Source organism: Thermobia domestica, chromosome 1 (assembly GCF_964235325.1).
Source record: "Thermobia domestica chromosome 1, izTheDome1.hap1.1, whole genome shotgun sequence".
Taxonomy (NCBI): Eukaryota; Metazoa; Arthropoda; class Insecta; order Zygentoma; family Lepismatidae; genus Thermobia; species Thermobia domestica.
The window spans coordinates 139,042,109-139,260,462 of record NC_137454.1 but is presented as its reverse complement, the minus strand read 5'-3'; the positions used below and the strand labels follow the sequence as shown (position 1 = coordinate 139,260,462).

General features: G+C 35.2%; 1 protein-coding gene and 1 long non-coding RNA gene across 6 annotated transcripts; both read right to left on the bottom strand.

Annotated features, from left to right (window-relative positions):
• Positions 1 to 20,333: 20,333 nt before the first annotated feature.
• Positions 20,334 to 162,723, bottom strand: Chi (LIM domain-binding protein 2 Chi). 5 transcript variants are annotated; one of them, XR_014132105.1, is made up of 10 exons: positions 162,236 to 162,723; positions 157,796 to 158,513; positions 64,414 to 64,507; positions 63,038 to 63,140; positions 60,478 to 60,650; positions 56,524 to 56,733; positions 48,099 to 48,222; positions 34,385 to 34,506; positions 27,043 to 27,146; positions 20,559 to 20,694 (listed from the first exon to the last, which is right to left on the bottom strand). XR_014132105.1 is itself a non-coding variant. In XM_081763752.1 (9 exons), the coding sequence occupies exons 1-9, from the start codon at positions 162,309 to 162,311 to the stop codon at positions 20,440 to 20,442; spliced, it is 1,875 nt and encodes a 624-aa protein (XP_081619878.1). In that variant the 5' UTR covers positions 162,312 to 162,718; the 3' UTR covers positions 20,334 to 20,439. The 5 variants fall into 5 exon arrangements, 3 of the variants coding, with proteins under 3 accessions (XP_081619878.1, XP_081619884.1, XP_081619875.1); XR_014132104.1 differs by having other exon boundaries at positions 48,090 to 48,222; positions 162,236 to 162,722; XM_081763752.1 differs by lacking the exon at positions 27,043 to 27,146 and having other exon boundaries at positions 20,334 to 20,694; positions 162,236 to 162,718.
• A 7,564-nt stretch (positions 162,724 to 170,287) lies between these two features.
• LOC145689580 (uncharacterized) lies at positions 170,288 to 211,821 on the bottom strand. Its single transcript, XR_014132106.1, has 4 exons — positions 211,258 to 211,821; positions 197,050 to 197,155; positions 194,426 to 194,507; positions 170,288 to 170,604 (listed from the first exon to the last, which is right to left on the bottom strand). It is a non-coding gene; the product is annotated as an uncharacterized LOC145689580 (long non-coding RNA).
• Between the last annotated feature and the right edge of the window lie 6,533 nt (positions 211,822 to 218,354).

The following is a 218,354-nucleotide window of genomic DNA, read 5'->3' as shown; positions in this document are numbered from 1 at the left end:
GTGTTGTGCTGCAGTTATTAATGAAACATTTTCTTGTAGGATAGGCATAAAATTATAAGGCGTTTTCGGAAATATTCGCCCAAATAAAATTAACCTCCCAAAGTAAACTATCTATTGTAAATTTTTCGATAAGAAAATGTCTTTTGCCATGTTGGAGTATTAACGAAATATTTGTATATAAAACAACAAAATCTCAGAAATCGTAAATCACAAAACTGTCAAAAATCTCACTTCAACAGTAACTATCTCTTGTAGTTCAGTATAGCTGGCACAATTTTAGGCCAAACTGGGACATAATTATTGAATTTTTGAAACTTTGCATACGAAATCTTTAAGGTAAGCGCAACAACATATTAAAAGTCCCTGCCTCTCCCACGCTTGCTTCATCCAATATGGCGGACAATCAAACATGGCTGTCAGCATACTGATGGGACAGCATATTTTTTTTTTCTAGCTTCTTGTTGCATTTACAGCAAAGTTGGCTTTAATTTCATCTCAGTTACACGGAACTGTTTGTATACTGTAATTTGTTAGTGCATGATAGTGACGAATTTATGCTCATTTCTTCTTTTTCAATGTTACAAAACATTATGTAATCCTAGATAATTACCTTCACCATCCTTTCGAGTATCAACTGAGTCCTTGCAAAACATTGAAAGACCAGTAATATCGGTAAAGCAAGTGATTTCGAGAAACTGTGTTAGTTCATGGAAAATGAGGATGAGTGTCAATATTCTATGGATGAGTTAATGTAGAAGATGGTTGAATTTGGAGGTGATGATTTGACGTACAATGAGAACAGCTGAAAATGAAACTTTTGAACTACTTTGGAAATCGCGTGATCATTACAGATATTCCAAGGAGAAGAAGCATAGTGATTCTGAAGAATACAGTACCTAATATTCTGAACGATGTTTGATATTATGAACGTGAAGCAGACACGACGAAAGAAAAAAAAAAAAGAGCGCATTATACTTACTGCGGCACAATTTATTAGACAAGATATACATGGTTATACAGATTCAGTGGATAAGTACCCAACAGTGACGATATGGAGAAAGGAGGAGCCTCATCCATCCCAGCCTCTTTTCACATATTTCTTCAAGAAGTTATAATGAAGACGAAGGACAAGGCATCATGGGAAAGAAAATGCACGTCAATAGGCAATTGTATAATAAAAGCAACCAGACCTCGTTCATTCAGATCCCCGCTGCTTCTTGCTACAGGAGTTCACGTTTATCGTCGATAGGCATCTCGCCAACTGGTAGAATTTCTTCCCAGAATCTATTTCAGTGAAGAATATAATGAAGTTATGTGGTATGAGAGACCTGCTCTATCAGTCGTGCAGAAGTTTCTGTAAGGTGGAAAAGGAACATTTCAAGCCTACAAAATAAACACCAACTACAGCAATTATTGGAAATTCGGCGCTATTCCGATTCTGCCATACAAAGTCCAAAGTGTTTTGTAACATTTGACCAACGCCTATATTTCAAAGCTCACGAGATTCTTGAAGTTCCTAAGCAAAATGGTGAGCTCTTGAATCTAGTAAATTAGGCTAGGAGGGTTTCACCTCCTAATGTCCTACCTGGAAACCGTAGGTTAGGCCCTATATAATGTCTGGCAGTGGTGGTGTGGAATTGTGGAAGGTAATACAGAAGGCTGTTTCAGCCTTATGGTAGTGAAGTACAGACCCGTGCCCTAGGGCGTAAAACCCAGTTTCCACTAGCGATCATGTTCGATGTGAGAGCCCCGTTGGTGAACGATTGCACGACATCGTAGTTTCCACTGAAGGAGACCTCTATTGAGCACTGCCTGATCCAATTTCGCCCACTCCTCCTTGCACACTTTCCAAAGGCCATCAAGTGTGATCGGACGACGCTTATTGATGTTCCGTTTGAGGAGGCCGAAAGCACAGAAGTTCATAGGGGATGCATCTGGTCACTTGACGGGGATGTCTCGAAATAGGATAGCCTTTACACCTGTCTCCTGGTTCATACGTGTCATGTAGGCCACCGTTCGTTTGGCAGTATGGCTGCTGGCCTTGTCCTGGTGGATGAACACACTGTCAATGTCATTGCTGTACAAAGCCGGGGCATGTTGACGATAGATGGGTTCCAGTACATGCTCGATATAATACGCTGCATTCACCTTGTCATTTGATGACACTCGGTGTATCGGAAGCTTTCCTTTTGCACAGAAACCCGTCTCTACCATAAATCCCTTTGGAAAACTCTCCTTGCAGGAGTGAACCCACTTTGCCTGATCGGTTCCATCACTGCGGCGGTAGTGAATTGCACGCCTCTGCTGGGATCCTGTCAAATAGACCCATGCTTCATCTAAGGTGATCACATGACGCCATTTGTCACCTGCCAGGTAACCTTCATACAGTCTTTTGCATGCCACCCGCCGTTCTGCGATGTGGGTTGGCTTCAGAACATGGACCCGCCGCTTGTGTGCAGTTCTGAGTCCCAAATTGTCGCGTATGATTCGGTGTTCAGTTGCAGTTGACCGTCCAACACGCCTCGCTATGTCACCTTGGGTGGATGGATTCTCCTGGGTCACAAACCGGCGGACCTTGGCAATGACTTCTTGACTGCGTTGTGGAGCCGGTTGCTTCTTTTGCCCCTTTTTGACGACGCATGGCAATGGTTTGCTCTGAGTTTGCATTGCGATGGATGACTGCATTAATTCCCTTATCAGACACTGTGAAACCTTTCTTCTTGCACTGTGTTCTTATTCGGCTATAGCTGTAGGCTATATCAGAAAGTGCTACGATGTAGCCCTCTCAAAAAAGGGTCGATTTTCAGCGGCATTCTGCTCACACACGTCTCTCCTCTGCACGGCTTGTACACAAGTGTCTGGTTACTCCGTACTGCGTGCGTCACGTTGCTGACGCGAAACTAGCGCCTCTGGTGGCGACTGCAAATTTCTACCCTAAGGATGAAACAGCCTTTACAAAATGATCTATTTCCAAACTGTGATCAGGCCATTCATATTTTTGAGAGCTCTCCGTGTATATATGTTTAGAGCATTCTTGAAAGTAGCAGCTTATCATATCCCCATAGATGGAATCCTGTCATCATCGCTCCAAGACCTTGGAATGGAAGTATTTAAACTAAATCATTTACTTTCTTCTGACGCGTTGAAACATGTAATATCGCGCGGTGTCAGAAGCTGAACTCTTTGGAAGCCGAAGTCGCCCTAGTAAGCTTTGGCTTCAGTATCTTCGTTAGATTGATGTAATGCGTCTGTATGTGAGAGCAGAGCGTACCAGTGACTGGAACTTGCATTTATATTGTGTACATCAAATGTTACCTCATTTCCATGCTGCAGGTCACACACTTTATGCCAAATGTGTCCATGCTTCAACTGAAAGAAAGTTTATCTTCTGAAGAATATTCATCCTTTTCTAGTGGCGATTTTACAGCTCCTCGATCAAAAAGACAGTGATCAGGTATGTGGACTGACATGATCATCGAGGATACAAAAGTCCATGTCAGAAGAGAGAAATTTCTACTGCAGCTGTACGGTGCTACAGTGCTCGCGCTGATGATATGTTGGAAACTTGTCGTTATTTCATGTATAAGAAATATGTAACAAGCTAACGCTTGTCTTCAAACTTCAACCATGCCACGCTTCCACCGACCATAGATACAAGTAAACTCCATTTCTTGGGCGTCTATCATCAAGGACAGGTCGTGACGGGGACATATCGCCTCGATGCTGACGTCCCCATTCATTTATTCATCAAGAGCAGGTATGGTTAGGGAACAGTTTAAATCTAAATGAATGGGGATGGAAGACTGTGGATGGACAACGTCTTCCAGTTCCGTGCCTTGTGCACGCAAAACCGCGCGTTGTTTATGTCGATGTGCAGGTCTTTTATGTACAAGTTTATGTACTTACTGTCGTGGTATTACCTGTGGAAATTCTCATACCTACAATGACTGAGACGGAAAATTCAGATAAACTGTGATGAAACAAATGTGTGTTCAGAGAACAAGCCCGACGTCAAATGATTCAAGTTAGCTGCTTAATAAGTGGAACATTTTCAATAACTCCATTTGTTTAATTGCTTTTAAATACAGTTTTGTGAGATACCTTTTTAAAAAGATAATATTCCAAAATAATCCAAGTGTCTGAGTGGTCTAGGTGGCCAGACTATTATTGATGACATCCACAGTTCGAGTCCTGGCGGGGGCATAGTGTTTGTGAACTTTAAATAAATATGTAAAAAGGCAAAGGAGCCAATAAGCTACATAATGAATTTCTAGTAACTAGAATGACCCATAAATATCACAGTTAATAGTCCAATCTAATCTATGTATACATTTACATGAGAGTAAATATGTTACCTTACTTCGATTTTTTTTTTTTTTTTTTCATTTCATTATTTTGAGACAATTTCTGACGAAGGCGTACTTCAATAATACATTTCACCTCAGGATAATCCTTGATGTATCTGCTGAGAGACAGTCCCTCTATAAATGCAACAAGTAGCCAGAAAAAAAAAAGTTTTGTGTCCCGTAAATGTGGTTGGCAGCCATATTGGATGAAGCAAGCGTCGGAGAGGTGGGGACTTTTAGTATGTTGTTATACATCCCTTAGGGACTCTGTGTGCAAAGTTTCAGAAATTCAACAATTATGTCCAGGTTCACCTCCTAGCTATACTGGGCTATTGTGGATATTCTCATGGAAGTTAATTTATGCAACATTATAAGAATGTTAATGAAATGTTTGTTTATGAATATCAACAAAATTGCCTGAGTCATTTCTGAGAAAGTAATGTGAAAAAAACACCTCATCAATAAACTCTCTCTTGTAAATTTATTCGTAAGGAGTAATTTACGTAACATTATAGAGTTATTAATGAAATATGAACAATATCACCTGAGTCGTTTTTTGAAGAAAGCACTCGGAAAAAAAAAACTCATCCCCAAGAATAAAGTACCCCTGATATATTTTTTTAGGAGGAATGAATTATGTCATATTATCAGGTTATTAATGAAATATTTAATTATGAAATATGAACCAACTCGCGAGAGTCCTTTTTGAGAAAATCGAAAGAAAAATCACTCCAGGAGTAAACTACTACTTGCATATTTTTTCAGGACAAATTAGGTGTATCATATTGGCAAGTTACTAATGAAATAGGGATAAAATCACCTGAGTCGTTTTCGAGAAAATTGTTCTAAAAACAAGAACTTCTCTCCACGAATAAACTACCTCTCGTGTATTGTTTCAGGAATAATGAGTTATTTCTTTAATATCTTGACAATATGGCATATTTACTTATGCAATATGAACAATATCGCCTGAGTCGTTTTTGAGAAAATCGTTTAAAAAAAAAACTCCAAGAATAAACTACCCCTTCTCGACTTTTTTCAGGGAAATGATTTATACTACAGTATGGGATTGTTATTGAAAAACTGATCTATGAAAAATAAAATCGTTAGAGCCGTTTTTGAGAAAATTGCAAATTTTGATTTTTATCTTCCAGTGAACTACTCATTTTTAAGGGTAGGAAGAAAATTCGACCTCCGCCCTGAAGAATCACATAAAAAACTTGTTCAAAATTTTTTCTCAATACGTTCAACGGTATGGCTTCTAAGCGAATGTACACTTCTCCAAAATGTAATTACGCACCTGAATTTTCCTAAGTCTCTTAAAATTATCAGTTTGGCAACAACGTATTCGAAGTAATAGGAGGGAAAGTCATAAGAAAAAAAATAACGAGACTTCCGAACATAGCCCATAGTAAGCTGTTTGAAATTCTTAGCTTCTTTTCTTACTTAATGTAATGATACTTTTAGAACAAAATAGTACCTTGACAAATGCAGAAAACTTGGTTGTAGGTAAAAATACACACACTTTTCGACCATAAAAATTGTTAAAATATTCCTTATCTATCCATACAACTGGAGGAAAGCTTTGTAGTTGTTTCGATAGCCATGCTTGTTTCTTTTTGTGGAATTCAATACTTTTGAATCTGATTCGAATCCCACTAGTTTTATAGTATATGTTTTATACGGAGGTGACTGACAACTTTCTAACCTATCCAAACACAGGGCTCATAGTGGTCTGGTCTCTTGTAAATAGTTGAAAAGTGACCAAAAGCACACGAAAAAGTGACCAAAATCTCATCATGCCACTTTTTTCCTTTGTCAATTTCTCCATCACCTCTCTTTTTGTTTGTTTTTTGTTTCTTCTTTACTTCTTTTTTTAGCTTCCTCCTTTCTTAGGTTTTCTAAGTATGCTTTGTAGTTACGGTAAGCAGACTTAGCAGATATAAGAAGCTTCTGAGTAAATGGAATCAGTTCTGGCCTATTTCCGAATTCCTTAATCCCAGACATTATATTCAACTTAGTATTATTGAGAGTTCTCAAAGGCATGAAATATTCAAATTCATCACCTACTCTTAAGAACATACAAGAAGCATAACACAAGACGAACATGATGAATCACACACACAACGTTGAGCGAAGCGTTAACTATTACGAGAGAAAACTAAAAGACTATTATGATATAGAAGAAAGAATAAACACAGAAGGGTTCTCAACTCCACCTTGAGAGCTTAAGCATCCCCCAACCATCCACTGTGCTTTAGAAAGAATAAAAGCTGAAGTGAGAATAAAACTGACTGTTTCACATGTGGCAGCAAGTACTGAAGCTTTCAGAAGAGTAATGAGTAACAAGTTTCTGTCTTTTTCCATTTATATATATATATATATATTGTGGAAAACTGCCAATGCAAAACATAAATCCCACGAAAAAGTCACTTTACCTCCCAAAAAAGTAACTTAGTGATCAACTTGAAAAAAATAACTTTTAGTTAAAAAAAAGTGACTCGCTATGAACCCTGCAAACATAAGAAATCACATAGGCGTAAAACCTTTCTATATATCCCAATGTGATTCCTTATTATTATTTTCAGCTTTATGAAAATCTTATGGATCGATGTAAGTAATCTGCACTGAGAAGAAATCACAAAATTCACAATGTATATTTGTTATTGAACTAGTTGCCTTGAAACTTGAGATAATCGATTACTTCTTTCAAGAATACCCACATGCCAAATGTATTACATAAGCATTGGTGTCACTTAAAATGATACACGTAATGGTAACATTCTTGACCTGTGCCACACTTGTGAAATAATTATTTGTTCACAGTTCTAGGAACTTTGTATTTATAGGAACCTAGGAACTCAGTATATATCAGAGTGTTCTTAAATTAACAGTACTTTTCCTGAGCCAGCTTCATAAACAGTGTGTCTTGAATGTCGCAACTTAGTGTGTAACTCTGCTGACTCTTCGGACCCGGTTCCAGGCGACTATCTGTTGTGTTTCCATTACTTTTTTTTTTTTTTTTTTTCAATTCATATACAGATCTTTCCACTTAGTGAATCAACCTTTGAACAACTGGACTGCAACAAAAGAACAAAATTAGTGGGAATAACAAAGACATTATATGGCATAAGTGATTATGGCAATAATATTTTGGACATTGCCAAACTTATTCAGTTTTACCTTGCCTTGTGAAGTTTCAAAGATGATATAAACAATGAGACAATGATAAACATGTGCATTAATTTGCCTAGTACAATGAGTTGTGGTAATAGGATTTAGCTTAAGGTGGATCACTAGGTGTTCTCGCTACTATGCTAAACGCTGCTTGATTAGTGCGGCGTTGCCAGGTACTGTCGAGTGTTTACTGGTGCCAGACAATTAAGGAAGTAATCATGGAATTCTGCTTGGATAATTACTGGAGAAATTAGTTTTCGACCCATACCGCAATTCACAGCTAAGTTCCGCTTCTCGAACTGCAACGCTAGAATCCAGGAATTAAACATACAAATTTGGCAACAACGCATTATGGCGTTCTGCGCAAGTGTCTTCTCAAAATCTATTTCCATAAATGTAAATTAATATTTAAATAAAATGTGCAACGTAACATGAAAAACGGTCAAACAATATATATATTATGTAATAAGATCGTTACTTTAAAGTACTTTGCACATTCAAATTAAACATTTCATAAAATTGAGCACTTCAAATAAGATGTAAAAGCAAATGCCATTGTTACAAGTGTCTTGTGTGCTCATTGTAAAACGAATCAAATATTTTCCTTTATTTGTTATCTTTTTCGATATCAGAAAACACAACCAGATGAATCAGTGTCTTGTGTTGTCGCTGAAACACAACTTTATCTTATAGTACAATATTTAAAATATCTAACGTTTCATTGTGCAATAGCTAAGGGAATGAGCTAAAATATGTACTGACTTCCGGGTGGTGATCCACCTTAAAGCGAACAAGAAATAAGACAATTCCACTGTCAACATGAATGCAGAACAGAGAAGTGGGGGATGTTATTACCTAACCAGCGAACGAGTGCGGGCGCCCGGTTTTGGAACTAAAATACAAACAACAGTGTTTCTAACCAGATTACTTCTAATTAAGCTATCACAGTTATTTTTGTCCTGTTCGTTATAACACTTCAAGCATAAGTTCAAGTTAAGACAAGCACAGTTTCAAAAGTTGTAGAAATTATTTACAAAACACTTTAAGGGTCTTAAAAAAACACTCCATATTACTTTGGCAATAACTTCCGAATAAACTAACCTAAGTGTTGTACAAAGAAACACTAAGATCTTCGTAGCATTCGAGTGAAGGGAATTCCTACTTCTCCTATTAACAAAACCTCGAAGTCATCTTGTGAATCAAAGTTATGCTTTGGAAACTGCGCTTTCATTGTTTAAAGCAAGTTCTATTGTGTAGTTTTGAGATAAGACGTCTTCGAAATTACGACCAAGTTGGACCATGTGATCTCCGATCGATTGTCTTGAGTAACAAAATTCATTGAGATCATTTTCGGATGTGTTGCAAAAGTCGTCAGAGAGAAACTGATAATTTTTCACCGCCACGCTCCTAACCGCCTCCGAAGACGACTTGGATCCGCCCCTGATTGAGATGTAGATAAAGAACTCTCTCTGATGTCTAATCTGTCATTATTTAGCATGATTTGGTAATTTAAAAAATCCAGTATTTCTGCCATATTTTGAAAACTTCATTTAAAAGAAATATACCCTATGTTACATTGGAGGCGATAGGGGAGTAAGTAAAGTTTAACGTGGGGTGCCTGACAATTGAAGGTTCCTTGTCTTTCCAAGAAATTGAACTCCAGTGAAATTCAGAAAAAAAAAATGAATTACGTATTAAAAAAAGAAATACATTCAGGATAACTATTACAGGCATTATGTTGTTATAAAATTAATGCTACTTTTGAATAGTGAATAGATATGTATTTGAATAAGAAAACCACTTGCATAAGTTTTTCTTCCACTGTTATCTCATTGCTCAAAGACACCGGTGATGAACCAATTGGCCGGAAATCACGTGGCCGCTTCTTACATTTTAATACTTAAGACTTGAAATAAAAATACAGATGTTTAAAGATGATTATTGCCTTTGAATTTCATGTGTGGACAACAATATAGGACTTTTCAGATGGTGGAGGGGGAGGGACAGGTTTTGTTAAACAAGACCGTACATCTGATATGTTTGAACTATAGGCAACTTGTGCTTACGGGCTAAACCCAGTCCTCTGAAGTCAATCGACAAATGATTATGTATTACAGACATAAAGATAAAACTAGGCTCCCAAGTTTTAAAATCATATTGTGTATAAAAACAGATAGTAGAATTAATTCTTTGTCACTTGAGACTTAGAATCCGAAAGAAATTCAGAGGGAGTTCAAGGGGAGTTTTTCCACTCATACATAAAAGTCGTGAGTTTATTACATGTTGAAGCAATGATACTTACGCTTACATTACCCCCCATACGCTGATGTTTTATGAAATGAAATTTCTTTAGTTTAACGCCCTATGATTATGCTCTTTATGCTAGAGGAGACAGATGATTAATGAAAGTGAAAGACGGTAAAATTAATTTTTGAGCTCTCACTGGGATTTCAACCCAGAACCAGGTACAACAAAGACACATGCGCTAACCAATAGACCAACGGAGAGGACTTCAGAGTTCTCGAGTAGAAATGTATCGGAATTCTTCCTTGGCTAAAACTCGAGAAAATAATTTATTTGTCAACCGATAAACATACATTAAAACAGACACAAGCATCGCGAGCCTTTACTTGATTTAAACTTACAGTTACAAGGTATTGCGCAAGTCTCTGAGCCATCAACCCTTAATTAATCTTGTAGTCATTGGCATCGTTATTCCTGCGTTTTACAGGTTGCTTCTGTCTTATAACGAAATCAATTTTTATACAATCTGCTTAATACATGGTAGAAACTCACTTGGTGCTATGTTGTTCTTAAAATTGTTAATTTCCATGCATATGTCATTATCCACAATACATCTGCATTACTGCAGGAATAACCATTCCGGATTCAATAACAACTATATAATTTATGGTATTCTTTATTAAGCGAAATAGATCAGGCTACTTTTTAGAAATCGTTGGATACACTGCAATGACGCTCTCCGCTCCCCTGTCCCATCGCGCTTACCTAGAAACTGATATAAACAGAACAGCAGTGCCCTCCGCGCTAATATCCTGGTCAGGTAATAAAAATTAACAAGGAGACCTGACAGACATGTTCTTCGGCTGCTACTTCTTGAAATATAGCTTTGACAATTAGATGTACCCGGCATGCTACATCTGAGTTTTCTCTACTGGTGGCTGACTTGTCCATCAAGAATGGTTCTATTGAGACGGTCAGTCTCTGGATGGTCCAAAATGCTGTCAGTACCCCTCAACTTCAGTGTTGGCCCTTAGATGCCTCAAAACTTCGTGAAAGAAAGGGCAAATGACCAAATTAGCTGTGGTCGATATCAGATTTAGGATTTTTAGATTTCTGGGCTCTTGCATCTATGGCTATTTAGCCCGTTACGTTTTGAGGGATGACCGTCTCTCGGCGAGCACACTATCCGGGGAAGGGGGACAGAGAAAGGAATCGGCCTGGGACCTATAAGTTTGGTACCAACCTGGCATTTTCCTGGTGCGAATGAGGAAAACCTCATTCAGGGTGGCTGGCCTGAAAAAGCGTTTACAGTTTTTCGACCGTGTCCTCACCGGGAATCGAACCCGGGACCTATGGTCGATATCGGATGAAGGCACATTGTGATAATTTTTAATTTTCTTGTGTAGAATCGATTATGACCTAACTTTCTAGTGAAGTCAATGTTCTCTGGCTTCCTGAGTTAACACTTATGGCACTATGCCCGTACGCCGTACGTTGTTCGTATTTTATCCCGCAGGACGGGCCTTTAATGTTATGTTATGGCTATGGGGAGGACAAGGGTTTTTTGGTGTTTTAACCCCATATGTTCTCTTAGTTCTTTCAACCCATGAAATAGTTTGTAGTAGTCTTCGAAAAGATGTACCTTCTCGAAACCATAAATAGTTTTACAAAAATGTTTATTTATTTTTACTAGCCAAAACATACAAGCATAATCTTAATACAAAAAAAATCCCAGATGTGCTGAAATGTATTGTTAGTAATAATATAATAATATTTCCTGTTTTCTACATTGCCTATGGATCCAGCGTAAACCTCACAGTTGAGAACATATCCGGTACCAGCATTACATAAAATGTACAACTTTATACCATATTTATTCGGTTTGTTTTTCATGTACACTCGAAACTGAATATGTCTGCGAAAAGGGAAAACACCCTCATCAATAGTAATATTTCGTCCTGAGTTGAAACTGCTCCTACATTTAAAAAAAATAATAATCTAGGTTTGTCCTTACTTTGAGAGGGGGTCATGGTTAGGTTTATCTGCAAATACAAACTTTGAATTGTCATTCAGATGAAGCATGAAGAATATTGACAAACCTGTCGCGTGTCAAGCTTCTTCCAAAAGTCGTAAGAAAAATGGCTTTATCGACCAATAATCCTCTAATTTCGATAGCTGAACAACACACATATGAAAAATAATTGCAAAGAAGTAACACAGTTCATAAAATATTACTGTAATCCACTTCTGCCACATATAACTTGGGTTCAACTTTCTTTGACGACGCAGCATCTCAGTTTTATCCCGATTTCACATGTTTGGACACATCTGCTCCAAAGAAAAGAAAAAAAACAATCTAACGGAGTGCATGAAGGATAAAGAGCAACGTTAAAACCCTACAGTTTCTTCGAAAACAGGCAAACACGGTTGGTCATCACGAGAAGACCACCTCCTGTCACTTCCTTGTACATTATTATGTAATGAAATTTTTCCATGGATCATTCTGCAATACGGAATTATCATCATTCCACACAGAACTACTGTCGCTTTCTCCGTCACTCCATCCCAGCTGGAAGTCTGGATCTTCATCTCCTTCTACATCAATGTCACTTATGTCAGATCCTGACAATTCACCAGTACATCTATAATATCGTCAGCATCCACATGCTCACGGCTGTGTGTAGAAGGCATTTTATCAGTGCTGATGTCGAGCTCAACTAGGAAGAAGGGAACACTGAATAGTACTAGTGCTGATATATGTTGGCTGTATGGCCAATGATGCACTTCTTTTCAATGCAATAGGGACGAATGCCATGTCGGGTACGTGTACGACCGTTATATTGCATTTAAAATGCCAAATAACAATCTGTCCATCATAAGGAAGTTTTGATATAGTGTCGTAATAGGTAATTTTTCATTCCAATTTTTCTACATTTTCGTCGTTTGTTGTAATGCAATAACATTACCATTATCTTTATTATTATCTTACAAGTAATGAACAATTATTGTCTATTACTACTAATTATTTGATTATATCTATAAACCTTACAGATACAGATAAATAAGCAACGTAATACTATATTACGACGGAGTGTGCCGTAAGTGAATGGAACTGTTGAATGATGATAATATAATCACGAATACAAAACATTGAACAGGAAGAAACATTTCGTGCGTTGAAGAATGAATAGTGGCAAATCAAAATAAGTGAACTCGAAGCGTTTAGTGTAATAGTGTATGCACATAATGTGTATCAATGTAATAATTTTGTCTGAAATTTGGCGCATACAATTTTCTAAGAAACAATAGTCTGCAGTTGTTTTATTGAAATAATATTTATCGTAATTGGTATGCCAACGGCAAATAACTAGCATTTAGAGAATGACAGGTTTGCATTATTTACTGAGATCTAGCGTAAATTCATTGAAAACTCGAGCATTTTTCATACCAGAACTACACATAACCATCGACAAATGGCTCCTTCCGACTAAGACTCTCTCTCCATTTACCTCGTTCGTTGCCTCGAAACCAGACAATAATTGAAGGTAGGTATTCACCCAATTTCTGCACATCTATAACAGGGCTGAACATATGAAGGAAAAAGGTTTTATTCAGAAATTGGTAGAAGGCTTCGTATTGATTACATGAAGAAAAACAAGAATACACCCCACACATCATCATAGGATTAGGCTGCATCAAAGCACAAACTGGATTGGAAAACGATATAAAAAGAACAAAATAATAAATAAAGAAACAAAAGAATTTTAACGCGTGTAGAAAGTTAGTCTTCAATCTTGGGATAAAAGAAAAAACTTATATAACATTTACCGAAAAAAAAAGTACGAACTTTGCAAAATTATATCTAACACTGAAGTCCCTTTATTCTTCTGGTTATGGCGCTGCTTTTCCGATATCATGAGAGGGGGGCAATAGGCATCACGGAAACAAAGCCTATTCTCTATGTTTACATAAAGATAAAAATATAAAAAGTTAGAGAAGACAAATCGTCAACCCGTGGGCGTTAAAGGGTAAGAAACTTCTTGGGCATTAGAGTGTTAATTTATTTGAAAAATCTCAGACAACTTCACTAAAACTATTCAATTTTGATGCAATGTTAGAATATTTTCTTGCTTAGTAATCGTCCTTATTTAATCAAGAATAAGAAGTGAATTAACGCCCAACATACACATCCCATGGCAAATTTCGTGAGAACTTTTCGAACGTGAGTTTCTACTATTTGACTCATCTATTTGTGTGCTTGTGTTGTTTCTCGAAAATTTTCCTAAAATACATGACATTAATGAAACTTACGTGCGTAGTTTTTGTTTAAGCTTCGGAAATAAGCCTATTCTTTGCGGTTAAAAAATAAAATAAAATAAAATAAAATAAAATCAAGTCCCAAGTTAGAAATTTACAAACTAATTTGATTATTTTACGAATTGATGGAAGTAACTTATAAAGTGAAGTTACAAAATAAGGATAAAAATCCTTGGATTTTTATAAAGTATAGCATGTTTTGTCGTCGTCTTGGGTTTAAATTAGTTAAAGTAAAAGCAACGGGGTAAATTCATCCTAACTTGACGAAAATAAAAAGAAGTTAAGCAGAAGTTAAGTTATTAGTTTTCCTATAAAATTGTTACTTTTCAAGAATTGTCCTTAAAAATTATTCGACTTTGATGATGCAATATGGTGTATATTTCCTTTAGTGTCTCCGATCACCTTCATTGCTTGAGGTTAAAACCAGTCAAGTATACAGGATAAACTCAGCTCTAACTTGGTAGTTTTATAATATAAACAATATTTAAAAATATATTTACGCTATTTTAGGTACCTATCCGTTTCTGAGGTTTGTATTCATAGGTATTTTTGATCGAGATCTCAGTTGTTTTCTGCTAATAACACTTTTTCCTTAACACGGGATTTCTTTTATACAGTAGAGCGTCGATTATCCGAAGTAATTGGGGGACATGGGTGTTCGGAAAACTGGTTTGTTCGGATAATCGAACTGTACATGTTTATTTGCCAAAAAGAAGTACTGTACAGTAAATTTATTCATAAAAACAGGCATCTCTTTAAGTATTACAAAGTAACGTACAAAGGCAACTTTAGTAGGAATATATAGTATGTGGTACAGTTTATTAAACAAAAATATGTACATATTACATACGCATTTTGCATGAACAATACACACAGTACACAAAATTAACGTTTAAAAAAAATCCTTTATTTTGGTCTGTCTAAGCAAGCCTACACGCTTACGAGCAGCTAAGTCACGTACTTTTTTCATTACAGATATCTGAAAGTGGTCACTTTCATCTTGGGCTTCAAACCATCGCAAGGCAGTATCTAAACAAGTGAACGCCTCAGAAGCTGTTGGTATACTTTCATCTTCATTTGCGAGGTGCGAGCGAGACACGGTTCGGTTAAGCGGTCTTTCGGTTGACCGACGTTCGGATAATCGACGCTCTACTGTACTTCGAATCACTTTATAAAAGTAAACTTTCTACATTTCCTTATAAAGTTTTTTTCATTCTCTGTATTTTCCCACTTAAAACGAAAAAATGAAGCAGGCAGTTGCAATACTTTATCAGTAGAAACAAATAACGAACACTTGAACGTATTTTTTTTAAATGAAGTCATTCGTTACGTTCTGTTGTATAAGCTGAACATTTTGATAAATCATCTTCATATGATCCGATTACGTAATACCTTCAGATTTTTTTTTTAAATATAAGTACATTTACTCCCACCAGTTAGGGCATTAATACTCTTACGAAATACTGATTTGCAGAAATAATAATAATATAAATACGTCAGTAACTACCCATGTAATTTAAAATTTTTCTTTAGTTAATAACTGGAAAACCTTAAATAAATTGACAATTAAGAGTTGTCAAAAGTAAGAGTAAATCGCATACAGAAACGCCACTGATGTTTTTTCTCATTTCAGCATTTTCAAATACCTGAATTCTCTACGATTAAAAGACGCTTTTGGTGTTACATTTCAATATTTCACTTTTACTACTTTACACATTACAATAATTGTATATTTGAAAAAAATAATAAATAGTTAAAAAAAAAAAAAAAGAAAGAAAGAAAAGAAAAGGCAGGCAGGTAATGAGCACCTGCAATTTTAAGCTGGAAACCCGGGTTCACTCCCTAGCCCAACTGCAATTTTACACACTTTTAATTTCAGTGAATCTACACCTACCGAGATTTTGTATTAAAATTATCGGTTGTTTCTTCTGTTCCTTATTAGAAGTAATTTTCAGAGTATAATACCCCATTCTTTTATGATCAAACATATCATTTGAGTTGGAGAACATGAATATCAGTCATCTCTGAAAAATTGAATGTATCTTTTTCACAAGACCTCGTTATATCGGAACAAAGCCCATAATTTTAGAAAGGATACTATTTTTCACGTCTAGCTGAAAATGATCAAACTAGAACCATTCCACTTCTTCAATTTGGGCCACTTTTTTAGCGTATATAATCGTTTAAAAATATTTTTTTAAAAATTGCATGATAATTTTGTGGATCTGAATGTAAATCTTTATAATACGAGTATACATAACTTCAGGAACTAAAATGACGCATGGTTACAAATATTCACTTGGACTAATCTTGGTATACATCTGTTGTTTAGTAATTCCCGACACCTACACCACACTTATCACATCATATGGCATAGACGTATCAAAATAAAAACGCTTCTTTCGAAATAAAAATACCTCGATAATATCAGTAACAAAAATTGCCCCTTAAAAATTTGAATTTTCACAAAACCATTCTAAAACTTTTCTTTATGTAACTCAAACTGCAAACCTACAGTAAAGGATACTTATGACAAGCTAAAGCAGTACAAAATGTATGGAATGCAACACGTTATTCACACGTAAATGATTACGCGTAGATCAAGGTGAAACGGTATCTGCACAATTCAGGATCGTTTTCAGTAGTACCAAGAAAAGTTTTACAGTTGTTCTGCGAAATGTTTATGTTACTATAACCAGAAGAAATGTTTTTCTTTTGGAAAGACTATACCATAACGATGGATGTTTTGTGATGTGATGATTTTGTGTAGATGTTTAAGAAAACGACGCTGAAGAAAATGGGGTTCCTACTGAATATTTCAGCAGTTACTAAATAACCCAAACAACATTAGATCAAATAAATATTCATAACATATAATTACGCTCTACAACAGGATTAAGTCTCTTAATTAATTTCAATACAACCTGCTAGAACATTATTTTCTCCTTTGTATCAAACAATACACAACAGAAAATAATAATTTCATTTATTTCAAATTTTTATTACTGCATGTTTCTTGCGCTTCAAATGTTTTTGTTCTCGCCTAGAGGCTTGATTGTCGATGTCTATAATATGAGTAAAATAAATGAAAATATTGAAGAGAAAAAATGGGCTCACTGGGAAGAACAGTGCAAAGACGCATTTTCTTGTATGTTGACGCAATTCTCTCATCGTGATGATGTAGCTCGCTGTAAAATGGCGAGGTCAGACTAGTGAAGGTTGACAACTTTTGTTTCGCAAGTGAAGGTTGCCAACTCATATTGGTGTTTACCCTATGCCTTTTAAAAAAAAAAAAAAAAAAAAAAAAAAAAAAAAAAAAAAAAAAAAAAAAAAACTGTGCCATTTATTTATTCAACAAGAAGAGATCACTCTTAACGAATCCAGTAAAGGACTAAGGAAGAATTTGGTCAAGTCCTATATATGGAGTATTGGACTGCATGATTCAGACTTGGACATTACGGAAGTTAGGGAAGAAATATTTAGTGAGCTTCGAAATGTGCTGTTGGAGGAAGATGGTGAAGATAAAATGGACAGAGAATCATATGAAGATGTTTTAAAACAGGTAGGAAAAAAGAGGGCGCTTTTAGCCAGCACCCTTCGTAGGAAGGCCAATTGGATTGGGCACATCTTGCGGAGAAATTATCTTCTTCATACCGCCACAGAAGTAAAGATGGAAGGAAAGTGTGGGGTAGGAAGAACAACACAACTGATCCATGGATTTGAAAAATAGAAGAAAATACTGTGAGTTAAAAAAAGAAAGCTAAAGATCGATAAATGTGGAAGAAACATTTCCAGGTCCAAACCTTAAAACATCATTAGTCCCAGAACCTGCCAAAATGGAGAATACTTAATAATAATTTATTTAACCAACCCTTCTCTATATGAAGTCTTTGATTATTTAAAAGAATAAACTGATTTAAAAAATAATAATCCAAATAAAATTCTTTAGTCTAAATGCGGTTTCTTCTAAATGCTTCGAAAAACCTGAAAGGGTGTTCGGTTTTCGCATCCCTAACGGTATTCTTTGACATATATTTTTAATTTTGTTTTAGTCTACCTATATAACATTCTAGCAATTGCATTTGATGTTCTAGACCTCTGGTTTTTCATTCGGACTCTGTAACAATTCTGAATTGGATAATAGCTTTGCCCATTTTAAATAAACACGCTACCTTACTTTGAAAACGTACATTCTTTTTGACTCCATTATAGGGTTTAGGCAGCAACTTGATATCTTTTGCGTTGAGTTGAGTTGATTTTGAGTTTAACGTCCCGTTCAGCAGCGAGGCTATATGAGACGTGGACCTACTGATTAACGTGGAATCCGAACCACATGAGCTCCCGCCGGGAATCGAACCCGGGTCTCCCACGCCAAAGGCGCGTACGCTAACCGCTTAGCCACGGAGGAGCTCTTGATATCTTTTGCGTATCTAGGAAAAGCGTTATAGAATTCTGTTTGGGAAATTTAATTCCATTTTTTTTTACAGGCTCTTCCGTGCTAAAACATGTTTTTTTTTTTAGTATTTCAGTATTTATGCGAACATAAAAATGAGGACAGCCAGTTCAACTACTTACCGAAGGTTAATAAATTACTAAAATAATCCAGTAGATGAACTAAGCTTCGACTGAAGTAATATCATTTAGATTTTAACATTTGTATTGTTTATTCAGAATACTATATTTTTTCTTATATATATCTAGAAAGCTGTCTGTGAAAATGTATGGAGAAATCTTTAAATAAGACATCTTTGTATAAATGACCATCCCAGAAAATTCATAATGTACAAGAACTTACCTTTTCATATTATCAGGCGATTAGGTTAGTTAGTTAACACATATATATCAGCTGAAAAACAAAAACTCATATCCTGTAACCATCTTGAATTCTTTAATCTGCTTTTAATCGAATTCTGAAGAAACTTTGAGACAGGTCACCTTTGTACAAATGGCCAATAATAATTATAATAATAATAATATAAAAGAATTTCTTCAGTCTAAATTCTACAGTAGTTTGCACCAAATTTAGATACGTTGAAAGTACCTACTATAATGTTTTTTTTTTCTCGTTCCTTTGTTTTAACTGGTTCCTGGAATGGTTGCATATTACAATGCACAAATCCACCAAGATACGAATGCTTTTACAGTGATGAATATAAGAAGAAAAAAATAATAATAAATACTGTCACACATTATTTTCTTTGCTTCCTTTCGTTCTTGTATTGTCACGCCTGTAGTGGGAGAGCAAACACGAAAAAAAAAAGCGTTTTTAATATTTTTGTTTGTTTATCAGATCCAGCATCTCCTGTCACTTGGAAACAACACAAGAGAGAAATAGATTGCACTTATAGAGCACAAGTTCACAGTTAAAAACAGAAAAAAATATGGACAAACACACACATCTACAGACAGAGAGTTGTAAAAATACAGTTAGAAATGAGACCTCGTGAAAAATACTGAAGTCTTGATGTATCAATCGTCAAAACCACAACACCACCGTTTCTTTTAATTGGTGGAAACTTGTCGAAAAAATAATAGTAATAAGAATTCAACAGAGATTCAGTCGCCCATCTTTTTCTCACATTTCCCCAGTTTTTATTTTTTTACTTTTTAACTGGTTTCTCTTAAATACAGGATCATCCTGATAATCTAAAAACTGCACTATACAAAATTTATCTTTTATTTTTAGGGAGGGGGTGTTTTTAATCCTTCTTTTGTCATTTGGAATAATTACAAACTGGAAATGAGTGCTATTTTGGTTTGTTTTTGTTTTTGTTTACGGAAGAAAAAACTTGTACCTCCAACAGACATGAATTATATAACATTTGCATTTTTATAAATGTACTTTGATATTTTTTGTATTTTTCATTTTTTTACTGGGAAACAGACAGTGTAATCTACAGAAATGTCTAATAGAAACATTTCCCGGGGATAAAACACTCACTAACACAACAGATACAGCATTTCTCAATATGACCCTACCCTATTCCCTCGCACTGCCGAATATACGAATTATTTTTCATAGGTGTCCAGGCTCACTTGTTTTCTTTAATACCATGTAGAAATACTTATCGTTTTTTTGTCTTTTTGTTTTGTAAGCAGATGTAATAACATCACTCTTAGCTTATTTCTTCGTTACTTTTTCTTTCTATTAAGTACATAATACAGAATTTGTGTGCTTTTTTTAACGCCGTACTTTAAACACGTCCCGCACAACACATCCATTGCAATTTCACAGTCAATCTGTGTAAAATTATTATTTTTTTGTTTTCCACAACAGCGGGCACAATACTGTAGTTAAGTCTACTCAAGGGCAGAGACACAAAATGCACAACCTTGAGGGCTAGGAATGTTCCGACTACTGGCTCACTGCCGGCGACTTCTTTTCAGAGTCCTGGCTGGAAGGGGTATTACCTTGCGTAGTGGCAACAGGGCGTTCCCCACTACCTGTCCATGAATTGGCACCACTAGTCATGGGTGAGTCAGAAAAACTGTTCTCTTCCATGCTATTTTGTGCATCATATTGTGTGTTTTCCAGCCTCGTGATAAGACGCTCATCTTCATCTCCGAATTCTCCTCCCATCAGCGAGGGCTCACCAACTACCATCACATCCTGCCAGAAAAGAAACAAACGAAATTTCAAAGGTTTCCTAAGTCCTTTTTTCCTACAGTAAATAACAATGCATTAGAAATCTCAAACAGTAAAGTTACAAAGTGTAATTCAATTATGATACTTTCAAAATTGCCGTTTTTCCTTATACTTCTCTTATAATTATTGAAAAACTCTAGTTTCTACAACAGATGAAACTTCGATTGTTAATCGTTCCAAAACATTTGATATATTTTTTCAGTTGAACCTACAAAAACAACGGAGTAAATCTATGTTAAAGGTTTCCATCAGCATGATCATTTTCAACTGAAAGAAAAATTAATTGTATATCCAACTGTTATTTGCTATTGCTCGTGATTATGCATGACATGAAGTTCCTCGCACTTTTATTTTATCCCTCGCTCAACGTTTTAAGTTTTCAGAGAGGAGCGTTTTAAAAATAAGAATAAGTGTTCTGAACATTACTGTACACTTTGTATTGAAATTCGTTGACACATATATAAAATTCAATGGATATTTGATCTTTCAGATGAGATTCAAAGCGCTTGTCAATGTTTATGTAACTTTATATACATAAACACATATTTCTGAAATCATCTAAAATATTTTCTTTTTCACTTAAAAAAATCGACAAAATAAGAAACATCTGAAGTTATTGAAACTTTATACAACTGAAGTAAATCGGAAGCATGAAAGTCAAAACAGTGTGAAATAGGTAATATTGATATATGTGGAATTTTACTGTACTGGGATGAATATTAATGTACTTCTACTAAAATGAAACTAGTCTACGGAGGGAGAATTTTGCAAATTATTAGGTTTGGCATGCTTTGAAACTGCAAATAGAAATGTTTTGGTTATATGATGGGTGGTATGTTTTGATGGTTATAGGATGGATAGAAACGAATAGTTCATGTTAGGATTCGAAGTAGTATTTTAAAAAAATGCATGACTCCCTTCACGTTAGGGTTTATTCAGGAAGGTTGAATAGCATATATATAGACATATATATCAGAATTACTTTTAGATATATGAGATAGATGATTGGAGAATATATTGAAATGCGAGATACTTTGCAAATCTCACAACAGATTTGTCTTTTGTTTTTTGTACACTATAAATTTTATATTATGATTAAAACTTTAAAGATAAGAAAAATAAATCTATGTTGATGAGATTTACCTTTTTATATTCAATTTTTCACTAAATTTTCGTACACATTATTCTAGAGGCTTATTTTTATTATAATACTGATTATTTAAAAAAATGACTGGATTACACTTTCCAGTCCTGATGGTTCTTCATCAAAATGTGTACGTTGCGCTTTGTCCTTTCCATGTATTTTTCATCACTACACTTCACACACGCCTGAATGAACAGCCAGGTCTGTGAAATAGCTCTTACACTAGGTTAATTCTCTCTACATTTTTTGGAAAGATGATGTAAAAATATAGAATAAAGGAAAAAAACAAGCCAAGGTAAAAAATGACGGACACCTATTTCCAAAAAACAAACAAAAAAATCATCTACCACTCTTTCATAATGGTGCATTTCTATTCATTATTCTTCCCTATTGTGAATATATACAGGGTGTTGTAAAATACATGTTACAACGCTTAAGAGGTGATTCCTTAAATCAAATGAAAGAAAAAATATTTTAATAAGCATGAGTCGAAAAATGCCTCTTTTCAGTTATAAGCTGCCAAAAATGAGAAAAATCAGGTTTTAAAAGAACCTAGCTTGAAAATTGTGGCACCATCGCAAAACTGCCCAGAAACTAATATGCGCTCTTAATATATATCTATGTTTCAAAATCCTCCGATATTCGCGCAACGAATTGTATAGATAAAGTTGGGATACGAGGTTACTCTTTTAAGTACTAATTAAGCTTTAATAATATTCAGGTAGATATTTAAAAATTATCCATTTCTCTATAATGTCACAGCTATGCCTAGATCGAACACAAGGCTCTACATATTAGAGGTGAGAGCTTTTTTACTAGACCACTCATTGCAGTCCTTCAGTCAAGTGCTAAGCTAAAGGATATTGCTAATGGATGATGTACACTATTTTCAGTAAATCAATCACTCAATAAACAACGATTTAGTCAGTTCCCTGTATGTTATTTCTTAAGCGTCCAATAAGGAGGAAGCCTTTAGTAGCCATTTATTCTACAAGCATTTCAAAAGAACTTGCTTTGTTTTCAACGCGCTCTGTAAATACATTTTAAATGTTCATATTTACCACTACTGTTTTGTATTTCATGAAACAGTAATGGAACAACAGTATGTTGTTGTTACTCAGTAGAAGCAACTACTGTCAAGCTGAAGACTTGCGTTCAATTCCCTGACAGTTCATCCGTGCGACTTCTGTCTTTTCCTTTATGTATCCATTAGATTATATCCATTCGCGTTTATTAACATAATCAGTGAGTTTGAACAGAGCTTACTTATTAAACTCCATGATATCACGTATTTTTGTACTTTTAATTTTTAAAGAGGAGAAAGATAGTAAATACGCCCTTAAAAACGTTACTAAATGATATGTTAATATTGAAATTTCATCCTACTTTATCATCAACAGCTTTTCATTGAAGACAAAATATGTTGCCTGTAGTTGCATAACGTCAGAAAATAATACTGGTTGATACATGAAAGGGAAAGGTGATATAGTAATTTCAATTAGTAACAGAGAAATGGAATGATTTTTAAATACCATCTACTTCAATATTGTCAATAAAGCTTAATTAGTACTTAAAAAAAAGTATCCTCGTACTCCAATTTCCTCTATACAATTCATTGCGCCGATACCGGATGATTATGAAACATGAATATTTAGTAAGAGCGCATATTAGTTTCTGTGCAGTACCTTGAACCCCTGGCAATACGTGGCACAGTTTTCAAGTTTCAAGCTAGGATGCTTTAAAAGCTGATTTTTCGCATTTTCGGCGGCTTATAAATCTGAAAGGAGGTAAGCCATGCTTATTCGAACCTTTTTTTCACTTGACATAAGGAATTACCTCCTAAACGTTCGAACATGTATTTTGCAACTCTATTATATATTATATTATATATATATATATAGACCAATTTTTAAAAAATCACCAAAAATTTACACCGACTATAAATTCTACCTGAGAGATATTAGACACGACTCCCTATCTCTAAATTTTATTTGTATTTTTACAATAATATATATACATATAAGCTGTTTCACAATTCCTGTTATAACGAAAGCCATATGAACTAACTAGTGAGGTACCTGAAAAAAACTACTATATCCTACTAACTAGAATCTTGGATATATTGCTTTTTTTTGGGGGGGGGGGGGGTGGACTGAAGAAGCTTCAATAATTTCCCGAGCAAAGATATACTAATATGTGAAACTCTTTAAGGTTTTGAATTTGACACTATTGACTAGTTCAAATATGATATCCTCTCTGTTTCCTATAAAAATTGTAGTTTTAGTACTATGTGGTGTTAAAAATTTATATTCCGAGAAACTGCGAACCCCTCAACAGAGACCTTCCTTTATACAGAAGTTCTGGTTTGTTTTTGTGAGTCACCTCTCAAATATTGAACAGGAATTGTGAAACACTATGTAGATATACGAGAGATGGCTCCCCCTCCTCAATGGAACATCAAATCCAAAGGCACACTCTGGAAAGAAAAAAAAATCACTACTATTGTGGACATTTGCTACAGTTATTTGTTAACTAAAGCACTGATATATTCTCTATCTCATATGTAGCATTTCTCCACACCCTCTCAATCATGATTTGTTTTACCATTTTTTGCATAAAGGATTTCTTTACCTTTATAATTACTCATAAAGCGTATGGAACACAACGTTTTTTTATTTGTACTACAGGAGTAAGATCTACGAGATAGATCGAAAATTGGTCATATATGGAAGGCAAATTTGTTATAACTTACTCCTGAAATTTTCTGGACATTAACCATAGTAATATTGATCTCATTTTCAAATACAAAGGACAAAAATGATAGTCAAAAGGATAAAATCTCTACAGGACACTACAACTTATCTTGTACTTTGTTGCGAAAAACTCATATTTACAAAATCACAGTCCAGGGATAGTGGTATTAAAAAGAAATAATTATCAATATGATTGTATCGAATAATCTTAAGGCACAGACTCAGGAATACGTTACTTAATAAGGGAAGTTTTAGATTTTTAAAGACAAGTTTACGAATCAGCGATGAAATTTCAGTTGGATTGGAATACTGAAGAAAACGTATGTAGTTTCGATGACATATGTGAATCTGATTTCAAATGTCTACAACTTCCTCTATCAAGAGTTGGTTCATCTCAACGTAAACTAACCATATTCTTCTGATCACTGCAACGCTCGTGACTACATCGAGGAACACTCTACATATACTTAGCGCTGCCTGAAAGAATAGGCGCAAACAATACAATTACTTTCAAATGTGATGCAAGAGACTAGTTTCTTCCTTTTGATTTTATATAGCTTATTTGTGGTAAATATCAATATTCAAAACGAAAGAAGTAAATTTTTACTTGTCCATCTACATATCTACGAAGTACAACTTATATCGAAAACCATATGAACACCAAGTTACTTACTGTAGACTAGCGTATGTATAGAAATTTTGAAAGCAGATTCATACACAAAGAAAAACAATAAATCTTTCTTTAAAATCTATGAAAACCTAAGGCTGAACTTTTAAATTTCTTCCTTTTCAACCAAGCTACTCTAGGCAGGATATAGGTATTCGTATCTAGAACGGAAATATCATTTTAATTTTTAAGATTAAAAGAGATATACAGATTAAGCAAATAAATCTTACCAAGCTTCTTATACCACACGAAAGGAAAGAAAGTTTTCTCCACGTTTTAAAAGCTACAACTTCAAAAAGATGAAGGTGCTAACTAGAAGCTTGATGGTCCTGTCACCGTTTCTCGCATCTCTTACAAAGCGTCAAATCATCGAATATTTTACCATGAATTGATTGTATATATATATGACCTCTTGACGTTTAATCTACGTCAGTACATCTATTCGCTAAAATTGTTTTAATCTCTCGGAAATGTGCCTACAACACTTTGGTAAGTGGAAAATTTATGATCATTCATTTCGTACAAGGATTTTATCAGCAGACTGTATATAATATATCTCCACCAACAATCCACGAAGTGAACAATTTGTCAATATACAAGTAGTGAAATATATTTTAATGTCTTTTCTTCGTACCTTGACTCTCACTGCTGTCCTTAATATGCGCACAAATATACATTGCTGGAAGTACGTTCTCTCTTGGACATATCAATTTAAGTCAAGTCTACATATAGTCTATTTGCACTTGTTTTCTAGTTGTATAATGTAAATCGGAAAAGACCTGCGTACTTAATCGTTTTCTAGAAGCCCTTTATTACAACTTCAATGCTTTCCTGATTCGTATTAAAAAAAAAAAAAAAAAAAAAAAAAAAGTAACCACACAGAACGTCCTTTACGCCCGTATTCACACTACACTACTATGTTACGTTTCTTTTTCTTTCTTCTTTTTTTTTTTTTCGCTTGAAAATATAAGTTTTATATATTCTATCTTAGATTTTCCTACTGCAACAAGTTTATGGTTTTCCTCAGTCAATAATCTTCCCCAATTACTTTTAATTTGAAAACGTATACATAATTCCATCTGAAGTAATTGCTTGACATTTTTGCTACTGAAAAAGCAGTAGTATATCAACTATTCTCCATAACGTAACCGTTATCTTTTAAAATACATAGATCACTTTAGTATGAATGTCACACAGCAACTGCACACAAACGAACATTTCGACATATTAGTACATGAGTTTTATTTTCTTTAAAAAAGTATAACCACAAAAGGAAATATGATAATGAAAGCCAATCGAAGAATATAAATATATACACAATCTACTACTTCTACATCACAACACAAGAAATTATTCTGAGTGTGTTTGCCAATGCGTTTCTCTAAGGGAAATATTTCATACGAAGAAATGCACCACAAATTAAAAACAAAATTGAAGAATAAGACTTCAAACACTAGCTAAATGCTGTATTAACGTCTTTCCCTCGAGAGATATGCAAAACATGCATTAAGTCGTCTTAGTTATCTGTCCTCCTACGGAAAACCAACAGATTACTTGCACTGCGTTTCAATCTCAAAGGGCAAGCATATGAAAATGTTAATTTAGTACCAAAAATTCACAAGCATGAATGCAATGCATTGCCATGCAGGAAAAATAATAATAATAAATCTGTCATCACACAACATAACGATGTTAATTGGATTTACAATGGCTGGCAAAAAAGCTTTAGACAAAACATGAAGACACACCTAAAAAAAGGAGAGCAACCAACAGCTTCCTAAACAGACCACAAATGCCTCTCCAGAGCGAGATCCCGACAGCATTACAAGCAAACCTTCAGGCGCACAGGTTCCTGGTCAATGAGAACACACACACTCAATAAGGAGCCAAATAGAAAAGAAGGTGGACTAAGCACATTCTCTTTATCCTCAACACAGATGATTTTTTCCTCACAATGCAGCTGGAAACATCTGATTTCCTACTTTATTTAAGAGATCCTTCATGCAATTTCGTTTTGCTCTTTGCGGCTAATAAGAATTCTCCTCACAGAAAGAACACAAACAATTCATAAAAATTTACATCGTACCATCAAAGAAAATGATAAGTTCATTTTAATGCTTTTTTGTTTCAATTACAAGCTAGATAATGTTCTATGTTTCTACAGTAAGTATGTTCAAATATTGTCAATCAACGGTATGTGTTTTGTTTCCCCTGTATCGTCAAATAGTGTACAACTCTAAACGCTTCTTTTTTTTTAAGAGCTACAAAAGCTATAACGTTATCAAATGTTCTTATTACTAATAGTTACTGTGATAAATTAAGGATAAATTCTTATCTTCTAAACCACATGCTCCCAGATAGTTCGGAAGAACTTAATTTTTATTTATTAGCGCTAGAATAAGCTTTCTTCGGAATTTAAATGAATTCTTATCTGTTATAAAATATATAGAAATCATCAATCTACCTCTGAAATCCGTTCTTATTAACAAAAGAAGACAACTCAAATACTTTACATATAATATTTCACATTGTGTCGAGTAACCAATTGGTCATAGGATGCGAAAATTTGTATCCAAAACATAGTATGCCCGTACTTATTTGAAGAAAGAAAAAAAAAGGAAAGAAAAGAAACTTTTATCTTTATTTCACTCACTGAATTTACCAATTTCTAAGGTGTTTCGTATATACAATTATTAAGAATTCATATATATCATTAGGTATAATACTCATTCTTGAATTTTGACTCACGTTCCTACTTTCACTAGTGGAAACGCATTTACGAATACGCAGTAGGAATTAATGGATCCAGACTACAGATGGTAAATAGATAGCAGAGTGTAGTGATCCTAATATGGACATCCCATATAAGTTATACAGTATGTTTAGCACGTGTAATCATTTCAGGCGGGCAGTCAGCCAGTCGTATAGACGCTGAATGTATATCTGGGGAATGATATTCCAGCCTTGTTGTAAATCTTGACGTAGTCCTATCAGACCACACATGCTCGTTAAGGCTTAAGTCAGCAAACCTAGTAGGGCACGGTAGAAAACGTATACCGAATAGAACACACTAAAGTATGGGGACGCGCTTTATCCCACCACATGATGAAGCTCCGACGCACTTATCATATTCCCCTGAATGAAGACCAGAGGTGTAGCTTATTGCTCTCGAATCAGAATACAAGGTATGGGTTCTATGGAGAGTGTCTAAAAAGAAAAAATACAACCGCTGAATACAACCACTTATTATTCGCTTCTGCATCTCTCTTGAATCTCACTAAATATGTTCTGGGCTATGAGCAGGCGTCGGAGATAATCGTACGAGAGAACTAGAAGAACACAAACTTTCTTCCAACAATCAACTGTTTAGTCTTCGTGTGCCCATGGGGCCATAGCAGTTCCAATTATGCTGGCGATCGCTGCCCTACCAGTATCGAGGGTATATGAGACAAGATGTACTTTCTAAAATGGGATACGAACCTGTGCTCGAGTTTGTACGAGGCAAGGACTTTCAACGGAATCGAATTATGGGCATGCGCGTTAGCAATTCCGCCATGAAGAGACACATGAGTCACACGAAAGGTAATTCTGCAGAATGACCCATCGACCTTTAGCAGTCCCACTATATATGGCTACACTTGGGGTCCCTTACACAACAGGCGTTCGCCGGCCTTGTGGCATTATAGACACTGAACAATCCACATACAACTATACTCGCGTTTGTCAAACGACTTTCAAACTACTACCAGCATGCTCTCTACACACATATTCTATGGTGCGAATTTCGTATACGAGGCTTGGCTTTCTTAAATGCGTTTCTACCGGTGTCTGTTTGTTATATGATATGTTACTTATATTCATAGTTTTTTTTAGTTTGCATCTCTGTTCTGTTCATAAGTTCACTAATATAACAGCAGTATTCCTGTAGGTAGTAACGGATAAATAATTCTTTATTATCAGCCGTTCCGTACACCACTAGTACATTTTTACTCTCTCTAAAAGTGCTATATTGTGTTTTAACATGTCTGGCTTTCAGTGAGGATTTTCTAAATAGACTTATATAAAATAAACCGAGTTTCATTAACTATCAACTGTCTCAAAAAATCAGTGCCGCATAATGACATTAAATGTTTCGCTTTCCAATTACAATTTTTAAAGTACTTCAAAGCTATTAACGAAACCATACCAGACGAATAAACATACAAGGATTTTTAGAATGCGCTACAGAATATCAGCCTAAGAAAGTGTTTTAGAAAACTGTACTTTGTAAAAACAGACTATCATTACTGTTAGAGATTAATGCTGAATGTGTGCAGTTGCTTAAAACTAATAATAATAACAATTCCTAAATACAGCAATATATGTAACAACGGAAGAAACAGTCTTTTAACACAGAATAACTTCTGCTGAACTTAATACTTATAGGACTGTCAAACAACCGAATAGTTACTGTTTTTACTTCTTGTGCACCTACTATGGAGTTTAATTTTCTGCGTATCAAGTTTTCATTAGCTTACCGGAAAGATAAAACTAAACAAACCACATTAATATCTGCAATCAAAATATGTCTAAAAATGACTGTAAAATGAGAAAAGATTTTAATTTCTCATTTTCATTATTCTACTAGTATGGTCTAGTGCAGTGGTTCCCAACATGGCGGACGTGAAGAGTGAGCAAGGAAGGTGCAAGCTACTGACAGAAATAAACTATGAATAAAGCATCAATTGTAACAACTATTTATAATTTAGCTTTAGCAAACTTCATAGACGTGTTTGACATTTTGTATTTCCTACTCCTATTCAAGATTTTTAAGTAGTTAAAATCTTAATAAATAAAAACTGCTTAATAAATTGTTGTTATTATTGAAGAGTTGAGAATTCAATGGTGTGTCTGAAACCACAGATGGGGTCAGACCAATGAGCGGGAGGAAAGGGGAAGGGGATATGAAGTATGCAGGATGTACGAGAGCGGGCGCCAGATAAAAACAGTTGGGAACTACTGATCTAGGGTATACTTAAATAACAAATATTACTTTCGTTACTACTATGATTAGGGTTTTAATGATTTTGCATATATATTTATTACTTTCGTTTTCAATTTCCAATTACACTTTTAGCGTTTTTCAACGGTGTATAACATTTTCTCACATTCTAAGTATAAAATCTTTAAGCAATTTACAACATACTGTGTCGAAAGGAAACACTCTCTTGTGAGCTTTAAGTAAATCTGCTCGAGCTCCAGGTGTTTCCCTCAGCCCCATAATTCTAGGTTAGTATCTTCAAACATAGAATCTTACTGCGACTTTAAGTTAGTCTCCAATGTAAAATAGCCTCATGGCTTATCTGGAACTGGCTTTAAAAATACATTAATATTCTTTTTTTAATTATTATTTCTACTTCTACATAATTTGAGTCAATGTTATCACTACTCGTAGGTTCTATACCACAAATAGTAACGTTTTCAGACTATCTAGTTAAATAGAATAAACTGAATGACATTCAAAAATATACTACTTTAAAATATCAACATTCATTCAAATCAACTGCGCTAAATGTTTGTTCGAAGATTTACATTGAACATGGAATAATACAAGCTTTCTGTCTCGCTTAACTCATTAACATTAAATAATTGAGAAGCTGGATTCAGGAAACGTAAGCTTCAAAAACCGTTAATACTAATGTGTTTCCATAATAAATTAATTTTCAAGAGTAAAGCAAATACAGTGCAAGTAGCATACTAGGATTCAATGGGTTTTAAGAAAGTCACTTAGTATGTCCCTATTTCAAACTGGATTTCTATTCACTACCAAATAATAATTAACCTTGAAACGTATTCTACTATATTTACTACAACTGCATGTTCAAAAAACATAGTTACTTGTCTTAATACTACGTGTAAGTCCTCATGACCATACAAGTAAGTGTTCGGGCGGTGTCTAGGATATGATAGATCTTGTTTTAGATCTTGGCGTGGCTGGGGTATGGTCTTTACCTGAGCCTACATCCGTTACTTGGTGGTCAAGCGTCGTCGCATTATGTATGACATGCTCGATAGGACAGATTCGGAGACCTAGAAGGCCAGAATAGAAAATATATATCGAGTACAGTACATGTTTTTTCCCTGGCTGTATGGGGACGCATATTTTCATGCTGGAAAATAGGGTGTCAGAATGTGTTCAGGTGAGGTCAAAGGACAAGACTGACGACGTCACGAATGGGAAACCCTCCTGAATGAAGATCCACGTGAGGAGTTGTGTAATTTTATTTCCCCCATACCAGAATGACATATGAGTGCTGTATGATTAATGTTAACATCCATATGTTGAACTTTCTGTTCATTTGTGCGTCCATGGACTTGCACATTACTGTTACTGTATCCGAAATAAAAAAAAGCACTCGCCCCGATTCTGCCGTCTCTCCTGACACCACTGAACACGTTCTTAGCGATAAGCAGGCGTCAGGAGTAATGTTGAAAAGCAACACGAGAACGCTAACTTGTCTCTAACAATCAACTGTTTGGTATTCGTGCACACATGGGGAGCCACAGTGGCTGTGATTGCACTGGCAGTCGCTATCGTGTCAGTTAGGGCGGCACGAATGAGCCTTCTGTCTGAGAACTCCCGATGTGCTGAACCTTCTTGCCTCCCATTATCCTACATACCATCCATAGACCACTAACATTCTATGGAAGTATCAATTCTGTAGAACGATCACCCGGCCAAGCTCAGTCATTTGTCACATGAATAAAAAGCGTTCTCTGGCGTTGCCCTGTCATCGCAGATGCAGCTGTGATCTATAAATATAACTACATTCGTCTGACATACTTTCGTCTACATCCAAACTATTAACAGCATGTCCTCTGAAAACACTAGGATCAGCCTGCCTTTTACATTCACACCACATTGTGTAGTGTGAAGTACATTCGAATCGGAAGATGTACACGAGGTGTTTTTAAATGAGTTTCGACAAATGTATGTCTTAATATACTGAAATCTGTATATGAACGAAAGTGTTATTAAATAATTTTGTAACTGGTACATTTTTAATGTTAACTAAAAGCTCGAAGTACTTAGGTTTTCAAGTTTACTTTATTTATTTTTTAAATATTAAATGACTCCTGCAACAGAGCAAGTTCGAAATTATAAGCTGTAATTATAGGATTTTTAACACAACACAATGTTAGTTGACTTTCATAATGTTTAACCAACTTTATTGTATACGGAAACAGTAAATCATAACGAAGTTACAGATCATCAGGTTATTATATTCAGAACTTGCTAAATAAAAATATACTTATGTACAGTACACTAAGAGTTCCTTCTAGGAGAAATACTAATTAACATGTGCAAGTTAATACCTGTGCAATAAAGCCATAAATACTCAGCTCTTGTACGTGTGATATTCTTAATTCTCAATCTCTCTCCGTTCAAGCTATTTAACTTCCAGTTTTCCACTGGTCTTTCTGAACCACAGTGGAAGAAACTAGTTATTGTACCCACGCTCTACTGGATTCGTGGTTCCACTATATACGTTTATGAATGGGTTCGAACCTATCTTCGGATACAACATTCAGACAGCTAAAAATTTATCTGTGCAGTGGACTTTTTCTAAAAGTTGATTTCCATTAGTAAAAAAACCTTAAACATCGTCATACGAATTCATAAGTCGTTTTCATTATGTTACAGAAGTAATTAAGAATATTTTGATTATTTGCCGAACATGGATACTATTAAAACACGTATTTCGTTAATGGTATTGAATACATGCGCCTTTTTTTTTTTCAGTCCATTGATTTAAATCTTTTTTTCAGTCCATTGATTTAAATGGGGAATTACTTTTTTGTTTTCTTTTAAATGACGTGAAAACTTTAACGCTTTGATTTTACTGGCTTCTTCAAATCTATTTAAATGCTCCTTTATTCGTTAAAAATTAAAATTTATGATTTATAGTTTTAATATTTAATAATCAAATTTAATGTAAGTAATTTTAAGTATATATACACAATGCGAACTAATTTTGGAAAAGCAAGGGACATATAATAAGACTTGACATCAGTAAAATCACATCATTAAAATAGCAATTTACTTCTTAGAAAATAGATTACATAATTCCACATATAAATCAGTGGACTGAAAAACAAAGATGGTGCGTAGACACTTAACACAGTTAAGAGAGTTAAATCTTAGAACTGACCATGTTAGCAAAAATGAGTCTTAGTTTTTTCTCTCTCTTTCGTTCCCTCATTACCATATTCTTATTATTGTACTTAACGAACAGCTTTGAAACGGACCACAAAAACCGAGAAAACGACGCCAAATAATCTGTAATTTAAAGGCACCATACTTGATACCTTCAGGAGAAATGCCGATAAATTTAGCAGGATACAGGATTAGAATTTGAATTTTATTTTTCAATTATCAGATTGACGCACGACCACAAACAACAAAGAACATAGGAACGAAAATGGAATACACACACAATGACCTTTAAAAATAAATAAAATAAAAAAAGAAAACAAAAGAAAAGAAGAAAACATTTAAAACATGTTAAGACATTATATATAATTCTTGTCTCATGAAAACTGAAATCTTATCTTACAAGAAAATTACAATCTCATCCAGTGATGCTAAAACAGAAAGTATCTGGGCATTACTTACGTAATAGCTACAGATCAACAGAATTATATCCAATTAGAACACTGTGAATAGAATACCAAAATATAATTTCACTTAATATGAAAGACCTATATCTATCTCGAGATAAAGGATACCTTACGAACGATTTGGTCAATTAATAACCAAAATATTAGTATATTTTAACCAGAACTGAACCCGACATGATTTTCCGACCACCACTATATGAGTTAAAGATAATGTTATACATTGTGTCAAGGAAGTTTTGCAACAAAATCTTGTTTCGCATTTTTATTTTTATATAAACATCAAAGTTTCTGAAGCTGGGTACACTACCGTGTTTAAGATTTAAAACCTCGTAATTAATTTGCAGATTTTTGAAACTTTCTTGACACAATGACCAACGTGTGTGCTACACTAAATACTAGAGTAATAGTTATTTTGGGAATAATACTTACTTGGGATGCTAGCGAGAAGTTTGGTCCAGGAGATCGCTTCTTATTTGGGGCAGGAGGTGTACTATTTGCACCTGATTGTGAACCTTTTCGTTTCCGTCGCTTGTTCTGGGGCCGGTTTGTCTCTGGACAACAAGAAAGGTATGACAATTACACAATAAAGATTTGCTTCTTAAAACTAAGAACTTTATTTTCCAAATGATTCAATCGTCAGCTTAACAGTTTCCAAGTCTAATATCTAACAGAACTTGAAAAAGAACTAACAAATCGCTATTACCGAACTAAACATTTTTTCAGTCGTAAAAGATTGATGTAAATCTTCGAATGATAAACAGACCTAAGTTTGCTCGAATCACAGAAACTAAAAGGATCGAGTGTCTGAAATATCTAACCAATACCTAAGAATATATACTTAGGCAAAATATATTCAATTTACAAGAATAGATAAGAGCGTACTTCTCGCATTTTAAAGATTTCAACTGCATGTTAGTGCTTGTATTTTCTGCCAGGATATCTAGCTGGTGATAGATATACAACAAATAATTAGTTTAATTTCACGGTAATAGCTACAAAGGCAAACCGACAATACATTCGGCTGAAGGAAAATATAACAATCAACTCGATCTATTATCAGTTAAATGTCCTACGAACGATTTCGAAACGGAAATTCCAGCTCTCTCTTGGTATTCCAGCAAATCATATCTGGATGCATCAAGGTAACAGGGTTCCCACTCATTTTCCAAGATCAAATTCCCTGACTTTTCCAGTTTTTCCAGGTCACTTCTCAGAAATTTCCATGTACACCATTTTGTAGCACATATTTGTACCAGTGCATAATACAAAGTCCAAATCTAAAAGATACGGTAAGTGGATTTCAATCACCATGAAATGGATTATCCACATACATAGATTACTATCGTTATGGAAACAACAAAAACATTTCATAATTCCATGAGAAAATAAAGATCATAGTTGCATGAAAATAAAGATTAATTAAAAAATGTCAATGTATTCTTTCCTTAAACTGCTTTGAACATAGTTAGCACATTAGCTTCCAAGTAATTTCAAAAACGATCTAACATTATTTTTCCATCCCAGGAATTTGAATCGTCTCATCTTTAGATACTAACAACAAGAAAAGCAAGAAAATTCACATAGTAACACGGCACACACGATTATCTATTTTCATGGATCACTATAAAAGTATTAGAGATTTTTTTCACTTTTGTAACAAGAAAAAAGTTCAAAACTTTTTTTTTTTTTTAATACATGTAAAAGTACAAAAGACACTTTGACTTTCAACATTAGAAATGCAGAAGTCAAACACATTCATGCACTAACCCAGGAAATGCCCTCTTATATTTTTTTAAAAGTGGAAATATTAAACCACTGGCTCTAGTTGCAAGAGTTGCCACCTCTTTCAAGCATTTATCATTACATAAGAAATACCTGCTGTAGCTAAATGAAATTTAAACAATAAGTTATGAAATTCCCTGACTTTCCCAGGTTTTCAGACATTTTAGTGAAATTCTCTGACTTTTCCAAGACTTTTTAGTGCTAAGCTTGATTCCCTGACTATTCCAGGTTTTCCAGGTGAGTGGGAACCCTGGGTAAGGCTTCCAGACCTCACATCAGCTTTAACAATCAATTTTTGGTAAAGATGGAGAAAGAAATGGGAATACTTGCTATAATATAAAGTGACATTCTCGTAAAATCATATGATGCATGACCAATGGTAATATGCATTTGAGCTTCTAAAAAGGATCCTTGGAAGCAGACGACCAACGAAAGGTTTCTAAAAAGCCGGCCAGCAAAGGTGGGATACAATCATTACTATACTTCGCTCAAGCCTACTACAATGGAAGCTAAGGACAAGCACTGCAGTTTAACAATTATCTTTGGTGGTGTCGTGGGTTTTCATAAAGTGCTTATGGTTTGAACTTGTTTCCATAAATCAAGAACATCATCCGTAATATGAATAGCAGCAGATATATGAGAATTTGATAAGGCAAAGAGTTTTTTGGATTATGCAGTTACTTTCTACGCTTTCTTTCTTTCCTTTTAGGAACTGTTTTGGTGTAGTTTCTAGTACTGAGTATTATAGTATTTTTTATATGTAGCATTTTAGCTGTTTCTTTGTTTGCTTTTGTCTGGTTCTTTCCTTGTTTTCTCATCTTCAATGTTCTGCCCTACACACTCCGAAATGTTAAATCTCAAAGCTTCACGGACCGCAAGTTGGACATCCTACCTTAAGTTGTATGTTATTCTTTTTTCTCCTAATCTCACCACTATCCCCTTTCGTTTTTCCTATACAGTTGTATCTCATGAGTATATTTGCAAAGTAGGTCTTTAAAAGTATTTATTGTACCTGATAACTGTAGAATTTAATTTATGATCAAGGCACTTTTAGTAATGATGAAGTAGAAGCACAAGAACAAAATTCTAATATGATTATAACTGATACACGAATACTATTCAACTTTCTGCTTTTAATCTGTTTATTTAACGTAACGTTGTACTAAATAAATTTCATTTTAATTATTGATTTGTATGTAAGTATAAACATTTTTATGAAAACTATAATTAATAACTAGTGACTCTTATTTGTTTCTTTCTTTATTTCTTATAACTAAATATTTTCGCTTACCACAATAAATTTAGTTGATAATAATAGTGATAATAAAATACGAATGCAAAGTTAGAATCTTGAATTACTAAGAACTAAAATACATCGCTCCCTAATTTAAAACTTGTCCACTTTGAGTAAGATGGAGGACAATGCATATTAAATAATTTCCTACCAATAAATTTCATATATTTGACCATCTGAATCGAAAATACATATCAGCAACTGCTAAAAATGCAATAAAAAAATAGTGAATTTTTAAAGCCATAAATTTAAAATATTTATTTCATTTACTTAGTTTCAAATCATAATATTTTAAATTGAATTCTTCATTATTAAAATTAACAAATTATTTTTTAAGAGATTCTACAATTGTGGTAACCGAAATTAGACTAAACTACAACTTTACTACACACTATAGTACTTCAATCCTGGATATATATCATCACCGCATTCAATAACAAAAACAAAATAACGTAGAAATGTATAATATACAATTCTCGATTAAAAGCATTCGAAGTAACATAGCAATATAATTCTTTATCTTAGTTTTTGCACTTTGTAATGCAAATTCTGCTTAAACTGTACATCAACATACTGACTTAGCATGTTACAGGCAAATTTTAACTATTGGAACAGGATTTCAGTTAATCTGAATATATTGTTACAAAGTATGAATCAGTATGAAGTGCAAAATTTTCAATATTAAAGGAGCAGTTCGACTTAGAAATGGATTTTTTACAAATTATTTCCATTTGTAGAGTTGAAAATTCTAAAAGGAATGGTGTTTGTTTGATCGTGATACGTTCAGTCGTTAGCGAGTAACAGAGAAAAAAAGATTTTGTGATGATGTCATACGTGGTCAAGCAGCGAGAGCAGGCTTCCATACACAGTGCCAAGCATTTCGTTTGTGAGATGAGGTGGCACGTTCTAAAGTGCAATTTCCTTTCCGATAACTCATCGCAAAGACTTAGAAATGTCATCTGCATGTAGAAAATGATAATATGTGATGTTGGGCTGCACAAACGTTTTTATAATACAGTGAAACCTCTCAATAACGGACACCAACGGGACATGAATTTTTGTCCGTTACTGAGAGGTGTCCGTTACAGAGAGGTTAGAGTAATTTAATTTCTCGTAACGGTAACTGTATGCAGTAATATACAGTAAATACATTATGTATGAGCATAACTACGTAAAATTCAATATGAAAATACTCTATTTAGTATGTATTTGAATTACTGGGAGGGATGGAGAAGAAACTGGTTTCTGTTAAATAGTATTATTGCTGGGGATGTATTAATATATTCGTATATTGCAAAAGATAATGTGTGGTAATAATTTTATTCCTACATGGGAGGGGAAAGTGGGAGGGAAAGCGTTTTTAATTTCTTTCAAATTCTCAGGACCTTCTCAAAAGATGCGTTAGGAATCAACTAACCGGTTAAACTCATTAGCAAGTGTCCTCTGAAAATCCTCAGTACAGTTTGGGAAAATACTTTTCTGTCTACTATAATATATCGTAGAACCGAGAATAATTCCTGTCCGTTATGAAGAGGTTATTGAAACGTTTGGGGGAAAAAGGACTGTCCGCGTCCGTATCTGAGAGTGTCCGCAAAAGGGAAGGTTTTGTTCCGTAAGAGAACATATATTTTTGCCGGGACAAAAAAAATCTGTCCGTATTATAGAGGTGTCCATTATTGAGAGGTGTCCGTTAAGGGAGGTTTCACTGTATTATAAAACGTAATTTTTCCTACAAAGCATAAGTTCAGTGTTTCACAAAAGGAACTAAAATTTCGAAACCAATACCATGTAAATAGATGGCGGACGAGATTGCAACAACATTTAAGTACTTTTTCTTTTTAATCATTCTTCCGATTCCCAAACATAAATATGTTCATTTTCACGTTTTGTTGCAATTTTTAACGCTGACTCTATAATTTTGTGCTTCAAGATATGTACAGGAGCGCGACATATCAGGCAGAAATGAAATAACATCTGTAAAGTCTGCCAAAATACGAAAAACATTTTATCGGTTAAATTTATTTTATTCGCATCGCTCTCCGAGGAACAACTCTCATCACCCGTTTCATCGTCATTGTCACTTGATACAGAAAAATTAAACGATGAATCAATGTCCTGAGGAACACTGCAATTGTCACTGATTCCTTCTACAAGCCGGTATATTTCATTCCCTAATTCACACTGTATAGCTTATTTCTAAAGCAGTATCTTCAGAATCGTAAGTGACATCGTCTCTATTACCCTCTAATGCCTCGTCTTGACTACAACCGTCAATTGCGTCTTGTACGATATTTTTACGTTAGTCACTGGACATAAATTGGCGCTTGTTCAATGGCTCGGATTCTAAACCTTTCAATAATATACTTGGAAGAGCATTCTTTCTCAGTTTGCGTGTAAATAATTCTCCTGGCATTAGCCAGAGGCGGATCTAGACGGTAAAAACTTGAGAGCGGGGGGGGGGGAAGAAGTCAGAACCCATACTATGATAGGTATATGATGTTTACTATAAACTTTCAAAAATATCTAAATAATAGCTTAAATTATATCTGTTACTCAAAAAACTGGGGGTGCCTAGGGCCCCCCGGCCCCAGCTAGATCCGCCACTGGCATTAGCTTTTCTTTCAGTAAACCTGACTGCTCGAAGTCGGACTCTTCAAGATGTTTGGAACACGAGTGTTTTTATTTGGCACATTTTTTTTCCTATTGATTTTCTTGAGCCGTAATTTATATCGATCTGGTGATTTCTCACGACCTGGAAACGTAAAAAAGATACTTTGGGCCTTATGCAGAGTCGTTCTGACGCGTAATTAGCGCCATACTAAGGAGTTAGACTAACATATCTTTCCTGCAGTAGTCAGGCCTTTAGTATGACGCTAGTCATACGTCTAAAGGACTCTGCATAAGGCCCTTTATGTCCTCAGCTTTAATCGCACGAGAATTACAACCGAAAACACAACAGGTGCTAGGCATTTCTACTTCACTTCGCAGACACAGCACGCACAGAATTAACACGGTTTCTACTTCACACCAGTGTTTCTTTCAGAAAAAATGTTCCGGGGGGAAGGGACACTTAGTATTCGGAGAGGCACATTATTTTCACACAGTACTATTATATTTATTATATTATAGACTTATTATTTAGGTCTCCTCCGAGGGGCACTCTCAGAGCTCCGAGAGACAATGCTCCCCTAAAAACATGTCTGGAAGAAACACTGCTTCGCGTAACACTACGTAATTACTGCTCTCTCTCTACTCTTTTTTTATACTAATGCTGTAAGAAAAATAACTAACAAAAATGTCTCTCAAGAATTCAACACAAAGCAAGACTGCTAACAAACCCAAAACCCAATCTATTAAATCCACTGCACTATTAAAGGTTTATCAGCTACGTACAAGGGAGTGGTTGCTGACTCACATTTGAGTTCCTCGCGTAGCCCACCGCGACGTCAGCATTTACGATTCATCAAAAACAAATGTCTATAGAAGCTGAACCAGACGGCCTATAAAGGTATAAAAAAAAACGGTCTCTTATTTTTGTTACTCTTTCCATTGCACCAAACTCGTTTTTAACTCGAACTGATCCTTTAAGTTGAGTTCTTCTGCCAATTTATGCTTTATCTATGGTTCATCTTGTTTTTACTATACAAGGTGCAGGGAGATCTTTGGTTTTGCTCCCCTTACGTCCACACAAAACCTTGAGTGTAAGTTTATGTGAAAGCTTAGAGCGTAATAGTGCATTTTTTTAATATATAAAAGAAAGCAATGGTCGTGCAGGCACAAGCAAGTTTCACAGCTTTAGAGTGTTGGACCATTATGAAGTTTTAGTTTCTCCAGGGAAGTCTATGATGCTGCCTATGAACTGATCCTTGCGAAGAGGAAAATATCAGGCAAATAAAGAACCCAGATACTGAAATTGGGCAAGTTCTCAGTAAAGTGGAGGCAGATATGTCTGAACAGTGATCAGAAGAAGGAACACGCTATAAAGCATCCCAGGAAATTTGAGGGCAGTGGTCAGAATTGTCTGGTTCGAGTAAGTAACTGTGGATGAAACCTGATTCCATATCTATAATCCTGAGATCAAGGGGCGCCACTCCAGGTCTCCATGGACAAAGAGGTTCCGCACCCAGAAATCAGCAAAGAAAGTCAGGACATCGATTTTCTGAGAGAAAGACTGTAGTTTGTTTATGGACTACCAAATTTGGAACTTGTTTTATATCACTGGTGAGTATTACGCTAACCTATTTAACTAGCTGCACACGGAAATTAAGTGAAACGCTGCAAAAGGCTACCAAATTAACCATCCTGGGATTCCAACTAGTCCTCCACCTCCATATTCACCTATCCTGATTCCCTCTTGATTATCATTTGTTTCCAAGCTTGACGATTCAGCTTAAGGAACATTATTTTAAAGACATTCGTGACGTCCATAAGACCTGGTTTCAGGCCCAACCAAAGGAATTTTATTTGCCCGGGGAAGAGATGAAATACCTCTGTACAAGGTGAGGGATATATGTTGAAGAATTGAGTACTTCATCCACTTAGCTCTACTTCACTGTCTTTCGTGAACCTGTATTTTATAGGCTTCATAAAAGATTAAAAAAATGAACTCCTTCGTGGCTAGGTTGTTAGCATATGCGTCCTTGGTGTGGGGGACCCGGATTCAATTCCAGACGATTGACCTCTCCACTAGTTTAGTAGCTGGCATGCAAATTTTCTACACAGATCTCGGTTTCGATTTCCAGTAGGAGAGCACTGAAATTTGAGCGCACTACGGTGGTCTGGATTCTACCTTAAAGTGTACATTTACGTTTCAATATAGCCTCGATGCTGGAAAAGGAGGCTAAACTTAAATAACAATCGATTACCGATAGGGGCTGGTTCGGATTCCATGCTAAACTGTAGTTGACAAGGTCCTACGTCTCATATTTTGTAGTTTAGGTGCTAAATTCATTCACTTACAGTCCCAGTGTAAAGAAATTTTACTGATTGAAAAATAATTAGTCACTTTTTTAGGCTTATTATAAACTACTACAAACGAATTTTTGAATGATACGCATAAGATCAATACAATATACTACAATGAAATAATCCATGATCCTAAATGGGTAAACATTTCATTAAATGTCCATAACTTCTGATCTGTTGAGCTCCAGCAGTCTTTAGTGGCGTATTATGAACGAATAATTTGATTAAATCAAATAATATTTTAAGAATTCAACTAAACGCTAATAAAAGTAAAAATAATTTTAGAAACTACTAAGTAACCAACAACATAAAATTTCTTATTATAAACCATTCCGAATAGACTTCATTCTTTCTACAAGACGGTTGGAGTTTCTATTTATTATGTTCTCATTTTAGGGCATGAAACAAATTCATTTATTAAATTAAACTGCTCTTACGTTAAAGTGGTGGTTTTCATATTGATTTTACGCAGTCGTATATAAGTATACAATAAATATAAATGTTTATTTAACTCATGTGCATTTTTATTTTACCATAAACTGTAACTTCGATTTCGAATGAACTGAAGTATTTGTCAGAGTTAAAAATATATTGATTACTAACTGGATTACATATCTTAGTGATCTTCTAAGACTACAGTTTATCTAACTCTAGAGTTGAGTTGATTTTGAGTTTAACGTCCCTTTCAGCAGCGAGGCTATATGAGACGTGGACCTACTAATTAACATGGATTCCGAACTACATGAGCTCCCGCCGGCAATCGAACCCGGGTCTCCCACGCCAAAGGCGCGTATGCTAACCACTTAGCCACGGAGGAGCTCTTATTTAACTCTAGAATCTAAGAATTAAAATGAAGAAATGTGCGTTTCTTTGCGTCTATACGGTTTACTTGATATATAATTTATAAAAGTATGCCAAAGTCAAAAAGTGCTTAGTAAATTTATTATATATACAGGGTATCTCAAAAGTCCCCTGACATAGGGTAGCACTGTTATTATAAGAGTTACTATAAAGTGTAAGAGGGGGAAACCGTCTCCAAATATAATATTTTCAATCTTAAGTGAAGGATTTTTTTTAATCGGACGAGCCGTTTGGGCTGTACAATCTTTATGCGCCCAATCTTAAATGAAAATGCAATGTTGCCATTTACCTGGGCTGAGGGAGGAAAGGACGGGACGAGGGGTGGACAAATATTGTAAGAGTATAGTGAATGGGAGCATTTTTGAAATGGGGCTCGCCATCAACACGTTAGTATAACAGACAGTAACTTCATTCACTTATGTTGTGGATCCAGGTAAATTGCAACGATTCATTTTCATTTAACATTGGGAGCATAAAGAGTGTACAGCCCAAACGGCTCGTCCGATTTAAAAAATTACTTCACTTTAGATTGAAAACGTCATATTTGAAAACGGTTCCCCCCATTACATTTTGTTATAGCGCTGATAATAACAAGAGTTACCCTATATCAGGGGACTTTTGAAACACCCTATATATATAACTCTTCCAACGGCAGCAGTGAGCTCATTACTACATAAAGCCACTACTTCATTAATATTGCTCTAGCCTAAATTATCGAACAGACTACGGAAGGAGGTACAAAAGTACGGTTTCATAGTAGCCTTATGATCAACTATGAACTTAGAAAAACAATTAATCGAACATTATATATATTAGTTATTACATTGACGAAAAAGTCCATTCAAGAAAGTTGCCAATGCAAACTCACATACACTATGACAAAAAGAAATATCGGACCTAGATTGGACAAAACATAACAAATCATTTTTTTAAGTATTTCAAACTATCAAAATTCAACGCAAGTTTCAATATAGGGAATTCTCCATATATCTGTATGTACACTCATGTCCAAAATTATTGTCGCATGTCTATAAATATGTAGTTGTAGGAATATATTTTTATAACGAATTCGCCCGGTATTTCTTATAATGTTAGTATGTGTATAATCGGCTAAGACATGTATGTGGCAAATTTCATGTCAGAAGAGCAATAAATAAGAACAATAAAACGAAAATAAAACTTTTTTGTCCATTTAGCAACATTTTGTTTTACTCATTTTAATATCCGTATTTATAATTCTTTTCCTGTGAAATTCACCACAAATATACATTTCACGATTATACACATAATATCAGTATTAAAAGTACCCTGCAAAATCATTATCAAATTATATTCTTACAAGAAGGCAATTATAGATATGCGACAATCATTTTGGACATGAGTGTACCTAGCTAGACTTGGGAACTGGCAACATTGATATTTGGGTGGCCTAAAGTAAGATGGGAGTAATGTTTACAAATTCAAATATTTATATTTTTTTCTCATTAAATTGCTTCTTAAACTCTACTAATACAGGGTGACAATTAATAAACTATATGAAATCAAACGGAAATTAGTGACAAACTACGTCGTACACAAACTGTATTGCACATGTAACCGACACTACAGACATTCGGATTTACGTTATGACATGTTCGATATGTTTGCCATCTCTGGCGATGATGTGGCGCAGACGAACAGCAAAATTCTGCATGGTCCGCAGTTAAGTGTCGGAACTAGTATTGTAAAGGCCTGAAAAAAAAAAAAAAAAAAAAAAAAACAGGAAATTTTGGGTAAAACAAAAAAATTTTTTTTACCGTTTTTTACCGAGCTTGGAAAAAACGGAAAATTTGGGAAAAATTGAAATTTTCGAATATTTTACTACATTATGTTTTTAAAATGAAAAATATTTTATATTTACCAGTTTACAGTTAAGATCATTGAGTGCTTATATTTCCTTATTAGGATAGGGAAAATTTGTGTCAAGGAATATATATATATATATATATATATATATATATATATATATATATATATATATATATATATATATATATATATACACCACTCCTTTAATGTTACCACCGTGATAGAATGGAATTATGGCTACAAAAGATATTAAAATAAAATTAATTAAGATAGATGCATTTAAATTATCTTAAGAAATCTTATGAAGTTCCTGCTTTATGGCAGGGAAGTGTTAAAATAACGAGGCCAGAATTATTTTAGTTAATACCGTTATGTTAAAATCAATGATACATTTTATGGAGATACGTATCTTACTTGTGCTGTGTAAAATTTCCGGAAATTTTCAACCCATTAAAAAAAAACTCTTTCGGAAATATCGGCAAAAACCGGAAAATATAATTTAAAAACTATTTCTTCGCCTGAAGTTAATCTTATTTGCTGTAACATGTCTGCAGCGTATATACAATGTATTTCGCTAGTAGGAAAAGTACTTAAAGCAACAGGTTTTAATTTTAGTTTTTAGTTTTCTGACTTCTGGTAAAAATCCCTCTTTATTATTTGTATATTTTTCGAGCAACTCAGAAAGAGAGATGATCTTATTTACACATACATGGATTCGACACTAATATGGCCAGAATCTACAATTACAAAACTATGGATTCGACACTAATATTGGTCATTTTTGATCATTTTTTTATATATCAATCCTTCCCCCTCAATGAAATTACAGCACTGAATTTGGATTTAAAAGGCATCGGAAGTGTCAATGGTCACCTCAGAGACCCCAAAAACTATGGATTCGATTAAAGTCGGTCATTTTCGATCATATATATCCCTCTCACTCGCCCCCAATTTACGGGGATGAATTTGGATTTAAATGGCATTGGAAGAGTGTCATTGTTCATCTCAGCGACTCCGAAAAACTATGGATTCAACACTAATATAGGTCATTATATATATATATCCTCTCCCTTTCCCTAAGTTATAGTGCTAAATTTGGATTTAAGCGGCATCGGAAGTGTCACTGTTCATCTCAGCGACCTCGAAAACTATGGATTCGATACTAATATCGGTCATTTTCAATACATATCCCACCTTCCTTCCTCCAAGTTGCACCTTCAAAATGAAATAAAAGCCATCCTGGGCCCGAACCCCATCTATGCTAAAATTTGATCGAAATCGGTCTGGTGGTTCAAAAGTTGTTAAGTTACAAATATAGGCATTTTCATTTTTACATAATTTGTCACACTAGAAAACAGGTATTTGTTTACATACAAAATTTTGTGCATAAAGTTTATATAAAAGTCTATATTAGAATATTAAATAATAGTAATTATATGTTTTAGTGCATGAGTATTAGTGAAATTTGTCTACTGCTGTCTCTTTTAAGAAGTAATTTGTTTAAAATTAACAAAATTTCATCAGATCAAAGAGCACATTAAGAACTCAGTTTCATTCAAGAGCTCTATTTGTTGCAAAAGAAACGCTTCATGATGGTAGATGGTGTATGCAGCTGCTAAAGTCCTGTAATTAATGCAAAACCACGAATAAACGACTAAAAAGCATATAAAGGAAATGAGTGAAGACTATTAATTTTCAAGAATAATTACAAGTTTTAGTTTCGATTGCTTTTTTTTTTTTTTTTTTTTTTTTTTTTTTTTTTTTTTAAATATGCGCAATATTGAAGTTTCTCAACTTACACTTTCGCGCATTTGAGAAAAGAAAACGGTTCCATTACTAGTAAAATTAACCTAATACAAATATATTTGTTATTTTCCCAATTTTTCCGGAAAGAAACCGAAAAAAAAACGGTGTTTTACTAACGGGTTCAAAATTTCCGGAAATTTTACCATATAGTCGGAACATTGATGCTAGCTCCTGAATGGCTGTTTGCAGCTCGGCAATGATTTTGGGGTTATTGCTGTACATCTTGTCCTTACCACAGCCCCACAAAAATGAGTCACATGGGTTCAGATCCCGAGAATATGGCGGCCAAGAGTCTCCTTCCAGTGGCCTTTGAATATCCCAGAGCCAGAATGCGGTCCTCAAAATACTCCTCCAGGACGTCAAACACTCATGGTCCGATGGGGTCGAGCTCCGTCGTGCATGAACCATGTTGTCGAAATCAGGGTCACTTTGGATAATGGGTATGAAATCATTTCCCAAAATCGTCACGTGTCGTGCAGTAGTCACCGTGCCGTCAAGGAATATCGCACCGATTATTCCATGGCTGGACACTGCACACCACACCGTCACCCGTTCAGTGTGGCAGGGTGGAGAGACTTCACTGCGAAATGCGGATTCTCAGTCCCCCAAATGCGCCAATTTTGCTTACTGACGAACCCATCCAAATGAAAGTGGGCTTCGTCGCTAAATCAAACCATATTCGCATCAAATTCCTGGTCGTCAATTCTCTTGACAATAGTGTTGGCGAAAAACAACCGTTGTTCCATGGCCAAGGAGCTTGATGGCTGATGGGTTTAAATTTTGTATGGGAAGATATGCAGGTCTTCAACAATTTGTAGCAGGGTCTCCCGTTTGATTCCCACCTGTTGTGCAGCTCATCTGATCGATGTCCGTGGGCTGGTTTGAAACACAGCGCGTGTCTTTGCGATGTTTTCAGGCGTTTTCACACTTGTTTCCACAAGTGCTATACGCTCCCCCATGCTGTACCGTGACATTTTCACTTGCAAATGGCCGACATCAACACGTTGCGTGCGCATGCGCATACAAATCCCCATCATGCCCTATGGTCAGCCACGCAGTTTGCACGTCGTCATGCGAACCGTTCAGAAATTATGACGGTTTTATTTCATATAGTTCATTAATTGTCACATGTCTTACAAGAAAACGTACGTCTTTTTATTCTAATTATTATATTTTGCAAAGTTAGATAAATTGTAGTCTAACAACATTAAGGTATGTGATCCAATTAGCAAATCTAGAGATTCTTGTAATTAATTGACTGACGAAGATTTCAGTATCGTTAATTGAAATCAAATTATTAGTTAAGGAAAAATATAAACGCAATCACAACGTTATATATATATATATGATTTTCTGTTAAAACCAGGATTGAAGTAGAACTGCAACTATGGGTGACTACTGTGCAAGAGAAATTTGAAATGTGTGAACGTGATGCTACGTAAGATATATATAAATCTGACGAATAACGTTTTTAGGCAAAGTAGCCACTAATAGCACAGTACAGTATAGCTAAACATCCCAACATGCGATCTAATATATAAATCCCATGCCCAAAAGAAACCAGCCAAGAAAATCTACCTCTCTTACCCGGTGGGGCAACCATCCGCTGCCACTTCTGGAACAAGGTGGTCTTCAGGCAGTCCCTAGGGCTAAGAGCATATGCCTTGTGCCGAGACATTAGCTCTTGCATTGGTTCTAATATTACACACAGCTGCAAAGACAAACAGAAAAATTTCATTACGAAATTACATACTTGTTGGTGTCCTGGATTTTTCCTTATCTCTACCAATTCTAATAGCAAAACGGTAGGTCATAAGTCTTGCAATATTTCCACAACTCAAACAGCAGGCGCATGTATATTCCGTGATAGACCGTACGTACAAGGTCAAAGATAGTGTGGCAAGCGGACTATTTAACATGGGGACCATTACTCCATTAGTGTCTTTGATCAGTTTTTCTGCCAGGGCGATGAATACTCAACAGCGTTCGATACGTAACTGTTACTGTATTTTATTTGCACTTGAGCAAAACTCAACCCAAAACATCTGTTACGTAAAAAGGGGAAGGTGCAATGAAACACAACACAACAACAACTAGTTGGTTCTAGAAATTTCGTGCAAAATATCGAAGATTAGTCAAGGTTCGGCAGCCCCAGGGTAACAGATTCTGAAGTAATATGACACGCCACTAAATCCACTAGCATACGACGATTGTTAACCAGCTTGGCATGTTCCGTCCACTGTAGAACGTCACCTTCACGAACTGAGAAAACCATCAGGATTGCTGTATTCACAGTTCCCACTTTTTTGGAAAGCACGAATTCCATGACTTTTCCAAGTTTTCCAGTATACGTTTTACAAATTCTAAGGTCTGCATATAATGAATGAAAAAAAAAAAAGTGCCCGACCAGGGATCCCTGATCTGCTAGGCATGTTTATGGGTATATTAGTGTGTATGTGCGTAGAGATTTTGCAAAACAAACTATTTTATAAAATTTCCCTTGCAAACAGCCGGGTAAGGAAAAAAAAAAAAAAGAAAAAAGAAATGGGTTATGAGAAGTAACAATCCGAACTTAAAATTCGGTGACTTTTCCAGATTTTACAGGTCGGTGGAAACCCTGTGTATTGTGCTATATGTATGTCACGCACAGAGGAGTGTGAATGTGTGCCGACAACTGCTACAACATCCGCATGAGGTGCATTTCCTGAAATGGATTTTCACATGTGACATTTTTTTTTATTATTATTTTATTTATTTATTTATTTTAAATCCGAATGTGCAAGAGCAGTGGTTGAGTAAGGGCTAACTTCCAGAATGGGTCGTTAAACAGTGTCGTCTCAAGCCAAGTCCAGCTCTGTGTGTAATGGAACTACGAAGGGTAATTCTCTTTGACTTCTTGACTAGTAGTCGTACTATCAATGCTGACTTTTATTCCGAATAGTTGAATCGGATGTATGCTGCACTACGCCAAAAATGTCCTGCATTGTTAAACCAAAAGTGCGTCCTGCTGCAACACGTTAACGCAAAACAACACTCGAATCGAAAACGGAACAAAAAATTCAGGAGCATCAAACTGATGCCACACCCAGCATATAATCCTGTCCCTTCGGATTAATACCTGTTTTAGTTCATGGTGCACTTCCTGAAATCACAATACTTCACTAATCATTAGGAGGTAGAAACAACACTGACTGACTTCTCTGTCTCTAAAGACAAAACGTATTATCGACGTGGAATCAAGATAGTGGCAGGCAGATGGCTAGAGACAGTCCAACACGAGGGGCTATACTTTGAATATCTACCTGCTTTCATTATACTAATATAGGTATGATGTGTACCAGAATACTGCAAGACGTATGATTGACCCTTGCAAGGATTTATAAGCAAATACAGTAAGAAATAAAAATTCTGTACAATGTGAATTTCACTAAAATTAACTGATTTACGAGACGCATGTCAACCTAGAAGCGATATTTAAAAAAAAAAAAAATTGTGATTGATATACAAGTGCATACCTAGGCTATTTTTTTGACTTAGTCACTATGAACCTCCAGACATTTCTACACCCTCTGTGTAAAAATGTGCCGTCTGAGAGTGAAGCCAGTCCAGGACTGATGTCTTGAGATCTTCACTGTCATTGAAAAGCTTCGATGCAAGCCACTTTTTCACGTGGAGAAAAGAAATCGCTGCGGGCGAAGTCGCGGCTGTAAGGAAGATGACTGAATAGTACCCTTCGAGTCTTTTGAATTGTCTCAATAGTACGAGCATTGTATGTGGGCGGGATTTGTCATGGATTATTCAGTGTTTAGGAATATACACATCTGTTATAACTGTTCGTCTTGGTTCCAAGAATTTTACAAGAATCATACTTTTTTGGTCCCAAAAGACGACTGCCATGATTTTGTAAACTGGTGGTGTCTGAATTTCTTCACTGTAGAACCAGAGTGCCGCCATTACATTGACTGCTGCTTCGACTCACAATGGCGTACGATATCCAGGTTTCATCCCACGTCATTATGTGAAAAAAGAGGTCATTTTCACCCAGCGCCCAACGGGCCAAAAAAAAAAAATCACGTACAGCACTCAGTCTGGTCTCTGTGAGCTCCTATACTCACCTCGTATACAATTGGTGATAACCCAGCTTGTCAAGTCACAATTCGATGTTTTCGCAGATACTTCTGGAAACTCTGGCGAGTTCAGTTATTGTGAAGTAGCTACTGGATCGCACTTTCTCATTAACGTGTTCCACAAGATCGTCCGTCTGAACGCTAGACCTTCCGCTACGCTTTAGTCGTGAACATTCATACGCCCTTCCCGAAATTCTCTGCACCATTGACGACTTTCCCTTCACTCACTCATTACTCTCACACAACTCCTGATGGATGTAACCTGAATTCTGTCCTTTGGCATTCAGAAATCGTACGACAAATCTTCCTTCACATTTGACGGGATTTTGTATTACAACAGTCATTTCACATTACTGCTACTTGCATGTACCAACTCCACTCGGACGATTCTATCTGTGTTGCACGCACAGAATACTAGGGCATGCTCAACTTCAGTGTTGCTAATCCCGGATGAAAATTATAAACCCTTTTTGAGACATGCGCCTCGTACATCATAACTTAAATCGGACATTTTTTCCTTCTTTAAAACGATTATTTAAAATTATAATCAATTTTATTTTAAACACAAATACAATACAATACTTTCCAGCATTCTGTGAAATGAATTGCGCCGTATGCAAGTTCGAAACTAATCTTTCAGACTAAAAGCATACAGAGTAGTATAAGTCAGGTTGATGTCCGACCCCGCATATTAACCAATCCTTTACAATGGGACATCCCACACTACGACCAGCAACTGGACAAGCACTCCATATTTGATATGTGAATAGTTTTCATTTTATATTTGACACTGAGTGAACCCTTTATTTCACACTCCAGAGATATATACCTAATTCCCACGTAAAAGACTTTGCTCAAACTTCGAACTAATTGCTAAGGACCAAGCTACAAATACAGATAAAACTAAATTGAAAATACATATATAATTAATTTTAATTTTAGTTACATTTCATTCAAAAGTATACGCTAAAAAAAATCATCGCATTTCGCCTCAATATGAATGCATTCAATTACATTAAATCTATTCTTTCGTAGGCGCCTAGCGATAATTCGAAACAAGAGACGTAAGATTTTCTTCTAACTTGTTGGTGTATTATTGGAATAAAAATAGTGTATTTTTAATTTAGTTTATTGCAGTCATTTCCAACTCGGCGATGTATCACGGTAGGAACGCGGTTTTCTAATCAGGGAAAGGCAAAAAGAAAGAAAAAAAAATGAGAAAAGGAAGGGAACGAATGGTGTAGGAGGAGGAGGAGTTAGCAGTGTACGCGCAGTCATGACCTGCAAAAATATACTATACTATTGAAAATGAAATGAAATTTTTAAGTTTTACGTCCCACGGTTATGCCGGTTAGGCTAAAGGAGACGGTGATGATGAGTAATGACTGAAAATGGTGGAATGAAGAAAGTGGGAGTAAACGGGAGAACCCAGAGAAAACCCACACACACGGTGTTTGACCACCACAAAGTTTACTTGGCGGGGACTGGGATCGAACCCGGGACCCCAATTCTATACTATTTATGTTCTTGTTTACCTGTGATCACTGTCTTTTATCAACGTCAGGTTATCTGCCAGTCCCTTCCTCTTAAACTGAGAGGGCAAAAAGAAACTGGAACGTCACAGAACATTCAGCTGGAAATGATTGTCTTATTCTATAGATTTTATAGGTTTATAACTGCCAAGATTTTTGTTTGTTTATATTCTTACGTAACAGTGTTCACGTTGGACGTGATCTACTATTAATGTGGCATAACGTCAACCTATTCGAGAGTTGAACTTTCTACTACTTACTCGACTAAGAAATTAATCTTTCACATTTTACAGAATACTGACAAAGATTGTTTCTAAAACGATAGTAGAGGTTCTTATGCAGAAAACAATATGACTACACAAAACTAAAAATATCACAGCTAATTCACATAAAACTACCTTGTTTAGCAACTACAGTTAGAGAAAAAATATATAAATACTATTATTATACATTTGTAATTAAGGCAGACACAAATCCAGGTTAGGACACGAGTTAACAGCTATTTTTTTTCACTTACTCCGTTACAGATGTTACCGTTCCAATTTCTAATTGACTATTTTGTAGTAATTCTGGTTTCCTTTTTATTCAAAGATATCATATGAATGTACTCAAGGAAACGGAAAAATCTCCGAAAATAAAAAAATCGTAAGATTTTCAAGCCTTCTATAAATAATAAATCTGTTTAACTATTCATTTATTGTCTGATTTAAATCGCTTACTCAGCCTTCTTCCGCTCCAGCATCTTGCCGGGTCTGGATATTCACGAGGTTTCTCCATCTTCTGTCGTTCCATCACCTCTCATTCTCTACTTGTTGCAACTTCATACCTCTTGTTTGTATATCTTTTACAACAGGTCCTTCTGCCTTTTCCTTGGTCTACCTCTTGGTCGTCTGTCTGTCATTTCTAATTCTTTTGTGATTCTTGGTATCTTATTAGTTGTTATTCTTCTGAGGAGTCCAAACCATTGTAGTTTGGATGTCCCTATTCTATCTTTTAAGCTTTCTTTCCTACGTTCTTGACATATTATGTCATTTCTTACCCTATTTTTTCTTGTCTTTCCCAAAATTGTTATTAGAACTACTTTAATCTCCGACGCCTGAAGCCTGGTTCAGTCTTTTTCATGTCTCCGCTCCATACGTTTCTATTGGTACAAAGTACGTCTTGTACAGCAACAACTTTATCTTTCTTGGCATATTTTCGTCCCATATAATAGTCCTATCACCTTTGGCAAAATATTCTTCCTTTTTCCAACCTGATCATAATTTCCTACTCTGATTTCCGTTGTTGCTTATTTTTGTTCCCAACTGAACAAAACTGTTTACTTCTTTTAGTTTTTCTTTCTAGCTTTATTTGTCCTCCTCTTTCTTCCTTGACACCCGTAACATCTCGCTTTTTTTTATTATTATTATTATTTATCTTTAGTTCAAATTCATATATACTTTCCTTCCATGCATCTAACTGTTCTTATATTTCTGTTTCTGTCTACCCCTAAGACATCACATCATCGGCATAAACATATTGGCGTCTTTTGCTTTTTCTTTGACTCTCCTTTTCATGAATTCGATTACTACATTGAACACTACTGATGACAATATGCTACCTTGTTGAGACCTTTCTGTATGTTAAACCATTCTCTCATCCCTGCTTTTGTTCTCACTATACATCTATGTCTTCTATACCGTTATTTTAGTCACTCTATGTATTCATTCTATTTGTTCTAATTCTTGCCACATTTTTCCCCCCTTGAAATTGTATCGTACACTTTTTCGATATTCCGATATACATTGTTAGTATATCTCTTCTCTGTTCCAAATGTTTATTAACTGTCGTGCGCTGAATGTAAGATCTACTGTTGAACTGCCTGTTATGAAACCATATTGTTGTTCTTCTAACGCGTTTTCCATTTTTTTTTTCAAACTGTTCAGGATTTTTTTTTTTTCAGACTGATTTCAATAATAAACTAATATACAGTACACGTCAAAATGTACAGTATTGAAACTCACGTATGTGCGTTTGTCGACGAGTCAGAAGTCCAGCGCATGCTCTCAGTAATAAATAAAAAGTTGTGTAGTTGTAGTTGGAAATGAGTTTTTCGATTAAGGAAATATTATCAATAGTTGAGTACTATTATGTAGTCTAAAAAAGTATTGAGACTTTGCGCACGAGATGGCGTTAGTGTCCCAAATCCCAGAGAATATGGGCTGCAGAGGTTAGGTCTATCATCATTTAAAAGTTGATAGTTCAAGCTAGATGTGTTGGAATTCTTATAATGAAACGTAAGGTATTGCGCCGTAATCATGAGTGTACTTTCCGCAAACCTGCGCTACATTTTACAATGTCATTGCGATGAAGGCACAAATGCTGCGCAGGCCCGTGAAGAAATTTGTGCTATTTATAGGCAATATACATTATCAAAAGAAAGAGCCAAAAGATAGTCCAGTCACTTTCATTCTGGAAATTTCGATGTTCAAGATGCTCCTCGCAGTGGATGACCAATCAAAATAAAAAGAAGACAATATTCTAGCAAAATTCGAGGAAGACCGGCATGTGAACAATCATGACATCACTAATGACCTAAACGTTCATCACTGAAAAATGTTAAGACCATTTGGAGAAAGTGGCTACAAAGAGCTCGATGTTTGGGTGATCTGATTCAAAAATATTTCGTACAATGAAATTTTACTGAAATGCTATGAACTCAAACCATTTTCTAAGAAGTTGATAACGAGTGACGAACATTGCATAATCTACAACAACAATGCTAAAACAAAGAAAGAAAGAAAAAAGCAGAAGCTAAGAGAAGTTCCACAGTCTGCGGCAAAGCTCACACTGATGCCCAAAAAGGTTCTGCTGTGCGTTTGGTGGGACTGGAAAGGCAGTCATCAGACTATCATTTGTTTCCGTCTCTGCAGAACTCTCTGAATGGTGTTAAGTTAGTTTTAAAGGTCTATGGAAACCATGTGTCACACTGGTTTCTGATTTATAAAAAAACACTAAGAAGTTCTATAGCGAAGGAATTATGGTATTGCCAGAAAAATGGACAAGGGTCATCGAACTAGACGGTGCATATGCGGTTTCACAATGTTCTTTTTCATCATAATAAATGCAGTCTGAATTTTTATCTTCAAAGGCTCAATACGTTTTAGACAACCTGATATTTCCGCTCATACGAAGTGATAGAGTTTTAAAAAAGTGGCAGAACAATTCTAAAAGAGACCTAATAAGACAGCACCAAATAACAGTTATACTGCCTACTGTTACGAAATTTCGCCGTTCTATTGTATCAACGAAAAGGAAAGTCCGATCGACCAGTAACTGTTTCGAATAAGGATGGCAAATTCCGGCATTTTTACTTTTGCGGTATCCAGGAAGTAAAATCGGAAAAATTCCGGAATTTTTCCGAAATCCGGAAAGTGAAATTTTTGATTCCGGAAAATAAATTTTCCGGAATCCTGATAATTTTGGCCATCTCTAGTTTCGACAAGTGAGAATCACATCAGCAGACTGTGGTATCAACAGAACGGAGTGACAAACCAGATCGCTCTATACCCCAGCAAGAACGTCTTCTTTTACAGAATTTCGCGGCAATCATTATTCCAGGATATGTATGAGAATATTCAAGAATGACGTGAATGTCTACAACGAGGTGGTACACATTTTGAACACTTACGTTATACATACCGTAGTAAATCAATATGCTAATAATGTGTATGTTAGACTCTTTCAGAAGAAATAAATTCACAGATAATAAGATGATATTGTTCATATTTACATTTCTTTAGTGTGTATTTTGGTGAATACTGTATATGACTAATGAAAATTATGGAGGTGCAGCAGATTCAGGATCGATTGTTCGTGGGTGTGTATTAGTTTGGTGCCACACAAAATACTAGATTAACGCATTCCATAATCGTGAATTTCAAAAGTAACGCCTTCACAGAAAAGAAAGCAACGAATTCATTTTCTTTTTCTTAACACGACGCACGATTTTCTGCTGCAAGCGATATTAGATTCCTGTAGTCCTAATATCTTTTTGGTTTGGATTTCTTAGCCAATTGATTCTTCAAAAATTCTCTTGACCACTTTACCGTCTCGTGTACTTTATTTCACAGTTTTCTCTCATAGTTTTAATAAACTCAATAGAAATATTGTCTATCTAAGTTGCTTTTACATTCCTTATCTCGTACACTATACTGGCTTAAGTACTATGTAAATAAGATACCCACAGAGCAACACGATTTCGTAAAAACACCGAACTGGGTTTGTTTACGTGCTCTTTTTCTCAATGAATTTGCATTTCCAAATATTAGCCCTATCTAGAACTAGCTTCCAATAAAATGTCAAATACATTACCCTGAGGTAGTTGAGGGTGGAATTTGTGATGCCCTGACGAGTGATATTCTTCGACAGCTGTTCCAACACTGTTGGATCCTGTTGTGAATGCATGGCAACAACCGAACGTGGAATAAGCTCTCGATGCGTCCGTACGGCAAAGTGCCATGATTTTATTCTCATCAAGTCATCAAACGTGAATTCTAAAATTAGACGACCCTCCGTACAAACCTGTAGAAAAAAATGTCATCAAAAGATTAATCGAAATATACAAAATTAATTATTCTAAACCTTAAATAAAGTTTACACAAGTAACAATCTCACGTAACTAAAGATCTTAATCTCAATACATAAATTAACGTAGGTCTTTTTCAAAAGCAGTTATTGAAAATAAATTTATGAACTAAAAAAAAAAAAAAAAACATTAAGTAATATACCATAAATAACAAACATTTATAATAAGTCACAATAACTCATTCTTGGGTACATACCAAAATCAATCGTTTTTAAGAAGCATTAAATTACAGATTTATGAAGTAGTCTTATTTTTATTGTGAACATGCCTTCCTTTTATTGTAAATGAGATGGGAGCATGTTCAACGGTCACTGAAATCTTGAAGTGTCAATAAGCAAGGTCCAGTATCAGAAAAGATTAAAACCAGAATTGTTTGGACAGAATGAACAATAATGTGCTGTTTTGAAAAGTATATATCGAAATTAAAGCAACTTAATTCATAAACTTTCTTCAGATGTTAACAAAACATGGCAAGATAGGCATTTTAATCCTTTTTCGTTCAAAACAAAAGCCTATGTGAATTGAGATTCAGGAACTGTGGATAAAAGATGGTTTCAGATCTACATCTAGCTACATTGTTTTAGCATCGAAGAACAGTGATTGAGGGAGCCACTTCGTCCACTTCGAAGACATTTATGAACTTCTTTTTCCGTCAATTCTGTTTGGTAATGTATCCCGTATGATTACCTTTTAAAGTGAGTTGCTATATTTTTCAACTAAAAAATAGTACATTCAATGATAATACTTCCATGTTCATTGCTAATAAACCACCTTAAATATGAAATTGTCAAATTTCCTGTCACACAAAAACATGCACACATTATATATCAGAACTTTTTTTTCTTTTTATGTAGCAATTTGCGACACTAATTCAAACCCAGCAGAAAGGGCGCAACCCTTTAAACGGGTAGACGACAAACAAACAAACAAAAAATTCAAATTTGCATTCCAATTTATAAATTCTGTATCGCATTCTCGACAAAATGGAAGCGGAAATCGTTTATTTTACTGTTTTACGTGAACATGAAATAATAAAAATAAACATTTTTTGCATTACGAACACGTATGATGTGAAAGCAAAATAGAGGAAAAGTAATGAATACAGATATTAAAATGCTACCTTTGTCATTTTACAGATTACATTGGTATCTGATTTTCAATGTGTCCAGTTGGAGCTTATTAAGTGCTGAATCCGTTATGACGTCAAGAAACGCGGAATTGGCACTGCGCAGCCTATGAAGTGAACCTACATTTTTATGAAAGAATCACAATAAATTGAAATTACTAACCTTGAATCTGTGAAAAGAAAAGAAAAAAAAAATAGATGATTTCAGTAATCTTTGATACTAATTTTGAACTGATACGCTGGACTCATTATGTAGCTTCTCACCTAGTGACTGTTCCGGAAGAGGATGACGACACCGGAAGAGAAAGAATGACGACACCGGAAGAGAATGACGATTACTAAAATCATAATTTTTTTTTCTTTTTAATGGATACGAAGCTAGTAATTTCAATTTATAAATGTGTATTCCATAGCGTCTATTAGTAAAAAACACAACATAATTTCATCAGTGTGAATTTCCTAACTTATATTGTTGTCAAATGACGCCAAGATCAAGTTTGTTTTTCCATTTCTCATGTTTACGATCTCATGTTTAGTAAACCATTCTCGCACAATCGGGCTCGGTGAACGGTGCAGTTTTCGTTTTGATACTGGGACTCTGGGATGTGACTATCTAGCAAAAACTGCGTAATTGCATCATTTCATTATCCAGAATGTACATGTAATCCACAGCTTTCATGCTATTGAACACCTCTATAGAAGGACACATATCAGTACTCGAAATATATCCCCACAACATGACACTACCACTGCCTTCTGTACAACCTTTTTCACACACTCAACTTTGTAGGCTTCTCTGGCCCACCTCATCACCCTGGACCGGCAGTCATTGGAATTAGAAGCACAGCCGGAATCGTCTGTCCAGAGGATGCGTCGCTACTAGTCTCTAGTCCAGTGGCTGTTCCCTCGCCCACGACAGGCGATTTTTCTTCTGTATGGCAGTCACTTGGGGTGTACCCTGGCAACGCGACTCAATATGCCTACACCATGTAGTTCTCGTCCCAGAGCTCGCTCACAGACTTGACCGACTGGGTCTTGCATTGTATTTCTTCAGCAGTTCCTGCTGGTTTTGAACTGTTTAGAGGTCGCTAACCTTCCCAGATGTCTGCAGTCGCGCTTGGACTTCATGGATTTCCTGCTATTGTTACTTCGAGAGGATTGGTCTCTGCCAGACTTACATGTACAGTACTGACCGTAGATTCAGACACGCCAACGAACTGCGCCATCCCCTCAGGATATGCCTAATGTTCACACCCGAAGACAATGGGTCCCTGCCACTCGGTTACATCCCATCTTTGGCCCATTGTTTAACTTGTAATGAAATGATACCACTTCAGCATGCATGTCTTATCGGCCACAAACTGTCAGAAATAACATACAATACTCACATTCACGGTATCTACAAACACACTGCTATGACAGGCCACTTTCCACAAGGGCCCTAGAATACCCATAATATTTTGTTCGGGGTGCTTATATATAAAATCATTTAGGTAATAAATTAATGATCATAGATGCAATACAATTATACGATTTTGTGTACCAAACTCTCATGCATACCGCTTAAAACAATCTCTGAAATTATATAACTTTGAAAGATATAAATTATCTCAAAATATATTATCTCAAAATTGCTAGAATTAGTGTTCAATGATGATATTTTTGAACTCCTTGTTGTTTATAATTTTATCCGGAGGAGGTGAATCTTGTGCGCTGAATAAGTAATTTAAAGTATATTATTAAGGGCAGTAAATTTCAAGATGTAGTTTGGTTTTATTTATTGATATTCGGGTGTTTAAAGTTATTGAATAATGGCTAGTTGTACTGAGAAAATAGTCCACTATTTTAATCTTGTAAGAGGTGTATTTTTCTCTGATTGAGTAAAGAATTAATACGAAATGCAGAATATGTTATTCTGAAGTGAGTTATGGTGAAATAAGTTACAAGTGGAATTACTGCTATTAATATTAATAATCCTAGAAAGAATAAGGAAGAATCATATGTTAAGCGTATTAGTTTTAATGTTGTGTTATTATTACTTTCCCATAATTTTGTCTCCTGTGTTTCTTATTCCTTTTTGGATTTATGAGATTCTACTGTCAAAAGTACACCTCCAATTTCAATAAATAACAAATTTCGCGAATAAAAAAACACTATAAATTTTCATCACACAACAATTCTGTAGAAAGTTTGATAAATTCAGACAATGAAAACTCCAGGTATTCATGCTAAATAAGTGTATTTTGAGTTTCCTCTCTGGTTTTCATTAGCTATTATGGTTTCTTTTTTTTATTATTATTATTATTATTATTATTATTATTATTATTATTATTATTATTATTATTATTATTATTATTATTGCGGCTATTCCCGATGGGATTAAAGTAGTTGGAATTCCACGTTAAGTAGTCTCGGAATACAATTAAAAAAAAAAAACGTTAAATTTCCATCAATCAACCATAGTTTTTAAGACGTTACACATTGAAACACAGAGACAACAACTGACACTAATCCATAATAAATAATAAAATTTTTATACTTTTTAAATTCTAACCTTCGTAAACATGGGTTTCCCATGATGCGTTACCATAATACACTGATCACAGTCTAATGTTATACTTGTGTTATGGAAGGATTCTTTGGGATGTTTCAAATTGTAGTAAAGCTCTGCCACTCCACCCTCAAATATACTTCGAAAATAGCGAGGAATAAGCGTTCTTCCTATTGCTGTAAATAAAATAACATGCAATAAGTAACATAATAATGACATACACAAGAGTATTCCAAAAAAAAAATATGTTCCTATATATTATATTTTCCAACTCAATTCTAACTCTTTTACGAAAGAAAGAAAAAGAACATATTTTTACATGACAGCAGTTTTGAGCTTCAATCATCATTAGATATATTTTGTTATTGCACACTTATAGATTTACATATATAATTCCAAATTCAATAAATAGCTTGCTGGCTTTCCCATAATTCCCCTTCTAGTCTGTCTCTAATTCTCAAATTCTGATGGTCACCTAAATGACTTGAATTACATACATACAACATTCCTAAAACTGAACGGAGCAGGGCTTTGTTTCAATGAAATGATTATGTAGTTAATGTTTGTCTTTTGAGCAGGAAACCTTTGTTTGATTCCATATGATCTCATTTGGTGAAGATTTTATGTTAATCAGTAGATTTTGTTCTCATCTATTGCCTTGGCGCTGAAAAAGAGGAATAAACTCGGAACAAACTAAAAGTATAATAAGGGAAATGAATACCCCGAAAAAGTTTTTTAAGGTTCATTCACTAGAAACCAGGGTTGCTGATAACTGAACCGAAAATGTTTTGAATTCCGGTCCCGGAACATTAATACACATTTTAATTCGGTGTGCTGCGGAAAGAGAACTGAAGTTCATTTCGACATATCGGTTCTGTATACAAACTAGAAAACCACAATTCGACGTGTTTCGAGAAGAGAGCCGAAATATTAATATCACTTACAAACAATGCTGAGAAACTCTGAAATAATAACTCAAGAGTACTAACTACAGCGGGTTTGTTACAACTTCACTTCCACTTCGATGTCGATTTCGGTCTGAACCAGAACCAGTTTTCTCAGATCTATTTCGATTCTCGGAAAACAGTACCGAATTCGAAACTTCTTTCTTTTTAAAAATATGTTTCAGTTCCGAAACTCAGAAGAACTAATTTACGCTAATCGATTCCTTGTCTTTAGTAACCGTGCTAGAAATTCCAAATGGTGCGGAAAAGTCCGAACTCTCAAATCATGCTCAGCGATGGAGGCTCTGAAATTAAGCCATTCTCTCCAACTGATTATCTTCGAACATAAAGTTAATTACATCAGAAATTGTGTTTTTTTGAATATTAGAAAGGAGATATTTAATATCCTAGTACAAAGACGAAACAAAGTATTCCGTGTACTTCTATTTATAGGACAAGAATACATTATTAATACTTCTGCTCCGAGAATTTTAGGAGAACCCTTCAATGTTTGAAAAGACTGGCTTCTTAAATCAATAAAATGGGTGACCAATGGATCTTGCATTGTGCATTGAACCTCACAAAGTACCTCCTTACGTCGTTGTACAACCAGTGATATATGTGTCAAGGTCTCTTACATATCAATGTCAATAGTATACAAAGTTACAAATCACGGGGATGTGAGTGATGTTGATTATGCACTACCCCAATTAAATGTTGCTCAGCCAACTTATATAGTTCTTTATATTTGCGTATGCTTTCAAACAGCAGTATTTGTCATATAATAATTCAAATATTTAATAGTAAGAAAAACATCTGAAAAAAAAAATCGAAAATGGTATAATTTTATGAAGTTCTAAAAGACTTCACAATGTTACGTGTATCTTAGTTAAATAAATAGAGCTTACCTTGTGTCGGGAAAAACAAAGACTTTTCCAGACACTTTCACTGCTCTCTGACAACTTTCTTGATAGTTATACTGTGCCGTTAAATTGGTTGCAAGTCAAAGCAACTTTGCCAAACTTCAAAACATTATCTTGCAATCTGGATTCCGTCACTGCTGACACAGAATTTTTAAAAATTTGCAAACGTCAACGTACTTTTCTTACCCTAAATTTATGAAAACGTTTCTTCAAGATGCCGCGCTTAATACAATTTTTTGATTCAAAGATTAAACCAACTTACTTACTTTTCTTACAAGAACTCCACAGAAAGAACTATTCTACTTAAATATAAATAAAATATGATCAAAGCAAACTATTATTTTATTAGTAATCTGTATTACAATGAGCAGTATTCAGAACCCTTCTAATATTAGCAATTTAATAACTCAGTATAGCTAACGAGAAAGCTGATAGAAAGCAGCGTAACTGCCTGGAAAAGTTTTTGTTTACCTGGGTACAAGGTTAAGGTCTTCAATACGTATCCTATAACTTCTATTAGCAGTGCTGTAGTAATGGTTCCAAAAATACATACTTTGAAGTACAGAAGAAAATGTTGAAATCCACCGAAATTAGTAACGAATTTCCAATCTCTACTTCCACCCCTCATTTCTCGATAATACAATCTTACATTTGTGTATTTAGAAAAGGGAATTAATTAAGTTTACATTAACTTACTATATCTCTTTGGACCATCTTCGAGGCAGAAAGTTAAAGTCAGTGTTGCGTCATCTTCGAAAAACTCCGTAGCAAACGCATCCCACCAAAGATTATCACTTTCCTTGAAAAGAAAATAACAAAATAAATTAAGAACTACAGTCATAGTTCAGTGCCGATTTGTCCACATACGTCATAAATATTTTTTTTTAACTTCATTTTTATTTCTTTGTTTTAAAATCTGCCTATTTCGAATATTGTTCACCTCAAATGTATCATCAGCCACATAAAAACTGCTCTTAAGAAACTGATTTAAATAATATTTATTTCAGAAAGAATTTACATATTTCTTATACACCTGATCTAAACATTTATGTGATATAAATCGTAAAATAACAGTAAAATAACTGTTGGAATTCAATTCTTCTACTTAAGTTGCACATTAGTATATAACCTAATCAAGATAATCCGAGAAATGAAGTTCTTAATAATGTGGAAAACTGTCATTATAATATGGCCACTAGGAAATTTTACACGCATCTTAACTTCGATAAGTAAACAGACTGTTTGTTGCTAAATCTTTATTTGCGATATTGTTTTGTTTAACACAATTAGATATTTTGAAATAACCTGAACGAATTTTTATAGTGAAAATCCCATATATATAAATTAAGATAAATTAATTCAGCTTTAAAAAGTATCTAATTGTATTTCTCTGGATCTGGAGTACTCTGGATCGAACTCGGGTAGGAATATAGTGTTCGGGATCCATATTAAGTTGTAGTCTACGTCTTATTTAACCCATACTGAAACAAGCTTATACTCTACGCAAACAAACAAAACTCTAATCTGTTTTATGCATTTTTTTTTATCCTATTTGCAATAAATAAATGTGCCAATTTATGCGAAAAAGTAAATTGATTATTGTAACTTCTAAGTTAAGACTACGAAAATAAATGTTAAAATTTCGATGAGAAATTCACTAGAAAACAGTCATAATTTCCAGTTGTATCAAGGTTTTCTGTACTCCCATTAGCAGCCATGGTTAGTGCCAACGATCCCGGATTCGATTTCCGGAAGAAACATATCGATTTCGAGGTAGGATCAACATGAAGAGACAACTGGAGAGCTACTTAAATTAGGAGAAAACACTCAGGTCTACAAACTTTGATATAACACTGACTGATGCTGATGTGCTTAGTATATCAGCCAACTACAAATCGTCTGGCGATCATAGCCATTTGTGGGTTATCAGAAAGCTTGTTTCCCTTCATAATTTTACAATTTGCAATATTAAATTTCATACTGTATGATGAACGATGAAAAGCACGAAAGATACGAAATTAACTAGACGCAATTGGCTGATAAAGTAACCAACGTAATGACAGTTAACTTACCTCTGTTCTTTGTTGCAGTCGCTTGTTAAGCTCATAAATGCGATAATCCGGCTGTCCAAAGTACGGAGTATGGCGCCTGGGAACAGGAAGAGATCTACCAAATAAATATGGAAATCACATACACATATATCTGTTACTCTAACATTCGAAAAATATCAACAATTAGATATATAAATTAGATATCAACTAAGTAAAGACAATGAAAAAAATTAAAATTTGTCTTATTTCTATGAAGAATTTGCAAAGTTGTCTGCAACGTATACATGTCCAAAACATTTTTATTCGACTTGGCTTTATAAAGTATGTATTACATTTATATACACATTATTCTGTATACCTTAATGTGCTTTTACATAATATTAAGGGTAACATTTGAATTAATTATCACGTCTTAGGCGATGATAAAATAAACTTAGGAAGTATAGTATTAGATCATTTTGTTAAGAAGCATTTATATATGTGATAAAATTTGCATAAAACATATTCAAAATTCACTTTCAAAAAGTTATCCCTAATTTTTAATATAGCTCGACTTAATATTGTTTGACCATTTAGTCCCTATTTTCTCCTCTCATTAGTAGAGACACATACTACTATTTTCGGAGGTGGTAATTAGTTTTTAAAAGTGCTTTTCTCTTTTGCAGAACTACTTGCTAATATTTCCGTTATGAATGGATTGATTTGGTTAGAAACTCATGCAACTTAACAAATATATGATTTTAAGAAAATGTCTTCTGCGGATTCGCATTTATTCAAAATATTTCTTCTAAAACAACGAAGATCAGTATTACAATTTTGGCTTCGTTATGGTTGCACATATTTATAAACGAGAATAATTGGCAAGAAAACAATTACTCTGTGATACTCAATAACATATTAATAACTTTATTTCATATTCTATGTACTAGATCGCTTATAACACAAATTTGAAATTAATAGGATGTTAACCTGTTCTTTTAAAAATTTTAAGAAAAAGAATAAAGAAACATGAGAATCCGCAGGGGTTCTCACTGTTATTTATCTCCAATTAATCAATGCATTCCGAAGTCATTAACAAGAAAAACTGTTAAAGTGAAATCTCTTTCGTATTATGACTTTACAAAAGTTAGCACACTGGGGGAGGGGAGGGGATCCACTTGCCAAAACATTCCATTCAAGCTTTCATTCACAGGTAAAAACCGTTCAATGCAGGTACTTCTTTTGTGAAGAGATTTACCTGCCCTTCTGCTTGTGCCTCACAACAAGAATTCTACGAGAATGGGAGGAGGGAGAGAAAAGAACGAGTAAGAAACCTTATACAAATAAACCACGATGAAAATACTATAAATACAACATTTTTAATTTCTTTTTTAATTTCAATAAAATCAAATATATTATATATATCGGAAACATTTCTACTTATATATACAAAATGCAAATACATTATTTACCAAACTGTTTTTATAATAGTGATAACAGTGTTAAAATATTAATACTCTACAAAAATAAAGATCAAATGAAAGAAGTCATTGCAACTCAACACGGATCAAAGAAATACGCGCGAATTTATAAACAACTAGAACTGATCGGAACAGTTGAAGAACCTAAAACATGCATCATTTGGATTTTTTTTTATTTATTTTTATTTAATTATATCCTATTCTCAATTTTATGCACAACTTTCTCTGCTTTGAGGAAATTTATCATTTTTTTCTCTCTTTCGCCCGTTTCTCAAGTCGCGCAAAACCTTTTTGAATTTTAAAAAATATTAGAATTCTCAACGTTGTTTATTCCTTCATCTATAAAAATATGCCAAGCAAATAAGTTAGCTATATTTTAACTCGTGTAATAGGAACACAAATGCACATACAGACATGCATATTCGTGCATCGAAAAGGATGGAACTCATTTTGATTACATAAACTGTGCTTTTAAAAACAAATATTTAGGGACAATTAAATATATATCTAGATATATACACAATCTGTGTAACAAATACATAATATTTATTTCTTGATACCAAATGAGATAAAGGTATTTCTTCAGAGAACTAATATTATGACATAATAATATTTGTTGACGTATATTTAAATATATACTTAAGCCACTAATTTTAATTTTTACTAATACGTATCACATGCATCAATTTCTAACACATGCTTCAGGAGATAAACTACAAATAGACACACACTGAATCTTCTGTCACTGATGACAGTAGCCGTGATGTGTCAGAAAAACAAAAAGCCGGCTTGACAAGACTTCATAAACAATGAAATAACTTTGATAAATCTGTTCACCTGTAATAAGGGGTCCCGAACGGTGAGCAGTAGAAAGGGTCATTGTGCACGTGGGTCATCATGGGACACATGGCTGGGCCAGGCGGCCCAGGGGGCGGTGGGTCGGCTCCCAGGCTGCGGCTTCGTACTGGCATAGATGCGGCGGCCTTCCAAGTTCCTACGCCACCGAGGAACGGTACGGGCTCCAGGGCACACGCCACACAGCAAACCCTTGTACGCACACACACGGATTGACAGGCAGGCAGAGATCACTCGGCCTGCCTCATGTGAAATCTGTCACAGAAAGTTTATCTCTATGTTACTACCGGAATACTGCCTCGACCACCAACACCATTCACACGTGAACCGTCCACACGCTCGCCTGTCACGGCCTACCTCGATGGCTCGGGGAAGCGAGCGAACACATCTCGGCCACTAGCCTCTTTCCGGGGCCCAAGGTCACGGAATAAACTTCTCATTCTTTTTGTACACGGAACGCTGACACCTTACTAATTCATTGAAAAGTGACTCGTGTTCGGGTGATCACGAATAACAAAAGCAATTTTACGATACAGCCTCACTTACAATAAAAAGAGACACATCTATCTTTTCACACTGTGCTGAATACAACTTGTCAGATATTGATCAGTGATCTATTCAGCGCACCCGGGGCGAGGCTAAGCACGGTCTTGTTGAGGGACGAAGCGGAGAGCGGGGAAGATCTCCAGTACGGTGAGTTGGATCCAACTAGTGCATTGCATCGAACCAACCCACTCATAAACACTGCAGCCACAATATAAAAATGTATTCAAACAAAACTTTACATAAAATGTATGAAACATATATTACTTTATTTACTTTTGACCAAATTAATCCAATCTATATATAGATAAAAACTTTTCAAACTACGTTAAGTTTGGCTAACACGAAATGACGGAAAAACGAAAAGGTACGATTAAGAAAAAAAAAAAAGAAAAAGAAAGAAAGAAAAACAAAACTTGCAGTGGAATTTTTAAATTTTTTGCCAAAGAGTACAGTCGTCATCAAATGCATGATATGCCAACGTATTGATATGTGGGTTAATAAATACACAAACACACCCCGCTCTCGCTCCCTCTGCGGCCAGTTTGTTCGTTCCGTGTTCCTAAATTAGTACGCAGCATTGTAATTCAAATCGATTTTGAACCGAAGGATAGCTACCAACCATCCGCACGTAGACCGACCGACGAACATTTTGACACGAAGAAACAAGAAAAAAATCACCCAATAAAAAAAAAAAAACACCCACATACATATAAAGACACACACACACACACAATACGATGATAATATTAGGGAAAAGTATAGGAAAGTTGACTGAAACATTACGTGATTGTCGTAAAACATGAAAACATTTTTCTAACCTTGTTCAACATTCAATCGAACTCGCTGTAACTACAAAATATAGCACTAACGTATTGTCAGTCCCTCTTTTAGTAAAACACAATGTTTAAATAAAATCAAAATTACTTTAAAAATGTCTCCTAGTTGAGTCACCAACTTGAGAATTTTATTTTTTATTTATTAATGAAGTATCCAGACGCATAAAACTATTTTACGGTGGAAATTCTGAAAATGGTTCATGAGCGGATTCTTTGAAATTTAAGTATCCTAGCGCAGAATTCCCTCTCAAATTTCTTGACTATGCTGGAAGAACGTAAATTGTTCCCCTTGGAATATTTTGTGTACTTCATACATTCTTGATCCCTTTAGAACAATTTCTAGTTTTACCTCTCTCTTCCCATTGCCTTGACGCACATATTTCGCTAGTTTTAAATTATTGGGGGTTACACAAATTCAGTTTTATTCATTTCCAATAAACATTAAAAACAAAAAGAAAAAATTGGTAAAGCATTAATGGGACTCAGAGAACCCTGGATCAACTCTGAAGTTTTTCGTATATCTCACTAAATAAATTCCGTGTTGCATTTTGGATTAGGGCCATTTCGATTTTACATATCAAATCTTAGTTATTTTTCTTTGCTCTTTAGAGGTAACATCAAATCCGTAGTTAACTAGAACGCTACCGGAAGACTAGAGAATAGCATTTTTTAAATTTTTTTTTAAAGCATATAGTTTTAGAAATCAGGTTGGAAAAAAACAAGTGTGGGGCTAATCTCCTTTGCTCTTGACGTATAAGTAAACCTAAACAACTTACTTTTTTTCTTTTAAAGAAAGTCCGCTACCTAATGTGCTTGCTATAGTTTCATCATTTTCCAACAAAATTATTGTGGGGGCGCTGCCCGACTATAATGCTTGTACAGTCCGCAGCAAAAAAACTGCAGCATGAGCATGTAAATTTATCGTGAAACTACCCCTAACAGCGCAAGGAATCAACATAACGTCTACGTGGCACGAATCACGCCAGGAGAAACCTCGGCGTCCTCCACTGAACATTTATTTTGGATCAAAAGATTTTTTTTTTTTCTGCGGACTGCACAAGACATATTCATTTTGAAAGATGAACACCTAGCGATAGTCTGAGATCGACAATAGAGTCTGGATTGCGCGGCTAGTACTACGGCATGTTCGTGCAAGGACAAAACTATTATTATTATTATTATTATTATTATTATTATTATTATTATTATTATTATTATTATTATTATTAAGGATTTCAAAACCATTCTCTTCTCAATTATACTAATCAATATTCCGAGTTTAGTTTCCGGTGGTAAAGCATTAAATTTTAACGCATTATGGTGGTTCTGATTTCGTCTTAAAATTGAGGTTCGTCTTTCATATGCGTATCTCGGTGCTGAAAAAGAGACGCTAAACTTAAACACACAAAAGTACTGCTTTTTATTTAGGATTGCCTACAAAACAAGTGTTAATGCTGTCTCGTCTCGTAAAGACGTCGTGAAAGTGATGGCTCGTCTCGTGGACAGTTCTACTGCCCATATATAAACTGAAAATGTTTGAATGTAACACAATTTATTCATATTTATGTAAACAACTTAGAACATCTTAGCTAAAATTACTGGAATATAAACCATATTATTCAACTTAAAGGTACTTTTCTTTCCTTTGACGCAAACTATGCCTAATTTTAATTAGTCAATGCATTTAGAGCAAGTCTCTACTAAAGAGACAGAAAGAGAAATTCAGAAGGAAAAATTCTGACTTTTCTTCCCATTTTCCTCATTGATATGGTCTTGATTCAATGGATAAACAAAGAATTACTATCAGAATCAAATTATTTTTAGACTGATTGACGCTCTGCTCAGATTTTATAGATAGATTGATTAGAGAACCAAAATTATATGAGACGGGACCTATTGCTTATAGGGATGCGCACGAGACAAGATTTGTGTCTGTCTCGTCTCGAAAATGTGCTGTAAAAGTGATATCTCGACTCGAAAAATGTATATTTCTCTATTGGAAGAGCCGTGTCTCGACTCGAATTTTATCAGGAAAATCCTGTCTCGACTCGTCTCGTGTGCATATCTAATTGCTTAAAGTAGGGCCCGAACCACTACTCAGATATATGCATTCAAGGGAAGCTTCCCCATCGGGAATTATACACGGGAGTATGCGCACAGAAAGCACTCGAATTAGCTACTTGGCCACAAGGGGCATTGCTTAAATTTCAGTTTCCCTTAAGTTGTGATCGAAACAGTACGCTTACCAAAACTCATTTATATATTTATTCTGTCCGTCCGAGGGATAGACAATCTCATGAACTATTTGATGGACCACAATCAGTTTTCGGCAGGATATACAGGATCAAAAGATTGGAATCGAGTTCGTTGGTGGCGGCTGATATTGTAGCCGAAATCGGTAAAGATCAATCACTCACGATTTTAATATTGATCACCGTTACTATTATTATTAAGTACTTTGTCTTTTGGCAGGTCCTGGCATTAATGAGGGTTTTGTTCCCCCTGGAAATGGTTCTTCCGTGTTTCTCGATCTTCAGCTTGTTCTTTTAACACCCAATATTTCATTCTGTTTTCCAAATCATCGATCAGTTGTGTTCTTCTTCCTGTTCCTCGCTTTCCTTCCATATTTCCTTCTATGGCGGTATGAAGAAGACAATTTCTTCGCAAGGTGTGTTCAATCCAATTGGCCTTTCTACGAAGGATGCGTCCTGTTCTCTCCTATCCGTTTTAAAATATCTTCGTTATTTACTCTCTCTATCCATTTTATTTTCTCCATCTTCCTCTAACACCACATTTCGAAGTCTCTAAATGTTTCTTCTGTAACTTCCGTTATGTCGAAGTTTCCGAATTATACACTCCACACTCCATTACTCCATATATAGAACTTGACCAACTTCTTCTTAAGTCCAATATTAAGCCTGCTAGTTAAGAGTAATCTTTTCTTGTTGAATGCTTCTTTGGCTGTGGTTATTCTTGACATGATTTCTTTGATGCAGTAGACCTAAGCGTCTCTCGTCGAAATACGTCCCAGATACTTGAATTATCGACTTCTTTAGGTTCTCTTTGTTCTACTTTGACCTGTATGGACGCGTTTCCAGGAGATATTTTCACGACTTTAGACTTTTCGATGTTGATTTCCATTTCATATAGTTCCCAGTGTCAACTACAGGGGCGTCATTTAGGGGGGGCAGGGAGGGGCATTTGCCCCCTTCCTGAGTTTCAGATGTATATAGATTTTATCAATAGAATAGTAGTAAATCAGTGAAAAACGCGAAATTTTACTTATATCAAGGGGTCTTTCCCCCCCCCCCCCCAAGCAAAGTCTGAAATGACGCTCCTGGTCAACTATTCTGTCAATTATCTCCTGTAGTCGTTCTTCGGTTCTAGCTATTATAACCGTATCATGTGCATACCTGATATTGTTAATGATCTGCCCTCCAATCTTGAAATCTCCAATTCCCAGTAATGCTTCCTTCATTAAACATTCATTATAAATGCTGAATAATTGGGATGACATACTACATCCTTGTCTCACTCGTCTTCCAATCTCCACATTATTGATTTCTCCTTCATTCAAGTGCAACTTAACTCGTTTTCCTGAGAAGCTGTTTTTTTAATCGGTTTAGAATATGTAGTATATTCTCTCTTACACAGTAAAAACGCTAGTAGATAGCGAGAATAGGTTTTTCTGTAATCAGCTAAGCGTCCCAAGAATATATCACATCTCCACTCTAATCTCTCCACTAAATACGGAAGTTGTAGAAATCTACTACTACTTCCAATTTCAATATTAATTCAGATAATGTTAAGCCATACAAATCAAACTCCTTTACGTGATGTACACGTGACACTGCTACTTCATATACTTATTAGATGAAAATATTCTTCCTCAGGTAGTAAGTAGTTCTATAGTATGAACAACGGTTATCAAATGTGAAAATTCTCCCTTCTCTCACTCAGATCAATTCCCATATTAAGTCAATTGTAACAAATGGACAGATTTGGAGTTGGTTTGCTGTAATTTACAAAAACGTTCAAGAGCGACCATAGGTCCGTACTCGTTTTGAATCAAATCGAAAGATCCCTTGCTGTTGGTAATTTGACGAAGAGAGGAGGTCCTTTAAACCACTGGACAAATCCAAAGAAGACAAACAGCCTATTTGATCATTTAATCTTAATTTATACATTGATATGAAAACTACTGCCTTGTCTGAAGTTCTACTGTCCAAGTAGTACATTCTCGTGGACGCTGGGTCAAATCTAACGGTTTGATTGGAATATACAAAGTTTAAAAACAAAAGTAATAAATGTCACATCTATTTTTTATTGACTTATATATTTATTTTTGGCTATTTTAGTAAACGGTGAACTAATAGTTTCATATTTCTAAGATGGCGTCTGAGTAGCTTTTGTCCACATATAGAGTATGTCTTGGAAACAATAAACGCCTTGGAATAAATAATTATTTCAGAAAATGGAAATTTTATGTTCTTTTACCATGATAAAAATTATAATTTAATTTAAAAAGATGTACCATCTACTTTTATTATTCATTTATTTATTTATTTCACAAAAATTCAGATATAGCTTGTCATTTTAGAATGGAAATAAGAAACGTAAAATAACAAGGAAGGTGACGATTAATTAATTAAAAGAAATAAACTTCGTAGTAGCACAAGGTTGACCAAATAATACTATTTCTTCATTAAAAATAACCTCAATATAATTTGTCACAACTTCGACACAAACATCAATGGTCTTATTAATTAAAAAAAAAAAAATACTAAACATTACAATTAAGGGTATACTATAAAGAAAATGGTAATTTCGATCCGATTTCACGAAAATTTATTTGGATAGTAGATCACATTTTTCATATCAAAACATCAAGTCTACTGTAGATGCTTATTAAATTTTATTTTAATCTTTTCACTTTTAAAAGATGTATTCAGTGACCCTGGTCAATTATTATCTTTCTAAAAATTCGCTCACATCTTTTGTTGTTAATGTTTACAGAATAAAATGGTATGGAAATAGCTGTAGTTACAACGCTGTTAACAAATAAAAAATAAAAAATATGCTGTGGCCGATCAGCCTGCAACCTAAAGTTCAAGTGAGTTATATGTGGTTACCGCAACACCGTTATGTCTCGCTTTATATAGGTTGAAGTTCGTTGTTCCTCATTTCAATAGTTCTTTATTTGTCACATGATAATGGATCAACCGAAAATTATATACCCTCACTGAGAATCGAATACAATTTCCGTGGTCTTTCTTGGACATGTGACTAAAGCGTGAGCTTTTTGTGCAGGTAATGGGTTTCATCTCCGGTAGAGATGCTTCCTAGATTGAAAGAAATCATCAGTAGTTCGGTTCTGTCCTATATTGCCTTGATTGTTGAAAGCTGATCTTAAATTCAATCAATCAACCAATCAAACCAGAGGCCACAGGCACCAAAGACACAAGAGCTAACTATTCGGCTACACAGAACATTAATCAACAAATAACATTTATCTATCAGTTATAAAATTATTAATCTACTTTGATGATTTCATCGGAAGAAATTTTATTCTAGGTTATTCATTATTCTATTGGAAGAGTGAGTGAATTTCACTGAGTCATGACTAAAGTTATTCGGAAGCAAAGCGCAACAAGGATTTTGTTCCAAGGAAGAGATGAATCAAATTCTATTCCAAGTGACGAATCAAGCTCTATTCTACAATTATGAATGCTATTTATAAGGAATTGGGTAAGTCCACTTTATAGGTGAACTGTTTATAACAATTGTAATGGTTTAAGTAGCTCTGTCGCTTGGACATGGATTTTTATTTGATTAGGTAGAGGAAGTACCACACTCTACAAAGAAAGGTAAAACTGAAATGCAACTTATAGTTTAACATCTTGTTTTTATTTTCAACTTCGCTCAATGGGTTTGAGACAGTGAACCTAGTGTCTGTAATTCTCCTTCGGTTCCCGTTTTCTCTTCAATATTTCCATTTCACCATCTACTTAGTCGCCATCTATTTGTTCGTCTGTGTATCCATCTACTATGTATCTTCTTTACCTCACACAACAGTAGGAAGTTAAATGGGTTCAAGCCTCTTTTACATGAATACCACTCATTCTAGCTTTGGAACTTCTTGTATAAATTAAAAGACAAATTCTGACCAAAACATATATTAACTAATAAATAATAGCGTTACAGTTTCGGCACATTAACTCTGCCTTCATCAGACACATTACCATATAATTTGTCTGATGAAGGCAGAGTTAATTTGCCGAAACTGTAACGCTATTATTTATTAGTTAATATATGCTTTGATCAGAATTTGTCCCTTTTACATATATCATAACCAAGAAATCTACACATGACTGACTATTATTATTCAAGTGAATCCGACCTGAAATCTCCAGACTCGGAGAAAATCACATCATCTTGTAAATCATCCAATATGGTAGATGAAAAAAGCATATCCAGAGTCGCTATAAATTTTCACAAGATATATTATTATTTCCAGATCTGATCCCCGTAACTGCAATTCAATAATGGTAATCTTAATTTAGCAAACCTGAGTTCAAGATTGTCCATACTATTAGGGGTAAGTATTAAACTACGTGAATGGAAGTGAATTTCATACACAGATTCAATAGCAAGTAAGGTACTATTTCTCTATTGTGTTAATACCAGAACACCCGATAAAATGATGTTATGTTTTATGAGTCTACGAATGTTTTCGAGGTAAGGAAAATGAATAAAATATATAGTAGTACATATGTCCGCAATAAAACAAGAGATAACCGAAAAAAAAAACTGTTAGTTCCGATACAACCAACAATATTAGTCCACTACCAAGTTCACAAGACGTAACCCAACATTGGAGTCCCGTCCCAGAACTCCAGCCGTGGCTGTTCTACCATTTGATTTCCGCGACAAGCATAAAAAAAGATAAAAGCCTTACACATACTTTCGAAAAAGAAAAAGAACCAACAGGCTGAATTTCAATACATTTATACATAATCAAATGAGAAATCCTCGTATGAGGTAAATTAATTAATTATGTGTTTTTCGCAAACGATAATTGATACACAAGAACTGTACTGAATATTGACTCAAGAAAGTATACAGCTTAATCTGTTGTTTTAACAATTTTAGTTGCATCAAAGAACACGTACAAAGCCTACCTGTACGTAAAATATGTTCCAGATGTTAATGAATTTATTGTTGATGAGTTGCGTCCTTGAAGGTCAGTAAGATAAGGTATCTTGCGAATTGTAGTGTATGTGACGAAATAGATCTTTTTTCATTACACAATAAGAAACATTTGCATATCTTGAAAAAGAGTTTTTCTTACCTTCTTACTTGACGGTAAATTCTAAAGCAGTTACTGTATTATTTAATAAGTTAAATTCTTGTTTTCTTCTTTCTTTCTTTCTTTTTGATGTGTATGTGTACGGTATGAATTCTCAGCCACTAGTGGCTGGCTACATTTTATCATGAAATGTTCAGAGTAAACTAGTGTACTGTATGGTGCAAAAATACGAGCAGTACGAAAAAAGATATACGATAAGGTTTCAGCATGCGAGTAAGGAGAAGAATGGAGAAAATACGCTATGTGGAAAACAACTGTAAGAGAAAATGCATGAAAAACAGGGGAACAAAATATTATACATAATTAAGGGGACACACTTTAATAGTATTCAAAATAATGGACAAACTAATTACTTTTTAAAAATTAAGAACGTTGCGGTCAATCCTCCGAATGTCATTTTAGATAATCTATTTCGGTTTTCTTTTTTAATGTGCAATCATAAAGAAGCCTATCAGAACTCAAAAAGTACATTAATACGAATAATAACCATTAAGAAATCTCCTAGAAAAACATTGCTATTATAAAATGCACTAAAAAGGAGAAAATGCGTCTTTCATGGGATAAAATGAAGAAATGGGACTAATACTAAAAGAATTGGGCGCTATTCCTAAGGTTCTCAAGTTTTTCGCGTATATTAGGGAAGAGGTTCAGTCGCGTCTAATATTTTTAGTTCCATTTCTTTATTTTATTCCTCCAAATATATACATATTCTCTTTACTACTTTTTTTTCTAAAATTTTGTTAATAAGGCAGTAACTCTGAATTATTCCCCCACTTGTCCAACATATCTTTCCCTTTTTACAGCTTTCACAAAAAGGGGAAAAATTTTTTTGAAAGCTTTTTACTTTTTTCCCATTATTGAATACTTTAAACCGTTTGTGGAAAACAATAGTATCTTTCCTTTTATTACGAAAAATGTTCAAATTTGTTGCTCTCAAGTCGAATGAACGCCTACCTGTTTGCAACCAGCCACACTTCCGTGACGATTTAGATTGTATAAGCAGCAGGCGCTCGATATTTAACAATAAAAGAATGTGTGTTTATCTGCCAGCTTTTCAGCAGAAAGAAGTAACCTAGAATCACCAAATTTTGTACACGGATAAAACTTCACCAGATCTAATAGCCTAGGAAACGCTTTTTTCGAATTTCGGTACGGGGGGCAAGGATTTGGGGGAGTCCAAATGTGTGCTTAAAGGAAGAAGGGAGATGAGATTCCCAGAACGCTGAGTCAAATTCATAGTTTTCGTGGTTGCTAAGATAAATAGTAACACTCCCAACGCTGTTCAAGCCAAACCTTAATTTCTATCGTCATAGAATATTGGGGTGGGTGGGTATACGAAATAACATATCCAAGATGACCGATATTAGCGCCAAATTCATACTTTTTGAGTCGCTGAGAGGAACAGGAATACTACCGTCGCTGTTCAAGTCAGCTTTACCCCCATAGTCATAGGAATTTGGGGGAGTGAAAATAACATGTTCAAAATGACCGATATTATTAGTACGAAATTCATGTTCTTCAGAGTTGTTGGGATACATAGGAACAACTCCCGACGCCCTTCAAGTCCAACTTAAGGTCCCACCGTCATGGGGGTGGGGAAGGACATGAAAAATAACATGTTCCAAATGGCCGATATTAGTGACGAATTCATAATTTTCAGGATCGCTAAGCTGATTGGTGATAATCCCGCTGACATTTGAACCCGAGTTTAGGCAAGAAGGGACATGATAACTGGTCTGGGAATTGACGGACGCCGACGGCGTTGCTCTGCGTTATTTCCGCATTTTACTCACATTCACAGGAGCAATGCCGAATGACTTATTCTTTATTTAATTATTTCACTTACACTGAGAGGGACAATGCAGAAGGCGTTGCTTTTCGTAATTTATTATTTTTATTTCACTCATACTGATAAGGGTTACCTTGCTCTTCCATATTTATTTCTTTACTTTTAAAATATATTTCATAAACCTTATTCTCCCCATGTGAAGAACACGCAATTCAGTTAGTTTCTAAATAATTAATTTCACAGTAAAACTATTAACTAGAGAAGAAACTGTGTGAAACACTGCAATGTCCTTATATTTACGTATCTGTACGAAATATTAAGAGTTCTAGTCACTGTGCAAGGGTGTGAAATTTAAGTTGCAAAAAGCATTGTAAAAGCAGTCAGTGCTTTTTGAAATAAATGTTCGAGTTGCAGTTTTTGACTGTTATATTACGTTTAAATTCACTGACGCTCAAATTATATAATGGCAAACTTAATCCCAAAGACAATGAGGACTTGTTTCATTATACCTTTTAACGATATGAGTTTTAAATGTTAATAAAATACTAGGGACTATATTTTCTTTTTTGTAATTTAAAAACTTTAAAAAAACGACAATATTGTTTATGATAGAAGGTAATAAAATGGAGAAAGTTGGCTAGAACAGTTTGAGGAGAAATTGCACTCTGAGATTGTTATGGATAGCAAAATCTTTTAACACCCTCAGCATATGCCCTACAGGCTAAAGGAGACTGATAATTAGTGAAAGTGAATAGTTTGGAAATAATTGGTGAAATGAGAATGTGGGAAAAACTGGAGAACTCTGAGAATAAAACAAGAACAAAATGCTGTCCACCACAACTCGCGTGGCTGGGGATGCAACCAGGGAGCCCTTGCAAAAGAAGTAAGCGCTCTATCACTGAGCCACCGTGTTCTTATTTGCTATTGCTGTTACTAGTTATGTAATTGTGACGAAAGAAATAATAAAAAATGTACATAAAAGTATGACTGTCAGAAAACGAAAAAATGGGAAAACCAGAAGACAGGATGAAAAGCACTGGATCGAACCAGGAATTACAGATTGATTAACTAATCATTACATCTCAAAAGGCATGTAAACTCTTAAACCCTGAAGCATCAGTAAAATAATGGTTTCGATATTATTAAAAATTCATTTAAGATACATCTATGTACTGAAGACAATACCTTTATCAAGCGAACAAGCACATTGCATTTTAACGTGTTTCCAAAGTGTAGTACACGACATATACCGAATCTAATAATCCGTTAATTAGATAAATTACTTTTCATAAACTTATTTTTTAATTAATACGCAACAGAATTTACAAGATCTAGAGATCAGGTCAAGAATTGCCATAGCTAAAGAAACATTCAACAAGAAAAGTTCACTCTTAACTCGCAGGCTCAATATTGGACTTACGAAGAAGTTGGTCAAGTGCTATAATGGAACATTGGATTGCATGGACTTGGACATTACGGAAGTTACAGGAGAAATATTTAGAGAGCTTTGAAATGCGGTTAGAGGAAGAAGGAGAAGATAAAATGGACAGAGAGAGAGCAACAAACGAAGATGTTTTAAAACGGATAGGAGAGAAGAGGACACTTCTAGCCACCATCCTTCGTAGAAAGGCCAATTGAAATGGACACATCTTGCGAAGTAATTGTCTTCTTCACACCGCCATAAAAGGAAGGGAAGCGAGGAATAGGAAGAAGAAGAACACAACTGATCGATAATTTGAAAAATAGGAGAAAAATATTGGGAGTTAAAAGAGGAAGCTGAAGATCGACAAAATTGGAAGAAACATTTCCAGGCCCAAATCTAAAACTGAAAAAAATCCTCATTAGTCCCAGGACTTGCCGAAAGGCAGAATACTTAATAATAATAATAATAATAATAATAATAATAATAATAATAATAATAATAATAATAATAATAATAATAATAATAATAATAATAATAATAATACACAGTGTTGCAAACAAGATCGAGTCGAGATGAGAAGTGTCTTAAATTTGAGACAGGAGAAGAAATATGACAATTTTCGTGTCGTTTTCGAGGCGAGAAAAGAGGTTTTGCGAGTCTCATGCGCATTATTAGTTCACCCAAAGTCTTAGATCTATAACCTCTTTTTGTGTTACATGGTTCACGGTATAAGAACCATGAATTGATAAAGTGACTCTACGAACACAATGATGAGGATTTATCAACGTTTTAAGATACGCAAGTCATTACATAATATACTCCAGTAATAAATATGGTTTAAATGTTATATCACACCCTTGATGGTCCTTTATCGTCTCGTCCAGTCTCATAAGCAACAGTACTAACACATGTGATTTAAGAACTGAGATCCAAATTTCAACATTTGGAAAAGACAATGCAAATGAATTGCACAGTACGATTTGAATTCATCTAAATATGATCACAGGGAACCCATCTTCCCATTGACCTCTAAAACAAATAAACAACGGAAATCAAAGTAGACCGTTATTTCAAGAAAAGTTTGTGAGATAGTCTTCATTTTTGTTTAGTTCGTTGTGTAAGCTTATAATGTTATTCTTTAACTATTTCATACTAAATAGCGTGATTCGTCCATGTCACATAAATTGTCCAACCATTCTATCCTCTTTTTGTTTCATACAATCTTCAGTATTATCTCTATTCAAATATATGCCCTACCATTTCTAACATTTTTTCGGTTGATACCAATCTAATTTTCACCAATTTATTTACATGCATATGATGGCCATTATTATTATGTAAAACTGAGCAACAGTAAGCACAGTTGTCCTTAAGTTATACCAAACAAAGTGAATGTATAAGGCCTTCACTCGCTCAGCTAAATTAAGATGAGCTTATATATTATTACATTATATCATATAATGTAATTATCTTCCATAACACAATTTTATCTCTATGTATTGCAATACTTCAACACTGTATTGAAATTCCTATTGGTAGCTGGTTAGTTGATATGAGTTCAGATAAAGACAATATTTAAAATGGGATTCGAACCAAAAACGACGCGCATTAGCTATTTGGCTTTTGGATATAGAAGCAACAACTACGGGTTAAGGCAATATTAAAACGACATTGAATTCAAACCTAAATCTAACACACTTAATTCATGAAGAAATTTGTATTGAAACTAGGTCCAACGACACAAGAATGCTTCTCTCCTCAAATGTTATTCTTTTACACTGTTCTCGACTCAAGGAAAGGTGAGAGATGGATCTTAATTCAACATACAAACCCGATATTTGCATACTAACATCTGGCGTAGTCATGATCAAAATCGATTTTCTAATTATTGCATCAATAACTTCGTAAAAACCGTCTCAATTTGAGTGAACTTTTCAACAATTAGCTCGGTATTTTGTCCTCTCTATATGAAATGAAAAAAAAAAAAAGTGTACAATTGGTGAATTCATTCCGAAGTTCGCCTTTGGTACACAAGGTCTCAGGTTCGATTCTACGTAGAAGTGTATTGAACGCATTACATTGATTTGGATTACCTTTAACTGTAGGCCCACGTCTCGTAGATGAATAGGCGCTAAATTTCAAAAAACAAATAAACATCATTTCGAAGTTACTGAGAGAACAATATATTGGGAAAGATACTCAAATCTGATGCGAAATGGGTTATTAAAAGACATTATGCGTTAAATGTACTATCAATTATATGTCAAAATTATCTGTAGCTAAATAATTTGTTTACTCATCTTTAATGTGGGAATGCAACTAGTTCGGATGCTGTTTATTACTCTCAGAATTAAAATGGAACATTACAAAAATTCCCCTCCTTAAAATATATTCTATAATTTATATTATTATATTTGGGAACACGATAGCTAAGTGTTAAAGTACTCACCTTTAATATAAACGAGTCCTTAATTCTATTCTAGACTATGTAAGTTTATTACGAAAGACCACGTCTGTGAGTTTTCTAGGTGTTCTTCCGCTTCCTCACACATTCTCATCCCACTATTCTTTTTATATTCATTTTCATTAATCGTCCGTTCTCTTTAGCCTATAGGACATAACTGTGGGAGGTAAAACTACAGATTTCATTTTATTTTTCATTATTTTGTTTCGCTTTCTTATATTGTTTTAGTATTATATATTAGCATCCACTTACTCCAGAAACAGAGCAAAATGGAGCAGTAAAATATTCAAAAATAAATAACTACATACACTGCATATTCAATACCGGAAAAATCAATTTTAATTTTAAATTTAACGTGTAATATATAGAAATATTATTTGGTTTGTGAAGAATGAAAAATAAGGTAACGGCAATCCCTATATAATCAAAGTCCCCTGTGTTAAAACAATGGAATACTTTTCAACATTTTCAATTCAACGCCACAAGCCAAAAGTACAAGGATGAAGCTCAACAATATTGAAAAACATGGGAAGTTGCGGAGGCGCAGGCGAACTAGACCTCCCTCCACAGACGAAGTGATCTCCACTGCACAAATGTTTCCAACTCCCTACAAACAACATTTTCCAAAAGAGAGAATGCCTTTTTTCCCAGCAACCGGCGTCCTTTAGTGAAGCACATATCAACTTACATTAATTCATTTTATTAGATAAAACTACAATCGTCATCAAATTAAAGTGTAAAATAATCTAGTTCCTTATACGTCATTCATTATTCCAAATTTTCTGCAATACTTTAGATCCTATAGAGATATATTTACTCGGACCTTTTCAGCTAATGATCACAGATGTTCAGATATTAAAAATACACGCTACCAACTAGCCAGTCTTCAATGCCCCACTTATTGCTAATATTTTTTGCTCAACCGATTAACGCCATGAACGACGTTTGTGTAAACTCTGGAACAGAAAAATCTGTTTCGTCGCTTGTCAATCCATATTCCCATATGATTACGTTAATCATTACAAGGTGGTTAACAAAAAACAACTACGAATAAAATATTCTTAACAATAATCTGTAGTAATGCAAAAGATAAACAAACATACCAACTAAAATTTCAGGATTCTTAAACAAACTTTTTATATAACAATTATTGATAAATGACTGATGACTCTGCAAGAAAAAAATATATTTGTGAAATATAAACTTCCTTGATTCCACATTCAAGTTAGTGTAAAGAAAGAAAGAAAGAAACAAAGGGTTACCGGTATCTTTTAAAATTTTGTCCAGCATATATATATATAATCAATACGTATTACTTGATACACTTCGCTACATAACTCCGTATAGGTTTACTCTTTCGATCCCAACAGCACAGTTGAATTAGACGAAAACAATGATCAGCTGAAAATATTTTGCTTCTAAAATGCATTTCCATGTAACTTTATGGAACGTTTTCCGTTCACAATTTCTGCACATTAATGTGTAACTGAGATACCCCCCCCCCAAAAAAAAACAATTAAATGCATGGACTGTTCCGCAAAATACTAACAAATAAAAGTATTACAAATTACGTTATAGTAATTAACAATAATAATATATTATCTATTTTTCTGTAAAAAATACAATTATTGCACTAAACGTAACTACAGAGGGCTACGAAATCAATAACACGAAATGAAGTTTGCCTGTCCGTTCTCTTCTCTCTCTAGTACAATATATATATATATATATATATATATATATATATATATATATATATATATATATATATATATGGTTCTATGTATGTGTATGTGTGACTTCCAGATGACGGCTCATATGCCCTCTATTTGCGAACGGACCGATCGATCGTTGGGTAATCCGATGCACATACTCAGGAGACAACGAATATGTCAACCCGACAGGAGACTTGCAAAAGGTACAGAATACTGGACTACTCCAGAAGCCAAGAACTGAATACAATAATTAGGAAAAGAAAGTAAATCCTTCATATACATGTAGTTTCACTCTCAAAAAATCCTAAATAGAAGGTAAGATATATATTTTTTTAAAGTATTTTGTCCCCTTTGATTTTTAATACACGAAGATTTAGAAATAACTTTTAGAAAATGCAAACAAATAACAGCTTAGTCAAGAGCAGTAATCAAAACATTATATTTCAAATGTTAAACATTCTGATGGATACCCAAAAAAAAAAAAAAAAAAAAAAAAAAAAAAGTGGTACTGACATCTACGATGCTAAAATGTTTTCTCCATCCATATATACATTATAGTAATAATATTAATAACAAAACATGGAAAATTCAGTATTGCTGGAAATTCTGATACACGGTTTGATTCAAAAATCTATAATTAACGTACGTTTCCCAAACAGACATTTAGATAAAACTTGTATTAATTTATCCATAATTTCTACAACCGCTTTAGTTAGGTCCAGTCATTTTCAAACTAGTACACTTCAAAACTTAATTTAAGTTCTGGGCAGTTTTGACCCTTATTTATTAGAAGCTTTTTTTTTAAGCTGATATAAGAAATCATTTCCTGAAGTTAGTTGTAGTGTGTGTGTGTGTTTTTGTCTTTCGCAATCATCATTGTGAATCTACTGCTGGATGAAGGTTTCTCAGTTATTACTTACTTTTTTTAAAAAAAAAAATGTTACATCATCTTCTATGTGAACGTTTCTTTGGTCGCTTCTTAGTACCCAATGAAGAAGTCCTATCCATTGCTCACCATTTCTTGCAATATATTCGATCCAGTACCACTTCAGGGACATTCCTAGCATAAATCTCAACATGCGGTAACGAATTCTGATTTTGTTAGTGTCCACAACTTCCATCCATACATCACAAAAAATTCATCTGGTCACACCGGCACTTCTTAATATGCTGCTGCTCTTTCCGAATGCAGCATTCCTAGCATGTCTTCATTTCTTCTATAATGCATCCGTGAAATATTCGGATAGGAACATGTAGATATTTACATATAATTGAGTACTTTCCTAGGATTGAGTTTCGTCTTTTTTATTTTCACTTTTAATCCGACTCCCTTTATCTTCAAACTAAGCTCTTCTATTTATTTATTATCTTCAAACTAAGCTTTACAATCCTTTGATGCTGTGTTGTAAACAAGAAGACTTACAGGTATTTAATTGCGTAGTTATTTGGAATCTCATAGCACTTACCCGAACTTTCTACAGACATTTAATATAACGTGGTATTGACACTTTTTACATTTCTTCAGCTATTTTTTTACTTCGTCTTCTGGTGCTTTCCTTGCAGGGGCGTCGTTTGGGAGAGAGTCAGGAGCATTTTTTTTAACGTAAAATGTGAAACTCGACTTGTATTTTTCGAAAACCTGCCCCTTCACTCCTACCCCACCCACAGCAAAACCTTAAATGATGCTGCTGTTTACTTTTTTCCTGATCTTAGCAGAGCACCATGTGTGTAATTTTCTCCATCAGCTTCACTTTCTTTCACTTCCAGTTTATCACACATGAACAAAAGATAATAATTTGTTTGGAATAAACTTCCGTAAAAGCACACATCAAACGGAAAAAAAAAAAAAAAACTATGACCACGCGTTTGGAATTTTCGAGCTTCGAAAATATCAAGATAAGGATTTACTGTATGTTCATAAAAGTTGGGTAATATCTTTCTTTTTTGTCATATATTATCACCATTATTATATAACTATAAACAGTATTATTAAGTAAATTCACACTTTCTATGTTTCTTTTAAATATACGTTAGGCTTCTAAAAAAGAATACAGCTCAAGCCATGATAGAGAACAGTGGCGTAAGCAAGGGTGGATGCCGCGGATGAAGTTTCCCTCTTAGTACAGTGATATCGAAAATGGATTCTGCTTGCTGGCTAAGTTACAGATAGTAGAGGATGAAGGACTTATAAAATATTCAATGTAAAAATTTTGAGTAAATTACAATCCAGTGTAACACGAAAAATATGACTGATTTTTAGCAAGTAATTGTTGCTTTAAATCAGTGCTATTCAACCGGGGGTACGCGAAGATGTTTCTAGGGGTATGTAATTCTAAAATAAACATATTTCCAATATTTATTGTATGATTATAGTTGGAGAAAATTTCTTCTTTCCAATGGACGATTTTCGAGATGACGTCAAGCGCGTCCAATATTTTTAAGTAATCAGTTAACATTTATTGCATGCAGTCTCAGACACCCCCCCCCCCACACACACACACACGCATGAATCCATTTTTTACACCTCTATAAATCATCCCACAGTTTTGGAAACCATCATCCCACCAAGTTCAATTCGATTTAATTTCTTTTAAACAGCTTCAGGAGTACACAATTGGATGGCGAACTGTGTCTAGGTGTACGCGAGAAAAAAAGGGTTGAATAGCACTGCTTTAGGTCATCAACAGTGATATGCTACAATGTTATTTAACCATGTCATATTTGCCAGTAATTCACCGTAATTTTAATTAAAACTTATAATGGAAGTTACTTTTTGTTATTACTTTGACGGCTGAATCTTTTCACCTATATCCACTGATATATTTGAACATCTGTGTGGCGTGTATTACATATATGAAGGATCATTGTTGTTACAACCACTACATTAGTGATTTACCAACTTATTAGTCTCGTTGGCAAGTGTGGTTATGCTGTCTGTGATTTTGGAATACAACAGTGTGAATGTTTAATGTTGAATGCCAGCCACATGTTTGTCACATTATTTACCTCAACTACTGTAAAAACGACTCCGTAGTTACATATTGTGTCTTCATTTAGACACTCATGATTTCATTCTCGTATGTCCTCCTACAGCCCAGAGATGGCCAATGCACGACACACAACCATTTCTAAGTGACATGCGGAAAATTGTTAAATATACACTTGACTGTTTTTGAAAAATAGGAACATTACTGCTAAACAGAATTATCCAACAGTAAGTAACAAATACATTCAGAGAAGCATTATGTCTGTATCATCAAGCTGCAGAATTAGTGCTGAGATGGAATGGGCACTCAACACAGCATATAATAAGTGGCATGGGATTAGTCACTCCTGCGCTAAACTCGGGTGACATCTTCGAAATTACCTCTTTGCGTTTTAGAAACATCTTTGCACTATCATCGAGAAGAGTTGACATTAATCCTCTAACATCAATCGCAATTAACTGCTGGCTAACTTAATTGTAATTAACGTTAATTAACAATCACAATTAGCTACTGGCTAACTTAATTGTAATTAACGTTAATTAAAAGTCATTGCTCAAATGTTTTTTTCATAATGGAAAATTATGTGTTAGTTATTAATTATTGTTTTTATTAATTAACACACCTCAACTGAAGTCTTCAATGGTCATATCAGTTTCCAGTAACATTAACCGGCATTCTCTTCCTCCTCCGGAAGTATGCCTAGAAGAAATACTGCTGTTGAAATTTCTTTACATTGTTTCTAGCTGCGTTGATAGTGATTGAAATCTTTCTGGAACTTAGCCTTCCATACCATTATACATTAATGGAGACTCTTCTCTCGTCCTGAATCGCACTTGAATCACTTGTACCAAAGGTGAATTGCTAACCACTCAGATACAAAATCCTTGTGTCCATAAATGATATAGTTAGAAAGAAGCGAAGGCTATCTATGAATTCTAAAATTAACAGAATGACGGAGCATTACACATTAACTGAATTATCGACGAACTATTCCAGACAAAACAAAATTTGGTAAAATATCGATTTCGCTGAGTAAAGCAACGAAAGCTCCCCGCTAGCTACGTTCCCACAGAATGATGATATACTTTATATAAAGAAATTCAAAATCTGATCAGAACAAAATAATTCTTATATTAGTAACTTGTGTTAAAAGTTTCGGCAAGATATCACTGCCTTCATCAGACATCAGATTTTGAATTTTTACTTAAAGGTTATACATTAGATCCAAATCTTTCTATAGTAGACCGTTTTGAGAAGCTAACGAAGTAGTTAATTGGTTAGTTGTTTTGCAATTTAAAGTAGTTTTCAAACACCAAGCTACATGAAATGTGGATCTAATCTGAACCTTACCTACGGCTACCGAGAAGTGAACCTGGATCATCGTCATCAAAGGAAAAAACAAGCCTTTAAAATGTTTATTGCTGGATAATTTTACCGCTTGTTGTATGGCTATTCATGCCAAATTTACACTATGATAAGCAAAATTTTGAGGATACTACTTCTTAAATATAACATACCTAAACAATTCAAATTTTGATATTATTATTATTATTACTCTAAAAAATATAAAACAATACACAATACCTTCATAATTTGAAAACCTACTAATCTCATTTTACATTTTTTTAAATACTTTATACGTCACTTTAAAATACAATTTCATGAAAATATTTGGTCATCACTGTTATTAAAATAATATAAAATGATTCTGCGTACATAAAAATATAAAGCAGAAACCAGTACATTTCGGATAGTTATTCTAAGAGCTTATATTGAGTACGAGACGACTTGCTTTTCTTCTCAATCATCCAAACACTGTCATTAATCAACTTTCAACCTTATCTCCAACTAACACCATTCTCTCACCCACTACACACTAACAACCTCCACCTTCTTCTGTAATATAATGGTTAGTATCACTGCCTGTCATTTGAGAGACTGGGGTTCAATTCCCGGCCGGAAAACTTATTTCGATTATACTGTATATGTACTCATTTAAAAAAAAAAACTTCTAGATATCAAGTGATATAATGAAAGAATCACTTGTTTGCCTAATGGTACTTCAAGTTTTATTGTCTGAAATTATTGTTACTTTTGAACGACGCACTCGTTTTTTCACAGCAGGGGCGGATCCAGGACCGACTTCTGGGGGGGGGGCGGTGGGTTGTCATACTGCTACTATTAAGGGCTCCAAACTTTGGGATGAGTTTTATTTATATATATAAAATAAGAAAGTTTCCTCTTCTGGGGGGGGGGCGATTGCCCCGATCGCCCCCCCTGGATCCGCCCCTGTTTCACAGGCAAAAGCGAAATTTTCTTTACAATTCATTTATTATGTACTTCTCTCTTTGTTTGTTAAAAGTAAAAATCTTACAACTTTTTACGTAGTCTCATATTAACCTACCTAGAGCTCTAAAACGCTGCAGATAGAAAGCCGATAACAATACAATATTTTCACCTTATTCTCACTGTAGCGTATCACTTTATTGTAAAATTAAATATTTAGAATTATTGAGCACCTGTTGATTATACAACTCAAACCCTCACAGATATGTGGTTGGTTGCAGACTAGGCGTTCTGGAAGACTACATAAGTTAAATCTTCACTACAGCGAAATTAAACTACCGCTAATTTTAGTTTTTCTGTAATATCTTCATAACAAATAAAAAATATCCGAAAAGCAGAAACGTAGCGAACTAGACAATACGATTTTGCATGTGATACCTTTACCACAATTCACCTATCTGCTTTTGGTATGCTGCTATTTACAGAACCCGCAAACAATGCTAAATCTATCTACAGTTGCAAATTGAAAGCAGATAGATGAGTTGTGATGACGGTATCACATGCAAAATCGTATTGCCTAGTTCACTATAGTTCTCTTATTCGAATATTTCTGTTCTGAAGATATTACAGAAAAACTAAAATGTGCGTAATATAATTTCGCTGTAGTGAAAGCCCTTCTGCATTTACATTTTTCATATCCTGGCTAAGTGGTTCGTGTACGCGCCTTTGGTGTGGGAGACCCGAATTCGATTTCTAGTGAGAGCTCATGTAGTTCGGATCCCACGTTAAGTTGTACTTCCACATAACCTTGCTGTTCAAAGGTAAGCTAAACTCAAAATCAAACAAAATTGTTATATCCTCTTTAAAAATCTGGAATGAACTATTTTAAATTTTGTAAAATGTCCTTAGAAGATAAAATAGGTATGCTCATACATCGTAATCATGTAATATAGTAAAGCTTATGAAGTTAGGAGTTAAGAATTAATTGCAAGATATTGAACAAAGATTAAAACCAAAAAATAACACAAAAATTTACAATGCTTTTATGAAGTACACTAAAAAGGAGTGTTTTGTGGTAGCGGGGTTGAAAGGGTGAGTAAATGAAAAACTAACACCAAAAGCTTCAATCTTAATAAAAGCGCCCATGGTTTTAGTTTCATTAGTTTCTTCATTTTATCCCAACACATCAGATATGTTTATACGTATGTATTTTTTAAAATCAGTATAATTTTGTATAATGCGGGAAACTTGTCAATTTGGAAAAATAGTTCGATTCCCTTGCGATTCCGCTCTGAACTAGTTTTATATATATATACAGGCCCTCCCATCTCCTCCGTTAACCCTATATTATCACCATAAAATAAGAATGGTAACAGATAGCCAGCATTTTTTCCCCAAACGATTCAGCGTCTAAAGACAGCATAACATGACTATGCACAACACTTTACCGAAACAGAACTGATTCAAATTTACTATTATTTCCGGTTTCAACACTGATTTCCGTAGAGCAAAAACGGTCAAAGATATCAAGAAGTGGCTTTTTGCAATCGATTCAGCGTCCCATTAATGGTTTAGATCTTCGTTAACCCTCCATTCAAACAAGGAGTGATTCAAATTTGCCATTTCCGGTTTCAATGTTTATCACCACAGAACGAAAACAATAACAGATAGCCAGAAGAGTCTTTATTTTTATTTATTTTGCAAACGATTCAATGTCTCAAGATAACATAATATGACTATACATCATACTTTTCTAAAACCGTGAATAGTTCAAATTTACTATTACTTCCGGTTTCAATACTGATTTCCACAGAGCAAAACCGAACAAAAATATCGAGAGGTTTCACATTCTCCATTATCCTTCTATTCAAATCAGAAGTGATTCAAATTAACAATTTCCGGTTTCAACATTTATCGCCTTACAACAAAATTGGTAATAGACAGAGACTTTTTTTTTCAACCAATGCAGGGTCTCAGGAGAACATACCATTACAACCCGCAACACACTATCAAAACCAGAAGTGGCTAAAATTTACTACTACGTCCGGTTTCAATGCTGACTTGCGTAGAGCAGAAACGGTAAAAAGATCGAGATGCAGTTTTATGCAATCGAGTCAGTTTGCCCAAGAGTATGTTCCGTCTTTTTTCGTTAACCCTCTTTTCAAACTGGAAGTCGTTCAAATTAAGCATTTGCGGTTTTATCATGTATCACCATACAACAAAAATGGTAACAAACAGCGACAAATTTTCTGCAACCAATTCAGGGTCTCACGAGAATATATCATCACACCACGCAACACCCTACCAATACCGGAAGTGGATGAAATATACTACTACATCCGGTTTCAATACTGGTTTCCGTAGAGAAAAAATATATGAAATATCGAGATGTGATTTTTTGAAATCGATTCAACTTGGAAAGAATAGGTTCCATATTTTTCGTTAACCCTCTATTCAAACCGGAAGCGATTAAAATTAACAATTTCCAATTTTAACATTTATCTATATAGAACAGAGACAGTAATAGACAGCGAGACAAACGATTATTTGCAATCGATCCAGCGTCTCTATATAATCTCAACCGGGACACTATATTGAAACTAGAAGTGGTTAAATTTACGGTGTCCCGACAAAACGTACCAGCGACAAAACGTACCACTTGAATTTTCGCGACAAAACGTACCACTTTTGACGACCTGTCACAAATGACAACCTGTCATGGATTAATTAAAGCATTTCTGATATTTATTCCACGACAAAACGTACCACTTACATAAATTACAACCTGTCTTGGACTAATTAAAACATTTCGGATATTTAATCCGCGACAAAACGTACCACTTCAAGCATTTTTTTTTCAGTGTGTTCACAGATTATTCTCCAGATCGAACAAACTTCTCTTAAACGTAACATTATACACGTTTATCATCGAGTAAGAGAACACGGGTCTTCCAAAATACATTAGATTAATGTGGGTGCTTACATATCTAACAAAAGAGAACATAATGTTCAGAAACTACTTCCTCATGAACAAGTAAAACAACGGCAGTATAAGGTTGACAAGAACAGACAGGTAATGTATCGAGTTGTCAAAGTGCAGAAACTCATTGGTAAAAGAGGGCTCATTTACAGAGGAAATGTAACCGCCTATAAACTGAAAGACACAGCTATAGATCTTGGAAACTTTTTGGATATTATTCCTTTCTTAAGCAAATTTGATCTTCCGCTTAAAAGTAATTTAGATGAGATCACCGAGAAGAGTCATATACGAGGAAGTAAGCAGGATAGTGGTCGCATAACTTTTACTAAACACGGTGAATTATGTTTTGAATGCTATCAACACACTTATCAGAGAAGATATTTCGAAAGAAGTCTCTCAAGCTTCAATATTTTCTGTTCTATTAGACACTGCTCAAGATATAGTAGTTTCAGGCCAGTGCTCTGTTGTTTTACGGTATGTTGTTAAAATGGTTGTTAAAGTATTGTTGTCATTGTAAAATGCATATCTACCACAGGCCAGTGTCCTTGCGGTTTACTGCTGGAAATTCTGCAGAAGTTGAACCTTGATATTAAGAAGTGTATTGGAAATTCAACCGATGGCTCAAGTAACATGCAAGGACAATATTCGGATTTTTTCAATTCACCTCTGATCAGTTACACGTGTGATTTAGTTGATTTTGAGTTTAACGGCCCTTTTAGCAGCCTGGCTATATGAGACGGGACATACTGATTTACGGGAAATCCGAAGCACATGAGCTCCCGCCAGGAATCGTACCCAGGTCTCCCACGACAAAGGCGCATACGCTAACCGCTTAACCACTAAGAAACTCAGTTACACGTGTGGTGTTACGCTCATATACTCAATCATGTCATATGTGATCTGACAAAAAAAAAAAAAAAAAAAAATGCATTGATTCTGTGTCATTGTTCTGCTGAATGACTGTGCGATCTTTATGCGTGAGTCTTATCAGCGAATGGACATTTCGAAGATTAAATGTTAACAAAGGCGTCTTACAGTTATTGCGGAAACAAGATGGTAGAAAACACACTGTTTATCAGAAAAAGTTTGGTCATTTTTCGAACCCAGAAAGTGCTTTATATATAGAGTTGACCATAATAATTAAGAAAATTGCTTCTACAGAAAATATCAAACCTAAAGCTAGGTGTAAAACGAAAGGATATATAAAAGATCTTCTCAAGTTCAAAACAATTCGGACAGCACAAATGTTCCTTAAGATATTTCAAGTGACGACCTCTCTGTCAAATTATCTCCAAATAGAGGGTGCTGCTAGTGTAGTCCTATCGGATGGTGCAGACTACTCTGTTCCAAGTGAAAGAGTAGAGAGATGATTTTGAATCCGTTAAGAACGCATTAAGCTTTGCAGAATGGGCCAATAACAAATTTGAAGACTTAGAACGTGACTTTTTTTTTCTATTGACCTGTCGACAATTCGCCTTCAGAGATGGACAAAGATTTTCCTGTGAATATGAAGATGAAGCTGCTTCTATCCAATGACCAGGTACTGCATCGACGCATTCAACACAATATTGGACATGGTTTTTTCGAGTATTTCTTCAAGATTCAAGAAGCAATGTACTTTATGGATTATTTGGACCCTAGACACTTCAACCAAATAACAGAACTTCCAGACGTGCCTTTCGATAAACTTACATATTTTCTGAAAAACTTCAGTAAAGAAGTTTCCAAGGATACTATAAATGTATTCTCTTGGACTTTTGAAGGACGTGGATATTCTTGAAAGTCAGTCTTGATGACGAGCACAACCGAGAAAAAATGACTGTGCTGATGGTGCAAGTGATTCAGAATTAGGAGAAAATACATTTCTTTACAAGGAAAGCGAATGCAAAACGTGTTGCAAAATTGACCAATGTGCTGTTTTTTAATTTTGCAGAATTGTAAATTTTCCAGTAATATTTATCCAGGTTTCCAGCATACAATTTTTTATTGACTTTGCCCGTAACTCAGGTAACATGTGAAAGAAATTTTTCAAAACTGAAATAAACTGAAATACATTAAAAATAGGCTAATAACGAGTACCATGTCTCAGAAACATTTGAAAACATTTATGTTGATGTCTATTGAAAAAGATTTATTAAAAAATATTTCGAATGCAAAAGTGATAGATACAGTAGCATCAAAAACTAATACACTAAAACATCTGCTAATTTTGTAATATAGTATACGTTCTCCTTGAACTTCATATAATATTTTGAACAATTCAGAGTAATATACTGATGAAAGAATATCAGGTTTTAATTGTCAATTGTTAATACTATTGACTTACTGTAGAAAGAAAACTGTGCAACTTGATTTGTGACATTGAGATGCTGGTGGCCCTTGTGGGAGAAGGCGCCCGCGCCCCTCTAATAATACCTATCCGTCCCTGGTCCAAAGCCTGGATAAAGTGTGACGGAAATCAGCAAATATTCAAATATTGCATATGCAAGATTCTTGCTGGTCTTGGTCTGGCGAGAATCTTGCAGGTATGGTCTTAGTCTTAGCCTTAGTCGTAGTCTTGGTCTTGCATCGGTACTTTTCTCACCACCAATCTGTTCAACTTTTAACCTTATTTTGGCCAATATATATATACTTATATGCTGTCCTATCAAGTGGTACGTTTTGTCGCCTGTCATTATTTGATGGCTGATTGGAAGACTCTTCGCAAGTAGCCCTCCAGGCAAGTGGTACGTTTTGTCGCTTGTCATTATTTAAAGTGTTTTTAGAAAACCCTTCCCAAGCATCCCTCAGGGTAAGTGGTACGTTTTGTCGGTGGTACGTTTTGTCGCTAGTACGTTTTGTCGCGTATTCAAATTTACTGGTACTTCTAGTTGTTTCAATAGTGATTTTCACAGAGGACACCGAGAAGCGATTTTTTTTGCAATCGATTCAGCGCCCCATAATACGGTCTATCTCCTTCCTTAACCCTATATTCAAACCGGAAGTGGCTGAAATTAACGATCTTTTGTTTCAACCTTCATCGCCATAGAACAAAAACAGTAAGGGATAGTGAGTAATGGAATTTTGATATGAATTCAGCGTCCGAGGAACAGGTTCTATATTTAATCTTATTTCTCTATTGTAACCAGTATTATATTTCAATAGTTTGGAAGCCTACCGCAGTTTCACACTGTGAAATGAAACTCGTTTGTTATTATTATTATTATTATTATTATTATTATTATTCTTTTAGTTTAATTGTAGCCTACTGTAGAGTAACCATTACTAGTCTGTCTTTAATCTTTACTAAATATTTGAGAGTAGAAAACAAGTAACGTATTGTCGATTTAAGTAAGTTTTTGCACTTCTCTTTAGGTTTTTAGCCTTCTTTAGATTACAAAAATTATCATATCATCAATCATAGTTTATTTACTTTCTCAGCAGCCACTAAAACAATTTAATTGGATGTGCCTATCTAAATCTTTCTATTCACGCCATCAGTCAAGCTATTTTTCACATCTCTAGAGATCATTGATGTTATCCAAATTATATATATATATATATATATATATATATATATATATATATATATATATATATATATATTTGTCTTTATTTATGCAGGTGATTAGGTTGTATATCATCTTTTAACTATTTATTACATTACTATCCACTACAATTTGAATTCTAATTAGTTTTCTACATTTACAAACACACTTCTTTTGATATCTTCCATTTTTCCTACTCCAGGAAAGAATTATGGCAGTTCGACGATACGGACCCAAATAAATAACTCACTCGCTCCCTCGTGGCTCAAAGGTTAGTGATACCGCTTCGACGCGAGAGACTCGAGTTCAATTCCTGATTGGACTTACGTGCTTCGGACCCCATGTTGAACTGAAGTTCATGTTTCATATAGCTCAGTGTCGAGAACCTAATGTCGAGAAACAACTAACCAGTATAATAGGACATCTTATATATAGTCGAAACCAAAAGTTAACATCTTCCCCTAGAGGTTCCTTTGACAATAATTTCGGAATAAATAAATGAATCTGAATACAATTTTCTTCGACAAGCAGAAAAAAAGTATAAGTAACTCGCCAAAAACCGTATTCAAAATGGTTAATTTCGAATTTAGAAGCATTTGACATTAAAACTATGCGGGAAGGAACTGTGAACTTTTGCTGATGATTATACAGAATAAGTAATAATAGGGACACATAATGATTAAATAGGAAGAAACCACATGAAATAATAAAGTGACAAGATAATAATTCCACTTGTTTAATTATGGCAGAGCTCCTTCGTGGCTAAGCGCTTAGCGTACGCGCCTTTGGCGCGGAAGACCCGGGTTCGATTTCCGGCGGGAGCTTATGTGGTTCGGATCCCAAGTTGAGCTGTAGGTCCACATCTCATATAGTCTCGTTGCTGAAAGGGGCGGTAAGCTAAAAATCTAATCAAATTAATACTTTCTACAAAGTGGATACTTTCAAATATCTAGGATCAATAATAACAGACCAAAACCATATTCACGAACAAATTCAATATCGACTAAAAGTAAGGAATTCGTCCTATTATTCAGTTCATAATCTTTTGTTATCACGAATTCTGTTGAGGAATTTGGAGCTTAAAAATCATGCGTCTTGTTCTGTAAGGTTGCGAAACATAGTCGCTTACCAGTGTTGCCAAAAAGTTGGCACAAAAAGTAGCTAAATGAGAGGTGAAATGACTCAAATTTTGGGTGAAAAGTCCCTAAAAAGTTATTCGTGAAACCGTTGTTTATAAGATTTTTTTTTAAAAAAAGTTGCAGACGCAAAATAAACCATATGTTTTACTCACGTCTTTGTCAATAGGACGCAACCAATCTTTGAATTCAGGGATTATTTTCACACTGTTTCCGGTACTTTTGTTCATATTTCGGAGGCATAATAGTTCCGAAATAATTAACAGTACAGTATTTACGTTATAAATTTTTCTAGAAAAATTGCCGAGTAATTATCCCAAGGGACAAATATAACAAACACCCACTTCGCTTTTACTCATCTATAGCTAATCTTGTTGTTATCGGTAATGCTGTGTAACTTGTGACTCTCAACGGAAACTCTGCAAGCTAAAGGACAGGAAGACTTCAGGATTGGAATTGTTCTCCGTTAGAAGGTAAAGATAACATCCGGCTTTCCAATGCTAATGGAAAAAGATATAGAAAATCACGACGAAAAAATATAGGAGGTTTCGTCAAGCTGTGAAAAAGGAACATTTCAATTATACAATAGGTAGAAAATATGAACATACATTCAACTCTAAATATAAATGAGTAATTATCTCGTTGCAAAATTTTATACAAGTGTCTTAGTGTTTTTGTACGTAGCTCACCAGTACTAAACAACGACCATAAGAAAGGTATAAAAAAGATCTGCATCAGAAAATCAGTGTTTATAAGTATACGTCTCTCAGAACCCCTGAAGCCTATTCTTTGGTCAATGTTCAGAAATTTGTGGAGCAAATCACAGCTTTATACCAATTGTTGTTGAAGCCTGCCCTCATTGTTTAATCCTTCTGCAACGATTATTTTCATGATATGCTTTATCTTGTGCTGGCAGATTCTCCAGAAAGTACTCACGTACCCCTGGAAATTCTTCCGCGATGCGTTTGCACACAGGAGACAAAGTTAACCATCGGCTCGGAACATGACACAGAAAGAAATGGCTTTCTAAATCCAATACTGTCTGGACAAGAGAATAGTCCTCTCATCGAGCCGCAGACCTTCTGAACCACTGAAATACATCCACACAAGAGTCTTCAATATCCCATGACAATGATTTTACTTCATCATGAAAAGCATTAGAAACTGTGTACAAAGTACAAGAACGAACATCCAAAAGTTTTTGTAACCCTTCACTTGGCACCAATCATTTAACATTCGCCGAAGAGACACGTTCACATTAGGTCCATCACTTTCCAGCATGACGAACTTATCATGAGGCAGTTTAGATATGTTATTACTTTTTGTATTAGTTTTTGCAATAGCTTGAAAAAGATCTGAAGATGTAGCGTGCTCCAAAAATACACTGTTCAGGTAATGAGTAACAACACAATTGATTGAAGAAGAAAAATATCGAATGTGAATATCAAACAGTTTATCAGTTGCTGCGTTTGTTGTTTCATCTACGTACAGCAATACTGGAGAAGTTGCCAGAAGTTTTAACATCGTACAAAATTTTTTCATGTAAATAGGGGCCAAGTCCATGCGATATTGAGTATAACAACTTAGTCTTATAAAGCTGAAAATCCTTATTTTCACAAGTCGAAGTAGCAATGCCACAGAAATATAGGAGGTTTCGTTAAAATGTAGGAAATATAGGAGTTTATAGGAAGAGACGCAAATATATAGGAAAAATAGGAAATATAGGAGCATTGGAAAGACTGTAACATATAACAATGCACGTTGTGGAGGTATGGAGAATTGGGAGGTTACGCTATACTCCCAAACTCCTCATTGCTTGTGTTGATTAAAACAAACAAACAAACAAAAAAACTGCTTTGAACTAAAAATGCTTCTCTATATATAGACTTGTTTGCATCAAAAAGTCGCTAGATTTGTAAGTAAATTGCTAAACGAACATTCAAAAATCACCAAAAAAAAGTCGCCAATCGGAAAAATTACTTTCTGTCGCTATCTTGGAAGTCGAATCCCCTAAATTTAGCGACTTTTCCTCCAAATTGGCAACACTATCGCTTACCCTCAGGGAAAAATGTAGACTGAAAGTATTTAAGAACAAGATCCTGAGACGAATATTCTGACCCAAGAGGAACGGGACTGGGGAGGGCGGAAGCTTCATAACGAGGAACTGCATAATTTATACCATTTACCAAACACTGTGAGGGTTATCAAATCTAGGAGGCTCAGGTGGGCATATCATCTAACCTGAATGGAAGAAAGTAGAAACGCTTTCAAAGTTTTAACTGGAAAGCCAATCGGAACACGACCATTAGCAAGACCTAGGCGCAGATGGGAGGATAATATTAAGATGGACCTCGCAGAAATAAGAATATAAAGTAGAAACTGGATCCAGTTGGCTACGGACAGAAGTCAATGGAGAGCTTTTGTGAACGCGGCATTGAACCTCCGGGATTCGTAGACCATAGAGTTAGTTAATTAATTTAGTTAGTTATTCTTTCAGTTTCAAATTTGCTAATGTAAAATAATTAATTTATTATTTTAGTACATCATAACTGAAAATGTTAAGTGAAAGTAATCTGCGATGAAACTGCTGACTTTTTTTTTTTATTGTAAATCTCGCATTCCAACATTCTTAAATATTTCACGATCATTTTCTAAGCTATTCTGAATGTAAAAGAATACCTTCTAAACCTCGAGTAGGCTGCAATATAACAATATTTAGAATATCATAATTTTTAAACTGAATACATGAAATGAACTTAAAATGTCTGGTTTTACGTCCCACTGATACGCTTCTTGCTAAACGAGACAGATGACTAATTTAAGAGCCTGCCTTATAAAAAATAATACAAAATTTACAATATTTCTTTTGGTTCTTTATTCATCAATGAATGGAGATAATGAAATGCAAGTCACCACAATCATAGAAAATGCTATTCTACAACAGAAAATATGAACCTGAATAATGTTCAGTGTTGCCATCCATAGAAATTAGTGTTGCCAGAATAACATTTTCCCTAAAATCTAAGTTAATGCAGCGAGTAGAGGAACAAACTCAACTGCACTTGGTTATGTATAATATTGTTTTGGTTTCATGTGAACTACTTTTTAAATAATAGTTGTATTTAGTTTGTAATAAATAAAATAGTTTTAACATACAGTTATTAAAACTAAATAATAATGCTAATTAAAAAGTAGTTAACAAGAAACCAAAACAACATGATACGTAATCTAATGCAGTTTTCATTCCTCTACCCGCTGTCTTAACTTAGAATTTAGGGAAACTGTTTTTCTGTCAACACTGTAATTTCTATGGATTGCAACACTGACCATTCTTCAGTTTCATATTTTCTGTTATAGAATAGCATTACCTATGATTGTGCTAACTTGCATTTCATTATCTCCTTTCACTGATGAATAATCAAGCAAAAGAAAATGGTAAATTTCGTATTACTTTTAGTACGGCAGGCTCTTATGTGAATGACTGTGGAAAACTGTGGAATGATAATGCTGGAGGAAATAGGAAACAAACGTACACGGCGATGTTTTTCACCACAAACTCGCATGGCCTAGAATCAAATCAGGGACCTTAACACCAGACGTGAAGAATCTAGCACTGATCCACCGTGTCACTCTATCAACATACCAATATGATGTAGCACGGGAAATTTCGGTCTGTATAGATAGAATAAGATACAATTAACCATAATGAATGAGTTTAGAGTAACTAACAGAAAAAAAAAAACAACACATTTTCTGTTACATAAAGAGACATACTGTAACGTCGAAGAATAAATAACGTAATTTTAATAAAACCTAATGTTGATAGTGAAGAAAACTGATATATTGTAGAAGAGAAAAAGAAACCAGAGTACCGCAAAAGAAAACCAATGATCCGTTGAAGAACAATATACCATGCATGATTATTACAGATTGATGTTAGGTTGGGTGGTGCTTAAACATTAGGCCTACGTATTTTTCATTTTCCTACATCCCCATCAACCTCAAGTAATATAGTTTTTTTTTTTTTTTCTATTGTTATCTGTACCATATCGCTACCATTGCAACACTGTAGCAGATAACGCTTCTTATCACAGATTCCGAAGCAAACTCTAGTTCTTGAATGTTTCACTCTTACACAGTCATTTGCAACCTTCACGATACGTAAATGTGTGTGTGTGTGTTGTTCTGTTTTCAGTTAAAAACAACTCTTCAGACACTACTTTCTTGTTTCTTCAGTTATACTTTTGAAGATGTTGATATGAACAGAATTATTAGCATTTTATGAAGATTACTGAGACATTCTAAGTTTCTACTCTGTGGTAACCAATTATATCACGGTCAATACGTAACGCGGAATCTTCACTTTAACGTCCAACAATCGATTATGCTTAGTAGGCTAGAGAAGACGTATGATAAACAAAAGTGAATGAATGATTATGAAAGAAATAGAAGGGAGAAAACGAGAGAACTCCAGAGTAAATACACATGTACGCTGTTTATTCATTTATTTATTTATGTTTAATGTTTCTACCTTTCACACTAAAAGAGACATTGAGAATGATGATAACGAAATGAATGGTGAAGGCGTAATTATGTAATACACCTATACCCTGAGCAAGATTTGAACCCGGACTGGTCTTGTGATCGCCAGTCAAATATGCCTTACATCAGTGAAATTCAACCTGGGGTACACGATGACTTCTTAAGAGTACATACATTTTAAAATAACACACTTCTATTATGTAGCTTAGTTCGATTAAATTTATAGTATGATTCTCCTCTTTACAGTAAGTGTGAGTTATTTAATTCATAAGTAATAAATTCTATAATTTATTTTTGATATATTGTAGTTATCTATGATTTGAGTTGAGTTAAGAACACCTTGTATCTGAAAGGTACACACTTTAATGGTAAGTTATCGGTACGGGTAAGCGAAAAAGACAAAAACTGAATACCACTCAATGTCTTAGACAATAACAGCTGGTACAGACGTGTTATTGTCTACAACAGACTCAACTGGTCTGTGGTCGAACCAAGACTCCCTCGTACTCTTCGAACATGACATCAATTGTATTCGAAGTCAAGTCGTGAAAAAAATATTAGCAAATGCCCCTCCATATTATCGCGGACACAACATTTGTATTCCCTCCTCCCCTGCGCTCTTCACATTGAATCATGCAAAAGAATGACTCGTATTTTCTGAAGCCTGAGGCCTTCACACTACTAATTTAATTATTTATATTTTTTTTATTGCTGTCTTCATTTAAAAAAAAAAATCCTCACGAATTTCGTTTGGTCTGACTTCATTGATTGAAGCTTGTTCCTCTTCAGTATGTGACGGGATCTACTGCTTCAAGTGAAACCTATAACCGTAATTCACGTTTATATTGGAGATAAACACCAACGGGGAACCCGTGACCACGTGCGTTAGTCACTTGACCACGAAAGACTGTGTAACGGAATTTCGTGTCTATTTCCAAGAATTAACAAGAAACGTAATAATAGTAAAATTTTCTCCTTTCCTGTTTCGTGTTGGGATTTCTAACTTGTGCAAGTGAATTACGCTCATGATCCCTGAAGCAAAAGAATACCTTACATACCAAATGTAGAAGCTCTGGACAACAATTCAAAAATAAACATCTAAATTAATAGAGTCCTCCCTTCCTCCATCCCTACGAATGAATATACTTCGCATTTAGTGCATCACGAAGTCTGCATATATCAAGTTACATGCATTTATGTTCAACAGCTGAAAAGAAACATGTAATAGACTAATAATACGATCTCCTTTTCCCCGTCGTTACGGAATGCAACTTCGGAAATTCGTGCAAGGAGTGATACATACGTGTTAAGTATCAGAAACGAAGTACGAAATTTCGTGCCTGTACAGATATGAGATCCTTTCTCTATGCGTACGACACTAAATTCGCGCACGTGAATATGTTCGCATTCTATATATCAAAAGTCTCCACATACCAAAGTACTGCCTTAAAACGCTTTAAAAGAAGCGTGAATTCCCCTTCAGAATTCGAGCAATGTGAATGAGATGTTTATATTATGTGTATCGAAAAGCCTCCATATACCAAGTTTCGTACATATACATCCGTGGTTGAAAAAATAATCCTGCCGCCATATCAAATTAGTCCCAACTCTCCGAACTTTGGATTGTAATTTCCAAAATTGGGGCATATAAATGAGACGTCCTGCGTATAATCCGTCCCAATATCAAGTGTCGTGGCTAAACATATGGTAAGATTTAACAAAGTCCCTTCCAGATACGTCTGTCATATTGAATTTTTGCAAGTGAAGGATAGATATTATGCATAAGTCACGTAAATTTAAGTATGATATACGGGCCCTATAACTATTAGGAAGAAATGTATTTCCCAATGAAATTGGTAGTCATTTCAGACATTATTTTGAACAAACATACACATTCACAGATTTATTTTATTATATACTATCAAACAGCCCCGCGCGGCCAATATTTAGCTTGTGTCCCGTCCTCCTGTATTTTGCTTCGATTTAATTAATCTAATTTGTCATTTCTGATCATAACCTTGGATATAGAAGAAGGTGCTTGCTGCTTATAGTAGAATCCGAACCACCACTCGGGTTTGTATCCGAACAGAAAAAGCAAAGAAAAACTTACGATGTAATCCCACTCATTATTTTCAGTTACGTAATCCGGAATTACAAGAATTATAGCCCTAAGTTATGAAGATCACTTAGTATTCTCATGATACAATATTCAATAAAGTTCATCACATAATAAAATTATGAAAGACCATTTCTTATTTTTTTATTATTTGTTATAAATAAGTGTTCTATATGTTTAACTTACCTGCCTATTACTTGATAAAAGTATGCAAAAAATTTTGATCCCAATATTAGTCACTCTATCAGAGCAATTTGTTTTCAATATGTACGATGAAGCTGCCTTTACAGGTAGGTCGATAAATATTCAAAGATATGTTTATTTATTTAAGAATGATAGGTTTAATCTTTTTTTTTTTTTTTTTTTTTACATAAACAGTAAATCTGTAATACTATTTTACTTATTATTATTATTTATCTTAAATTAACCCAACCGCACTGACTGTACTGTTCAGTAGGCTTCAGTTCTGACTTCGAGTACCGAAGGAAACCTTTACTTCACTGTAAGAGCGCCGTGCTATTAATCTTGATAAGGAAACCGTGAATTGAAAATTTCTGCGGAATACTACGAGTACATTAAGCGTTACATTTTCCATTCCAAACTTAGACAAAACTTAGGTATGTTCTTTTTCCATGTAACCTTTAATAAAAAGTGATTAAATTATTTCAATTTTCCTATTGTTCTCGAACATCATCGGTTGGAATTTCGAGATTATTCAATTCATTAGAAGTTCTCAAACAGCTTGCGTTTCCTCTAAGAGGGAGTGAGAAGCCAGCATGGAGGGAGAATACTACTGACAGACTGTACCATGAAAAGCAAAGGTACGAAATAACTACAGTATATACTGTATAATGCACCGCCGTCTAAAAATGGAAACCGTGATCACACGCATCAGAGATACGTATAGTATAGACCAACAAGGAACAATTTTCCCGTTTACGAAGAGGGCAATAGCAATTTAAGAGCACTACTCCAACTTTTTTCAAGTGAGAAATAATTTATTAGTCACAATGTTTTCCCCTCTAACGCCCCTCGTGCCTATAAGGTTAACGTATGTGTCTTTGGCGTAGCAAACCCGCTTTGATTCTTAGTGGGAGTTCATGTGGTTCGAATTCCATGTTAAGCGGTAGCAGATCCACGTCTCATATAGCTTTGCTGAAGAAAAGGACGCTAAACTAAAACTCAACCAATCTTCTTCTGTCTGAAAGCAAATGTATCATGTTAACAATTTTTTTCGAGCATATGCTGCGGTAATATCAGTATACTTATATTTTTATAAAGTATTACTAGCTGAACCTGTGCTCTCTACACAACGCATCATTCATACATGAGCATGGATCTCCTTGTCATTCTTCACAATATTTGTAGATGTCCCTTTACATACACAAGTGAAAGACGTCTTGATAAAAATCAGCAAGAGGTACCATAAAGGGAGACTTTTTTGATTATTCTTTTAATATCTCGCACTGTTTGCAACATTTGAGCCTACTTCCGGTTGGAGTTTCTAATTCACGTATGATCAGTGTTTTCTTTCTTCTTGCATGTAGTATGTAATAAGCAAATACATTACATACACAATTAATTATAATGTCCGGGATATTTGGTGTTGATTGGGCAAAACATTCCAAACAATGAAGATTCATCTTAGACTGGAGAAATGGTTACCTTGAGTTTTTCATTAGAAGTTGGCCATGAAACAAACACCTAAGAGATGTGCAACACCTCTATACAACTATGTTGTGTTGGAATGTATAACTCATAGGATATGATTTTTTTTTTAATTTCAGCACTTCCAATGTACCCTTAAAAATGTGGATAAAAAATAATGGTCACGTTTTTTAAAATATTCAATTAGAATGGACAATCTACACAGAATCTGGAATCGACGAGCGAAAACGGTACGTTTCTAGCACTTGTGGTTTCCGAGATCTCATTGTCGAAAAGATTGGAGACAAACATATAAACCTACTATTTTAATATATAAACTAGCTGAACCTGCGCTCTCTACACAGCGCATCATTCGCATATGAGCATAAATCTCCTTCTCATTACTCACAACATATGTACATGTCCCTTTACAGACACAAGTGAAAGAGTCTTGATTTTTAAAAACATCGGCAAGGGGTAACATAAAGGGGGGATTTTTTCGATTATTTTTTCTCAATATCTCGCACCGTTTGCAAGATTTGAGCCTACTTCCGGTTGGAGTTTCTAATTCATGTATGACCAGTGTTTTCTTTCTTCTTGCATGCAGTATGTAATAAGCAAATACATTATATATACAATTAATTATAATGTCAGTTATATATGGTGTTCATTGGGCAAAACACTCAAAAAATAAAGATTTATCTTAGACTCGAGAAATGGTTATTCTTCCTATTTCATTATTATTTGGCCATGAAGCAAACGCCTGAGACATATACAACCCCAATATACAACAATGTGGTGTTGGAATGTATAACGCATAGGATATGATGCTTTAGTTTTTTTTTAATTTCAACGCTTCCAGTGTACCCTAAAAAAATGTAATAAAGCAATAATGGCCATGTTTTTTTTTTTTTTTTTTTTTTTTGAATATTCAATTAGAACTGGACAATCTACACAAAATTTCCAATCGATCACTGAAAACGTCATCTTTTTAGAGCCTGTAGTTTCCGAGATCTCATTGTCGAAAGGATTGACCATAAACATATAAACGTCCTCAACATATAGTTTAAAAAGAACTCGGAAGATGGAAACACAATTCACATGCATTGGTTTTAAAGAATGCTTATTAAAATACAAAGGCTTTGAACAATAATTTTATATCGTAAACTTTATGAAAAAGATATAGTTAACTAAATTAGACTATTTAAAGTACAAATACTTAAAATATTTGTCTCTGTTAAACGTGAAATCACACATAACCGTAAATGAAAGATTTGAAAGCTAAAGTTATAGGTTGGAGCTCAGGCGCTTTTAATTGCTGTTGTAGCATTTTAATAGATAGATGAATTAAATTTCCCTTTATTTCATTATGGTATTATAATAGCATAATAAAATACGAAATTCGTTTATTTAAAAAATGAATTCTCTCACTTTTACGTCCCATGATTATGACAACTACGCTAAATGAGACGATGATGATGAGAAATGGTGGAATGAGAAAGTGGGAGGAAATGGGAGAATCCCGAGAAAACCCACGCACACGGTGTATGTTCACCACAAAGTTCACTCAGCTTGTGCAGGGATCGAACCAGGGACCCCACACACCAAAGGTGAACGCTCTACCACTGAGCCACAACGGCTCTCATTCATTTTAATAACTGAAGGGTATGAAGAATATTTTATAACATATATAGCGTTCACTGTAATAGCGTAGCGTAGCGTAATAACTCTCATAAAATGTCAATTTGCTTATGAAAATTTCAAAATCTATTTCAGATTCTCAACCATACCCTGTGACACTAGATTCAGTTACATTTTTTTTTCTGCATGTTTCAGATTAATGTTCAATCAAACAGGACCACAGGGCAGATTTCGAGGACTGGTTTCAGTAACACTAATAGGGGCTATATTTAATGTACGAATATCTGTAAAGTAATCTCAATATGTAAGCTCCGTATCTGTTTCACCAGAGAGCAAGTAATACGATTATTCTCATTTTAAATACCCTGCTAAAGATGGGAATAAAGATCTCACAAGTACAATTCCTAATTCCGCGATCGCCTTTAAAACTCACACCGTATTAAATATAAAAATATTAAAAGTTACAAATGTTGGGTAATAAATGCGCTAATCTAAGCTACGAATAAAATGTCACATAAATGTCAAGTAATCATGATTCTCCTGTCTGCTCAGAACGGTATCCTAATAAATACCTAGTAAATAATAGTTTGTTAAATTTATTATATGAACAGTTGGGTATCATACATTTCAGCCGTGGTTAACTGGTTTCCGCTCTCTTTCTCGGTGTGGAAAGCTTGGTTCGATTCTTGGTGGAAGCTTATTTGGTTCGGATATCAGTAAGCTATAGGTCTATGTTTCATTCCGCCTCAATACTTAAAAAAAGAAAAGAAAAGAAAAGAAAGAAAGAAACCCAACAAAGCTTCAGTATTATATGCTATTATTACAAGCAAATCGAAAATTACTTCCGACGTACCGGTACAGTAAAATGTAAATTTAAAGCGGAAAAACTATCTAGTTCTTCATTCCACGAGAAGCTTCACTTACGCTGTTCGATAGCAGTTACATGTAAGTTTTACCCAGCGATTATGTAAAGACTATGATTTTTTAATCATGTAAATTTCGGGCAATATGCAAAGATTATTTGGCTAGTTCTACAACACTTTGAACCTAAGTAACAAAAAGAAAATTAGCAAAATACCCTATTTATCTGTTTGCGCAAGGATTCAGAAAGGAAGACAGATAGATATAACTATATATTGGTTTGAAATTCAACAAAAACGTTAGTTAATGAGGGAAATTCGTATAAATATTTGGCTTGTTCAAAGAAAAATGAAATCTTTAAGTTTTACGTCCCACGATTATGCCGGTTAGGCTAAAGGAGACGGTGATGATGAGAAATGAATGAAATGGTGGAATGAAGAAAGTGGGAGGAAACGGGAAAACCCACGAGCACGGTGTTTGTCCATCACAAAGTCCACACGGCGCGAGCTGGGATCGAACCCCGGACCCCAAGCACCGGAGATGAACGCTCTACCACTGAGCCACCGCGCCCCCGGCTTGTTCAAAGGAAATTACGTATATGGTGTAGATTCATATTGCATCCAATGGAGCAACCTGAATCGAACTTATGACTGCACTCTAAAACGTGAAACGAACTAAGCCTCCGAAGCCGCATGAACAGTTAATGGTAGTTGTTTGTTTTAAGAACTTTACGTCCTTCTCAGGAGCAAGACAGAATAAAACGTGGGATTACATGCGAACTACAAGTGCTCCTACCGAGAATCGAATGTGAACCTCTTTCGCAAGAGACGGACATTATTCATTTACAACAGCATAATGAAGGAAAAGAAAGAAAAATGTTTTCTTTATAAACATATACTTCTCAAAAAAAAAAAAAAAACTAAACGAAGAGAGTTAAAGAGAACGCATGCCCTTCATCCAGTTTTGAACCCAATGTCCTCTCTCCCAACGCGGCAGCGCAACCTATAAACCAAACGTAAGAAGCTGAACTACGAATGAAACAGCGTGAAGTTTTGATTCATTCAATCACAGCGTGCGGAGGCAAGCAGCGCTAGCAGCAGAAGTAAAGATTTCACCTGTTCTCTTGTGCAAGCTGAACGCTGAGCGCGATGCCTTTCCCCGCCTGCAATTTACCCTTCTAGTTAGCAGCACTGCAGCTAGGGACAAAGCGACGTTGCCACCGCACATGGACAACAACAGGGTTTGCATCAGAGACCGGCAACATCGCATGTTCCGAGATCGTAGAACTACGTTTGACTTCGACAGATAGGGGAATGCTAAAATAATGCACCTGTAAAGGTGAAATTCTGGTTTAGCTATATACTATTTCAACAGACAGAATGATTACGACCTAAGTAACACGATCGCCAACACTGACAAACATAATTTATTATTCCAGTTTTCCTCTTTCTTTTCTTCTCCAAATAATAATAATAATAATAATAATAATAATAAACGAGATCGACCTGAGATTTTAAAGATTTTTCTTCTTTTTACAAATGTTAGGGTGACATATGTAATAAGAATACGTACATCGTAATAAAAGCTAATGAAATTTGCCTATTTTTGCAATAATTCATTCTCCATTTTAATTTTTAATGAATTTATCTCAATACTAAAGGTGATAGATCATTCTGAAAGTACACACCAGAAGGTACTATTTCTCTCTACACTTTATTATTGAGTTAAACTACATTATAATCGAAGTTTTCTGTTTTAAAAAAAAATACAGAAAACTATACATAAATATTACAGGACCTTCAGATACTATTGGCCCAATAAAATGCAATAGGTGATGTAACTTTTTCGTTATTTTATTAACTTATGAGTTTTTATGAAAACAAACACAAAGAATGATTATTGATAGAAGTTTAAGAACAAAGAAAGAAGTAATGAATGAAAAGAAAACTCACTTTGTTAGCTCATTTATTTTGCTTAAGCATAAACAACTTAGGTCTAATTGTTATTATTATTATTTCGCACATAAAGCAAAGAAATCGTAGAAGAAATTGTTCATTTTAAAGCTACTATTCGGATATTCATGTGATGCAATGAGGTAAAACTTGTCAAGCTGGCTGACTCTACTCGGGAATCGAACACAGAAAATCTTTACGCAACTACCAGACTAATGCAATTCACTTCATGAGATTGATAATATTCCTGTTCTATTTATTAGTAGTATATGAACCATTCGTTTTTTAAAAGGAAGTTAAGAAAGACCCATAATAATGATAATGAATAAAATGGTGGAATACAGCAAGTGTGAGGAAACTAGAGAACCACGAGAAAACCCACTTGCCACGAATAGGATCGATCAGGAACCCCACCACCAATGGTGAGAAATTACCACTGAGTACCGCTGCTCAACTGATATATGAAATTAAATTTTGACATAAACCACGTAAATTTGTCATTTACACTATATATTAATGCCTCCTAGTCCCGGGTTCAATTTCCTCTGGAAGAGTATTAAAATTTGAACGTATTAGGTGGTACGGATTCCACTTGAAACTGTAAACACACATTTCGTATAGCCTGTGATGAAAAGGGACGCTAAATTTCAAGAAACAAACTAGAGCTTCCTATTAAAAGATTAATACGCAGACACGCTTCGCTTTCCTATCCCTATTAACAACGACGATGCAGACGAATAATAAAATAATTGTAAACTTATATGAATGAAAGGAAACGGATGTACTTCCCCAAAATTCATCGGAGTCTATACAACACGACCAGGGTTCGAATTCGTTACTGTATGTTCCACAAGTAAATGGTAAGTCCAGTTTCCACAACGGATGTTTGGCAGTTAATTACTTTGCTTGGATTTTAACATCCCTTAAGATCAAAGCTATAGAAGGCATGATGAATCCCTCAATACTTGAGCTCCGATCGGGAACTGAATCTTACTCTCTTGCATCAATGGCAGGAATGCTGACCTTTTAGCCACGAGAAAATCAATACAATAGTGGCGGTTCTTGAGCAAAGTTATACTGGTAAAATTTAAATTCCACCGTTTCGGACCCGAATTTCAGTTTGATGAGACTATAAGCTATTGAACCTGAAGGTATCTGAACTCTTTACGTGTCCAGTTGTCCTTTGTCAATGACAATTTCTCTTCATTGCAAGCTGCACGTTGTCATGCTATCAAATCGTGCAGAACGTAGCCACCCTTTATACAGAAATGAGGAAATTACTGATACTTTAGGAAAAAGGAGGTACCTCATTATTTACATCATAGGAGTCTACAGAACACAAAATACTGTTACCTGTTTGCTCAGTAGGTTTTATTTTGTTTTATATCACACTTTAGAAATGCACATTTTCCCATTTAATTAGTGGGACCCTACGCTATGGTTTGTTTAGCTTAAATGTAAATCCTGAGCTGAAATTAGGTTCCTTAGCTTGTACTGATAAGATTTAAATTTCTACCGATGTGACTTCCCTCAGAAGCCATCACTGCAACTCAAGAAACTAGTAAATCATTACCTTAAACATCGTGAAATTCTTTTAAAAATCATGAAAATTTAGAAAGTCAATTTCAGCATTCGATATGCTGAAAAATAAGTGTATCCAGTTTGAAGCCAACGTTTGGAGGATGACACCACTCTCGTGATTTTGCAGAAGTTATAATGTTAAAAAAAAAAAAAAAAAAAAAAATCAGAACATTTCTAGCAGTCTGCAGTATCTTAAGTTTACATTTATATATCAGGGTTGACAATAATCGATCGCTGCTGAGTATGGGTAGATCGCAAGACATTTTAGAAAAAAAGCATATTATTTGGAAAGAAATCCTATACAACAATATTTTTCTAAAGTAGGTTTCAATTGTAAAGTAAAATGATTTCGAATAAAAGACCGAAAACATGCCATCTCCATGAAGAATGGAAACTCTATTTCTTCTTTATGCCAACCTGGTCTACTGGCTAGCGTGTGAGCACATTTGGTGCAGGGGTCCCGGATTCGATTTCCGATGAGACAATATTGATAATCTGAATGCATTACGTTGGTTCGGATTAAACCTTAAACTGTAGCTCCACGTCTCATGTAGCCTCGATCTTGACAAGGGACTCTATTAACACACATTATTTCTTCTTTGTTGTGTCAAAGGATAAATACGTCTTTCTCTTATGCAACGCTGTATTATTTGTGACAAGGAAAGTATCTCTCTACTTTGTATAACTTCGTTTTTCTTAAAAATAAATTAAGGAAAATGGAAGTCCATTGCCGGTGCTAATTGCACATAAGTAGATATCGTTAAAGATTTTCACAGTTTGGGGTAGACCACTGAATCAAAAAGTTTGACCACCACTGCTTTATAAGAAACATAATTTGAAGACACTGCAGAGACGATACATTTATATTGAGCCGACTTTGAACGTGTCACTTATCTACGAAATCTCGTATTTCCAACGCGGTTGTGTTCGATTTGCAGAACGCTTCTACTGACTATTGCCCAGCATCGGTGCATTGCAGCTGCATCATTAGTATTGCATTCCACTCCTTTTTACATGCATTCCAAGGCCGGAGACGATGAGACAGGCGCCGCTTGAGGAGTCCGAAAGCACAATAGTCCATTGGACTGATATCTGGACTCTTGACATGGATGTCAGAGAAAAGAATTGCCGAATTTCCAGTTTCCTGCTCCACATGGCGACAGAATTAAAACGATGTTTTCGCCGAGTCACTGGATGTCTTGTCTTGGTGCACTTCAACCTGGTTCACGTCTTGTCCGAACAATGCTAAGATTTCATGCTAGTACATTTCAGTCAGAACATCAGTCGGATAATATGCAACAATGATTTTGACATTACGCTTCACCTTTTGGAAATGCAGTCTGTCCTTGTACGACAAACCGGGCACAACCATGAATCCTTTTGGGAAACTGCGCACTAGCAGACGAACGTGCTTCGGCCCTTGACGTCAACAGATCTGAATGTAATGGCAAGAACCTTACCATAGTCTGTGAGGTAAATCCACGCCTCATCAAGGGTAACAACAAATTGTCACTGATCAACTGCGAGATGACGTTCATTCAGCCACCTGCAGTTTCTTTTTTGCTCAGCCACATTACACGGTTCAGGGAGTGTGCACTGCTCTTGTGAACTACCGTGAGGCGTGAACTTCTGTCAATGGCGCAGCTGATTGTCGTCTGCGATGTGCGACACTTGTTGGCTATCGCACGATGTATGTGGGGATTTTCGGAGGTCGCCATACGCCAAATCACACTCAATAGCGGCGGAGTTTTTAGCTAGTTGCGTTGGTGTGGTGGGCGTATTTCCGTATAATATGATTTACAGTGGCACAACTTATACGACAATTACGCACTTGACACGATGCACGACGCAGTGAACTTAGAGTCGGAAAGAGCCACAATGAATTCATCCCAGATTTTGTTCAGTTTCGGGAACATCAGAAAAAAGAAAACGAAAAGCCAGTCGCAGGACCTTCAAACAGGCAGAATCTTATAATATAAATAAAATAGTGTTTGTGTGTCTGTCTGTGTGTACGTGTGCGGCCTGGGAATCAGACGAGTGGATCGAGAATTACCAAATTTTGGTCACGGGTAGCTTGGTTCAGGCCCCAGACCAAGACGCTTTAAAAAAAAAATCGAACCAGAGGGGTGTCAGGGAGGGGAGCGTTTATCGGGACATGTAAAAGTAGTACAAAATGATCGATATTGGTGTCAAATTCATAGATTTCGCGGTCGCTGAGATCAATGGTGAAACTCTGATCGCATTAACTTTCAAATTCACCCCATTCGGCTCCGGGCTGGTGTTCACCGGGCGGTGGGGATACTGAGACGTAAAAATAATCCAAAATGACCAATATTAGTGTCAAACCCATATAGTTTTCGCGGTCGCTGAAATCAATGGTGGCATTTCCATTAGCGATGACTTTCAAATTCAGCTACCACTGTATGCGGGCCAGGGGTGACCTGCGGGGGGGGGGGGTACTGAGACGTAAAAATATTCCAAAATAACCGATATTAGTGTCAAATCCATAGTTTTCGCGGTCGCTGAAATGAATGGTGATTTTCCCACAGGCGTTGAATTCCAAATACAGACCCTATCGGCTGGGAGCTAAAGGAGTTTTTTTTTTCAAAATTCGAATTAAAGGAGTTCTCAGGGGACGTTTAATGGGATATGTAAAAGTAGCAGAAAACGACCAATATTTTTTTCCTTTCGTTGTTTAGTTTATTTGCATAGATATTTTATCTGACCCATGCGAAGAATGGGTATTTCAGCTAGTACTTAATAATGTGTCAAAGCGTTTCCGGAAATTCCGCTTTAAACAAGAGGAGGAGGATATTGTTTTCTTAATATGTATAAAAATGATTTCAAGGTTATCAATCTCATCATCACTGGAAAATTAGTGAACTATTTGAAATTAATTTTTGAACACAGCAAGTGGACCGATAAGTTTTTTTCTTGTGTTTTTCACTTTGATCGAAATGTTAATCTAAGGCATAAAGGGATTTAAATTTTTCGCAAAAACCTGATATATGAAATGTGAGGCTATAGGCCAAGCAAACGTGGACTTTAGGGGCAAAGTCCGCAGGTAGCCGCAGACTAGTTTATATATAATATAAAATCCCACTTTTGTCTCCCCCTGGGATACGTATCCGTTTACTTTTAACGAGGAGTGCATATACCGAGTTTCATGTTCCTAGCTCGAGACATTCATGAGATACTCAATTTTTCGTATAAATGATGACTCTCTCGCTTCTCCTTAGGATATCCAAAATAACATGAAAAATCAAAATCTTAAACAAAATAACATGACAGAAACCCAGTTCGAGGTAGGTGATATTTATATTCAAAATATTACTTCAATCATTTCTAAGGGGGGCGCGGTGGCTCAGTGGTAGAGCGTTCACCTCTGGTGCTTGGGGTCCCGGGTTCGATCCCAGCCCCCGCCACGTGAACTTTGTGGTAGACAAACACCGTGCTCGTGGGTTTTCTCGGGGTTCTCCCGTTTCCTCCCACTTTCTTCATTCCACCATTTCACTCATCTCTCTCATCATCACCGTCTCCTTTAGCCTAACCGGCATAACCGTGGGACGTAAAACTTAAAGATTTCATTTTTTTTTCAATCATTTCTGTCGTTTTTTCGTGATTCGATTATGAACAATATCAATTTCATTTTTATATAATAAATAAAGAAATTAATTGATAATCTCGTACTACAAATCATACACGTACTTACTTAATATACGTGACGTATCATTACTTAATCTTATCAGACATTCTCTTAATAAAAGTATTTAACAAAGTAGTATAAAAAGTGCAATTATAAATATATCCAAGCCTGGGCACTTGTACTATTGGCAAAAGCGGTATTGCAAAGACCCCGACTTTGAGATCATTTTTCTCGTGATGTCATGGTCGGATAAGTTTAAAACCAGTTTCTTTGGATTCAGCGTCCTAAATTAGTATAAAAAGTGCAATTAGAAATATATCAAGCGTGGACACTTTTACTATTGATATACGTGGTACTTCAGACTTCAATTTTGAGGTCATTTTTCTCATGACCTCATGGACGGATATGTTTAAAAATAGTTTTTTTTTTTTTTTAATTCTGCGCCCTCAAATTAGTATAAAAAAAGCAATTAGAAATTATCTGAGCGTGCAGATCTTTTACTAGTGCCACGATCGAATGTTTTTCATGAACAAGAACAAAAGAATTGCAAATTGTGAAAGAAAAAATCCTATTTATTTAGTTTGTCAATAGTCCAATTATAAATGTATTGTTTCAGGATCATCGGTGTTATTTAATTTTAGTTTCCGTATTTAATTCTAGAAGCGACGATCTACATGAAAAGTGTATATTGGAAGAGTTGAAAACGAGTCGAGAACTACCTTATCATTCTGTCCTTTCCATTACACAAACTGAAGAATTGCGACAATTTTTCTGCAATATTAAAAATTTCTCTCTCTCTCTCTCTTTCTCTTCAAATGCAAATCAATAATACTTATCTCACATCAGTTTCCCCAGAATTTGAAATCATGTATATGTTAAATAGAGAATCCTGAGAAAATACATAAGCTCACTTGTGCCGTATGAATTTAATCTCTCGACGAAACGCTTTTATTATTATTATTGACAGGTGTTGTGACAGTCTGAAAACAGAAAACCTGAATCTGAATTTAACTTCTTTTTATGTATCTACGAGAAATACCCGTCGCACCTAGACAGTATGGTAGAAACCAACAAACCAACCGCTGCAACAATGCAGGACAAGCGTGATTGGCTCTACTTCTCCCATCTAGCGGATAACTACTGAATCAGATACTCACAACCATTGAACGCTATACGTATTCGAGTTTCCAACTTTTACTCTCGCTTTGATTAGCAAAATCAATTTTGTTCATTTTCACAATGATAACTCAAATATACTAGTGGTAAATCAATAATGTACATTAGGGAATTACAAATTAAAAGTATGAATATTACCATCTCCTTGGCGCTATTCTGCAACAGTAAAATGAACTACCGAACACTAAATGCAGTATGATAGGGTTTGAATACAATTTCAGGAAGAATACTTAGTTTCTCTCAACTTGTTCATTTACGATTTCTTAACGCTTAACCATATGACTTGAGAAAGAAAAAGAAGAGTACAAGCAATATATTTTCTTGGGTTGAATCCGATCCGGATCATACTAGTTGAAGATTAAATCACAATTAAGGAATCATTATTCTAAGGCAATCCACGAAATCATTCTGCTAGTTAAAGTGGTCTTGGTTGCCTCGGATTTGATTTCCAGTACGTACTCTACAAAGAGGAGGAGGTCCCTTGTGGTTTATATGGTTAGCATACGCGAATTCGGCGCAGAAGATCCAAGTTCGGTTCCCGGTGAAAGCGCTCATGTTTCACTTGCTTAAGCTGTAGCTTCACATCTTATATAGCATCAGTGCTGAAAGAACATTAAGCAACAAGCTGAAAGAACATTAAGCTGGAGTGTTTCCGCACCCTACAGAAGAGCGGAATTATTCGTGTTTACTTCGATACTGGTATCTTTCGATGTTCGGAAACACCCCAGCATTTCTGCCTATTTCAATTCAAATATTTCTTCATCTCTTCCAAATTAATTTATACATATACATTTTAAAAGACAGTTTTGTTCTGAAACCTTCCGTTCATCTAGTTATTATTTAATGTACTTTCCAAAATTGAAAAATCTGACACTATTGACGCATACTACATAAAAATGAGCTTACGAACTAAGAGGCACATGCGAAAACAGTCGATTAGTGTGTTCAAAAAATGCACAAGTGTTACTATGTCTAAGAAATTATTTTCCGGCAAGAATTCATGATTCTACTGTGATAATCAACTGGAAAAAATTAAGCATGACGATCATACTATCCTAATCCCAATAAAGACATCACACAGTAACAAAAGGAAATAAAAAATAAAATCACAATTTTATAATATCAGTATATCACTAATATCATCTACGCATTCGGCATTTTATGCACATTGAGAAAATTAAAACGTGGTAACCTATCTATACGTGTTTTTATCTTCAAATTTCAACATAGAAAATTACCCGTGTTGATAATTGAGAAGAAAAAACTCATGTAACAAAACAAAAAAAAATATCGATCTTTCACAAATAAACAGAAGTATTATCATTAACATTTTATGAAACAAAACTTAAAAGAAATATTACATTATGCACTGACGGTATTTGCAAATAAAGGTCAAGAATCAACAAAATAAAATAATCAGAGGAAGTTCGAAGTTCGCCTTCATTATGTTCAAAGATCGATTCCAAGCTCTGTCATTTCGAAAGTCTTGTTCCATTTTTTTTTTTTTTTTTTTTCTGCTGCTAGATTAGCTACCGCAGAAATCGAACTCTGTAATATTATGTTGCTACCACATACCGAATGAAGGAAAGACAACAAACATACGCAACTATAGATATCCAACTGACATTTAAAAGCTGGTTGAAAGTTTAAAGTCTAAGATATGGACCAATTTAAAAGGCAAGAACCGAACCACCTGTAATATTGTGTACTCGACTACCAGGGAGTTCATGTGGACTATTCGAAATGAAGTCTTTAATTTGACGTCCTATGTTTATGCCCTGTAGGATAAACAGTGCTGCATTTAGTAGCTCGGCGCCCCCAATAATTACGTTTCTCCACCCTTTCATCCCTAACTTAAAAATAAAACAACTAAATTATGCTTAATTAGTGAATTAACAATTTATTACAGTTAAATACCACTCACTAGATGCTACAGTTACAGCTACGTAGCAAAAAGCAATACGAAAAATATTTTTAAATATTATTTAATTTTAAGATCTAGGTACGGGCCTAGTTGGCCTAATGGGAAATGCGGATCTGAGGATAAATGATGTGGATAATGATTTAAAGCGAATCATTGTAAAAGAATTGGTGGAATGAGAATATAGAACGAAACGGAAGTACTCCGAAAAACCTACAGTTACGATCTTATCTACCACAAATTAACATAGCCTGTGATCGAACAAGAACCCCTCACATCATACTTAAGAACTTTACCACTGAGAAACCGTGTCCCTCAGCATGTGGGCATTTAAATATAATCAGCTATACTATCGTTCATTCCACAGTTGTTCCAACCCTTCCCTAAATAACAGAAAACGCGAAGTTTAGCTGGTAGATTCTTCTCGTGAGGCCAAGGACCTTCAGATGAAGGTATTCTTGCAATGAATTTTACCACAAAGCCACATAGTATTTACGGATTTGTAGTTTGAAATAGGTCAAATCAAAGCATGAATGAGAAAAACAGAAACGTCGATGGTTCAGTTTAGAGTTCGCTTCTAGAATTTAGGCTTGTGAATTAAGGTCATCCTACTCCGTTTTGAAGTGGATAACCACTATAAATATAGTTTTTTCATTACGAAATAATTTCACTAATTTCACTATATTTTTGTAACTGTCTGTATTTGTTTCCATAATAAACATTAGACGATAGGCACCACCTTTACATAGTACATCTATTGTGTCGAATGGGGAAAATTTCATACTACAATGAAAATTCGAGTTACGTTGGTAGTGTAGTGATACCCAGCTGGTCTAATGAAACCGAAAGATGAAAAGTATCTTGTAAGAAGTCAGCAGGTTTTTTTTTTTTTTTTCCTAGTTACGTTGATGAAAATCATACCGACAATTATGACAAATTCATGCCAAGTACAGGTGCGGCCAGAGTGACTTGGACGGCAGGAACACAAAGAATAGAATGGCTCTTCTTTCAGATTGGGGTTTGGGCACAGAACTGACAATTTCATCTCGTAACAATTTTTGCTAACAAACAAGACACAAAATTCTTATTTGGATTCTCCTGTAATGAAACAGTAACTCCCCTCCCCTTCCGATCGGCTCTACTGGTGGAACTACTATAGAGCATAAGTAGAAGTCTGTGCGGACCAAAGGTGTCCAAACACATGAGGTCGGCGCTCATGAGTTCGGAACTCACGCTCACTCGACCTCAACCTCACGAAGTGAGCGTGAGGTCAGACTGGTTATGTGAGCGTGAGGTCAGGCTGGTGATATGAGCGTGAGGTTGAGTGAGTTAGATGTCAGGCTGGTGATGTGAGCATGAGGTCGAGTAAGTGTGAGGTCGAAATGAGTTTGTGAGCGTGAGGTTGAATCAAAGTAGATACCTGGTTCATAATTCGAAAAGACTGTAGATTTTTTGTTCTCTACACAAGAGCTTTTTTTTAAATCTGAAAACACCTGCTGTGAAACGACCATAGGTAAGCAGGCGGTATCTTTGGTCCGCTACCTTTTTTTTTTTTTTTTATTGGCAAACTTGGGATAGAAGTTTTAGTTTCTTTGTCATTAGGCATTTCTTAGAAGCAAGTAGAAAATAATCATGGAATGTCTTGATGTTTTGTCAGGCACACTGCTGCCGCACAGTGGAGTATTTGGCCTCGAAATCCGGTCAAGAATATTCATAACTTAGTATCATAAAATAACCGATTACATTAAATTGTTTTGTACTTACCTACGTTTTTAAAGATACATTACCGCCAAAACTGGTTTGAATATTTTCCTTTGACCTTTAACTATAGTTTTCCCTAGTGATTTCACCTGCCATTGTTTAATAGGGATTTTGTAGGCTAAGTCAGTGTTTTATTTACGAATTTTCTACAGGGGAGAGGAATCTTGAATCTTGGGCAGTTAACCATAGTGCTAGCAGTTAATCATATAAGAATTAAAGCCCTCCCCCGCCCTTGGCCGAGGAGAGCCCATCTCACCAACTACTTGGGCGCAATTTCCCCCCGAATATACTATTCGCCCCCACCCCCTCCCCAATGAATTTCCACACTGGTTTGCATGTCGAATACATTGCAGGCTACATCACTTAGTAGCCCTTGTCCATTCATTCTAAACAGGATCAGTCTATACAGTATTTTCTTCCACCTTCCGTCACAATTTTATCCTTTCAAGCCACAGAGAATACAATACATTCATTCGCCTTCACAGTTGCCGTTCTTAAAAGGAAAATTATAGTAAAATTAAAAGTGCGATTCTGTCATTTTGAAAGAAAATATGCCCTCCCTCCCCCCCCCAAAAAAAGTATAACGGGTGCAACCAACGCCCTAAAACCAGCCTGTGGGCACCCCTGCCTGCTCCAAATAGAAAATAAAATTTACATATACGTATTCTGGGCAAGTTTAAGAAACATCATTGCATCTTGATAAGTATATAGAATTTCATATACACCGACTATTTACTTGGAAATAAAATTCATATAGTTAGCAAGTAATTGTTTTGGTATAAATATGTAGAACAGCCATAAAGAAATGTTTTGTATTATAGAGTAAATGTGCCAGTCCTCGACCACTTAACTCATTTTCGTATAATCCTTAATCGTTGTTCAGAGAGCGGAACAACTTACGAGGATGCAACTAGCTCACATGTGTTCCTAAAGCTATATTTCATCTATATTTTATGCAAAACGGAGATAATTTATACCATTTATGTAATATTAGTCGGACAAACACCGATGATTTATTTATTTTCTGTGTTCGACCCAGGGCCGGATTTAATGTTTTGCCGCCCCTAGGCCCAAAAGCCTTTGGCGTCCCCCCCCCCCCCGTCGATGTAAAAAAATATAACAATACAAAATAATTATATAGAAAAAAATGTATAAATATCTTTGTTTTTGTACAAATTTTAATGCATTTTCACTTTGTATCCTGTAGGCCTACAGAAAGATTTGCATTGTTACAAATTCATGTTTTTAAGTAAATTTACAGAGAATGATTAGAGTTTTACAATACGAGCTAGTTCAATAATACAAGAAATTCGTTTCGAGTTTTCGACTGTACGTAATAGTTTTAATATTGAAACTACTGAAAGTGTCTCTAAAATGTCCAGAATAATTTTTTGGACTGTTGAAATTTATTTAGATAGAGATTGGTAAGGTGGCAGATGTCGAGGGTCACATGCGAAAGAGAACTTAGGGAAGGGGGCGAAGCGCATCATACGGACCGGCCTCTATGCAAATGTCTACTGCAAGTATAAGGTTAAAATTTCACTTAAGGTTAAAATTTCAAGCCACAGATTTGCAAAATCAGTTATTTCTCGGAGAGCATCATTTTTACTTTATTATTATTATTATTATTATTATTATTATTATTATTATTATTATTATTATTATTATTATTATTATTATTATTATTATTATTATTATTATTGAACTTTGACTTTTTTGGGGGGCGCGGTGGCTCAGTGGTAGAGCGTTCACCTCTGGTGCGTAGGGACCCGGGTTCGATCCCAGCCCACGCCAAGTGGACTTTATGTTGGACAAACACCGTGTGCGTGGGTTTTCTCGAGGTTCTCCCGTTTCCTCCCACTTTCTTCATTCCGCTATTTCATCATCATCGTCTCCTTTAGCCTAACCGGCGTAATCGTGGGACACCAATCTTTTTGTAAGACTGCAGCAAAGTATGATATGAAAATGAATTCAATGGAAAGATAGGGAAAAAATATATGTCTTCCTCGCAACGATCGCTGGAAAAAAACTATTAAGTACTGACAATGAAGTAAGATACTAAGTTATGCAACATTAAAGAATCTAACAGGTTACATTACTAATGTAACCATTATCAATAAATTTATATGTAGACATCTCCCGACGCGAATGGTTGCACAAGAAGCCAAATTGATCATATTTTGACAGACCTCCAGAGGTATGACAGACTGTCAACATCTTACTAATGTAAACATTATCCATAAATTTATATGTAGACATCTCCCGACGCGAATGGTTGCACAAGAAGCCAAATTGATCATATTTTGACAGACCTCCAGAGGTATGACAGACTGTCAACATCTTAGATATCTGATCAGTGGTTGGTTGACTAGATCAACATTCCTTTTCAGCACTTAAGACTGTGCCAGATCCTATAGCTTAACGTGGAATCCGAACCACATGAACAAGTGGGAATCGAAGCCGTGTTTACTGCGCCGAAAGAACGTATGCTAACAATATAGGCACGAGGAAACTCTTATGTCCAGTCGTACAGAGCAGTGATGGAACGGGCCACGGGTCATCTGGTTTTGGGTCACGCTTCTAGGACCCGGTCTAACTCGGAGACCCAAACAGACCCGAGGCCTAGGCCCCCAGTTTTTTCAGTAACAAAATAATTTAAGCTATCATCTATATATTTTTGAAAGTGTATATATACCTATCATAGTCTGGGTACTGGCTGCCCCCAGTTTTTACCACTGCCTAACGGTTTAACATGTTTAATACTGGAAGTTTACATCACTGGCAATTTCATGACTACTTACATGCCGGTCTTGCTTCATTTTTGCAAGATTATTATTCATTTTTCCTGTGATTGATGGCCCACTGGAAAGAGCATCTTGGCAAGAGCGCCGATCCCGGGGGGCCGAGGGGGCCCGGGCCCCACAAAAGCTCATGTGGGCCCTCTTACTGTATTTGTAAATTTACAATATTTGGCATAATTTGAATGCAATTTGTTTTAAAATCCTCATATATGCTTTCTGCATCTGAATGCCCCCCCCCCCAGAAAAAAAAATTCTAGAGAAATTTGCGCCCTTGCATCTTGGTCATTGAATTTTCCAGAACGAAAGCGATTGAACCATCTCTCAGCTACTGCTGTTGATAACGTATCTTGCCTATAAAGAGCACAAATTACTTATGGTCCCGTGGAGCATTTGCGCCTTTATCGAAATAGAAATATAAATCGTAGCGTAGTTTTCTGGAAAGTTCATTAATCTTTATGGTGCAGTACTTTACGTCTGAATATAATAATTTGAACACGTACACATTTATCAACCTACTAGCTTCAACTGTCAGCTGTCAAATGACGTTATACCTGACCTGCTGCAACTCATAGGAAGATTTGGGACACTAACACCACCTCGTGCGCAAAAGACTAAAGTTTTAGACTACCTAACGACATAATTCTGCTACTTCCAGTTACAATAGAGATATTACAGCCGTCAGCCGAGATACTGTTGGGATATTGAATTCATATCAGAAATCCGTTTCTCGTACAGTACTACAGGAAATCCGTTCCTACAGTATTAATTATTGTTCTATGGGGACCAATATTGAAACCACAAGTTACTATGGACTAAGGACTCCAGGTTTCAGTAGTAATAAGAATAATGATCAAATTTGTTCGTGAGACGTTGAGCGACCTGTTTCTCGCTATTTTTTCACCGTTTTTGCTTTCTAGAAATCAACAATGAAGTCGGAAATGAAAGGTTGCTACCAGTTCTGGTTGGAATGGAAGGATAACGACTGAAATGTAACCTATTCCTGGAACGCTGAATCCACAGCAGAACACCGCTTCTGACAATCCCTTACCATTTTCTGCTTTGAATCTATCGACAGATAAAACGGACGGACGAACTTAGCCGTACGGTAGGGTTTCTGATACTTAAGCATATATTCTGATACTTAAACTTCATTTGAAAGAGTAGCTGACTATTCCAGCCAAAGGGCCGCGGTGGCTCAGTGGTAGAGCGTTCACCTCTGGTGCTTGAGGTCCCGGGTTCGATCCCAGCCCCCGCCAAGTGGACTTTGTGGTGAACAAACACCGCGTGCGTGGGTTTCCTCGGGGTTCTCCCGTTTCCTCCCACTTTCTTCATTCCACCATTTCATTCATTACTCATCATCACCGTCTCCTTTAGCCTAGCCGGCATAAGCGTGGGACGTAAAACTCAAAGATTTCATTTCATTTCTATTCCAGCCGAACTATCAAAAGATGTGGGTCCACTGACTAATCTCTTTAAAGTGGCAGAAAGAGGAAATTACTAAAGAATAGAATGAGTAGTAAAAGTGACTAAATTTATGAAAAGCGACAAAATGAACTGCAATAATGATCGAGGAATATCGCTGGCTTTATAAACCTGTTACATGACCTTGTTCAAAGTTCTTGTACTGCAATTAACTTCTATGTAGATGACGTAATAGGAGATCATCATTATAGCTTCAGACGTAATAAGTTAACACTGGACCAAATATTCAACAACCGATTGATAGTACAGCAAAAATAAAGAAAAAAATGTACAATTCAGCAACTACAAAACCTTTCATTCGGTTAACACAGTTAAGCTATATGTTTTGGAAGAGTTGAGTTGATTTCAGTTTAGTATTCCTTTCAGCAGCGATTTTGAGACGTGGACCTACAGCTTAACGTGGAATCCGAACATGAGCTCCTGACGGGAACCGAACCCGGGTCTCCTCCCACGCCAAAGGCGCATGTGCTAACCACTTAACCGTGAGGGAGCTCTATATATATTGGAAGAAATGATATCCTCAAGAAGACTGTAAGGTTGACGAAGATGTATCTTAGTGTAAAAAAATTTAAAAAAAAGGGGGGGATAAGAATCAGGAAGCTGTTGATTTGTTTCGGGATGTGCAGGATTTGAAGCAAGGGAATTTCTGGACCTCGTTTCATTTCAACTTCGCATTAGAGTACATGATTAGGAAATCATACTAGCAACAGAGGTCTACTGCTGAAGACTAAACTAGTGTCTTGTATTTGTAGATGATGCAAACTCAGAAAAATGATCTAGAACCATCACACGAAAAAGCAAGTAGAAATATTTTCCCGTCAGTCTGTAAAGAAATCAACCTCGAGTTAAGGTAGATGCGACAAAGCACATAAGAAGCCAAGACAGAATTCACGGAAATATTATTGATTATAATATAAATAACGTAATAAATGCTTAGGCGCAGTGCTAACAAAAAAGTGTCACCGTAAAAATAATAAAAGATACGGGCCACCGCACTAAACTTTTTCGCTGCACTTTCTTAAACTAAATCATGTTATGCTGCAGTTGTTTTTGAAATATTTATTTGTAAAAAAAAGAAAAAGAAAGAAAGAAAAGAACAAAATCATAATGCGTTTTCGGAAGACCTCGTTCCAAGACAAGTCACCTCCTGTTGTGGATATTTCAGAGAAGTTATTATGAAATATTATAATGTTATTAATGAAACATTTATTTATGAAATATGAATAAAATTGCCTGAGTCATTTTTGATAAAATCATCCGAAAAGAACTCACCCCAAGAGTAAGCAACCTGTTCTGGAGTCTTCCCAGAGAAATGACTTATACTACAGTACAGAGCTGTTAATGAAATATTGACAAGATTATATGAAATAAAAACAAAATCGGAGTACTTTTCGAAAAAATCGCGTTTTTATTTATTTATTGTTTTATTTTCAGCCTTCAGTAAACTATCCTTATTTTCGGGAGTAGCACAAGAAAATTCGATGCCCGCAGTCTCACCCTGGTTTCGAAGGGGCACGAGAAAGAAAAAGAACTGAGGTGGATGAACTTTTTAATTACTTAGGATGTTATTATACAATTCAAAAAGTTATACAAAATAAATGGCGTCTCAGTAATCTTGAAATGTTACTTGAAAAGATAGGAAGGTTAGAACATTAGTATCGTCATTACATGATGCACGAACATACAGTCAACGTGGGATCTGAACATAAGTTTTCATCGCGAAGCTAACCTGGCTTACCTGCGCCAAAGGTGCATGTACTAACCACATAGCCACAAGGGAGAAACTAGTCCATTTCGACGCATAATCCTGATCTTATATGTTCTTTCTACAAAGCGAGTTTATTCCGAATTGTTGGTATCTCAATCGAATAAATATAAACCAAGCCCATGAACGCATTGTCCAAAAGCAATTAATTAAAATAAAAGCGAGTATCGTTTCACAGTATAAAACTACGCCGAACTATACGAATTCAGTACTCAAATTTGAAGTTAGCGTAGTACATCTATAACTACTGGTTGCAATAGAATAATAAGGTTAATTACAGATAGAACCTGTTCCTCGTATGCTAAATCCATACCAAAAAGCCATTAGGCCTCACTTTCTTAAAGACTGGAGAACCCTGAAAGTCGTTATAACTTACTATATTCGTCCTATGGCGAAAAATGTTGAAACCGGAAATCGTTAATTTGAACTACTTCTGGTTTGAATTGCTGGTTAATAGAGAAGACAGAACCCATTCTTGGAATGTTAAATCGATTGCAAAAAACAGCTAATCCATACCTCTTACAGTTTTTATTCTATGAAAACCAGCATTGAAACCGGAAATACTAGTAAATTTCCACCACTTCTTGTTTCGATAGAGTGCTACGGGTTGTGATCATATAGTCTCTTGAGACGCTGAATCAACTGCAGAAAACAATTTGTCCTTACTTATTACAGCTTTATTATTATTATTATTATTATTATTATTATTATTATTATTATTATTAGGATAATGGTAAAACCGGAAATGGTTAATTCGAACTACATCCGATTTTCATAGAGGATTAACGGAGAGAATACAACCTATTCTTGGGATGCTAAATCGATTGCTAAAAACCTCATCTCCATATCTTTTACCAGTGTTGTTGTTATCTGTTGACAGGCGGGCGGACATAGCTGTTTTATAAGACTTCCGACGACACTTATACAGCATAGTCTGAAAGTCTAAATTTCAAAACTCGGGATAAAAGTATGTTAACTGAATAGAATGTTGAAATATTGGAATCAATAAAATATTGATTCTAATCCTGGTTTCATTTGGAAGTATTCAAATGGTGCGGTGCTGAAAAGAATATAAATTGAGCAGTTCAAGGTCGAACTTACCGGTTTAATTCAAGGCTGAAGAAGGTATTGGATAAGATAAACAGAATTTTGTTAAAGCTAAACGGGAAAGTAATCATACTGCTCTACGAACTTCCTCTAAACAATCATGCTCACTATATTTAATGGAAAGAACAAGCTTCTATGAAGTCTCTGCAGCTCGACGGGTCTCAATGGACTTTGATATCCTTGATCAATCACCCCTGTTCCTTCCTATCCTTAAGACTTTCATTCTACTTGGGAAAACTTACTGTATGGAGATCTCTCCTCAACATCTATGAGAACAATCTTCTGTACGAAAGCTGTGCTTTAACTATCTTTCAATATTATTTTAGGTAATAGTTTGCTTTATTGTGTTGACACATTTAACCATTAATACATCAATTTCTTGTATTGTCTGGTCTCTGGCCGAAGAATTTCTAGCCCTTATCCAGCATAGCCAAGCAAAGCTACGAAGTTAGTAAACCAAGAGTAAAATCACCAGCTCTTTTCCCCTGTGGTTCAAAAGAATGTACAGAAAACTGGGTATTTAGGTAGCTGGAGTGATGAGACGAGAGTTAGGGATTACTATATAAGAATTAAGCGTCACTCGTTGTTGTATGATTAGCACCGATTGCAAGAGCTCTCTCGAGTAAATGTGGGTTCGATTCTCGGTGGGGAAGTCATTTCGAATCCACGTTAGGTAAACAACTAATCAAAATCTGAGTAAGCACAGGCTCAATACATAGATATCCATTCGCACACAATTAATATCCCGGGGGACCGCGGTGGCTCAATGGTAGAGCCTTACCTGTGATACGCAGGGTCTCTGGCTCGATCCCAGCTCGCGTCAAATGGTTTTGTGTGGTCAAACATCGTTATGAGTTTTCATTCCACTATTTTGTTTATCATTATCATCACCGTTTTCCTTAGCCTCGGAAAATAACCATGAGATGTTAACCTTTAAAAAAAAAAAAAAAAAAAAAAAAGTGGTCTGATATTTTAAAATATTGTACCAATTTTAATATAAACGATAAATAATACAATGTTAATAAATTTATTATAGGACCCTATTTGCTTCGTGAATTGGAGGAGGAAATTGAAAGGTAACCGATTTGCCCTCAATATTTTTAATGCAAATTGTGTACGTTATCCCAAAAATACAACAAATCCAGATATGTTATTTCAAGTACGAATACCTTGCAACTGAATAAATTTATCTACAAGAGGGACAAAAATATTTTTTTTAACAAAGCTGCAATTGTAACCTCCGCAAAATATGTCAAAGTACAAAACGGAGGCGATTTTTTTCTGCGTCATTTCAGGAAAAACTGTTGCTTTATGTATTCACATATTACTGTTAACTGTTTTTCTCTTACACGAACTAACATCACGCAAAGCACGATTCTTGACAAACAAATCGATTCAATGAGAATTGAGTGGCTTGTAGAGAGTAGTTGGGGGAAAAGGGGTACAATCGATTTAGGGATCAAAATCATATGTGAGATGGGCATGGCACAACTAGTCAAGATTTCTACACTTATATCGTCAATACAAATCTACATCACGGCAACTTCAGATCCCATAGGTTTATTGCTGATTCAAATATTTTCACTTGATTACAAATTCTGAGCACACGCATATAAGAGAGTACTTAAAATTTTAGAATCTTTAACCAGTGAAAATATTTGATTGATTGATTGATTGATTTTGAGTTTAACGTCCCGTTCAGCAGCAAGGCTATATGAGACGTGGACCTACTGATTAACGTGGAATCCGAACCACATGAGTGAAAATATTTGAATCAGCAGATTTATCGTATTATTAAACACAATTCAGGTAACAGATTTCAAAGCAAATGCGTGAGCATCTTTCAAAGAGGATCATATACGAGTACAATGTATATAGCATACTTTCGCTGCCTACTTATTTTTACAATTTTAATGTTAATTCTGCTCCTATTATTAATGGGTCACTAAGTTTGCTCCCCAGGGCATGTTCATAATGTCATAGTTATTGTATTCATAAAACAGAAACCGCTTGGGTTCTGTGACATTGCCTTTGCTTATTTATCGTGGCAGTAAACATGTTCAAGATGAAATTGTATTCAAGAATTTTCTTTAAAATAAATAAATAAAATTAAAATAAATCGAATATCTGTATTTAAATTTTCTCTAATAGTTAATAAGCAAGCATCATTATTCCTGGTATCCGAACTCTTGGTACCTAAGAATATCTGGGAACTACAATTTACAGCAGCGGGTACCTACAAAATACTCAAAAATTCGTTAATTTTATGTTCATGAGTATTTGACGGAGTTTTCAGTCTACACAATATCTATAAATTTTACAATTTTCATTTTTAGACTTACAAACTATGCTATATGTGTCAAAGTCTTATACAAGGGCTTCGTCCGTCCGTTCATCTGTCGACCGGAATCAGAGCAACAAAGGTAAGATATATCTAGATGCGGTTTTCTACAATCGCTTTAGCGTCACAAAAATAGGTTCTATTTCCTTCCTTAACCCTCTATTCAAACCGGAAGTGGTTCAAATTAACGATTTCCGGTTTCAACATTTATCGCCACAGAGCAAAAACAGTATGAGATAGCGAGTGGGTCTAGTGACTTTTTGACAGGGTTTGCCCAAGTGGGCCCAGCCCGAAAAAACCACCGGACTTTTTCGGGTTGGACCCACCTGAAAAAAACCCACTTTGATACCCACCTGGGTTTTTGAGCTTTTTGTTAGTATATTGTTGGTACAATCAGCGGCAAAAAACCTGCAACATAATCATGTAAGTTTATTGTGAAATGACGAAGTCTTTTGCTCCAAAATAAGTGTTCACGGGAGGATGTCGAGGTTTATCCTGGCGTGATTCATGCCACTTAGACGTTATGTTGATTCCCTGTGCTGTTAGGCGTAGTATCACAATAAACTTACATTCTCATGTTGCAGGTTTTTTGCCGCGGATTGTACAACTACGTTGATCACATTGAAAGTGATTTTTGTCAGATTTTGGTCTTTTCTTGGGCGAATTAGATGCTTTCGCTTTAGGTATACATCTTTCAACATAAGACTTTTATAAAATTCTGAATGAATAAGAAACCTTACCTTAGCTTGAAATAATTATAAACCAAATTAATGTATGGATTATGCTTATAGCCTGTTTGAAGTAAAATTTGCAACTTGATATTTTAGAAAATACTTCCGTGAATAGTGTGCTCGCCGTCTTGGCGACGCCGAGGGAAGTTATCCCTCATATATTTGACAGGTTTCAGGCCATAGGTGCCGATACTGTCAATAAATATGTAGTGCATTAGTAAAACTATTAGTATTATTTTTATTACCTTTGATGGAAACACAAATATTCTTCAGTAAAATTTGGTTTTCCAACAACAACAGTTTAGTTCAGTTATTTGTTGCTACTCTTCAAATAAGCATTCTGTAGAATCAACACCAGCAAGAGCGTAAAAATTCTAATTTGAAAGCTTAATGTTCGGAGTTCCGAAGACTACGTAGCGCTTACTATTTCAAGTGCTCAATTCAAAATTCCGTACTAGTTTAAGTTTCGATGTACAGGGTGGTCCGAAAGTGGGCGTACCCCCTTTTAGTTTCAACAGTATAGTGTTAGTTATATTCTGTACACAATTACCTTGAAGTCTTAAGAGTCATAAACATCGGTATGATCACCACCCATGTCGTAACACAGCTGAATTCTGAGCCAAGTTCTCGCAGATGTTTTCAGAAATACTCCGGAGTCACGAGGGCAGTGGTCGAAGTGAGACGGTATGCGGTAATATGCCATAGCGCCTCTGGTTTTTTAGTGACAAAGGCATACCGCCTCTGGTTTTTCAGTGATTAAGACTGGAGAGTAGAAGCTAAATACCTTTAGTACATCCATTTTAAAACATTAATTGTCGAAAAGCTGTGCACGTAAAACGATTTGATTTTTTATATAGAAATAATTTCTAAGTTGACATCCCAGACACTTTTGTTATTATTTTCCTACCTTTGTTTTAAAATGAGGTGTCTTCAAAGAAATTCATTTAGTTTATATTTTGATGTGCCATATTTAATTTTCTTTATGTATGTCTGTCGTCTTGACATAATGCATATAAATATCGTTTTGAACATGGGTGGATTTAGGGGTGGTCTGCTGTGAGGGTCGTGTTTCCGGGAATTTGATTACCCTTCAGTCAAGTGAGAGGTCCGGAAGTTTTCCCACAGGAAATTGTTAATATAAAACTCGGGTTTTGGGCATTTTCATGTATAATTCTATATAGTATACCATAAGGGCGTATTTTAAAATTTTTTTCAAAAAATTGTTTGTGGGAAATTGTTTGTTTGTTTGTTTGTCGTAGCTACAGAGAAGCTCTCCTATGGTTTTCAGTCATGTAAATAGAAATGTAATATTTCAGGCAACATACCCTCACTGTAGTTCGACATTTAGATAGCCAGTGTGTCGAGTCAAATCATAATAAAACATACCGCCTCTGCTTTTCTCAACTTCGAACACTGCATGAGAGTAAAGGCGTGTTCCACAGCTGCTCGTAATTCCTGCGTTGTATGATATCGAGTGTTTCTTGCTGCTTTATGAAACCCTAGAGAGCATTGTCTGGTGCCGTCAAATCGGAACTTCTTAGAGGCCAGGCAAAGGGAGCTGGTGAAGATGCATAACCTCTTCCAATCCAGCGGCCAGGAAATGTCTGATTCAGGTAATTGAGCATGTGAATCGCGAAGTGCGCTGGTGCTCCATTCTGCTGTATCACAACAGTGTCTTTGATATCATTTTCTTCCAGTTGAGGCACCAACCACTCATTAAGCATCTCCAGGTAAGAATGTCCATTAACGTCCTAAAACCGTCAGAAAACACCAATTAGTGGTGCGCTCACTTCCGGACCACGCTGTACAGTAAAGAAAACTGCACTTTCGAGGAAAAAAAACTGTCGTGAAAGAAGTACTCGGGAAATTCCCGCAATTGAACGCACAAGGCATCGGAAGTGAATACTTCAACAATAAAACCATTTATTTTAAGCTGGAAAATATTTAATTTTATTTAAGACATTTTGAAACACTAACTTCGTAAAATATGAATTATATCTTTAATTGTTTTAATTAATTTTCTGGCAAGAACTGTCTTGCAACAAGTGCTCGGGAAGTTCCCGTAATTGAACGTACAAAGTATGGGAAGTGAACTTCTACAAAACATTTGGTGAATGTCACTGAAGCCTCTGGGATGATTCGATCTACATTTGTTCATTCGTCCTTTAGATCATTAGACGAATATTTCACCTCCATCAGCTCCGACTCCCCCCCTTCCCTGGAATCTATCCGCCCCTGGTGTACAACACAAACTACAGGATGCCACTTTCAGTCTTTTAATTTAAATTTTCAGGGTACAAGCATGAGCCACTCTAAATATCCTGTATAGATTTTGGCGGCATACCAACGTAAAATTTCAAAATGGCGACCTTTTTTTCAAAATAGCTGTTATCCACGCTACAAAGCGCAATTTTCGGTCTTTCAAGTTGAAATTTTGAGAGTAGAGGCACAAGATACTCTAAATTACCTGTACACATTTTGGCAAAGATCCAACGTAAAATTCAAAATGGCGGCCATTTCTTTCAAAACAGCAGTGAATAGAAAATTGTTGCAAGTTGTGACAATGATATGTTTGAAATATAAATCATATTTTAACACTTTTACCCCAAAGACATTGAAATATTTCGAAAAAAAACAATTAAACCCGAAAATACCCGAAAAAACCCTATGGGCCCAGGTGGGTTGGATTTTTTTACTAAACCCGGGTTTTTTCAAACCCTGCTTTTTGACATGGCTTCAGTGTTCGAGGAACGGTTTATATCTTTGACCTTATTACTCTTTGCAATTACTAATTATAAATCCTATTTCAAGTTTGAGTATTGAATTCGTATAGTTTGGAAATATACTGTAGTTTTACATGGTGAAACGAAACTCACTTCAAAAAAAAAAAAAATAAATAAATAAATAAATAAATAAATAAAAGTCACGGTTTGCTGTAATACAATACTCAAAATAATTGGAAACAAAATCTCAAAACTGAACTCTATCCTGTGCAAGGCTCTTGTTACCCGCCTTATGAAAGGCTCTCTCAGGGCTAAGAGGTTAATGTTACTGTCTTCCATGCGAGATCCGTGTTTGATTCCCAGTGGGAGCTCATATTCGAATTTGAAGTTAAATTGTTTGAAGTTAACTATCATATATGTTTTAAAAAGAAAAAAGGACGTTAGTTATCCTCCCAATTTCTTAGTGTGCCGAGAGGTCTCTCTTAGAAAGATTTGTTAGGCACAAATGGCCTTATGCAGAGTCGTTTTGACGTATGATTAGCGTCATACTAAAGGCTTGACTACTGCAGGAAATATACGCTAGTCGAACTCTTAGTATGGCACTAATCACGAGTCAGAACGATTCTGCATAAGGCCCAAAAATTCTATGCATCCCGAGTTTACTTCCCATGGGAGCGACATATAGCCTATTAGATGGTTTGACATTATCCGTGTTGTTTTCAGTGACCTCTAGCTATTGTAAAGTGCTCCATTAATTGAATCAGTCATTGCGAAAAGGCCATATGTTCATCCTCACCACATTTTCATTTTAGTGCAAAGTCGAGACGTACACGAAGAAACGCGAATCCCCTGTGAAACGACGAATTGTATTGTCACATTATGTTACATATCCTACATTAATGCCTCAATAATCATTGATGCCATTGTACACGTCGAGTTTGCAATCCAAAGTTTTTTCTTTCTCCTCAACAGTTACTTTGGTGGATATATGGCCTTTTCGAAATGACTAATTCAATTCGTTTCCCGCCTCCTCTATTTAAATTTTTCCCTGAAAATAACATACGTATGCACAAAAAAGTAAAAAAAAAAAAAAAAAAAAAAAACTGACATATGACATGAAGAATAAGTTTTGTAAAAACATTTCTTATCCAACATACGATGTGGATATCCGATTGTTGTCTACGCAAGGTACTATCCTGCGTAATGCACTTCTAATGTACAGAAAAGTCCATGGATGAACAGAACTAAACAAACTGCGCTTCATATTTTGAAATTCCATTTTGGAGTGTTTAGTACATTATACACTGACATCTTAGATATTTCATGCACGTAACATAAAATGTCAAAACGTCCAGTATACGGATGCTTAAGTTGATTTTAACGATCACCATATTCGTTCCTCTCCTTTTGTCGCTCGCACTCCAAACTAATATGAAATGCAATGTTTTTGTGTAACGTCCGATGATTATACTTTTTAGGCTGAGGGTGACGGATGATTAAGGCAAGTGAATGATGATGGAAGAACTAGTGGAATGAGAATACGGGAGGAAACGGGGTACTCGAGAAAATTAACAGATACGATATTGTCCACCACAAACTTACTTGGCCGGAGATCGAACAAAAAACCTCACGCACCAGAGGTAAGCGCTGTACCCCTTCCCATCCAGGAAAGAAACTGACCACTCTACTCACGTTCTGTGCTTATATAGGTATCCTAGTTAAATTGTCTAGCACTTGCTTTCAGGTGTTGGATTCAAATAAAACGAAACTGATTTCTATAGTGAAATACGGCGGAAGCTCAGTAGGTCCCGCCTTATATAGCCTCGCTGCTGAAAGGGATGTTAAACTCAAAATCAATTCAACTCTATAGTGATTTTTTCAATATACACTGTGTGAATAGTATTCAATAGTTATTAGTAAGTACGGTTTAAGCTGCGTTAGTATTCCAGCAAAATGAGAAAAAAAAAATTCTCCCATAGTGGTAGTAGTCCTCTGATTCGATCCCAGGCCAAGTTTGTGATGGACAACATCGTGTCCATGAGTTCTCATGGAAATATCTCGTTTCCTCTCACGTTCTCACTTCCATTTTTCATCCGTCTCCTTTAGCCTAAAGGACATAATTGTAAAACGTAAAACTAGAAATTCCATATCATGAGGAAAGATTTCCTCTTTAGTTTTCAACATAATAATAATAATAACAACAATAAGTCAAACTACATTTACTGAACATAATTACTCTATTAAACCAGACTGAAATAACGCTTAATTTCACTTTTAAATTCTTTATCTGAATCCAGTGCATGAGTTCCTTACTATATGTATGGCCATAACAAGGACGTAAATTATCTCGCTCTCAGAAACATTCCCACGGCATTGGAATATTGTAATATTGACGAAATAGAATAACAACAATAATAATTCTCAAGGGCAAGATGCGAATTATATATCCTCAGAAAAGCGCACTGCATAAACGAAACCTCCCTTATAATACATACGTTATGTTGACACAATAACAAGCAAACACACGTTTACTTCAAGAGGAATCGATAGATCGAGAAAGAAAAAGAAAAAAAAAACAAATGAACAAAAAAGGCTCCATATTTAACTCTTGACTATTTGCAACCGATGTCAGCTGAAAAAAAAAAGTCCCATTCTTCACAGGGATTTTCTCCTACTGTTTCTCAATATTTGTGTGTAATGATTGACTTCTAGTGTCAGTCTTTGTTGAATTTAACTCATAACTAATGCTAATTGATAAGTGACCTAATTTTCATAAAGCATATAAGTATCAAACGACAGCATGTACTTTTTCATGACATCACTTTTTTCTTTTCTTTTGAAATTACATCTTTAACAAGATAACCTAGTCAATTAAATGAATCCTCTTAGCCACACTTTTGTGTCTCCACTAATTTTCTAGATCACGTTCATTCATCTTTCTAACAATATAGCCAAGATCTTGAGTAATATAGCCACGATTCTCTTCAGAAAAGAGTGAATCAAATTCTACCATCATGCATTGATTTCTATCATCATTGATGTAGAATTTAAACTGATTCATTTCTATACATTTGTTACTTCTGTTCTAACATCATATTATTAAGGTGAACTTAAAAGTAACAGTATTAATGCATACAGCTCGAACATATACCAAGTGGTTATGCAAATATATAGAATGAATTTACTTTTCAAGGTGAATATCTCATTAGCCCATACATAGTTGCGTAATTATACACTTCATAATAGATACTAGTTATGTAAAACACCAATGCCTACTCTTCCTCACTTTAATACCGAGAAATACTAAAATATTTAACTTATTTCCTATAGTTCTGCAACCACAACCACCTAAAAGTTAATTTGGTTGCATATCATTTCAGGTGTCAAACGAAGCTGAACATGAAAGCCAAAAAAAACTAATTTCTATTACCAGTCGAAACGTTGTTTTCTACTTTGTTGATGATTTTTAGGGAGCAACAGAAGTGAGAGAATGAAGTGAGAAAATGTATACTTGAAAATATTTAGAGGCTTTGATACAAACTTTGTGTGTATATTCCGAAACTGATTAATCTCGGAATGTCTAAAATTAATTCATTGGCACATAAGATTCGTGGAAATTGAAATGCGTAAACTTTTTTAAAAAAGAAAATCTAATACACTGTATATTGTGTTTTATAATTATTTACAAACGTTAAGAACGTTCCTATATCCTGTAATGTTTGCATGAACTAAATGACAAAGTATGTACCTGTACAGGGCCAGCTCTACCGCATTGCAACACACGCATTTGCACGGGGCGGCAAAATCTGTCATAACTATATTATTTAAAATAAATATTTCTAGTTGGAAACATATTTCATGATGATGGTAGTTAAATTTACTAAGCTGACCTTCTATTTGACGCCTTAGTTTAAGGTCACATGGACAGTGCTAAAGCAAATGGTCAATCAAATCCCAGGCATGAATTACTTGATTGTTGCCCAAATACAAGAACATTAATTCTCGAATAGTAGCGGACATCTGTTTCATTTAGTTAGTTATCACAGTTTTGATATGAAAACTAGTCTTGTCTTTGTAACAAACAAGTTCATTATCAATGAAGGTAAAAACACTTTGTTTTAAATTTTTTTTAACAGTTATAGAAGTAAAATCAAGAAATAAAAATAAAAGAGCTAGTTGTACTGGAATTGCAAACTGATATATTGAGATTGAAGCTCGATATTGAATTCTATAAAAAGTATTATCATCTTTCCTCTGCAGGTATGTTTGCTTTATCTTTCACTAATATAACAGATTATCATTTAAAGAAGAAAGACACAACGAGATTGTATTTGTAGTGTTTAAGCCTTTCAGAGTGCAAGTGCTCCCCCCCCCCCCTTCGTTGTTTATGATGGAATAGCATACTTAAAATCATGGTTTTTAAGATTACTTCTATCTGAGGAAAGAAGATGGCAAATAATGCCATACGGGGCGGAAAATTGGCCTGTTCCTGATGAATTAGTAGGAAAGAAAGAGAACGGTGGGAGGTCAAACGTAAAATTTTCGTAAATCTGCAATTTGTTTAACAAACATACGGACATTTCTGTTAAGACAGCGACAATGGGTTAACACAGGTAGTAAGTTACATGTTAATAGATAAATAACAAAACCATCAAAAAGTATTTTTAAAAAAAATTAGTTTCCTCTGAAACAACTGCTTGTTTTTATCATTTCACTGAAAGTTAGTGTTTCACTGATAACATATGGCTTAAATATCCTAATTAGCATATTACAAGTGTAGTTCACCGTGCAGTAAGTGTTCTTGTCAGTTGTATGGAAATAATTCGTTAAGATAGGTCAAACAAAAAATGAAAAAAAGGTGAAAGATGTCATTTTGTCTGATCGTGTCCTGGGGAAACTGTAAATTAAGTTTCCTGTTCATGGGTTCACCAACGATAAGTCCAACATGCCTACAAAAAATAAACAGGCGTGTGAATGCAAAATTGTGTCAGACCTGTCGTCGTATAAAGATCCTAACCCAAACAGCTGATGAATTTCAAGTTTGGTCAGGAAAATCATTTTCCAACCAGACAGGAGTTGCCGCAGCCCGTGAATCAAGGTCCATCTCACCTATAAGTTTCCGTTTTCCAGTTTTCTTTTTTTTTTTTTTTTTCTATGCTTGTTATTAGCGCAATTACTTTCGTCTAACGCTATTTATTTATTAATGACTACGCCAAACTATGAATCTGCATTTCTGCGTGGTTAACTAACTGCAATTTCCAGAGGAGTTTGCCTCTTCACATTGCGCCAAAGCAGATGTCTACTAAATGTTTTAATGCAAGTTCCCAAATTTTCCAAGCCCATTTGACGTTATTTCCAGACCTAATCAGTCTAGTGAGAACATTCAGCACGTATCACTAGCCTTCTATTTTCATTCAAAGTAACAAAAAATTTGCATTACAAAGCTACATAAAAGCAATACGTATATAGAAAATTCCAAACCAAGACTCTCTCTTTAAATCACTGAAGGAAACATAGTGTCACAAGATTACATACACGGAAATAATATATAGAATTTCACTCACCAATTCAGGAAACATTACAATGATAACCAATAAAAACAGCGAAAGTCTTATTAAATTTCTACATAAATACCAGATAATCTAAAAAAAATATTGAGCTTTCTACGCAGAGTTGGCGTTAATATCCCAAATCTCGAGTATGCGTCGCAGCAGGTCAGGTCTAATGTTATTTGACAGTTGACAATTGAAGCTAGTAGGTATTCAAAGACCGTTGAAATTCTTATAATCAGATGTAAGGTATTGCACTGTGAAGATGACTGAACTTTCTGCAACTGCATTACATTTTACAATTTATTTCAATAAAGGCGTAAATCCTGCACAAGCCAGAGAAGAAATTTGTGCTGTTTATGGGCATAATACAGTATTAAAAGCAAGTCATAAAATGGTTCAGTTGCTTTCGTTTAGGAAATTTTGATGTTCAAGTTGCTCCTTGCAGTGGGCAACCAATCACAGCAAAAGGGGAAGAAAAGTCGAGCAAGACCGACATGTAAGCAGTTATCACACCCATCATCAAAGAGTATGAAGCCATTTGGACAAAGCTGGCTACAAAAAGAATCTCTATGTCTAGGTGCTACATTGTCTAACTGCAACACATTTACTCGATCGAATTTCAATCTATGAATCTCTACTGAAACGTAACGAACGAGATGTTTCTCAAGCACTTGATTACGAGTGGTGAAAAGTGGAAATGGATACGCTAGAACGCATACATTTTTAACTTAAGGCTTCCCAGCAGGACACTGAAAAAATATAGGACAGTTTGGTTTATAAAGTAGGACAGTTTGGTTTTTACAATAAAATATTACGCTCTGAAGCACAGAAAAAAATATAAATGCATCGTAAGAAAAGGTCACCCTTCCAAAAGTTTTCCAGTATTCATTGCAGATTTTCCGGGGTACCAACAATTTTGACTATAATGCACAAACGCAAATTAGTAATGCAACTGGAATTATTATTTCTTTAAGGATATCACCTCTTCATACATTCTAAATTACACTTTTCACGATATTTTTTGTTTTGTTTTTATGATTTTTGTGCAAACAATAGAATTTGAACAAGGCATTGAAAATAGTAAAAACGCTAAAAAAAATGCAGCTTCAATATTCTTTGAATGTAGAACATATTCGCACTACCTCAGAAGAAAAAGAAACAGTTAACTCTTATTTATACGATTATCATGGCATTTAACACTTTTTACATATCGTTATTCATACATAATTTTGAATACACGTAAAAATATTAACTATTTCTCTACCTTTCTACTATCCTTCTAGTTCTTTTATTTACAGATGAACTTTATTTTGACATTATTTTCCATTACTTCGTATCTTTCTAATAAAAAAAGAAGACTGATAACTTATTTCTCTGTAATAAAATATTTGAATCTAATTAAACATTGAATTATTTCATCAACGTATTTCCTTCTGAAATAAATAATGTAACAGCATTTCATTCATCATAGCTCTGCAAATTACATATACACTTCTAACAACTGTTATCAACATAAATTTCAGGACATTTCCAGTTCATAAATAATTTCCAGGATTTTCACCATTTTTCTGCTTTCCATAACATTTCAAGGGCGTTTCCATGAACACACCCAGGTTTTCCCGGACGCGTGTGGGAACCCTGCATATTATGTAACAGCAATATTGGAAGGCGTTGGGATATGCTGATGAATACTAACATACCTCAATGCCCAGCCAATACTGCTACACACACTGCTGAAAGAAAATGCTAACACAGCTTTCGTTATAAGAAACTGGAGCATGGCAAAGTTTCTCAGCTAAGCTTCATTGGGGAAGACTAAGCACATAGGAAACAAAGAAAAAAAATGAACATGGAAAGATAGGTAAAAACAAATTTTAAAAAAATAATAGTGAGGATTAGTGACTAGTCCCTCAGCAAAGAAAATGCTAAGATACATTTAGAATATTGCTAATATGTAGCAATTTAGCCCTTGGCCTGTATTGTTAATAATTCAATCACTGAAAAATATAGGAAATAAAGGACAAGATTAAAATATAGGACATATATAGGACAAGTATACACAAATTTCCAAAATATAGGAAAAAATAGGAAAATAAGACAGTTGGAAGCCCTCCGACTTGTTAGAAATTGAGAGAGCCTGGCTGGGAGACTTTGGTGCATTCACCGTATAACCTGGACCTGGGATCGTCAGACTATTTTATTTCGGTCTCTGCAGAACTCCCTAAATGGCGCAAAGCTACTTTCAAAAGAGGACTGTGATACATGTATTTTTTTAAACCAGAAATCACGTAAGTACTACAGCGACAGGATTATGGTGTTGCCGAAATATGACGAAAGGCCACCGAACAAAACCATGCATATATGGTTTCATAATGTTATTTTCAAATTACATTAAATGTATTCTCAATTTTGTCCTCCAAAGGCTCAATACTTTTAGACAACCTGATATCAGCTTCTGCTACTATTGACATGTAGTATCATTTTCAAGTCTCCTAAACAGAAATTAAACTCAAAAATAATGATATGTTTTCACATATAAAATTAATGGTGACGTGGGGAGTTGGTCTATATTAGTAAAAAACATGCTATTAATTTTAGCACAAAATTAATTACTTTATGTCTCATTCTGTGTCCTTAAATTTACTAGTTCAATACATATCCTTCTCTTCTCAAACATTCTTCCTCTTTAGCTTTTGCATGGTCAAGCTCATTACTGTAAGTAAACGTTAGGAGTACGGATTTTACTTTATTCTTAGTCGTCATGTTTCTTTTATATGAAATCACATAGATATTGACCTTAGATGTTAAGCCAGAACTTTTATATTAGATCTATAATCAGGGAATCGTAACATATGAACTGATAGCCATTTGCCCGGGGGACCCATGAGTAGAGGAACCTCATGCTAATCTGCGTATGTCAAGTGACTTTCCACAACTACGAGTACACAGTAGTCTACACTACACTAACCTATAAAACATATCTGCTACAATGTGCTTGTGTTACAAATGAATATTATGATTAATCTGTGATATAGTACACACATCTAAAATAGTGCTACCTTACATGCAAGTATAATCATTTATATTTTATTCCTGTGACTGGTTTTTGTAGGGGGCCCAAGAACACTGGTTTGCCCAGGAGCACATGGCAGTCTTTAATTTTTTATGAGACACTACATTCTCAATGTTGTTACGTAAATGTTAAATTAAGTTGCCCTAGTAATTATATTCTGACTTACTATTAAAGCTCGCAATACACAAAACAAAGTCCTAAACAATTTAGTTATCTACAGTATTATAAAACGGTCTCAGAAACTACTTAATGAAACAACATTCAGGGGAATTAAAGTATCACACATTATTTAAAACGAAATCGTATTTTTGGAATGAGTGAACGATGAGTGAGTACAAGTTCAGATATCCCATTACCTATAGGCAACAAACAAAGATTTTAATAACGAGTAACTTATCATGAAAATGTTAATATCAGCATATCAAGAAAGATTTTATAGGTAAATACGTATAACATTACCATAAAAATTACACCTGGGGCAACCCAAATATTCTACTTGACTGCGTGAGATAATGTTCTCACAAGGGACATTTAAAAACGTTAAAAAATGTACTCTGATTTTTAAGTGCCATGATTTCTAATGGCACTTAAATTTCAAGATTTGTCCAGGCTCAAGTTCAAACTTGAGACAATTTTAGGTTTTCCACGTTGTCCAAATAATCAGACATCCTAAAGAAAGCAGTCTAAGGTTAAAACTGTTTTCCATAGGTCCCCAATTGTGGATGAAAAGATTAATTCTCGACTGTTCAATCAAATATGAACCTTTAAATATGTTTGTGATCGGTGTAATGCCATTCATGTCAACCACGAACCATTTAATACAATATACAAAATTAAACAGATGCTCTCCAAAACAAATAATCTATTTTCTAGACAAAATGTTCTGCTAAATTCAAGTTCCAGCCTATTTATCTCCGCCAGTAATTACAGCAGTAGAGCAGAGGAAAGATGATCAATTTTACTTCTCTGGTTCTAAATTGCACATCAAAAACTAGAAATTGGTGAACTGCAGTGAAGTCTCGAGTTACATAAAAGAAACTAAAATCATGTTGGCAATTAAAAATGGAGTTTCACTAGTTCTCACAAATATTTCGTACTAAAGAAAAAAATATCTTCCAAGATAAAACAGTTAAATTGTCACCTGTCACGATATATTGGATATATGGATATTTATATCAACTTGATTCACAATTATATGTTTATTTTCTTTCTTCTATCGACTGAATTTTATACGTTACAATTGTCACTCACTTTGTCAAAGAAATTATACATATATTTCTACCAATGGATATAACAAATCCGTTTTATGAGGGAAGACCTCCGTAAATATCCGATATGTTCACACAAAATATATGCATTCCTTCCGTACTACAGTCCATATTTCGAAAAATTATATTTTTCAAGTCATTTTTGAAAAGGGTCTCCAATCGGAAGGTGACTTCTTTTCTCATTGAAACATGATCTTATAAAAGTGGCTTTCAGAAACCGTGAAATCATTCAACAAGTCCATGCAGAACTATGTCCTATGAAAATAATAACAGTCAATGCAATGAATATCTATGGCACAGAATTTCTCAAAATATACTGGACACACAAAACGTAAACAAAACTGAAATCACAGATTATATTTGTAACCAGATTTTTTAAAAAAAATGCGCTCTGTTTCAGACCCTCAATGACTTAATTGGTAATTTTATTTAAATAATTCAACAAATACTTAAGAGCACTCACTAGTACTCACATCCCCTTTTTCACATGCTTCAAATATTGCAAACAAAATAAATAAATAAATGAAACATAAGATAATAAGATTTCACTGTATAATTATTTAGTATTTAGAAAGTACTAGCTAGTAAGATAGCTTGTATTGTTGATAGGTCCATCCTTGTGACATGGTACGTCTCCAAATTAATTGTGACGTCACAAGCTTAGATAATGAATCAGGTAAGTATGAAAACCATCTCAAAAACATTGGTTATTTACTAAGCAGCATTCTGTGCTATCTTCAAAATTACTCAGAGAAATGGTTATCATTTAATCTCTGCAATATTCTGAAAGAAATGGAAAAAATGTGGACATGGCCGATGAGCACCCATAAGAATAACGATCTGGAAATTTAAGATGCTACACAATCTGTCAACACTCATTTCCTATTGCCTGATAATAAATTGAAATAGTTCTTTCAAATAACATCTTCTCACCAATTCCACCTAAATTACAATCCTTATCCAATAAAATGGCTCATAGGAGCAAGTCAATAAAAATTATAAAAATGAAGATGGAGCTGCGAAGTATTGCCAGGTTCCTAAGCTCAAGTGCCTAGCTGTCATTACTTATGCTACATCTTCTTCTTACATTATTAATTAAATAATTCCCATTTTTCTATTTATACAACCCTACTTTGTATGCGCTCACTGACTTCGTGCGTTTTGATAACCTAGAAGCGACTGTATATTTACTTAAAGACAGAAATTGACTCATTTTTAATTAAATTATAAAAAAGATAAATGAAAACACAACTCCGTTGATTGCGTCACTAACAGTTTTCTTGAACACTTTCAGCCACTTACGGATTGGCCTAATTCACTAGGTTGTCACTCATTTGAAGACTCGTTTTATAAACACATCTTACATCTTTAGTGCAAGGGTTCTAAAATTGAAACAAGATCTCCTAATGAACTGGTTGTTTATGTAGAAAAAAATTACAGTGATTTTTTTTTTAAAATGAAAGAATTGACAATTTAACAATTCTTTGGTAAATACTAACAATGTGTGCGTCCTACAGACATTAACAATATATTTGGTTCTGCTTCTCTTTTCTTCATGAAACTTTTATTTTAATCACTTCAATTTACTTCACATTTTAAAAAGAAGTTTAAAGTGAAGTGTATAAGTTTCGCGAAGGAAAGAAAAAGCAGAGCATAAGAGAGAGAACTATATTGTTAGTATATACAGAAGAATTGTTAAATCATCAGTTCTTTCATAAGGAGGGTGCTTTCGCCGTAAAATCTTTTTCTACATAACAACCAGTTTAACGCAATTCCAATTTCGAACCCCTGCAGCAAAAGTGCAAAATGTGTTTATTTCATCTTCATATAAGTAGTTTAACCTGTGAACAAGGCCACACCACAAGTAGCCGAAAGTGTTCAGGAAAACTCTTACTGACGCAATCAACGAAGTTAATGTTTTCACTTATCTTCTTACTAATTAAAAGGGGACGAATTGCTTTCAGTTTCCCTTATATTTTTAATACCAGTTTTAATATTTCTTTTCGTCATTCATTTGTGTTTCTAGTGCCATTCTTTGCCCAGCATGACGAAAAGAAGTATTAAAACTAAAGTTTACATAAATAAATAAATAAATAAAAGAATGCATCGAAGATGCTAAAAACAGGACACGTATTTTCAATTCACAAAAATCCTTAACGGAGATTACCGTACTTCACAAGTCAAAAAGTAATACACGAAGTCCGTACCTAACTTACGTGCCGTATCTCCTACATTTTATTTTCGAGTGATGTCTCCCTGTTATTTCTACATTTACTCCTCGTATTGGACAGCCGTTTGAGGCACTGGAAAATAGAACTCTGAAAGAAAGTGCAAAATATTTGCCACTTCAGTTTTGTAAATGGCCAAAAGACACACTGCACAAGGTGCTCAGTTGAGCTACATGGATGAGGAAAATATTTTAATTTTCATATCCTGTAAAAAGGGTATCACAACACCGAATCGGTTAGGTGGTGCATTGTCACAGTGAAGGACAAAAATGGCTGTGAAAGGTTGGCAAATGTTGCTACACTGCAGGAATCAATATTCTATTCACAAGTTGAGCAATGCACTGCCCAAAGTATGTTTGTCTCTTTGGTACAGTATCACCCAGAATTCCTCTCCTTTTGCCTCAGAGAATGTTAAAAAAAAAAAAAAAAAAAAATCACGACGACCTGATAGAACTTTTTAAGTAGAGACCATAGCAGAGTTTTTTCACTTGTTTGAACTACTATTTTGTTTGTAAAGGAAAGTTACGATAAACGTTTCATCCACTGTGCTAATAACAGATAAAAATGCCCATTGGCTGCATAGAAATTTGTCAGATCCCTGCACTTCATGTCCGAGAGGCTTTTTTCTGTGTATCTAGCTGTCAAGGGACCCAACATGATCTAACCTCGGATAACCGCAAATGGTCTGTCATTAGTTAGAGAATGTCATGAGATATCCTACAAGGTTGCTGATATCCTAAACAATTCCCTTCTTCTATCAATAACCAGGATCTAACACAGTGATGTTTTCTGAGGTGGTAGCACAGTTTTGAGATCCAGATCTTGCCAAATCTTCAATTAATTCCCATCTGCCAGTAAATTCACGAACTCATTTTCGAACAGTATTTGCAACAAGGGCGGTGCCTTCACAAACACCCCTCGATTGACGATGAATAATGACCGTTTTTTCCTCACGTGCATACGAAATTTTATCACGGCATATTGCTTCTCTACAGTTAAATACATCATTTCATAGTAGCGTCAAATCCAGCATTCCTCCACAAACAAACCTACAAAAAATTAACAGTTAATTCACATGTAGATTTATTTATTTAGTTTCCTTTCTGAGCTATAGCAAAAGGGACATAATTATGTTATTTTGCGCACCTTATAAAGAAATTCAATAGAAAGCAAAAAATAACGCTTCATAGTCACCGCTATAGATTACAAAACAGTAGCACTTACGAAGGACGCGGCCTCCATCTTCAGCTGACTTAAGTCTGAAACAAGTTAAAAAAGGTAAAAACATGAAGAACGTGAAAGGATAGAAATGGTTATTCGAAATAAACAAACCACTTTACGTCCAGAAACACTAGGCTACGTGATCGTGGACGTAAAGTGGTTTGTTTATTTCGAATAACCAATTCTATCCTTTCAACTTTCCCCGTATTTTTACCCATTTTGTACCCTTTTCACACTTAAGTCAGCCGAACATAAGGGCGTTGTACCTTGAAAGTGCTACTATTTTGTGATTTATAGGTAAGTATGAAGCGTTAATCTTTGACTTGCTATTGTGACTATTATCATTGGTCGTAATCTATACTACTATAGATTCAACAGTATTAAAATTCATAAACTTCGGCGGTTAAATAGCAACCAGGGATTTTAAAAATTAAGATTCTTTACTTAATAATTTATTGTAGCAAAAAAAAAAAAAAAAAAAAAAAACCCACTGACTAAACACCTTGAGCCAAAGAATCTGGCAGTACTTCATTGCTCTGATTGTCAGCCATTCTTATGTTCCACACGCAATTCAGTTACTTCACACTTAAGAAAGAACCGAAAATAAATATTTAAAAAAAGAGCCAGCTATCCGTTACATCCCACATCATTATGTCTAGAGGCACTAAATTAAATATAAAACTTTTCCTATTGTACTTTTCGATATGGGAACCTTGCAAACGCAGTCATCAATATTTACTGTGGAGAAATTTTGTTAATCTATATATCGCAAGCGAGAAGTTATTTTTGCTTCTATATCCTCTATTGCAAATAAGATATATACTGTCCTGAAAACTGTTCTTTTAATGAATTACAGTAAATTCACAAAAGAAAAGAGAAAGAAAGTTGTGTCGTAATGATGAATACGGCGTTTTAACATAGAACTTTCTTATTTTTACGTCGTGGGTACTGAATTAACAGAAATGTAAGTATTTGCACTTTTGTTACAGATAAACTGCTCAAGACTGATATGTGAGCGCAATAAGAGTACTCTGTTCCGTGAAAGCAACAGTGCAGAGTAATATAAATATGGTAAAAAGTTAAACTCGACTCCATTTACAACATTCGTTAAATCGACAACCATGTTCACAAAGAATCTGAATATCAAAGTGGCAAAAAAAAAGTTTGTGAAATAATTAACTGAATATAACATTCATTTAAATCTGGTTTCTCAGGCTGTCACTGTTAAAAGATTAAAAAATTCCCTGACTTTTTATATCCTTTATTTATTTATTTATTTATTTATTTATTTATTTATTTAGTTAGTTAGTTAGTTAGTTATTCGAGGATCAATCAAGTCTATGCTTTACACAGACAATGGAAAATTTTTAAACGTACTTCAATCTTCAACGTAAACCAGTAACTTTTAAAATTAAAAGAACCAACACTGAAAACAGGTAAATCACTGGAATATTCGTTTAATATAGGTTTCTGAACCTCTACTAATTAACCATCACCAATTCGGTACTACTGCATGGTATGAACTACTTCCTTCAATTCTAATTGATATAATAATAAATACTTTTTAGAACATCACAATGTATGGAACATAAATAGTATTATTAAAAATAAAATTGAAAAATAAAACACTTCTTTTATAAGATGAATTCACTCCTTGGTAAATATCATTTCTATTGTCAGCAACATTTGCGGGTACTGCACGAAGACCTTGGTGCATGGAAATTACATTCTCTTCTTTACGTTTTTAATTATACATATTGCATTGATTGAAGATCCTTTCTCTTCAATGTCTATTTCTACAGTTCCTAATGCAAAGAAATTTAGCAAAGATAAAGCAACTACAGTTGAAGACAACCAATCGAAGTATCTTAAAGAATACAATAATCATTTTTGACTACAGAAGTTAATAAAAAAAATCAGCTATCCACAGAAAGGCAAATGTTGAAAGGTTTTGTATGCGTACTACGCGCTGACATATCACATTTAGACTTGAAAATCAATTATAAAGACTATCTTCATGCTTGTGACCATTTAAGTCCATAAAGCACACTATATTTAAATTCTGTTCGAGGCTTTTTATCAAGCATGTGAAGAAACTGAAAGAAGGAAGACAAACTACGGAAAACCATAGCTGATCAGTCCCAAGAGCAAGTAATTTTAAAACCGTGTTCCTTCCGAAACACTGTCAAAATGAACTTCTATTATTTCAGTACAGCTATGTTATACGGTATCAGAGTTACATATTCCGAACCAAAAGCATGCCTACGGAACCAGAAAAATGCAATTCAGTTTTCCTGCCTTATTGATCCCTGTCTAAATTTAAGTCCAGATTGTTAGTATTAATAAAAACCAATAACTCCTCTATATTATTATTGTTTTGAATAAAATTCAATTTTACTATTGTCATAAATATTGGAACACTCCAAAGGTAAGATATCCACTTTTTATTCTTTCATTCTAACTGATATATACACTTCTTAATTACTTGCCCGGTCCATTTAACAAGAATTGTAAGAATTTACTAAAGTAAACAAGAATCACGACAACTGAATTATTTGGAATTCTTGAATCCTTATAGTTGATGTAGGTACAAAGTGATCGAGGATATTCACTTTATTAGAAATCTTCAAACGATATATGGAGAAATCTTTACTCAACGCGCATAGGATAGTGGTTAGCGTTCTTACTGCGCAATCGTGAGGTTGGATGAATCCTAACAAAGTATTTTCTTTGATTGTTGCAGGCGAATGCTGTGATCAGGGCCACCTTCAGGCTCCATAGGCCATAAGAAATGTGCGCACCAGACCGCACCGAGGTGAAAGAAATGAAACAGCATCGACGAGGCATGACCCGCATACTGCGTAAGAATTTCGGGGTTCCATCCTACAAAGGCTTCATAGGACACTTCTGAACTCTGCAGCTATGGCAGAACAAGGTCAAAGAGCACTGTAGCTTCTTCAGCGGTTCACGGATGATTCACACTATAACATCTTATTTATGGGCGAAAATATCTTCACCATGAGTCCATAATGACTAAGTGTATGCAACATCGTCCAAGGAATAAGTCACTGCCATCTCTTTCAGAGTGCAACAAGCGCAACATTCCAACACAGTGCTAATGTAGTCAGGATCTCGTATCACTGAAGCACAAAGCTCCACTTCTACTAAACTGAAGTAAAAACGCGTGCTATGAACTACTACTCTAATGTTCTGACACCTGTAGTCGAATCCGTTTTTTAAGGACTTTTGCGGTAATTCTAGTATATCTAAATGAGTTCTGATTTGTTTTTGTGTGCCAAACGAATGGTTCCACTCTCTACAACCTTCACCCGCGCAAATGGGTTAGAATACATGCTACCATGTCTGTATATAAATATAGTCGCCAATAAAATAGAGATGGTGTTAGATTATTTCTGATGGAAACACTACATTATTATAGCCATCATCTTAAACTGATTTAAAACCTTTTATTGATGTATAGTGAAGCCAGTGTTGTTATTTTTATTGTCAACAACGTTGTACTAAAATTTATTTAAATTACCTTGATTTGTGTCTGCAATTCAAAGTTCTAATGTAAGAAGTTTCTTACGTGTCTCTTTCTATTTTCAATTTGGATTTATCCATAATTCTCATTTCTTTAATACTAGCCATCGACTTAAATTAGCTTAGTTATTATTTGAATTTACTTATAGCTAACAAATAATAATTTTAGGATTTGGAAATATACGAAATCAAGATAATATAGAAAGTCTGTTTCGTTACCATTTAATCGTACATTCGACGATAAAATGTTCCAGCAAGACGATGGACTGGCAATGAGTAAGCTGTTATCTCCACATTTGGCCAGTTTACTCACTAATCATTTTGAGACCACTTAAAGATACGGACCTGAACTTTTCGTTTTAACGGTAAGAACGAAAAGTTTGGGAAAGCAAAATAAAATCTTACAAATATAGGGGTAGTATTTTACTTTATTTGAATTTGGGCAGTTTGTCAAAATAACACTGAATTTTAACTAATACACGAATAAAATTGAAAATATTACTATTATGTTAAAAATTAGTGTCCCAAGGACTGGACACCTACGTCGTTACTGCAGACACTGGATATTCTAATAAAAACAAACCCTTGTTGCATGATATATATGTTTAATGTCCACTTCATTCTGCAAAACAAATAGACTGAATAATGTAAGGAGAATTCTACCTCAAGAACTAATGAAGGCCAATGTTTCTTTTAAAACATTGTGAAGGGATCGCCTGGGAACAAAATAATGTGAACTTTGTGGAAAATCTGTGTACTTGAAATTGTACACAAAGACTTTTAAATCTTTGGCGCGGGAGAATCGGGATTCGACTTTCGGTAGAAACTAATGTAGTTCGGATCCCACATTAAAGTGCAGGTCCACGTCTCATATAACCTCGCTGCTGAACGGGACACTGAACTAATTACCTAACCTACAGAGTCTGCTGCTTACGCTACTGAAGTAACATTATTATCTCCCTTGAACGTAGATTCTGAGATTTTTTTTTAAGTACAATAATATGGTAGCAGTAAGAAGACAAAAACCTCTCAAACAAAATATGGAAGCACTAACAATTTTGCCCTTCGAGAAGTGAGGACTGGAAAGAAACAGCAAATTCAGTACGAAGTGAAACAAATAAACATATGTTCATCTGACGCAAATCACTTAACCTTTTTTTTTGTTTGTTTGTTTGTTTTTTTTTTTTTCAAGTGCAAGTGTGTTTTTTGTAAGAGTGCAATTTGTACTGTGATTTGTTTGTAATGTTGTGCATTGAGAAAAAATATATATATTTCATTTATAAATGGACTCTACAAAATATTAAATTATATTCTGTGTAAAGGCAAAGTTTAAAGTGCTTTCGTACAGAGCATTATCCACATCTTCCCCAGAATTACTGTAAGGATCGGATGAAGTCCCTTTAGTTGGATATTTGTGTTGAGGCTTGATTAAGGGAAGTCTAAAAGTATTTCAGAAGAGCCACGGAAAATAAAACAAAAGATGACACCGAAATTGGGCAAAAAATAAAACCGAATTTAAGGGGAAAATAAAACGAAAATTTCAGGTCACTATTGAAAAGATAATCAGTTAAATTTGCAAGACAGATACTATACTAATATGAATAACAGCAAGATCTTTTAGAATATCTTATGCTATTGATAACGAAATAATGCAATGTTGAAAAAAAATATATATTGAATTCCTTACTTCTAATAATTTTGTCACGAAAAAAAAAAAGCTACAAAAGTACACAAAGACGCCACGGCTAGTAATACCTGTAACGCTTCAGCACTTCTTGCTTTCTCTATGCCATACATGCTAACAACTTTTCACCGAAACTTCAATAAAAAAAAATAATAATAATTTATTACTACACACAACGGAAGGACACCTAGATACGAAGACTTCATGTTTTAATATATATTAAATATTCCAATATATATGTAAAAAATCTACAAATGAAAACAATCCAAGTTCGAAAATCACATTCAATACACGTATAAAAGAAAGGAAAAAAAAAGAATACTTGGTGTTACTGAAATCATCATATGTGGTTTAAAACTCTCGCCCATGCTCAGTGGGGGATGATGCTACGTATGAAAAGAAGATGAAGTCATGATATGATCTTTGATTATGAAAACTTATTTCAGTAGTATGGCCCAGTTAAGATATGACAATGTGGTAACACCGCAAAACACTCTACACGATAAGAGTTTAATATAGAGAAAAGTTACTATTGTTTGGCGTGGAATAGGGATAACACGTGTGACTCGAAGCCAGGCGATCCGTGTTGTCAGATTCCACCGAGAGTTCTACTATTTTTAAAATTATTATTTTTTTAAAGGTGGAAAATATTATTGCAAGTTAAGTGTGAACAGAAACAATGAAAAAAATGGGAACAGTGTGAAGAAATAGAAATAAGCACACTGTGCATGTGCAGGAGACTCTAAACAAACTTTTTAAAATCTTAAGTTAATAATTTACAGAAAACACATCTTACTGTTTTATATATTGTTGGACACACCAATATTTTTTCTATCAGGAAGGAGAACCAAACTAGTTATATCATAGGTATAAAAATATAACAAACAAAAACTTTAACCACTTTTTTATATTTAAAAAAAATAATAAAAACACTAGTCCAAACTTTCACGTCTACGATTTGACTTGCACTTTTATTCTCTTATACCCTTGTTTGCATAGGTTATGTTTCTGGTATTGCAAAAATATTAAATTCCAATTGACTCTGATTAACTTGATTATTAAAAAAATATTAAAAAAAAAACAGAGTATCAGGTTCTACAAAACTCGAGCTTTATTTGAACGCTAGTTTCAATGTACTTTTGTTTCCTCTTTTGACCTTAAGACGTTTTACGAGGTACTTATACTTGTCTCTTATTGTTGCAGGTATACACTAGTTTGCTTTTTATTTGGCAGTGGTGTGCTGTAGAAAGTGACCGTAGTGTGCCATGGTAACTGACTGCAGTGTGCTTAAACTATACCTACAGTAATATGAATAGATTTCCTTTTGGTAGTATTTTACATTTAAATAAAAGCGCAAGATAGGGCCTAAAACATTTACTATAGGGTTTGTTTACATTAAAATAGAAAATATAAGAGAAGAGTAGAGGGTAAGTCCCATCGGAACTACTTGACTGAAAGAAGTGCATGTTTTCACAATTTTTTCTTTCAATTTAAGTTCTTTAAATACAAATCTACAATTTCCATTTTTCTAGGTCTTCGTTTTCCACTGAACTGTCAATTATATATATATATATCTATTTAAAAAAAAAAAAAAAAACTCCATAGCAAGATGAAGATAGAATATATGCACATCAAAATGTCGTAAAAAAAAGATGATATCTCGTAGTCCTCATGAGAAACGTATCTATCACCACGAGATAACACCAGCCCATATCTGGTCGCCTGCAAGAGATCTTGCAAAGTATGAGATAATGCGCCTGAGTCTTCTGTATCAGAATTCAAGTGCATCGGAACAGAAGCCCCCACCACGAACCAGATGAAACTATATAACCAATTGAGGGGTTTGATGCAGTAAGGGCGTAAGTCTGAAACATGCAGTTGGAGAAAAACGATGTTGAAAATTTAAGTAGTATTTTTTTCTTACATACAACAATGTAATATGCAGCATTTTATTCCGATATTGAATTGAAATGTTACCATGAGGCTAAACAAGCATAGCAAAAGCCACAAATGCGTTTGATGCAAAAAGGCGGTAAATTCGCCTATGCCCTTATTACATCAAACTCCTCAATTAACAACAAGAATAACAAAGAATGTTAAATTTCTACAGGTTCACATATTGTATAGAACTACGTATCCCTGTTTCCAATACACAGCTGAGAAAACAATCGTCACTGACAGATAAATATATGTGTACATTAGTTTAGCTTACAATGAATGCTCTACTAATTTATCTCTTCTTTTTTATTTACAGTTTCCTTTTCTTCCTGAACGAGGTACTCATTAACAGCAGATAGTTGTCATCTCTACAATATCCCTAGACAAGTGTTTTAATTTCTTCTGTGCTTTAGGTTAAGTTGATGGGTTAGAATTTCCAGGTAAGTATACTAGTTAGCTAGGTAGCTTAGGTTAAATACCGTTATGAGGTAGCTTGCTTCTATGAATGACGACCCACAATCCATTCTCTTTCGAATACTATAATTATACATATTATTGAGATTATCAACACGTTTCTTTCATACATATTCACATAACTGATATATATCCTCATTTGTTACTTATAAGTAGTCGTAAATGCAGTTACTCAAAATATTGAAAATGAAACCCAGAAAACAATACATGATATATTCCTTCATGGAATTATCAAACTTCATGGAATCAACTAAAATTTTGACAGTATGTATAAATATGAAGCTATACAATGGATAATCAGGAAAACCGGGGACGAAAAAGAATTACGAGGACCCTATGGGTCCAAGAACTTTTAGAACTACATTCGAATTAATTTGATAGCTATAGTTTGAATTTCAAAATTTGTAAACAAGATAACATTTAAATTAAATGTAGATTACTTCTATATACAAGGTGTTCATTTATTATGTAGCCAAAATTCACTGGTGAAATCCTCACACCTAAACAATAAAAAAAAAAAAAAAAGTCCATATGAACATAGGGCGTTTCAAAGTTACGAGATGACAAAATCGAGAAATTGTAACTTTGAGGATGCCTAGTTCGAAAACTATAAGACATATTAAAGGCGGTTAAAGAAATGTTAGAGGAACTAGTACACTCTCTATCTAAATACCTATGTTTGAGAGTTGAGTTGTACCGGCTCACATGATTTTAGAGAGAGCGGTGGGAGAAAGGAACCTATACCGCAGCTCCTTCTATAAAATCCGTTGCGCCGATACGTCCCAGCTCTGAAACATGGTTATTCGTAATTATTGATCCCTGTTATTTCTTGTCTTCATGTATAGTATAATTTTTGTGTTCTTCTTTTTCTTTTACATAAAAAGGATAGATACATCGAACAGACTGAAAATCCAAGTGGTCTTCTGCTTGCATAAATATTTTAAGATACGTACGTATCTTATAACAATACAAAATAAGAGTATAAATACAATTTCCTAATTGACAACGAAGTGGACCATTACTGGAAGTTCACAAATTCAGATGCATGGTTCTATAAAAATGTACACAATTTCCACAAATGCTAAGCTACAGCAATAAAAAATGTACCAAACTATTCGTTGCAATCTCAGCTTTTAAATCATGCACTAAAGTAGCCCCTGCACACTGTGGTTACGGTCGGTAGAGGTTTAAAACGAGGTTTCAAAGCAGCTCCGACCTGGGATTACTTTGAACATTACACGTATAAATATATATATTTAGTCACATACTGTACGTATTTTTAATGGCACTGTCAAATAGAACTAATTAGACTACATAATCAATTTTTATTCATTACTGTAAGGCTATGTTATTTAGGCTGATAAATAGGTAAAAAACAAGAAGTCAAAATTTGTTACAAATTAGTCCAGGATGACGGTACGGTGCATCGGTTGTCCAACAGATGAAAAATGCAGTAGTTATGGACATAATTACACAATTATGTGCAAAAGGTGATTTCCACATACCCAATGTATTTTATATGAATTTTATTATTCGATTTTCAAAAAAAAAAAAAAAAAGAAAAAGAAAAAAGAGAAGAAAAAGAAAAAAGAAAGATAGAAAGAAAGAAAGAAAAAGAAAAAAGCAAGAAAGAAAAGAAATAGCAAATATGTATTTAAAAAAAAAAGGGAAATGAATATACATTATATGAAGGGAGGGTAAGAGACATCAAAAGTAAAGAAATTAATTAGGCAAGGATCGATGACTCCCACCTTCCAGTGGGTTCGACACCTGTCTAGATAGATCATTTTGACAAAATTAAAGCTGCTCTCTGTCTAATAAGGCAAATACCGAAAAGGTACCTTACATATACGAAAAAGATGTCTTTATATAAAGCAATTTCCTCCCCAGCAATTAATCGAAATGAGCTCCAAGAAAAAATAACTTCCCAAACTTGAGACAAATTAAGACTTCGGTGTAAACTACAAATACAAACTTAACACGCCTTATAGAAAATAACATGATTCCTTGTACTTAAGAAATAGAAATTCATGTACAAATGAAATAATAGTACCAAAATTCAGGTCAACTGTAAACATTTTCATTGGATTAAATAACGACATGAAATATTAATTCATAGAATGAGGCTAAGATTGAGAAAAGATGTGGAAAGAAACATAATATAAAATGGCATACATCAAGACACAAACGCTTGCAATTATTGATTAGACTTACTCTACTTTTCGACTAACAGAACGAAAGTTCTATGTCATCATAATACTTCACAAGGATCAACAGAAGTATCTACGTACTTGAAAGGTTACCAGTAATTATTCAATTAAAGATCATAATCATACAAGAGTAGAACTATGATACTAGGAATTTTATATAATAATGAAGCATTGGAGCAATTGTGGAGATACAAGAAATTTTAGACAAAATATGAAAAGGTGGGAGAAATGTATTACGTGGGAACTTGATTTTGTAAGTGAGAATGGCTGTTACTATTGGAATTTTGAGATCAATATGCAACCAAATAAATGCTTTTGAATACATTTACATAAGATGTTTGATATATCTGTTTAATTTTAGAACAGCTATATAATACAAAAGTGTATACAAAGTGTTAGGTCCAAACTAAGAAAGATATTTCCGAAGTTTGTGAGACTGCTCATAAACGATTTAGCATGCATATACCTATAATTTAATTTTTAATAAAGCAATGTTTCAAGTAACCACTTAATTTTATCTTATTTCTTCAATAGTATTCAAAATCCTAGATCCATAAAGTCTAATAAAAATTTTGTAACACCGTTCCCCACCAAACAGTTAGGCGTATCTTTCTGAACTCTGAAAACTGAGTAACTTTTACTTAATTTTATTCTTTCGTTCGTTCAATAGTATCCGAAAACCTAGATCCATAAAGTCGGATAAAAATTCTAAAGTCAGGCAAAGTGTTCCGCGGATTTTTTCTAAACTCTGAAAACTGAGTCACTTCTATTCATCTCTCTACTGAAATAAAAATCTCATTTTACAACCTCAGGCTGACAACAAAGAGATGAGTAAACTCACATACTTTCATAACATTCTCTGTAAGTCAAATTCCTTATGAACTCTGAACACTGCTCTAAGACAGCGAATGCTTCACTAATTAAATCTCACAAGTAGACTGACGAATTTCAAGCTCTAAAAGCTAAGACGAAGAGCTCTAGCATCACTTTATTCTTAGATATCTGTAATAGGCAAGTTAAGTACTACTTAGCCTTGAGCCCCTACATGAGAACTCTCGTTTTACACATTTTCAACCTTTCAGTTTTCGTCACAGCTTACAGAGCTTCGAGTATGCCTTTATCAGCTTACAGGATACTGTTTTAACTAATATTGCTCCTTGGTAACAATAATATTTAAGTTACTAATGGCCTAGAGAGAGAGAATAATTCACTTTTCTTCCATTCTTAAAATGTAATACAAGTGCCACACCTTCTACAAGTGGCTGCACCTTCTACTAAATAAGTTAGGAGGTTAGCACGGTCTTTTTTGGTCGCAACAAACTAGTGGTATGAATTTACTAAAGTACTAATAAAATAATATCCTAATTTGCATTTACAAACACCTTTTTCTCTTTCGGATATGTGAAATGGATAACAACATGGAATAGTCGTTTAAGTACTAAAAATGGGTATTTTAAATATAATTATAAAAGAAAAGAAATAGGCTTTAACTCAAGATTTCGCGCTCTATTATGACTAAATATTTTACGGTCAAAAATGATGAGGTTCACCGGAAACCGTCCACCATGAGAACTTTTTAATTTGTGAAGTACGTAAGTTACCAGTAATGGCAAAATACAAGAGCATACCAATTTCGATTTTTATCAATTTCCTACAATAAGAAATACATTCTAGCATTTTTTTTTCGTTCTTTGAATACACGTAATCATCTCCAAAAATGAGATATGCTTACAGTAATATATCAATAATTTCTTATCAACACTACTTACCTCAATAATTTGAAAGTATCGAAAATCCCCCTCCCCCAATTTGATGACAATTTTCCTATAATTTAAAAACTCCTGGTGTTGAAGAAATTACGAAATGTCGTTGAAACAACCCTGAATTTAATATTAGAATTGGATAATCGGTAATCGTTAGTTGGTTGCTTGGTGTTTAGTGATCCTTTTCAGCACGTACCTACCAACCGGGAATTACACTCGTATCTTTACACCAAGATGAAAAGGAACAAGAGAGATAAAATGCAATAATATTCACTGTTAAGGGTCTCTCAATGCTCCTCGCCACTTCTCTTGAATTTTGGTGAATAATTTATAGACAATAAAGAACATACAAATATTCAGAAAGTGACCAGATAGTATTAAATGAACTAACAACAGCTTCAAAATCTTGCAGACCAAAAAAATTAGGTACGCAGTTTAATGACGTTATAAGTGTCAGGCACTCAAATTAATTCAATTAATTTATACACTAAGAAAGATCTTGAAGGCAAAAATTTGTCCACTTAAATTCATTTCCTAAGTACTACATGGTCCATTTTCCAAAATTATTACAATGTTGATTGTTACCGAATTACTTTTAAAAAAAGTTAACAGAAGCGGAAGGGTTTGAGACCCTTAAGGAATCACACAAACTTCACTTAAGTTATTTTGTGCTTAGTTAAGTTCAATATTTAAAAAAATGATATGGCCTCTTCGTAACTAGAAAACTCCATAAGTACTTTTCAAGAAGTTCCACTACTAACTAAAATCACTACTACAAAACTTTCTTTCATTGAATCTTATTTTCCATGTATAACTGAACTATAGATTATAAAAAATGACTTTTATAATTTTACATTTACCTAAAGATAAGTGTGTCTGTCTTTCTCTACCTATCTACTTCTATCAACTCTCCCTCTTTCACTTTCAATTTTCTTTTACAACTGGTAGAATATATACAATAAATAATATTAAAAATTGCAATGACTTCTATCATCTTGTTTTGTTTTAAATGTATTTAATGATTTTTTTTCAACATTTCGATTTTATTGTAACAAAAAATAAACAAACAAATAAGATTGATTATCATTAATTTTTATGTGAATGCACAATTTTTAATGTACCGACCGATTTTGACATGCTGTCGTTATTTAATTAAACCCTTCGGAAAACTCAGTGGAAGAATCTATAACGTATCAGTAAATCTAAAGATATATTCTAGACATCGATTCTACTAAATAATCGAAGAAAATAGAAAACTGAAGAAGCTGGTTTAAATACTTACCCCTGATCAAGTCTATCCACAGGATGCCCAGGTATCTGACCTGGCATGATCGCATGAACCGCTCCAGGCATTGGGCCTGGTATGTGTGGTCCTGGCGGTCCACCTCCCGGATGACCAAAAGGTGAGCTGCCTGGAATACCAAATGATGGACCAGAGAAGGGTTGCCCCGATGATGTGAAGTGTGGTGGATGTCCCCCGCCTCCAGGGGGAAAGGAAGGTCCTGTTGTGGGTGTGCTTCCAGCGAAGAGAGGCCCTGAGGAACCAGGTCGATTGAACTGAGGCCCACTAACAGACGGAGAACTGTACGGAACAGAAGTAGGGCCGTTATACAAAGGACCTGAGGAAGGAGGAATAAAACCTGAGGAACTTACAACAGGAGGGCCACTAAAAGAGTTAGGTCCAGAACCTGGCCCAGGAGTGGAAGAACCAGAGGGAGCTGGGGAAGGTGTATATTGTGGGGGACAAGTAGGAGTACCAGCACCTGTAGGAGGCCCTGAATACTGTTGGCTAGAAGGAGAATTGCCTGCAGGTCCCTGGAAGGGAGATGGACCAGAAAAAGAAGGAGCCCCTGAAAAGTTTTGAGGTCCCTGGCTAGATGGTGATGAAAAATTGCTGGATCCTGGGGGTTCCGAGCCCGACGGGGGTCCCTTCCAGGTGCCGGCGGGGTCCTCCAGGGTGGTAGGCAGCGTGGGTCCCGGGACTACACGACGATTACAGCCTGAAAGAAATCGTAATGTAAAAATTATACTTTCCAAATACTATCACACTATACGCACATACTATTAGACACCTATGGCATCAGTTTACAATATGCATTACATTAGTATCAAAATTAAATTCAACTTCTAATTAGATAGGCGTATACCCCGTTTCCCATTTCAACAATTAATAGTTGCGTAATTTTCCCTACCTTACGAGGGAAGATAACGTTTAACACACGATCACAATCTTAATACATTATACATTCATACGCACAACTGTTACAAGACAAACTACGTCTAAGAATATGTATTTCTTGGTTCATGTATGTAGGTAATATGTCAGACTGTGGTAATTTTACAGAAAGTAAACACATACTAGAGTCAGAGCACATAATAGTACTTGTACGTAAAGTTTAAAGCCTACAAATATTCTACAATAAAATAAAATAAATTATGAACTCCTTATTTTCAGCTCAATGTGTGCAGAAACTTTATTTTAATTATTTTATTTTTTTTAAAATCATAAACAAAAATAACAAGTAGTATTTTTTCAATGAGTAAGTTTTCTTTACAAACTCACAGACTAACACCAGTGCGAAGCACGGAGAACTGGATGCTTTAGACGAAAGGAAGGTAGAGTTTATATATAAGCTCCTTTGAATTCAATTGTTTATTTGCTGATAGTAAAAATAATTTAAGGCTATCTGGAAAGAAAATCCAAAATAATAGACAAATTGATAATGAAGAATTATTTGAAATGAGAATGTTGCTTTTATTTTCTACATTCAGGAATTCTGAACATACTAAATACGAAAAAATAGTTTATATTTTTGCATTGTTAAATATCTATTTTCCTTTGAGACCGTCTGGTCTCAAAGAGTGTATATGCTTCTTTAGGGAGAGCTCCGAGAGAAAACACCATAGACTGTTCAAACCAAATAGCCTTTTATTTGATATTCGACATTATACAATACCAGGATCCTAGTAATTCTACATACGTTCCATCTGTAGAAGTTTAGAAATTTGATCATAACTAATTGGTCATAGAAAAGAAGGCCAAAGCAGTGTTTACACAAGACCTTTAGCTTTTTCAATAGCTGAAGAAGTCTTCTCCACAGTTGTAAACAAAACAATGCATTAGGGAAAATATTCTTTGTGAAAGATATGAATATACATAATACAAATAAGGTTCTACCATATAGCTAGTACATAGACGTACATTCCCGTGAAAAATGATAAACAACTGTCCAATCTCCCTTTGTACGATATTTCAAAATTAAACCGCCATTAGCAAGCATACAGGGACAAGTCATTCGCAGCTGTAACAAAATTCTTCCATTCACTGTATTTTATTTTTATTCACATTAATATATTATGTTAATATTTATACAATATAAAATTCCACTAGTGATCAAAATAAAAAAATAAAAAAAAATCTTTGCTTCTTGATAATAATAATAATAATAATAATAATAACTTATTTGTCTCTCTTTAATTAGCTGATTTGACTTATTTAACAATTAAAATGCAGTCTAGATAGAGGGAAAGGAGTTGAAATACAAACTGACTGATACTTCTTTTTAGAATTTACCACTATTTCTCTCAAAAAAACTGATACTATTCTATTGTAATACTCATTTCTGGATCAATAACAACGAATCAAACAGTGACCATAAGGTTTATATTTTGCACAGAACTTCGCAGCACTCAGCCTATGATTACCAGTTTCTCTTTTAGCAGCACTGTATTAACGAACACGCTGAATTCTGATAAACAATGGAAGTTTCAAGAGAATCGGGTTATTTGAGATCTACTTTATACAGGTACATATAAAAATTATGTTGAAATAAGAAGTGAACAGGTGAAGTTCTGCAAAATATATAGTTACAAAGAAAACAGAACTATAAAAGTACGACAGCCCTACGAGTACACTACCTTCCTGATCTCGATTTATATATAGACTTCATAGTGATTCACTAATTAAACATTCCGTTTTTGCATTTGATTCTCAAATATTTTTTTTCGTGATTCCAATTCTTTAAAAAAAACATTATTTACAATCTCAACATATCTTCTGTAAGATTTTATCTTAAAGAGGTTAAAAGCACTGCCATATTGATGAAATAAATATTTAATTGGTTAGTCAGTTGGAGTTTAGGTCCCTTTCAGCACTAAGAGATGTGGACCTATAGCTAAATGCAGAATCCGATCGACATGAGCTCTGACTGGCAACTGAACCTGAGTGTCCCATCCTCAGGGCGCGTACGCTAATTACATAAGTACGAGCAGGCTCAATTTGTTCACATCAAATGTCATAGTTATGTATATAAATAACTGAAGCTCCTCCTACTAATACAAATAAACCATACTGTGTGAGATATGTCAGTATGCGCTTTACTTTTAAGTAGTTCTTTCCCAACTAATTATACCACTAAAATTTGGAACGTACTAAAAGAAACTTTTTTTTCTATCGCAGCATATAATACATTTCAAGCAATATAACCGTTCAGACCACAAATTTGGTCTTACAAACACCACAATAATCTCGCAGAGAGAACATTTTCATCACTCTCGCGAAGTTGTAAATGATGCCGGCTATAAGGATTTTTAAACTAGACCGCCACCATTCTCCCACAGACACGTCACTTTCTGCTCTGACCGTGTCTCTGTATAAAAACAACTGAAATCCTCTACTATAAAACAAACTCGCATTAAAATAGGAAATTTCGAAATATATTAAAACTGTTATGAATGAACACATACCTTGAAAAATATTGAAAATTCCGTTTTACATATTTTTCTCTTTCTAATATACACTAGGTAAATTTTTATGGCAGCGACTCTTCAACCCATCTTACACTGTAACATGTCCTCATCGAAACTCTTTCCACTAAGTCACGCTTCAGAGTTTTTCTTTTCTCTCTCTCTCTTTTTTACTTTCTTTTTCTCTTTTCTACCTCTGTCTCACGAACTGTTTTGTAAAAAAAAAAAAAAAAAAAAAAAAAAAAAAAAAAAAAAACACTAGAATTTATCGTACACAAGTTAGAAAGAAATAATTTCTCAATGTCTACATTTAACAAATAAATAACAGTAAAGAAGGAAAATGTAATATTCTTGGCAAAGATATTTTAGTAAATTACACGGTGTCCTTGAAAAGTTAGAAGTTACATTTCTCATAATAAAAATACATATCAAAACAGTCACTAGGAAAGAAGCTTATTTTTATTGATTTTTGCAATGTGCTTCCATTTTAGAAGCTAACACAGAACTGGCAAATTCTGACTTTTGTGTCTATTTTATAAATTATTTATGTTACATTTTCATTTATCGTTGGCCGTCAAAACATTAAACGCTTCAACTAGACATCCAAGAAACGCTGTGGGTCTTTCACCTGAATCCGTTCTCATGACGTCATAACCAGTTCAGCGTACTCTGAACTATACGTCACGGTTGTAGCTCGCTTCACAAACTTTCATCTCGTCCGAGAGTAAACACTGTATGCTCTTTGTCAAGTGAGCGCTCGGCAAGTTAAAATGAATTATTCGATCACACGAATAATCTACGTGATTTTTGGCTTACATTATCAAATAAACATTAGATAACAATTCTGAATTGTACACTACGAACATAGAGTTTCTGTTGATACGCGCAATGAACACATGGTCTATAAATGCCGGGTGTTTTACACACAAACACTAGGGGGGGAATTTAACACATAAGTTTCGAGTCAAATACTTACTTGCAGCTGATTTCTGCTGTTCTTCGCCTAGTCGTTGTGAACGCACGGGCTCTGCCGCTGAACCGTACTCTACCATAAGGAAGAAAAAATGGTGCTTACTGCAAATCCACTGGAATAGGCCTACTTAAGCCTTTTAACTTTGGGGAAAAGTTAGTTTTCCTGTGTTTTCGTGTTTTAAAAGGGGGAAAATGTCTTCACATGGTTGCACCACAATTCACGGCCACCTTTCCCCCGAGGTGTCGACTGGGTCAACCGATTTTTTTCTTGGGATTCTTGCGAAAGTTCTCCCGTACTCCGCTTGCTGCCATTTTTCCGTCGGAAGCACTGAGGCCATTGTCTCACGGAGTGATTTTTTCCCGGACGAGCTGCTCCATCGTGGAGAGAAGAGTGTCACCCTAAAAATCAATAAAGTCGTCCCGCAACACTACACGGTTATCATTACTCGCCGGCACAATGTAATTGAACGAGGACGCTTCCCTAAATCTCGGCGGGGGCCACTCAGAGAGCATCTGCTACTTTTCTTCCTTCCAGCACTTTGATCCCTCGAGCAATCCTCCTCACTGCCGGCATAACAATCCGCTTTTTCTTTCTTTCTTTTTTATTCTTTTTCCTACGTAAGTACTGCAAAACGATCTCTCGTTTTCTCTAGTAGCTACAGAAAAGCGAGAAGTTCTCGCATCAGGCAGATTCTCAACTACATTAACAATGAGTTTTTCTTTTATAGTGAAAACTGTCGAAGAGAAAAAAAAAGCTTCGTTTTGATGGCTTGAATACCTGTAAAGTTTCCTCACTATTGAGAGACCAGCAATTTAACAGGCGAGAAGTATGTGCGATGTTTACTGTCTGATAACACAATAATATCGCTAAGAAGGCACAGTTAACTAACTGTAACTAGTTACAAATACATGACTTCATCTTGTTCACTGCTTACGTACATCAGTGTATAAGGTGCCCTGCCAACTTCTGCCGACAGAAGATGCGAAGTAAAAGAACGTGTGATATTTTGAAAACAGTTCAGTATTCCTTCAGCTGTTTGAAACGAGTACTTATGCATTATTAATTCACTCGACATATATATTCTCCATTACTTATTGACCACTTACTACTTTTCATTCATTTTCTAAACGCGCGACAATTATATGTACAGTCATGTTCAAAAAAAGTTTATTGTTCACTCTTGTTTTGAAGGATCTGTTTTCGTACCATTACAACAATCATGAATGTTTTTTTAATATTTCCTTCAACCCTTCAATAAGAATAAGTACTTGTTTTCAATTCTTTTGAATATGTTTATAATAAATATTTATTTATTTACAAAATTCCAGATACGGTCAAATCAATTTTACACTGGCAACATGTACAATATTAACAATAAAAGGAAGGAAATTTTTGTAAGTCAGCAAGAGCCTTCTTATTAATAGTAAAGGCTCCCTCTCAACATCCGCCTCGTAATATTGAGGTCAGGAAGACAGGATATTCGAATTCCATGTCTTGTGGTTATAAAAAGAGAACATTATCCACTTTCTACGCATTTGAAAAAGTTTAAATGAAATTTCATTCCTTTCTTTTCTGAACCAATGTTTTTGATTTGGTTTTAGCATCCTTTTCTGCAGTGAGTCTATATGAGACGTGGACCTACAGCTTTAACGTGGAATCTGAACCACATGAGCTCCTGCTGCGAATCGAACCCGCATATGCTAACGCTTAGCCACGAGAGAATTCACATCATCAATGAAAGCAAACTGTAACACACAACTTTCTTTATCCTTTTTTCTTCAAATGTTCCTTACTCCTGTTACGATGAAATGCAATAAATAGATGGTTGATCAAAAATGTTTCATAAGTAAAGGTATTGTCTATGCTGGTGAAGATTAGAAGAAATAAAAACAACACGCTATGGTTATATCTGGGGCTACAATGAGCAATCTTATTTGTAAAGTAAATGTCATAATTTATACGTATTAGTTTATATTTCTATATGGTTTTTACTTTAAAAAACAATGATTATAATGTAACAAGAATACGTAAGGTTATATATATATATTACGTTTCGACTCTACATTATATTTGAGATAAATATACAGGGTGTTTCAAAACAACGCCGACAACGTTTGGCAGCTGATTCCTGGCACCAAGATAAGACAGAAAGTATAGACCAACCAGGATGCACAAATGCTTCCTTTCGGAGTTATAAGATGCCGAAAACGTGAAAAAATGAAATTTAAAGGTCCATAGCTCCAATACCATGGGATCTACAGTAGTCGGGTTAAGACTTCACATAGGAACTAGTATGTGCCCTATCCAAATATCCATATTTCAGAATCCTGCGGTACTTTCGCAACAATTTTTATAGAAGTAGTTGATGAGTACTTCATATTATATGCACGTGTCCAAACCCCTTCTATAAAAATTGTTGCGTGAGTATCTTAAGATTCTAAAAGAATTTTTGGATAGGGCACGTCATATTTCCTAAGTGAAGTCTTGATCTGACTACGATAGGTCCCACAGTTTTGGAGCCACGGAACTTTAAAGTTCATTTTTTCATGTTTTTGGCAGCCTATAACTCCGAAAGGGAGCACTTGTGCACCCAGGTTGGTCTATACTTTTTGTCTTATCTTGGTCTCAGGAATCACCTCCCAAACGTTGTCGGTGTTGTTTTGAAACACCCTGTATATAATTAATCAAGTAATGGTTGTTATGCCTAATACTTCATAAATGGATCAAATCTTCATAGGCACAGTTCAAATTCAAATAAACCTAACAACTCCAAGGATAGTTGTACTATACAACACGACAGTTCCACGTACAATGTATGACACACAAAACCGAAAAACAAAGCAAGACCGGTAAAGTCAGAGAAGTAATACTCTGGTTGTAAGCAATGATAAGCAACAAGAATTCAACCTTACCAATTGATTCATGCAAATATTGATGCGTACTTTTCAAAAAATCAAAAAGACGTCTCCTTCCCATTCCTTGCCACGAGTATCTCCTTCCCACGAGTATCATTCTAGTTTACTCGTGCTGTAAACTGATAAAAATCCGCAGCATTATCTTGTAGTGGCACTTTAAGGTAATGGTATCCAACCGACGTGTCGCGCAATTTTAAAGAGTGTGTCACGAAATTTCAGAATTTAAAAATCATGAAGCATTTAAAAAGAAGTTAAAATCACTTTTGAGACAAATTGCATCAATCAACGCCTCCAACGGCAGCAACAATACTTAGTAATACATAGAGTCATTAATTTACAGAAACTTTCACTACAATTATTTATATTGACATAGTTTTATTAATTGAAAATAAAAAAAGTGTGTTACTATGTCGTGGACATTCAGATAAGTGTCATCAGTCAAAGAAGGTTGGAAACCACTGCTCTACGGAAATATAACCCGATAGCACACAAACCTAACGCAAACTTTAACTCTTTACTTGCCAATTGAGCTGGGAAAAAAGAAAGAAAGAACATATTTACGATAATTGTTTCAATTCTATGGATTTCAACAACAAAATAAAGTATAATTTCATGAATCCTCCTTCCGTCTTCTTACGCTACATCAAGACTATGAAACCGGATTCGAACCACTATGCAGGTTCGTATCTGAGCAGTGACGGTCCTAGCTTTAATTTCTTAGGAGAGTAAACAGAGGAGCAGATATTTGGGAGGAGGGGCTATTTTTTAAGTATCCCGAAAAGGATTGTCTTGTATTACTTGATTACAGATCATATCTAGAGAAGTAGAGATTGCCACTGAGGGCGCTCGCTTCTCTTTGCCCTTCTGGCGTTGTCACTGCGTCTGACAAGTAAACCTTACGTTTGGGTGAATCGAGTTGCTGACTGAGACACATATGAGAAAGTAGTACTAAATTTGGTAAGTATTTCAGTGAAGTTGTAGGTGCGAAGCTCCAGGGGATTAGAAGATACAGCTACCAGAACATCACATGGAAGTACAGAATAGTCTTCATACAGTTCGAGGCAAAAGCTCTGTAAGACCTCTTGTAACGACAAAAGGTGAATAACAAATATATGGGTACATATTAGGACTAGGGGGAAGTCATATAGTGAGGATATACCTGACGGCGGTCATCTTGAAATCCGCCATTTTGAATTAAGGTTAAGTTTTTAAAATAGGAATAGGGTCATGTGACACATGATTTAAGGCACAAATTTAATCAGAAGAACAATGGTGACGTTAATTTTGATTTACGCGCAATTGGTAAAAAGTTACAGGGAAATTAAATATTGTTGCAGCATATGTATTAGTCCTTTACCCCACCTTGTAAATTTGGTGTTAATGATAATAAATAAAAAGCAGGTGGATAAATACTAGGTCTATGGTAAGAGTTGCCTTGATGGCGGCCATGTTCAAATCCGCCATTTTGAATCAGACAAAGGTTTTAAACAAAACGCAGAACTGTGACACCTTATTAATAGCAAATTTTACCATAACTCCAAAGGTATAACCATTTTTGCTTTATCATTAACCAGCACAAAATTAAATGGATCGCTCCTTACGACTACTGCTTTGACGGAATTGTTAACGAGAAATGTTTGAAGTCTAACTCGATTGCTTCTGTCTTAAAGCAGAAATCTAAAAAAAAAAAAAAAAAAAAAAAAAAAAAAAAAAAAAAAAAGTTAAATAATACTCGGTGGACTGAATGTTTGTGCACAATTTCAATCTTCTAGGTGCAAAATTAAGCTCGCCAAAAAAAAAAAAAAAAAAAAGTCTCATATTCCCCTATACAGAAGTATATTTTGATAAAAATTCCCTGACACATCCCTAATTACCCTAGGGTCATGTTTCGCTCATCATTCTCTTCAGAATAGAACTGCCTTTCAAACGGCATGACTCACGTGTCTCCATCATGTATCTAAGGCGGGAAAATCCCAAAATAGGGATTTTTTGGTCTAAATATCCCTTTTTTCAACTTTTAGCCCCTCTGGACCCCCCCCTTGTTTTAACCCAGAGATCTGAAAAAATCTGATAAATACTACTAGGTGGGCTGAATGTTTATGCACAATTTCAATCTTCTAGGTGCAAAAGTAAGCCCACCAAAATATATATATATATATACTGACAATGTACCATATTCCCGTATACAGAAGGATATTTTGTAAAAATTCCCTAAGACATCCCTAATTACCCTAGGATCATGGTTTGCACATCATTTTCTTCAGAATAGAACTGCCTTTCAGGCGGTACCATTCACATGTCTCCATCATGTATCTAAGGCGGGAAAACCCCGAAGAAAGGGATTTTTTGGTAAAAATATTCCTTTTTTCCAACTGTTTCGTGTGCTAGTAATGTCGATAGTTTAAACACGAGAAGGGCCTAGTTTTTAGGTGGTACGAGCTTTCCTTTATCTGAAACGTTTTTAGTAATACTTAACTCTTTTCATTCTTTTCATAGGGATAACAATTAGTGTTTTGTACTAAGTGTATGCCTATACTTTAAAGAGAAACACGCGGTTCATCTTTTTTTTACCCAACAGATAATTAATAAATTGAAATTTAATAAATTTAGGTGTGTTAGAGACTTGCACGGGCCGAATTTTTCGGCCCGAGCCCAATCCAGCCCGAATGTACCTAGGCCCGGCCCAGTCCGGGCCCGAAAAGTTTTGGAGATTTTCGGCCCAAGCCCGGCCCGCCCCGATAAGTTTTTAAAATTCTTGGCCCAAGCCTGGGCCCGATAATTTTTTTTAAAAAATTTAGCTCGAGCCCCAATCTTTCTCAAAATTTAGTATTAAACTTAATCTAACCCTCAGAAACATTTTCTAAACTCTGGTTCACAACCTGACGCTTGCCTCCCGAATGGTATCATTGCCTCCTAGAACTTTGCCTGTCATCGAGAGAACAAAAACTCCATTTCCTGTAACAAAAATCTAACTTAATTGATTTTTGGCATAAAGTGAAGATGGCAATGTTGTTTAGCGACAAGCAAAACTTTCCCACCCGTTCTTGTCATATTTTGGGTTCAGTGAAGGTCAAAGTCAGAGCTCAATTTACCGTACAATGCCTGCAATCCTCTATAGTGAAAGTGGAACCGCTAAGCAACACAAACTGTAAATAGCTATTGCATTCTTTGTAACATTTTTCACGGGCACACTTCTTCAACGGTTGGCTTTATTCCAATTATCGTTTAACGAAAGTCAATAATATTAAAGAATTGCAATTAATCGGCCCCAGACCGGCCCAACCTGAAGAGAAATCAGTGTCGGCCAGCCCAAGCTCGGCCCGGCCCAAAGAAATAACAGAGTCGGCCCGCGGGCTGGGTCGGTCTGTGTGCTTCCCAGTCGCAACGTGCCGTTTTATTCTAACGTCCATATCTATTATCATTTCAGGAAAGTATCTGCAGCGTCAGAGACCTACATCCTACGTCTCTAAGCAAGCAAGTTTTGTTTACTAGGTGACAGCAGCTGAGCCACAGTGTCTGAACGTGTTTCTGATACTGCCCGGGGACATAATATTTTCAGTTTAAGAGAAAGTGTAATTGTAAAATTCCTCCCGCAGCTGCACGTTGTACCACTCTGTTCCGAAAAGTCATACAATTACACGCGAGCATTTTCGTATACTTCTGGATACAGAATTTTTGCCAAAATTGACTGAGAAACGACAACAAATGGCAAATGGCAATTTTATCCTCAGCATGGACAATGTACCGCCACATCGTGCTTAATGTTGTGACCTCATTCTTGGCTGACCACGGTAGAGACCTGCACGGGCCGAATTTTTCGGCCCGAGCCCAATCCAGCCCGAACGTACCTAGGCCCGGCCCAGCCCGGGCCCGAAAAGTTTTGGAGATTTTCGGCCCGAGCCCGGCCCGGCCCGATAAGTTTTTCAAAATTCTTCGCCCAAGCCCGGCCCGGGCCCGATAAATTTTAAAAGTTTTTGGCCCGACCCCGGCCCGATAAATTTTTTTAAAAATTAGCTCGAGCCCCAATCTTTCTCAAAATTTAGTACTAAATTTGACCGAACCCTCAGAAACATTTTCTAAACTTTGGTTCACAACCTGACGCTTGCCTTCCGAATGGTACCATTGCCTCCTAGAACTTTGCCTGTCATCGAGAGAACAAAAACTCCATACCCTGTAACAAAAATCTAACCTTATTGATTTTTAGCATAGAGTGAAGATGGCAATATTGTTTAGCGACAGGCAAAACATTCCCACCCCTTCTTTTTATATTTTGAGTTCAGTAAAGGTCAAGGTCAGAGCTCAATTTACCGCATGATGCCTGCAATCCTCTATAGTGGAAGTGGAGCCGCTAAGCAACATAAAATGTAAATAGCTATTGCATTCCTTGTAACATTTTTCACGGACACACTTCTTTAACGTTTGGCTTTATTTCAATTATCGTTTAACGAAAGTCAATAATTATTAAAAAATTGCAATTGATCGGCCCCAGCCCGGCCCGACCTGAAGAGAAATCAGTGTCGGCCAGCCCAAGCCCGGCCCGGCCCAAAGAAATAACAGTGTCGGCCCGCCCAAGCCCGGCCCGGCCCAAAGAAATAGCAGAGTCGGCCCGCCCAAGCCCGGCCCGCGGGCCGGGCCGGGCTTCGGGCCTCGGGCTAGGCCCGGCCCGTGCAGGTCTCTAGACCACGGTACTGAACTTCTGCCACACCCACCCTACCGATCAAATTTAACCCCGAGTGACTTCTAGTTGTTTCCAAACCTCACGGATTCTCTTCGTACACGACATTTTGCCACTAGATCATCCTTGGGAAGTGCTATTTTCCAGTATCTGAAACATAGGGCCTATTCCCAAAGATAACTATGGCAATGCTACACAAAACGATGGCAACGTGTGTCAATAATCTCTCAAAAGTTTGTTGAGAAATAGGTAGATTAATTCTCTATATTTCCTTGTTCTTGGAAATTAGAACGAAACGCATTACTTTTGATATGTACCTCGTATAATGGAAACTCCTGAAGCAGAAACCTCGAAAGATTTTATATAATTCTATTTATTTATTTATTTATTTTAATTATGTACCTTTTATTACATATTGTTGATAAAATAATTATAGATTTATTTATTTATTTATTCTACTTTTGACCATTGTTTGATTGGAAACACTACAATATTTCGCACAATATAAGTAATTTTACTGAATATATTTTACAAGTTTTATTAGAAAATACCCTACTCCGTAACAAAAGTTCTCAAACAAGCATTCACAATGGTATTTAATTGCTATTCGTAAGTATTATTCAAGTAATTCTAAAAGTTTTGAGCCCGCCATGAGTCCCTGAAATACTTCTCCAAAAGGAAATAAACGTCTGCATCCATCCAAGCTGCTTGCTACCGGAGCTGTCTTGTACATCCCTGGTTTCCAGCAATGTAAACTTTTAACTGGTGGGTGGGTTGGTTGCCTGGGAAATACATACAGTATATACTGATCATGTTAAGATGTTAATTACTTCAGTATTTCGCTATTAACTTTTTGTATCAATTAGCTGCATTATTTGACGAGTTTCAGTATTTGCCTTACTTAGTCGATTATTACCAGTTAATAAGTCGTATTCCTTCAAAATGCTCTCCACGTATTGGGGAAAAAATAGCTAACCGAAATTAAAAGCACAGCAAAAGGGCGAAAAAATTGATTACCAATTTTGTCCTCACTGCGGGGCCGAAGTCTTTTGCATACGTATTTCTGCCTTCACGGAGCCGATCCGAACCTTCCTACTAAAATCACCGCGCAATGTTGTCGCGTTTCTTTTTCAGCTACCTGAACGGTTTCGCTTCCGAAGAAATACACACACACGGGAGAAATACGGCAACCACGCTGCAAGAGAGCGACCAGTGACACACAGTGACGAACATTGGTGTCAACTCATGTAAAAAATCTCTACTTGCCTTTTATTTTACTTCTTTATTCACATTTTAGGTCTAAAAGAACTTCGATCATTCATGTGGTGGGGGAGAGGAAAAACACGATATAAGTTGACTGCAAATTGGTTTGTGTAAGTATTCTCTTGAATAGTGTCCGGCTTTATACACGTGGTGGGTCAAATGTTAGCACAATACGCATATAAATACACACACCACCACGTGACTGCTTCGCTCTTCTTCGTCAATGTCACGTAGCACAAAGGCCGTGTGTTTGCCCTTGACCACACGACCTTCGACAAGTGCGGTCTGTCGGTATAGTTTATAGTCAAGAGAAGTAGGTTTCAAGACCCAAAAGTAGTTCTTTGTCAGTCTTGTTGAAAAACAAGTTCATAAACAGAAAAAGACACCGGGTACGTTACTTAATATACATTTTTTTTCTGTCAGATTTGATGGTAGGAAAAATAATTTCTCTTTTGACTTAATATGAAGCTAAAAATTTGTAAATGAACTGTTAAAATAATAATTAATATATATGAGAGAAATTACAATTCTAAATACCATATTAATATGCACAATACATCAAGAAGAAAGTTCTTTGCGCCTTTTACTGTAATGAATTTGTCATTTTTATATAGGGCCTACGTCATCCTACCATGCAGAATGGCATGTTCCAGCACTTTGGACGTTTACAAGTAGTAACTGCCGAAAGCAATTATCGAAAAATTGAAAGTTTTTGTTCGTAAAATATTAATGTTACTATTTTACTTTCATTCATTTATAAACGTAACAAACTCACTTTATTTTTCCTCACTTATCTCCTAGTTTCAACATCAAACCTAACTTCCTTTGTCAGATGATAACGTCCAACACACACACACACACATATATATATATATATATATATATATATATATATATATATATATATATGTGTGTGTGTGTGTGTGTGTGTGTGTGTGTGTGTGCATATGCGTGTCCTGCTCATACCAAAGCAACACACACAAGGTCAAGTCTTGCGTTGTTGGACTGTGGTACCGGTCCACTACTTGTTCAATACTTGTTAGGATCATTCTTTTCCGCTCTTCCCCGCCTTCCATGTAACGCTTGCAAACAACGCGTCTAAAATAAAACATTAAAAAAGCGAAAAGTTCCTTTTTTCTGACTCCTCTTGGACAACAACGGTTGGCAGCACTGGCGACGAGCTGCTAAAGCAAGTGAGAGAAAAATCCTGGCGGCTCCAACGGCATCGGATCGGCACACGCGCGCACAAACAGCGAAACTGGTGATCACCAGGGGGCAAGCGGTAATGGGACTCCGTTCGCTATCGATCGGCTCTCATTCCATGGTCAATTACATCATCGAGGTGATTAGGTGACCATCCCCACCCACCCGCCTAGGAAAAAAGTAATAAAAAGTGACCATACTTGCGTTCTACTAAAACAAAGTCATCCCGTCAACTATTACCCACCTTCTCTGAAAGACAAAATATCAAGGTCACTTGGCCGTAACTCTACCACCACCTTGCTATGGTAACACCAATTAACCTACGGCCTCACGAAACTCACTCACAAAACCGCACGCGAAGTCCCTAATGGGCGCTGTCTGTCCGCAAAATTACCATCCACTTACTGTGTTGAAATGCATATATCCTCTCTGCCACTCACTAATGCTTTAGACAAATTGATTTTTTAAATAAATATATTCAGTGTCTTATGGAAAAAACTTTCAGCGTTCCTTTTTTTTTTTTCATTATTGTTATTACTATTGAATATGTCACATATAAGTACGACTGCAAAAACAGATCAGCTGATATAGACATGAAATTGAGAAATAATGCATTTTCTCCTCACAATTATTTAATTTTTTATTTACTTATTTAATGTATACTCGCATAAATTACACCTAGTTGCAAGATGAGGCCTCAAATAAGTAATTAGCATGTACCTGTATTTATCTCATATTCACAAAACACGATGAACGAACTATGACAATTATTTATTTTCATAGTGATCTACGGCTTTAAAATTATCCACTACGAAATAATATGCGTTTAGTGGACAGGAATGGTCTCCTATAATCTCTCCTGGAAGGGGCTGGAGGGGGGAGAGAAAGAGAGAGATTACCATCATTTTAATTATTCTACAGTACTTTACACTTAGCCTTCTATAAAGACAAAATTTAAGCAATATTAAAAAAAACTGCACTAGGAGATTTGTTCATCAAGTATGTGAACGTAAATTAATTAATCATTTAGGTATAAAATCGTCACAAGCTATAATGTCCTGTAGGTTGACATATTGTTCATTTGGAGTTCACTGTCCGGTTCAGCAGCGAGACTGTGGGACGTGGACCAACAGCTTAACACGGGATTCGAACTACAAATGCAGACGGTAAGTTCGGATCAAGAGGCAGGATTCTTTGGGGAAGGCAGGGGAGCTAAATGCCCCGTGAGTTTGAGAAACATGCTTTTCAGTAAGTTGTACGGGGAGGGACCCAAAAGAAATCTGATAAAGCGTGCGGCAGTTTCTATTCATAGGTTAACGTTTGATTGTAATATTGTTTTTCTCAACTGTTCTCCTTTGCCGCCTACGAAACCGTTATTGCAGATTTAAAGGAACAAAGAGTGTGTTTGAAATTTTGCTTCCGGCTTGAAAAATCGGCAACAGAAGCTTACTACATGGTTCAACAGGCTTTCATGAAGGATGTTATAAGCCGTACACAACTTTTCGAATGATTTCGGTTCTTTAAATGCGGTTAGATGAGTGTTGAAGATCATACTCGTTCTGGACGCCCTTCATCATCTCGAAACGACGAACTTTCAGAAGAGACAGGAGTAAGTTGGAACGTGCGCCAGCGGATTATTACTAAGAATTTAAAAATGAGACGTGTTGGTGTTCCCACTAACAAGGAGAAAGGAGACGTTGGTAAATGAATTTCGGGGCCATTTTTTTGCAAGGTAATAGTACATTTAAAGTGTTCATATTTCAAACTGGGAGAGCGCAATGGCCTAATTTAGCAGAGAAAAAGCGTCTTAAAGTTTTCGACTCGCCGCATATGTCGTACGTTGCGCAAATTTATCAAGTGACGGCATGGCAGAATCAGTAGCATCTGTAACTCACGTGCGAAGGGTCCCGGGCTTGTTCCCGCTGGAGCCACCTTTTTTGTTTTTTGCTTGTTTTTTGCTTCAACCAATAAAGTAGCCACTTTTAGCTACAAGTAAAACATTCATTCACCATATGTTTATAATGAATTAAAACAATAGAAATATTCAAATCAGTTGTAAAATCTTTCAATGTTCCATGTTAACTAGCAACGAAATGTAATCTATTTCGTAAATATATTGATATCACGAGTTATATTATCGTTACCACAGTCGTTGTGTAAAAAATGTTCTTGACGCTTCGTGTCTACATCTGTTGACAGTGTGTGTATTACAAGCACTAGCACAAATAGCACGGAGATGAGGGGGACATGTCCCCTCCAATCTTGGAACTGAGGGACTGTCTCCCCAATAATCCTATTTGAAATGTGTTTTGTGTTTTTTGGGGAGAAATGTGATGATTTGTGTCCGATTGCCACAAATGAAAATGAGATGAAATTGATATTCCCCCAGAATAAGCCCCAAATCTGCCCGCCTCTCGATGTTGAAGACAACTCAGCTCCCCTGATCCTTCACAGTATTGTTTTTCAACTTAATAAATATTTTGAACATCGCTTTAAAAAATATGGGAACGGACATACCCGTCCTTTCCCCCAATGTTGGAGACAGATTTTTGCCGTTTATTACGAGGGGAATAAGGGGAAATCTCCTTTGGTTATAGTAACATCCAGTATTACCAAAGGGGATTTCCTGCTCATCCCCCTTGTAATTCTCACACTCAACAGATGTAGACACGAGGCGTCAAGAACATTTTTTACACAACGATTGTGGTAACCATAATATAACTCGTGATATTAATATATTTACGAAATAATTACATTTCGTTGCTAGTTAACATGGAACATTGAAAGGTTTTACAACTGATTTGAATATTTCTGAAAGTTTTAAGACGTTTGCTGCGGGATGCTCGGAGCAAACGCCCGGAACTCTTGGTGAACATGTGACTGGCTCCTTCACCTTGACACCGCCCCCGTACACACAGCCTTGTCTGAACCGCTATTTGGAATCTCAGGGTTGAACTATCGTTCCCCAACCTCTGTATTCGCCAGACTTAGCCCCGTGCGACTTTTTCTGTTCCCGAGAATTAAAAAACAAACTTAGAATGGAAGTATTTTGATGATGTCAAAACTATCAAAAGACCAGTTTATTTTGGGTCCCCATCGTATATTAAAATATTAAGAAAAAAGCGTGAAACTTACCATGGGCGCCCGAAGGGTGGGCAAGGTGTGTCCCGGGCCCCCTGGCTCACGAAAATGTATACGTAAGACAGCAACCATGGAGATAGCTCCATAGAAACTTTTCTTCATGTTCCTCTGTCTGTTACTGGAAAGTTTGGAGGAATGAGAAAGTGGGAGGAAAACTGAGCAAACATAAGAACATGTTCTCCACAAACTCACATGGAATGGAATTAAACAAGGGATTCTATGCCACAAAATTAAGCGATCTATCACTGAGTCACCGTACCCTATTTCCACTATTAAAATCTTACCGTTTGATACAATAGTTTGGCCATGGAGAGAATCCAAACTTAACTGATCGTTTGGGTTCGGCCACACTACATGCAGTTCCCCAGATATATGGCCTACAAGAAAATTTTTAATTAAAATATATTGGATATTTTGATCCAAAAATGTTAACTTATTATTCAGTATTGCAAGCTAAGGGCGCTACAGTATCACAAACAACCGAATTTTGGTGATTATACAATAACGCACGTGAGACAGATAGAACAATGTATATACAAAGTACTCCTAGTGTCTGATACTATGAAACTTGATATATCGGATTTCGAATTAATACGAACAATATTACAAGGAACTGAAAATATGACTTGAATATGACAAAATATTTCAAAAGCCTTTATTTGGAAAAGCTGCTTAGATAAATCTACAAATCTACTCTTCAACTGCATAATGGTTTTCAATAAATATCAAGATCATAATACCGTTTACGGCAATTTGATATCTCAAACCGTTCTGAAGATATAGTAAAAACTGTTAAAGATTGCAAGACGGCTTAAAATTAGTAATTCCACGAACTTGTTGGACTTATACCCACTAAAAAGTATTATTGTAATGTTATAGAAGCTACGTATATTTAAAAGTTGTTTTAAAAAGCTCCTACAAATACAGCTATTTCAAGCAATTAAAATTTACCATTTTTTCCTATCTCCTGAATGGTTTGAAATAACGAATTGCTATAAACAACATTATGATATTTATGTGTATTGAAAACCATCTACGCAATTAGAAGTATTATTTAATATTTTTTCGAAATTATTAACATTTTTTTCGTCGGTGTTTGGGATGCTGTAACGTCTTTAGTTTGCAACAATGTATGGCAAGTGTGCTGACGTAAGGTTTCGTTTTATATTTGGATTGGAAATGTATAACCTGACGCAGTGTCATTTGAGAAAACAACTTCATGTTGAGTTGGTAACACCGTTAATTCGTGGTATCACAGTTAATTCGTGCCACAAAGTTAATATCTGCCTGCCTATATTTGCATTGTACAATTTTTTTTTTTTTTTTAACTTCAGACGACAAAATATCTGGAGAAACAAGTATCGACGGGGGAAAAAAGTTCATTTTGGAGGGGTAAATTCACCTGTGATAAAATTAGACCCCGTGGGGATGGGGCAACTTAAAAAATTTACATAAGCCTTCACTTTTTATTGCAGGTTAGGATTCTACAGGAAAAGTACGTAAATTTTGTTCGGAACATTTTTCTCGATTCGTGATAGATGGCACTGTAATCAGTGAAAAGTAGTTTCACTAAGGTTTCTTCAATTGCGAGCCACCACGTTTAAATGCAGAATAAATCTGCGATAACAATATACATATTATGTACTAGAGGTCTTCTCGACTCCTGATAGGTAGCATGAAAGATTGCTCTGCATTCGACGTGAATTCAGATAAGTTCAAATGTGGCAGTGCAATTAGGCAATATATGTAACAATAAATTGTCACGTGTTCGAAAAATTAGCTTCTAAAGGGAGACATTTTCTACAATATTTTTATTTTCCATTTTGTATTTATAAAATGCCAAAAATGCGGGCACAGTTGTACAGTTTACAATAAATTTTTAAACCTTGGGTTCAGCTAGGTTATCATTTTATTTCGATTCAAATACACGTTTAAAGGGAGAAGGGGAGGGAAATTCAAATATTTTACATTAACATTCTTCCCATGAGAAAAACAGGCATTTCAGCTACATACAACGAGAGAGGAAAGTAGATGGACATTAAAATGAAAACATTTATTTTGAGATTACATTTACAATTATATTTACTAATACAATTCAATTTTGATAAACGATTATTACAAATTAAATTTTACTATATACTAGCCGAAGTGCCAACTTCGCGTGGTTTATAATAAATCTTTGAAAGTAAAGAAATGCGTGACATACAACGACGAGCAATACCTTCGGGATTGCCCCTATCAATTCTCGGATTAGCTTATATGTCCGTTCTTAGCACGGGAAGAATAAGATCAGTGCAAAAGAATACAAAGATTTGAGAGTATGCAACTTGGTACACACGGTTTGGCTGCGTACTTCATATGCACTATGGTTCACTGTACATATGCGTACGTTACTTTTTCAGACGGTCAATTTCACATGTCGAAAATTTAAAAAAAAACAAACGTCGTACGCCATCAGATTTGGTGAATATACATCTGTGTACAAAATTTGGTCTTTTTTATGCGAAAATGTGATGATAGACAGACACACATACAAATTCAGATAATGAAAGTACTTCTGCCGTTTAGAGTCCCTGGTTCGATCTCAGCTCTTGCTAAGTCGGTTTGCAATGGAACACCGTGTGTGGGGGTTCTCTCGGGATTCTCCGGTTTCTTCCAACTTTCGTTATTTCACCATTAAAGTATCTCATCATCACTGCCTAACTTAGCTTTGGTGCACTGTCGCGGGACGTTAAACTAAAAACAGAAACACTGAAAATTGTATTAACGCATATGATCAAACTACTGTCCATCACAATTTACACAGCTTTGAAGTCTACCTTTCACACTTCGACAAACATTTTTCCAGAAGTGTATGTGTTAATTTCTTGAAATGCATCTCTGATATAATTTTTCAATTCCCCAACGCTTCGTAGTTTCCGACTATAAACTTTGTCCTTGAGTATTTCCCAAAGAAAAAGATCAATTAGATGGAGTTACGTGAACGTGCTGGCAAGTCAATTTTGTTAGAAATTACAGTCTCGTAATTACGCTGATGTAACTATGAAACAATTTGATTCACAGGAATTTCAAGATATATATATATATATCGTCTGTTGCATTAAAAAATGTCCTAAATCACCAGAACTTGAAATATCACCACAAACAGTGACATCAGGCTGATTTAGTTGATGCTTTAATGTCAAATACATGTACTCACTATACCAATAAACACAATTACATCTGTTAATATGACTGGATAAATCTAAAGAAGCTTCATCACCCTACACAATGTGACCTAAATTACTGGATTTTGAATTCATATTGGATATGAATTCATTTTTATTGCTGCTAATTTGACAATTGCATAATACTGTACCGGTACTGATGAAGTGCTGAATTCATACACCTACATTAGTACAAGGGTAGGTTGTTAAGGTGAAATTATTTTATACAAAAGTAACTCTTGATTTTTTAGAATTTACCCTCTCAACACATGATGTAATTATGAATTTTGTGGCTTCTGCTTCACTCGTATGTGCTAATGAATAAAATTAAATTTTTAGAAAACAATCACAATAATATCACTAAGTATATTTGTCATGAATGTGAACCTAAGGCACTTTTCATTTAATGTCGCACACTTATGCTCTCTATGCTAAAGGAGACTGGTGATTAATAAAAATGAATAACTGTAAAAGAATTGATGTATAAGAATATGGGAGAAGCCCAAAAAATTAATGTACACAATGTTGTCCACTACAAACTTATATAGCCTGGGATCGAATTAAGGAGCCTTTGCGCCAAAGTTGAACGTTCTACCATTGATCCTCCGTGTCCCCGCACTACTCAATATACACTTTTCTAACTAATTAATTATTTTATAAATTGGAGACTTTGAGCATGGAGGAGAAACTTGCTCATAGCTAACGAAGTCTGAAGAATTGCTTGTGAAACCAATTTTACATTTAGACAGAGTATTCAAGTTTGTGAATTCCTTTAAAATGGCGGCCTGTTCTCTAGGCCAGTAGCTTGTGCACGCGCCTTTGGTGCACGATTTCGATTCCCGGTGGGAAAGTGTTGAAATCTGAACTCATTACGGTGGTCTGCATTCCATATTAAACTGTTGATCTACGTCTCATATAGCCTTGGTGCTTAAAGTGTCGATAAGCTCTAAATCAATCAAATCATCTTTAGAATCAAACTAAAATGTTTCACTTCAACAGAAGAAGATTTTTTGCCTACGTTTACAGCCGTTTCTTAATTAAAAAAAAAAAAATCAATCACTACTAATGTTATTTCCTCAACTGACAACTATTAGTTGTTTTTCCCTTATATGTCACTAATAACCAATTAAGATTACAACAAAATTTAAAAGAAGCTTTTCAAACATATATGGACTAGTGCTCATCAGTGATGTCAAATTTCCTAACTATCTGTACTCTCCCTAAGCTATTGGCTAGAACGTATGACTTTAGTGCATCACGACCCGGGTTTGTCTCTGATGTGTGGGTATCAAACGTACTATAGTGGTTCAGGTCTCACTTTAAATTCTAGATCTTGCATTATATAGAATTGGTGCTGACAAAATGCATTTATACGATTCCCATTAAACAATTTTGATATTTTCGTTTAGGAAATAATTCTTTAATACAAATTCAAGTAGGGATATTAATTTAATAATAAAGACAGTAATGTGGATTATGTGATCAATGTAGGGCTTTTTACAGTAACAAAAGCTACGTATCCTTTTATTATAGGCAACCAACATGTCTTTGCTACTGTGCTGGTTGCATAGAAGCAAGGGAAAGTTAGAGATATTACGAAAAGATGTAAACAGCTCGTCTCCATTAACGAACTCGGCTGAGATAATCGTTCTAGCTGCAAAATGCAAAACCACAAATTAAAAAATTAGCCTTCATTCATGAGTCATCATGTGGAGTAACGGACGGATGGACGTACTAACATTACAATCTTATAAGGCTCACTAGCCTAATTGTAATAAGTAGCAGTGGCTCTTGTAACGAAAATGAACTTGTTTAGATGGGAACTTGTATCCCTGTCCTAATTTTTCTTCAGACCAGAGTCGCAACACCAAAGCACCCCAAACACATAATTAAATATGTCCACCAGATTTGGATTAGGGTTGCCAACTCTGGAAAATAAAAAAAAAACGGCACCTCTTCAAAATTCCCTATGATATAGGTCCAAGTGAGAAGTATTTCTGTTCGGACTCATCCATGGGAAGGAAATGTACTATCGTGAACAAAAGTGCATTATCACCTGTATTCTGCATATCCTTAGTACATTCACTAATAAGCTTAATCGATACATTGTGCTATAAATGAGAACTGAAACTGGCATTGATCATTTTATTACATTTACCAGTAACTGTTACTTCTTTACAATTGTCGAAACAGATGAAGAAAAGTATATTAATATTTACGTGACAATTTTGGATTTAGAAAATGAAATTTATTCTTTAAATTTATACAACTACAGGAAATTGCTTCAAGAAGTCCTTTTTCATTCTCAATAAATGTATAAAATTCCTTACAAGTACATTTTAAATTTTTCCTGATATAGTCCCTGTCATCTCTTTAAAATTATCTAAACAGATGAACAACATATCTTAATCGTTGATAGGTGGTGAAAGGTGACAGTTTTGGATTTACAGAATGAAAGCTACTTTTTAAATCTATACTTCGAACTAGATACAAATTTGAAAAAAAAAAAAACTGTCATAAAGGGGCTGGTAAGAAGTTTGTACCGGTCACCGTCCTTAATCAAAATAACAGCAATATTTCCGACCAGGCCGGTGAAAAACCGGCCAGTTGGCAACCCTAATTTGGACTGGAATTCAAAAGCAAGAACTAGCTCTTCTCTCTAAATCAGGACATACAACAGTCTTAACAATCTACGGTTCTTGAGGATATAGTGGAGTTCCATTTTATTGTGCGTTTCGAAGCCGATAATTTGAAGCCTAAGAATCGCTAAATAGTATGGCAGCTTAGTTGCCGGCTCAGTTTGGGTCCTTCCTCTTTGGAATGCAATTGCAATGTGCGTATAACAAATGTAAGTTTAGTGTAGTCATTGTATGGACAATGTATGGATTAACTGCCAATAAAATGGAAAGTATAAAAGAATGTAAATTTTTATTAATTCTTTAATTTTAATTTTAGTTAAGAAAGAATACTGGTATGTATTTCAGTTCAAATGTTATGTTTTGTCGACCCTAACCAGGTTGTTCCTTCAGCCAAGTCCTGTAGCACTTGCCGCTGTTACCCCGTGCTCTCAGCCTCAAGTGGGGGAAGAAAAACGCATAATATATGAGGGAGGATCAGAAACTAAGATTACACGATCGATATTTCTGGAGTTCCGTCTGTTACAGAGGAATGAGGGATGTGCGGTCAATTTTAATACATGGAGTTTATAACTGTGCAGTTTCAGCCATTCGCCACCTATGGTGGTGCTAGATGTAGATGAACACAAATGGCGACTCGTCTGGAAAATTGGTCTCGCGAAGAAGTCTGCCCAGTTATTCGATTTCTGTGGTCGAAGCCTGTAACCGCAGCTGAAATTCACCAGCAGCATATAACGGTTTACGGAGCGATTGTAATGTCTCGTCAGCATGTCACTGAATGGTGTCGAAAGTTTGTGGCTGGTAGAGAAAACGTTACCGACGAGGAGCTCAGTTGCCGATCCAGCACGGCATCAACAGAGTTGAACACAGCTCACGCGGAGGAGCTGATTCAGGACAACAGAATAATCACGCTACGGTATATAATGCCAGAATTGGGAATGTCGTTCGGAACGTTTGTCACATTGTGCACAATATTCTGCAGTACCGGAAAGTTTGTTTCCGATGGGTTCCACGCGTTCTGTTCAAACAACACAAGGAGAAGCGCATGGGTACAAGCCTTAAACTTTTGGAACGGTTCTTCACGAAATGGAATTATTTCCTTTACTGCATTGTCACGGGTGAGGAAACATGGATCCACCATTATACCCCCAGCAGTAAGCGATCATCAAAAAAGTGGAAACATCCCTCTTCTCCAAAGACAAAGAAGATTAAGGCGACGTCATATGCCGGGAAAAAGATGGCCACAGTGATCTGTTACAGCGCCGTTATCATACTCGTGGGGTTTTTGGAGAGGGCGGACAGTGACCGCTGACCTATACTTGATCTTGTTATGATTGTGCGAAGCAATCAGAAGGAAGCGGCCAGGACTTCTCATCGAGGACGTTATCTTTCTTCACGGCAACGTGCGCCCTCATACCAGCCCAGAAGACCACCACGCTGTTGAAGTAGTTTCTCTGGGACACCATCCAACACCCTCCATACAGCCCAGATCTCACTCCAATCTACTTTCAGGCCGTCGCTTCGATTCAGACGAGGTGGTGAAACACTTCATGACAACGTGGCTGAACACGCAAGGACGAGATTTTTACCAGGAGGGAATCTTCCAACTCATTCCACGATGCAAGTGCCTCAACCGATACGGAGACTAGGTCGAAAAATAACCTAATGTATGTATCTGTTGGCTGTATTGGTTATATGAAATAATATATACACATTTCATTGCACTTTGTAACCTTACCTTCTGATCATTCCTCGTAACAATAGCCATAAAGTAGCTATCATCCAGAGTATACTACTCCGCAAACACGATTGTATGGAAGATGGGAATACATCTACTTCCTTTGATGTAATATATATAAAAGTGAGATCTTCAAAATTTAAGATAAAAATGTACCAATCTCTCGGTTTCAGAGCGATGAATCTCAGGATGCGGCGTGAGTCTTTTCCGGATCACTCCCTGCACTCATCGCTGTTGCAATGTATTGTAGGAATGCAATACTTAATCATATTCATAATCAATACGACTTGTATACACATTTTAAGTTTCAGCGTTTTTCATTGTTTTTTAATCAAAACTCAAGTAATACACAAATGATACAATCACAACACACTTAAACTAGATTACTTCTTTCTTAAAAATCAACTTGCTTCCACTTTATAAAGGTTTCAGCTTATAGCGTTCATTCTCAGACTTACTTTCTGTTGTTATAATATTCCTCCTTAACAACGGTTACTTCATAAGATACCCTCACCCTCTCTATCTTGGGCAGTTCTTTTTTTACTTTAATTCGCACTGCTTCTTAATCTTCTATGAAGACAATCCCTACAAATCTTCTTATCTCTTGATATGTAGTCAAATATCGCTTTGGTCCACCGATCATCATTACTTCTTGTAATAAGTCCGCACCACTGCAACTTTGATCTCTTTATTAGGATCTCGCAAGTGAGCTTTATAAAATTTTAATATTAGTACGTACACGCCCGTTACTCCACACGATAACTCTTGAACAAAAGCTATTTTTTGCAATAGATAGCTAAAGCGATTATCTCGACAAGTTCGTTAATGGAGTCATAGTCAATCAGTTAATATAATAACCAGTAACGGGGACTTCGTCCGTTACTCCACACGATAACTCTTGTACGAAAGCGAATTTTGTATTCTTTATGCAATAGATAGGTAATTATCTTGGCGAATTCGTTAGTGGAATCAATCAGTTAACATCTTAACAGGTAACGGTTACTTCGTCCGTTACTCCACACGGTAACTCTTGAAAAAAGTGGTGGACAACATTGTGTCCATCAGTTTTTTCGGGGTACCACATATTTCCATTCTCCCAATTCTTCAGTCATCATTCACTTGCCGCCATGCTTAGCGTGCAGCGACGCAATGTTACCAGTTCGTAGATAAAGATTACGTCTTTTGTTAGCAGACAGTCATCTCTTTCTACTATTTTTCTTTTCTCCACTATAAAATCAGTCTCATTATATAATTGTCGGACTGTGTATATTACTATACGTTGGGAGCAACTTGTAGTACTTGTATTTGAAATATATAAGAGCATATATTACAGCGAAACTCAACCTATAAGTCGCGATCCATTGTTGAGTCGTGAAGGAACTTTTAGTGGATCACGAAATATTTTATCAGACTAAACTGTTAAATTATGGTTAACAATTTCTGCTATGTAAAGAATGAATTGTTCGAGATATTTCGGATGAAACTCTGAGTAATTCACGTCATTCTTCACTGTATGCCTGGGTGAAGCAAGAAGTTCCTTAATTCAATTAAAAGTGAAATTTGACTCATTTTTTGCATTAAGTTCATATATATATATATAAAGCCAGTACGTCACTTATTTTTTAAGTAGGAAAATATTTGATTGTTTTGTATCTATATTCTAAAGAGTATTTTCTTTATACTTCTGATTCCGTGAAGTTCGAGGTGGGTCCTTCGAGATTGAGAAATCATTACAGATATTGCGTTATTGTGAATTTTAATGCAGGATTTTGATATAATCACAAGCTGAAACTGCCATAACATGACTGAAGGTGAATGGAATCAATCAAAATAAAAGTATCTATTATCAACACATTTCAATCTACGAGAATTTCAGCCACTTAAAAGTTAGCTATCCAGGAGCGAATAAATTCTACGAAAGCATTCTGGACACTCTCTTGCTTATTGAAGACATGTACGTCCAAGAATATGTCCAGACGCTGGAAAAGGTGGAAGTCACTGGGTGAGCAAGATGGATTTATTCACATTGTTGACGTGTAGCATGATTAGACCATCTCTGTTGACTAATGGCCGTAATAGACATTTCAGTTTTTGGTGCATTTTGTCAATATTCTAAATACTCGAACTGAAGGGTAAGTTAGAATTAATGAAATGAAATCTTTGAGTTTTACGTCCCACGTTATACCGGCTAGGCAAAGGAGACGGTGATGATGAGAAATGAATGAAATGAAATGAAGAAAGTGGGGAAAACGGGAGAACCCCGAGAAAACCAACGCACACGGTGTTTGCCCACCACAAAGCTCACTTGGTGTGAGCTGGGATAGAAGCAAGAACTCCATGTACCAGAGCTGAACGCTCTACCACTGAACCACCGCGGCCCTTTGTTAGGATTAAGTAAGATCCAGTGGATTAGTGCAGTTATCAAGCATCTCACAGTCACCACAAACTTATCTTAGTGCAACGTCCGCTATCGATTTAACCATTGGTAGAACGTATTGGTTGCCATCCACACAAGACTTTTAAAAAAAATTGTGAATGGTCAAGAAATGAATAATTTTCGTAGCGCAAAAACAGCAACAGTGTAAAGCAGAATTTAAAACATATTTCTGATTCTCGGTCAATTGCGTGGTACACTTTTTTTTTTTTTTTTTTTTTTCAAATGCATGCTACGATTGAATAAACGACACTGAGTTCCTCTGCAACTTCTCGTATCGTTTCTTCGGATTTGTTTCGGTGATCACCTACCTTCAATTCACCATTACACCTTCTTATCTTACAAACATACTCACCACAACCGAATTTTCGAAGCGAACTTTGCATTGTATATTCGCTCACACTGTTTACAGTTTATGAAGGTTTCGAGCTGTTAAGGTGTTCCTTTTGCGAAAATCGTGTATTTGCATCCTATTCTTTCAGCCTGAAAATAGCCGAAAGTATAGAGCAGCGTTTCCCAACCGGTGTGCCGCGAGGAAATCGAAACAAAATTATTATTTCTATAGCAACCAAATTGCAAGACATAGGAAAAAATGTATATTTTGTACTTCACATTTCTATAAATTTCTACCATGGAAAAAATTACTCTAATTGTAATATATTATTCTACATCTATTACTGTGTAGCAGACAGTATTTCAGCTCGTACACATTTCCACGGTTGAGATCATACTAACGCCGAGAAATGGAAGCACTTTTACGGTACGCGTCAAGTGAACGTTCGTATAACACTCATTCGCACATGAATGACAGAACAACACTTTGTTCAACAGGTGTGTTTTGACTTCGAAGCATCGCAAGCTGTGATTGCAATAATACAACAAAGTTAAAAGTACAAGAGTACAAAAGTACAAACATTGCCTTCATTTGTTTAACAGCTTTTTTCTGTGAATGAGCAACAGTGAAGGGATTAAGAAACGTCAGTACTTTTGTAAGGGAATACTTTAGCGGAGACCTCCGCTGTAGCTTGGAAACAAAATGCTAATAACATTCACGAACTTGTTTACGAAAATACAGCATTTCCTTTTCACCAATCTCTGTAATTTCCTTAATGCTGATCTAGATGCATATCCAAGGTCAATTTCCTAAATTAACGCACTAAATTAACATAGATATTTTCATTTTTCTCCATAACATCAATCTCATTGATACTCTTCCTGTCCATCGCTTCCTTTTTAACGGAGCGTGACAAATATTTTTAATAACTGCGTGAGGCTGCTACGTAAAAATGGAGTCATAGGGGTGTCTGACTGATATTCGGTCAGGAAAGGCTCACATTCCTCAGCAAGGGATTGAAAAAACGCTAATTTTGGAAGGAACAATTTGTCGTTCAAACTTCCAGCTACTATTCTGAAACTGTTACAGTTGGCTTCTTTGTCTGTTCCCTTAACAGTCTCAACACACTTTCTCATATCCGGTAATATTTCTTGGCTTCGCTTTGATATTTTAGCATTTTTTATCCACCGAATGTGGCCAAATGAAAGAGGAAATAATGACGAACCTGTTATTTTAGAATACTGAGCACTCCTTGTTGGTACCATTTCGAACAAGTTATACAAGGCTCTAACAAAATAAATCAAATCCAACCCAGTTTTTAGAATGCCAGTCTTAAAACCATCGTGAACAATGTGAAGACCACACGAACCAAGTTCGAGAAGCCGTGGAGCATCTGTACCAAGGGTCCACAACGTTCCTCTTTAATTAGCCTTAAAAGTGCCAAGTTTATGTTTGGCCCATTCATTGAAATTTGCAGAAGCTTACATGGCTCAAGCGACTGTAATATATTCTGCAAACCATGTAGTAGGTCTGTAGCTGCACTATGATCCACAGAAACTGAATTCAAATACCATGTTCTGACTGTTGTTCCTGTCGTCCCGAAGCGTACACTCACATCCATTTGAGACCTTTGCGCAATAGGATTTAAGTTCATGTTGAAAATATGGACACAGTCCATACAAGATGCTATATGACACTTTGTTCTTGTGTAATTTCATCTCGTTAGCAATTGCACTGTCTGGAAACATAGTGAAAAGAACAACACTATTTTCAGCACTGCGTAAAGAGCTGTGATTCGTTACCGTTTTCATACACCACAAAATCTCTGCCTGTGTAACGCTATTCTTCAGTTTATATTTTTCTAGGGTCGAAGTACTAGTGGGCAATCGTGTTTCGCTTTGTAAGCATGAAAGAGGATCAGTGCTGGTGTCAACTACGTTTACATGTGATGCTGACGCAGAAACAACTGAACTTTCTTTAGGTTTTGTTGCGAAATGATACGTCATTCCGAAAGTCTTCTATCAAGTTGCTGCAAGGTTTTGATGCTTCTTGTTCTTTGAATGACTAGTAAGAACAGTACGTCCCATGGTGCCAAACGAAAATGAAGTATTATAACATACATATTCTGCATCTTTCCATTTTTCTTGAAAATTAGTTGACGGCATGATGTATGTTAGAATCTTAAAACAAATTTCTAGATTTACCTTAACATATTGATGCAGAAAACGTCAATTCCTCCAATACATATCCGACGTCTTCAATTTCACTTTCAGTTATGACTGTTTCCACTAGTTTTGACGCAGTACACAAAATGTTTCTAAGATTCTAAAATATTCTTCCTCAATTTTCATAAATTCTTATTCGCTCCCTCTCGCACAGGAGCTGTTTCCTCGCGATTTCATTTGCTACTGTTTGGAAATTTTCCAACTGACAGTGAGCCGCCCGATTTTCTACATTGTATTTTTATTCTTCCTTTTCTTCTAAAAAACTCGAATCCTAAGATTATTATAGGCAGATGTTTTATTTTACGAATGGAAATTATGTTTAATAAAACAAACTTACCACCCTTCTATATAATCCTTTTTTAATCAAACGTGTATTACAAACAAATGGCTGACGAGTTGCGTTGTACACAAAATGGCGAAATGCGATTTTGTAGATGATCATATTAGAATTTTTAAATCTAAATGCGGTGACACAAAGTGTTCACTTCAAGCAAATAAACACAATAATTGACAAAAACATAAATTCAAATTTCCCGACATTTTCGCAAATTCCCGACAAATCCCCGATTTCCCGACCAATTTTTTAATTTAAGACAAATTCCTGATTTTCCCAACTGCTAGACACCCTGTTTTAATTATCCAATTCCTACGTGAGTGAATTGAAAGGACATTAAATTCAGCATTGAGTTCAATATGAAAGATCAACTATAGACTGTTGTGTATGTGTCTAACACAAATTCACACTGTATTCAACCATTAAATACACATGTAGTTCTCAACCCGCATTACGTTGTAAGTCCAAATCTCAATTAGCCTCGGTGCTGTAATGGACGCTAAACTTCAATCCAAGCTTTAAACCAATTATTAAATATTACACTTCTTACAGTAATCTGGATCACTGGCAAATGCTTATATAGATTTGCCTAATATAGATAAAACAATACACAACATGCCACCAAAACAATTCGACATCAATAGATACAATCGTTTCTCCCCAATTTTCTTCGAACAATAACGACGTCTCTACGGCAACGAAAATTTTAAAACTATCTGGTTTAAGAGATTTTTTTATCTCAATTGGGAAATAGAATGTATTATTTACCACAAATAAATGAATGACAGTAATACATTTTGTAAGCATATATAAGGTGATTAACAAATTATGTACGCCAGCAACGGATGGGTGCAATACAGTATCTTATTATTTGGTGAATAATTAACACAAATGATTCTTTCAAATTTTATTTTTCTTCTTAAATTTAATTACATTTTTACTTAATGAAATAATGGGAAGTATACCAAATAATAATAACGAAAAGTTCAAAACTTTTCTACGTGTCCGAGCAACAATCCAATTCTGTAGAAATAATGATTATAGGTTAGTAAACGAGTTTCCTTCCTTTATATTCTGAGTTGTCTTCTCACTAGTAACGCCTTACTCTTGAAACAGCAATGCTTCACTACTCCATAATCATTATTTCTACAGAGAATATTTATTTTTAAAAATGTAAGTTCCGATCAATGTGGGTTTTTCTTTAAAAAAAAAAAAAAAAAAAAAAATGCGCTGTTGATGGCGAAAATTTATTGCTGAAACATGTGCGATTGAATTGCTACTTGGATACTTAGATAAATGCTGATTTATCATTATTATTAATTACACTTTTATTATTCTTAGTTCTTATATATAGAGTTATGTATATGAAGCACTATACGGAAAGAAAAACGATTTCCGCAAACTATACATATAGGCACAAGAACTGGCTATCACATAGCAGTTTGATGGACTACTCGAACACCGACTCAATTTTAGTTTTTTAATACTCAAACTGCACATACCTTTTGCTGAATTGGCCCTTACTACCCGAAAAGCCTCATATGATCAACTAGTGTATATTAGTCATCCATTCCACGTTAGCCAAATTTTCCGAACACCGACTTTTTTTTTCTCATTACTCTAGCTCTCGAACCTATGCCAATAAAAATAGTCTTTGTTCTTAGACACTTGATTGATATCTGAAAAATATTTTACAAATTCTGACCCCAATCGTCCAAACAGTAGTTTGATAAATTAACAGGATGTCGGTAACTAATTGAGACACCAATTAAAGCAAAAGAGATTAAGTATAACATACTATATGAATCACACTAACGCAATTAGGGCACACTGCCCGGGCTACATTATCATCTATCACGTCTTTGTCGTTCATGTACATGAGCAAATGATGCTCACTAGTTTTGTCCTCAATTTTCCACATTTATCAAAATATTGCAAAGATCAAAGAATATAATATTTTCTCTGCGTAATTTTTTAGTAAGTAAAATAGTCCACTCATTACATCAGTTTATTATTATTATGTTTTTGTCAGTGTGTCATACAAGCCTTTGATGTTATAATTGATTTGAAAAAGTATTCTTTGACGATGGAGAACCTATGGGAGGTTCCGAGTACAAAAGGTGAATTCAACGAATGCTTGTCTCTTGAAAATGCACTCTGAACAGTTAAAATAACCATGCATTTATTGTGAAAATGTATATTCTGAAGGTAAAAGGAAGGACTCCCACAAACTATACATATAGGCTCGGAAACTGGTTGCCACAGAGAAGTTTCGTGTTACTACTGAACACCTCAAATATAAGAAAGTATTTCCAAAAGTTTCCGGCCTGACATGGAAATATCGTACCACTGGTAATAAGTCGTTCATGGCATATGGTACCATCCATGGACAAAATAATGTACCAGCTTCAACTGTCTAGTTGCGTCAATTCAATCAGTCACTACTCATTGAGCTCGCATACAATGCTCCAGTCCACACGGCTGGAGTGAAAGACTACCTTCGAGAAAATTCGGCAGCCATTCTACAGTCCAAATTTAGCAATGCAGCCTTGGCAATAACAGCTCAATGCGTAAGCATAATTGTATGTGAGCGCAATGCGTAGCGAATGATTGAAATGACTGCCTCCAATGAACTGATGCAGCTAGACGGTTAAAGCTGACACACTATTTTATCCATGGATGACAAAATATGCCATTAACGACTTATTACCAGTGGTACGATATTTTCATGTCAGGCCGAAAACTTTTGGAAATACCTTCGTATATTTGAGGTGTTCAGTAGTAACACGAAACTTCTCTGTGGCAACCAGTTTTCGAACCTATATGTATAGTTTGTGGGAGTCCTTCCTTTTTCCTTCAGAATATACATTTTCACAATAAATGCATGGTTATTTTAAATGTTCAGAGTGCATTTTCAAGAGACAAGCATTCGTTGAAGTCGCCTTTTGTACTCGGAACCTCTCATATGTTCTCCATCGTCAAATAATACTGAACGGTTTACTACCAGTGGCGCCATATTTCAATGTTAAGCCAGAAACTTTTAGAAACCCCGTCATAAAGTCCGAGCGTCCATATTGCATATAATATAAGTTCGCCCGTACTACTCTGAAAGCCTCATATGGACAACATTAACTATTTTACCAATTCATATTTCTCAATACTATATAATTACGCAGAGAAATTTTAGTACACTATACTCTTGCTGATCCTGCCATTTCTTGCAAAGAAGGGTGCTGGATTAGCGAAACTGCCGAATTATTGCGTGTGTCTGAAATTGAATTTAACACATACAGTACTACACTTCATTAAATATAAGATTATACAGAAAAAATAGAGAAACTTAATACCTGAGATTGTAGCTCTACATAGATTATCATTCACTATGAAACATGTCCCAAATTTTTAGTTGAAGCAATGAAGATGCTCGACGGCGGCATGCATTATCACGCAATCGCTTTACAAACAACAATAAACAGAAGCCACAATAGTACTGTATGTACTTTCCGCTACAACAGTATAAACAAATACAATCGTTCGTAGATTGTTGTAACATTATGCGGCAGACGCCAGATGTTGGGAACGGATTACTGAGAGGACTGGATTAGCAAGAGTCTACGGTATTACTCTTTGGTTTCCGCAATATATTTAAAAACATGCAAAATAACGACGGGAGTGATAAGCACCCTTAAAACCACTCAAAGTTAATCTTTTGTTATTATTTTCAATTTCCTTAATCCAATATTCTAAAGAAGTATTAAGGGGCAGCTTTGATAAGGCATCCTCGTACTTTAAGTAGTTATGAATTCCGAAAAAGCCTCACGAAACTTCTTACAATTCGTACCTTAGAGGGTTTAATATTTGTTTTATATACAATTCTGGTCCAATGATGACCTACTACACCTGAAGTCACATTGATTATATCCAATTACTTCACCAATATAAAAGGACAAAAGTGATGCAAGTATATTGACTGCCAGGGCAGGTGGCGTGGTCTTGCGATCCAGTTCTCTTGAAGGCGAGATAATGTAGTGGCGCCTATACAATGAGAGCTGATCTTGCATGATAGTCTGTGTCCCCGACTGGATTCAAGCCCTGGTTGTTATTTAGAGCTCATATTAATAGTAAGTCCCATCCTTCGTAACCTCGCTGCTGTATAAGGACGTAAAACGAAGAAAGAAAGAAAAAAAATCGCTCAACCTTAAGAATATTTACTAAAATCTTGTGGAAGGTTTAGCGTAATGAAATCTCGTGATAATTACTCCAATACATTTTGCCATCTTTCTTAAACATCGAGAACAACATTAAAACTCTTTCCATTTCTAAAGAATTTCTTCCTTCTGCAATATTAAGCGTGTAGTTTGTGTAACAGCCTGATCAGATGGACTTCTCTCATATTTAAGTAGTGTGGTTGTAATGAAGATCGGCTCTTCCGGAGATGTCTTAAGCTTTCAGATTTTTACTATTTCAATCTCCGAAAAGAACCGTTCTTTAAATAAATGTTTTGCTGTTTATACTCCATTGCCTTTTCCTTACTTATTCCGTATATATTTAGGAGTTAATCGAAATACATTTTATCTGCCTAGAATGTTTCCGAGATCTACTAGGATGTTTCCACATTCACTCTATACTATCTTTGGTAACGCTTTCTAAACTTATTTACTCCTTCAAATAACTTTCTTATGTAACCAATTTTGTTGTTTTCCTCGATTTTCGCAATTATTTTTCACGTGTAGTTTATTTCTTGCGCCTAAAAATATGGTAGCCTTTCGTTTACTATTTTATATGTTACAGTGTATAAGCTTGGCTTCTGAACCACTGTATTCCACAATTACTTATAGTACGTAAGGAACATATTGTGATATATGTAAAAATAACTAACTTTAGTATTCCTGAGTGGACAATAGCAAAGTCTAGACATTTCGGATACTTTAATCGAGTAACCATCATCACGATCACACTTTGGCTTAAACAATACTCTGCAAAGTTCTTCATATTCTTAGTTGCAACAACTGAAATTATATAACAAATTATATCAATACGGCGTAAACTTTACAGACCCAACTACCGTGGAGGCATACGATATAATATTTAGACCCCAGTTAACATGGAGGCATACGATGTAATATTTACAGACCCTAGTCAACATGAAATCACTACGATTTTTTCTTATTCAACCATCCAAGATTACAATTATACGTACAAAGTTTAGTGCACTAAACTACTTATTTTCCTTGTATTACAGGTTTATTAACCACTAGTCCCTTCTTTAAGTGTACTCATAATGAGGGAGGGTAGATAATGGCTCCATTTTAACTGGGATCTGTAAATACTACGTCGTATTGATCCAATTTGTTATGTAACCTGAGTTACTTCTATGTGTTATTACAAACTACGCATGTAAAGAATTTACTGCAGAGTATGGCTTAAGTTGGTGTTTGATCATGATGATGGATACTCGATTAAGTAACAGAAATATCGACGTTGTAATGATATTGTCTACACAGAAATACTCCGAAGGTTAATCATTTTTACATGCATTATTGTAATCTACTTCATGTCTTTTGTTCCTGTACGTCTTTACATTCATCAAATTGCTGTTCTTTTACTCCCCTCTAACATACACTATACTTTCTTCATGATGTCGCCCAAATGAAGATAGTTCTCTACGTTTCATCTGTGTCGCCTTTGACTTTATTACTCCATTCCTCTATAATTCTTAATGCTTTGAATCTATTGAGAATCTTAATCTGAAATCTCATCTTGATGGCTTGATATTAAGAGTTCTTGAACTTGTCTACATCAAACTTTCCTATGTTTACGACTGAGACATCAGTAGTTACGCAAGACCTAGGTTAAGTCAATTTGACTCGCCGAAAATTATAAAGAAAATCCCTTATTGGAAGAGCATTATTTGTTACTCTGTCAATGCATTGTTTCATTGTATGCACCCTATTGATGCTGGTAAAGAAATTTTCAAGATAAAATTTTCAGTTTAGTGATAGGTTTGAAATGTCATACATTTTTATTTACATGAAAATGTTTACAAAATAAATCTTTCGATTGTATAAAACTGAACATTGTTTACTTACCGAGTAGGCGAGGGAGTCAACGTGGCAAAACAAGCCAGCCTGTTTCTCAACCCATCAGTAATGTTAATTCATCAGGCTTCTCCTAAAATAAAAACGACACATTCAGATTTCTATCGTTAATTAGTCAATATTTAAACTTCGTATGAACGCAGGCAGTTAGTTAGCATCATTTAATATTTCAGGATTTACTACACTATTATAATAGACTTCCCTATACTATAATATACTATCTTCGTTATACACATTGTAAACTACACTCAAACTGATCACTCATTCTCAAATTAATTCGAAAGACGTAACCAGTGGATCTGCATTCTTACTGATAACCAGGGTTGACAGAAGAGGTTGGCAAAAAGCTCTTCTTTTCTTTTTTTTTAAAAAAAAACTGTCTTTTTGGTTTAAACTTTTTTTTTTTTTTTTTAATTTAAGTAATTTGGTCTATGTATATATATTACATATGGACAAAAAGAAGTTTGTTTCGACTTGGTGTTATTATGCAACAACGGAGTTATGCTGAAAGGGGTCACAAACTTAAAGAAGTCCGGTCAGTAAATTTCTTAAATCGGGAAACTCTAGTCTTAGCCATCGGGAAAATTCTGTTATTACTTTAAATGCAAAGCAATAACGGGAAAATCCCGTTATTGCTTTGTACGTAAAATTTTACGGTCAACGTATCACAATCAGTACGCTAAAACTGAGGTGTTAAATTACAAATTTAGTATATAGATATCATTCAATAAAATTAAAACTGGAAGTCCAATCCAAGCTAATATTGGAAGCTACGCAGGCAGTCGATAAATTTTGCCAATTTCTATCAATATATTTAAGCAACCTTGGCTTCTTTATAAAACAACAGGCATTCAGGAAAGCAGAATACAATTTGTGTTCGTTTCGTATATTTAAGCTTAACATCCTTATGTAATACCGATGTTATCAAGAAGAAGACTTTCGCTTAAAGTAACATCCGAATCGCTACTTGGTTTCCACCTGAAAGAATGGTTGTAGTTCGACCTAGAATTGAACATGGGACGCCTTGATTAAAAGGTGGAAAGGAGATAAAAATACACAATAAAAGACAAATTCTTACCAAAGCATATATTTTCTAATAAATAATAGCGTTACAGTTTCGGCAAAATATCCGATTTGTTTGTTAAAGGCAAAGATATTTTGCCGAAACTGTAACGCTATTAATTATTATATAATATATATTATTTGGTAAGAATTTGTCTTTTATTGTATAACAAGAAGTTCCGAAGCTAGAATGAGTGGTATTCAGAGATAAAACTAATGCAGATAGTTTGATATGTGGAACCGTGACCATGAAGTTCACACGATTTAAAGCATTTTTCGTTCTTTTGTGTTTGTTTGTTTAAACCAGTTTTTTTTTTTTTTTTTTTTTTTTTTTTCGAAAAAATATTCTGGTTTAAACTAGCCAACCCTCAACCCTGCTGGCAACTGTACACAATTTGTTCGCAGTTGTTTTTTTAGTAACTTGTACCGGTTCTAAGAAACAACGATACGAACTAGTGGGCATAGCCACACTCAAAAGTGTATTTTCTTTAATGAATTTTCTTTTATCAATTATTTCCAAGTGTTCTGGTCTACTTCTGTGCAACTTTATTTATAAACGATAAACGTCTCAAGGAAATTCCTTATAATAAACAGTCACGCTAATAGATATCGCAAACATGCAGAGAATTTCCAGATTTAAAACTACTGTAACGATTTAATTACAACTTAAAAACAATATTAAATTATTTCAAAATGTATGATACTAAACATGAACGTCCTTTGCTACTTATTATTAGGATAAGGGCTGCAACCTTATTTAGATTTGAGCACTAATATTTGTGAAATCGCATGTCGGTTGGTGGACCAACTGAAATAATATCAAATAAATTTGTTAAATGTAAACAACCAGAGCTTTTAAGAAAGCATTATTTTAACCTGTAGAGTACAGCGGGCCTAAGGCTCAAGTGCATCAACTATTTTCTACTATTTAAAAGTAAACTGCTATTATATACAAAGAAAGTGATGTAATGGACACTTTGAAAGTTAATTCTAATACTCTGGTGTTCGAAAATTTCCTTGGCGGAAGTGTACATTCGCTATCAATGAATTTAAAATATTACTACAGAAACAACAAAAACAATGTGCAAACAGTACTTTTGTATAAAAACGTTATGACTTTTATTAAAACAGATGAATGAAATTCGATTCCAACTCTTACAAAACAACGTTAAGACTCGTTTCGATAATTTTTAAGACAAGTAGCTGACGGTCCAAGTACCATCAAATTTCAATATGCACGTTATAGTTCCTTAAAGAACGTACAGAATAGTTATTGAAGTTTATCTAACTCAATTCCACGTTCCCTGAAATGAGATAATGTATATAAGCTTATGCGATAATTCGAAAATTAATCAGGAAAAACAGAGTAATTTTCGAAATATCGCAGAAGTTTATGCACATTATCTAACTTGAGGAAACGCGGACATGAGTGTAATAAATTGTCAGTGTTAATCAGTTTAGGACATTACGTACACTTTTTAATTTATTTTGCTTTAAGATTCCCCCCATTAAAAGCAATATTTACATGCAAGATAATGATTATCGATACTCACCATAGCACATTACAATGCAGTTCTGGCCTGGAATAATAAATCCCTAAAGATATCTCTCCACTTTTTGACTTCGAGAATGAAAGCTTGCAACCAGTCTTCATGGAGGCTTAAAGATAGATAAAATAAATAAATAAATAAATAAATAAATTACCTGTAACTTCTACAGAGTACCTTAAACTACTAAAAAAATGTCATGGAAATACATAATTGTGTGTAAGGATAAAATTTTATTGCATGTAATTCTGTAATTGTATACTTATATATATCCGCTGTAAACATAACTACATTCTTATTTCGGTTAATTTTAAGTATGATTATATAACTGATAAATGTCAACTGCATTGTTATAAGATGTCAGTGAAGTTTTCCGTATTCTTCTACAAATCCCCAATGTTCAGGGATTATTTTCCTTTATTTATATACACACAAACTGACCATCCTTCATAATAAATAGAAGTAGAATTGTAAAACGCTTCATGTTTGCAAATATATATATATATATATATATATATATATATATATATAGCACAGTATATTTATCAATTTTGTCGTTATGTGAAATATAATAAAGTTGCGCGAATTTTACTAGGATATATTCTAAATTACATACAATAATTATTCTCTACCTTCAACTGTTTCATGCCACGGTTAACCTTTTTTTCTTTTTCCTAAGTATTTTTTTTTCTGAGCTTTGAAGATTTCTTTACGATACATGTTTTGCTTCTCCTAGTTTGTAGTCATGAAAATTCTTATCAACATTGTATATTAAAAAGAAATACTGCACTATTTCACTAATTCGAATTATATCTTATCCAGCTGTTTTCTAAGTCTGACTACAAAGAGCCCTTTAAACAGAAAATTGTGAACTTCAGAAGGATATACTCTTTACTATTATTATTTTTAAAAAATCATTATCTCCTCTTTCGAATATAGACACGAAACGGAAAGTAACAATCAAAACCTTACAGCAATATCCAAATCTATAACAAACTTGGCGCACACTATTAACCAATTCTTAGGTCCTAGCATATTTTTACCACATTTATAAGAAATTATTGTAATACATTAAGAAATTTGATCACCATCACCCTAAATTTAGAATGCACCGTAATTTTTAAGTCTCGATCTCTTTCTTTAACAGATTATTTTACATCACATACTGGAAAATCAGTGGGTCAGGGTTTGTAAAAGAACAATTTAATACACACAAAATAATTTTTCTTTATTGTTTATTTATTTATTCGAACAATACATATACAAATAATAACAGTAAACTATTCAAAATAGGCATGGCTTCGTTTTTTTTTTTTTTTAAATCCATTAAAATGAACTATTGATTCATTTTTAGTGACAAAGTAAATATTAGGAACATTATGTTTCTCAAATAATTACATAAATAAGTACACACAATACAACTAAATAGTAAAATATAAACTTGATGTACAGAAAAGCAGTATTCCGCATAAGAAAAGAGGTACATTCATGATACTGACTGACCATACAAATTCCTTTTTACAGGAAAAGTGGTTTTCCAAGTGCTAATTACACAATTGGTTTGATATAAACAATCTTATTACATCTTTTCAATAATAATAAATATAGCTTTCTTCTTAATACATAAATAAATAAATGTACATTAGAATTGCAATATTATTTACATTCATTTAAAATGTAATAATGAAAATGTCTAGCACATTGTTATTAACTTAATGATAAAATTATGGCTGTTGTGTTTATCTCTGTGAGATATTTCAAAGAATTTTCTTCGGTCATGTTCTACGTTGAAAAACTAGCGCTAAAAAATCATGCCTATTGTCCATATTAGATGTAGGCCTTCAGAAAATAATTAAGTACAATCACAAGAAAGAAATGAATAATCACTTTCAAGAAACCCTCACCTCCTAGAACAACTGATCTTGAGAAAATGTAAAACACTACACTGACTCTAATTCTATACTGTGAGTGCTTACTGGACAGGGAACGTTAATCATTTTACAACTTTATGTGCTACGGTATTTGGGCAAATTAGTAATGTGAGGATTTTTTTAAAGTGGTTACTTTCTGTTTTCTTGTAATATATAATCATTTTCTGTGCATTTAATATGGACAAAGAGATACGAGTTCTTGGCGCTTGTTTTTCAACAAACATCGTGATAGAGGAAGAGAACAAAGTTCTTGAAATATCTACAAGAGATAAACAGAACAGGTATAATACAGTTAGTTTTATTATTACAATCATTTAGCCCACTTAAATTCACTTAAACTATAAGACGATTTTTCATATAGACTCGACCCTGCTAAGGGTTAAACAGAGAGCAAAGTTCGTTAAAAAAAAAAATCAATAATGCCTTACTGCATTTCCGCAATACTGATCCACTACATACATATAAAAAAAAGTAATAAAATAAAAAACCTGGATTTGTAATGTTATAACGTTAATTCCGTATAGATCCTTTCCTCCTGTGTTATGTATCTTAATACTGTTACCAATTTCATTTTAAATATATAAACCTATAATACAATAACCACATGATACATTCATACGAATGAGAAGGATTATAAACTGTCATACTTTTTCAAACATTGGGTTTAGAATATACCTCCAAAGATGTTAAACATTCATATTAGAGAAATAAAAGGAAAAAAGAAATATAACATATATCATATCATAGATAAGAAAAGAGAATAGTGACACTATTGATCGTAGCTGCAGACTTATAATACGAAGATACATCTTTCAGACTATTTCGCACTTATTTGTCAATCAAACATGTGTGGATTTCTTTGATCAATTGAGATGTTTATTTAGAGCCCAAGTGTCAGAAATTCCTACATACAGCTACCAGAAGGTCTTTTAAAGGTGGGTGACCGAGGTTTTTGAACAAGACTATACCTTACTAAATATAATGATAAATGAGAAAAAAAAAACAAAGCCATAGGCAATAGTATCAAGGAAATGGTAACCTTATGTAGAAATATTGAAGTTCTCGTGTGACCAGATGTGATTCTATTTGTATCAATTTTATTACAATGAATTTAATTTAAAATAAATTAGTATTCACTTTAGTACAAGTGTCACAACTAATTTGTAATTCATAAACCAACTCGCAGAAATGGCTTCGTTTGTTTTTTACACACTTAATGTCACTCTGGTTTGGCTATTTAAACCCATGTACAAACTAGATGTTTATTATTTCTGAAGTAACAGTTCGTTACTGACGTTTACAAATATTTCTCCACTTATATTTGTATACACCTAATTTTATACTTTCTAAGGTATGAGAAAGTTTGGTAGGTATTAGATACGTGTTGTTGAAACAAGGTAGTTCGATCCTGTACCGAGGCTAAGGTAGATGGTGATAGATAATGAAAATGAATGAAATAATGGAATGAAGAAAGTGGGAAGAAACGAGAGAACCCGAGAAAACCCACGCACACGGCGTTTGTTCATCATAATCTGATTTCGTAAAAATTATGAACTGTATTTGTAACTTAACGATGTGAGTATTTACCAGCCACACAAATTTAGGCCAGTAAAGATATTTAACAAGTTGCTTAAATTTTTCCGTGCTTTGGAGTCTGTGTTTTTACTTCTGTTCCTGAAACAGTACAGTACAGTGCATATATATATATATAGAAGAGAGAGAGAGAGGCAAATTCTCTATTCAAAGAAATGTAATGTTCAGTTTTGTTCAAAAACTTCTCACTACTAATCTTTCTATAAAAACCTCTGAACTCTCATCCATCAGCAGAAATAAAATCAAACAAATAGCCCTATGTGCATTTTTTTTTTTCAGTTTAAAATCTTTTATTTCAATCCACAATACTGAATTATCTTATGTATGGTTGGAAGGATACGTCTTTCTAAAGAAGTTAGCAAGTCTTTTGAACACTGTAGTGGACAAACACCGTGTGCGTGAGTTTCCTCGGAGTTCTCCCGTTTCCTCCCATTTTCTTCATTCCACCATTTCATTCATTACTCATCTTCACCGTCTCCTTTAGCCTAATAGGCATAACCGTGGGACGTTAAACTCATAATTTCATTTCATTTTTTTCTTTTGAACACGACTGTGCATATCATGGGTTCATACAGAAACCTGCAAATTGCTATGTGAGTTTGATTTGATTTGGAGTTTCGAGACGGTTTCAGCACCGAGGTTACATGAGACATGGACCTACCGATTAACCATTAAGCGCCAGTGAGCTATCTCGAACTATAATGGAATCTGAGATAAGAATATATTTTTCTGTGATGGAAAAAATATCTATCACGTATAAAAGCGTAAAAGTCTTGCGAATTTTTTTGTGGATTCTAATATTAATAAAATTTTTAGTATAATGTATAATACACGCTCGTTTAAACTTCAACCGTCGATTTCTGCTGTACAGACACAACGGATCACGATACTAAACTCAGTTGAACAAACTTGCAATAATCTTTCTAGTCCTTCGAAATTTTAATTAATTTGATAGATATTAATGAGTTCATGAAAAGTGAAATTCACACATTACATACGACAATACTGTGAGCTACAGCAGCGTGTCCATTTCCCAAATTCTCCTCCTCCCAAAGAAAGTGTAGCAGAGGAGACCGAAATTGGTTGTAATAAAATTAAGATAACTTGCTTTGAAGATTAGATTTTATATAAGTTAGAGTTTTAAAGTATAATTATGTTATAATTGAAGTTCGATTGTACTATTTTCAATCAAAACTTGTCTCCTCCAAAATTTCATGGCTGCAACCTGCGCCCTAAACTCGCCCTGGTCATTGCTGAGTTGGAGTTCTTTAGATATGTTACAGTGAAATTAAGAAGAGTGCAATGATGGGATACTTGAGTCACCCAAAACGATTGTAAGCAGCGTGTAAGCATAGTAACATCAGATAAAAGCTAGTATAAAACTTCAATGCTCAAACGGAGCCCCACCTCCCAATGATACGACGGAAACCATTTCACGGATTGACAAAAGAGATCGCTCTAATGTACTATTCCAATTATAGCGACCTTTCATTACAGCGGTCTTTAACAAATGAAACATAAATAAAAGGAGTTATTATGTACTGTACAAAGTCATTCACTACTAGTCCTAGCATCTAGACAGGAATGTGTGTATAAAATCAATTCTAAATCATATATACACACACATACACACCCTTACCTAGGAAACTTAGTACAAATTTATTTAACGTGTTTTTATATTCATATTGTGTTTAGTATAGCTAAAGGTTCAGTATTTATAAATTCGTTAGGGGAGCCCACACCATTCCTCGGATTCTTGCCTAAATCAATTGTCATTTTAAAAATTGTAGAAAAAATATTATTCATTTCACTCAACACAATAGTATTAACAGCACTTACAGTACACAGTATGTAATATTCTACTAGTATATACGAATAGCTTATGCAGTATTTATTATAAATCATTATAACCAAATGTGAACTGCATCTCCTAAGACACGAGAAACAACTAGGTCAATATTTATTATCTTGATACTCAGAGGATTAATTATTCTTGTCTTAATAAATAATAGTCTCTAACAAGACTTTAAGTTAAACAAACTAATGGCCTTCAAAGCTGTAAATAAAAAACAAACTTTTAGGTCTTTGTACAAAATATTACTCCGCAAATGCAGTCCGACGTCAAACGTTCACTATAAAACCTAATAAGAATTGTTCTATACCATCAACAGATTTACAATCCACCATCTACTTTACTTTGGCCATTCTACTTATACATTCACTTGTAACAATGATCATTTTCTACAAATACAAAGACATTGCTACAATATACTGGTACTTAATTTTCAGGGCATGATTCGGAATAGTAGGAACATCGCTCAGTCTTCTCATTCGAGCAGAATTAGGTCGACCACGAAGCTTGATTAGAGATGATCAAATCTATAAAATTTACTGCTCCTACTTTTTATTATAACCAATTAGAATCGGAGGCTTCGCAAACTGATTAGTACCCTTCATACTTAAAACATCTGATATAGCTTTGAGGTTGTGAATACTCCCCCTTTCCCCACTCTGCAATTAACTGCAAGAATCGTTGAGAGTGGGGCAGGAACTTGAACTGAATGAGCCCAATATGGTTAAAGATTCGGTTTCTAGGTATATTTATAGGAATTATTACATTCTTCCTTCAACATTTCTTAGGATTACGAGGAATGCCTCAACATTATTCAGACTACCTCGATGCTTATACTTAAGGAAATATAGTATCAAGTATTGGTTCATTTCTTTCTTTTGTTACAAGTCTTAAGCTTATATTCATCGCGAAGCAAGCTTTTACTGTTCTCTTTTCAAATCAACAAAGATCATTGAATGGTTTGGTGTTTATAAAATTATTTAAGAACTTTTGTTACCCAGCTTCGTATTTAGTATAGAAAGTAAATGTTCATATACTGCGATCCTAATTAAGTCGTGTACTTTTTCATTCTATATATAAAGCATATAGATCTTTCAATTATGAAAAGTTTGGTAATGAAGTTTTGATTATTTTCGAACTTTCGTATGTCCTACCCGGGTTCGATTCCCGGTGGCAGAGCTCAAAAAATTAATTTCACAATCATTCACTTTCATAAATCATTATTCTCCCTTAAGCTAAAAGGCGTAACTGTTGGCCGTTAAAGTAAAAGATTTCATTTCATTTTTTTCTAACTTCGAAACATATTTCAAAGATGTTGATTATGGCTTCTTCCCCTTGGAAACTTGTCTTTAACTAACATAAAATAGATTATAGGACACTCCCAGATAGAAGCTGAAACTGTCTCACGAGCCTACTTTAAGAGTATACTTTTAATATTTCCACTGTGCCAGGCAATAGCATGAAAGCTAGACATCGGCTTCTATTTGCTTATAACCGTACTCGAATATTTTAACCTAGAAGATAAAGGAATATACGTTCAATACCACACATTCCCGTACTTCTTTAGGAAAAGCAAACATCGTACATGGACACTTCCCATTCATACTTTATTCAGAGCCTCCCTGTCACGTTGAAAAGTCATTTTGTCTCCTGGAATTAATTTTCAGTTTCAAAATACTGTTCACTGAAAAATACTGTTCAAGGCAACGTACATTTGATAAAACAAACAATCACCCTTAAGATCCTCATCATTATTAATTATCCGGTTAAATTTTTCCTCCTTAATTACTAATATTTATTCAGGCAGTGCTTTATTGTCTTGCACAAAGTTACATGAGTAAAATATAAAAATAGATACATGAGGCATGGTAGTTCAAAAATTGAGCATACACGCACTCATCGACCTTTCCTTACATTTCATCCTCATATAATTATGGAACAGGCATCGGAATATTTAATTATGCCATTTTCAAACTACACCATGAAATTCTATTCACGACCCCGAAATAATATCAAACTACACCATGAAGTAAGATATTTTGAATTTGAATATACCGTATTTCCAAGTCATTTCTATCTCTCAAGTTTTTTGGATCCAAGAATTACCTTCCGTCGAATTACTCACAAAGCTTTCTTGGATTAAATTTTACCTTCACACAGTACACAGTCAGTACTGTTTACTTTTCGCACATCACATTTTGGAAGATGTAGACATAAAACACATATTTATAACAACAAATTTCTGCACCTAATAGAATACAAATACAGCTGTGTTTTAGGTTCACAAGCGAAGGGTTACTAGTGTAAAATTATTGCAAGTATTTTACAACGGATAAAATAAGTGAGTGCATATGAAAGGTGACTGTATTAGATACTGTTTCCCACCGGCAGTGTATTTCTGCACAGTGCAGAATCTGTACCTAATGTTTATAAGTGGAGCGATATTAGTATGAAACCATTACAAGTGCTACTAAAAACTCTTTATCACTGCCAATACCTACTTGTTTTCACTACCCCTGCTCACGCATATACTCACCATCGCTGACGCGCCTGCTCCTTTCAGACGCAACCTCGCGCGGGCCCACTAGCTTCGCCCTGCCCCGACTCGATTAGATAGCATTAATGCTTTTAGTGGCCATTTGGCACAGGTTGGTTAGTTTTTTGCACTGTAGTTTTTATGCCATACATCCGCTGTATTTATACGCGAATCGTAAAAGAATTGTAATTTTTCAACAATCACTTCTAATGGGTCCTTTGAATTTTATCTATGCTAAAGAAGATATTTTCATGTCACCCAGCGCAAATCATTTCGAAGACAATAAGAAGGAATTAGTGAACGATACTTCGCGTGGTGAGCCAAAAGTAAACATGCATGACATGGACTCCAAAAGAAATATGTACAAGGTATATTTTGAATTTGAATATAACTGCAGGTTTGATTAAAATCAAGTTGCTTCTTTCGTCATTCCTCTACTATACAAACGAATAAGTACATTGCACTACACATTGTCATGTTTGGCCATTATATCGTTCATTCACCCTCCTAATAATTAATTTGTCCACTGAATATTCAGCCACTTTTAAAAACTGTGCTTATAAGAATAAATCTGATGTTGAACAACTGGCCACCTACGTTAATACAGTAAACCTTGAGTTATTAGCATTTTGAATGTACTGTACAACGTTCAATTACACACACAAAGTGAAAAAAAATTCACGGCAAAAATAAAATATACTACACGAGGTAAAGTTTAATTATTCCGATGTGTCTGAACTCAAGTAGATCTTTAGTGAAAAAACACCTCAGCTACTAAAAACCAGGCGTTCCATCTTTGGCTCTGAAACTAAAGAAAGAAGGAAGACAATCTAGATGCAAGTTCAATCACTCTGATTTGGCTGCTACAACAATCTGCACCGGAGGTATGCTCTTCTCACCATTACTTATCGTTTAAAATGAGCTCGGTATATAGTAATGAATTTTGGGAATTTAAATTTCAACATCTACTTTAACCTATATGAATGGTATTCGTGTTAATAATAATTACAGCAAGAAATGAACGAGAATAAAAGTAATAATATTTGGTCTAGGAATTAATTCGTGCGGTTGGTACGCACACATTGAAGCTGTAGTACAAACACAAAATGCATAAATACCTTAAGAAAAATATTGTCCATCGCTAGCCACCACTTTTGCCCATCTGTCAGGCAATCTACGGATTCCGTGGCGAAAGAAGTCCTCATCCTTGGAAGCGATCCAGTCAGAGACCCATGTTTCGATATCTTCTGAAGAAGTAAACCGCTGTCCAATCAAATCGTTGTTCATGCAATCGAACAAGTAGTAGTCCGAAGGAGCAACGTCTGGTGAATACGGCGGGTGGGGTAAAACTTCCCATCCGACATTTTCTAAATAGGTTTTGACCGGTTTTGCGACATGTGGGCGAGCGTTATCATGTTGAACAATAAGTTTATCATGTCTGTTCTCCCATTCTGGTCGTGTTCTGGCCAGAGCTTGCTTCAAACGCATTAATTGTCGTCGATAACGTTCTCCATTCATAGTTTCACCCGGTTGCAGCAGCTCATAGTACACCACACCTTTTTATATCCCACCATATGCACAGCATAACCTTTGCACAGTGAATATCTCGTTTTGGTTGTGATAGACCTGGTTCACCTGGTTTCACCCAGGCCTTTTTTCGTTTAGGGTTCTCGTAATGGATCCACTTCTCATCACTCGTAATAATTCGATGCAGAAACCCCTTTCTGCTCTGTCGTTGAAGCAGCAATTCGCAAATGTTTTTTCGTCTTTCAACGTCTCTGTCTTTCAATTCATGTGGAACCCAATGTGACGTCTTTTGAATCATTCCCATGGCTTTCAAGCGTTTGGAGACTGTTGTTTGATCAACGCCTAATGCTGTTGCAAGTTGTTCCTGCGTTTGACACGAATCCTGCTCGAGCAATGCTGTCAATTCTTCGTCTTGAAATTTTTTTGGCTGTCCAGCTCGCTCTTGGTCTGCCAAGCCGAAATCACCACTTCTAAACCGTGCAAACCACTTCTGACACGTTCGCTCAGCTAGAGCATGGTCACCATACACTTCCACCAAAATACGATGGCTTTCAGTCGCACTTTTCTGCATGTTAAAGTAATGCAACAGGACACCCCGCAAAAACACTTTATCAGGCACAAATTGCGCCATGTTCACTTAACTACAAACTGGTGTTGTTGACGCTTTAATCCACTGCCCTATACTACGAACGATACGCGATGACAGGGGTTTGCAACACATGTGTGGATACACGGAACTATGGGACGCTCCGTTCGTTGCGCCATCTCTTGCCCACCCGCACGAATTAATTCCTAGACCAAATACAAAAAAAAAATTACTGTTGAATTGCAATTGAACAATTTTCTGGAAATACGATATAACTAGTATGAACAAACCGATTTTTTTTTTTTAAATCTTAAAATTACTGACAAAATTTAAATTTTCAACCAAGGATGTGGAATGTTTCCCAGCCCAAAAATTGTGCAGGTTCTTTCGGGGAGACGTGTAAAGCATACAATAATAATAAGTAGAAATATACTTCACAACTTGGATTGAAATTGTAACTTTAATGTGATTATAATTACTTTCTTCAATCGTGTCTCTCAGTACACGTCCAGTTTAACAATTGGTTGAAAATATATATTTGTCAAGAAGAAATCTTCAGAAGATAATAAAGAAAAATATATATATACACATATATTTGGGAATCATGCATAACGAACTTTGTTCACGGCCAAACTTGCTGGTGCTTACCTTTATCTAGAATTAAAAGTAATGCAACTGTACATTACCTATACTTGCGTATTAGAAATAATAAATAAAATGTGTTTCTCTGAATGTAAGTTAGTTACAAATCGAAAACGCTTCTCTTTAAAAAATCTTACTAAAAATCTACCTCTAGTTCCTCAACACATTACATTTGGATTGCGTACATACCAATGGAACATACCAAACTACAGGACTAATTTTAATGATTTTGGTACATGACCTGTCCATGTACTAACTTAGGCTTTTATCACACTAGTTTTCCCGAACGGCGTATTCTAACGAGGTAGAGGAGATTCAAAAATTTATGTCAAAAATACAGTAGCTATCTCGCGAACCTGTCCAGTTAAAAAAAAAAAAAAAGACATTAAAGATAAGAGACCGTTTTTTTTTTTTTTTTTTTAATTTTTGTTTTGTTTTAACTGGGGCAGGTATTTTCTATATAAACAAAAATGGCTGAAACGATGTTTGGCAGCCAACTCCTCCGAGACTGACACATCGCTGAATCGATTTTGACAGCTTTAAGACCCGAGTGAACTATGTCTCAACTTACCGACATAAAGGGTAACGTGTAAAAATAATCGAAAACAATGATATTAGTTTGCAATTCATGGTTTTTGAGGTCGCTGAGATAAAGCAGTGATATTCCTCCTGATGTTATTTAAATATACATTCACAGCCCATCGGCATGAGGAGATCATTAGTCGAGGGAACAGTTGACTACTAAAAATAATTGAAAATTATAGATATTAGTGTACAATTCGTAATTTTCGCAGTCACAAGAGAAGAATATAATTCCGATTACGTTAAAGATGAAGTTAAATCCCCGTCGGCATAGGTGGTGGTGTTGGTATGGGACGTGGGGTGGAGATGAGAAACGGTCACATTGCGGATTCTTATCATTCTTTCACTGAAATGTCTATCCTAAGGGAAAGGGGGACGGGTCAAATGCCTTCCATTAAGTTATTTTCCCCGTATGAGGAACGGGCATTTCAGCTTGCTACACACACACAGAAATGAGAAAGAGTTGCGTTAAAAAAAGGAAAACGGAAAATATTACAGTATTGGGTATCTAATAAAGTATGTGATGTATAGTATGATTATAGCATGTTACAAAGGCCCTTTAATCGTCAAACCTATTCCAAAACAGCAAATAGGCAACTGGAAATAAGATATTTAAAAAAAAGTTCCAAGACTTCAGCTCCTTCAAAAACGTTCATTTAATAAAGTTTTTGGTATTATTTAATTTCTCTCCGAAATCACTACGGTTTGTTATTTGGGATTATGTTTAGAGAAGGAGTCCAGAAGCACGTAAAAAAAAAAAAAAAAAAAAAAAAAAAAAAAAAAGACGAGAAATTGATGATGCCAATACTTAGACCTAACATAACGTAACAAAATCTAACGTGAACTAACCTAATAGCAGTAGAAATAAGCGAAATTCTATCATCTTTTGGAAAATTATGCTGGCCCCCTACAGTAACGTAATCTACATAACCTAACCTAATATGAACGGAAATAACCGAAACTGAATATTTTTTTTTTAGAATCAATTCCTGGATCCCTTCTGCCAAACATAAGCTGTTATTTGTAACTGTGTTCTTGTCATGAGTATAAATACAGTGGCAATGTATGACAAAAACTATAGTGCATAGAACACGAACAAAGCAGGTAGTCACTAAAAAGCACAAATGCTACCTAACTGAGTCAGTAAGGAGCGCAGCAGGGGGAACACGTCATCGAGGGATGCGTTCATATGAAGCAGGCGCGTCAGTGACGGTGGGTATATGCTTAAACGAAGTCGTTTACAACGTCTCACTACAAGTCACAGCACCGGCTCCGGAGCCGTCGATGGATTTGGGGAAGATACTAAATGCCATCCAAAGTTTTTATTAGTAGTAGTATTTACCTCTGGCTCCTGACCTTGCGGTAGTATCCCATTAGCAGGGCTATTTGTCTGACAGCATGTCTTGAGAGAAGGAATCTTCAGTCATCGCAGACCTGAATTCTGGGCGTAATAGTTATTTTATTTTATTCCATATTGTATAATTTACCCACTTCTTCGTCACTCTACAAATTTGTCTACTTCCTTATGCGACAAGGGAATCTCATAAATTTATGTGTAAAATAGAACATGAATCGTAAAATGTTATTTTACGTAGGAATTCTGCTTAAAATGTAAATACAAAATTTCGTAAAATCCTACTTTGCCTAATTAAACCCACTGGGCTGTTTTAAAAAAACACTGGGTTTTACACAAGCCTACTTTGAAACCCATTCTCCTGTTCCAGGAAAAGGATAACATGGTAATATTCGAACTACACTTCCACACTGCGATTCCATTTAGAAATGAATGACCACGTATCAAACTTTAATCCTTGACTGCAGAAACATACGAATTTCGTGCATTGCAAATTTTATATATTAGGCACTCATTAAAAATTAAAAAAAAAAGAGACAGAAAAAAGGCAAACCAACAAACATAATAATAATAAAGGGAAACAGTAGCAACATAAGGACAAGAATACAGGACGTTTCGTGCAGTTTTATTCTATGGATCCATAGTGTAAGTAGTAATAGTAATAGTAGTAGTAGTAGAAACGGGTTAGAAGCCCCACATGGGTTCGTTGGGTTCTGTTTTCGACATGAAATGGGCAAATTAAAGACTTAACCAAATTTTTCTGTACATTTTACAATTTGTGGATCCGTATAGTAAAACTGCACCCAACCTTTGTTTTCTTTAATAATAACATGCATCGGAATTTAATTTTGCCGGTTGGACGAAGTAGGACTGTGTAAATTGATTTTAAAAAAATGAACTATACAAATACGAAATAGTTTATATGCAATCACGAAACGCACATCAAAAATTTTCTAGACTGAAAACACTGTATTTTCAATGTTCCGCAACACCAAAACATACCACTCATATTGTTTCGATCAATCTACGGATGCTTTAGCCTAAGTTACAAAATAATGTAAATTTAATTTTGATATATATACATACAACATAATAATTATTATTCTATGTACACACCAGGGTTTCAAATAATTGCTCAGCAATATGCACTAATCTTGATTTTCAACTACAAAATACGAAAGATAAATTGTGTGCCTAAAAAGTAAATACATTTGTTGTATTCTTTCTACTTCCACAAAAATATAAATGCACAAATAAAAACACTTTCAAAAATTCATTGTCACGGAATTACATATATTTTCGAAAAAAAAATATTACAAACACAATTTATTAACTTCATGCAGTACATTTAACTTTAATTTAAATATATTGCACAGAATTAGAATCACAAATATCGAAAATATTACAATATTTTAATTTTGGAAATATATTTAAAATTCATGTTGAGCCGAGAGTACAACAAATTACATTGAACAGCCATAACTATGGCAGACTCGTCAAAGGACGCACAAAATTAAAAAAACAACAAACTTTTGAACTTTTAAATAAAAAAATACACAAAAGAATGGCATCGAAAAATATTTAAATTTCTAAATTGAATATTATACATACCTGGTTTCTTTCGAGAACTAAGTTACCTTCCAAAACAAACTTTGCATTTCTTAAAAAAGTGTTCAGATTTTATTCTCCACTTCTCACTTTAGGCACAACAAACAATGTTTACAAAGGAACACATTCACTGTCCTTGGAAAATAGTTCTATAATATTAATTTCATTGATCAGAATGATAAAAATATATAAAGTACGATATTCTATGCCACATAATTAGCAAGTAACAAAGGGTAGTTCATTAAAAAAAAATCAATTAAAACTCCACATTTACAATGTTCCTTCAGTAACTACCTGAGTCGCGGTAATTTCTTTACGGACTTTATTTATTAATGTTTAAATTTCTCATGAATTTGTTATACACTATGATACAACAGTAAAAATTCCAGAAAATGTTATGTCTGAGTTTATTAAACTTCATTTAAACTTTCCATATCAAAAATGTAATTATCTTCAAAAGAAACTCAAATCGGCAAACGACTTCAAACTAAAAATCGGTGACTTGAGTGACATCTACAATACATCAACTAAACACTGAGAAGCGGCTGTGGGTTACTGTTCCACCAAGCGTCATTCACCAACGGACCGCAAAAAATGGTGTAAGCGACGTAGAGGTGAGAAGTTCATTAACAAGCTGCCAGCTGGGAATTAATCTCCCTGTCGGCTGAATGAATATGACATCAATCCTTATGCTAATGAACTCATACATATGAAAGTATGGAAATACAATAGTAAATACGTACAATAACTAAATTGATTATGTTATTGTGAATAATAAACGTTTCCTCTAAGAGCCTTGCGTCAAGAGCGGATCCAGGGGGGCGATCACCCCTCCAGAAGAGGAAATTCTCTTATTTTATATGTAAATAAAACCCACCGCAGAGTTTGGAGCTCCTAAGTAACAGTATTATAACCCACCGCCCCCTCAGAAGTCCGTCCTGGGTCCTCCCCTGTCTTGCGTTACGTACTCTATTCTGCTCTCCTGTAAAAATACTAAAATCTGAAGGATACTTGTAGATTATTGTGTTCCTAATTGATTGTACATTTTAAGAATAAGCAGTAGTGTCAGTGTGTACACTACGTGAAAAAATTTGGTTTATCAAAACAAAACAAAACTCCTTAACAAGCTAATTTTTACCAAGCCTAGGTTTAAAGTACGCTTGAAGAGTTAAGACTGATGACAATTTGAAAATAGAAAAAAAATATTTATTTCAGTGGCGGGTCTAGAAGGTAAAAACCGGAGGACCAGCCAAAACCCACACTATGATAGGTATATCATGAGTTTACACAAATCATTTTAATCCGTTTACGCACTTCGTTAACTGGATCTAGGAATAAAAGATGAATAATTCTTTTCACCAGTTACAATTAGATATGAAGTACGAATTAGCAAGTAATAAATGTTAGGCATTTATAGGTACTAGAGCTAAACAGGTTAGTTACAAGACATTGCACTTTATATGCCAAAAAAATGTAATTGACATTCAAATTAAAATTTGTATACAATACAATTCACCACTATTAATGTTATCCGATGAATTGAAGTGTCCAATGAAGAATAAAAGACAACGCTTACTATAAACTTTCAAAAGTATATAAATAGCTTCAGTTATTTTTGTCACTCAAAAAACTGGCAGGTCTACGTCTCTGGCCCAAGGCTAGTCCGCCACTGCTTTATTTGTCGATTAGATAAGTAATTTAGTTTCATTTTAGTGTTGTATTCCACAGATAAGTATTTTGCATCCTGAGGATTATACTAACCCGCCAACCTCAACAGCACTACGCGTAGTCTATCAAGCATATCATTATATATTTCCATAGGAATACATGGGAAAACGATTTTCGATTGTCCATATACCATACTTTGTAATCAACTGGATGAATCACCATCAACGTAGCCTACTCGATTCCTAATTTTTGGCCCTCTTTATCCTGGCTAAAATTACTGTTGATCAATCAAGAAGCTCTTGAGATTTTGTGTCTCCCAAGCAGGACACATGGACAGATAGAATAAATATATAAAGGAGTTTTTGGTAAAGCAAACTTTTTTTAAATGGGTTAATTAGAGCTCTTAAATATTAGCTACTATCGAAGCAAATTAAACGCTGCGTTTCTTTCATGGAGGTCACTGAATAGGTATTATGCTCCAGATTTTGATATCTGTCTCTCAGAAAATTGTTAAAGCGGAGGATTAAAGTGAATAATTTGCATATAAATTCTAAAATCTGTAAACAATATGTACTATATATTTGTATTTTTATCCGATATAGTTAATCTTTTTATTCATTTCCATTGGCTGAGCTGAGAAGAAGAAAATAGGGGCCTACTTCGATTTCATTTGATTTGATTTGCATGGATGTTGATAACACCAAGAGCTCGTTTATTGAAATTTGTTGTTGTATATGTACGCTTTGACAAACATTCATTTATCTGTATAATGCAATTTACGACGGGTAATTACTGTTGTTAAGAACTAAAAGGCATATGCTTGCAAAAGGAAATTTGGAAAAAAATGAAGTGTTTCGCTTTATACCAACAAAAAATTAACTATAAATTCTCAGTTTTCAGCATACAGAATACAATATTTTAAATTAAAGGGTTAATAAACTTGGTGGAAGCATGAGCGGCTTTTTAATGTAGTTATAAGATCACATGCGTTCCTAATAAGTAATTATAATAATAAATTATAATTAATAAAATAATTATGGACATTTATTACTGTACAAGAATGAGGAACGAGCGAACAAAAGTTTTAATTCTTTTGAATGGAGTTAGCAAACCTGATTATTGTCCATAAGAAATTTTACAACATAATATTAGTCACGATGCTTGATTCAAGGATGTTATAAAATAGAGGATCTGCCCATACGTATCTTCATCATATGAACTCAATGAAGCTTTAAAAAAAAAAAATCATCGCCTGAGCCGGCATGTCTGATTGGCTACTCTCTTTTCCGCCATGATAGTTGGCTCGAAAAATTGCGATCTTATTGGCGCGGAGTGGGCAGAGTAGGTGTGGCGAAGCTGTGACGTATGGCTTCATGATGGGCAGATGCTCTATTTTATAACATCCTTGGCTTGATTTTACCCACTGTTCACTGCTCTGGCTCGCATAATTTTTAATCAATCACGATCGCCCCTAGTCATTGAAGATAAATACGCGGTTCTGATTGGTTGAAGTTATCTGTTTCTCGCAACATACCCTACACATGGCAGAAATCAAGCGCCTGCTGCTCTCGGTCCTCGTGGCCGAGCGTGACAACACAATGGGCTAGTAATAATAAGCTCGTTTTTGGCCTGGGTTCAAACTCGCCCCAAGCAAAGAATTTTATTTTATTCTTAAATATTCATAACATTTTTTCATTAAAATAAGATAATAATACTCAAAAAAGTTATTTACTTACGTTACATTTGCAGTTTTGCCACACAATTCCATAGTAGTAGTAGTTGTTGTTGTTGTAGGAACGGGTTAGAAAGCCCGCAGGGCTCGTTTTGTTCCACATTGACCCCCACGATACAAATTTAACTTCAACTGCTTCTTAAATTTTCTTCTTCTTCAATTTCAAACAAGTAATAATTTTCTTCTAATACTATAATACGCAATACATGCACCAGAAGATTTAGACAATCCCAAACTGCAAGCAATCAGAAACGTATATTTAGTTCCTATGGCTAGAGTCGAGCGTGAAAAATATGCCTCTGGCTCGGCTCTTACTTGCTTTCAGCAGCCCTTTAAAAATGCCTGCACTTACGTATATTGTAATCACACTTTTAACGTTACTGAAGAAACGTGTTTTAAGTATGCGGCCTATCTTCTTGCAGCCAATGGAAGAGTTAAGGAAACGGTTTGATCAGAAGAGTTGGAGCTTCCTCGTCTGTGCTGAGACGATGATAGTGAAATGAAAGACCTGCTTGTCGCGGGAAAGGACTGACTGATATCGTTACAAGACCAAGACGACTTAGCAGTACGTTTTCGTTGCACTCTTTGTGACACTCATAAACAAATTATTATGAAGGATAAAATAAAATATTTTATCAATGCACTTTACAAAGTAGGAATTTAATAATACCTTATATATGTTATTTTTATTTATTTATTTTTTTGTAAGCATTCAGAGAACGAATTAATATTGTTAAATTACATCTGAAATGGATTCACTTCTGAAAATCAAGCATGCAAAGGCACAGACAATTATGTAGGTGTTACACTTGTAATTCAAACAAACAATTATAAAATACAAATAACTAGGAATAGTCAATTGTCAAGTTATGCAGGGTAGATTTAAAGCGTGAGAAGCTGATGGGATCAGTAAATTCGGTCCCCGGTAGATCAGTGGAATTTCACGTATATTTTATAGCTTCCTCGCGGATAAACGGATATGGGATAGCAAATGAGTCTTTTGTACGGGATACCAGGGTTCGTTTTGTAGTAGGAGCACATGTGATTGAGATTCTACGGTAAAACGTAGGTCTAAGTCTTGATGCAGAAAATAAATGGCCGAATGAAATCTGTCATTTGCTTTAAGTCGAAATCAAATGTATACTTGTATTTCGATACATGAAAATATTGTCGTTTTTCTATTTTACAAGCTACAGAATATTATAAACTAACTGAAATGTCCGTTCTTCGCACGGACAGAATAGGTATATGGGAAATATTTGAGTCTTTTTCTCTCTTATCATACGTATTTCAGACAAACTGTAATGATAAAAATCTACAAGATACTCTACTTTTACCATAAATTTTGAAACATCCTATTCCATAGAAGACGAAGTTTAATCGAAGTAACATGATAAAAACTCACGTTCAGGTGGATAACTGTTTTAAAAGTTAGTCTATTTCAAACGGGTGAGACGTTTACCCCGATTCCTAAAACCATGGATTCGACTGTATTTTCGGCCATTTTGAAATGTATTTTTTACCCCTTTCCGTTGAACGTGGTCTTAAACGGCATCCGGAGTCTCACGTCAGTATTCTGGAAACTATGGATTGGGCACTAATAGGCTTATATGTCGTTGTCGATTATCTTTATGTCTTTTTATCCTCACCTTACCAGTGACCCAGCAAACTATGAATTCGACATCAGTAGGGGAGACCGGAGCTGGTTAGCAGCAGGGGCTGGTTGACGAACTGCATATAACTCCTTCATTAATTAACATAATGAGCTGTTGCTGCTGTCATAAAAGAGCGACCTGTGGATGGAATTGCCAGCTTCATATGGAATTTATAACTTGCGGATTATGGCGTCTATTAGATAAAGAGTGTTTTTGCTAGTCTTAAGTATATTTTTCCGTTCTCCGTTACATCACAGAATCGTCACTACTTGGAGTACAGAGATAAGTAATATAGCATTAGTTACATCTGAACTTTGTTTTTATGGATATTCAAACAATAAAACGTAAATGCCAAACAATTCTGAGTAATTACGACTTTGTTAGACAACATGAGCTTGGGGTTAGTTGGCGTATAGCATTTGGGATTGGTTGGCAAGTGCGCCAAACAACCTCCTGTGAAATTTTATTTCATTTTACTTTTATTGTTACATTGTTTGTTTTATTGTTATGTAGTTTACAGTTCTACCAATCTTTTACTTCAATGTTATAGAATAGCATGCACGTATTGGATTACTGTCAAAATTTAGAAATCGAGGTAAGATTGTATGCCCGACTCTGAATTTCCTGATCTCAGGATCAAGAATATTTTCCATAAGTAGAAGCTTTGCTTTGTATTAGAGATCTGCACGGGCCGGGCTCGGGCGGGCCAACTCTGTTATTTCTTTGGGCCGGGCCGGGCTTGGGCGGGCCGACGCTGTTATTTTTTTGGGCCGGGCCGGGCTTGGGCTGGCCGACACTGATTTCTCTTCAGGTCGGGCCGGGCTGGGGTCGATCAATTGCAATTCTTTAATAATTATTGACTTTCGTTAAACGGTAATTGGAATAAAGCCAAACGTTGAAGAAGTGTGTCCGTAAAAAATGTTACCAAGAATGCAATAGCTATTTACAGTTTGTGTTGCTTAGCGGCTCCACTTTCACTATAGAGGATTGCAGGCATTATGCGGTAAATTGAGCTCTACCTTGACCTTCACTGAACTCAGAATATAAAAAGAAGGGGTGGGAATGATTTGCCTGTCGCTAAACAATATTGCCATCTTCACTTTATGCTAAAAATCAATTACAGTAGAGCGTCGATTATCCGAAGTAATTGGGGGCCATGGGTGTTCGGAAAACTGGTTTGTTCGGATAATCGAACCGTACATGTTTATTTGCCAAAAAGAAGTACTGTACAGTAAATTTATTCTTAAAAACAGGCATCTCTTTAAGTATTACAAAGTAACGTACAAAGGCAACGCCTCATGAAGGCCCCATTAGAAGCAATGTTCCGCCAGCGGTGGCTCAGTGCGGCGACTACTGTGGGAAACTTGGTTTGGGAGTGAGGGGGATGATGGACGGTAGGGTGGGAGAGTAACAGGTGCGAGCGAGTACACAGTTCGGTCAAGCGGTCGTTCGGTTGACCGACGTTCGGATAATCGACGCTCTACTGTAAGTTAGATTTTTGTTACAGGGAATGGAGTTTTTGTTCTCTCGATGACAGGCAAAGTTCTAGGAGGCAATTCTACCATTCGGGAGGCAAGCGTCAGGTTGTGAACCAGAGTTTAGAAAATGTTTCTGAGGGTTAGGTCAAATTTAGTACTAAATTTTGAGAAAAATTCGGGCTCGAGCTAATTTTTTTAAAAAATTATCGGGCCGGGGTCGGGCCAAAACTTTTAAAATTTATCGGGCCCGGGCCGGGCTTGGGCCAAGAATTTTGAAAAACTTATCGGGCTGGGCCGGGCTCGGGCCGAAAATCTCCAAAACTTTTCAGGCCCTACGTTCGGGCTGGATTGGGCTCGGGCCAAAAAATTCGGCCCGTGCAGGTCTCTACTTTGTATATACTTAAACACAAACAAACTATTTGTTGAGCAAAACAATATATTCACATAATAAAGTACATACGTGTTAGAGTTTCGCCAACTAACACTTTGGCTTCATCAGACACTATGAGATACAGGAGAAATGTACACTCTTATATACAAACAACAGCTGAGACATCTTGCTTCTGA

What these genes read in the sequence shown, in the direction of transcription:
- Chi (XM_081763749.1), bottom strand. Translation starts at nt 162,311, where the DNA reads ATGGTAGAGTACGGTTCAGCGGCAGAGCCCGTGCGTTCACAACGACTA. An exon ending in GTGGATAGACTTGATCAGGG is followed by an intron (nt 64,508 to 157,795) that starts GTAAGTATTTAA and finishes TTTATTTGGTAG; the next exon opens with ATCTCTTCCTGTTCCCAGGC. An exon ending in TGCCCCACCGGGTAAGAGAG is followed by an intron (nt 34,507 to 48,089) that starts GTAGATTTTCTT and finishes CTTGTTGTCCAG; the next exon opens with AGACAAACCGGCCCCAGAAC.